At 44.0% G+C, this 288,358-nt stretch overlaps 5 protein-coding genes across 5 annotated transcripts in view; 4 read left to right on the top strand and 1 right to left on the bottom strand.

The window, feature by feature from the left end:
- Nucleotides 1-6,033: 6,033 nt before the first annotated feature.
- Nucleotides 6,034-26,802, top strand: AMD1 (adenosylmethionine decarboxylase 1). The gene is made up of 9 exons (XM_066607014.1): nucleotides 6,034-6,474; nucleotides 10,531-10,617; nucleotides 12,384-12,510; nucleotides 18,274-18,376; nucleotides 22,093-22,135; nucleotides 23,702-23,846; nucleotides 25,597-25,689; nucleotides 25,778-25,933; nucleotides 26,171-26,802. The coding sequence occupies exons 1-9, from the start codon at nucleotides 6,365-6,367 to the stop codon at nucleotides 26,306-26,308; spliced, it is 1,002 nt and encodes a 333-aa protein (XP_066463111.1). The 5' UTR covers nucleotides 6,034-6,364; the 3' UTR covers nucleotides 26,309-26,802.
- A 23,291-nt stretch (nucleotides 26,803-50,093) lies between these two features.
- On the top strand, nucleotides 50,094-65,213 carry RPF2 (ribosome production factor 2 homolog). Its single transcript, XM_066607031.1, has 10 exons — nucleotides 50,094-50,205; nucleotides 50,333-50,465; nucleotides 53,134-53,171; nucleotides 54,865-54,904; nucleotides 56,541-56,622; nucleotides 57,686-57,762; nucleotides 60,623-60,722; nucleotides 61,436-61,538; nucleotides 64,185-64,329; nucleotides 64,532-65,213. The coding sequence occupies exons 1-10, from the start codon at nucleotides 50,183-50,185 to the stop codon at nucleotides 64,733-64,735; spliced, it is 945 nt and encodes a 314-aa protein (XP_066463128.1). The 5' UTR covers nucleotides 50,094-50,182; the 3' UTR covers nucleotides 64,736-65,213.
- Nucleotides 65,214-112,026: 46,813 nt separating this feature from the next.
- SLC16A10 (solute carrier family 16 member 10) lies at nucleotides 112,027-206,247 on the top strand. The gene is made up of 6 exons (XM_066607045.1): nucleotides 112,027-112,631; nucleotides 190,993-191,137; nucleotides 195,390-195,792; nucleotides 197,300-197,443; nucleotides 201,657-201,885; nucleotides 203,547-206,247. The coding sequence occupies exons 1-6, from the start codon at nucleotides 112,250-112,252 to the stop codon at nucleotides 203,780-203,782; spliced, it is 1,539 nt and encodes a 512-aa protein (XP_066463142.1). The 5' UTR covers nucleotides 112,027-112,249; the 3' UTR covers nucleotides 203,783-206,247.
- Nucleotides 206,248-234,015: 27,768 nt separating this feature from the next.
- MFSD4B (major facilitator superfamily domain containing 4B) lies at nucleotides 234,016-264,817 on the top strand. Its single transcript, XM_066607057.1, has 4 exons — nucleotides 234,016-234,370; nucleotides 251,964-252,132; nucleotides 254,784-254,900; nucleotides 258,180-264,817. The coding sequence occupies exons 1-4, from the start codon at nucleotides 234,110-234,112 to the stop codon at nucleotides 259,382-259,384; spliced, it is 1,752 nt and encodes a 583-aa protein (XP_066463154.1). The 5' UTR covers nucleotides 234,016-234,109; the 3' UTR covers nucleotides 259,385-264,817.
- A 19,525-nt stretch (nucleotides 264,818-284,342) lies between these two features.
- Nucleotides 284,343-288,358, bottom strand: part of REV3L (REV3 like, DNA directed polymerase zeta catalytic subunit) — a 242,726-nt gene continuing 238,710 nt past the window's right edge. The window contains exons 31-32 of the mRNA XM_066607067.1: nucleotides 288,296-288,358; nucleotides 284,343-285,485 (exon numbers count right to left, since the gene is read on the bottom strand). The exon at nucleotides 288,296-288,358 is cut by the window's right edge and continues 156 nt beyond it. Coding sequence (XP_066463164.1) covers nucleotides 285,345-285,485; nucleotides 288,296-288,358 — 204 coding nt within the window. The 3' untranslated portion in view covers nucleotides 284,343-285,344. The remainder of the gene's footprint in view (nucleotides 285,486-288,295) is intronic.

The raw sequence follows: 288,358 nt of genomic DNA on the forward strand, positions 1-288,358 counted from the left end.
CTGACAATAAATGGACACAACACACAACCAATAGACATGTTTCGGGGAACCAGACAGGGTTTCCCACTCTCGCCCCATCTTTTCAACTTTTCTTTGGACTCCTTACTATTCCACCTACAGCCATGCCCACCATCAACATCTCCTCACAAATATTGTTCGAACATCTAGGTAAACGCCTTTGCAGATTATGTACTCATTTGGATCAAAGACCCAGCTAACGTACTCCCAGAAATCCTCCGAGATCTGAAGGTATTAGGTCCGCTCTCAGGATACACTCTTAACCTGGAGAAAATCTAATCATTACTACTAAGGGGCTCACATATCCCAACCTGGACCCACCAGTACCCTTTCCAATGGCGCACACGGTTCATTACATACCTTGGGGTCTGCATACTGAGGACATACCATAAAATATATCAGGCCAACATAAAACCATACATAACAGCATTGGAACAAACCCTCCTAAAATGCCAGAAACTCCCTCTCTCATATATAGGCAAATGTCACTTGTTCAGAATGGTTGAATTGCCATGTCTTCTATATAGATTACACACTCTCCTAAAATACCTCACCCCCGCGGATGAGAAAAGAATAAGCTACCTCTGATGCACATTCATTTGGAAGGGTGGAAGAACTAGAATCCTGTTTAATATTTTAAGACAATCAAAACAAAATGGCGGAATAAATCTCCCCAACATAAGAATTTACAATGTCGTGGCGATAACCAGGATAACCATAGATTGGTTACAACAAACATCTGTTTTCACGGATATGCAAATAGAACATGGCTGGGTCAAGACAATCCTGCATACATGGATCGACGCAGCCCCCCCTCAAACTGTTTCTGGAGAGCTCAGATGGAGGCCTTCCTCCAGAGGGAGTCGCAGGTGAAAAGGTTCTCAGAGGTATGGGAGAGCTTTATACACATCCTACCAAATAGAGTGCAGAGGGCCATAGAGGTATCCTTTAAAATGTCCACATGGTATATGGAGAGATCCATATCAGGGGATCCCCCGATCCAGGATCCGCATGTGGGCTAGAAACGCATGATTGAGAGCAATAACTCGGGCTTACCTGAGAATATGCAAGAGAAGCAAGAAATCAAACCAGTAATAAGTAGGGTGTCGACTTGGTTTATTGTTAGGCCTCATGTCCACTGAATAATTCTATTTAGCAAATCCATGCGTGAAAAAAAACGCAAATCCGCATCCCATAGGAAAGCATTGACCACCTGCAGGTTATTAAATAGCTGCGGATGGTATTTTAAGTGATTTGCGGATTTCACGCGCGTGAAAAAAAAACGCTACATGCTCCATTTTAGTGCGGATCACGTATGCGGGAGCTCATATCTCAATTGATCTCCCGCATGAAAAAAGAAAGACAATTTATAGTGCATCCGCAGCAGAAATCCGCGCGGGCCTGATTTTCCCTGTGGACATGAGGCCTAACTTATGCTGCTGAAAAGCGTCAAAAGGTCAGATCCGAAGTTTGTTCCCCCACTCCTCATTTCTCCCTCCTCTTCCACTTTTCTCCGCTCCCTCCCCCCCAATCCTTCCCTTCCATACAAGGTAGACTGAGAAATATGACAGACAAAATTCCGGAGAATTACAGAGAATCGATTAAAGGACACATGACCGTGCCGTAGCCGTGCGGGGCCTCCACAAAGTTTTGCAGATCCTCAACAAACAGGTCAGTAGACCAAAAAAAACAAAAACCTGTGGTCAAAATGGGTCAAAGTTTTGATTTAATATATATAATTTGTTTGATTTAATGTTTTATTTTATGTTTTATAAAAATACAAAAAATGCAGGTCGATACAAGATACAAAGAAAAATCCTGCAAAACTACGATAATACTGAATGTATGTTTCAACCTGTTTAATAAAGACAAATTTAAAAAAAAAAAGGACACATGACACAAATCCCCCTGGAATATAACCCCTACCACAGTGGGTATGATCACAGGGTTACTGTTATGTAATTTGCATGCGAGGGAAAGTTTTGTGTAATTATTACACAAAAAATTTCTTTCAATAAAAACAACTTTAATAAAAAATGTCAGGTGATCTACATTGTTAGACGAATGCATTGGCCAATTATCACACCCAGTTGTGCTGAACACCCTTTCTGGTAGCACACTGGGAGCAGGGAAGGCAAACACCTCTAAAGCATGTTGTGCATGCTCTGGCCTCTCATCCAGCTTAGACACCCAGAAATCAAAAGGGCCAATGCCATGTCTGAGTAGACCCATGAGGGAGCTGACATATTCTTGGACCATCATGGATAAGTGCTGCAGTGGCTGTCAGTCCTACCCTATGCTTTCGCGGCAGGCTGAAAAAAAACTATGCCACACCTCTGTTAGACTTCTCCTGCCACAGGTGGTGATGGTGCTGCGGCGACTTCCTGCTCGTCCACCATGAGCCACATCCCCACGGCCATGGGGCAATACTGTGTTTAAGCTGCTTAACACTCTGATAGTGTCATATTTTGAAGTCACTCTCCACTGCTAGAATGAGATTTGTCATTTTAACCTTGTAGCAAGGATCAAGGAGGGTGGCCACCCAGTAACAGTCTGATATTTTGATGTGGACAATGTGACGGTCCTTCTGCAAGCACTGCAGCATAAAAATACTTATGTGTCTTAAAGTGCTTAAAGGTGATTGCCTACTCTCCTCAGGATCAGGCCTAAGAGTGTCATCTGACTGGTCCCACATCCATGAAGAATAGCTGTGGTTAGTGATGGATGGAAAGTTGCATAGTCCCCTCCCCTGCCTCTGGTCCTATATTACCCCTTCCTCTATACTTCTTCCATGGGTGGAGTAACATGTTGGAGTAGACATCCCCTTTTTTGTCCAAAACCACCCTCCATACTGTGTTAAATAATGGCGGACTGACCAGGCAGTTTGAAAATTGGTATCTTTTCCTCCTTTTCCTGTGACAACAACACATCATTGCTTCCAAGACTCTGTAACATGTGTTCCAGCAGGCAGACAACAGGGATGGTCATACTGATCAGTGTGTCATCATGACTGACCATTTTGGTTGCTTCCTCAAAGCAGACTAAAACGGCACACATGTCTTTGATCTGCAGCTACTCCACAGGTGTCAAGTAACTGCCCTCCATACAGTGGCTGCTAATGGTATACACCATCTGGTACTCTATGACCGCTCTCTAGAATTCTACCATGTAGGCAAGTCATAGATGAGACGGTTGGATGGTAGCCCAAACTGTCGCTACACTTCCACCAGATGAGAGGCGGCTAGGTGTAAAGGTCAAAAATGTGAGCACAGTTTCCTAGCATTTACCAGCACTGGATATAAACCTGGGTAATTGTTTAAGAAGTGTTGCACTACCAGGATCATCACATGATACTTATGTGAGGGCTGTCAGCAGGTTGGCCCCATTGTCACACACAAACTTGCCTAGCTTTAAATTGTGCTGTGTCAGCCACCAGTCAGCCTGGGCCTGCAGAGCTGTCAACAGCTGGTCAGCCATGTTGCTGCACTCTCCTAGACATATGAGTTTTAGGACAGCATTTTGGGCTTTACCATGTGCACAGCAGCATGGTGATCGGATTTTGTCACATGGATATCTGTGTCGATGTTAGGGGTGTAATAAAGTAGTATGAAGAGGTGGAGGAATAGAAGGAGCACAGGGGGAGGAGGGAACAGACAAGGATGAATGTCCCACAACTCTTGAGGGCACCATGAAACGTGGACCGCCACTTTCGACTTCATGCCCCCCCTGCAGGACATTGACAACATTTTGTGGTCAGGTACATCTTGCCACTGACAGCGTTCTTAAACCCTAGAGACACGTTATCATTCACATTGTGGTGCTGGGCAGGGGCAGCTTCTTGTGCAAAAAAATAGCCTCTGGCACCGTGGGTTAGGACAGAGCATCATGTTGTGGGAGGCCTCTGTGTCCACTAGCCTGAAGGACAGTACCTCTATCCATAGCTTTGTTTATGGTGCTGTGTGGACACGACAGGTTCCCTTTAAAGCCTTGTGTAAGGGGAAACGTTTTTTTTTTCTGCAAAAACATTTAGACTCTATGGCCAGCAATGACTGCAGCATTTGTAGGGTTAAACAGTGTAGAGGAGTGATTAGATCAGAAAATCCTCATCATTTCCCTCCTTTTATGGGAAAAAAGACCCCATATTAACGTAAACTAAAATGATTATAACCCCTCACCTGGGACGGAGGGACACATAGAAGACTTACAGATCTTCTCTGCTGCTTTCCCCTCCCTCTCTCCTCTACATACACTGACTGAAAACTAACAGCTGTAAATTCAGTATTCCCGACCCCACTTTAAACGGCTGGAGCTCTGATTTTGTAAGGGTTACCGACATGCTTTTAGTGACACCAAAAGCACATCCGTAGCCCTGATATATAACTGGAGCTACAGCTGTTTACAGTTGAATGAGCTCTGTTTGTCGAAAACTGTAATTTTTAAACTTTAAATATATTGTGGGTTAAAAAAACATTTTTGCAAAAGGCTTTAATTAAAAATGTCACATGCTTCGGCTTCTGCAGCCTCTACATATCACTATGGTCGCCTGCAGACGGCCGGGTCAGATCCCACTGCGAGAATTCTCACAGCGGGATGCAGACCCGCGCCCCTGCAGAGACCTGCGGCTCCCCGCTCCCGGCGTCTTCTGTCTCTGCTATGCGCCGGCTGCCAGCTAGCCGGCGCATGCGCAGAGCGGAGCAGGCCTGGCCCTACTGACATTTCTGTCGGACAAATCGCGGCTGTGTGCGTAGCATTGCGTTTTGCAATGCAATCCTATGTAGGCGGGCACAGGCGGAAATTCTGCGGGAAATCCGGCTGCAGAATTTCCGCCCGTGTGCACGGAGCCTATATATAGCAAGCTGTAGAAAGGATCTCCTTTCAGATATTTGTGCTGAACTGATGGCTAAGAGTGGCTTTGTAGTAGACGACTCTCCAAATAGCCAACAGCGAATCTAAGCGACAGCCATTCTATGTAAACTCGGCTACCAACATGATGATGAGCAATAATTTGTTTATTGCGCCGGCTTCACACTGGTGAGGGCGATATCGGGTTGTGATTCATGGCCCGATATCGCCCTCACAATCTATGTGGAACCCCCCTGGATACAAGGCATTTTCACATGGAAACAGGTTTCCTTCATCCCTGCCACGGCAGGAGATTGTGATGTTCCCCCATTTTTCAATGCGCGATATGGCACCCTGTACGGGACGGTTGTCAGGTTGCCCATGGAACCCAAGGTTAATACCACCGACTCCGTTGCTAGAGTTGTTGCTTGCCCGTTCCCCGCCATTAAAGAACTGTTGTGCATAAAGCCCAGGTATGTTGTTTATTTCGGTGTGTGACCCCCTGGGGTCCGGTGGGAAACCACCTGGCCGGCTCAGTATGATGTGAGGGATTCCTGGCGGTGCCGCCTGAGCCTGTAGCTGCTAGTCTGTCATGCGGTTACATTCTTCAGGATGCCTCTTGGCGGGGCGCTGTGCACTGAGCCTGTGGGGCGACTTCTCCGCCACTCCCTATGTAGCAGTAGGCAGGCCGCCACCTCCATACTGCTCCAACATGTTTTCTTCCCTGGAAGCACTGCCTGCAGGAGACGCTCTACAGCATGTGATAAAACATGACACCATTTTCTTTCTGGGGGACTGGGAGGAAAACAACAGGCTTTCCTCTGCACGTTAGAACACTGGAGCCCTGCACACGTCAAGGGGCTCGTGTGAGCCACCGCCATTGGTAGCCGTCCAGAGGCTCGGTGCGACTATATCCAGCTCCTGCCTCACACCTCATATCTGCAGTGACGGCCGCCAGCATGACTGCCCCGCCCACCCCGTACACGGCCGTTAATCTGGTCTTCCCAGAATGAGTAACAGGACACCAGCTCCAGCGAGGGGGATCCTAGGGGCGGGGCCAGCGTGACTGACGTTCTCCTCGACCAATGCTTGTGCAGCTGATGGGCCGTCCAGCCCTCAGAGGCGGGTGACGTCACCAGCGCAGCCACTCCGGGTATATAAGCGGTCGCAGCCCCCTTCTTGTCGCTCTACACAGTATGGCCGGCGATATTAGCTAGCGCTCGCTCAACCGCGTTCTCTGTAACAGGGGAATCGTTATAACGGGAAATAAAAGACTGTACCGGAGAAACGCACTAGATCCATCACGTACAGAAACATCCAAGCCTCACACGTCCCCCGCCGGCGGCGAGGAGTCACACTAACGTCAAGAGAGCATTTAATCGTAAAACCGTTTTTTTAGGAGCAGCCGGTCGGCCGGCCGTGGAGGACAGTCACACGAGCAGATCCCTATTTTCCGTTTCTCGTTATTTTCTGCGTTGTCGGTGGGTCTCCGGCTGCCGCGGGGATGGAGGAGAGCGGCGCGCACTTCTTTGAGGGTACGGAGAAGCTGCTGGAGGTCTGGTTCAGCCAGCAGGATGAGAGCAAAGGATCCGGAGACCTGCGGGACATCCCAAGGTGAGCGCCGGCGATTATGTCCGCAAGGTGACACGGCGGCTTACTCGTACCTGTGAGCGCCTTACCGCCCGTCCATGTGCTCGGAGGGGGAGGGGATGGCACTGCTGGCGGGGGCACACCGACCTGCTGCCGCTGCCATCTTGGTTCTGCCTCCCTCCCAGGGTGCGGACTGCGTGCAGCCGCCGCTAGGTGTAAGGTGGCCGCGCGGCTGTGGCGCAGTTGGTAGAACGCGGTGACATATGGCGCATCTCGTCGCCCGGGGGCCTGCGAGACAACCTGGCTGGAGGAGGAGGGTGTGGCGGCCGCATGTGGCCGGGCTGCACACGGTGCCGTATGGCCTCCCGCATTGTCCTTATAAGGGGAGGCCGCAGAGGTGACACCTTGTAGCCCCCGGGGAGTCCCAGCCGCTGTCGGGGGGAAGCTACCTGCCCCATCTAGTATCTTACACGGCCGCTGATATGATAGGGCTGCTATGAGTACATGGATGGTCACGTCTGACACAAAGCAGGCGGTGAGGCTCCACGGTGTAGCGGGGACTGGGCATTACCCCTGCCCCAGTACAGTCACTCCTGTCCGGATGGTGCAGCCTGTCATGATGCCCACCGGCTCCGGACTTGTCACTGTCATGGCAGCGGGGCCGGCTGCATAGCTGGGTAGGCGCAGCCCCATTCACTGTATTCCCCCTTCTTGCTCACCCCATTCACCCTCGGATTTGGCACCTGTCTAGCCGGTGGTCTCCACTGCGCACGGTCAATCTGATGTGACCAACATGGGGAACAGCCCACTTGACACATTCAAAGCGCCTGGAGCCTAATTAAAGCATGGCCTATACAGACAGCAAAGCTATACAGCTGATGGGATGTGAGAGGGGTTTAACTGCCTTTAGCCATTACCAAAAGTTGGCTTCTCATCAGTATCTTGCTATGGAGTCCATAAGATAAACTCCCCCTCCCCCATCTCCACATTCTGACTTCATTGTAGAATAGGGATTAGTGTAGTAAAACGGTAACATCAGGCTTACTAAAAGCAGCGCGTGTGCATATATATATATATATATATATATATATATATTTCTACATGTTTACCGGCTGACTCCACAGTTCTTGTACAGACGTAATGCTACCGGTTTAGATTTGAGACTAAAGCCCTTTTCCCCAGGCTGTAGGAATAAAACTAGTCTTCCAATCCATATAAATGGTTACCAGCTGTTCAGCAAACTTGTGCTTGTGGTCGCTATAACTAGCAAAAATACAGTTTGCTTTACCTAAAATGTTTGTGCATAACATTGGGGCGCTCCCTTCATTCTACTCTGCTGTCCACTGCCTGTTGTGATGTGCAGTCCATTCCTAGTGGAGGGGGTAACTCATGCTGCACGTGAGAGGAGGGGGGGGGGGGGCTGACTTGAGGTACCTTTCCACAGATAGTCACTTGGAATAATTGCTCAAATGAGTGATTATGGGTGACTGTTGCCCCATGTACACACTGGGGACAGAGTTGCTAGTAGTTTTGTTTCAACACAACGACTGAGCAACTTCTCACTTAGTGTAAACAAGAGTTGTTCAGTCTCTGTGCGACTGCCTGTTTGCGGTGATTGGTGGCCGAAAGGGATCCGCCTCAATTTCCTCATTCTTGTGTGAAAGCACAGGAGCCATAGTCTCTGAAACAGTTGTTAGGCACTTGTGTCCGACAGTTGTACTGTGTAAAAGTGCCTTAACAGATGTGGCTACAGCTTCCAGTTAGTGCTTTATTTCACCTCATACAGAAATCGCATCTACACTGCTCAGTACTGCTGTATAATGTTCTCCAGACCAAGGTCCTGAGCCTCCTGCAATTACTGCAGTGGTGGTTGTATATACTCACTACTGATCCATTAATCCCCACGAGACACAGGTCAGAAGGGGTAAAGTTTCTCCTTAAGGGGGAGCACCTAGCACATGTGAGGAGACTTATAATGGCCCTTTAACACTGCAAGAGAATCTCACTTGTCATTGACTCGTGTTTAAACTGATAGTTTCTCTTGTTTAAACGAGTTTCTTAACGGACAGTGATTCAGTCTAAGCGCACCTTAAGGCCATGCATGCTCCTCTGGGAAAGTTATGCCAACAGAAAGATGGAACAATGCCACTACAGCGCCACCTATTGGTAGGCAGCATTCCTGCAAGTCAATGTCTGACCTTGTAACAATGACTGGGAACATAAGCCAGAGTGTTCTCCAGTAGGAAGAGATAACATGTAATAGGGCTGCTGGAGATAGCGGGGTACTTCAACGCCCCCATGTCTGGCTGGTGTATTGAGATTAATGTGGTGTACTTGTGCGACCTTCATTGTGTAATGCCTCAGACCCCCCTTCTTGGGAGCAGTGGATAGGGGAGAACTTAATTTTATTTGTATTTTTTCTTTCTATGTGAGACTTGCTGCTTGCTATCCCCTCTGCTGGGTGATACTGCAGGGAACCCCTGAGGCTTCCTGGTCTCTGTTTTAGACGGGGGTGACTATCCCAAAGTCCTGGGCAGCACTCTTTTTGAGGAGAGGAGACAATGCTCCAGAGGTGACCGCTGATCCTGAACCTTGAGGCGATGCTGGAGCAGCAAATACTGCTGGAAGCTGAAAATGGCCTTTAGTGTGAAATTACCACATTTAAGAAAATAATGATGCCAGAGTGCTGCTTTAATTCACTGATCATGAGAGTTCTGTATTCCCTTAATTTAGCTCACTGAACAATTTATGGAAACCGAATTTCTAGTAAATTTTTATTGGTATCCATTAAACTTGACGCTATGATGGCTAAAAAACCCAATTCTTATCTTGGTTGAAAAGGCCGGCGGTGCCTTGGAAGTGGCCTAATGCATATCGGAAAGGGAAGGGTGGCATCTGTGTATGTAGCAGTAATTCATCCTTAACTGGCAGCACTTGTGTCCCAGTGCGCTTCAAAAGTCCTTCTGAGTAGTACTTCCATTAAATGCCAGGAGCATCTCTACAGTAACAGCGTTGATGTGAGCGCAGTGCAGTGGCTGACAAGAGCAGGAGACTGAGATTTGGGGCAATGCCAGGGCTGCTGGCACAAGAGGCCGTGCAGATGACTAAATACTGCTATGAATCGTCAATGCTTGCTTTAGTCATTGATCTGTCTAGAGGTGCATTAGTTTGGAAGGCCTGTATGATCTGCATGATGTGATGACTCACTGAAACAGCAAGTCAGCCGCACGTGAGTCCCGGCTCATCACACTGGCGTTGGCCTCAGTTGTGCTTTTCTGTTTCTCTGTTCCGTTTGAGGAGCAGGGAAACAAAATGAAACGGAATTTAATGGTTCATTGACTTTAATGGGTTCTCTTTAAAAATGGACATAGTTCCCTTTTAGTTTCATCTCACTTTTGCTTTTCAAATGAAACAATGGCGCCGTCAGCTGCATGATTTGTCACATTTGTAAAACAGATGAAACTAAACATCCGTTTTAAATCAATGGGGAACAGAACAGCAACAGAAATACATAACTGAGACTAACATCCGTGTGGACGACCCCCATCTCTGCTGGTTCACCCCTTTACGGAGATGAAGGGCCTTGGCAGGTTCATGGCATGTATCTTTGTATGGTGTTGCATGGCCTTGTGCCACCATACAGGCTCTTACAAGCAATGCTTCTAGTGGACATGACCCTCTGAACATACCACAATTTAGTTTTTTTACTATCGCAGGTTCCCATGCACTTCTGTGGTTGCACTGGAAGTCACCAGTGCACTTCTGGCAATGATCGTGGTGCCATTACATCTTATTTAAATCCAAACCTTACTAATGGTAAATTATTAGGGAGATGATTAGAATTAGTTCCCCCTCAAGAAGGTAACCCCTTATGTCAGTTTGGTTCTGAGGCTCAGGAGTCGCCTCTACACCAGAGCAAACATTCATCGGGGGGGAAATGCTTGGCTGGATGTGATTACTGGGTCCCTTTAAGGTTTAGGTCTATATTTGCTCCATTTTCTGCCTGTGATTGTGCGGTCTGTCGTTTCCATAGCAGATCTTTAAAACACTTGGATAATCTTCATACTTCTCTTGTTTCAGGTTTGAGTGGGACAAACTTTTGGAGAATGTTCATTGTTTGATCATAAGCGTGACAAAAACTGACAAGCAGGAAGCTTATGTACTCAGGTAATGTGCCAAAACTTTCCTTGAATAGATCCTGACATCTTGCATTTCACCTTACACATGCATGATATAGCGGTCTTGATCCAAAAGGCCCCTTACCAATGAGCTCATACATGTTCCTACTTCCCTGAAGTCTGCTACTGCTGCCAGGGAGAGCCCATAGCTAGAAGTGATGTGCTATATGGCACCCCTGAAATCAGTACGCTGTGTGCTAGAACAGAGGACTTTGCATAGTCTTATGCCCTAATGCAGCATACAAACAGGGCTTAACTAGAACTGACCGACCCTTTTCATTTGTGAGTAGAATAGACCCCATCTGCTGAAGGAGAAACCAGAAGAGTTATAACGATGCTATGAGAATCTCTGACCCTCTCAATATGTTAGTGCTTTATCGCTACTGCATTATGCCCACAGGTAGCCTGTGCCACATTCTAATGAGTACGTCCAGATTGGATAATCCACATTTGTGGTATAGCAAATAAGTTTTACAAAAATGGAAAACCTTTCTCTCTTTATTTATTTTTCCATTGAAGTCAAAATACTTTATTGCCAAACTGTAGATCAATGCCTCCAATGGTGTACAGCAGTGTTCCCCAACTCCAGTCCTCAGGGACCGCCAACAGGTCATGTTTTTAGGATTTCCTCAGTGTTGCACAGGTGATGTAATTATTGTCGGTGCCTCAGACATTGCCACAGGTGTTCTTACTATAGGAGATCCTGAAAACATGACCTGTTGGTGGTCCCTGAGGACTGGAGTTGGGGGGGACCCCTGGTGTGCAGTATTTCCCAACCTGTGATTCTACAGCTGTTCCAAGGTACAGTTCCCGGCATGAAGTATCAACTTGGAGCGCTCGTGTAGGAGGCCGCTAACTCAAAGTCAGCAAGTAGCAGCTTTTTGTAAACACTTTGATCCCATTTGCCTGTCGGCACAGCTAAGTTGTGATCGACTTTATGGCTCCACTAGTCTTCAGATGAATTGTAAGATAGCTGCACCAACATTCATGTAAGCACCATCTGCATACAATGGCTCAGAGGCCACAAAAACTGTACAGTTCTACTATGTATGGTCCTCAGCCACCCAGCCTTCTGGTCACTATTTGAATGCAATTGGTAGGGCTGATAGGTTGCCTTATAATCACATCTTCCAGTTATATAGAAAAAGTATTGTAGTCCAAGACGATGCAAGCTGTTTCTGATGTCTGCAAAAAAACTGCCTTGTTCTCTGTAATGTCATTGAAAAATGTTCATTCTACACTAAATTCATCTGCATAACTAGAGGTACAAGTTAACGGGCAAGATCACATGGAATAGTTCATGAACCCCTTCCCTCTTCCATTCTGTAGAGGTACGTCCTAAATGCCAAAGCCAATGTAGCCAGGGTGTATAGCTATGTCCTTACTTGAATGGCACATGGCACTATTCTGCACTTATTAGAGAGATTGGGTTGATGTTGTAACAACCCAACTGCCCCCAATCGAAGCAGGAAAGTGGAATCCTCAATGCAGGTGTGAAGCCACCCTAATTTTAAGACCATTGTAAGCATACATATTTTCCATCTAAGTGAGGCCAGATCCTGCAACATATATAGCAACATGTTTATGTACATGCGTCAAACAACCTGTGCATCTGACTCTTGAGCCCAGGATCCTAATTTACACTATTTACCTTTCTAGATGTACTTTGTAAAAATAAACGGATAGGATAGCATCTGCCATTACCCTTGAGTGCTCTGTTTTCCTAAATGTATTCCTATGTTCTGCTTGTTACAGTGAGAGTAGCATGTTTGTCTCCAAGAGACGTTTCATTTTGAAGACATGTGGTACCACCCTCTTACTGCAAGCACTGGTTCCCCTGTTGGAGCTCGCTAGAGAGTACTGTGGGTTTGATGACATTCAGGTAAGTTTGGGATTTTTTGAACAAAGCCTTCGATGCATTGCATACTGTCTGAACGATAATGCTTCAGGTACCTTTCCTCTATGATTTAGGAGCCTATATTATCTCTGCAGGGTCTCAAGGGTTGGATAGGTGAATCTCTATAGATTCCAGTACACGGTATTTATTGCCAATGAGTTGTATTGTAACGGACTAGCTAGAATTCTTTTGTAGTACTGTTGACTGCAATATCTGAAATAAAGGGCAGATCTCACTCAGGAAAACTGATGCCAAATATGTGTATGCTTCCCACAGGAGCGAGTATCGCTGGCATCACTTACTGGCAAAGACCCTAAATTGCTACATATAAAATAAGAGAAAAAAACCAAAGTTTTTAAGTGGCCATTAAAGAGGGGGTCTTCCGCATCTTACATGGGGTTTCTATGGATAAAATATTGATGACTTAGCCTCAGGATAGGCCACCAAAATCAGACCTGTGTGGTTGTTTAAAGGGCTTGTGATGCTCGGGTCTCTTCTCTGGCCTGTAAGGTCACATTCGTTCATCAGGCACATGGTCTGTGTATAGCTTGGTCCCATTCAAGTGAATGGGATTGAGCTGCAGCACTGCTACAAATAGTGCCTTGCATGCTGTGAAGAGGTTGTAGAGCTCATCTTAGGGCCGCTTTTACATGGCCATGAAAATCGTGCGACATTTGTGTGTGTGATAACGCCCAAATATCATTCCCATTCTTTTGTATGGGGTCATATACACTACCGTTCAAAAGTTTGGGGTCACATTGAAATGTCCTTATTTTTGAAGGAAAAGCACTGTACTTTTCAATGAAGATAACTTTAAACTAGTCCTAACTTTAAACAAATGCACTCTATACATTGCTAATGTGGTAAATGACTATTCTAGCTGCAAATGCCTGTTTTTTTGTGCAAAATCCACAAAGGTGAATAGAGGCCCATTTCCAGCAACTATCACTCCAGTGTTCTAATGGTACAATGTGTTTGCTCATTGGCTCAGAAGGCAAATTGATGATTAGAAAACCCTTGTGCAATCATGTTCACACATCTGAAAACAGTCTAGCTCGTTACAGAAGCTACAAAACTGACCTTCCTGTGAGCAGATTGAGTTTCTGGAGCATCACATTTGTGGGGTCAATTAAACGCTCAAAATGGCCAGAAAAGGAGAACTTTCATCTGAAACTCGACAGTCTATTCTTGTTCTTAGAAGTGAAGGCTATTCCATGCGAGAAATTGCTAAGAAATTGAAGATTTCCTACAACGGTGTGTACTACTCCCTTCAGAGGACAGCACAAACAGGCTCTAACCAGAGTAGAAAAAGAAGTGGGAGGCCGCGTTGCACAACTAAGCAAGAAGATAAGCACATTAGAGTCTCTAGTTTGAGAAACAGACGCCTCACAGGTACCCAACTGGCATCTTCATTAAATAGTACCCGCAAAACACCAGTGTCAACATCTACAGTGAAGAGGCGGCTGCGGGATTTTGGGCTTCAGGGCAGAGTGGCAAAGAAAAAGCCATATCTGAGACTGGCCAATAAAAGAAAAAGATTAGGATGGGCAAAAGAACACAGACATTGGACAGAGGAAGACTGGAAAAAAGTGTTGTGGACGGATGAATCCAAGTTTGAGGTGTTTGGATCACAAAGAAGAACATTTGTGAGACGCAGAACAAATGAAAAGATGCTGGAAGAATGCCTGACGCCATCTGTTAAGCATGGTGGAGGTAATGTGATGGTCTGGGGTTGCTTTGGTGCTGGTAAGGTGGGAGATTTGTACTGGGTAAAAGGGATTCTGAATAAGGAAGGCTACCGTGTTTCCCCGATAGTAAGACACCCCCGATTGTAAGACGTATCGGGGGTTTCAGGGGGGTCGGCTAAGCCGTACCCCGAAAGTAAGACATATGTCTTACTTTCGGGGAAACACGGGGGTATTGCCGCCTCCCTCTCATCTACCGTAGCTGCGCGCCGCCTCCTGCCCACTTCCGCGCCGCCCCCCTCTCCATACGTCACCGCGCCGTCCCCTGCACTTGTCACTTACCCGAATCCCGGCGGTCCGGCGTCTTCATACTCACCTGCTGAAGATGGCCGCCGGGATCGTCTCTCTCGGTCCATTGCCGATTCCAGCCTCCTGATTGGCTGGAATCGGCACGTGACGGGGCGGAGCTACACGGAGTCGGCATCCAGCACGAGCGGCTCCATTGACGAAAGCAGAAGACCCGGGCTGTGCCGGCTCCATGGAAACGAGGACGCTAGCAACGGAGCAGGTAAGTGAAAAACTTCTTATAACTTCTGTATGGCTCATAATTAATGCACAATGTACATTACAAAGTGCATTAATATGGCCATACAGAAGTGTATAGACCCAATTGCTTTCGCGGTATAGGTCCAATATAAGACATACCCCGAAAGTAAGACATAGTGGGGCTTTTGGGGATAAAAAGAAAGTAAGACACTGTCTTACTTTCGGGGAAACACGGTATCACTCCATTTTGCAACGCCATGCCATACCCAGTGGACAGCGCTTGATTGGAACCAATTTCATCCTACAACAGGACAATGACCCTAAACACACCTCCAAATTGTGCAAGAACTATTTACAGCAGAAGCAGGCAGCTGGTATTCTATCGGTAATGGAGTGGCCAGCGCAGTCACCAGATCTGAACCCCATTGAGCTGTTGTGGGAGCAGCTTGACCGTATGGTACGCCAGAAGTGCCCATCCAACCAATCCAACTTGTGGGAGATGCTTCTAGAAGCGTGGGGTGCAATTTCACAAGCTTACCTCAACAAATTAACAGCTAGAATGTCAAAGGTGTGCAATGCTGTAATTGCTGCAAAAGGAGGATTCTTTGACTAAAGCAAAGTTTGATGTAAAAACAATGTTATTTCAAATACAAATCATTATTTCTAACCTTGTCAATGTCTTGACTCTATTTTCTATTCATTTCACAACGCATGGTGGTGAATAAGTGTGACTTTTCATGGAAAACACAAAATTGTTTGGGTGACCCCAAACTTTTGAACGGTAGTGTACATGAGCAAAAAAAGCTGGCATGTCCTAACTTGGGGCATTCCCTCGGAAAGCATCGCCCATTATTTTTAATGGAGCTGGATATCGTCGCACGGCGTGCTCGCGACTACGGTGTGAGGTTTCCAATTGAAAACAATAGGAAACGCTTGCCCATTGTAAATGTACTGAAGTGATGGGAGGCGTGCCTGGCATCTACAGGTACATCACACTCGTGCAATGTTGCACCGATTTTCATGGCCGAATATCACACTCGTCTGTGTAAAACTACTTTAACACCGCAACCTAATTGGTGGGGTTTCTGTAGCTGGTCCCCCTATAATCTGATATTATCATAAGTTATATTACCATCATATTATATTTAGGTCTCATGACCGTGGGCGAATCTGATTTCATATGCAGGAGCTCGCTGCAGAATCTGACACTGCTTACCACCCGTCTTCTGCGTGCCTAACCGGGTCTCCCATTTTCTTCACTGCGGATGTGTGTGGAAGCACCAGCTGCCGCACATGCTTGGTGGAGTGTTTTTTTTAACTCCTGCTTTTCCGCAGAACCCACTGCCTTAATGCAGAAACTACAAACCATTTAAAACCCATCTTATAAGCAGACTAAGGACTCGTACACATCAGTGCTTGGCGGGTTCGGTTTTCCTTCTCCTTCAGACAGCAGAACACTTTTACCGACTGTCTTGCTATGGAACTGAACGGATCTCCATGACTAGAATGGCATCAGGATGATTTTTCAGCCGGACTTCTGACTTTTTACATGACAGGATGAAGTTATGCAGGCTGGGTCACTTTGTTTTTCAATGGAATCCAGTGACCGAGGTTCCAAAGGGAGCCTGCGATGTGGTCAACTGGCCGTTAAATGTACATATTCAAAATCCCATAGGCAGTTTGTATTACTATATTGATACTATGATGCAACATTTTGAATTCCAAAGACCTCTTTAAAAAAAAGAAAAAAATCCTACTTCATGGCAAGACTTGTCACATGCAGTGTGTAACCACCAGCCAAACAAAGTAGCACATTTCAACCAAGTAGGCGCACAAGATTTTTTCTGGTAAAGGTAATGCTAGTCATCCTTACCTTATGTTCTCCATGTGACATGTGTCCTGAAAGAAGGAATTAGTAGTGTGTATATAAAATGTCACAACGCTGGCCCTAAAGATCAATTAACATGGGATGAATTGTCGGGCAAACTGTCTGGCAGCTCATCCCAGTCACAGCATAGGAGCGAGTATCGCTGGCATCACTCAAAGCGATGAATGTGGTTAACTCTTTCAGGCCCACAAATGATTAATTCAAATTTCCAGGCAGTTTAAAACTATGGAACAAATGTCTCTTGTTCCTCAGAGGGGCTGAAGGGAGTCTGTTAGTTCCCCTAAGTGCCCAGAGTGTGGGCAGCAGGTTATAGTGACAGACACACTGATTTTCGCCAGTCTGTCGCTTATACCAGTTGGTTTAGTGGTTTTGCAAATCTTTGTTTTGAAACTTTGCAGGGCTGGAGTTGAATCCATTATGTATACTGGTATGTACATGCTCCCGTCTGCCCTCCGGATGCTGAATGGCAGGTCCTTCTGTGTCCCGTTGCACAGAGACCTGTCAGCCACCAGTCCAGCCATGCAAAGTCACTAAACCGATCAGTATAAGTTACAGATCACTGAAATCAGTATCACTATATCCTTGGGGAACGTGAGAGGTCGTCTGTGTGCTGGTGGTAGCAACAGAAAATGATCCATTTAAAGCAGTGTTATTACAACCCCATGTAGGTATACAGGGGCAGCTGGTCTTGTTGCTTGAAGCTGTCAATGTGGATACGTTACTGTGGGCAACAATACAGTGGGTTGTTTGTTTTGACTATTTTGATTTATGCCCAGAGTATATACAAGCTATGTACACATACATTTAAACAACTATTTTAAAGGGGTTGTCCATACAGACATCTGTCCATTTGTTAGAGGGCATATAGACAGAGGGCCCCCCCCCCCCCAAATCATCCGACAACCTCTAAAGAGATTCCGTCATCAATTTCCCAATTTCCGTTCATAGTGCTGATGTTGCAGCTTATCTTGGCATATGAAAGAAACAGTAGAATGTGTATCACAGCAAAACGTGTTTTTTTTGTTTTGTTTTTTTACTTTTCATTCTCGCACTTGTATTCTAGTGACCTACCTCAAGTCAGAGGTGGGCTGCTGGCGCTCAGAGTTACATCATCCTCTTATGTATGCCCACTGATGTCGGCGCAAAAGACATGCGCACTGCCTGCATCTTGCCTTCAGTGGTGGACTGCACATTCGTGCATGTCCATTTACTTTGGGACAGAGGATGGGTCGGTGGAGGCAGCTGAGGCCCGGATAGGGGTGTGCATAATAGGAGGCTGGTGTGACTTGGGGCTCTAGCAGCCCACCTCTGTGACTTGGGGCAGGTCACCAGTGTATGGAGCGCAAGAGAATGAAGGTAAATTTTTGAGGTTTTTTTTTTTTTTTTCTTTCTATAATGCACTTTCTCCATCTTCTTGCGCACATGTTCAGATGGCGTTTCATATGCTAGGTGTTGCTGTACTGGCAATCTCTTTAACGCTACCTATAGACCTAGAGGAGTTTCTGCTGTGGATATTGCAGTAAAATGTTGCATGCTTATTTTGCAGAGGACCTTGTTGCAGACTTCAGCCTTTACGTTTCTGTGTAGGAGGTGCTTTTTCTTGATCAATTTTTTTTTTCTTTTTTACAGAACTTCTTTTATTCACGTAAAAATTTTATGAAACCAGACCATCAGGAATACCCACACAGAAATTTCCAGGAAGAAGTTGAATTCCTAAATGAAATTTTTCCAAGTAAGTTTAAGTTTTTTTCTATATTTTTCCATGGGTGGTGGTGGGGGAAGCTGTATAGTATTTTTTTTTCTGCTACTATTTTTGGTACACACAGCCTTTTTAATACCTCAAACAATACAATGTAACTGTTCTCCAGCACTCCAAGAAACATAATTTTAGATTTAAAATTTTTTTTTGTGGAATCGAGATTAAAAACAGTGGGGGAATAAAATCTAAAAATAAATGGGGGGGCCTTAGAATGCATTTCAAGCCAATTTATCTTGGCTCTAAACTCATGCGAGTAAAGGACACACAATGATTGTCGCTCAGAATTAGTTCAAACGATATCTTTTGAGCGATAATCGCTGCGTGTAAATGCTACCATCGTTTGTTTTTATGCTGAACTAAAAATCATTTGGCTGAAAAGCTATCATTCAGCCAGCTGATAGCAGGGACCGCACACTACGATGATTCTCCGTGGGAGTGCTGATAACATTTTCAGTCGCCATCCTGCTGGAGAACACTGGAGCTGTATGCAGATAAAAAAAACACCCTCTGTTATCTGCATACAGCAAAGGGAGCTTCATTTGAATGCAAATGAAGCTAATAAGCTACTAATAGGCAATAGTGCCCATTAGTAGCAATGCAAATTGATCACTCAAACTGTCTTTTGAGCAATCATCTTTGCATGTAAATGGGGCTTAAGAGCCAGGTTAAAGGGGTTGTCTCGCGAAAGCAAGTGGGGTTAAGCACTTCTGTATGGCCATATTAATGCACTTTGTAATATACACCGTGCATTAAATATGAGCCATACAGAAGTTATACACTTACCTTCCCTGCGCTGGCGTCCCCATCTCCATGGCTCCGTCTAACTTCAGCGTCTAATCGCCCGATTAGATGCGCTTGCGCAGAAGGGTCTTCTGCCTTCGGCTCGGTCTGGCACGAGCGGCGTTCTGGCCCCGCCCCTTCTACGCGTCATCGTGTAGCTCCGCCCCATCACGTGTGCCGATTCCAGCCAATCAGGAGGCTGGAATCGGCACACGTGACAGGGCGGAGCTACGCGATGACGCGTAGAAGGGGCGGGGCCAGAACGCCGCTGCTGCTGGACAGACCCGAAGGCAGAGGACCCTTCTGCGCAAGCGCGTCTAATCGGGCGATTAGACGCTGAAGTTAGACGGAGCCATGGAGACGGGGACGCCAGCGCTGCGAAGGTAAGTAAATAACTTCTGTATGGCTCATATTTAATGCACGATGTATATTACAAAGTGCATTAATATGGCCATACAGAAGTACTTAACCCCACTTGCTTTCGCGAGACAACCACTTTAATTTGGCCTAAAACATGTTAGCAAGTCCCGCTTTTCATATTTTATTCCTCCACTTAGAATTTTTTTTAATATTTAATTTTGAAACCCTTTATTTGACTTAGGTCGGTTTTTACATCTTCGTTGGAACCTTCGGTTTGAGATTCCGTCTCAGATCTGGCTCAAAGTACTAAAAAAAAGTGCATCTTTTTTTTTTCCCTTCCGTCTGAAAGCTGGGCACTTGAGTGGAAACCGAAGGGACAGAATTCTAGTCAATGGGGTCCTTTTGACACTGTTCGGTTCTGTCCCAAGGCGGAGCCATTCAGCCATGGGAATTTCCTTTTCCTGTTCCCTGAACAGGGCAGGAAAGTGGACTCTTGTACGCAGGTGTGAAACTACCCATAGGGAATCTGAACTTCAATTTGCAATTTGACTTCTATAATATAGTGCAATACTTCAGTCAGTATTGTAGTACATAGTATTTTTAACTTTTGCATATTAAGCCCTGCCACCGGTGGAGTTTAATGTGGTTATACATTGCTGCCCTAGGAGTCTTCACTATCCCCAGGGCCATCATGACAGTCATGGGGGCCGATAGTCAGTTGGTGGGGAGACACCCTCCCCTTCAGCTGAGCGCTTCCATGCCATGGTTGGGAATAACTGTGCAGGCACAGTAAGCCGTCAAACAGTGCTAGTTTCTGGCGGGTGGCTGTTTAAAACTGCTGGTTATGCAGGTGCGTTCTGTTCCTGGGCCTGCTTCATGCCCACCATGCACATACATGTATATCATAGAGGGAGGAGGGGTTAGAGGCTTTGAATAAATAGCTCCCCAGGCTTATAACTGGGAGGACAATGCGAAGCAGGTTCTATATACAGTATGTTGGATACATCTCAGGTATTCACGTAAAGGATCCCCTGTCATACATGCTCTCTAACTGCTTAGTGGGAGTTTTGGAGGTGTGTTAACTGGGGTTCTGTTGCAATAGATGCCTTAATTATAATTGCTGTAATTGACAGGCTCATTTTTAACTCCTCAGGTACATTGTCACTTTATCCAATAAGTATTTAAACCACTGTACTATGCGTATCTCTTAACTTCTAATAGCTAAAGCATTAGTTGGTTGAAAGTGCAATGAAGGCCCTGTTCACTTCACTTTTTGAGCCTTCCATCAGAGGTATATAATGGGAGGACTCGAGATGCATACTTCTTACGGCAAGCTGCAATCTATCCCATTATGTAGGCATACAGTGGGTTATGTCACCTATACAGCTCCTAATTACTTCATGGCCGCAGCTGATACCAGCCACCCCATACAGCACAAGCTTCCCATACAGTACACTGTATCGCTAGTAGTGACGGCAGAGAAAGGGATCCTCCTTATCCTCTGTCCCCTCCATTATCTTCACCTCAGTGTGTCCCAGACCGCCCACTGACACTTTCCTCGCTTCTGCTCAGCACCCAGTCTTAGCAAGAGTGGCAAATATAAACTAGTGATTCGGTAATCAAATTCCTAGAACAATTTAAAATACTCCTTTTATTGGTGATTTAAATTACCCGCATTAAATGTGTTTTGGAGTGAGACCCTTCATGGGTTCAGCTGCAATACATAGTCCGGGAGTCAAAGCACACGAGGTTCTAACAGCTGGGAAACTCTACTGGAGTAACGGGAGGGTGCAGCGACCAGCAATGAAGTTACCCACATGGCCCTTGCCTGTTGCTTGAACATGTTTTTGGAGACCACCCTACTCTCTGCTTTCATAGGGTGCTTCTTTGATAAGGGTCCATGTATGGGCAGTGACATCACTGGAGCTCCCTAAGGTATCCGGTGAAGGGAGACGGCGGGGGATATTACACAGGGACATTTGTTCCCTGTAGGCTGCTATGGCCTCCATAAACAGATACAGTTTGCAGATCCGAGATGGACTAGTGCAGTGTACTATGCTATTTATCTTCGTGTGGTGATGAAAACAGACCTAGGCCAAAATGTTGTTCTTTAGTCCTCCAGTAGCTTTCCTGATTTGTGCACACAGCGTAGAGCAAAAACGTGTTGTGAACACATCCTATGTAATGCCATTTACATTCAACTGTTTCTGTGCTGTTCATATTGGTGAGTTCCTGCCATCAGTCGTTAGAGGCTTCAGCATTGGTAATGGCCGTGCCTTCAGGGCCACTAGCATCACATGCCTCCTCCCATATTGATGCCTAAATATCTGATTCTCCATGTGGACAATAAGAGGTGGATATGGGTGGCCTGGGACAAATATAGCCCTTAAGATAATCAGGAGCATCCACTTACTGTGCCAGATTTTTGCTAGACATTGTTTTATGAGCGTGGTTTCCTTGTCTTTATTTCCTTGTTTAATGCCGTGAATTGTGAGCGTGTTAATAAGGCACAGAGAAAGCACAATGTATGAAACGTTTTGTCTTTTCAGATGGAGCAGCTTATTGCATGGGGCGCATGAATTCTGATTGCTGGTAAGGAACCCTGCAGAATGTTTGTTTTAAACAGTGCATGAATATAGTGCAAATAAGGAACATGATTGCTGGGCAGAGATGAAAGGCTACGGTTGGCTTCCGAAACGCTGCAGTTCTTGAGGCAAAGCCATAGGGGAGGGGGGAGATCAAAAGGAATGGAAAATATAAGGGAAGGATTTACTGTAAACTTTGTCTCCCTGCTTGATCCATTTCTGACTGGGATGCAAAAGACAGACTGCAGTGGCGCTTTTCTGAAAAGTGCTGTGCAAAAACGCTTTTTTTTTCCTGCAAATGTATAAAAACGAGTGCTGATTGACAATATAGCAACTTTTAAAGGGAACCTGTTAGCAGTTTAAACACTACTAAGTTAACTACATAGGTAGAGCACTGAATTAGAGCAATTTCCATAAGTAACTTTCCTTTTGAGAGCATTCCTGCATAAGATGACTTATCTCCCACACTGCATGTAAATATCTATGGTCAGATTCGGCAGGCCCAGACATCTCTTCTGGCCAGAGTTATTAGTATAAACCCCGACCACCTAAACCACAGGGTTCACAGCATCCACTGGAGCACTTGGATGTCTCACAGGTGCTCTGGAAAGTTATTTATGGGAATTGCTCTAATTCAGTGCTCTATCCCTCTATTGGGTTTAGTAGGTCTAAACCGGCAGGTTCCCTTCAAAACGTCCGCCTCATCAGTTTCCCTAAATCAAGATTAACTTTGTAATACATCTTATTACAGAAAAAGGCTTCATCCGTACTTATTAGCTGCTTCTCCTCACCTCTATCTCCTGCACTGATCATTTACTTAGTCACTGCTAAAATCTGTCTTTGAGAGAGCACAAGATGACAGATTTTAAGATCACTGAGGGATCAGGTTACATGTGTTGCCCACAGAAATCTATGAGGAGGGAGCAGCTGCCTAGCGGCATGGGCAGAGGCTTCTGCTAGTTCTAGTGTTTAGTCTCAATCCAGTGCTAGATTCACAGCTGTTCTGCTGTACATTTTCCATGCTGCTTCTAAGTGTGTGCTACAGAGATATGGAAGCAGATTCTCCTGTGTGTTGTGTATGGGGGGGTCGCCTAACAGCCAGTCTCCACCTGCTCTTGTGCAGAGTTCAAGGAAAATCTAAAATAGATACACTACCAGCACCTGAAATAGCAGGTATAACCCTCAAAATATGTAACCATAATCTTATGGGCGTTTTTTTTGTAGTTTGAAAACTTGAGATCTATTGTCTTTCCTTCTGCTTGCATGAGGGGTATAACACTACAATTGATATTTAAGTCATCGTAAGACACTTGACCGAACAGGCAAATTCTTACTGAACTGGCTTACATGAGCCACTGATTGGGGACACTTGCTCCATGTGTTTCTTTAACAAGCTAATTGCGTCATCTAAAAGGCCCTTCCAAATTGGGAAGCTGATCTCTAAGCTGCTGCTCTTCATACTTGTGAACTGCGAAATGTCTTAATACATGAAAAAGGGTGTTCCTTTGTTTTATCTTAATAGTTTAATGAAATTTATCACAATCTTGCAATATTTTTTTTTGTTTGTTTCTAGGTACTTGTATACTCTGGATGTCCCAGATGGATTTGTCATCAACCAGCCAGATCAGACACTGGAAATTTTAATGAGTGAGCTTAACCCAGAGATCATGGACCAGTTCTACATGAAAGATGGTGTTACTGCAAATGATGTCACTCGTGTAAGTTAAATTATTTAATATATTTATTTAACCCAATCCCATTGTAAACTGCTATGAAACCCTCATACTGCTACCAATAAATTGCTGGGTATATTATAGAGGGTTAACCCATCCACATGCAGTGACCGCTTTGCCGTGTAGGGGTAATTAGGATTCACTGTATCACCTAGGAATTCTGTCAAGACTTTCTCAGAAATAATGAAAACAATCAGATAAACCTATATATTGTTTAGGCCCCTATCATATCCTTCTACCAGGTTGGCAAAATGTCACCTGACACGTTCTCTGTAATGTGCAGAATACACTGTATGCACCACTTCATAAAGAAACTTCTGTTTTTTTCTTTTACCATTTCATGACTAGTCACTCGTTAAATGTCAGCTAGTGTTACCTTTATTGCTTAGTTATGGTTCAAAAGTAGTTTATTCATTTTAAACAGAAATAAAGCATGTATCAGGGGCCAGCAATTCTGGTCGCGTTACAGCATCATGGCAAAACAATAAACAGTTATTAACTACCTTTTGTCTGGTTCTTGGTTGCAATCTGTGGTAAAGCATAAGATATTTAATGAACCGTTTAACATTGTAGTCTTCAAGAAGATGATAGAATAGCTGGCAGAGTAAGAAGTAAGAGAAAAGTATGTTTAGAAAGATAGAATAGCGTGTGAGGAAGAGAAAAGAAAAGGAGGGGGGCGGGGGGGGGTTGGGGACTGACCTGATTTTTCAAATCCAGTCTGCTGTTTCTACTGCAGGTTGCTATGTGGCAGATGGGTCCTGGCGGGGGGAGCCGAACCATTCAGAACCTACGTGGAGATCTCTGCTGTCTCTCGTTGCGAGGTCCAGGCACTCCAAGTCACTAGATATTTGTTTAATCGCATTTCATCTCTGGTGCATAATTCCTCCATATATATTCGATCCTATCTAGCTTTTCTATCCACATCAGCCTGGTGGGAGCCAATGAAGTCCTCCATATCATTGGGATCACTTGTCGAGTTGCTAAGATGACAAATCTCAACAGCGACCTCTTGGCCCTTGCCAGTGCCCCTTGGAGCATTAACAATAGCGCCATTTCTGGTATCAGCTGGACAGCTTCCCTGCTAACCCAGGAGTATAGAGCCCCTACTTCTTGACACGACCAACAGTTATGAACATATGTGCCCCTTTCTGCTTGACATCTCCAACAGGTATCCGAGTACTGGGGGAAGATTCTGGCCAGCCTTCCGGTGTTTTATACCATCTTGTCAAGATCTTGTAGTTCAGTTCTTGGAATTTGCTCGATATGTTTAATTTATGCGTGAGGATATAGGCTTTCCTCCAGTCTTCCTCGGTGGGTGAGTGACCCAACTCCCTCGCCCATTCCCTCTCCAAGGCTATCCCACACCTCTGTGTCAACTTCCACCATATAGTGGTTTATTGCTTAGTTATAGGCAATATAGGCAGCTGAGTCTAGGCAGGCAGTGATTTGTTGATGTGGTCGGGTGCAGCCGATGAGAAGTTCTCTCCACAGTACACAAGCCAAGTTATTTTCCACAAATAAATGCAATTTGACTCAGTATTTTAAGAATGCTTGTCAGGATATTCACAAAGCTTGGCTAGCTTTTCAGCAATGTTACAAAAATCGTAACAAAACCACAGTGTGAATATACACTTACACTTGCTGATATTGTCTGTTATTGGGTGCAATTAGGATATCATAATACTATGACACTGTTTCATTTTTATCATATACTTAGTTTTATTTTTTCTTTTAGATGAGTGGAATTCGTGACCTGATACCAGGTTCTGTCATTGATGCTACAATGTTCAGTCCTTGTGGTTATTCAATGAATGGGATGAAATCAGATGTAAGTATCATAATATAGGAGTTTGGAAATTCCACATTGGAAATACAATGATGTCTCCAATATTAAATTTTTTTTTGCTTCTTTTTAGGGAACTTACTGGACCATTCACATCACTCCAGAGCCAGAATTTTCCTATGTTAGCTTCGAAACTAATGTATCGCAAACTACTTATGATGACCTCATTAGTAAAGTTGTGGATGTTTTTAAACCAAGGAAATTTGTTACCACCCTTTTTGTTAATCAGGTAAAGCGGATTTAAAGTTTGTGGTTTTTTTTTTTCTTCAGTAGAACTAAGTTACATATTCTCCACTTCTGCATCGATGAGGGTTACCTGCTTCCCCAGTACACTTTGGTTGGTGTAATTAACAGACCTGTTTAGAGATCAGCTTACTTTGAAAGACAGTAATGACCTGAAGAGATGGGTTTAGCTGTATGTTGCGGTGACCTCCTCTAACAAACTCCATTGCTTTTTGTTTTTTAGAGTTCCAAATGTCGCACAGCATTCACTTGTGGTCAGAAGATTGAAAGCTTCAAGCAACTTGACCGCCAGTTCGCTCAGTTCAACGATTATAATTTTGTTTTCACCAGTTTTGCAAAGATCCAGCTGCAGCAGAGTTGATTAGAAGAGATGAGGAAAAAACGCAAAAAGAAATCAAAGGAAAGAGGTGGTGGGTGCTTGCTAACTAATGTCGCCAGGGCCCGTGTTATCCACTACCATCACCTTCTAGTTACAGGGAGCCCTGAATATAATCCTAGTTTGAATTGTATCCATTATTATATCGAGGAGTTAGATAACTTGCATGAATGCTCTCTCCTGTGTGTAGATATTCAATGCCACTCTTGCTGTGAAATTGAAGTGCATGTAGAAAAGGTAAACACATACAGTACTAGATTCTATAATACTTGTAAAAATGCACCTAGGTCAACCCACAGCATAGTTTTTCTACAGGTATCACCAAAAATTCCACACAGACAAGGTTTTCGTCCACACTAGCTCATGTTGTAGGGCTATTACAATGTTTTGTGAACTATAGGATTACATGTGTTTCATCACTGGACAATATCTGGATATCTGAAATTTGGATTTCACAAATAAAATTCACATTGCGCATAGTTTAGAAAAGCCTCATTTCGAGTTATGTCAATAATTGACTTTTATTCCGTCTTTTTTTTTTTTTCTCCTCAACTTTGGGACAGTTTTTAAATCTGTTTTAAATTTCCCCATTCAGATGCTGATTTGAGTTGTACTGTAATATTAGAGTTGGTTACAGGTGACTTGAAGCCCATGTAAAGTGAGTGTGCTGACATTCTGCGCCAGTGTTGGCGCATTCTCTGGAAGACCCAGTAACTGCCAGTTCTGATTGCGTTAACAGTATGCTGTAGACCTGCCAAATCCTAGCCCGCATTCATTACCTCTCCATCTTGTATCCTTGTGGCATTATGCGTGTGACTACTATTCTGTATTTCGCAGTGCTGTGACCTCTTCTGCTCTTCCTTGTGTAAATGTGTAGTGGTGTTGTATAACCATATGTAAGTTACCACATGGGGAGTTGGTGAGAATCTGGGGCTGTTCCGGTCTTGGTCAATAGCGTACAGTGCAGATTTAGAGAGATTTGGTTTAGTTAGCACTTAGAGCTGTGAAATTACAATTATTGCCCATTATCCTTGTCTTTATGTATCCTTTCTGGATATATTGCTTTATTGTATCTTACATGTTAATACACAACATTTTTATAGTGTTAAATTGTTGGGTTTGAAATCCATGCATTGGGACATTCATGTTCTTTAGAGTCATTCCTGTTTTGCAGAGTTTACAGATTCTGACAGTTGATCCTTTGCTTCTGGTAACCAGTTTTACCTTCAGTTTTTGAAATTAATGCTCCCCTTCCACAAGGCTTGACATATGTGGGTGGTGTTCTGGCGATCCTCTAGTGCCATCTACTAGGTTGCAGGTGAAGCCTGTGCTGGGTATGACAACACTGAAGACATTAGTCCACAGCAGCACACAAATGGTGTTTCACCCTAGGTGTTGTATGCAGCAGGGCACTTACGGGCACCAAACTTGGCGTTCTACATGTTTCTAGCTACGATTCTGTCTGAAGTCTTTCCGAAATGAGGTGAGCTCTGGGTAATTATAGCACGGTTTACTTTTCCCAATATATTTATATATGTTGGAAGGAGGGGGGCATGGTGGTTGGCCTGAACACTATATATTTTAGTGTATGTACAAGAGAAAACTGCCAGAAATACATTGATAAATCTGCCCCAGGGATCATATGTTACAGACTGCATGGTCACCAAGAAACCAGCTGCTGAATGGGGGGGTGGGGGGGGGGGGGGTCTGAATTGAAACGGTACGGCAGCAGGTAGCATGGTATTGTTACATTACAGAAAAGTGGTTTCCAGTTGGAGTAAGGCTTGAGAACACAAGTGCCACTGATGCCAAGGAGCAACTATCAGAAGATTAAATGGCAGGCAACAAATCTCAGCAAAAGTAAATATGTACTTTATACATCTGTAAACATGAAGTTTCATTCAGTTGAATGATGATTGAGCACCTGTTCTACAATTGGTGCTCATTTTTTTGAGGACCAATCCTTGAAATGTTGTGTTAATATAACCTGATCTTCCAAAGCCTCTATCCTGGCTTCTGTTTTTCAAAAAAGGCTTAGCTGGATTGGGTGCTTGGTGTAATTTTACCTAGGGGCCACACTTGCTGTGATTTGGGAGGAACAGGTTATGTTGGTCAATTGTAGACTCCCTCTTTTATCTAAATTATGCCTTTGAAATCCCTTCCAAGAAGTACATAGTAATATATACAGATGACCTGTTTGAAAATTATGGGAGAGTTAATTGCATTTTTAGATTCTCTAGATCATTGAGATGAAGAAAAATGTTTATTTTTCTCTATTGTTAGATTTTGAATAATTGAACTGTACTGAAAATATCTGTACCTCAAACTTTAAATGCTTCAATAAAAATGCTTAAATGGTGTTTTGTTATCTTGTGTTGCTTATATAAAGCAGTATTTCTTTACAGTGGGGGAAATCTCACTAGTATCACTCAGTTTTGTCTTGCGAAATATGGTAAATAACAAACATGGCCACCATTTATGCACCAATAAGGGTGCCTTCATGGGTGCTAAAATCACGTAAGATTTATGCGTTTGGAGACACAAATCTGAACTTTTTTTTTTAATTCCACTTTTTGAGATTTGTCATTCTTTCCAAACCTGAACATACATTTCTAACCCCCCCCCCCCCCTCGCATTCCTATCAAATCAGCACATACCATCTGATGTATCAGACATGTTATGTGACTGTTATTTAAGTCATTACATAGTGTCTTGTAGTGTAATCTCCTCTTCCAGGGAACATGAGGATTCAGCCTGTATGATTCTCTTAAGCACATGGATATAACATTTTACCCATGTAATACATTTACTAAGCTATTGAATTTATATTTCCGCTATAACCCAATGCGTCAGAGCAGATACAGAACACTCCCTCCTAGGTTAGGACATATCCAAAATCTAATTGTCTACCTCCTCTGTATGTTATATTTAAACCAGAGATCAATGGTTCAGTTATATATTTTAAGGCATGGCCTTGACTTCTATGGCAAGAGTTGTACCAAATAGTTCTTTATAATTTTTTTGTCCAGCTTTCCTCATAGTCCTTTCAATACCTTAACAGCATGTATAGGGTTCTCGGCCATTTCTTTGGTAACCGGCTGGAGTTACCATTTATGCAGAGTCTTTGTCGGAGCAAACTGCTGCTCATGAAGTTATTTGTCGTGGATTATTTTACAGCTGAGAGGGTGTCGTAGATTGTTTTCTTTGTAGATGTTCATACATATTTTCCCTGTGGTGGTGGAGGCTTTGCTAATGTCGGCCACAACAAAATGGGAAAACTTTATCTCTGGTCAGCGTGTCTAAGCTGCAATTTATAGAATTATGAATGTTCTAAATTATACTCAATCTATAACAGATCAATTTAATATCTGTCCCTATCGATATCTGGGAGACCCTTTCTATGCTGCTTTTCCACCTGTCAAATTCAGTTAGTTTACTAAGCTCTGGTAGCCAGGCAGTATCCCATATTGGGGTATACTGTGTACATCCCAATATCCCCTCAATGTCCTTAGTCTTCCATGTATGAGTGAGCATGGGAAAGGTGCGAACATTAAGCTTAAAATTATGTCTTTCCAGGGTATTGTGTCTTTTGAGTAAATGCATTCCTTCAAAATAGTTTTTAAGGAGTTGGAAACTAGCTTTTTGCAATTCCTCTGACTCTACCCCCTAAAATATTGCATCTATGCAACTAGAAAATGTCATGGGTTTAGGCAAGGAGGAGTACCCCTCTTCCTTCCTTAGAATTGTAGAGCATTTCTAGTTTTATTCAAGCACTTTTTTACGCTATATAACATTTCTCAATAGGCTATTGTGCAATAAGAGTATTTGTGGCATCCGTATCATTTTGATTAGGTTTGCCCTACCTATCACTGAAAGGGGGGCCTGCACCACACTTCCAACTTCTGTTTAAATTTAGATAGCAATGGATCCAGAATTAGCTTTGTATAATCTGTGGGGATTCTTATGTTTACTAGGTATTTAAATGTTCATGTACAGACCAATGGGCCTGTTCAGTCTGGATAATTACATGTTTGTCTACTGGCATTATTGTGGATTTGCTTCAATTTATTGAGTTCTGAGTGACAGCCATACTCATCAATCGTGGAAATGGCCCTTCTCAGTGACATTCCATTGTCCCTCAAACGGCAGCATGTCATCCACATATAATATGACCTTTTTCTCTATATATTACTGCATCTAAATACCACTATGTCCGGATGTAGTATTATCTTGCAAGGGGCTCTAAATAGCAACGAGAGGGGGGGGGGTTATCCTTGGTGTGTTCCCCAAAATGTGTCTGTACAGCACCCACTGACAGCTCCTGAGGCCCTAGCATTGGTATATAATAGTTGTACCCAGTTTATGAATTTGGAACCTATACCCATTTTATTCAGAACCTCCCATAGAAAGGGCCACCTTATGCTTAGCAGCATCTAGTGAACATAGTATTCTCTCCACTATATTGTCTGCTTGGTAACTATAGATTAAGAAACAGTCTGCAGATATTGGTTGGTGTGGATCTCCTTGGTGTAAACCCACTCTGATTTAGATGGATTAGGGAGGAAATCTCCATCATAAGGCAATTAGCCATCACCTATGCAAGGATTTCGACACCTGCATTTAATAGGGAAATGGGCCTATACAGAGTCCATCAGCGAATGTTTTCCTGTTTGGGGTATAATTGTCTCCTCCATAGAGGGAGACAATTTGCGTCTGCACTCCACCTTGGAATATTGTAAGCAAAGATGGCAGCAATGTCTCCCTGAAATTTTTTGTACATTTTAGCTGGTAACCAATTAACACGTGGGGTTTTATTATTGTAAGGTAACTAAGGTCTACTGTAATTCCTCCAGCTCCAAAGGAGCCTCTAGAAATTCCCGGAGCTCTTGTGTTAAACGTGGTAGTGTTATATTTGCCAAGTTTTGTGTGATTTGCTCTGGCCCTCTGTAAATCGGAGGAGCACAGCAAGGCATTAAAGGAGATTTGTATCACTGATGGAAGTGGTCAGTGTCAACTGTTCCCCCTATCGTTTCTCAGTCCAGTAACATGGGTGGATTCCGTTTGCGCTCTAGCTATAACTGCCGGTATGTGGCCCGGCCCGTATCTTTACCCTCTGCAAAATGTTTGTTTCATAACACTTCACTGAGGTCACAATTATTGCTAATTGAGATTCTGCTTCAATTTCCCCTCTATCTCCTGACCCAATGTCCTACACTTTGACCTGCATAATATTTTGTATAAGCAGACACCTAAAATAGGCCCTCATTGCCTCCCATTCTGTAAATGTAACATCTTTGGTTGTTTAAGGTATTCGTCCATTAATCCTTCTATTCTTGAACAGTCCATTATGTTTAGCCAGAAGGTGTATTGGATTGCTGTTACCAATTGCCAGATCAATACGGGATTGGTAGGAGCTGGAATGACAGGAGTAATACTGAATTTGTGGTTCGCCATAGATCTATAAGGAGTGTCTCCTGTAATAGGTGTCCCAGCCGGGTTCGTTATAACTCTCCATCCTTGTTCTATCCCAGTAAGGAACTGAACAGTTTGGACAGCACTCACTGTAGTTTTTAAATGTTCATCAAGTTTATTTGGACAGTCCAGATGTTCAATGTTTTGGGCTTAACGCACTTGATCAAGCATTTGCAGAAAGTTGAAGTATTAAAGGTTATTGATTCAAAGAATTCAGTCTGGATATGGCTAACATCCAAAAGTGGATCTCCGAGACAAAGTCCTATGGTATGCAGTCCTGTGGTACTTTTTAAGGTGTCCCAACTGTGGGTTTCAGCTTATGACAAAGGCAGTGGTGCAATTAAAAGCCATTTTCCTTTAACCTAAATTACTGGGAGATCATCTATATACCTGTCCTTTTTCCTTATTGTATTTTCCCCTATAGGACCATATATGGAGAACAGATGTTTTAATCAGGTTCATTAAATGATATATGCCAAAAAAAACTTTCCGTGAGACACGTGCGACTCTGGTCATCAGAAAACTGCTTTTTTTCCCCCCACCCCTCTTCCCCTTGCGTGCGTGAATCATGCACAGAACTTGAGAATGACAGTACAGAGCAGATTGAGTGTCTCTTCTCAGAAGGCTGATAATTCACTTGGCTAATTTTAAACATGGAATTAGATCTCTTCTAGTAACGATGTGCAGACTAATCGCTGGATTCAATAGTGTATCAAAGTCAAAAAGTGGAAATTGCTTAAAATGAGTGAGGCAGCAATATAATCTGTCTATATAACACATTTTGTAAAAATCTGCATATGGGTATTTGACTCGACAGCTATGTCCTAATAGAATCTGCAGTTACACAGCTAATACAAGTGAATGAGATATTTCACAGTCCTATTTCAATAGGTGGCTTACACACAGACTGCACTGAAAACGTATATTTAATCATAAGTAGTGAAGTACGATAAATACTGGGGCGCATTTATTACTGGTACAGTGCCAGAAATTTGAAGTAAGTTGTGCTTTTTCTTTGGTGCAAAACTAGACAAATGTACTATTGATTTGTGCCAAAAAGAGCTATTGTATCTCTACTCCACTTTTAAAAAGGGGCAGGGTGTAAGTGAAGTTTTTTTTTAGAGCCTTTTATGACATCAGACTTTTAAAGGTTGCAAAACTGTTTGTAATCTCCCTCCATTAGCTGAGTGATGTACAAAATTACTCCAGATCTCTAGACAGATTTAAGGATTTATCAAATTTTGCAATATGTTGATAAATTTGTCACATTTGTTGCATCTTTAAACTGGAGAAGGGGGGAGGCAGGCGTGCGAGCAAGCCTGGCTAGGGAGGGAAGAGGAAGCACCTAGCTTGAGCTCCCTAACTGATTCCAGAAAACCCCAGGCACCAAGGAGGAAAAGAATCGTAGGCAACCAGAAAGTCCAAGGGTCACTGGAAGACCAGTCAGACCTCAGGTTCTGCCAGTGGGATCTGCAGATTTATGATCGAGGCAGAGGAGAGGGCTCCTGAACGGCCCGCCCCACAGACCCAGCTATGGCACAAGGGGTATCTCCCCCTTCCCTTACAGCAGCTAGCAACCGCTGACAAACCCTGAGGTCGGGAGGGAGCTCCCTCCAGGTGAGAGCACCAGACCCATCTCTGCCATCCCCAGACAGGGGAACACCTCAACTACCATCCCACATGATGCAGCCACAGCACTTACTCTTCTCCTGTGCACAGACCACCGGAAGAATGGCTGATGAGTTCCAGCGGGGTGGCAGTGAACAGAGACTACAGGACACAGCCCCAAAGAAGCTCAACCTCCAGCAGTGGGTGCTGCCATCTTCCCTGCAGGCTCCATGTGGCTGGAGCTACCCGCACAGCCCTTGTCTCAGTGCCAGACACTGCTCCCTGCTCGCTCTCACTCTGGCTCAGTACCAAACACAGCTCCCGCCTGGGTCTAACTCTCTAGCTCAGTGCTAGACACAGCTCCCAGCTCAGCATCTATCTGGGGCTGCACGGTCAGTCCCTGGAGCAATCTACTTACTGAGACTGAGAGACCGCAGGACTGATCAAAAGATGTCCCTGGTCTTGACAGAGACCTCTGGTCCCCCCGTAAGAGAGGGCTGTGCTCCCTCCTGGCGCTAACAGGGAACCCCAAAATAAAAATGCTCCACAGTGCATTAAAAATAAATGCTGTTACAGGCAGCCCCTCTAATGCAGCTGACCTAGGGACCTCTGCAAATCACACTGCATCAGCCCCATTAACAAGCACAACAGATGTAAGCTGTACCATGAAAGAACTCCAAGACCAGTATTCTTTTATTACCGCGATACCAACCAAAGATTACATAGGCCAAGTGGAGGCTTTGTATCGGGCATATAGTTCCTCACTTCGTTCTGAAGTACTAAGAGTAGAACACAAAGTGCTAGACGCAGAAAGCGAGCTACAAAAAAACTTCTGACAGAATCAACTCCGTCCAAACAACATGAGACAGTACAACTTTGTTACTTATGGGATATGATAGATGACATCGAGAACCAAAGTTGGCGCAATAATCTGTGGGTTAGAGGTCTCCCAGAGACAATTGAGCCTAAGGACTTATCACGTATTCTTCATTTCATCTTCGATAGTGTCCTAGCAGTCCCACCGAACACAACCCTAGAGCTGGATAGAGCACATAGGGCCCTGGGCCCCAAACTGACAGAAAATAACCACCCCAGGGACGTGATCTGCAGGGTCCACCACTACCTGCAAAAAGAAGCAATCTCCAGGAGACTGAGAGACGGAGCAGCAATAGCATACAGAGGCAACCCTATTCATATCCTGCCAGATCTATCCCGCCTCACTCTGCAAAAACGCCGCACTCTATGTCCGCTACTTGAATCTCTGAAAGTGCATAACTTAAACTACACCTGGGGCTTTCCTTTCCATCTGCAGGTGCATCACAACAGCTCAACCCACATCCTCCGAATTCCAGCAGACCTCCCCGGATTCCTGGAGGTTCTCGGTCTGCCACACCTCTCAATTCCAGAATGGCTGAGCCTGCTGTCAGGCCTCACTGGGGAATATCTACCCGCACATTCAAGACAACTCCGGCCCCGCAGGGCTAAGGGTCTTCCTGAAGACACAAATACATTGCCTGTCTGAATTCAAAAATGAAATCAGTTTTTGCCTATCGGGCTCAGTTTTCTTGTGACACGCTACTCTTTTTATATAAATCCTCGAAAACGCTGCATTTTGGTATTCTGCTGTGGCTTAACTCAAATCAGCAGTTGTAATTGTTGAAAAACAATTGAAATATACTAGGAATTACAATACAAAACCCTTCGTTTAGAAAGTCACCACCAGGAAATAAGGGAGGTTTGGCAACATTGCGTCAGTTGCCAACAGTGATGAACATGGAGAACAGTTCCACGAGGACATTTCTCAAATGGAAAAGCGTTATCAAGGCAAATGGAATGCCGAAATGTTGTCCCACTACTGCTGGACCTTACGGAGAGACATTCCCGAGGCAAAGAACTGCAGGAAATCAGGAAGGAAATCTTTTTAGGTATGTTTCTTCACTTTCCTTTACTCTTATGTTGCTTTTTCTTGGATTCCTGCTTTGATATGTTTCTTCACTTCTCTTTAGTCTTATGTTGCTTATATCATTGATTTCTTTGTGAACTGACACAGTTTTTTCTGGTACTCTTGTAGCAGAAGCGTGTCGTTTTGCCAGATACATATAATAGCTACATATGCTGACGCAAGCATTTACAAAAACCATTATCACATGAAAACTGAGGCTGATACATAAATTCTGAAATGAGATCTGGATTCAGGGAAGAATTGAGCTACCGTTAGGTTGAGCTACCGTACTCTCTCTTGCCATAAAACACGTGGAGGGGTTGAAACTCCGGACCCTAGGCTATACTATTTGGCAGCTATACTTACCAGACTTCTCGAATGGCATTTCTGTTCCACTACTAAACAGTGGTTGGAGGTAGTGACTGCCATGATCGGAACTAATTTACAGGATTTGCCTTGGTTACTGCTGAAGACCGACCCTCCTCTATGTTGTCTTCCCCGCTTTGAGTGAATTGCCTGGATGTATGGGACGGGTTGGTCGTCAAAGAGAGCCTCCCAATACGTAGGGGAGCCTTGGCTTCCTTATTTCACAACCGAGCATTTCCACCCGGACTCTACGCATACAGGTTCCTGTGTTGGAAGGCATCAGATAACGTAAGACTGGCAGAGGTGGCCCCCAGGGGGTTGATACCCTCATTGCCCACACTCCAGGCCAACCATCCTGACAAGATGCTCTTCTGGTTTGAACACAGACCACTATCAACCTTTCTCACTTCCCAAACAAAACCCTTCCAACTGGGAGATGCTCCCACGGCATTTGAAAAATTGTTCTTACAGGATTCCCTCCCCTCCCATGGCCTTTCTAAGATACATAGTATATTAATATGTATCATCACTCCAGACGCCCCCACGTTTGTCCTCGGGAGAGTGAATTGGCCGTTTCGGTACTGAACCCTGATTGGAATAGGACGTATCTGTTCTCACACTAGCTACCAGTGGCATGCTCCGCCCAGGAAAAGAACTATAAGATCCTTTCCAGGTGGTATAGATGTCCAGTTCTAATCCACCATATATATCTATCAGTCTCAGACCAGTGCTAGCGGTGTAATGGTGCAACGGGGACGATGCTCCACATATAGTGGGAATGACTAGACCTAAAGCCTATCTGGAATGATGTATTCCATCTGTATGAAGGGGTGACACATGCAGTGGTCATTTAGTCAGCACAGCTGGCATTGCTCTCCTTTTTTCCGGGGACTCTGTGAGTGATTGAAAAGAGCCTCTTACGCCACTTTCTCACAGCGGCGAGAGCACACGGCCCCCCCACGACACTTGAATTCTAAAATACATGGAGGAATTAATGTCAGAAGACTACCCAGAGCGCGGGGACTGCATGGGAAAGTGGTCAGCTTGGACCCTTTTATTGGAGACGGCAGAGTTCCAGGAATTCCTAGGGTAGTTAGCTCAAGGCAGTTTTAAATTTTGAGTTCAATGAACACAACTAAACAGGATAGGTTTCATCCCCTAACCTCCTTTTTACTACTCCTTCCCTGGAACCTCTCACCACCATCTTCCCTATCTCCCCTTCTCTTTATTTCACTTTAACCCCCCCTCTTTTTCTCTCTCTCTTCCATTTTTCCTTTATTAAGAAATTGATTACTTTCTAATGTTTGTAAAAGGTTATGTTTCTAATGCTATACTGACAATCATAAGATTGCAGTTGCTATGGATACGATGTTTGTGTTAATATCTATTGTATCAACAACCAGGGGAATCCTTAAGGGCTTTCTCTTAAGTTTTCAGTCCTAAACAGCTTACAATTATTTGACTGATATTTCGTCATATGTAGATACCCGATGTGCTGGGTACAATATATACGGCGTTGTATTAGTGCATAGAGAGATAAATCTTTGCACCATATGTTGTATGACTATGTTACATAAAACCAATAAAACAGTTTAAACATAAGCTGGAGAAGGGAAGAAATGCTTCCAGAAAATTGTTATACAAAATTTCCAATGATAAATACCCCCCATTATTTCTTGCCCTAATGATTTAAAGGGGTTTTCTAGGGAAAGTACTATTGATGACTTATCCTCAGGTTATCAGTAGTTGATTGGCTGCGATCCGCACCTTGGGACCCTGACCGATCAGCTGCTGACAGTGCCACAAATACGCAGGGGTCAAAATGAACCGGCCCCTGTATAGTGACTAGTGCTTGTAACTGCAGGCGCTTTGAAATCAATAGTATATTTCCAGGCAAACCCCTTAAGCACACAGCCCTTTTTTCATTTTCGTTGTTTCTCCCCCACCCCACACACACTTTTAATAAATCATAACTTTTATTTATTCATCAAAATAGCTGTCTGAGGGCTTGTTTTTTGCAGGACAAGTTAGATTTTTTAATGGTACTATTTTTAACGTACCATATAATGTCCCGAAAAACGTTAAAAAAATTCTAAGTGAAGTGAAGCGGTAAAAAAACTAAGTTCCACTGTGAGTGGGGGAAAAGCACAGGGTCTAGCCACTTGGTGGACATCACCAGACCAGGGACCAGAGCTGCAGGGGATAATTCGCATGTTCTCAATGCATTCTCAGTAGAGTGAAGAGTCACTGTGAGTGGGGATATTGCTGGGTTTAACCTAGTCAAATGTCTTAGAGGACATCGCCAGACCAGAGACGGAAGCTCCAGGAGATAATTTGCATGTTCCCAGTGATTATCGGAAGAGTCGCTGTGAGTGGGGATCGCCAGGTCTAGCCGCTTGGAGGACATCGCCAGACCATGAGTATAACATATCATTATGAGAATTTCTGGCTATTTAAAGTTTAGAAGTGGACATCAACTGGCTGCAAGATGGGAACAGAAGAGTAGCCATACTGTAAACCACAATATATGCTATATGCTTACAGAACTACTAGAAGAAAAGCCAAACTTCACCTGCCAGAAATGCAAGCTTGTGTCTCTATTGGAGGAAAAGGTGTAAAGTCTTCAGGAGAGAATAGCTACATTGAAACTCATGAAGGAAGATGAGGATTTCCTAGACAGAGCAAAAGTAACTCTTCAGGATGTTGAAAGAAAATACATTTAATGTACTTGCAGAAGTAGAGGAATGAAAGCATGTAACTAAAAGAAGCAAGAGGGTCATATGTCAGTCAGCACCCATACTCCTCAGAAGTAATAAGTGCAGTAAATTCTTACCCTCTCTTGCTGACAACTTCATCTTCCAAAATGTAGAGGAAAATACAAGGGGATCTGATATTTTGGACCTAATTATTAACTAAAGGGAGTTAATGGTTAAGGAAGTAAGGGTGGCTGGGACCTTAGAAGGCAGTGATAGTGATTACCTTGAATTTTGGATAATAAGGCAAGGAAGACCTGATATTACCTCAAGGAGAACAACGGAATAACTCCTCACCAGCATGGATTCATGAAGGGTCGATCATGTCAGACCAATCTGATCAGCTTATACGATGAAGTAAGCTCTAGGCTGGACCTGGGAGGGTCTATTGATCTTGTATATCTGGACTTCTCTAAAGCATTTCACACCGTGCCGCATAATAGGCTGATATATAAAATTAGATAGCTCGGATTGGGTGAAAACGTGTGTATCTAGGTAAAGAACTGGCTCAAAGATAGAAAGCAGAGGGTGGTAATAAATGGTTCATACTCTGATTGGGCCACCGTCCCTAGTGGGGTGCCACAGGGTTCAGTATTGGGCTCCATTCTGTTCAATATATTTATCAATGACCTGATAAGGGGCTGCACAGTAAAATATCAATATTTGCAGTTGACACAAAATTATACAATATAATCAATGCAACGGAGGGCAATGTACGGCTACAAACGGACCTAGATAAGCTAGGGGCTTGGGCAGAAAAATGGCAAATGAAGTTCAATGTTGATAAATGTAAGGTTCTGCACCAATATACACTAAATGGGGTACTGCTAAGGAAAAGTGATATGGAAAAAGACCTAAGGGTACTAGTGGACTGTTGACTTAACTGGAGTAACCAATGCCAGTCAGCTGCTGCAAAAGCTAATAAAGTCTTGGGGTGCATTAAAAGAGGTATAGGGGCGAGGGACGAGAACATTATTCTATCGCTATATAAGGCACTTGTTAGGCCTCACATGGAATACTGTGTACAGTTCTGGTCACTGGTGCTCAGGAAAGACATGGAATGAAGGGACTGGAATACCCAGAGAGGCTCTCAAAATTGCAATTATTTACCCTGGAAAAAAGATGGCTAAGGGGCGATCAAATAACTATGTATAAATACATTAGGGGACAATACAAGGATCTCTCCTATAATCTGTTTATACCCAGGACTGCGATGGTAACAAGAGAGCATCCGCTACGTCTAGAAGAAAGCAGGTTTCATCACCAACACAGAAAAGGGTTCTTTACTGTAAGAGCAGTGAGATTGTGGAACTCTCTGCCTGAGGACGTGGAGATGGCAAAATCCATACAGGAGTTTAACAGGGGACTAGATGTCTTTCTAGAGCGGAAGGATATTAGAGGATATAAATCTTAGGTTAATTGTTAATCCGGGTATACAGGCAGGTAGGAACTTTTAGGGGTTGATCCAGGGATTAGTCTGATTGCCATTAGGGAGTCGGGAAGGAATTTTTACCCAAATGGGCTAATTGGCTCCTGCCTCTTGGGGTTTTTTGCCTTCCTCTGGATCAACAACATAGGAGGATAAACAGGCTGAACTAGATGGACATTGTCTTCATTTGGCCTTACATACTATGTTACTATGTTAAGGTTGGATTTCAGAAAGGCAGATTTTAATGGACTCAGAAAGAGGATAGGAAGGAGTCAATGACTGGATCTTTCTACGGTCTGAAATGTCCAAGAATGATAGAAAATTTTGCAAAACGAGATTTTTTTTAAACACAATCATTAACAATCCCAAAAATAAGGAAGAATGGGAAGCATTTCAAGAGACCGGTATGGATGAACATGGAACTTATATACATGCTAAAAAAGAAGAAAAATATGTTCATCAAAATTGAAAAGAGGGGGGGAATATCTATAAAAAAAGAATATAATGCGGTCTGCAGAAACTGTAGGACAAGTGTCTGAAAAGTTAAAGCTAATAATGAATTGAGGCTTGCAAGAGAGACCAAAAGCAATAAAAAAGGATTTGGGGGGTATGTCAAAAGCAAAAGCGAAGTCAAAGATGCTATTGTATGCTTACAAGATGAAAATGGTGAATTGATTAAGAATGATGTTGAGAAGGCTGATATTGTAAATTCCTATTTTGTAACTGTTTTCACTCAAAGAGTAAATGCAACATCAACTGATCTTCCCTGTACTATTGAAGGAATAAAAGAATGCAGACTATCTATAAACAGAGAGATGGTGAGGGAACACTTAGATAACTTATATGTATTACATCCTAGGATACTGAAAGAGATAGGAGAGGGAATTGCTAAACCACTCGCTGTAATCTTTGAAAATTCCTGGAGAACAGGAGAAGTCCCAGAAGATTGAAGAGGGGCAAATTTTGTCCTTATCTTTGTTTCAAAAGTATTTATTGAAAGTAATTTTAATCTTTGGCAACATACCTGCTGCATAGACCCCACACAAGGGGAAAAAGATTTGGTATAAGGCATGAATTGTAGCTATCTTTAGAGAAGGAAACTACAGGTTTGTGAGCCTGACTTCTAGACCGGGAAAAAAGATGTATCCAAGTATTTGCATGAGAATGGAGTTATTAACCAGAGCTAGCATGGGTTTGTAACAAACACGTCATGCCAGACGAATCTTATTTCCTTCTATGACAGAATCACGTACTGGGTTGAACAGGGAAATATAGTACACTTGATTTTAGCAAAGCTTTTGACAAAGTATCTCATACTAATTGGAAAGAAAAACTATTATGAAATTGACAAGGCATCTGTTAGGTGCATTCATAACTGGCGGAGTATTCAAAACTCAAAGAGTGGTCCTAAATAGCTGCACATTCAATTGGAAGAATGTCTCAAGCGGGGTACCACAAGGCTCTGTCCCAGGCCCAGTGTTGTTCAACATTTTTATAAATGATCTAGATGAGAGAATTGAGCGGAAACTAATCAAATTTGCACAAAATTGACGCTAAGCTTTGAGGGATAACTAACACTAGAGAAGACAGAGAGAGGATTCAAAAGGATCTAGACAAGCTTGAAAAGTGGGTGGCAACTAACAGAATTTAACAGGGAGAAATGCAAAGTCCTACATCCTACAAGAAGAGTGGAAAAAAAACACATATGAATGGGAGGAATTGGGCTAAGCAGCACATGTGAACAAGACTTGGGTATACTAAGAGATCACAGGCTAAACATGAGTCTACAGCAGCAAAAAAGGCAAACTTAATTCTACAACAGTGGTGGCAAACCTATGACACACATGCCAGAGGGAGAACTCAGAGCCCTCTCTGTGGGAACGCGCACTGTTGCCCCAGCACAGACAACAGTCGGGTAAACGACTACACGATTGCTGATGTCACTGCTAAGCTTGTTAGCACTCAAGCAGAGTGTTTGCACAGGCAGAGTTCTGCTCCACCTAGACAAGATGAGTTGTCGGGCAAACGATGCCCAACAGTGCATTCCAGTGATGCCCGCTCTTGTGCTGTTACACAGGAGCGAGTATAGCTAGCATCGCTGAAAGCACTGCTGGCCGGGTGGCCTGGGAGCATTCTCCCCCTCCTGCTTCCATTCACTTTAAACAGAGTGCCGTTCAGAAGTGAACAACTGCTGTTTGCAGTGAATGGCGAGTTGTTCAGTTTTCTGCAAGCAGAAACTGAATGACTGAACAATTCTTGTTAGTTCGCTGCATGCGTTTATACAAGATGACTATCGTTCAACAATTTTGAAAAATAATCATCCAATGTAAATGGCCTCTCGCTCAGCGGGTAGCATTTACACGAAATGAGAAACTAGTGATAGTTTGTATGCTGACTGAAAGCAAAAACACACAGGAGTATGCGCAACTACGCTCGCTGCTACGGAGCGTAGTTGCACATGAACCAAGGTTTTTTTTTTACTTTTATCGCGACTTTCAAGCTCCGCGCCTTAGCGAGCGAGTTTGAGGAAAAACACAGGGCATGACCTATCTTCCCATCTTTACCACATGTAGTTAATACTACATGCGGGAAAGATACAGCAAGTCCTATCATTTCTCACCTGTACTATTAACAGGCAAGAATACTACTAATGAAAATTAAACCATTAAAATCAATGGTTTAATTTCACCCCGTTATGCGGCGTTAATTATCACGGCCACATAACGGGACTCAAGCCCCTTTTACACGCAAGATGATCCCTCAAAATTCGTTCAAAAGATAGGATGATTGACAGTTTGAGCGATCATTTTGCCAAAGATGCTAATGGGCACAGATTTCCATTAGCAGCTTGTTAGCTTCATTTCTATGTAAATGAGCCTCCCTTTGATGTATGCAGATAACAGCAGGTGGTCTGTTATCTGCATACAGACCCTTTGTTCTGCTGTGGAACTACAGCTGAATACAATGTTATCAGCGCTCCCGTGGAGAATCACAGCGTGTGGTCCCCACTAGCAGCTGCCCCGCTGAATGATGGATTTAAAACTCAACTAAAAATCACCGTTCGGATGAAAAGCAAATGATGGTAGCATTTACACACAACAATTATGCTCAAAAGATATTGTTTGAGCAATTTTTGAGTGATAATCGTTGCATGTAAATGGGGCTTAAAGCACACCCATGTGAAAAAGCCCTGACAGCGTAAACAGATGGGTGTGATTTTTGCAGATGTGTTAATGATGGGTTCATAACGGGACAAAACTAAACCATTGATTTCAATGGTTTAGTTTTCACTACCGGTAGCCCATTAATAATATTGGCGAGAAAAGATAGGACTTGCCACATCTTTCCCACACGTAGTAATAGCACGTGCGAGAAAGATAGGGCACTAGCGTGGAATTTGAAAAGTCTGAGGAAATAAAAAAAAGTTCACGCGCAACAGTGCTCCATAGCAGCGAGCTTCATTGTGCTCATACCCATCTGTTTAAGCCCTGAATGTCAGCAATAACAAACTGTGGACAAATAGTGAGTGATGTTTTTTTTGCATTTACACTGCATGATTATTGCTCAAATTAGTTCGTTTGAACATATTCTGAGCTATAATTGTCCAGGGTTGGCACTTTGCAGTAAATAAGTGGGTTTTGGGTTGCAGTTTGAGCTCTCGGTCTCTAAAAGGTTCACCATGCCTGTTCTAGGATGTATTAAGAGAAGCATAGAGTCTAGATCACGTGAAGTAATCATCCCCCTCTACTCTTCCATGGTCAGACATCAGTTCTGGGCAATTTATAAGAGACATAGATAAACTGGAGCAAGTTCAGAGAAGAGCCACCAAGATGGTGAGCGGTCTGCAAATCTATGAGGGATGGTAAAAAGGCTCTGGTAATGTTTAGCTTGCAAAAAAGGCCAAGAGGAGACTTAATAGCTGTCTACAAATATCTGAAGGGTTGTCACAGTGCAGAGGGATCAGCCCTATTCTCATTTGCACAAGGAAAGACTAGAAGCAATGGGATGAAACTGAAAGGGAGGAGACACAGATTAGATATTAGGAAAAACTTTCTGACACTGAGGGTGATCTTTCACTGCATCTAAAGGTCCGTGTTGCGCATAAAGAGAGGACCTGACCTATCTTTGGTGCATGCTTTCCATAGACTCCTATGGGAACTGGAAAACACGCACCTCCAATCGTGTGAACGGGCTACTTCACATAGCTGGAATTCATCCGGTCACGCAATTTTTTTCCACACGTGAGGGGCGATCTTTTTGCGTGTCTATTTGTGTGCGGAAAAAACGCTCATCTGACCGAGACCTTACTGTTCTAGGCGTAGTGGATTTCTCAGGAACATTTTTAGAAACCTGTATATAGTCTGGTTGTATCTTGCGTGCCATCCTGCGGAGAGGCCATCAATTTTTAAAAGCCAAACAGCCCCTTTAAGTCCTACATTGTATTGTACAAGTGATTGGATGATTACAAGTTCAAGTCCTGCAATGGAACTAAAACTAAAAAAAATAGGAAAAACAAGTAAATTAGAAAATAACAGATTTTTTAATTATTACAAAAAATATATATTAAAAGTTAAAAGAGAACCCTATTCCTTGTTGCTGCATTATAAAAAAAAAAACAAAAGCTAAATATAATTGGTATCACCTCAAGCGTAAAAAGTCAGATTTTTAAAATATTGCATTATCTCTCCAACATGCTGAACGCTATCAGAAAAAAAAGTACACAATGCCAGAATTGTGCTTTATGGTCAGAAATAGAGTAAAAAGTGATCAAAAAGTCATATGCCCCCCAAATCAGTACCAATCAAAAAACGAGGCCTCACCCCGCCCCATCGATAAAATGTTGTTTTTTTCTAATGTATCCCCACTTAGAAATGTTTTAAAAGTTTTCTTATATGATACATTAAATAGTCTTGTTGAAAAATACAACTCATTCCGCCAATAAATAATCCCTTGTGAGGTTATGTTGACAAAAAAATAAAAACCTAGATTTTTTGGAAAGTGGGAATGAAAAAAAATTTAAATGACTTCAGTCGCAAGGTTTAGTAGTTCCTTGTGAGTTCCAGCAAATTTTAAGCATTCTTTATAAAATGACAGGCACAGTGTTTTAGCGTAAATTTATGGGAGAATTAGCGACTTATTATGGTTAAAGGGGTTGTCCCGCGCCGAAACGGGTTTTTTTTTTTTTCAACCCCCCCTCCGGTCGGCGCGAGACAACCCCGATGCAGGGAGGTAAAGAAAGCTTACCGGAGCGCTTACCTTAATCCCCGCGCTCCGGTGACTTCAATACTTACCGCTGAAGATGGCCGCCGGGATCCTCTGTCTCCGTGGACCGCAGCTCTTCTGTGCGGTCCATTGCCGATTCCAGCCTCCTGATTGGCTGGAATCGGCACGTGACGGGGCGGAGCTACACGGAGCCTGCATTCTGCACGAGCGGCTCCATAGAAGACTGCAGAAGACCCGGACTGCGCAAGCGCGGCTAATTTGGCCATCGGAGGGCGAAAATTAGTCGGCTCCATGGGAACGAGGACGCCAGCAACGGAGCAGGTAAGTGAAAAACTTTTTATAACTTCTGTATGGCTCATAATTAATGCACAATGTATATTACAAAGTGCATTATTATGGCCATACAGAAGTGTATAGACCCACTTGCTGCCGCGGGACAACCCCTTTAACTGCAAGAGAAAGCGGTCTTTATAAATAATGTGGATTTATGCTGCCACCTAGTGTACTACAAACACAATTACATATCATCAACACAAAAGATTTCACCCTTTTTTGTGGGCACGCTAGTACACAATATGAAGATAATCTCCTCCTCTCCGCTATAAACCTGAACGGAAAGCCTCATTGTAAGCCAATGTTCACATCTGCACCACAGGCACTCTTAGAAGCCTCCATGACAGATTCCATTGTATTTCAGGGAAACAATAGTGCAGCATGAAATGCTATTCCGCCCGTCAAAACGATGGACACCAATACGATAGATCAGATCCTGCACTGCATTATAGTTTCTGCCACAGCTATTCAATGATTGGTTCATCAAGCACTGGCTCTGATTGGCTTAGGCAGTGTTCCTGAACCAATCACAGCAATCTCTTGCTAGAGGTGGGATATTCAAGCCCCGTTACCGGGCAGAGAATGCTCTCTTAGCGCTGAGGACTACACGGCAGACTGCCGGAGCGCTGCAGTTAAGTGAGAGGGACCCGAACGGTGCCTGCTAGGTGAGTATTGTTTTTTTTTTGTAGTGTAAGCTATGGCTTATTTCCCCCCCTTTCAGTGAATGACATATGACGCAGATCACTTCTCTCTAAGGCTAATTTCATGCAGACGAGCGTGCAATATTGGGCAAAAAAAATTTGCGCTCGTGCACTTGTGATGTCCCCACGGGTGCGAGGTGTTTTTGTGTCACGCCTCCCATCACTTTTGGGAAGTTGCGATCCTCCTGCACAGCTTTCAGATGCAGCGAAGTGCTGGCAAGTGTTTCCCATTGTTTTTAATGGGAAACCTTGCATGGCACTCGTGTGCACGTCGCATGCTGTGCGATGTGTTTTCCGGCCAAATTAAATGGGTGAGGCGTTCCGAGGTAATGCCCAAACATAGGACATGTATATGACACTGTACAAAAGAATGGGGTCCATATTTGTGTGAGATTTGTGCATCTCGCAGTGCAAAAAACTCCTGCAATTATCTCGGCCACTAGTGACCTCCAACCTGTGACAGCAATTGCAAATTAAAACACTCATCAGCTTGTGGCTGTCAAGGCATGCTGCTAGTTAGTTACCTCCTGTCCATGGGCGTAGCGATATCCCGCGGCAGATCTCCGCCGCGGGAGCCGCAGCCGGGGAGCAGGAGGAGCTGACAGCTCTCCGCGCTGAGCCTGTCTGACAGATAGGCTCACCGTGGAGAATCGCAGCATGCTGCGATCTTAATCCCGCGAGCGGAGAATCGCTATGATTCTCCGCTCGTGGACGCCGCAGCTGCGCTTTCCATAGTAGTCTATGGAAACCGTTCACTGCATTTCCTGCAGCTGGATTATCGCCGCAGGAAACGCAGTGAAAAATTGCCCACGGACAGGCACCCTTATAGTTTTGCCACAGCTAGGGAGCGATGCTTTTAAGGCCACTGCTCTACAGTATTGAAAGCTAAGTTGAATTAGGTTTCAAGTTCCAACAGTCCAGGAACAGCCATCGTAGGTTGAAAACATTCTAACATGAGGGACCCCTGCCTTATAAAATCATTCATTTTAGCAGAAGAAGAAAAGTTCTAAAACTATACGCAGTTGCATTTTCAGTCTTTTAGCAGATTGAAGGCTGCCATTCTAGAAAACTGTAATCTTTTAATCAACCTTAAATGGGTATTCTGGAGATGGGGCATTTTTTTCCAGTTTTCACCCATCCACTGGATAGGTAAAACTTGATAGGTTAGTGGGGGTCTGAACACTGGGGCCCCTACCAATCCTGAGAACGAAGCAATGGGGGGTGGTCCCATTTGCACCACTTCTGGTTACTGCTGGACTACTTCTCTGAGCAGAGTGATATCACATTGAATGGAGCGCTGACTGCACATACCTGGTGCTGCTCCATTCATTTCAATGGTACTAACGGAAATAACTGAAGTACAAGTGCTCGGCTATATCCAACACTCCCACTGAAAATGAATGGAGCGGCACTGCACATGCTCGACTGCAGCTCCATTCAATCTCCTCCTCTCAGCGGGGGTTGCAGTGATGAAAAGCGGGAGACATGGGATCCCGTTCTGGGGATCAGTAGGGATCTCAGTAGTAAGACTCTCACGAATCAGGCTTTTAGCACCTATCCTATGGACAGACAATAATGATTGATCTCGGTATAACCCAATTAACATTTCAATGATGGAAGAAGAAAGCTGCAACTTTTATTTGGATAAGAGTGCTGGATCTTTTTGCTTTCATCCAGGCCCAGCGTCAGCACTTAGCAAACACAGACAGATGCCAGGGGCTCACTGAACCAGGGAAGGCCCACTCCACTTGTTGACCAGAGATGGTTAGAAGTGGGAGGGCTCAGGCTGCTGGGTCAGGAACAGTAGTCGCCCCCCCCCCCCCCCATTTTAATTAGCAGCGTGTTAAAGTTAAAAAGAGGCAGCACATACCTACCTCCTCCGTCACTCCACAGCAGCTGTAATGGTCACAATGCCTCCTGCCCACTTCTGCATTACTTCTAAAAGGCAGGAAAAGGAGACATTATTTCTGAAAGTGGGAACAGGGACATTAATTCTAATCAGAGGCATTATTTCTAAAAGGGGGCATTACTAGTGAATGGGGCCGAAAGGGGCAGTATTACTGAGTAGAGGCAAAAGGGGGTATTTTTAATGATTGGACATATAAAGAAGGCATTATTGCAAAGTGAGGACACAAAAATGGGGACAGTACTACTGTGTAGGGTACCACAAGTGGCATTATTACTATCATGTGTACTATAGAAGGGGGATTGTGTAAAGGTGTAGATAACGTAGGGAGAATGATGGAAAAGCAAAGAGCCAAAGATATCTGTGTGCTAAATTCCACAGCGGCAAGTTGTGGCTGGGAGAAGTCGTCATGGCGTTCTGGGCCAGATACAGAAGCAAAAGGGAACTGAACAACTCCAGTCAGAGAGGACATCACCCATGATCACTGGATAGAACGGTACTGTAATCACATACATGGTCTGCAAAACACCTGTGTAGAACTGGTAACTACCATTGTATGTGCTGCTGCAGATTTGTGCTCCTAAAGTTGGCCTTGCCTTCATCTATTCTTCAGTATTTTGCCTACTTCAGTCAGGGGGGTCCACTGTTCACATATGTGAGCTTTCGGTGTGAAGTTTGTGACAAAGTTGTACAGCTGAGCTATAAGCTCAAAAGGTTAAATGAGTTTAGGCCACTGATCTAACAATGTGAGCATACACAGGGTGATTCTCTGCATTAATTATAGTTCAGCCTGGCCTAAAGTGATTCTTAACAAGAAAGCTGGCATCAAAATGGGCAGACAGCATCTTTTTAAATATTTAGATAAGTTACTGGTGTTTTCAAGGGGTTAAATTATTTTAGGGCAACTGATCCAACACTGCCAACCGACAGAGGATGATGCCCCATATCAATTACAATTGAGTTCAGCCTGACCCAAAGTAGCTCTGGGCATGAAAGCTGGCATCAAAGAGGGCAGACTCCACTTTTTACTGATCTGAATAAGTAACTGGTGATTTTTAGGGGTTAAAGAGCTTCTCCAGTTGTAAACTACTTATGAGCGATCTGCCGCTGCACAAAGAGTTATGTACCGCATCAAATATAATTGAGTTTAACCTGGCCCAAAACACCACTTATTGAAATCAACAAAAAGTGTCACTCTGCTCATTTTGATAATAGCTTTCATGCCGAGAACCACTTTTGGCCAGGCTGAACACAACTGTATTGGATGCGAGGCATCACCCTCTGTATACTGGAAGTGTTAGATCAGTGGCCCAACCCCATTTAACCCTTTGAAAACCTGTTATTTTTTCAAATCAGTGATATGCGGTTGTCCACCCACTTTGATGCCAGGGTTCATGCCAAAAAACACTTTTGGCCAGGCTGAACTCAACTGTATTTGATGTGGGGCATCACCCTCTGTATGCTGACAGTGATAGATCAGCGGCCCAAATGCATTTAACCGTTTGATTGACACATTTGGGTGCCATTTTCAGCCGTGGTCCCATCAGGGCCACTCCCTGCATTATAAATTATGTGGTTTCACATGTCTGTCAGGGGTTTTGCTTTCCTACTCCGTTCAGGAGCAGGAAAGGGGAATCCCTGTGCCAGAACAGCTCCCTCTTAGAACAGAAATTGACAGCACCGAATGGACCCGATTCGCTTTCTGCGCTGCTTGCTTCCGGTATTTTCTGCCTGATCTGCGACGGAACCTCCAACCAGAGGTTCCAATGCAGATGTGAGACCGCTCTTAGGTCTCTTAATGCACAAGGAAAAAAACAAAAAGCTATTTATTGCAAATATGAAACTTCTGAATGAGAAGAAACCAACTTCAGCGTCGTTTTAAAAGAAACAACCTGCCCTCTGCCAAGAGAGAGCAGTGACGTCATTACTTGTGCAGTAGAGCGGAGATAGCGCCGCCCTGCCGCTAGGTGTCACTCTGCATTTCCTTACACGGACTTCCTTCACACTTGTCTCGATGGTTCCGGGTTGATGACGCGCCAGAATGCGCCGCTACAACGTGACGTCATAATCCTGCGCGGAAGGAAGGCTCTGAGCTGTACGCACGTGTGTGGAGGAGAGAGTTCACCATGTCTGAGTTGGATCGTGTAATGTGAGTGCCGTTTGCACGGACGCTGCTGGCTGTGGTGTCCTTGGGCTCTGCCGACCTGTGTCGTGCTGCCATACTGGAGTAGTCCCTCTAGTGATCTGTGCTGCTAACGCTCACTCTTCTGTTCTAGAAAGCCGAAGACAAGGAGGGCAAAGAGATTCGTTCAGCACAGAGAGCCCAAGCTTACTGAGAACGACAAAAATGCCATGCTTATTAAAGGGGGGAATGCCAACCTGACAGTGACCCAAGCGCTCAAAGACCTGGTATGTGTGGCAGGATGCCCATTCCTCTGATGGTAAAGGGGGGCTGTCATTTGAAAGCACTTGTGCCTGGGGGGTTGGTCCTGAAGCTCCTGTCTGTTTTTGAAACCAGGAGGCTGAATTGCTTGTTTTGCATTCTGATTGGTTTTGCTCAGCTCTTAGACTTGCTAAGGGCAGGTGCACAGAAGCGTAATTTAGTCACATATTACGTAGTGAATGGGTCCAATGAAAGTACATAGATTTTTTTTTTATTTTTTTTTTCCCTCCACAAGTGTGTGTAGAAAAAAACCGCCAGCATGTTTTATTTTACTGCATATTCCATGCGATAGAGCTCTGCTCTCTAAGGGTGCGTGATAAACTCTGTACCTGCATAATTACATAGCGTAAGTGCGCATAAACGCCGCACAACCACTAAGCCGCAGAGTGGGAAATAAAAACCAGGAAGGGTGTGCGATACGCTGTCATGCGCGGTCCAAAATCACTGCAATGCCCCAGCTCACACAGCGGTAAAGTGCTGTTATATACATATGCTCATGTGAGTCTGCCCTATGGATATCCCTAATCTGCAGAAAATCAGCAATGGTAAAAAAAAGATATATATATTTTTTGTAGGAATACTCCTGATTTGCTATAAATTTCATCCTTTGGGTTTAATGGTGAAATCTGTGGTAAAAATCAGCATAAACTGGCATACTATGGATGTAAAATCCTCACTGCAGGTAGTTCTCTTGCATGATTACTGTGATTTTTATTTATTTCCTCTGCAGTGTATAGATGGGGTTCGTTTAAATTTCATCCACCTCACTGCTAGTGTACATGCCAGCCACAGCGGGCACATAAAGTGGGATCATAACCTTCAGGACAGTTTGGGCTAATCTAGAATATAACTTTCCATGTGTCTGTATACCGGTCAGTAGAATAAGGCTGCCTGTTCACGGAACTCCGCCACCGGGGAGCAGGAGCCAGCAGACAGATCTCCGCGGTGAGCCTATCTGACAGATGGGCTCACCGCCGAGAATCGCGGCAATTCACAGCATGCTGCCATTTGCCGCCCATGAGCGGAGAATCGCTATTATTCTCCACTCCTGGACAAGGGGGGCTGCACTTTCCATAGCATGCGTTTCCCGCAGGCGGATTACCACTGCAGGGAACACAATGGGACTAAAGGGACTACAGGGGTGGTTAAAGTGCGGTGGCTGCTGGGTTTTCTCTACCGTGTCCCTGTGTTGTGGAAGGAAATAGCCAAAGGGACATCCCAGCAGTTGGACCCTCAAAAATCAGTGTAGTGATGGCATGGCGCAGCTGCAGCATGGCACCATTCAAGTGAAAACCTATGAAGAGGCCGCAGATCTAAACCAGCATTGTGGCCCTTTCATTCTTAGGGTTAGTGGATGTCCTGACAGTTGGTCTCCCGCTGATCAGAAAGTTTTGTTGTATCCCATTGATGTGTCATTCTGACAACATGGATTCATATGTTACGGGGGCCATGACAGACATTACTGATCCTTGGTGTAACGCATCCTATTGGATAATGTTGGCTTTTAATGCATCTGTCAGGTTTCCGACTTTTTACTTCTGACTACATTAATCTAACTTTGAGATAAGCGTAACAGACCTTATTGGTTCTTTTATTCATTGTAATGCTCAACTGAATCCTGTTGCTGAAATGTTCCCATATGGACCATGGAGTATAATTAAACTTTCTGACACAGTTGAAGGATTACTTGTGGGATTATTCAGCCTCTAAAAATTGTTGCGTAGCCTGAGGATAGGCCATCATTAGCTGGTCCACGGTGTTTCACTGCTCAGGACACTCACCCTTCAGCTGATTGAAGGGGCCCTAGCACTCATAATGGAAGCTGCTCCTGCAATTACCAGTGCTGACCGCTACATGAGTCGGAGCAATCTGCTTCCGCTCTGTACCCTGTGTTGTGGCTCTGACAGCAGGTGTCTGATCAGCTGAAGTCCCAAGCTGACCTTATCCATGAGATAGCTGTCCTGCAATGGCCATATCTCCTGACCGTAACTTAAACTTTGCTGCGTTTATTAGGCTGCAATGATATTTACTTTTGGTGCAGTTTAAGTCAAAGCCTGGAATAGATACAAAAGAGAGTTATAATTTCTTCCTATATATCTTTTCCCTTATTTTTGTTTATAGTGGCAACACCTATTAGGCCGCCTGCAGACGAGCGGGTCGGATCCGGCGGCGAGAATTCTCGCCGCGGGACCCGACCTGAGCGCCTGCAGAGACGAGCGCGTACTCACCCGCGCCCGGCGGCCCCGGCTCTTTCATGAGCCGACGCATGCGCAGACCGTAGCCGGCGGCCGGGTGAGTGACGTATCTGTGCGAAGCTCTGCAAGCCCCGCACAAAAATAGGACATGCCGCGGTTTGTTTGCCGCACCGATATTTCGCGCGGCCAAACCGCGGCCGTCTGCATAGGAGTGCTTATTGTAATGCACTCCTATGCAGGCTTTGAGCGGCGGAAATCCCGCCGCGGGATTTCCGCCCCGTGTGCAGGCGGCCTTAAAGTCTGTATGTGTAATTCCAGCCTTAGATTATAACGTCTGAACATTGAAGTACAAAACCCCAGTGCCCAGACTGCAAAAATGATAATACATTGTGAAGCACAAAATGTTTGCATTATATTAACTGACTTTTTTTTTTTTTAGCATTCTTTGAAAAAACCATCTTGTGTGATCTATAAAAGGTATGTTATACATTTCTATATGTACATATTATTGGGTAACCTAGTGGTCTGTTTGTGTACCATATTTTTTGGACTGCAAGATGCACCTACTGGTTTAGAAAATGGGGGGAGGGGATATTTTATACTAATTTAAATGTCTCTGGGGTCTAACAAAGTGGAGGAGCTACCGTCCTCAACTTTGGTGTTCTAGTATAGAAAAGGGGGTTAACGGTGAACAGTCAGCTTCTTTTAAACTTAGTGTGTGCATTCGAACAATGGTGCAATCATATAAATTAACATTATACACACAACACTACTGCACATACATTGTACATGTGCACAGCTCCACAGCATACACAGACAGCTCTGCTGCATGCACAGACACACACGCATCTGCAGCTGGCATGTAAAATACTGATTTTATTACCACTAAATCCATACATACAAGTCTCATGACCACCTCTAGCTGCTTCCTGGTCACATTGTTATGACATCTACTGCAAAACCTTTGATCTTTGCTATTGTCTGTCCCTTTATGTATACAAGAGGAGCTGCTGAATGGGACTGCTCCTGCCCTGCACTGATGGGGAGGGAGGACTGCAGCCGGTATTTATGGCAGTAGAATTCTCCTGATGACCGGGCAGTGTGCTTTATCAGCACTCTGCCAGATCCTTAAGGCAGCGATCAGGGCTCTCTGGATCTATCAGACCCCCCTGCCAGGCTCAGATGCTTTTCAGCAAAATTTTATATATTTTTTAAATCCAATTTAATCTCAGAAGATTGAAGAAATATTGGTATACCATAACATAAAAGTTTGGAAACTTTTGTGTTTCTTCATTAAACATAAATGTTCACATGCTCATTATAGATCTTTTATTATAGTAGCTATAGACTACTATGAGGTGATACTGGATCCAGTATACAGCCACACTCGGATATTTCCTTATGAATTGGTAAGAAAACGTCTAGAGGTAGTTTGCTCTAGAAACATTACATTTGGATAAAAAGATCCATGAAATCTTGGACTGATAAGTTACTTGGACAGCCTGAACCACCAGCGTTACTCCCTGGGTGCAAAATCATGTTGCAAGTGATTGTTAGATTGTAATCTGCAGTGTTTCCATAGCAGTTCTCTCTGTTAGGCCGCCTGCAGACGAGTGGGTCGGATCCGGTGGCGAGAATTCTCGCCGCGGGACCCGACCCGAGCGCCTGCAGAGACGAGCGCGTACTCACCCGCGCCCGGCGGCCCCGACTCCTTCATGTGCCGGCAGCCGGCGCATGCGCAGACCGTAGCCGGCGGCTGGGTGAGTGACGTTTCTGTGCGAGGCTCTGCGAGCCCCACACAAGAATAGGACATGCTGCTGTTTGTTTGCCGCGCGAGATTTCGCGCGGCCAAACCGTGGCCGTCTGCATAGGAGTGCGTATTGTAATGCACTCCTATGTAGGCTTTCAGTGGCGGAAATCCCGCGGGATTTCCGCCCGTGTGCAGGCGGCCTTAGGGACCCTGTGTTCACCTGGCTGCACTATGCAAATGCTGTATCGGTCTGGCCTTAAGTACTGCGTATTATCAGGTATAAAGTATAGGTTTGTGAATGGGCTACTTTTAATTTGTGCTGTGGTCTGATTGCTTGTGTCGTTAATGTCCTTATCTGCATGCCTGATTTAATGCTCTATGTAATTATAACATAACTATTCATGAAATTTATCTATGTAGGAAAAATATGACCAGACCTTTTGAAGATCCCACATCCCTGGTAAGTCCAGACAAATGTGTGCAAGTTTACATAGCAGATTTTCATGGGGTTCTTAAAGGGATTGTCTGAGTGTTAACATCAGTGCAACCCCTTCCCCATGCAGTAACACAGAAAATGGAGATATACCGTACTCTCCTCTTACCCACTTCCGCTGTGCTTGGTCCTTTGCGCTGGTCTGCGTCTACAGCTGCAGTCCCACCCAGTTTACAGGATGTCACAGACATCAGCGATTGTTGCACTAAGGTCTACCTTCAGGAATACTGTACTCGCCTGCCTTATACTTTTTCTTATTGAATCTACACCTATGTTTTATAGTCCTCTTTAGACAAGCCAATGCTCGTTTGAACAAATGTGTGAGGTCCTCACTAGCTCGTTCAGTTTGTTTAGACAGACTGATACATTGTTGCTCGCTCACATTGTTGGTTCATTCTTTCACGTTTGCTGTACAAGTGAATGAGAGGGACTGAACAATTGCTGTTTTAACTGAACAACAAAAGAACGAGTCAACGATGGTTTATTTGCCTACAGAAAATGAATGACAAACGAAAGGTGAACGATTATCGTTCGCCCTTCGGTTGTTGGCTCACGTTTAGACCGACCGATTATCATTCATTTCTGCTTTTGCTCCTTTTTTTTTTTTTTTTTTTATTTCCCTAAAGTGTATGGCTATCTTTAGGGTGCTTTTGCTTGAGTAATTTTTGGTGGAGTCTTAATAAAAACTAACATGGTTTTGCCACAACTACAAAAATTGCAAAAATAAACCCAAAACCCTGAACCGTTAGAACATTTGTACAGCAACAAGCTGAAAAACGTGTATGTGTCTCCGAAGGGGGCTTGAACTAAATCTCCAATAAGGTAAAGGGTGCTGCCTTATCCTTCAGGTAAAGACCTCTTATTCCACCATTAGCAAGATTGCAGTTCCTGTGAACCGGGATTGGGTTGAGAGTTTCACTGGAACTGAAACCTTGCTAATGGTGGAATAAGAGGTCCTTAACTGTTAGATGTGCCTTCTGCTCCTATTGGATTTAAATAAACCCTTAAAGGGGTTGTCCCACGCCGAAACGGTTTATTTAATTTTTTTCAAACCCCCCCCCCGTTCGGCGCGAGACAACCCCGATGCAGGGGTTAAAAAAGAACACCGGAGAGTGCTTACCTGAATCCCCGTGCTCCGGTGACTTCTTACTTACCTGATGAAGATGGCCGCCGGGATCTTCTCCCTCGGTGGACCGCAGGGCTTCTGTGCGGTCCATTGCCGATTCTAGCCTCCTGATTGGCTGGAATCGGCACGTGACGGGGCGGAGCTACACGGAGCCGGCATCCTGCACGAGCGGCCCCTTTGAGAAAAGAAGAAGACCCGGACTGCGCAAGTGCGGCTAATTTGGCCATTAGACGGCAAAAATTAGTCGGCTCCATGGAAACGAGGACGCTAGCAACGGAGCAGGTAAATGAAAAACTTCTTATAACTTCTGTATGGCTCATAATTAATGCACAATGTACATTACAAAGTGCATTAATATGGCCATACAGAAGTGTATAGACCCACTTGCTGCCGCGGGACAACCCCTTTAACGTTAATGAAATCTCAGCTTTACAGATAGTTTTCTTCAGTAACCATGTATTTCTAACACTTTTCTAGGAATTCTTCTCTAAGAAATCTGACTGCTCATTATTTGTATTTGGGTCTCATAATAAGAAGCGTCCAAACAACTTGATTTTTGGTAAGTTTGATAGACTGCAAATATGCACTTTTTTTTAAAAATATTGTAGCTTAAAGTGAGAGTGCCTAAGCTTGCTCTATACAGTGTTGTTGCACTTATGTATAGATAGCATGTAGTAAGCTCCCTTGGATGCACACATGGAGCTTGATGCAGTATTTGATGCACCATTTGTTTTGGCTAAAAAAGATGCATAAAGGGTGAAACAAACTGACTTGTTTAAACCTAACCTAAAGGGGATTGCTGAAATCTACAGTTGTTGAAAACAGTTGTCATTTCTTTTAGAAGGCTTGGATCGGGATGGGTATTGTTTGTCCTTAGGGAGAGCACCTAGAAGGTGTGATGAGACTTATAAGGCCATCCATAGACATATTAAAAGGTCTGACATTGACTTGCTGGAATGCTGCCTTTCAATAGTTAGCGCTGTATCGGCATTGTTCCATCTTCCTATATAGAAAGCTTGTACCAGTATCAGATTACATCCATTGGGTTTTAGTGTCTGGAAACTAAACTGCTTTATTCAGTAAATCCAAATAGATTAGGGTTACTAGTCCCATCATCAGTATCCTTGCACACTGCGACACTGTTCAGTCAATAGTGACAGTTGTCAGACTGGGTAAGGTCATTGTGGAGGTGAATGGTAACACCCGCTGTCTAATCATACCTTTCGAGGAGGGGTTTTACAGGAACCATACAATGCAGAATTCCAGGGTTTTATTCAGTCTGTGCTGGAGGCTCAGTCCAGAGCTTCGGCGTAGATCTGGCATCAGGACCGTTTAGCTTCCGTCATAAAACAGATCCATACAACCAGTGAATTCCATAACAGAGCAGGGAAACTGAATCCCATGATGCAGATGTGGGCATAACCTACAAAAAAGATTTTCCAGCACTGCAGTGAATATGAAACCGAAATTTCAAGAGAGCATTAAGGCCTTAAAAGAATTACCGTTCTTGTCCCGTCAGTAAAGTTGCCAACACACTACTCCATTCACATTCTACAAAAAGCATTGTGCTGCTCTTTTTTTTAAATTTTATTTATTTTTTCAACATCACGTTTATGTACTAGGCCGGATGTTTGATTTTCATGTGCTGGACATGATTGAACTTGGCTTGGAGAAGTTTGTGTCCTTACAAGATGTGAAGGTATGTTTCAGAACTCTGGTTAGTGTTTCCTTTGGTTTTGCACCTTCTTTGTTTTGTCACTTCTGTAGTATGTTTGTTTGTTTCTTTCCTAGAGATTCAATAGATTAAGGCCTCCTGCACACAGGCGGAAATTCTGCGGTGGGATTTCTCGCACAATTTCCGCCCGTGCCCGGCTGCATAGGATTGCATTGCAAAACACAATCCTATGCAGACGGCTGCGTTTTGTCTGCGTAAAAATACACGCGGAAAAGAAATCACGGCAAGCTCTATTTCTATGCGGGTCTCACAGGCCCGCACAGAAATGGCGCTCCGGCTCCACTCTGCACATGTGCCGGCTGGGCGGCAGCCGGCACAGAGCCAGAGCCAAACTGGTCCCTGCAGGGCCGCAGGATGGGTCCCGCTGCGAGAATTCTTGCAGGGGATCCAACCGGCCGTCTGCAGGCGGCCTAAACAAGTTAGTACAAAAGTAAAACAATTACCATAGCACAGTGTTTCCCAGGGCACCTCTGGGGAATTTTTTTTTTTTTTTTATCTTGGGGTATTTTCATTTTCCCTGGCATTGTGGTTGGCAATAGCAGAAGGAATGGATTGTCTTTTTATTAAGCTTTCTGAAGAATACAGTGCATCTCTGATCTGGCTGTATAGATGCTGCTGTCAGCAACATTTAAATGGTCTGTTAGAGGGGGCTTCCTCTGTCTTCCCACCCTTTCCCCTACACAGACTCTCATTCTGCCATGGCAGCCTGTGGCCCAGTGAAGCCTTCAAGACCTGCAGACCTTTCTTCCTAATAAGCCTTACCTGGTACATGTACCTACTGGCAGGTCTTAAACGGGTTAACCAGTGATTTAAATTACTTCCTGCAACAGATAGTCGGATCAACCACTTTACCTATCGGCAGTAATAGAAAGAGGGACTTGCCTATGACGTCATCAATGGAGGTCAGCATGCAACCAAAAGCGGTGGGTCCGACTCTGCGTTCCAGTAAGAAATTTTAAATCACCGGATAATTGCCTTTAATAAGAGAAGGTTGAATGTACCATATGCTGCAACACTGAAGTGTTGCAGTATATTGCACATATGATCAAATGATTGCCGATGCATAGGATAATTTAAAAAAAAAAACACTCTCCGCTGCGTGCAGCTTCCCCGCCACCACTTCAGTCTGCTGTTAACATTGGCAGCAGCTGTTACGTCGGTTGTTTACTAGTGTGACCACTACAGCCAATAGAAGGGAACAGGGACATTTTCAGTGATGTCCCATAAACCTGCCCTGTGGCTTCTAATGTAAAAAGCCCACATGACAGGTTTACAGGAGGTCTCCAATCTTTGTAGCTGGGTGATGTCACCTGTCAGATACCATGGTACTGGGTGACCATAGTGGTAGACTGATGCCGCAGTGAGTATATTGACTTTATATATTTTTGGGCATGGGGGAGCTCACAACTATTTAAAAGCAATAAATCAGAAAACTCCTTTAATGAACTTTATTTAAGCAAGTGTCCAATTAAAAGCTATATGGACATACAACTATGAGTATCCCAATAACACCATAGAGAATTATGAAATAACTTTACGCCAAAATTCTGGCTTTCCTGCATTTTATTCTGCCATTGCCACTATAACGGGGAAATAGATTCAACAAGTGGCGTACGGCTGTCCCAAGATGTTCCAAATATGAGGCTTGCATTGCTTATTTTATTTGGCATATCTAAAGTAACTTTTACATGAGCCGACAGTCGCGAGCACGTGTGCTGATGTCACCATTAAGGTCGTCAGTGCTCGTGCAGTGTCTTCACACTGTATGTCCTGCCAGCCGCCCGCTGGCTTCTTGTCCGCTTCCTATGGGAAGCGCTGTGCAGGGAGCTGTCACACAGCGCAAGAAGTCAACAAGTGCTAATGAGGTCATTTAAGCTGACAAAAGTGGGAAGGAAAAACCATAAATAAAAAAGGGCCTTGTCCTTAAGACCGGCTACACATGGGTTCATACACATGAGCAATGTATTCCCGCATGGCACTGCGGGTAACAGATCGCAGCATTTTCTATCTTCCTGTGTGGTCTCGCATCACACCGCCCATTGTTTTTCATGGGACCGGCAGCATCATGGTGGATGCAGCGATGTGAGGTCTCCCATTGAAAACAACTTTGTATAAGCATATATAGTCTGTCCTTCATAATTAATACCCATGTCCGCAACCACAAATATGCTTGTAGGTAATGTTGAAATTACCAAAAAAAAATCATTGAAAAAGAAAACTACTCTTTTCATCGCCGAAGTAATGAGATGGTGAGTGCGATATGGGGGCGAGATTCATGGCCCAATATCGCTCGCCCGTGTGAAGTTAGCTAAGAGGTTAAATATTTAAAAATGTAATAAACTCTAGAATTGGAATTTAATGTCTCAATAACAGTGACCTTTTCAGGAGTTTTTTCCCAATTTTAACGTGACTGATGATGCGTTAAGAATACATGCAATACTAAAACATTCAGTGATTCACAGTTGAGTGTGGAAAAAAAATAGTTGATGGATTGTGGCCTATCATTCCCCCAGTAATCCCCTGTACTACTGGGTTATGTAATTTTACATATTTTGCACATTATATTTATTTAACATCACCCCTACACTTTATTTTTTTCTTTCTATGGAACATAAAATGAGTTTGTTCCTGTTGCAGAGGTTTATCAGACATTATACGTCTGTGTCCTAATATAGTTTAAATGGAATCGTGCTTTTGTTCCTTCTGCTGTAGAGGAAGCGGTTCCTTTCTATGGTCGAGTTATATATGTTATCCAGTATTTGCTTAGAACTCAGTTGCTTCGTGTGATGTACTCTGTTCTCTGCTCTTGTGTCCCTTCTTATAGTCCGCCAAGTGTCCTGAAGGAACAAAGCCTCTACTAATATTTGCTGGTGATGTTTTTGAAATTAATGAAGATTATAGACGACTGAAAAGCCTGCTGATAGGTAATAGAAATGCTAGAAACACTGACAGTATTGCCAATAGTTATTAAAGCCAAGAAAGTCCTCCATGCAAGACATATTAGGCAATTGGAATAATACCATCTTGCTGTCAAATGTAATTAGTAAACCATGAGATTTTATTTATTTTTCTTTCTTTTCTTTCCTTTCATGATATTTTAGGGTTTCCAAAATTTACTGTGTTTATGAACTGCATTTAAACTCTTGAGATTGTTTTATACTCTATAAATCTGCAAAGCACATTTCCGATTCGCCCTCATGCCCACGGCTGGGTCGGATTCCAACTGCGAAATCTTGCAGCGAAATCAGACCTTGTGCTCTGGCATTGACCACCGCATACCTGTCAATTGTCTTCTCTCTCTGTTCTGCGGATGTGCCAGCTGGTGCGCCGCCGCACGTGTGTAGTACAGAGTCGGGCCAGAGATGACTTGGAGCCTCTGCGACTCCCAGCAGGACGGACTGCTTCCATTGACTGCAATGGAAGATGTCCGTACGAGCCTCGAACTAGAATAGGACATGCTGCAACTTTAAAAAAAAAAAATTTTCTTCTCCCCCCCCCCCCCCCCCCCCCCATCCTCCGGGATCCAGAGGTGAACGCTTGCTCTGGATCCCGCAGTGCAAATATGCTTGTGGGCATTGGGCGTTCCAAAGGTTGTGTTTTGCTAAACATTTTTTTTTCTTACTTTTGCTATTGATAGATTTCTTTAGAGGGCCGGTAGTGTCTGCCATACGACTCGCAGGATTAGAGCATGTCTTGCATTTCACAGCAGTGGATGGAAAGATTTTTATGCGCAGCTATAAGTGAGTATCAGTTTGGTCTGAATATTACATTGCTTTGTTTTTGTCATTGTATTAATGATGCAGAAAGGACAGACCATCCACAGGCAGGCTCGCCTTTCACCATATAGATAAGGAGAGGCCCTGTTGGAAGATTTATCCTTTAAGGTGTCTTCTCTGCATCACATAAAGGCCTTCATATGCCCATGCTGGTCATTTTTAACTCACATTCTCATTAACTTGAATGGAGAATTTGGGATAGGTTTGTACCCCTGATGGTGCACATCTATTACTTATTTCTATCACTTGTTTTATAAAGAATGGTGCATATTTACTTAGACCAGCATATGAAATGCCGATCTAAGGAAAGTTTGTGCTGATGTAAAGGTGCATTTACACGAATGAGTCCAATATTCTTTGAAACTAAGACAGATATCGCACTTGCAACCCTGCTATTTTTATTAAGTGGTTTGAAAGAGAATTGCGCTCGCATCACTGTACTTATGACTTTGCACGCACATGAAAATTGCCCATTATTTCCTAATGAGAGCAAAAACACATTGCACGTACATGTGGGTGTGATGCAGTTTTTTATTTATTTATTTTTTCTTCTCCCATAGGGAAGAATGTGCGATTCTTTAACAGAATCGCCCAAAAGTAGGTTATGCTGCAATTTTTCTCTCACATTGCTTCTCATAGCGCTACGAGAGAAGAAATCGCACCATTAAAAATGAGTTATTTGCCCATTCATCTCACAACGCATAGAAATTGGGTGGAAAAATTTACTGTGTTAACTGCGCCCCAAGTGTGATGAATGTAAAAAAAAGATGCACACCTATTCTTAGATTTGTCATATCTGTCAGCACATCCATGTGCCAGGTTCAAATCTACTCCAGCTACAAGCTGGCGCATATTTCATCTATATTCTATTACAGTTTGTGGTGTAAATTATAGTAAGGCCTCATGTCCATGGGCGGGTTGGATTCCACATGTGGGAGCCCACAGCGGAATACATCCATGCCCGCGGCCGAGGACTGTGCTTACCTGTCCTGCTGCACATACGCGGTAGACTTTTTTTTTTTCTTTTTATATAAATCTCTTGCTTTCCCGCAGAATATGGGCCTGTCCACAATTCAATTGCAGACTGTATTGTGGATTGGTTAGCTTCCATTGTTTTCAATGGAATCCATCCATGAAGAAACCGCAGCAAAATGGAGCATGCTGTGATTTTGTTTTCCGGACCAGAAGGTTCACAAAACAAATCTGCATGCTTTAATTAAGCTGCAGATGCCCCTGTCTCCCTATGGGCGGCTTGAATTGCGGATCTTTCGCAATTCAAATTTGCCTGTGAACATTGGGTCTAAATCTGACAGACTGCACCCACTTCTTAAAGACTGCTGTGGTGGTGGGAGTGAACCCTAAAAAGTTTTCCATGCCACAATCCTGGTGCAGTTGCTATTAATATAGCCCAATGTACTGGGATCATATCGCTTCTATTGTACAAAATGGTTTAGGCACAATGTAAAAATTGCCATTAACTTGAACGATGTCTGTGATATTAAAATGAAGTCACATTGAAGATATAAATAAAGTAAAATAACTTCAATAAACCCCACATATAAGATTGCATTGCAATATCTTAACTCCAAGTGTCTGGCAGTAAACTATTTGCACAACCATACTTCAAGTATTGTTTGTAAGTATGCTAGATTATTGATGCATAGACGTTTTAAAGGAACCTGTCCCACTGTAAATGCAGTCCTATCTGCAGGTAGTATATTCTAGAACAGGAGGAGCTAAGCAAATTGATATACTGAATCTCTTCCTATAAAGTGATATCAATCTGCTCGGTGTCTTTGCCCCCTCCCCCCTCCCCCCCCCCCCCCCCTACTCTTTTATATGGTACCTGCCAATTCTACACTATATTCAATGTGACAGTTTTCCCTTAAATTTGAAGACTCATGAAAATATTGAATTTATTGCAAACAAATAACATTCAAGTGCTCATTAACAAACTACAGTGCTATTAGCTGGCATTATACTCCTTTTATACTGACGTGCACACTGGTATAGAATAGGGCAAAAAGGAGAAGCGGCAATGTATGAAAAAGTTATGCATTAGCTTCACGGATATTCCTAACAGTTGATCGTTATTATTGGGAAATTGGAACCTCTGATAAGCAAAAGGTAAAAGAAAGAAAGAGAAAATGTTATTTTTATAGCGCCAACTTATTTCGCAGCGCTTTCAAGTAATTTATTTATCACCCACTACCAAGCTGGGTACTTATTTTACCAACCTTGGAAGGATGGAAGGTTGAGTCAACCATGAGCCGACTACCTGATCCATGCAGGGATTGAACCCGCAACCTTCAGGTCATGAGCGAGAGCTTAGGACTTCATTTCTGCTGCCTTATTACTCTGCGCCACACAAGGTTTGCAGTAGTGTCTTTTACAAACTCATAGGAATGGGTCTACCTTTTTATGATGCCAAAGTTCTGTGATCTGCTGTGTGGTGTGTACTTGTTTGTTTTTATTTATTTTCAAAAATACCATATGCCCTAAAACATATTTAAAGGGTTTTTTCATCATTAACCTATTCAAATTACTGTATGGTAATGCTAGAAAGTGCCATTTTCCCTCTTACATTCTGCTTCTTGTTGACTTGACCAGGGTGTTATTGAAGAAGTCTGGGTGCCGGACACCCAGAATAGAGCTGGAAGAAATGGGACCTTCTTTTGACTTTGTGATGAGAAGGACTCATCTGGCTTCTGATGACCTATACAAACTATCTCTGAGACGTCCTAAAGCCCTTCAGGTACTACATGCACAGCATTTCTTCTTAAACTGATTTATGATGTGATTACAGTAATGATTTCCAGGAAGGCTAGAGATACTTATGTGTTATTTTCTATAACCTTCAGTCTCCAAGTTTGTTTTATTATTTGTTTTAGGTTTGGTCAAAAAGTCTCCTTAGTCTTCTGCTGAGGGTTGCTGATGTCTTGCTTTGTTTTAAATAGGCAAAGAAGAAGAAGAACATATCTCATGATACATTTGGCACACAGTATGGCAGAATTCATATGCAGAAGCAGGATCTGGGTAAGCTACAAACTCGTAAAGTCAAAGCGCTGAAGAAGAGACCAGCCAAGAAAATGGCAGCAGCAAATGTAGACAACAGCCCGAAGAGACACAAGAACGAGCAACACGATGAACAGAAGTCATGAACCAATTCACTGCGTTTTCAGGACTTGCTAATCGAGGCTCATGCTTCAGTGCAATGCTCAGCTTAAACTATGAGATTGTTTAGGCCAACTATAAGACTCGGGTTTCCTTTTCAGGGGTCACTAAAGGCCTGCAGTAGTTTATTGAATCTATTCATGTTTTGGGGCTTTCATTTTTTTTTTTTCTTGCCACCATAAGAATTTATGGTAGGCATAAGTTCTATTTGTTGTGACAGCACCGTATCTCTCAATAGATGTATGGGGAAGAACACATGCAGTTTTGTACATAATGTTCTCTTTTGCATAATGCAAACAAATTGGCATTACTTGTGCAGAGCCTTTCTTAAAGTTTTTTTCTGGATTAGAAACATACTTTGTTTCATATGTGGCTCAACGCTGTCACTTTATAAACAACAGAAAAAGTAGTGAAATCTATTTAAGATCCATAGAAAAATACCAAAATTAAACTGCCTTCACACAATAGTCAATATTTTCCTTCTGTATTTGTAAGCCAAACCAGGAATGTGTTTGCATCAGTATTTGTAAGCCAAAAATAAGAGTGTGTCCAAAACACTGACCAAAGTGCTGCTGTAACACCAGCTGTACTAATACATGGGTTCAACGGCAGGTAGGTACAATAACCAGTTCACTGCAGAAATGGCAATATGCTATATTGGGAAGGTAGCACAGGTGCACACCTATAATATGCATGATGGGGGATGGCTGCTTAGTCTCATGCTAGCACATAAGTGTAAAGTGTTGTGCATCATGCTGGCTTACAGCCTATTAGTTACACCAATACTATCAGCAGGAACGCCTGGCCTGATCTAAGTGTGCTACACAAAGTCCTGACACCCTGCACTCTCCCAATATCTCAAGGCCATGCCAACACTGCCAGCACGTTACATTTTCTGCATGCTGCAGAGAACTTGTACTTGTACCTATCATTGTATTAGTAATAGCCTGTCTGCATCTCATTGATTCCATTGATCTTTAAATTTAACCCCTTGAAGACCGGGGATTTTTCAGCTGTTCACTTTTTTGTTTCATCTCTTCCAACAGCCGTAATTTTTTTTTTATTTTTACGCAAGGACTCCATTATAGAAAAAGCTTTATTTACACCAGAAGTAAAAGCATTTTATAAAGTATGTGCTTTTGGCTTTTTGTTTTTCCTTTTTTCTGTCACCTTAGCTTTAAAGGGGTTGTCCCTCGAAACAAAGTGGGGGTATACACTTCTGTATGGCCATAATAATGCACTTTGTAATGTACATCGTGCATTAATTATGAGCCATACAGAAGTTATTCACTTACCTGTTCCGTTGCTGGCGTCCCCGTCTCCATGGTGCCGTCTAATCTTCAGCGTCTAATCGCCCGATTAGACGCGCTTGCGCAGTCCGGTCTTCTCCCTTCTGAATGGGGCCGCTCGTGCCGGAGAGCAGCTCCTCGTAGCTCCGCCCCGTCACGTGTGCCGATTCCAGCCAATCAGGAGGCTGGAATCGGCAATGGACCGCACAGAAGACCTGCGGTCCACCGAGGGTGAAGATCCCGGCGGCCATCTTCACAAGGTAAGTCAGAAGTCGCCGGAGCGCGGGCATTCGGGTAAGTACTGGACGGTTTGTTTTTTTTATGCCTGCATCGGGTTTGTCTCGCGCCGAACGGGGGGGCTATTGAAAAAAAAAAAAAAAAAAAACGTTTCGGCGCGGGACAACCCCTTTAAGTTCTTGTCTTATTGCATGACAAGTTGTGCCATCAGAAAAAATACACTATTGGGTGTACCACAGGTGATGCTTAATGGGTATCTATGCTTTGCAGCCTGCCTAGACTCTGGGCTGCCATACCCAATCAATCATCATCCCACAGTTGTGTTATGGGGGGCAGATGCTATGACATAGGGGCTTCTCTCTCCTACTACTTAGATGCAGTGGTCAGCATTAACTGAGGTATCTAACTTTGATTGTGGCTGTCTGCTGTTTTAACAGCTGACATCCCCCAAGTCTGGAGCGCATATATCTATATTCATCAGTACTTCAGCCCTATTCAGCAATTCCAGCAACCTGATTGGCTCTGATTCCCAATTCCAGCAACCTGATTGGTTGTTAGGGTTGTCTGTTTCACAATTCCAGCAACCTGATTGGTGAATAGTGCTGATGAATATAGATATATGCATCTGGAGCAGGTCCCTACACATTTTGCAATCACATGATATAGATTTACATTATGCAATGTGGTTATAATCCCAAAAATGGGGCGTGGCATGGAGCGGCAAATTCCTCAGGAAATTGGATAAGTGAATTGAACCTCAGCAGAGGTGGTGGGATTTTTCCTCTGGTGGCTAGTGCTTTCCCCTGAGCCCGAGTGAGTTTTTATTTCATTTTTTCGGGGGTACCACATGATGTGAAGTGAGTCTGCAATCCTGGTCCAGCAGCCGTAGTCTGGCAACTATACCCACAGAGGGTCTGGCTTCTGAGCCCTGGTCCCTGCGCCTGAGCGAGCAGGTGAATTCAGCGCCACTGTTATCTCAGGACATCCCATTCTCCTACATCCTCTGACCTCCTGCTGCAGGGTCCTGTGCTGAGGAAAGAGTGCTCCTGACTCCCTACTTGGCAGGAGCCTGTGGAGAGGAGCTGGTGGATGCTGTCTTGAAAGGAGCTGCGACTGATTGGCGCTCTTAAGACTCTTCCTCCTGCAACAGAATAGAGTCTTCCACTGGATCCCTGACTGGGCTACATCAATCAGGAGGACTGAGCAGGGCCGACATTAGGCACAACCTGACACAGTCCTAGCACTTCTAGGAAAGAGTATATGTGAAGATATACTGTAGTGCCCCCAGGCTGTTTCTCTCTAGCTCCAGTGACATAACTGCCACTAGAAGTTTTTCCACAGAGCTTTGCTTTGTTTTCTGGAGAGGGACTACACCTACTTATATTCACCTAAGAGGAACACAACATAGCATACTTCTGGGACTTGGAGCCCAAATTTTTATTGGAAAGGAATTTTCTGCACTATTTATCTTAACACTTAATAATTACAGGACTGTCACAGGACTCTTCCGCCATCTAGTGGCTCGTTGGATAATAGTTAAAGAAGGAAGAAGTCTTTTTTTCAGCTATTTGGTTACCACTGTCTATGTAGTTATGCTTTGAACTAAGGTCTCTTGGCTCATAGAGGACACATGCACGGTGGTGTCATGCTGTCACCTTATTCCCCGACCCAGTGAGGGCATGTGATATGAAACAATTCTCTTCCTAACAGACAAGCAGAGTTTCTCATCTCCATGCCCCTGAACCAGTCATGCCCAAATACGGGAAACAACAAAAAACTTTACCTTTTAGACCATTCCAGAAATATTTCGCTCTCATGGCGGATCAAGACCCAAACCACTCATCTCCACCCCCAACAATAGGCGCTGCCCATCAACCCTGCTACTTTTCTCCTCTTCCTTTTTAGTCCCTAGTCTTAAGGACTTATATCAGATTGTGAATTTCTTTTTTTAAAACACAACATAATTGGAGCAACGGATGCTGACAGATCCTGCAGCATGAATAACAAAAATAAAATTGAACAGTTTAAATTGTGGCTTGTCAGTACCAGTTTTCAATGTCCTCAAGCTTATGTACCCAGCTGTGGACTATCCGAGCACTTCACTACACAAGGATGCTGCAAAGAATATTTTCAAAATGGATCGCGTTGTCAACACCACACAAAAGAAATTGGAAGAACGTTTCCAATGTAATGGCCCAGATTCCACATCGACAGACGTCTGTTGGTTAGCACATGAACATGTGATCAGGGGAACTTTTATCTAAAGAAGGAAAGAACCCGTGCCCAAGCAAATCTGAAATGCAGAATCCATAAACTGGAACTAGCCTACACTCGACAGCCCTCTCTACATTTGTGCAGGGCTATTCAGTTCTCCAGCTTGGAACTCAACACTCTGTAGCAAGTATTGGCTTGGACACAAGCCTCTTATTTTCAGTACACAAGTAAACCTGACAGGTTTTTGGCCTGTAAACGTAGAGCGAGGCAGTCTATTAAAATGATTCATAAAATCCAGCTCAAACCGGGCTATTTGTCTTCAAATCCTGACAGTACTAATTAAATGTAGCATAGATTCTATCAAAAATTAAATAAGGCACCACAGGCCTGTCTAGAATCCACAGACACGTAAGTTTCTGTCTAAACTCAAACTGCCCTGACAGGTCTTAACTCTGACAGAACTGCTTAGTATGTGGATTTGGTGATCAAACCCCTTAAAAATGACAACGCCCCAGGCCTTGAGGACTTTACATAGCCTTCTACAACGAGAATTTTACCTAGACCCTCAAAGCTCATTTGATCGACCTTTTTAACCACATTCTACAGCACGGTCATGTTGACCCTGACTTACAGGCCCTCATAACAGTCATTCCCAAGCATGGCAAAGACCATACGTTGCCTCTAACTATAACTGTTCTCTACAGCCCTTTATCTATAGGCTGTTCTCATCTATCTGTAAACTATTCAAATCTATCATTGCTTATAGGGTTAATAAATTACCTTTCCTGATACACCAGGCTCAAGTGGGTTTTATACTAGGTAGGCAAGCCCCTGATAATGTGTGTAAGATCTCAACTCTCATTCATTCATTCTGCAAATGTTTCTAAAATGCCTCTCCGTTATTGTACTGGATATAGGCTGGCAAAAGCCTTTTTTTTTGTCCTACATTCACTCGGTTTTTCACAGAAGGGGATTTGGGGGCCCTTTTCTAAATATATCAACCCTCTACTCTAATCTCTACGCATATCTTAAAATCCTGTCAACATGTCTATCCACAGTTCAAATAGCAAGAGGCACTAGCCAAGCTTGTCAACTTTCACCAGCCTTCTTTGCTCTGGCTATTCATGAAAGTCCTAATATTTCTGGCATCTCAATCGATAATACTAATTTTAAAATTCGCTTATTTGTGGGCGACCTCCTCCTAACCATTACTAAACCTTTAACTTCTCTCCCCAATCTTTTATCAGTTGTTGAAAAATAGGTGTAGGAGAGGAACACGTGGAATCTCTATGGGTAGAAATACAGGGAGGAATGACTAATATAGAAGCTTTCTATAGGCCACCAAAAACAACAGAAGAAACTGAAAACTTATTAACGGGACAAATAGAATGTGTCAAACCGCAATGAAGTAATAATTTGGGGAGATTTTAATGATCTAGATATAATATGGGAAGATGAAACCTGCGACTCTCACAAGGGCGATTTAAGTTCTTGAGAACAATTATAGATGAGTACCTTCCCCAACTTGTGCAGGAGCCTAGTAGAGGGAGGGCCATTCTGAAATTATTATTAACCAACAGACCGGACAGAATCATGAGGGTGCAGGTTGAGGGACACTTGGGAAATAGTGAATTCAATATAATTAATTTTCAGTTGTTATTCAATAGGAAGCCTTATCAGGGAGTAACAAAAAAAAACTGAACTTGAGTAAAGTAAAATTTTGTTCAGCTCAGAATTACTCTTGGCAACATTAAAGGAAACAATGTCCTCAAAAATAACAGTACAGGCAACAAATGGAAGAAGTTTAAAAACATCCTTTATACATTATGTGAACAGCATTTGTTCACGAGGGGTCGATCATGTCAAACCAACTTGATCAGCTTCTACACCAATGTAAGCTATAGGCTGGACCTGGGAGAGTCTATTGAACTTGTATTATAGATTTTTCTAAAGCATTTGACACCGTGCCACATAACAGGTTAATATATCAAATGAGACAGCTCAGTCTGGGCGAAAACAGAGGGTGGTAATAAATGGTTCATACTCTGATTGGCCCACCGTTACTAGTGGGGTGCCACATGGTTTAGTACTAGGCCCCATTCTGTTCAAAATATTTATCAATGACCTGATAGAAGCACTACACAGTAAAATATTGATATTTGAAGAGGATACGAAATTATACCAGATAATATAACGGAGGACAATGTACGGCTACAAACAGACCTAGATAAGCTGAGCGCTTGGGTAGAAAAATGGCAAATGAAGTTCAACATTGATCAATGTAAGGTTATTCACATGGGCAGGAGAAATGGATGTCACTTATATACACTAAATGGGGTACTGCTAGGGAAAACTGAGAAAAAGACCTGCGGGTACTAGTTGACTGTAGACCTAACTAGAGCAATCAATGCCAGTCCGTTTTGGGGGCCATTAAAATAGGCGTAGGGGTGAGAGTGGAAGAATAACGTTCTCGTCTATGTAAGGCACTGGTCAGGCCTCACATGAAATACTGTGCACCGTTCTGGACACCGGTGGTCAGGAAAGACATTGCAGTGCTTGCAGAGGTTCAAAGACGGGCAACTAAATTAATAAACGCAAAGGGGAAGACTGGAATACCCAGAAAGGCTATCAAATTTGGGATTATTCACCTTGGAAATAAGGTGGTTAAGGAGCGACCAAATAACTGTATAAATACATGAGGAGACAATACAAGGATCTCCCATGATCTGTTTTATACCCAGGACTGTGACGATAACAAGAGGGAATACTCTGTGTCTAGAGTAAGGGCTCCTGTCCACGGACATAGCGATATCCCGCGGCCGATCGCCGCTGCAGGGGAGAGCTGACGGCTCTCCGCGCTGAGGCTATCTGACAGATAGGCTCACAGCGGAGAATCTCGGCAAATCGCAGCATGCTGGGATTTAACCCCTTAGTGACCAGGCTTTTTTGCTTTTTTCCATTTTTGTTTTTTCCTACTCCCTTTTAAAAAATCGTAGCTCCTTTATTTATCCATCGAAGTCGCTGTATGAGGGCTTGTTTTTTGCGGGACGATTTGTATTTTTCAATGGCACTATTTATTGTACCATATAATGTACTGAAAAACTTTTTAAAAATTCTTAGCGGAGAGAAATGGGAAAAAAACGACATTCCACCATCTTTCGGTGCGTCCTGTTTCTACGGCGCACAAACTGCAGCAAGAACGACCTGATATTTTTATTCTATGGGTCAGTATGATTACTACGATACCAAACTTATATCGTTTTTTTTTTGCTGTAGTACTTGTAATTTTTAAGATATTTAATTGTTTTCTGCGGTCATTTTGTGCACGCAATAACTTTTTTATTTTTCTGTCGACGTAGTTGTGCAAGGGCTCAATTTTTGCGGGATGTCCTGTAGTTTCCGATAGTATCAATTTGGAATACATACAACTTTTTGATCGCTTTTTATTGCATTTTTTCTGGAAGACAGGGTAACTAAAAAAGTGTATTTCTGGCATTCTTTATTTTTTTTTTTTCGGACGACGTTCACCGTGCAGGAAAAATAATGCACTACTTTGATAGATCGGACTTTTACGGACGCGGCGATACCAAATACATATTTTTATTTTATGCTTTCGATTTTTTAGTAATTGATATGGCAAAAGGGGGGTGATTTAAACTTTTATAACTTTTTTTTTTTACAATTTAAAAAACTTTATTGATCTTTTTTTTAACTTTAATTTGAAGTCCCCCTGGGGGACTTTAACATGCGATGCTTTGATCGCTCCTGCAGTATGACGTAATGCTATACCATTACGTCATACTGCTTTTTTACAGGCAGTCTATCAAGCCACCCTGTGTGGATAGCTTGATAAGCAATCTGCTAAGGCAGCCCTGGGGCCATTCATTAGGCCCCCGGCTGCCATGACACCTGCACGGATCCCCCGATCTCACCGCGGGGGGGCCGTGCGGGACCCCCAAACAGCGTTTCGGGGGATTTAAATGCCGCTGTCAGAATTGACAGCGGCATTTAAAGGGTTAATAGCCGCGAACGGCCGAGCGCGGCTATTGCCCGCGGGTGTCAGCTGTAATAAACAGCTGACGCCCGCGCTGTATGGAGGGAGATAGCGGCACTACCTCCCTTCATACACGTCCTGCAGCTGCAGGACGTAAAAACACTATAGGGTGGTCACTAAGAGGTTATGTCCTGCAAGCGGAGAATCGCTATGAGTAGTCTATGAAAAGCATTCCCTGCGTTTCCCGCGGACTGATTATCGCTGTGGGAAACTAAGTGAACAATCGCCCATGGACAGGCAGCCTAAAGAAGGTTTCATCACAAATGCAGAAGGGTGGAAGGTCATGAGCAGTGAGACGGTGGAGCTCTCTGCCTGAGGATGTGGAGATGGCACAATCAATGAAGAACTTAAAGAGGGAACTAGACGTCTTTTTTGAGTGCTACAAAGTTGCAGGGTATAGACATTAAATAACCAGTGGGCTTGTTGATTCTGCCATTATGGAGTCGGGAAGGAATTTTTTTTTTCCTCAAATGGACTAAATTGGCTTCTGCTTCATTGTTTTTTTTTCTTGCTCTGGATAAACAAGGGGGGTTGGAAATGTGCTGAACTAGATGGATGTTTGTATTTTTTCAGCCTTGCATACTATGCTACTATGTAAAGTAAGTGACTCCCTATGTAATGTAACTAATAACACACATCTATATTGCACAAACGTAAAATTTGCCCATCACCGTTCTTTATGTCCTAAATAGGAAAAACAAATGGGTTGCAACATCAATATTCAATTCTATGCATAAAAGCTGTGCAAAAAAATGTGATACATGAGAGTTCTTTTCAGGAGAATCTACCTCACCTCTTTGTGTATATACTAAGGAGAACCTACCTCACCTCTATGTGTATATACTAAGGAGAATCTACCTCACCTCTATGTGTATATACTTAGGAGAATCTTAAGTGCCTCTATGTGTATATACTCAGGAGAATATACTGAAAGGCTGTAAAGTACACAAGGAAGCGTCCACGGACTGCAGGGATGGTGCATGCCTTTAACCCCTTATTGACAGCCCAATAGTGTTTTTACGTCCTGCCAGGACGTGTATGGAGGGAGACAGCGCCGCTATCTCCATCCATACAGTGCGGGCTTCAGCTGTTTATTACAGCTGACCTTCCCCCCGGGCAATAGCTGCAATCGGCCAATCATGGCTATTAACCCTTAAATTCTGACAGCAGCATTTAAATCCCCTGACCAATGTTTGGGTGTCTCGTACGGCCCTCCCACGGTGAGCTGGGGCAGCCATGTGAGTATCATGGCAGCCGGGGGCAGAGTTGGCAGACTGCCCATCAAGTCGTCCCCGTGGGGTGGATTGGTAGGCTGCCTGTCAAAATGCAGTATGATGTAATGCTATATAAAAATAAAAATAATAACGTTTTTACTAATTATTAAAAGAAAAAAGTTATAAAAGTTTTATAAAAAACCTTTTGCCATATTTGCAATAAAAGAATCTAAATAAAAAAGCAAAAATACATAAAAGTCTGATCTCTGAAAGTAATGCATTATTTTCCCAGCACGATGAACGTCTTCCAAAAAAACTAAATAAAGAACACTAGAAATGCGCTATTTTGGTCACCCTATCTCCCAAAAAAATTTTTTATAAAAAGCCATCAAAAAGTCATTTGTATTACGGGGGCGTGGTCTGGATGGAGATCGGAGCAGTCACAGGTCTCTGAGCTCCGCGAGAAACGGCCCTCTAAAGCTGTGTTACCCAACTCCAGTCCTCAGGGACTGCCAACAGGTCATGTTTTCAGGATTTCCTCAGAATTGCACAGGTGATGTAATTATTGTTGGTGCCGCAGACATTGCCACAGGTGTACTCATCATAGGATATCCTGAAAACATGAACTGTTGGTGGTCCCTGAGGACTGGAGTTGGGGACCCCTGCTCTAAAGCAACTAAAAGCTGACTGAAGACGGGATCCAGACAGAAGAAGAGCATAAAAGGCCTCCCAGCACGATGGCCGCAAGAAGAAAAGTAAAAACTGGTCCGTAGCGGCTCACAACCTTCTTCACACCCTGTACAAGCAGCGGAGAGAAGGAAGAGGAGGCTGCCGGCGCATGCACGCAGCGGAGAGCTGCTGGAGCAGTGGGTCAGGAGGACATTCTAAAGCAAGGAAGGGGTAAGAGTTCTCCTCCCGACTCCCCGCTCCTGACTTCCCATGAATCTCAGTGCCTGACAGTAACCAGGAGCCCAAATGCAGAGGGAGGCGGGGTGTCACAGGCAGAAACACCTAAGATGGCGCCTGCTTCTTCTCCCAATAACGGGCTTTGTGCCCTTCAGTCACAACACACAGCACCGCATTCAGAGTGCCAGGGGCTCCCGCAGAACACACAGCCCTTAGACACAGAAGTCGGGGATTTTAATACAGACTCCCTCAACAAGGATACTGAAGACCCCATGATGAGTATTAACTGCTCAGTGCAGGCTGCTTCTGAACTTTTTATTAAAGAAATGATCCTGGCTTTAAGGGGGTCTCTTCAGAGAGATTTGTTAACTCTTTCAGCCTCGATGAGCACTTCTATGGTGGATCTGGAAAATAGAGTGGACCACTTAGAAAGCAAAATGGAGGAGATCACGACATCACATAATGATCTCATAGATGCGCACTATAATGTAGCAGATGAGCTGGAGGCTTTAAAGTGTAAAATAATAGATTTGGAGGACAGAAACAGGTGTAACAACTTAAAGATAAAAGGGAAAGCAAAGTTGGTCCCCCAGTCTGCGCTGAAAGAACACATACAACAGTTAATAAAACACTTGCTGCCAAAATCCACACCACAAGAGAGAACAAATGATAGAGCGCACAGATTGCCACGTCCTCAAACAATACCAGCCCATCTACCCAGAGACGTAATGGTGAGAATCCATTTCTTCCACATCAAAGAAGCCATGATGCATGCTGCTAGCAAAAATGCAACCCTTCCAGTGCCATACGAGCAAATCAAGCTTTACACAGATCTCTCTCAGGTGACCATTCAGTCTTGGAAAAATTCCGGATATCACTTCAACACTGCGAGACAATAAGATCTCGTACAAATGGGGATTCCTGCCTAAACTGATTGTGGCCAAAGATGACAAAGTCCACCTTATACAAAATCCTGAAGAGGGTCAAAAGTTGTTAAAAAATTAGAATATTCAGTTGGACAGCCCAAGTGCGTTAACACGTCTATCACCAGAATGGGCAAAATCTCCTTAGGGAAGACCTAAGAAGACTCAGGCCTCGAGGTTAGATTTCAGAAATGTCCCAGAAGGTTGGGAAATATTACGAAATGAGATTCTCAAAGCACAATCGTTAACAATCCCTAAAAAAGGAAGAATAGGAAGCATTTGAAGAGACCAGGATGGATGAACACAGATCTTGCACACATGTTAAAAAGAAAGAAAAATATGTTTATCAAATGGAAAGAGGGGGGAATATCTAAAGAAGAATATAATGCGGTCTGCAGAGGTAATTTTTGAACCACTGAGCCATAATCTTTAAAGATTCCTGGAGAACAGTAGAAGTCCCAGATGATTGGAAAAGGGCAAATGTTGTCCCTGTCTTCAAAAAGGGAAGAAGGTGGATCCAGGAAACCACAGACCTGTGAGCCTAACTTCTATACCGGGAAAGACCAACTATGGGAATGGGAAGGCAACTGTTAGGTGGATTTACAACTAGCTGAGTGACCATACTCAAAGAGTGGTTATAAATGGCTGCAAATCCAATTGGAAGAATGTGTCAAGTGGGATACAACAAGGCTCTGTCCTGGGCCCAGTGTTGTTCAACATTTTTGTAAATTATCTGGAGGAGGTAATTGATGGGAACCTGATCAAATTTGCTGACAACACAAAGCTAGGAGGGATGGCTAACAGTAGAGAAGAGAGAGAAAGGATTCAAAAAGATCTAGAAAAGCTTGAACAGTGGGCGGCATCTAACAGAATGGTATTTAACAATGAGAAATACAAAGTCCTACATCAGGGCAAGAAAAATGAAAAAAAAAACACATACAGAATGGGAGGAATTAGGCTAAGCAGCAGGACATGTGAAAAAGACGTGGATATACTAATAGATTATAGAGTGAACATGAGTCAGCAATGTGATGCAGCAGCCAAAAATGCGAAAACAATTCTGTGATTTACTAAGAGAAGCATAAAGTCTAGATCACGTGAGGTAATTATCCCTCTCTACTCTTTCTTAGTCAGACCTCATCTGGAATACTGTGTCCAGTTCTGGGCACCCCAATTTAAAAAAGACATAGGCAAAGTGGAGTAAGTTCAGAGAAGTGATACCAGGATGGTGATTGGTCTGCAAATGATGTCTTATGTGGAACAGTTAAAGGATATGGAAATGTTTAACTTACAAAAAAGAAGGCTGAGAGGAGACTTAGGGCTCCTTCCCATGGACGGATTTCCGCCGCGTAATTGCGGCGGAAATCCGCTTCGTTGCCCGCAGCTATTAGGTTTTATTGAACCTAATAGCACAATGCTTATGGTGCAGAATTCCACTGCGGAATTCCGCACCGTAAAATCACCCGTCCTCAACCGTGGCATGCTCTATTTGCCGCAGGTGCAGCCAATGGAGGCCGTCCGTCACGCTATCTCCGCTGTAGTCAAGCGGAAGATAGCGTGAAACCGCTTCCCCGCCTACCGCCAGCTGCGTCATATGATGCGGCCAGCGCGTCATGTGATGCTGTGGGCGCGTCACATGATGCTGCAGCGCGTCACGCGCTCTATTGTGCATGCGCGCCGAAGCGTCATGTGGGACATAGGATGCCGGATCCGGAGGTACGTATTGGGGTCTATGGGGGGGCGCCGTGACGGGCTCCGCTGCGGAATTCCGCGGCGGAGCCCGTCACGGCCGTGTAAAGCCGGCCTTAATAGCTGTCTACAAATACCTGAAGGGCTGTCACAGTGCAAAAGGATCAGCCTTATTCTTATTAGCACAAGGAAAGACTTGAAGCATTAGGATAAAATTGAAAGGGAGGAGAGACAAATTAGATATTAGAAAGAAAACTTTCTGACAGTGAGGGTGATAAAGGAGTGGAACAGCTTGCCATGGGAGGTGGTGAGATCTTCTTCATTGGAAGTTTTCAAACAGAGGCTGGACAGACATCTGTCTGGGATGATTTAGTGAATCCTGTATTGAGCAGGAGGTTGGACCCAATGACCCTGGAGGTCCCTTCCAACTTCTAACTCCAATAGCCAGGTTTAAACAAAATGCACACGTAGAGTACAAACTCTTTCTCTGCTGGACTAAATCCCTGGTTGCCTTAGGCCAGTTTCACATGTGTAAATCTTTTGAATAGAGTCATATACATGAGCAATGTTTTCCCGCATTGCATCACGATGCGAGAAAAAAATCACAGCATGTCCTGCCCTTTCACATTCCGCGGAACACATTGCCCATTGTTTTCAATGCAACAGTAAAATATAGTGTATGGTGTGTGATGCGCATGTAAGTGGAATGAGAGGTTTCTCTTCGAAAATAATGGAAAACACTTGCCAATCCTCCAAATCAGCTGAAAACCATGCTGGAGGATTGCTACTGTAACCCAAGTCATGGAAGGCATTTTGATATAAAAATGCCTCGCATCACAGTGTCAGGGAAATTCCAAGTACAGATGGTCCCCGACTTGCGAACAGGTTCCGTTCCAGGAACCTGTTCGGAAGTCGATTTGTTCGCAAGTCGAACAAATGCTTCTATGGAGCTGGATCGCGGGTGGATCCCACTCCATACAACGTCAGGTGCCGGCTGTTCTTACAGCGGGCACCCGGCGGCAGCAGCGGCTCGTCGGAACTGTTAACACTTTAAATACCGCTCTGACAGCGGTATTTAAAGTGTTAACAGTTCTGACGAGTGGCGCGGCTCGTCGGAACTGCTGCCGCCGGGTGCCCGCTGTAAGAAACAGCCTGCACCCGACGTTCAGGGGGCCCGTACAGCGTCCCACGATGAGATCACGGGACGCTGTGTGGTTGCTAGGCAGCCGGGGACCTCCTGAAAGGCCCCAGGGCTGCCTATGCTGAGTGCCCATCAAGCGCACGGCTTGATAGGCGCTCTGCATAGACAGCCCTAGGGCCTTTCAGAAGGCCCCCGGCTGCCTAGCAGCCGCGATCTGACCGGACAGGCTTGATAGAAGCCTGTCCGGTCCCTGCACAGTATGATGTAATGCCATAGCATTACATCATACTGTGCAAAACAGATAGTTCGTATCTAGCGAAATTCGTAACTCGAATGTTCGCAAGTCGGGGACTATCTGTACAGCACCAATTAGGCCCACCCCAATGTCCCACTGTCGGCGGTAAAGAAGAAACACCACACACGGAGGTCTGGTATAGCTCCTCACACGGGAAAATAAGTGCGCACTTTATTACAGATTACATGGGGTCTTATACCCTTTGGTCACGTCACTAGGAATGGGTAATGGTCTCATTGGCTCAAATTCACCGCATAACCATATATGTGAAGTCCACATTTCCGCCTGAGGCAGTGATAGTTATATACGTAGTTAAACAGTCGTTATCTAGATACGGCGCTTCTGGGAAAACAGCCAAGCACACGGCCTTCGTATCCGGTTCTGTATCATCTCTGAATTTCTGGACACATCTCTCTCAGCCTTGCAAAGCTTTTGGCATATGTGATATAAGGCGACATATTAAGTTTTTCTCATTTTAGCATTGAATAGAACTTGCATACAGGTACAAAAGCATAAAACATATGGCAATATATACATATACCCTCACAACAGTGAAAACACACGTTGGTGAACCTGTGTGTAGGTAGCCTTAGATACATGAAGCTATAAATTCTGGAAAAATATACACTCCATCTACCACTTTTCTTCCTGCACTGTCAAAATATATCATTCTAAACTTTGTTTTCTTATTTTTTTATGAATGTAAAAGCGATCACCAGAGGGCAGTAGAAGTCTGATAGACAGAATGGTTCTGAACTGTGGAAGATTCTCACAATGAATTGTGTTGACACATTCATAAAATATAGGAGTGTGTTTGCAAAATAATGATCCGCCTACATTTTTTTAGAGCATTTTGTAGGCAACTGCTTTGCTTCTCTTTTGCAGGGGTTTCTTTTAAGTAGCATTTTGCTAGGGTCAATTTTGCTGATGTAATATTAAATCCTTGGTTGGGACCATTCATCCAGCAGTACTCTGCGTTAAAATATGTATTCCGGTAATATCAAATTACCAGCTGTTTGCAGGATAATTGATAGATGGGTGGTGTCCTGTAGTACTTCTGAATAAATGGACCTGTAGTTGAGCATGAACACTACCCACCATTCATTTTAAAGGAACTGGAGATAGTGATGTTCAAGTGCTCAACTATCACTGGCAGTTCCATTGAGAGAATGGAACAACACTGCACATGCTCAGCTGCTGCTCCATTCGGAAGTACACAAGACCTCCATTCTGGCGTTCAGTGAAGGTCTTGGCGAGCCAACCCTCACTCATTTATCAGTTGTCACCTGTCTGTGGACAAATATACTACTGGTACACCCCATTAAACCTTTTAAGGACCAAGCGCGGTAAAAATATACAGCGCTTGGTCCTGGGCTTTAATCCCAGTCGATAGCAGAAGTGATGATGATTATCCGTTCAGTCGCATCCGACCTTCTGTCCCTCTATAGATCAACGTTCTCCACGCATTATTGTCTTTCACTGCTTCTTTCAGTTCCATGATTGACATGTTCGTGGTGGGCTTGAATGTATCCAGCCATCTTGTTGTTTGTCGTCCTGATCTTCTCTTCCCGCTGACCTTGCCGAGCATCAGTACTGTTTCCAGTGAGGTAGAATGCATCACCTGTCCAAAAAAAGAGAGCCGCTGTTTGATGATTTTGCCCTCAAGTGATATTTTCGGATTGATGTGATCTAACACTACCTTGTTCGTTGTCATGGCGGTCCAAGGTATCCGTAGCATTCTCCTCCAGCGCCATAGTTCAAAAGCATCAATTTTCCTTCTATCAGTTTTCCTGAGCATCCAGCTTTCGCAACTATAAGTCGTTATGGGAAAGACAATTGCATTGGCCAGTCTGGTTTTTGTTGCAATGCTAATGTGCTTGCTTTTCCAGATCTTTTCCATTCCTTCCATTCCTACCAAGTGTAATCCGGCTCTTGATCTCAGGTCCAGATTGCCTGTTGCAATCGATTTTGGATCCCAGGAAGATGAAATCTTGGACCGACTCAACTTTTTCATTGTTAATTAGAGATGAGCGAACGTACTCGGATAAGCACTACTCGTCCGAGTAATGTGCCTTATCCGAGTACCGCTGTGCTCGTCCTGAAAGATTCGGGGTGCTCCGCTGCTGACAGGTGAGTCGCAGCGGGGAGCGGGGCAGAGCGGGCGGGAGAGAAGGAGAGAAAGATCTCCCCTCCGTTCCTCCTGGCTCTCCCCTGCAGCTCCCCGCTCCGCAGCGCGTCCCGAATCTTTCAAGACGAGTACAGCGGTACTCGGATAAGGCACATTACTCGGACGAGTAGTGCTTATCCGAGTACGTTCGCTCATCTCTATTGTTAATTTTTTATGTTCACTCTACTGTTACCTACCTGTTACGCCTGTCTGCAAATAGTTAACTTTGCCAGACCACCTTGTTCTGTCCAGACGAGCTGGGGTAACATCTCCTATGCCTTCCAGTCAGGTTAATTACCCTGCTAAGTGTCTGAGATGTGTGCTGGTGATTGACAGGTCTATCCACCTATCAGCTCCTCCCGCCTCCCTGTAATATCCACCTCATGCTGCTTGGAAGTGGCCGATTATTGTTCTGCTTCTCTTGTCCGTTGGACCTTGCTATTGTCTGCTTTACTTTCTATTATCTGCCAGGCCTGTCCGCTAGACCTTGTTTTTAATTTCAGTTTTCAGTGTCTGCTGAGTAGTCCAGCTACTCTGACCTGCTGGTAATCTGGCCCTGGAACTTTATGCCATTCCCTCAGTCTTCTAGCCAGTCTGCCTTGTTTGGTATCCTGCTTCTGTCAGCTTGTCCGCTAGACCTCGCTCTTATCAGCCAGACCTCGCTCTTATTTCCAGTCCGCCTCTGTTTGTATCTTGCTTTTGTCAGTTTGTCTGCCAAACCTTGCTGTTATCAGCCAGGCCTTACCATCTGCCTCTGTTCTGTTTGCATTGTTTAGTGTTGGTTCTTGTCATCTGCCTTTCCTGTCGGTGCTAGTGGGTAGTTGTCTTTTGCATAGATACTGCGGTCCCTGCCTGCCCCCCCTAGTAAACGTAGGGTCAGAGTTGGTGGCCTGTATGTGTCCACCATCAGGGCTATCTCCAGGAAGGGACAGTGGCGTGGGTGTAGATCAGTGAGCCCCGCGCCGTGCGTACCTAAGCACCCCACTAGTACCGTAACACTACCATGGTCATGACTTTTATTTCATTCTGTTGAGGTACAGTCCCATGCGTTTGCCTTCCTTTTGCACTTGGATAAGGTATTCCAGGTCCCTTTCACTTTCCGCAAGCAGGGTGGTGTCATCTGCATATCGGAGGTTGTTGACATTTCTGCCACCGATTTTGACTCCGATTTCTAATTCGTCCTAATTGCATCGCTTCATGATTGTTTCTGCAGACAGATTGAAAAGGACATAGGTCGGTTAGGATCTTGACTGACACTGGTTTGAGCAGTTCGCCTGGTATGTGATCAACGACCAGAGCTTTCCTGTTTGGTAGTTTTCTCAAGGCCCGTGTAACTTCTTCCTCTAGAATACCCGGTTCTTGTTCTACTTGATGTACGTAATCCAATGGGTTGTCTGTTTGATGGCCTGCATTAAAGCTGGACTAAAGCTTCTGCAATCCAGCAGGAACTGGTCAAATCCTCATCTGTCAGACCTAGCTTCTGCCTCCTCTTTTCCAGCTACATATGTGGTAATGGCTGGGATGATGTCGCAGGCTAGCTGGCTGTTGAAGTTCTATGTCATGTGGCAAGGTAGTGTTGCTAACCTGAGGTCCCTAGGTCCCACTCTACCCTTTTGTCAATGTAGCTGTTTCAGTGATACAGTAATTAGACTTCTGGTACTAGGATTCGACGAAACAACTTTAAAAACTTTAGCGACACTTCTGGTACAATTCCAGGGTAACACAGATGAATGACTTACTTACCGTCCTTTTAAATGTTGCTGCCTTATCAGATTTACTGGAAATAAAGTCTACGATGCTACTGGAAATATCTCTTGCTTGGTTGTAATGGGAATGTGGTTGCTAGTCCATTTTAGGTTAATCCCTGCTATGGAGGATGTACACAGATTCACATACTGTATGGAGATAGTCACACCCGTTACTCACGGTTCAGATCTGTCATGCCGTACCTGGAAGGATGCATGCAGGAAAGGTACATTGATATGAATGTCGACTAGCACTATCTCCACCGTAGGCCTGAGGTCAGTGTATGCAAAGAGGTCTTTGCTCAGCTTTACCCTCTCTGACTAGCACATACTCTTTGGTTTTTCTAGAGCTCATAATGCAAGAAATTATCCTCCCAACATGGACTGGAACAAGGCAGGGTTACACAACTAGCAGAGGTAATGAAGATTCAGGGGCCTGTTCTTAGGGCTTGATCTTCGATCACCTGAGAATTCAGAGACTGGGTGTACAATCTTCTCCCTTAGTAGCTTGATTCTCTCACAGGACTTAAGTATAAGCTTAGTAAATCATTACGATAAGTAGCTTGATGCTCTGACTAGATAACGTGCATCTCTCTCTGCTCACAACAACCGGGCACTTTCCTTCTGCTTTGGCTCCTACCTTCTCACCTGAGCAAAGGAGGTTGAGCTAGGGACTGTTGTCCAGCAATGCTAAAGACATACCAGGTGACGAAGGCCTCATTTATCTTGCACAGTTAACCCTTATGCCCTTGGATTTCTTCCGCTTTTGCAAAATTTGCAAGTCTGATGGAGTGCAGTGCAATATGCCACAACATACAATACCATGCACTTGAGAAATAGGTTTTCTGCAACCACATGACAACTTTACACTGGATTATGGCAGGAACTCTGGTTCTGGGACATAGTGCTCAATGAGTACTATGTACTAAAGAGAAAAAGTAGAAGTGTTACTTCCACTATGCGACCCATCGATCACGTGACTGCCAGGTGCCCCCAGTTAGAGAAGAGCTGTAGGGTCCTAGCAGACCCTGATCATCTCTGTTAGTGACTACTGTAACTACAGGGGGATGTTTTTACCTGTAACTGGGGCTCCTATGGATGCCCTAGTTACAGTGGAAAAGTGTGAAATAAAATGAAAAAAAAAAAAGAACAATGTGAATGACCCCCAGAGGTCTTATATTACATCATGGGGAATATAGATGTTAGAAAAAATATTTCAAAATTACAGAATAAAAATATATGCATTAAAAATAAAACGACCCAGAGCCAACACCAACCAAAACTGTTGCCGTATGCACTCTGTAATGAGTATATACATTATATATTAAAACATTCTAACCAAAATGAGGAACCCATTCCCATACTTAAATTTATATACTCATTAAAAAAAACAACTATAAATTTAAAAAAGAATAGTTTTTCACCCCCAATACAACTGAAAAAAAGTCAATAAAAAAAAGATAGAAAAAATAGTCCTATATGGGAAAAAAACAATGCAAAAATAATTTTGGTGGCTGAAGAAAAAAAAAGTAGGGCAGTAAAACCACCACATGGGTAAAATCCCTAAAAATGTCTGATCCTTTAGGACCAAAACATCCTGGTCTTTAAGAGGTTAAAGGAGTATTCTGGGCACAGACTAACATATTAAAATCTAATGTACATCATCACAATAGGTTGTTTTGCAATAGGTTAACTGTACCTGATCCAGTTACTTTCCTTCTTCATTTTCTATCTGTGTCACGTGACCCTCCACTTCAAAAATACCTCCACTTCCTCTGACATCTTGTCCACATTTCCTACTTTCTCACGTGTCCATAGCCTTCGACATCCTGTGAGCAATGCATGATGGGAGGACAGGGGTAGATACTCAGTGCTGTATTGCTTATGTTCAGTTCAGAGTGCCGGAAGCTCCTGTCTGTCTGCTTCATCAGCTTTCTCTGGCGCTCTGAATGGCGCCAGTAAGTATCAAGATCTTTACGCTGTGGGTCCTGCAACTTACTAGCACCACTCGGAGTTCCAGAGAAAGCTGCTGAAGCAGGTAGACACAATGACAACAATGACAATTGAATAGACACAATTGTAAAAGAATGGGAGAAACTTCATGATCTTCTGCCGCGGCTGTCAGGTGGGGTGGAGGATGGCTTCTTCAACGAAGAGATCAGAGGCTGTTTTGACATAAAAATGCCTTGCATCCTCAGGGAATTCACATGTGGCGAGCGCAATATGGGGGCAGGATTCACGGCCTCATATCACGCTCACCAGTGTGAAGTTAGCCTCATTGTTAGACTGGAATGTGTAATCTACCTTTTAAACATTGCAAATGTGATTAGTTATGAAAAATATCTGATTAGTAAATAACATATGACATGTGGAGCCTCTTCTCTATTAAAGGTGTTTTCCGGGACTAAAAAAAAAAAGGCTTAAATCAGTAAAAATACCTATCCTGGCCAATTCCCCATTCAGTGTTGCAGCTGCAGTGCCTGCCACACGAAACCTGGTAGGTCACATGCCGTTGATTGTGCGTTTGACTGCTTAGCCACTCACAGGCTTCAGCGGCCATAGAAGAAACACCAATGAAACCTGTGAGTGGCTTTAAAGGGGTTTTCAAGGCAAAATCTAGGATAGCTCATCAATACATGATCGCTGGGGATGCGCTGTTCGCTAGACCTGCTGCCAGTGCAGCAGGCCAGATGTGGTCATTAGGGTTGGCGCAGTAAGTCTAATAGGCAGCTGCACTCCCATTGAAATCACTGGAAGCAGCGCTGCCTATTAGGCCTCCCTCACACAGACGTTTTTGTACAGCGTTTAGCATTTCCTTTTCATCTCTGCGGTAAAAACTGTACAATGCTCCCATTTATTTCAATGTTGTTGCTCACACAGGCATCAAAATACAGCGTCTTCAACGCTGTGCTTTGACAGCAATGCGTGTTCTATCTTTGGCGATTTTCAGGCCTACATCGCTCATTGAAGTGAATGGCAGCTCTGCTGAAAACGTGGCACAACTTGGTACCATGTTTTTGGCAGCACTAAACACAAGCGCTAGCTGCACGACCTTAAAAAAAAAGAAATACTCACCTAGCTGCCGCCGTCAGGGTCCCTGCCGCTGTTCTCTGGAGCTCTGGGCAGGCTGCCAGGCACTTGTCTAGCCCACAAAGCTACTATTGCTAGTGACAGGGATTGCTCTGATTAGTTCAGGAGCGCCAGCTGTGATGAATAGCTGTAAATGGTGCATCCAGCGCTGGCTGTGATTGGCTGAGCCTGCTGACACTCAGCGTGCTGAGCCAATCAGAGCAATCTCTTGCTGAAGGCGGGGTCTTCAAATCCCATCACTAGCAAAAGATCCTCTGTCGGCGATTACAAGTGCCGGAAGCTCCGTAGAGCAGCAGCAGGGACCCGGACTGCGCCTGCTAGGTGAGTATTGTTTTTTTTTTCATTGTCCTTGGCTGTGTTTTCAGCTGTGCCAAAACGTTGTAAAAAATGTATGACAAGATTGCTGAAACTGCAGTTTCTGCAAACGCCTCTGTAAGGGAGGCCTTATACTTCCAGCTCCAACCACAAAGTAGAGCTGAAAGTTCAGTAGGTGGCTTTGCTTCCAATGATTTCCGAACACAATAACGACATCCTGCCCCACTGTACTGACAGTGGGCCAAGCGATGAGATGATCACTGGGGATCCCAAGCAGAGGATCCCTAGCAATAAACTATTGATGGCCTATCCTGAGTATAGGTCATCAATAGTATTTCGCCTGTAAAACCGCTTTAACATTCCTTTGGTCATCTTGATACAATGTACATAGCTTTTCATATATCTGTAATAGTGCAGTCAGATTTCACAACACCACTTTCATCTGCACAGGGGAGCTTACTAAATGGAGAACACACATTTAATGTAGCCTAGTTAGTGGTAGTGGGCTCTGCAGGGGAAGAAATTAGCGCATAATGGAAGGTCCCTGTTATTAATTTCTAGCATATGATTGCCACATGGCTCAGAACAAATTAACCTCCCCAGCAGTTTTTGATGAGCTCTGTTCATTCTGCAGGAAAACGACATTACAGTTTAGGACAAACAATAGTGCTGTAGCTCCAATTCTATCAGGACTATCAACATGCTTTTGGTGTCATTTTTAAAACATGTCCATAGCCCTTACAGAATGGGAGTTACAGCCATTTTAGGTAGAGTTGGGAATACTAAATTTACAGCTGTAGTTTTTTAATGTGTACATGGAGAGGAGAGATTGAAGGGGAGGGGAGACAAGTGGCAACAAAAAAAATCTGAGAGGCTGGTCTCCCACGAGTATATTGTCTTGCGTGTCGCATGCGCAACCAGCAATGCCTATAACCCATTGATTTGTATTGGGCCACTCACACCTGCGTTTTTTCCATGCGTATTACTCGCACATACATGCCAGGATACTGTATGGGGATTAGCGGCACACTATCAGTACACATGTCATTGCGTAATTGTTGCATTCTCGCGTGACACGTGAGCACACACGTTCCTGTGTGCCTAGCCTCATCCCACTGTATATCTTCCTGTGTCAGGGAAGGGATGACATGGATTTTTGTTCATGTTATCATCCCCATCATTCAGAAAGTGAATTTTGATGCAGATTTTCTCCGAAATGTGTGCACATAGTCTTGTAATCTTTTTTAAAACTCTTTAAAAATTTAATTTAGGTATAAATGTTCTTTAATCTCCAATTATGTAAAAAGATTCTAATGCACAATACCAGTTATTTAGCACTCCATTAACATCTTACCTTCTTCATAGCTGCAGTCTGACCCGAATATATACACCATAGTCACATCTAACTTGAAATAACTTTGGTTTTACAAGGCCGATGTCTGCAGAAGAGTTCATATATCTTATCTATTTGTACAGTGATTGTGAAAATGGTGACTTGCCTGTTTATGATAACATGGCTATGAAGAATGTATTACTGTCCAATAATGTGCGTCCAAGGGCTAAAATAACAGACTAGCCTAGTGAAGACATACCATAACAGCCAAGGCTGATTTGAAATATTAATCCTTTTACTGTGTTTTTAAGCAAAGTAAATAATTGATATTAGTTTTGTCTACAAGGCAGCTATATGGGAGGTCATTTTAAGAATTTCAGCAAATGTGTCCTTGGAGGTCTGTTAACATTATTTATGAAGTGGAAAGAAATTGCCTACACAATTTGCAAGTAGGATTGATTGCACAATTGAACATGTGTTTGCTTCACAAATGAATGCTGGTGACACCATTGGATCGAGAAAAGACTGTATAGAACCAGTGTTACACCTAGGTGGCCACATTACTTGTTACTTAGTAGTGGCAAGGACATATTTTGTTTCTTGGAGTTACCTGTCAATAAAACCAAAGGCATTGTATGTATTTATTGTGTGTGTATATATAGAGACATCCAGTAGTAGGACCTCCTTTGGCTTTCAGAACCACAGCAATTCATCATGGTATAGATTCCTGTCATGTTTTGCCCCCTGAGCATAAGACACACCATGCCCAGGGCGAACGTAAGGTTGCGTTCACATAGGGAGCAGACTGCGAAATAGAGTCAAATATATAATATAGACTACAGGAGGAAGGGACAACCTCACCCTCACAATTGAGACAAGAACCAACCTGCCTAAAATCGAGGTTATTGGCTTGATAAAGACTGGCAAAGTCGAAACGTCGCTGCTGATTTTAACATGGAGGAATAAAATGGACTTCTAAATTGTTTACACCATATCTGTTGCCGCTCTTCTTTCTTTCTTGATTATTGGGACTTTCTACACAGAAGTATGGGTTCTGACTTCTGAGTGGTGTTTGGCAGAAGGAGACAAGGGGCTCAGCAAGTGTTTTGCTTGAAATTGGTGTGCCGCTAGCTATACAAATTGGGGATTGGCTTGATAAAGGCTGCCCCACATCTTGTTCCTCGGCTACTAGCAACTAAAAGAAGCAAAACACAAATCAACAAACAAAAGCACCACTTAGCTTTGCAGCCTTCCACCATGAACACATACTCTCTCCACAAGAACTGAGAAAATAATCAGCAACAACCAGACCCAGAAGCAGACTTAAATAATGACTGAGACAATGCAATTGGACAGAGTTCCACAAACACCAGAATAAAATCCACATATGAAGCAAGGGAACAATATCAGTGACAAGGAAAATACGACCCCTTTGCAGCCAACAGACGATTCCACTATGTGTTGAAATTGAAGGTTTAGGGGAAAGAACAATCAAAATCCACGTTTTTGCATTTGTAAATAGAACCTTCCATTTTGCTGATTAAGCCTGGCGGAACATTTTTGTACCCATACTATGAAAGTAAGTCCCGGTCAGACCATGGGTCTTCTGACCTGAAATCCAAGCATCATAGATTCCAATGACGCTCGGAGTTCGGGTCAAGAGACCTGCATTCAGGCCGGGTCATGCCTTGGTATTACAGACCAAAAGATGCAGCCAAAATGTGGTGCTGCATCACTGTCCAAATGTTGTAGAATGCGTCGCTGAAGGTAGATAAATGAAACAATGATCATAGTCCATTCCAGAGCCATGCAAAGAAAATATGGAAGAACAGTAATTTGCAGACTAAAAATGTTTATGTCAATGGAATACCATAATTGCTATGACAATTTACCAGAATCGAGTAAGGTTCCAGATGATGAATAAGGTAAAGAGCAAAATGTTGTTATATACAGTAATGTGCAAAGGTTTTAGGCAGGTGTCAAAAATGCTATAAAGAATGCTTTCAAAAATAGTTTATTTGTTAGTTTATTTTTGTCAATCGACGAAATACAAAGTGAATGAACAAAATCAATATTTAGTGTGACCTTCCGTTACCGTCAAAACAGAAAACATTTTTTTAGGTACTCTTGCACAAAGTCCGGTATTTTGTAGAATCATAATCAGGTGTATGATTAACCAATTATACTGGACAGGTGATAATTACTGTTGCTCATCTTGATTGGCTAGGCAATAAAATCGTGCCAATTTTTGCAAAATCAAATTGGGTTGGTCTAAACCATTTTTTGGCAAAAAGTTGCATGAAAATAGAATTTCGCATTATGCCTGCTGAGGTCAGTTTGCAGCCAATCAGCAGCTAGGGGGCCTTGCTGATGTCACCAAATGTGTCCATCTTGCATATGGGCAGAAGTTTCATTGGATGTCTGCATCGCACGGCCTAGCCATCTATAATAGGCCCAGCGTGACCAGCGGCCATTTTACAGTTGAGCACAGGATAGAGAAGATACATTGCGTTTATATGCCTATACCACACGTGATCTGTTAGAGACTGATATTCTACAGAGAATATATTGTTACTGGGTATGAAGGCCAGCAGAGAACCTAAATGGCTATACGAAACATGGTCTGTGCATTGGGAGTGGGTATATTTCTGCTGCTGTCAACCTATATAACAACAAAGCAGACTTGCAAAAGACACTTTGGCATGGGGAACATTGCAATTCTCCATTTGTGGCCTTAGACGTCATTTAAAGTCACCAGTCCAACCGCTACAAAATATTTGCAGACCTTAAGCAGCTAGCAGTAAGATTTGGGGTATTCAATTACGCTGCGCCAAACAGGGACAGCTCACAAAGATACAAACTATACTGTTTGGCCTTCTGTTCTCACATATCATGCCTCCAAGGGCTTGTGCCTCATTTAGTTAACTGTGCTTTTTTTTTTGCTAAAATAAAACAAGAAGAAAACCAAACAGGAAAATAGCAAACACACACAGTGCATGTCAGTGGCCTCGGATGTTATTCAAACTCACCAGTCCAGCCACTACAAATTATTTTCAAGCCTTATATAGCTTGCAGTGGTTTTCTTGAAGCTACAAAGTTAGATGATAACTTACATAAAATTACAATAAAAAGTGAGCCTGTTTCCCTTCCCCCCATTCACCATTACTAAAAACCACAGGGAATGTGGCTATGGGCAAGAAAGGGGGGCATCTTCTGCAACACATTTCTCCACCCATAAGAGAAGTATATAGGAGGAAGAGGAGAAAGCTATGCAATGTTCTTTCCATCTATCACTAACCCCAGCTTTTCTATGTGGATGGTGGGACCAGCTAGAGGACACTCTTAGGCACTTTGAGACATGTGAGTGCTTTTATGCTGCAGTTCTTGCAGAAGCACCATCGCATAGCCCACATTAAAACATCATACCATTACTCGGAAGCCAACCTACTTGATCCTCACTACAAGGCCAAAATGAAAAATCTCATTCCGGTAATGGACAGTGACTTCAAAATGCAGCACTATTGAGGAAGAGTGTTAAGTAGCTTGAGCATAGCAGTTTGCATGGATTTCAGCTCTGCAGCTCATAATGGACAAGCAAGAAGCCGCTGCAGCAGCACCATCACCGATCTAACAGGAGCATGGCATAGTTTTCACCCCTTTTGACTTCTGGGTGTCTAAACTGGAGTGGCTAGGGCTTGCACAAATATGCTTTAGAGGTGCTAGCCTGCTCTGCTGCCAGTGTGCTATCAGAGAGGATGTTCAGCACAGCTGGGGCTGTGATAACTGACAGACGTATCTGCCTGTCCACAAATAATGTGGATCACCTAGCATTTATAAAAATAAACAAGGCATGGATTTCACCTGACTTCTACACCCCTCATGGCAGATCCCACTGATTAGTTAGCACACTGGCAATTTTTACAATTTTGACCTAGTCCCCCCGCCCCTCCCAATGGCTCCCCATACCTTCCACCCTGTTATTGCATATGACCTCTACCCCTGCACCCTCTTACTGCCGCACCGTTTGCTTCTTAATAATTGATTTCCACATGTAATTCCCATACTGCGTGTGTTCCCCCATGTCTTATCCCCCCCCACTTGTACCTCCTGTATCACCCCCACCTTGTTTGTTTCAAACTGATTGTATACCACATGCAATTGTTGTATTGTCTGTGTTCTCCCAAGCTTGAAAGTGCTGCAGAATAAGTTGGCGATATACAAATAAAGATTATTATTACTCAAATATACTGAGCATTGATTTATATGTTACTGCTCTCCTTCTCCTACTTCCGCCCAAATGAAAAATATGTCAATACAGAGCTACAGCTCTCATGTTCCCACGAGGAGCACACTCTGCCCTCTACCTCTGTTCCACTGTTGGTGAAATGACTGACAGGTAGGGTTTAGAGATGAGCGAGCGTACTCGGATAAGCACTACTCGCTCGAGTAATTGGCTTTATCCGAGTATCGCTGTGCTCGGGTCTAAAGATTCGGGTGCCGGCACGGAGCGGGGAGCTGCAGGGTAGAGCGGGGAGGAACGGAGGTAAGATCTTTCTCTCCCTCTCTCCCGCCCGCTCTCCCCTGCTCCCCGCTGCGACTCACCTGTCAGCCGCAGCGGCACCCAAATCTTTAGACCCGAGCACAGCGATACTCGGATAAAGCCAATTACTCGAGCGAGTAGTGCTTATCCGAGTACGCTCGCTCATCTCTAGTAGGGTTCAACAATCCATGCTGCTTGCACCAAATTCTGACCCTCTGATCATCATGGTGTAACAGAAATCTGGATTCATCTGACCAGGTAATTTTTTTCCACTGCTCAGTGATCCAATTTTTGCACTCTTTTGCCCACTTGAGTCTCACCTTTCTGTTTCTTTTAGACAGCATTGACACTTAAACTGGTCATCTGCTATTATAGTCCATTTGTGATAAGGAACAATGTAGAAAGCAGCACACTCACATACCATGTTCATTTGTAGTGGGAAGCCTTGAATTCACCAACAGATCCCGAACACGAATCAATATCATCAAATCGTGCAAAAAAAGGTTCAGGAGCAGCAGATAGGTGCAAAATCAAACATCCTCCAAGATCCAGGATGTTGCTTTATTGTGTTCCACATACATAAGGAAACAACATTTCGGCTGGTTGCACCATACATAAGGAAACAACGTTTCGGCTGGTTGCACCAGCCAAAACGTTGTTTCCTTATGTATGTGGAATACAAAAAAGCAACATCCTGGATCTTGGAGGATGTTTGATTTTGCACCTATCTGCTGCTCCTGAACCTTTTTTTGCATGATTATCACTCAAAAGATTTCTTTTGAGTGATAATCGTTGTGTCATTTACAGTGCAAGATGATCACTCAAGATGAGCAATCACCTTGCGCTGCCAGCAGAGGATGCAGAAGACATGCAGGGTGTCCCCGCTTGTCTTCTGCATCCATCTGTTCCCCGCTCCAAGCGCCCGGCTGTTATACAGCCAAGCACTCCGTGCGGGATATAGAGAACAGAACCGCTCTGTTCTTCATACCCAGCCTGTGATCAGGGAGCGGGATACAGCTGAAACGATAGTAACAGCTGTATCCCGCTGTGAATTCCTGCTAACTGATAATCGTTGTGTCTAAATGGGCCTTCAGTCAGAGCACCAACTTTGTATTCAGCTGCAATCTGCCTGACTGTGCACTCCCTTTGTGTCAGAATGATTTTTGATATTCTCTTCTGACTCTTCTTGTCAATGAGTTGTTTATGTCTATAAGATTTTCTTTTTGCTGACTGCTTATACTCTATCTCACCATTCTTGGTATGCAGTACGCCGGACCAGAACAAGGTGGGGGAGCAGCGGAAAGGCAATTTTTTGTCACAATGGCGCCACTGCTCTCCTCCCTGGAAACTACGCGTTTCTGGTGCAGTTTCCACTGAAGAAAAAGGGCAATTGTCAAGTTTGTGACACAGGTTCAAATACAGACCAAGGTCTATGCTGGACAAAATAAAAATATAAAAAGGAGAAAAATAAAATAAAACATTTCGGTCTCTTCAAATGTAGTGCCGTACCTCAGTGCTGATGGTGAATGGTGGGAAGAGACTCCAGGAGGCAAAATTAATGGTGAAAACAATAACCATTTTATTATTTCAAGACAGCAAGAATCTTCCACTTCATCTAATGCAATTTGAAAAGTACTTTGCATTTTCAGCACAATTCCAAATTGTGCAAATCACAGTTTATTTAGAGGTAGTAGCAGAGCTGTTGGAGACGATACAGGCATGCAGCGCAGACTTGCTATCTGGACAACAAATTGGCTCTTCCTAGAGTGAATAAGCATGGGAATGTTTCCTATCCCTTATGCTCTGCCTATTTCGTTCTCTCCTATTTCTTTGGGCTTTCAGTTTCCTTTCTTCTAGAACACTACAGTTACTTTATTCTTTGGCTGATTCTCTGATATTCTTTTAGGACTGAAGGTCTCTTTAGTACTGTATGGTTTCTCTAGATTCTTGCTGAAGACTGACTGTTACTTCTCTTTTCCTCGGTCAATGGGAATTGTAGAACTTTTAGATACTCACATATTTTGTTCTTCCCACCACATTGGTCAGTATATTGGTCTTTCTCTGGAGCTCTCTCTAGCAACCTCCTTCTTCCATGCTCCTCAGCTTCCTTCTTTAGACTCACCCTCAGACTGACTAAACTAACTCCTCCTATTCTTTCACTCTAACTTCTATTTACCAACCCACGAGTAGCTTCCTTCTACCTATCACAGACTGTCTTTTTCCTAACTAGCTGAATCATGGCTGTACGCTAGGATTTACCTTGTGAGGGATAAAGTGTGGTTGACCAATATCAAATTAGCATATTACAGTGACATCTACAACATTACATCACTTAGGAGTCCAAAGCCTTTTATGGAGTGTACAATCCTGTACACCAGTGTTTCTCAACTCCGGACCCTCAACAGGTCATGTTTTCAGGATATCCTATAGTAAGAACACCTGTGGTAATGTCTAAGGCATTGACAGTAATTACATCATCTTTGCAATACTGACAAAATCCTGAAAACATGACCTGTTGGGGGTCCCTGAGGGCTGGAGTTGAGCAAAGCGCTGCGGAATAAGTTGGCGCTATACAAATAAAGATTATTATTATTTATTATTAAACACTGCTATACACTACAGGTATACTCTCAACACTATTGCACGAGAGAGACCCACAAGTTTGGCAGTTTAGGCAGTTTGGCTGGATAGTCTAGCACTGATCACCAAGCCTTGTTTGAAGAGCTCACCCAATTTTCCATTCTAAATACCTGTGACACATTAGCTTTTTCATGTGTGTTGGATGTGAAAAAAAAGGATGACACACAGACAGCATACAGACCCATATTATTGTGTGAGGCAGCACACACTACAGAGTTTTCACATCTACTATTCTGATCCATTTTATGAACGAGAGAAACTCTCCCATTTAAGTCAATTGGAAGAGAGAGAAAAAACGGACAGCAAATAATGTCAGCTTTGTGCAATCCATGTGCTATCCTTTTTATTGCCTTTTAAAGATGCAGAAAAAAGAATTGGCTTTGTGTCAGTTTTTATTTTTACAGACGTGAAAACCGCATTGCATACAGAGAAAAACATCTGACATATAGATCGAATATGGAGGCCACATGGTGCGCCCATTTTTTGCAAACATAACGCCAACATTTTTTTAATCACGTAAGTCTGCTCCTCACCTACTGTGGATTCGCACTGCAACTCAACCATGGAAATCTTGCTTACTTCATTATGTGCTGCACTCCAGGGCCACATGTCTAATTTCCAAACAGGTAAGCGCCAAGGGCACGTGTCTCTATTAAAGTGGCTATTCAGTGTATGAGCAATGGGGATCTCAATATGAAGCAATACAGTACAACAACAACAAAAATAAAGTTGCAAGAACAAGTAACTGAACCCTCTGAATAACCTGGATGCAACAATGTTGGTTTTCGGTTAGCAGTCCAGCAGGCGAGGCAGACAACAAAACTTCAACTATAGTCCGATTTATTACAAAAATAGATAACAGCAAACCATATAACTGAAAATATAAAAAGCTCAGGTAAAGTTTCTTTAGCACAAGGCGTAATGGAATAGGTACTGTGGCACATCACTAGGAACAACATGGCCAAACGTGCAGTGTGGAATAGCAGATATGAAGCTGCAGCATGGTACACATCCAGGACACTAGGTGTAGTTTTCCAGATTTAGAGACAAGGCTCAAGGTGAACGCTCAACTTCAGGTCTCAGGAACAAGACCCAAAATGCAGGATACAGGGATACAAAACTCAAACTTCAACTTGGGCTAATGGAAACACACCCAGTTCCATAACTCAGGGTGCATATGCAGCTCAACTACCAGGCCTCACGGTCAGGAGTTCAAGCAAAAACCAGCTCAGGCTCTATGAATGAAGTCCCAAGTACATAAATGCTGGAAGTAATAAAATAACCAGGATGTAAATTAACAAAATAACCAGACATAACAGGAAACCGGGGTTTAAAATAGTCCAATGCTCACTGATGATTGGCCACAGAGCAGGTGATGTATTTACCTAATCCCGGGATAGAAGAAGCACATAGTTAAACAAGGATAAGACAGACAAGACTTCAGATTGAATAATGGTTTAGGCTACAAACTACAACAAAGAAGATCAAGGTTCAAGTCCCAGCGAACACAGTTCCTGACCCTGGATTTCTGCAGTGATTACTAATAGGAATTGTACCTTTCATGTCTTTTAGGAGCACACAGAGTAATAATCCACAGTGCGGAGAGAAAAAGTAAGTGAACCTCTTTGTTAATGACTTCTCCAAGAGTGAATTAGCAAAAGTTGTTTCAGAAATGTAGGTTTCACATGTGCTTTGCCCATTAAATAAAAGCGCATACAGCTGGTTACTGATAAATCTGTTGTTCTCAAGAAAGGTTGGTAAATGTTAACCATGCCTCAATGCAAACATTTTTCAGAAAATGTATTATTGAAACGTACTGGTGCTATGCAACCAACGGAGCTCTTCTCGACAGGTGTTAGGTTGATTTAGTTAGCTGTGGGGTTGATCAGCCCAGCTAGCCAATTGCCATTTGTCTTTGCACAATTTTTCCACTCCTTCCTCTCTGATGGCATTTGTTATTATCTCCAGTCTGGTTAGAGCATGCTGGTCAGATCTTTGTCTGTGTCCTGTCTGCACCCAGTCATATGTCTTGTCTGATTCCTGAGTCCACTCTGAGCCCAGTAAGAGGTCATGCCTGACTCCTGAGTCCTATCTGAAACTAGTCAGACATCATGCCTGACTCCTGAGTCCTGCCTGAACCCAGCCAGGCATTATGCCTGACTTCTGAGTCCTGTCTGAACCTAGTTAGATGCCATGTCTGACTCCTGTCTGAATCTAGTCAGACATGATTTTGTTCTTGGGATAATCTTAACAGGACGTCAACTCCAAGGGAGAGTAGCAACAGTCCTGAATTTCTCCATTTGTAGATAATTTACTTAAAGGGGTTGTCCCGCGGCAGCAAGTGGGTCTATACACTTCTGTATGGCCATAATAATGCACTTTGTAATGTACATTGTGCATTAATTATGAGCCATACAGAAGTTATCAAAAGTTTTATACTTACCTGCTCCGTTGCTGGCGTCCTCGTTCCCATGGTGCCGACTAATTTTCGGCCTCCGATGGCCAAATTAGCCGCGCTTGCGCAGTCCGGGTCTTCTGCTGTCTTCTATGGGGCCGCTCGTGCAGAATGCCGGCTCCGTGTAGCTCCGCCCCGTCACGTGCCGATTCCAGCCAATCAGGAGGCTGGAATCGGCAATGGACCGCACAGAAGAGCTGCGGTCCACGGAGGAAGCAGACCCCGGCGGCCATCTTCAGCAGGTGAGTATGAAGACGCCGGACCGCCGGGATTCAGGTAAGCGCTGTGCGGTTTGTTTTTTTAACCCCTGCATCGGGGTTGTCTCGCGCCGAACGGGGGGGGGGGGTTAAAAAAAAAAAACCCGTTTCGGCGCAGGACAACCCCTTTAACTGTTGATTGATGTACACCAAGATCATTAGCAATGCCTTTGTAAGCTTTTCTAGTTTCATATGTGTTACATTAATGCAGGGCTTATCCTAAGAAAAATCTTTGCCTCTCGTTATTTTCTCTGTTCCAGTAAAATCTCCCCCCTCTTTAGTATAATCTCTTCTCCAGTATAAATCTCTTACCCCACAATGTATAGCTTCCCCAGAATACAGCTCTCTCCCCATATATATAGTTCTGCACCCACAGTAGATACTTTTCACCCCCAGTATATAGTTTCCCCCACTAAATAGGTCTTCTGCCCTCCATTATATAACTCTCCCCTACTTCAGTATCTAGTTTCCTCCCAGTATATATGCTCCCCCTCCCAGAAGACAGTTGTCATGCAACAGACCTCTCTCCTCTGAAGCCACAGCAGCGGAAATCATCATCCTCATCAGCTCCTCTACATGGATCAACCTCTCAGAGCTCCTCAAAACCTGCGCATGTAATACACTGTATCAACCTGCCATAGGCCCTCATGTTGTCACTCACACATATTGCGCAAAATACGGACAATAATGATTGCTGCATGTTCTATCTTGGCATGTATTACGCACGCATAGACACCAAGATAGTGTATGTTGATTGGCAACACGCAACAAGTACGCAATCTCATTGCGCAAATTACACTGGTGTGAAGCCACCCTCACACACAGCTCATGTGTAACATGTGAGGGGATCTTCTCTCTGTTTACTGCACAGGAGCCATGTGTGAAAGGCTGAACTGTGGAGAACAGCTGATGAGGATGATGATGGCACCACCTCTACCGATTCCAGAGGAGTGTTGTGACCTTTGAAGTTGTATATCCCTAAGGCTGGGTTCACACAGGGCGGATTTGCTGCGGTTTTGCCGTGGTTTTTACGTTGCGGTTTTGCCGCAGAAGAACTGCTTCTGCGGCAAAACCGCTTCAAAGGTTAATTTTGGCTTGCAGATTTTCTTGCAGAAAAATCCGCTAGCGTTTTTTTCCGCAGCGTTTTTTTACTTTTTGACGCGGATTTTGCTGCGTCCATAGAGGTCTATGGACAAAAAAGCGCTGCGGAAAAGACAGAAGAATGGACATGCTGCATCTTTGAAAACAGCACGCAGTTGCATTTCCGCACTGCGGCTGTGCGGAAAAAATACGCCCTGTGAGAACAGCTTTTTCGCAAAACTCATTTGTGCTGCATTGCACTGCAAATGCAGCGGTTTGCCGCAGTGCGGATATGCAACGGCAAACCGTGGCAAAACCGCAGCAAATCCGCCCTGTGTGAACCCAGGCTTAGGCCTCCCTTACACAGGCATTTGCAAAAACGGTGCACTTTTTGAATGCTGGGTTTACTGCATTTTCAGCAGTGTTGGCATGTGTTTTGACAGCGTTTTGGCTGAATTTTCAGCACTGCTGAAAAGGTAGCCAAACAAGCTGGAAACTTTTTTTCAGACTTGCTGGCATAGCAACCTGTGTTTAACGCTACAAAAACGCAGTACAAAATTGTGCCACATTCTCAGCAGTGCTGAAAACGCAGCCCATTCATTTCAATGGAAGACACACAGCTGAAAACAGCCAAGAATAGAACATGCATCGCTGTCAAAACACAGCATTGGAAAACTGTGTTTACAGCCTTGTGTGAGCAGCCCCATTGAAATGAATGGGAGCCTAGTACAGCGTTTAGCGCAGCGCTAAACGCTGTTCAAAAACGCTTGTGAGGGAGGCCTAGGACTGGTTCTGGGCAGACCAAACCTTCCTGCAATCATGCTGGCTAGTGCTGGGTCCACGCCCTTGCAGAAGGATGTCGTAAGTACTGGACTTCCAGTTGTAGAAACAAAACACATTTTTCTCATCCACACACCAGAATGTAGGATGGAGTAAATAACATCAACTGGATGAACCTGGAAATAGAGCAAGTGCAAAAGATCCACTTGTCAGCTGTCAAGAAACAAACTTGAAGGAAGGGATCGCACTAATCCACTTTATTTTATTTGAAGAATTGTCACAACGGAGTCATAAAATTATCCAGTCCAAGCTAACATGTTTCAAGAGGCTACCAGCTCTTAGGGCTCTTTTAAGCATACAAATGCCCCAAGCGATACCCACTCGTGTTATCACATAGGAGTGATCATCGCTCAGTGAGTGGAGGCAGAGTGGCCCGAGGATGTGAATTTTAGCCCTCAGCGATTTACAGTATTCATATAGTAGGTGTGCAAACATGAGAAAAACTGTGAAATGTATGCTTACCAGGTTAAAAAAAATCATAACTTTGCTTCCAATTATGCTAGAACCTTCGATGAGATTGCAGGGTGCCGTTCAGTTGCCATGGCGGCCGGAAGCCTTCTGAAAGTCCCCAGGGCTGCCATTGCAGATTGCCTGTGGTGTGGCTTAATACTGTAGATTGCCTGTCAGATGGCATAGTAACATGGTAAATAAAGCCAAAAAAACATATGTCTATCCAGTTCAGCCTATCACACTCCAATGTTGATCCAGAGGAAGGCAAAAAAAATCCAACGAGGTAGAAGACAATTTTCCTCATTTAGGGGAAAAAGAATTCCTTGCTGACTCCAATCTGCCAATCGGATTAATCCTTCTGAAGTTATTAATGATTATAACTAGAGATGAGCGAACACGTTCGGCTCCGCCCCTTTTTCGCCCGAACACCGAACTTTGCGAACACTTCAGTGTTCGGGCGAAAAAGTTCGGGGGCCGCCGTGGCAGCGCGGGGGGGTGCGGCGGGGAGTGGGGGGGAGAGGGAGAGAGAGAGGGCTCCCCCCTGTTCCCCGCTACTGCCGCCCGCGCCGCCGCGCATCTCCCCGCCCCCCGGCGGCACCCGGACACTTACGCGCGAACACTGCAGTGTTCGGCAAAGCCGGTGTCCGGGTGCGGATGTGTCCGTAACGGACACGTTCGCTCATCCCTAATTATAACATGTATAATATTGTATCTCAAGAAAGACGTCCTCCTTGTTACTGTCACAGTCTTAGGTATATAGATGATTGGATAGATCTCTGTATTGACCCCTGATTATATTTATACATAGTTATTAGGTCGCCCTTCAGCCGTCTTTTTTTGTAAAAACTAAATAATCCTAATTTTGATAACCACTCTGGGTATTGTAGTCTGCCCAGTCCATTGATTACTTTAGTTGCCCGCCTTTATATCCCGCTCAAGCTTTGATATGTCTTTCTTAAGTACTGATGCCCAAAACTGTACACAATATTCCATGTGTGGTCTGACTAGTGACTTGTAAAGAGGAAGAATAATGTTCTCATCATGTGCCCCTAGACCTCTTTGGATGCACCCCATGATCCTATTTGTTTTGGTAGCAGCTGCCTGTCACTGGTTGCTCCAGTTAAGCTTACGGTTAACTAAAATCCTTTTCCATGTCAGTGTTACCCAGTGGTTTCCCATTTAGTGTGTAATGGTGACATGTATTTCCTCTGCCCATGTACATAACCTTATATTTACCAGTATTAAAAACCTCATTTGCCACTTTTTTGCCCAAGCCCCAATTTATTCGGATCCTCTTGCAACTTCCTTGTGTCTTCTCTTGTGTTCATTTCTTTACATAGTTTTGTATCATTTGCAAATATTGCTATTTTACTGTACAATTCTTTCTACCAGATCATTCATAAATATATTAAAAAGAATAGGGCCCAATACTGACCCCTGTGCAACCCACTGGTAACGGTGACCCATTCAGAATATGTGCCATTTATAACCACTCTCTGCTTTCTATCACTGAGCCAGTTACCTAACCACTTATACACGTTCTCACCAAGGCCGAGCATTCTCATTTTATATAGTCCTTAAATATAAGAAACAAGGGTCTGTGTATCACATTACTTAATTCCCTTACAATCCAGGAGTGTATGCCATCGGGATCCGTTGATTTGTCTATTTTATTATTTTTAAGAAGGCTCTGCACTTCCTGGATTAGACATTTAGTGTCAAGTTTACATTATCACTCTACAACTCATCTAGCATTTCATTTTGCATTGTGAATAAACTGGAGAAAAAGCTAATAGATTTTCCATCTTTTCATCATCCTCTAAAATTTCTCCTACTTTATTTATTAAAGGGCCAATATTTTCACTATTAATCTGTCACATCTGATGAGGATATACTGAAACCGGTCCCCTGAACAGTTCCTGGGCTATGTTTACACGATGGAACAAAGAACATAAACCACCACAGAAAATGTGTGGATAAATACATGGAGAGAGGAACTTTCCCTATATGACTCAAAATAAGAAACCATACCTGCGGCAACTGTTCCTCTCCTTCTAGAATAGGCCACAGGACCTTTGGGTCCAGGTCTATTTGGAATATGTCTATGAAAATTCTTAACTAGACATTCCACATTGACATCTGCAGCCGAAACCCATGCCCTTCCTTCTGGCCCGTAACACCTCCAATGCACTTAGTACTGTAACGAATTTCTCACTCCATGAGAGTCCACAATGCGGTTGACCTTAAATTGAAGATCCCCATCAATCATCACTGGGGCAGGAGGAGATAAGCCATTCCCTGGATCGAGATACTTATTTAACAGAAATTTATGAAACACATCTGTAAGCTTCAAAGCGATGGGAATCTCCAATCATAAGGATACAGCATTTATTCTTTGCGTGATTTTGAAAGGACCAATAAACCACAGACACAGTTTGAAGGACTGTTGGTTGAGTTTGATGTTTTTAGCTGATAACCAGACCAAATCTCCCACCAAGAAATCAACCCTTACAGACCACCTGCTTGAAATTTCGTACAGACCTTCTAAGGTTTTTCTGGATCTCGTCTCAAACTGCCTCGGTGTTAGAGGAGAATTCATTCTCCTCCGGAACTTCTGAAATAGTTTTGGAAAAAGAACCTAAATATTAATGAAATCCATAATTGCAAAAGAATGGTGATGTGCCTGTAGATTATAATGATCTATTATTAAGAGCAAACTCTGCTAAAGGTAAAAACTCTGACAAATCCTCCTGATTATACGAAACATAACATCGCAAGAACTGTTCTAAACTTTGGTTATACCTCTCCATCTGGCCACTAGTCTCCGGATGATAAACAGAGGAAAAAGAGAGTTGTATACCTAAACGAGTGCATACAAACCGCCAGAATCTGGAAACAAACTGTAGCCCTTGGTTGGAGACGATATTACCGGGTAATCTATGTGATCTCACGGTATGAGAAACAATCAATTTTGCCAAAGTTTTAGGCTTAGGGATACTGTGCAGAGCCACAGAATGGCATATCTTGCTGGAATGATCAGCCACAACCCAGGTGACTGTGTTATCTCAGAAGATGGCAAATCCGAAATGAAAGCCTTGAACAAATGAGTCCAAGATCTCACAAGGATCAGTTGTTAATTTTCCAAGCTGGGAGATTCTGAGGCAATTTAGTTCTAGCACAAACCTCAGATGCGAAAACAAAATTAAATACATCTCTGCATAAAGCCGGCCACCAAAAAGTTCTCACAAGTAGTTTCCGAGTGTTATTAATCTCAGAATGACCCACCATGACCGAACTATGCACCTCAGAAAGAACTTGTGATCTTAAATGTTGTGTTGTTCACTTGCGTTTGGATCACCAACCTTTCGGTCCGTACATGGGCACCACACGTGTAAAAATGGCTCAGGAGACTTGACTTTCTTTAAATCTGGCACCTGACAGTTTTTTTCCACAGCAAACACAGCATAGCAAACGTATTCAGTATATCATACAGCTCATGTCCGACGTCTAGGGTTTACCACCCACAGGGTCCCAAATTGGTCCACACCGGACCTCAGGCTCCAAGTCCCTGACACAGCTTCACACCGCCTCCACTAGTCTAAACTGGACCTCAGGCTAGTAGCCCTTCCAGCTTTGCTAAGCTGTAGAGATGAGCGAGTATACTCGCTAAAGGCAATTGCTCGAGCGAGCATTGCCTTTAGCGAGTATCTTCCCCGTTCGGGTGCCGGCGCGGGGGAGCGGTGAGTAGCGTCTGTCAGCAGGAGGGAGCGGGGGGGAGAGAGAGAGAGATCTCCCCTCCATTCCGCCCCGCTCTCCCTCGCAGCTCCGTGCCCGCCGTCGGCACCCGAACCTGCAGTCTCGAGCGGAGGAGATACTCACTAAAGGCAATGCTCGCTCGAGCAATTGCCTTTAGCGAGTATACTCGCTCATCTATACTAAGCTGTAACTTCCTCACTGAATATGACAGGAACTGAGCTTTTATTTAGTTCCTGCCACATCCCTTAGGCAATTTCTCCAATCTGAAGTGCCAGAATGACTGTCTATCGCCTTCTGCAGGCCATTCTATATATTTTACTCCTACAATGTACAGGAACGAAAAGCTTTCCCTCAGGTAGTCTCGCTGCAGTTAAATCTTGTGCCTTAAGAACTTGTTCTTGCAAATCTAACGACACCACCGAAACCACTACTCAGAATGGGCACTGGATGTTTATCCGAGACTACTAGAACAAAATTCCTGGAGAGCGCATCCGCTTTGACATTTTCGACTTGCAGGACAGTATGTGATCACAAAGTCAAAACGGGAGAAAAACAATGACCACCGCACCTGCTTGGATTAAGTCTCTTAGCTGATTCAAGGTAAATCAGATTTTTGTGGTTAGTGAAGACCATCACCTTGTATTGAACTCCTTCAAGAAGATGGCGACACTCCTCAAAGCCCCACTTAAACGCTAAAAGTTCTCTGTTATCTATATCATAATTTTGTTAGGTCACAGTAAATTTTAGCAAGAAAAAAGTACACGGATGAAGACTGCAGTGCGCCAGATCCCTGAGAAAGTATTGCACCAACACCAACCTCGATCCTCGATCCCCAGCCACTCACTATTCCTATCAAAGACAGAAGTAAACAACTACTTAAGAATATAACTCCCTCCAATAACCACAGTACTTCGCTTGAGATGAGCAGGGAAAGACGGGAGACCAAGATCCAGCTCTGAATCCAACGAGCATCAGACATGTGGGATGATTGAGATGGCTGGGTGTGTATTGCTACTGTCAGCCAATCACCACTGGTCTGCTGCACATAAATACCAGCCCCTCTTGCTAGAGGGTGCTGGTCATTTATCTTTTTCCTTATTTCTTCTCAGAACCCTGGTGTTTGGAGTCATGCATGTTTTGCTTGGTGTAGCTGCATGCATGATGTTCTGGGCAGGATTCCCATGTTTGTTATTCCCTCGTCTGTTGATGTGGAGTGCCCTGTTCATCTTGTATGCCATTAATCATCTAGGGCGAGCCAGGCTCCTAGGTTTTAGTGTGGGGCCATCCCTATTGGGACGATCTCTCTGCTTGCAGGCAGGACTCCCTAGGGGTTTAGGTTGTCCTATTAGAGTAGGGACTCATGAGACAAGGACCTTGTCATGGACTCGTGAACTTTCGTACTTTTGCAAAACCACGCATTTATTAGTTGTTCCATCTGCCAATGTGTGGTAAGTGTTTGGTGTTCGTCAGTCATTGTTGGATGTCTGCTCACAAGTCCCATTTACTATTCAGTATGTTTTGGTGTTTTGCATGTATGCACATTTTGGTTTATGTTGTTTCAGTGTCCTTTTGTGTGCATATTCCGTCTAGTGTACATTTCCCTCCAGAACCTATTTGGACTGCATCTGTGTGGGTTGTTTTATCTGCGGCTTTCACGGACATAACAGAATGACCAGTATCCTACTTGCATTTGTCCTGGGCAGGGTGTGCATTGCACTCAGGTCAAACGCGACACCCATTTTATATCCAGTTAAAGTCCCCCATAAGAATTACCTAATTGTGATTTGCTGCTTTTATTTGCTTTAATAATAGATTTTTAGTTGCTTCTGTTATATTTGGTGGTCTATGAGGATTTTATTGTTGTTTTTCCCTCCATATGCTTCTACCTATAGAGACTCCAAATGTTCATTTCCCTCACTTACATCTTCCCGCAATGTGGGCTTTAAACAGGATTTTACATTAAGACAAACCCCTCCCCCTTTCCGGTTTTTACAATCTCTTCTGAACAGACTGTAATCTTGTAAGCTCACCATCCAGTTACAGCTTTCATCCAACCAGGTCTCTGTTATTCCCACTATGTCGTAGTTTTCCACAGACATTATTACTTCTAGTTCGTCTACTTTATTGGTTAGACTTCTAGCATTAGTCACTATATACCGTAGTTTAGAAGGTTTTGGTTATTTTTTTGTATTATGTGTATCCCTAACTGTACAAACTTGTCACACCACTCCACCCCCATTTCCATTACTTAGTCCCAGTGCACTGTCCACACTATCCTCCCCTATATCTCTGATTGTCCTCCCCCAGTCCCTCGTTTAAACACTCCTCCAAACTTTTAGCCCTTTTTTTTCCCCAGGACAGCTGCACCCTCCCCAATGAGATGTAGCCCATCCCCACGGTAGAACCTGTACCCAACAGCAAAGTTGGCCCACTTCTCCAGGAACCCAAACCCCTCCTTCCTACACCAACTCTGGAACCACTTGTTCACCTACCTAATCTCCCTCTACCTTTCTGGTGTGGCACATGGTACAGGTCGTATTTCAGAAAATACTACTTTGGAAGTCCTTGCCCTAAGCTTGCATCCTAGTTCCCTGAAATCCTTTTTAAGGACCTTCCAACTTTGTCTAACTTTGTCATTGGTGCCAATGTGTACCATGATCACTGGATCCTCATCAGCCCCTCCCAGTAATCTGTCAACCTGATCTACCGTGTGCCGAACTTGAGCAACAGGAAGACTGTTCGACAATCCTGGTCTTTCTGGCAGATTGCCCTGTCTGTACTTTTAATAGTTGAGTCTCGCACTACCTGGACCTGTCTAGCCTGCCCAGTGCTCCTATTCCGCTTCTTACTAGAACAGACATCCCCCTGGTGGTCAGAGGGCATGTTGTGCTGCAGCAGTGCTAATCCTGTAATGGCATCCCCCTCATCTGCCAACTTTGCAAACTTGTTGAGGTGTTACAATTTAGGATTAGCATCCCTGGATCTCTTCCCTCTGCCCCTCCTTCTAACTGTCACCCAGCTAGCTGCCTGCTCATTCTGCTCTCCCAAACTACCACCCACCTCCATATCAACCCTAGCGAATGTCTGCTCAGTGCGCAGTGAACTCCTCACCATATTGCCAATGGATCTTAGTGTTGCAAAGCTGCTCATTTAGATGCAGGATTTGGTCTTGCGAATGTGCAACACACTCACATCTCGTACAGCAGTATGCACCCTCGAACGGCTATTCAAGGACTGCATACATGGCACAAGATGTACCCTGGGTGGCATTGTCAATCATGGAGCACATTCTTAATGGGGATTGTACAGATAGATTAGATAAAAATATATATGCAAAAATAAACAGTAATTAAAATAAATTAGTCTTCCAATGTCCCTGACTCCCAAGTCACACACTTATGACACAGTACAGTTATAAGACAGCCACACACACTCACTCAGCTTATAGGCTCACTTAGGTTTTGATTGACGTAGCTTTTAGCTGCAGCGCTTATGTTCCTGGTCTGTTTGGATGGTGGTATAATGTAATACTATGATATTACACCATACTGCAGGAGCGATCAAACAATTGCAAGTTCTTGTCCCCTAATGGGACTAAAAAAAAGTGTAAAAATCTGTTTAAAAAGTTTTTTTTTTAATTAATAAACAAATAAAAGGTAATTAAAGTAAAACGTAACCTTTTTCCCATATTCATGAAAAAATAATCTAAATAAAAAAAACTCAAAACATATTTTATATTGCTGCGTCAATAAAAGTCAAATCTATCAAAGTAATGCAGTATTTATCCCACATGGTGAGCACTGTCAGAAAAACCCCCCGCCAGAATTGCACTTTTATGGTCACCCCATCTCCAAGAAAAAATATACTAAAAAGTGATCAAAAAGTCATATGCACTGCAAAATTGTACCAATAGAAACTACATGATGTTCTGCAAAAAATGAGCCTTCACACAACTATGTGATTGAAAAAAATTAAAAAGTTGTGGCTAGCAGAAGATGGCGGCAGACAATAATTTTATTTTTTTCCAAAGATATTTTATTTTTTAAAAGTAGCACAGCAAAAAAAAAAAATTTATATATATATATATATATATATATATATAATTTTGGTATCGTACTGAGCCATAGAATAAATTTATCAAGTCATCTTTGCTGCAGTGTGTACACTGTAGAAGCAAGAACCCCCAAAGATTGTGGAATTGACCTTCTTTCCTATTTCACTCCACTTAGCATTTTTTTACTAGCCTTTCCGTACATTATATGGTACATTAAATAGTCATTGAAAAATAAAACTTGATCTGCAAAACATGACATGTACTATATTTACAAAAGTACTTATTTTGAGAGATCTACTGAATTTTCAAAAAAACAAACAACCCTTTTAACCCCTTAATGACGCAGCACTTTATTTTTCCATTTTCGTTTTTTCCTCCCCCCTTTAAAAAAATCATAACTCCTTTATTCATCCATCGACGTCGCTGTATGAGGGCTTGTTTTTTGCGGGACGAGTTGTAGTTTTTAATGGTGCTATTTAAAGTACCATATAATGTACTGAAAAACTTTAAAAAAAATTGGAATAAAATTTTAAAAAACCACATTCCGCCATCTTTCAGTGTGTCTTGTTTCTATGGCGTACAACCTGCAAAAAAACCTACATGATAAGTTTATTCTATGGGTCAGTACGATTGCGACGATACCAAACTTGTATAGTTTTCTTTTTACTGTACTACTCTTTTTTTTTTTTTCAAAGACATTTAATTTTTTTCAATTATTTTCTGCGGTCATTTTCTGCGCGCAATAACTTTTTTATTTTTCCGTCGACGTACTTCAGCAAGGGCTCATTTTTTGCAGGATGTCCTGTATTTTCTGTTAGTACTAATTCTTAATGCATACGGCTTTTTGATCACTTTTTATTGCGTTTTTTCTGGGAGACAGGGTGACTGAAAAAGTGCCTCTCTGGCATTCTTTTTTTTTTATCGGACGATGTTCATCGTGCAGGAAAAATAATGTGCTACTTTGATAGATCGGACTTTTACGGATGCAGCGATACCAAATATGTATTTTTAATTTATGCTTTGATTTTTTAATTATAGATATGGCAAAAGGGGGGTGATTTAAGCTTTTATTACTTTTTTTTTTACAATTAAAAAAACTTTATTGATCTTTTTTTGACTTTACTTTTAAGTCCCCCTGGGGGACTACAATATGCAATGCTTTGATCACTCCTGCAGTATGAAGTAATGCTATAGCATTTTGTCATACTGCAATCTGACAGGCAGCCTATCAAGCCACCACACGGGGATGGATTGATAGCAATCTCACCGGGGGGGGGGGGGGGGGCGTACGGGACCCCCGAACATCGTTCGGAGGATTTAAATGCCGCTGTCAAAATTGACAACGACATTTAAAGGGTTAATAGCCATGATCGGCCGAATGGCTGATCGCAGCTATTGCCCACGGATGTCAGTTGTAGTAAACAGCTGACGCCCGCGCTGTATGCAGAGAGGTCGCCCCACGACCTCTCTGCATACATACTCCGACACTCCATTTACGTCCTGGAGTGGGAAGGGGTTAAAGGGGTTTCCTCACACTGTCCCTAAGGACAGTGCAGGAGTCACAAAGTACTGGCCATTTTACCAGTTCACATTATATCCACACCAAGCCTTATTCTGTAAATAACTGTGGGGGAAATTTACTAAGCCCAGCATTTCCTGCACCGAACTTAATATAATTTTCCCCGGCGCACTGAATGCAAAAAGAGGCGATGGCACATCTCCGTCAGCTCTGTACACCTGAGAAATGTATGCCAGGTCCAACCTGGCATACATTTCTGGTATAATTTATGCCAGAAGCTGGCGGAATTTATACATAAATTTGTCAGTCAGCAACACCGAGCCCAGACAATTTTTAGGGAAAAAATCCAATAATTTGCGACTTTTTTTACACCAGAAGCCGGCGTAAAACTCCAATATTTTACGCCAAAATAATAATCCACTTCATTGTACATTTCACAAGTGAACACTAAGCCCCTTCTCAACAAAACTATCTAGCAAGGTGCAAGAAGTGTCTAAAACACATGGACTTTACACTAGACATGTTCGCCACCTCTTTGCCACAAGATGGAACAATACCTCTTGCGGCGCCAACCTATTGGAAGGCAGCATTCGTGCAAGTCAATGTCAGACTTTTAAAAAAAGTCTTATAACAATGACTGGGAGTTGTAAATGAAAGTCAGAATAACCATACACAGGCAGCTGTTTCGGGGTGTTTGCCCCTCATCAGTCTGCAGTAGGTTTCTGGCTTGGCTAGTGAGAAGCTTATAGATGTGGGTCAGGAGGGGTATCACCTCTCCTTAAATGGGTCTGTCATTAGAAAACTATACTCACCTATTCCACCGCTGTCAGTCTTCTTCCTGTATCTTCTCGCTGATCTTTTCCTGGCTCCTGCAGATCCCGCAGTCACCTTACCTCCAGCTGGCTGATTCTTTGTCTTCCAGTGACGAAGCGTCCATTGCCGGCATTATCCTTCCTGCAGGGCACTGTATGATACGTCACTAGCGACATAGTGTTTACAGCCTAGCAGGGAGTGCTGAGCTACTACAGAGACTGCACATGCGCGCTGTCTCTCTGCAATAGTATTTGAACTCCGGCGGTGAGACAGCGCTCATGCGCAGTCCCGGCAATGGATCGGCAATCTTTCCTAGGCAGTGAACGTTAGAGTGACATGATCTACACTGACCTACCGGAAGAAGACTGCAGAGAAAGGACGCACCATAACAAGAAGAACAGGATCCGGCCGGCTGGAGGTGAGGTGACAAGGGGGACTGGAGGAGCCAGGAGAAGATCAGTGAGGAGAAGATGAGTGAAGAAGACTGTCTGGGGAGGAATAGGTATTGATTTTTTTATGACAAAACCCCTTTAAGGAGAGCACCTAAAAGGTGTGTGGGGAGACTTATAAGGCCATCCATGCTCCCCGTCATTTTTATAAGGCTTGTTTAAAACGCTTGACATTGACTTGCAGGAATGCTGCCTTCTAATAGGTGGCGCCGCAGAGGTATTGTTCCAACTTCCTTTCTTTTTTAAATTATTATATCTATAGGTATAATTTGAAATACAAGAACATTTGTTAACCCCTTCCCTCCATATGGCGTAAGGGTATGTCACGGCAGCGGGGTAGTTCCCGCAACTAGACGTACCCTTACGTCATAAGCGATCTCGCGCTATCCGGCAGCGGGAGCCCGCTGTCACTGATGGCCAGCTTCCCGCTGCAACAGTGGGGGTGCATCGGAGATGCATCCCCCTGCTGTTAACCCCTTCCCTGCCACGATCTATGTAGATTGCGGCATTGGAAGGGTTCACAGAGGGAGTGCGCTCCCTTTGTGATGTTATCGGGCTCTCGCGATATAATCGCAGAGAGCCGGCTGGTTGCCATGGTAACAGGACGCCAGATACCGGCGTCCTGTATTGCCATTGTCTATGATCGTTGTAATAAGTGATAAGGCATTGCAGGAGAGAAGTCCTGCAATGCCTCATCATAGCGATAAGAGCTGGTATGGTGTAAAGGGACACAAATGGTGTAAAAAGAAAAAGATCAAAATAATGTACAAAAAATAAAAATGTAAGCAAAAACCTTTTAGGGGGCTTTTTCTCATATTAGCATTAAAAAATCCCACATATTTGTTATCATCGTGTCCGTAACTACGCGTAGAATAAGCTGCACATGCTTTTTATCCTGCACGGCAAAAAGCGTAAAAAAAATAGCTAAAAAATTGAGGCAAAATGCTTATTTTTAGCATTTTGCCTCCCAAAAAATGCAAAAAAAAGTGATCAAAAAAGCTGTATGTACCCCAAAATGGTACCAATAAAAACTAAAGCTCGTCTTGCAAAAAATAATCCCTCACAGGGCTCCATCCATGGAAAAGTAAAAAAGTTATAGGACTTTGAATGCAGCGATTTAGAAAGAAGAGATTTCCCAAAAAAGGGTTTTTATTGTGGAAAAGTGGAAAAACCTATAAAAAAATATAGGAATTTTGGTATCGTTGTAACCATACCGACCCGCAGAAAAAATGGTATGTGTCATTTATGCTGCATAATTAACGCTGTAAAAAATAATCTATGGCAGAATTGATGCATTTTCACTCCCTATGATCATAAAATAATAAAAGTTTTACATTATAGTCAATGTACCTAAAAAGTGGCACCGATAAAAACTACAGTTCGCCACGCAAAAAACAAGCCCGTATACGGTCACATCGACGGAAAAGTAAAAAAGTTATGGCTTTTGAAAAATGGAGATTAAAATCCATGTCCTTAAGGGGTTAAAGGGATATTCATCATTACACATTGTATCTTTCTGTGGCTTTGTGGGCATATAAACCGGCTAAAAGAACGATGCGCTATAAAAACATTACTTTCTGGCTACTTTCACACACATGAGGGACAAAGAACACATCATGTTTTCCCTTCCAGCGGCCATGAGGTGATATCTGAGGAATACACACCCCTCGTCCCCTCACACATTACTGTACAGCTGCTCATATTGCCACATTTAAGCTCCCCTCCCGCGCAGTGATTGTGGGCGGGGACTCTCGGACACGCCCCGCTGGTAGCCACGCCCTTTCCAGTGGTTTTTCCTTAAAAACATGGGACCTCGCCGTAGTGAAGAGGCAGTAATTAGTGTGCCCGAGGTGACAGCAGTTAGTGGGGCCGTTAGTACACGCGCCGCTTCTGCCGGGACTGTACGTGGCGTCATATAACACACAGGTCTCCTTCTCCCACAAGTGTGAGCTGTCCGCCCTGCAGCCCTTCCCGGGTCCCGTTAATGCCAGCAGATAGTAGAGGAAGTGTCTTCCTGTTTGTACAGTGAGCGCAGGATGACAGACGCAGACGGAGCCCTCTGCGAGGAAGCGCTGGGGACCGATGGCTTACCAACTTATGCCCAAGCCATGGACGAAAGCTCACCTCTCGCCGTGGAGAAGACAGAGAACGGGGAGTGGAGCTCCGAGCCGGGAGATGGAGACAAGCATCTGGAAGCCACTGAGGCCACCACCACCACCGCCGCCGCCACCACCACGGACTCGGCAGCCGCCGCGGAGTTTGTCCCCCCCGAGGGCGGCTGGGGATGGATTGTCATGCTGTCTGCCATGTGGTGTAATGGCTCAGTGTTTGGCATCCAGAACGCATGCGGGGTGCTGTTCGTGGCCCTGCTGCAGGAGTTCGGCTCCGCCAATGACCCCCAGCTCATGTTTAAGACAGGTGAGTGCAGCCGCCGGGAGACACGTGCGGACGGGGCAGAGGACTGCGCTCTTTGTTCTACTCCACATCTGCTCTCCTCCCTGCTACACTCCCAACTTTTATCGGATAGGGGCAAGTTTATACAAAAACTGTTCAGACTGATCCTCCACACTGGTGGAGTGCAGCGCTTTATAAGTAGTATATAGGAGGAGAAAACAATACAAACACATATTACACTATAGTATCAACTTTAGAACACGAGGAAACATTACAAAGTATCTATTTCTATCTCCCTATCTATCTCATATCCATCTCCCCCTCTCTGCATATGTCTGTCTGTCTCTCTCTCACACTCACTCTATCTCATCTATATATCAATTTATGTATGGATCTATCTAATATCTATCTATCTATCTATCTCATAACCATCTATCTCTCTATCTGTCTCTCACACTCACTCTCTTATCTATCTATCTATCTATCTCTATCTATCTATCTCATAACCATCTATCTCTTTATCTGTCTCTCACACTCACTCTATCTATCTATCTATCTATCTATCTATCTATCTATCTATCTATCTATCTGTCTCTCTCTCACACTCATTCTATCTCATCTATCTATCTGTATATCTATTCATCTATCAGCTATCCCTCTGATTACATTGCACACTTTTAAGCCTCCTTAGCGTTTTCTTGAGCAGCAGGCAGTCTCATTTATTTTTAGGTCTTGTTTACATAGTAGCTGCTTGGATTTATGTAGCTATTACCATATCCTCAGCTCAGTCAGCAGTAATACTGAGTACACAGCAGGCAGATGCAGTGACCCCTCCTGAGATAAGAGCTGATAAAGAACTCTTGTTTTGTGGCATGCCAGCAGTGTCTTCCTGTTCCTCCTCTCTATCGATCTGCTTACTTCTCTGTGGGCCTAGATGTGTTCAGCTCTACAGTTATAAATACCTCCAGCACAAATGGCCTGTGTAAAGTAAAGGCGGTGGGGATGGGTGAAGTTGTAAACTGTGTTACTCATGAATAGAAGGACTTTCACATTCTAGAAGGTTTGCCGGCTGTATGTACTGCAAGTGATATTAATTGACAACAAATAGAAGAGATGTCCAGCAAACTCATGAATGGCATGGCTTATGTTTCTGGAAGTTATGAAAAGCTCCTGTCTGACATTCTTTATGTGATGCACTTTATTTAAAGCTGTGACATTCTCTTCGATCCATAGAAGTTTTGAGATTGTATCACTGAAAACCTATTGCAGCATGTCACAGATTTGTACCTACTGTAAAATATGATGCAGTATTTTGTGCAGTTGTAAGCATTTTGTTGCAGATTCCATGAAAAAGGTGGAAAAACAGCGAAATATGCTGCACTGTTTTGTTTTTTTAAATGAAAGAAACCCCATTATAGTTAGTAGGGTCCATCAGACACCTTTGCTGTTCTTCCTGTGACGGATCTGGCGCTGCCGTTGCTTTCATTATTCAATTACTATAAGTTTAATTAATAGTGTATGTGAACTCAGCCTATTACTGTGTGTGAAAGAAATTTAGCAATGACGAATCTTAGCATCTTAATTACATGGAGACAGAGGGACAGCTAACCAGTTCTTCAGTGCAAGGAGTTGGCATACAGCAATCAACATCTCTGCTACTTAGATCTCTGTGAATGAGTTGGGGGAGAGGGGGAGATTCAGCTTAGTTTATGTTAAGAATTACATTTTATATTTTTCATGAAGGTTTTCTTTACCCAGGACTGTGACTCTAACAAGGGTGCGGTCTACATCTAAGGAAAGAAAGTTTTTACACCAGCATAGAAGGGGGTTTTTAACTGTAAGAGCAGTGAGACTATGGAGCTCTCTGTCTGAGGCTGCATTCGCACGAACGTATATCGGCTCGGTTTTCACGCCGAGCTGATATACGTCGTCCTCATCTGCAATGGGGAGAGGCGGAACGGGGGTGGGGCTAATTCTAGAAACTTAGCCCTGCCCCTGTCCCGCCTCCTTTATTGCAAATAGTGCAGAGGGGCTTAGAGGAGGCAGAGAGGGGGCGGGAGCTCAGTTCGTGCTCCTGGCTCTTTCATCCTCCACCCCCTGCAGATGAGGACGACGTATATCGGCTCGGCGTGAAAACCGAGCCGATATACGTTCGTGGGAATGCACCCTCTGGACGTGGTGATGGTGAATTCAATAAAAGAGTTCAAGAGGGGCCTGGACACCTTTCTTGAGTGTAATATTATATGTTATAGTCACAGATTACTTGAAAAAAGTTGTTGATCCAGGGAGTTATTCTGATTGCCAGACTTGGAGTCGAGAAGGAATTTCCCTGAAATTAGGAAAAGTGGCTTTTTGCCTTCCTCTTGATCAACATTGCAGGAAAATAGATTATACTGGATGGACACGAGTCTTTTTTCAGCTTAAAATACTATATCATTATAACTGGCATTGTATTAAATTTTGAGAATACATTTCTTTTATTCTTTTTTTATTAACCTACTTCTTATTTCAGTTGGTGATGTTCTTAAAGAGTAACTAAACATTTTTTCCAAAAATAAATAGTAGAAGAAAAAATAGGAAATTTTGTGATATATATTTTACAGAAAAATGCCTCTGTATTCACTCATCAGGCTTCTCTCCTGCCTCCTGCACTGATCACTCACTCTGAATGTACTAATAAAATCTGTATACATGAGTTTATACACTAAGAGATCAACTTACAGTTGCTCTCCATAGATGTCTATGGAGAGGTGAGAGGGATGAGGAGAAGGGACATACTGGAGAGAGAAAGACACAGAGCTGCAGCTGCTGCATCTCCCCAAACGTTAGCCCTACCCCGGTTTTCGGGGGAGGCTTGAAATACAAGCCCTTCACCAAAAATATGCCCTAGCCCTAAAGCAACTTGAAAAAAACCCATCAATACTCACCTGGCCCGCAGCGTCTGAGTCCCTCGCGATGGTGCGCTGCGGCAAGCTGCCGTGTCCTCTGCGCTGAGAAATCCTCTTCTTTCTAGTGACCAGGCTTTGAATTCCCACACCTCCAGCAAAGCGAGCGCTGTGATTGGATAGAGCGCCAGCCAATCAGAGCCAGTGCTGGATCATTTACAGCCATTCAGTGAATGACATCACTGAATGGCTGTGATTGGCTCAATGGATCCAATCACAGCGCTCACTTTGCTGGAGGCAGGGTATTCAAAGCCCTGTCAGTAGAAAGAAGAGGATATCTCAGCACGAAGGACACCGCAGACTTACACATCGCAGCTGAAGACCAGCAGTGCAAGGCAACGGGACGCTGCGGTCCAGGTGAGTATAACGCCTCCCCCTTCCCTGAAAATAGCACACTGTGCCTCTTTTGGGGCAAAAATTAATATAAGACAGTGTCTTATTTTCGTGGAAACACGGTAGTAAGTGTTTTCTGTCATCCCAGTTTTGGATTTATAGTTACACTCCTGTATATTCTCCTTGTTGCTGCTTCTGAGGGTGTGCTACAGAGAGATAGAAGAACAGGAACTCCTATTCTGCATGTGTGCTGCATATAAGAGATATCATAGAATCTAGTAAACACCCCACTTGGAGCTGTGAGCTTGAGAATAACTGACACGGCTAAAGGTCTGACCATTTTTTATGTGTATAACATCCCTCATTCCCCACCTCGCCATACCGTGCACACTGCCAGCCCTTTAACTTCTATATCACCCCATTACTTGTAGTATGTAAGCTCGTTGGAGCAGGACCCTCACCCCTATTGTTTCTATCAACTGATTATGTAACCGTAGTTCTGTAATGTTTGTATTTTTTGTCTTTCTGTATTCCCCCTATGTAAGTGCTGCGGAATATGTTGGCGCTATACAAATAAAGATTATTATTATTAATTAGTAATTGAGCTCACAGAAGGGGAAACAGCTGAAAAAAGCAGGTTATAAGTCATACAATAGCCATTATTTGGTTATGTTGATGAAAAAAGTATAAAGTTATGGCCATAGGAAGGTGATGATGAAAAAAACTGAAATATTAGTCGGTCATTAAGGCCCAAATAGGCTTCATCACTAAGGCCCCCTGCACGCCGGTGGAAATTCCACGGCTGGATTTCCTGCAAAATTTCTGCCCGTGCTCGCTACCATAGGATTGCATGCATGCACGCAATCCTATGCACACAACTGCGATTTGTACGCGTTAAAACACGCACGGAAAACAAATCGCATCATGTTCTATTTCTGTCTCGCAGAGTCAGTAGTGATGGGCTGGCTCCGCTCTGCGCATGTGCCGGCTGGGCGGCAGCTGGCACATCACAGAGCAGAGGAGACGCCGGGAGCGGGTGAGCCGCAGGTCTCTGCAGGGGCACTGGTCTGCATCCCGCTACGAGAATTTTCGCTGCAGGATCCGTCCCGGCCATCTGCAGGCAGTTTAAGGGGTTAACCATTAAACAACTGAGTCTGTGTAGTTCCTTTGAAAATCAAAACAAACAAGGTAAATGTAAACACATTAAAAAAAACATAATAGAGAGCAAAAATAAAAGTTAGTAACCTTGTATCCTCTATGATGGTGCAAATAATATTGGAAATAGTAGCAATACACCACACAATAGCTCAGGGACCATATATATAATATTACATGAACATGAGGCCAGTGTTGCATATATTAGGCATACAGCGCTGGGGATGCCTTGGGGGAAGTGAGTTTGCAGAGGATTATTTAACCCGATTGAGCAGTTCATGGACTGTGAATCCAGGAGATCCACGGAGTATAATATTTATCGGGACCCCTTGTTGGAGGTAGATAAGCTTTATATGCAGCAGGGAATTATTCATCCTTCCACTGTGCTAAAGAGGGAATGGTATCATTCATCCAATCATGTGCTATCACTCTCCTGGCCTGGAAAAGTGTCTCTTGAAGTAATTGCTGTTGAGGAGTTTAGGGGTGAGCGAAATAGGTCAGATCCCCATCAGGTCATTCAAAAACCTAATGACCTGTGCCCAAAAGCCCTGAATATAGGAACACTGCCAAATCAAATGATCAAAGCTCCCTGACTCCTCTTCACATTTAGGGCAAATGTCTCTTCTAACAGGACAAAAACCTAGCTTCTCCAGCAGTGGTCTTATAGGCCTGGTGAAGAATATGTTCAGGAAATCTCTAAAATACCTTTCCACTCACCACCAGGGATGTCTCCCATGACTGACTTACCATGCTCAATGCCAAAACTGCTTACTGTCATTATGCTATATATACACATAAGAGATGCTGCAACTGGGACTGCCTTTCATTGATGTTGTGAACAGTTAGAAGTTGGGGTATTCCAAAGGCTGGCATGATATGCATATCACAGTTGTAAGTGCCGAGATAACATATTGGGTAGATTAAAGTCCTCTTTAAGGACTTGAAAAGACTGAAATCCCCAAGGGTTAACTGTTTGGCCTAGGTATTGTATGCCCTATTGAAGCCACACTTTGAGATCTGGCATATTAAGAAACTTGTGCAATGTGGTATGATAACACAAGCAGGTATACACGTGACAGCGTGTATACCTTTCTTACTTTGATACTCATTCTTTATGTATTTTGAAGTTCAAACCGCATTCTATTGAATAAGTAAAGTGCATTGCTCAGCCATTCCATAATATATACTTATCAGACTTGTAAGAGACAATTCTGACAACCAGTATATAGTAAGGTATTGCTGTGCAATTTCCTTAAAGGGGTTGTCTCGTGAAAGCAAGTGGGTCTATACACTTCTGTATGGCCATATTAATGCACTTTGTAATATACATTGTGCATTAAATATGAGCCATACAGAAGTTATTCACTTACCTGCTCCGTTGCTAGCGTCCCCGTTGCCATGGTTCCGTCTAACTTCGGTGTCTTCTTGCTTTTTTAGACGCGCTTGCGCAGATGCATCTTCTCCCTTCGGCTGGTCTTGGAAGCATCGGCGTTTTGGCTCCGCCCCCTTGTACGCATCATCGCGTAGCTCCGCCCCGTCACGTGCCGATTCCAGCCAATCAGGAGGCTGGAACCGGCACACGTCATGGGGCGGAGCTACGCGATGATGCGTACAAGGGGGCGGAGCCAAAACGCCGATGCTTGGGATCTGCGCTGTGTGAAGGGAGTTCATCCAGATGCAGACAATCAAAACATAAAGGAGCTTTAACTTGTGGTTCAATGTTTAGTACTTTTCAAGAATATTCCTGCTTAGAAACACTTAACATTGCTGGAACAGCATATGTTTATTACTGAAACAAGTCACATTTTTGTCATGGTGATATTAAAGCAAGGCAGTTCTGATATGGCATCCTGCGATCGCAGGATTTTGGACTTTGACGTCGTTCCCATCTGCCGTCATTATTTGATATAAAAGGCACAAATCGTATTGCACGCAGAAGGATTTCTACACATCTGTCTTTATATTCTTACCATAGCAAAAAAGATGCTGTTGTTAGAAATCGTATCTGTGCAGTTTATTGCGTTGGAGTTCAGAGCGCATCGTGACTGTTTGTTTTATTTTTTATGCTTTATCATTGGATCAAAAGAGTGAATAGCCTAAATCACTTTACCACGATAGCCCTAATATTGACTGCAGGCAAAGTCCTACTGAAGATTATACAAAATGCATGATGGTGGAACGGAAACTCCCCGATGCACTAGGGGGTTTTGGTAAAGGAAGAGGAACAAGAGACCAAATTGTAAGTTGGAAATAGTCTGGGAATTCTAAAGGGAGGTGTATGAACCTCCTTACAGCAAAGCCTGCGATAGCATTGTAAATGACAAGCTGTGGCCATGCCAAGACAAGTGGGAGTCCTGGGACATCTGGGGCAACTTATACAGTCGTTATATGTGAACCAAGCGGCTGCGGTCAGCACCTCCAGAGGTAACATGGAACGGTTCAGAATCAGAAAGGCATACGCCAAAGCCGCATCTTATCCCCTGCATTGTTCAACCTTTATGCAGCAGCGATGCAGAGGCAATGCAATATAGATGAATCCAACATTGGAGTGAAGACTGGTGGATGAAACACCCAACAATCTCACATATGCAGATGATACAACCTTGCTGGCAGGAAGTTAGGAAGATCTTCAACAACTGATACTAAAAGTTAAAGAAGGTAGTGGAAAAGCAGGCTTATACTTAAGTATCAAGAAAACTAAGATCATGCCAACAGCAGGTAATGGTACAGGAAAAATCAAGAATGAAGAAATTGAAGCAGATCATCTTTAGCGTATCAACAAAAAAAAATACTAGGGTACTAAAGTAGTTAAATAATGCCTCTTGTGAGTAGAAATTAAAGGGGTTGTCCCGCGCCGAAACGGTTTTTTTTTTTCAATAGCCCCCCCGTTCGGCGCGAGACAAACCCAATGCATGGGTTAAAAAAAAAAAAAAGGTTTATTACTTACCCGAATCCCCGCGCTGCGGCGACTTCTTCCTTACCTTACGAAGATGGCCGCCGGGATCTTCACCCACAATGCACCGTGGGCTCTGTGCGGTCCATTGCCGATTCCAGCCTCCTGATTGGCTGGAATCGGCACACGTGATGGGGCGGAGCTACGAGGACCAGCTCTCCGGCACGAGCGGCCCCATTCAGCAGGGAGAAGACCGGACTGCGCAAGCGCGTCTAATCGGGCGATTAGACGCTGAAATTAGACGGCACCATGGAGACGAGGACGCTAGCAACGGAACAGGTAAGTGAATAACTTCTGTATGGCTCATAATTAATGCACAATGTACATTACAAAGTGCATTAATATGGCCATACAGAAGTGTATAACCCCACTTGCTTTCGCGGGACAACCCCTTTAAGTAAGGTATGTGAGGGAACAACATAAGTCAATTTTAAAGTCTCAGTGTAGGGCATGGTTTCCATACTGTGGTCAGTCCATATAAAGCCTCATTAGGTTGAAGTATGCATTGATCCAAGTACCCGAAAGGGAGGCATGAGGAACAACGTTCAGAGTGACATGTTGCAGTAGGTTTTTAAATGTCCAGTTTTGGATGCAAATGTCCGTGTTAGAGCATGATTAGAAAAATGCCACCTAAGCTAGACAGGAGAGGAACAGGGTTTTTCTAGTAGTATTCTTAAAGGTTAACCCCTTAACGACTGCCCCATCGGGAAACTACGTCCTCAGAAAGTGGGCTTTAATCCTAGAGGACGTAGTTTTATGCATCCTCTTTGGATTGATGCCCACCTGCCTGAGGACGTGACCGCTCCATGCTGTCGGTGCCCACAGGTAGCCGACAGCATGGAGCTGTCATCCCAGGATGCGGGCAGTCCCCCCCGGCATTGCGATCGGCACTATCCAATGGATAGCGCCGATCGCAAAAAAGTAAACAAAAATGTGTAAAAAGGTAAAGATTCAGCTGCCCTGATGGATCGGATCCATCAGGGAAGCTGAAAATACTCACGCGGCTTGTCCCCGGTGTCCCCCGGAGATCAAGTCCTCCCGGACCCGCCGGCGGTCTTCCCGTGCATGCGCGCAAGACGATGACATCAGGCACATGCGTAGAAGCCCGGGAGCCCCCGGCAAATTTGAAATCTCCTGGCTCCCGGCTCCTGAAGGTAGCCGGGAACCAGGTGGTGTTACCGGGGACCGCTGTGAGCAGTCCCTGGGCACGCGATCGCCGCTATCCATTGGATAGCGGCGATCGCGAAAATGTTTAAAAAAAAGTTTAAAAAGTCAGTTTCACCTCCCCTCATGGATCGGATCCATGAGGGGAGGTGAAAATACTCACCTAAGTCCTCCCCGGGACCCGAATCCCCGTCTGTGCATGCGCGCCCGATGATTGACATCGGCTCGTGCACAGACAGGCTCGAGCCCCGGGAAATTTAAAATCCCTCTGCTCCTGGCTGCCATGTGTAGCCCGGAGCAGAGAGATTATACCGGGGACATGATCACTGTTATCCAATGGATAGCAGTGATCATGTAAAGTAAAAAAAAAAAAAGTGTAAAAAGTGAAAAAAAAAAGTTTAAAAAAAGTTAAATTGCGTTTCATCTCCCCCCACGGATCATATCCGTGAGGTAGGATGAAATGACGTACCTAAGGCCCGTGGATTTATCCACGGTCCTTACCCCAGCTTCTGCGCACGCGCCCGTCGCCAAAATGGCAGACGCATGCACAAAAGCTGTGGATTGCCAGGATAATTTGAAATCTCCCTGCTCCTGGCTACAAAACGTAGCCGAGAGCCTGGAGACTTCACGGGGGGCTGCGGTGAGCGGTTCCTCGTCAAGTGTTCGCCGTTATCCAATGGATAATGGCGATCACGTAAAAGTAAAAAAAAGGTGAAGCTTCATCTCCCCTCACCGATGCGATCAGTGAGAGGAGATAAAACTTTTTACCGGAGGCCTCCGTATTTGCACCCCGATGCGATCTTCTCCAGTGAACTTTCCCGGCTCCTGCGCATGCGACCGCCGGCAAAACACTGGACACATGTGCAGGAGCCGGGGAGCCCAGGAAATTTAAAATCTCCTTGCTCCCAGCGACCAACGGTCGCCGAGAGCCTGCAGCAGTGACGGGTGGCCTCGTTGAGCGGTCCCCGGTCACGTGATAAAAAGGTAGCGATCTACCTTAGGCCGGTCTCACATGACCGGATAGGAATTACGGATTCCGCATGTGTCTGATCGCTGTAATACGCAGATGAAGCGCATTGGATGACACAATTCCGCTCACATTAGCGGGTCGGAATTGTGTAATCCACTCGCAGAAAAGAGAACCAGCAGGTTCTATTTTACCGCGGATATCTGCAACATAGAACCCATTGTGCTCCATTGTCGCGGATATACCCGCTGCCCATACGCAACTATATTGTAAACGGGCTGCGGGTACCCACGTTATCGCTAAGCGACGGTGCAGGAAATACAAACAAACAAAAAAAAGTACTGCGAATGACCGCCTGTGTGAGTAGGCAGTTATGCGCAGTACATTACGCGGCCGTACGCAGGGTCACAGCCAGGCTCACAGCTAGGATCCGCCTACGACTGTGTGAGCCCGGTTTATTCAGACCGCTACCTGTAATACGCAATTTACAAGAAGCCCCGGGAACGCTCACCTCCTTGCAGTTCCAGGAGCAGCTTGTTGAGCGTCTTCTGTGCGAGACCGCCGCACCTCATTAAGCTTACGGAGAGTCATAGAGTGCCACTTTTTACACCACATACTCGCTACTGAGGTCACGAAATACACCCAAAAAAAGCATGAGAGGAGGGGGGATACCCGGTTTTATTGCCCCATGTACCCATCCCAACCAGCCTCCGTAATTACCCGTCTTCGGAAATACCACACAGTTCACATTATTACTTTTATCTAAGATTTGGGGAACGCCGAAAATGGCAGAGTGTGTGGGGGAGGGGAGGGGATATTTTTAGGGAGTCAATTTTTATTCCGTACAAATGAACAATGGGGCCTGGGATTTATTCAGTTGTGCCCTGCAATCCAACGGGTTTTCCCTCCATTATGGGCCTAACCATGTGTCCTATAAGTAGATTAGGGCCACAATGGGTATGTTTTTGAACACGGGACAAACGGGGGGGATCCATTTTGGGGTGAATGTCTTCATTTCTATGTACGCTGTACAAAAAACTGTTTTTCATTTTTTTGGCAATTTTGTCAATTTAAAATCGTAATTTTTTTTTCTGCTTTGCTTAGATTCATTCAAATACTGTGGGGTCAAAATACGCAATACACCCCTAGATGAATTTGTTATGGGGTCTAGTTTTTAAAATGGGGTCATTTGAGGGGGTTCTTTATCGTTTTGGATGCTCAATGGCTCTACAAGTGGGCAATGGGGGCCTGGAATTTATTCCGTTCTACCCTGAAATCAAATGGGTGCTCCTTCCATTATAGGCCTAGCCATGTGTCCTTTAAGTAGATTAGGGCCACAGGACAAACAGGGATATCCATTTTGGGGTGAAAGTCTTCATTTCTATGTACATTGTACAGAAAAACCCTGTTTTTAAATTGACACAACTGCTAAAAAAATGAAAATTGTAATTTTTTTCCTACTGCTTTGCTTAGATTTATTCAAAAATTGTAGGGTAAAAATACACAATACACCCCTAGATGAATTCGTTAAGGGGTCTAGTTTTCAAAATATGGTCATTTTGGGGGGGGGGGGGGTTCTCTGTCGTTTTGGCCGCTCAAGGGCTCTACAAGTGGGCAATGGGGCCTAAATCACTTTCATGCTAAATTTCTGTTCTGAAAGCCACCGGTTGCTCCTTACATTTTGGGCCCCATTGTGCATCCAGACATAAGATTAGGGTCACAATGGGTATGTCTCTGAACACGGGACAAACTGGTATCCATTTTGGGGTGCAAGTCTTCATTCATATGTGTGCTGTACCAAAAAAGCAGTTTTTAAAACGACAGAATTGCCAAAAAAACGAAAATCACATTTTTCCTTTTGCTTTGCTTGAATTCATTCAAATCTGTGGGGTCAAAATGGGCAGTACACCCCTAGATAAATTCGTTAAGGGGTCTAGTTTTCAAAATGGGGTCACTTGTGGGGGTTCTCTTTGGTTTTGGCCGCTCAAGAGCTCTACAAAAGTGCTATGGGCCTAAAACGCCTTCAAGCAAAATTTATGTTCTGAAAGACACCGACTACTCCTTTCATTTTGGGTCCCGTTGTGCATCCAGACATAAGATTAGGGCCACAATGGGTATGTCTCTGAACACGGGACAAACAGGGGTATCCTATTGGGGTGTCAACCCTCATTTTCATGTGCACTATAGGAAAAAAATGTCTTTAAAATGACATTTGCTAAATTATAAAATTTTACTTTTTCTCCTCTAAATTGAATTAATTCCTGAAAAAGTACTGGTAGGGTCAAAATACTCATGACACCCCTCAGTGAATACATTAAGGGGTGTAGTTTTTAAAATGGGGTCATTCTGACACATGAGCCTTTGCAAACTTGGCTTGGTGCAGGAAAACAAAGTTTTCCCTTAAAATGCTGAAAAGTAATGTTAAATTTGTACGCCCTATAAATGGTTAAAAAAGAAAAAAAAAACACGTTTTTCAAGTGTGCATTCAGAATAAAGTAAACAGATGGAAATATATATCTTATCAAAAATTTGTACAGTATGTTTGGACATATTTGAGATATTACAGTTGAAAATGTGAAAAAAATGACAATTTTTTTCAAAAAATGTTTCCAATATTGGTACTTTTAATAAATATACACAAATTATATCGGTCTCTTTTTACAACCAAAATGAAGTACAACATGTGGCGAAAAAACAATGTCAGAATCACTTGGATATGTAAAGCCTTTACGGAGTTATGCTACGTTGAACGACGCATGTCAGATTTCCAAAATTTGGCTCCGTCACTAAGGCGCAAACAGGCTTTGTCACTAAGGGGTTAAATGGAGAACAATTGTAAGTGACTTAAGAATGGCCCATTATAACTGAGTGATGTTTAACTCACCTTTAATGAAGATACATAAAACCTTGTTGCTTTGGGTTGGAGTTAGCACTTGATTTTTAATGAATAGTATGTCACTGGTTGATTAGTTATTTGAAGTCTTTCTATGTGATAGATATAATGCCATTTATTTAGTATATGAAGGTCGTTGTCACCAGACAACACAAGACACTTTTACATGGGCCATTCACAAGTTGTAATTGTTTGCATGAACGTTCTCTTGCCTGATAGTCGGCCCTTGTGAATATGTCCATGATCAACTGGCTAACGAGCAATGAGCCTGCTTTTCTTCCAGAAAGAGCACCACACTTACCCATGGGTTCTGTCTGATAGCGCTCCAGCCCCATTCAGTTCAATGGGGTGGAGTTGAAATGGCAGACACAATAATGGACAGGCATGGTGCTGTTCCTAGAAGTAGCTTAATCCTGGCTAACCCTTTAAGGTGCTCACATGTACAATATTTATTAAAATGTTTCTATTCCCCTCAAGGTTACATTGACTTTATGAAAAGTCTTGTCACTCCATGTCACGTGTATATATATTGTTTCTTCATTGGAAAGTTTCCGACAGCTGTTGTTGCCCGGTCTGTAACGTGAACAGCTGCAAAAGTATAAATCTTTATATAGAAAACCCTTTTACATCAGTTAAGTGTGTTGAAGTAAATTTATTTCCTAATCATACGTCTTACATTTCCTGTTTCTCAGGTTACGTGGTTCAGCTCTGGGTATAGGAGAGGCAGTTGGCAATATATGGAAGATAGGAGAGATATTTAGTGGTTCCCCTTGTTTAGGTTTCACCATCTAGAAACCAGAAAAAAAAAATCTTTCTACAGGGAAACGACTCATTATTATTTGGTTTCAGATACAGTTTGATTGTGCATCTAAATGTGCTCCATTAAATTGACCAAATATTACAAATACCTTGGCAAGCTGTTCGAAATTGTTCAGTGTGGGTTAATATATTGACTATAGTCACTAACAATATAAGAATGTCTATGTAGGATCCGTGTCATCGCCTAGTGACAGTGCAGAAAAATCTGTACTCCACATGTCCGCGGTGAGCCGTCCAGATCATCCGCAGTACAGATAAAGAAGAAGATGACAGGTATGCAGGGTCAGATTTCGCTGCGGGATCCCACATCCAGAATCCGATCCGTTCGTGTGCAGCCGGCCTTAAGCAAAAATAAATAAAAACTGAAGCAAAATGGAACCGTAACAAACTGAGATCATTGGTCAGTTTATTTTAGTTTTATTTCAGTTTCTCTCCTCCAAAATGGAGCAGAGAGACAAAACCCTGTACTGAGCCCTAATGCAGGTGGGGAATTCACTCACACATATACCCAGTGCCAGCTGTAAATTGCCCATACGGTGTATAACACACATTTGCCAACCAGATGCTTTTCCCAGTGAATACCAATGCTGTGGAATAATGTAAACTGTGCATACAAGCCATCCAGAAACCCACCGTTATACATTTAGGCCATGAATAAAACATGGGCTCCATCTATGTATAGATAACACTCTACCGCCCAACACATGGCAGTCATCAGAGCAGTAACAGCTAGAGGGAGAAGGCTGGGGCGCTGGGTGTGTTAGTGAGCATGCAGTACCCTCTTCTGAGGTTAGATGCTTGCCTGCTCATAACTGTGGATGTTCCCCTGCTCCTGTCTGCCCACCCAGCTCATGAATATTCATGACAGGATGGTCAGGACAGGAAGCTGGGAGCCTCTGACCCTGTCAGGAAGTCTAAATATCAGGACAGCAGGAGTCATGTGACTCACCCCAATTGTGGTGCAAGCACTCATTTAAGGTGAGAAAAAGAGATTACTTAACTGCTACTACTGTCTACAAGTTAAGGCCCATTTACACAGGACAAGTGTTGGGCACAGGAGCTAGCAGAGCTGGCACGCACGCACGCACACGGAGCTGCCAGCAGGGGGGCGGGGCAGTGCAGGAGATTTCTCTCCTCTCGCTCCCCCGCCCCTCTCCATTAAGATACACAGCGGCAGTTCGCTATGGAACAGCGGCCGTTTAAACTGAACGATGATCTTCATCACTCATCGTTTATGCTGCATACAAGATCAGCGATGAAGCTGATCGCTCATCGTTCAGTTTAAACAGCCGCCGTTCCATAGCGAACTGCTGCTGTGTATCTCAATGGAGAGGGGCGGGGGAGCGAGAGAAGAGAAATCCACTGCCCCACCCCCCTGCTGGCTGCTCTGTGACCCAGACAGCTCTGCTAGCTCCTATGCACAGAAGCGTTGAGACACAGCGACGAGTGTCGGGCATCGTTTGCCCAACACTCGTTCAGTGTAAATGGGCCTTTAGACAGTGCAAACCCAGACTAGGCATTCTTTAAATGTGCCAGCTTTATCACTGAATGATATATGTCTACTCGAAATTTAGACCACCTATAAATTGGCTTAGTTTATGCTAAAATTGCGCCATAACTTTGGTGCAATGTAGACCACGCCCCTTTTTGACAATTCAGAGAAACAAGTGTCTAAAAACACATGATAAATTTGGCGCAAGCATGTAAGACTGTTTCTGGCATAATTTACACCACAAAACTCATCTTTTCAGTGTTAAATTGTTGAATGCTTCAATGAGGCTGGCTGTGGTAGAAGGGTCAGAAGTTTGTAATGTCTTGGAATACCCCTTTAACTAGATGAAACATTCACATTTCCATCAGTCATCCTCCCTCCACTCATGATTTCTCAGCCCACTTTTCACTGCTTTCAGCTTTGGGTGTTTTCCCCCTTCTTTTGATTGCTGTCTTATCTAAGAGTTATGCCAGATTTACACGGGACGACTGTTGGCAAACTATGCCCAATACTAGTCCCCACACATACTAGCTCTTGTGCTCCTGCACAGGAGCTACTATTGTTAGCTCTCAGCGGGGAGGCTGCAGGAGATTTCTCTCCTCTCTCCCCTGCCCCTCTCCATTGACATAACACAGCGGCCGTTCACTACTGTACGGCTGCTATTTACATTGAACGAGGAGCAATGAGCTGATTGCTCATAGTTTATGCAGCATAAACGATGGATGATGAGCTGATCGCCCCTCGTTCAGTGTAAATAGCAGCCGTTCAGTAGTGAACGGCCGCTGTGTTATGTCAATGGAGAGGGGCGGGATAGAGTGAGGAGGGAAATTTCTTGCAGCCGCCCCGCCCCCCTGCTGGCCGCTCTGTGAGTGAGCCAGCAATAGTAGCTTCCGTGCAGGAGCACAGGAGCAAGTGTATGCAGGGACGAGTGTTTACATGGGACAAATGTCGGGCAACGATGTCAAACAGCATTAGTCTAGGACTACACAGCACCTTAGGCTATGGCATGGCTAGAGATTGCAGTGTTGTAAGTGAATACAGTCACCTTGTGATTTGCAGTTTACCTCAAACTAACAGTCACAAGAAATGTAGGAGGTTTACATGCCTTGTGACTGTAGGGCTGCAGTAACTTGCAGGTCACAATGCAACCGTATTCACTTACATTACATGCAAAACAGGCAGGGCGACACTGAGATCTAAGGCAGTTCAATGCATGTCACTGCTAAATCTTTACATTCTTCAACTTCAACTAAAATAAATATATATAATGTGGACACCATCTCCAGGTACACAGATATGTCAGAGATGTATGACATCTTAGAGCTACATATTCCTCATTGACCACCCAGAAGGAATCTTTCACAGGAGCAGAAGATTTCTGCTATATGCAGCTAAAGACCCAGAAAATTCCACACCAAAATCTGCATGTATACATGTGGGTTATGGAGTGGAAATCCACAGATTCAGATTAAGCTGTGTCTTTAGGACGTATTGCGGAAATATTCAGTTTGTGTAAAAGGAAAACTGAGCAAAGTGATGCATATCTTAGCTTATATTAGTTTTATGCCTTCATGTTGAGGATTTCATTCCGACCAGTAGACCAGGTCAGGACATATTGTAGTAGGATTCAAAGACCTCGAGACCGATTCTTCAGGGAATCTAGTTTCTTTAATATGTATCAATACACGTGTGTTCAGTGGAATCATTTCCCAAGAGTGAACCCACAACAAAAGGAACCGTACTCTCTTAGGCCTCATGTCTATGGCACACGTGGATTCAGTGCAGGGAATCCTGCACTGAATCCAGCCCTGCCCACGACCAGTGAGCCCTGCTTTCCCCGGCAGCAACGTCCGCACCAATACCTCCACTTTCGGGTTCACTGTATCCGCGTGGTCTTCACAGCTCACCGTCGGACATGCGCAGTACAGTTTTTTTTTAGGAATCTCCTGCTTTTTCGCGGATCCGTGGCACATCCGCAGTGTCAGCTGCAGGTGTGCCATGGATCTGACGACATCCTTTGAGTTTAGTGGAAACAGTCAGTGCTGGATCTGCACAAAAATAGAACATGCTCTGTTTGTTTTCCAGACCAAGAGGTGCGTAAATGAAATCCGCATGTTTTAACCAGTTTGTGGACTCCCATTCATTTCTATGGGCGGCTTGATTTGTGGATCCCGCAAATCAAATTTGCCCGTAGACTTTGGGCCTTATACAATCCACACCAAGACATTCTTTCATTATCTAAAAACAAATTGGTTACACCACAGTATTACACGGGCACAGTATACTTTTGAACTCTACAATTGCTGCCTCATCTCATGCTCTAAAATAGGCATATGTCTGTCCTCCTTTTTACAACACCCACATCTTATTTGCTTTAACTCTTTCTTATCCATATCCCAGCTAACACTATCTAGATAGTTTCTCCAAATTATATTAGTGCCCATTAGCTTTGCGCAACCATTTTAGGTGATACCAGTGTGCTAGTTTTCCAGATACCATCCCTAGAGAAATCCTGATCCCTGTAGTTTGACTTTATGTTGTCATTTTTAGTGATAAATGTTCTATATAGTTGTGGATATGCCTTGATAAGAAGCAAGCTGTTGTTTTGTAAAGGTGATGGAAGTTTTCAACCTTACATCAAACGATCAATAAAGTTGAGTCAATATTTGTGCCTCATATCTCAGAGGAAGAAAAGAGCAATGTGCATTAATGTTTAAGTAGGTTATATATTTCCTTTAATTATCCTGCCATGCACATATAATGACTGAGGTTTTGCACAGCTCTTGATATGTTGTTAGGCTACACAACTGATTGAAATATAGAAAGGAGAGTTATATCCATTGAGTGTTCTACTATAAAAAAAAAATAAAGTAGATCACCATAGAACCGTCCTATGTTCACATAGATGCAAGATGTTCTGAACATCTGAAATAGCATCATGCAGCCATCCTTGGTGTAGGGAATAGATACTAAAGCGCAGCGTAGTCTAACCTGCATGTTTACATTAGGGAATATGATTTTTTTTTTCTTTGTCGAAAAGTACATTTAAAGTTAAATTACACACTGGTTAGGGTACGATAAAAAAAACTAGTGCATTTGCCGTTGTTTTCAATGTTGCTGTATATAAAAAAACATGGCATATCACAGTAAAACACATGGTTTTTAGATGCTATTTTTACTACACATCAGCTGCAGCCAATAAACAACCTTGTATTATTTCGACATAAAACTTATATGAAACAAAGACTTTCAGGGGTTTGGGGGCCTTTACTTTAAGGGAGGAATGATGGGGAACAGATTCTTTTTTTTGAAGGGGGGGCAATTCTAACATTTGCTATGGGGCCCCATATTTTGTATGTACACCATGTGACATTGGGCAGGGTAGCTGCAGGTTTTTGTTGCCAGTAACTTTGACCCCTTCTACATCTAACATGGTTGAGTCATTCTGCTCATTAAAATCTATGAGAGCGGAGGGGTGGAAGAGAAGAAGGGGGAAACATTCACACACAGACTTCCATTTTACTGGAGATAATGGTCAGTTATCTTCTGTCATTTATTCACATCTCCACTACTCAGTACTATTGTACACTGTCCTAGATGTTATGTCTGTGTGTTACAGGAAGAAATATCTTCAGTTTTCTGTGCACAGTCTCTAGAACACAACACAGGAGCCAGGCTCCTCACAGCAGGCCAGAGAGAATTGAGAATCAGATGTACACTGTGCACAGAGGGGAAATGGGAAAAAAATTAGGATAGACGTCCTATAGTTGCCAGATAAAGTGTTATTCCTCATGTACACACAAGTTTGCTCTGAAAAGTCATCTAGAAAAGTTAGGTAAGCTTTAAGCTTCAACAGTGTTTTACCAATGCATTGATACTTTGTTATTGTATATATTGTACTGTATTGTAGTTGAATTCCTGGGTTCTTGTCTGGTATTTGCTGTTCTTGGAAATCACGGAGTTGTGAGAGTAATGCCTCAGGCAACAGAAAATATTCTCATCCATACATTTCTTTTTACATCTTAGTGTTGCACAATGTGTCTCAGTTCATATCCGCTCATAGCACTGTGAGCTGATTGCTGTTCTTGTCTGTTGACATTTAGCAATGTAAAGAATTTTATTTCCCAATAGCCCTATGTATTTTGAGAACATGGCTCAGCAGTAAACGAAGCATGTGTCTGTTATTAGTGTTAATGATAGCTCAGAAATATTCTGTATCCTGTGCAGTGTGAAAGTTTATGAACTGTTGACTATTTAAGAAAGAAATGCTCATTGTTTCAAACAACTTGTGCTTCCTTATAGCCAATGACATTTACTTTATTTACCTTAAAATAAAAATCACACTAAAGTGATGCCACTATGGGTTTCCCTTCCTCCTAAATTGATGTCTACTTCTTGCTGTCAAGTGACTTTATCTCTGTTAGGCCGCCTGCAGACGAGCGGAAATCCCGCCGCGGGATTTCCCGCGGGATTTCCGCCGCTAAAAGTCTGCATAGGAGTGCATTACAATACGCACTCCTATGCAGACGGCCGCGGTTTGGCCGCGCGAAATCTCGCGCGGCAAACAAACCGCGGCATGTTCTAATTTCCTGCGGGGCACGCACTCACCTGGCCGCCGGCTCCGGTCTGCACATCAAAGAGCCGGGGCCGCCAGGCGCGGGTGAGTACGCGCTCGTCCCTGCAGGCGCTCGGGTCGGATCGCGCGGCGAGATTTCTCGCTGCCGGATCCGACCCGCTCGTCTGCAGGCGGCCTTACTGGAGATACTATGATAGCTGAACAGGAAGTGTAGAAAAAGGGTGGGTCATCCTATTCCATTGAAGTCTGCAAGAGCAAATGGGATGGGGGGCAGTAGCAGAAACTCACACAAATGTGCTTAAAGCTAATGGTGAGTTATTTACTTCTGTTTAATCACATCTGCACTGCTTGATAATGCTGTACACAGTCTTACATGATGATGTTGTATCTCTGTATATTACAGTTAGATAGTAGAGTCTGCCGTTCTCTGTGCACAGTGTATAGAAAATATCATAACAGCCAAGAGTCCTCCCACCACTTCAGAGAGAAATTAGAATCAACTATACATCCTTTTAGATGCCAAGACATGGTATGACCCACTGTAGGTAGTGCATATGTTTACTGCTAATTGCTGGCCTGTACCTGTACTTGACATTGTTTTCAGTTGCAACTACATTGTGTAACCCATGCTGGGACACACCATGTATGGACAGCCTTGTGTTTCCTCAAAACCCCCTAATGCAAGATGAGCGAGCACCAAAATGCTCGGGTGCTTGTTATTCGAGCCAAGGTTTTTGTAATAGTCGAGAGCTCTGTTCAAATAACGAACCCCTTTGAAGTCAATGGGAGGCTTGAGGATTTTTGCAATGGACCCACCGTGTGCCGAGTATTTTTTTTCCCTCTCTCCCTCTTGTAGATGTGTGCACGCTGGCATGTCACAGCAGGAGGCGGTAAAGCGGTGAGGGGGGTGGGGGGGTAACGAGCACCATCGAGTATGCTACTACTCGAACGACCTGTCACATCCTTATGTCAGCAGGGCTAGTTCACTGTCAATTGGTGATTTCAGACTTGATTGTGAATGTGTCAAGTGGCAAGTCTCTATTGCTCCGTGCCAGGAGCCAAATCTGGGGAACAAGAGGTGAATATAAACAAAAGGAAGACATCCTTAGCACCGACAGGCTGCAGGCTGCTAAAGCTATGGACATGAGACAAGGCCCTCCTTAACCCTTCAATAACTAGTAATTTTTAAAAAAATGTTTTTTTTTTCTTCCTTACTTTTCAAGAGCTATAACTTTATTTTTGTGTTGATATAGCTGTGTGATGGCTTGCTTTTTGTGGCAAGAGTTGTATTTTTAATAGTACTATTTAATGCATCACATGTGTGGTACTTTTAAAAATTTAAGAACTTATAAGTGGGGTGAAATAACAAAAAACAAAGGGCGAAACTGTTTTTTTTTTCTTTTACGGCATTCACAGTACAGCAAAAAGTATATACCGTATTTCCCTGAAAATAAGACTGTCTTTTAATAAAATTTTGCCCCAAAGGAGGCAGTGTGTCTTATTTTTGGGGGTGGGGCATATACTTACCTCACAGCCGGCATCTGTGTCCCCCGGCGCTAGCAGGAGGCTGCTGTGTAATCCTCCCCACTGTCAGAGGATTCCCTCTCTGGTTAACAGGGCTTTGTATTCCCCCAGCTTCAGCAAGTGAGCACTGTGATTGGATCGAGCTCCAGCCAATCAGAGCCAGCGCTCGATGAAACAATCAGCCATTCAGTGATGTCATGATAAAGTCATGCGAGTCGTGGCGGATCTACGTCATTGCTGGTGCGACTCTCTGCGCTCCGCATGTGCGACAACGCTCCAGCCAGCACATCCGCAGAGAGAGAATACGAGACAGGTATGCAGGGAGCAATGGCAGGGCACAGGGCCTGATCCCGCTGTGACATTTTGCAGTCGGAATTCTACCCAACCGTGGGCATGAGGCCTTATTGTTGTACAAGGAGGTTTCCCTATTGACTTGCAGTTAACATTTGGCCACTGAATTTTTTTGCCTAAAAATAGTGTTAAATTCTGCACTAAAATAATGGCGTACGATCACCACTGTGGGTTTACACAGGGCGGATTTGCTGCGGTTTTGCCGCAGAAGAAATGCTTCTGCGGCAAAACCGCTTCAAAGGTTAATTTTGGCTTGCGGATTTTCCTGCTGATTTTCTTGCAGAAAAATCCGCAAGCGGTTTTTACTTTTTGCCACGGATTTTGGTACGGATTTTGCTGCGTCCATAGAGGTCTATGGACAAAAAACGCTGTGGAAAAACAGAAGAATGGACATGCTGCATCTTTGAAAACCGCGCCGCAGTTGCATTTCCGCACTGTGGCTGTGCGGCAAAAATACGCCCTGTAAGAACAGCTTTTTTGCAAAACTCATTTGTGCTGCATTGCACTGCAAACGCAACGGTTTTGCCGCAGTGCGGATATGCAATGGCAATTTATGGCAAAACCGCAGCAAATCTGCCCTGTGTGAACCCAGTCTTAGGGACTTTTCACATGGGTGGAATGTTTCTGTATTCCGAACTGCAACTCTGCGCCTTTAATCCACCACTGCAAATTCCACACCAAAATCTGCAAGCCTGATTACGGATTTGGATGCAGAATTGCTTGCCATTTTCACTACGCATCAAAATCTGCATGGAGCAGAATATTGAAACATTCCACCTGTATGAATAGGTTCCTTAGGCTGCCTGCACTCAGGTAGTAAATACTGTGGAATTTACATTAGCGGAATCGCTACGGAAATTCTGCAGTCTTTACAGAACGAACCATGCAGAGGAGATTTCACATTGTGAAGAAATTTTCTGCAACAAATCTGCAGCATGTCTGTTTATGCTGCGGAATAATTCTGTGAAATTGATGGGAATTGCTGTGGGTATTCCTTTGCAGATTGGCTGCAGCGATTCTGCCTTGGGAGGAGGTACCCTTTGGCCACCTTCACATGCAGGACCTGCTGCAGAATATCTGCTTTTGTAATCACATCGGAAATTCTGCGGCATTTCTAGTACAAGCCATATGGAAGAGATTTTAAAAATCTCCACATGGTATGGATATTTTGCTCAACGAATGTGACGTTTTTGAAAGACGTAATTCTGAATCTGCAGCACGTCTGTTTATGCTGCGGAAGCACAGTGCGTAATTCAACCCTTGCAATACAAAAGTTGAATTCTGCAACTGTCCTGCAAATGAAAATGCAGTTATTTAGGTGTGAATTAGGCCACCATGGAATTCCCTGCGGTAGAGAAACGACTACATTATGGCCGAGGGTCCACGGGCGATTTGTCATAGTCTGATCCACAGCGATAAATCGCATGCAGAGCACGCAATACACACTTTCCATAAGATAACTATGGAAAGCGCAGCCCAATGTACACAAGCGGAAAATCACTCGCGCTTCTCCGCTGATGTCCAAAAATCATGGCATGCGATTCTCTGCGATGTACCTATCATTACAATAGGTTCATTGCGGAAAATCGTGCGGGAGGTCTCCATTAATATAGCATTAATGGAGGCTGTGGAAATCTATGCGAAAATCCGCTATCACTCACAGGCACTTTGTTTTTAATCGCAATACTCCCACAGCGTGAACCTGTGGGCATATCGCATATCGCACGTCGCTCGTGAGCATGAGCCCAGAGAAGGTGAAAATGTATTTCTTGGTAATGATGAACAATGACAGTTTTCCCCACCTAATGCGGGCACTCTGTTTGCCAAGTTCAGTTCGCCTTTAGTGCTCAATAATAGACACCCTGCAGAACCAGATTTTGTATTTGCAGTATACAGAGAACTAGATAACATGTAGAGCAACTACAAGAACACTAGTAGATTTGTTGGTAGTTTTTTCGCAGTTCTGAAAACTTTTCAAAAAGACTGAACAGAATTTGGGCAATGATCTTTTCTGCTATTATACGATTGTGCGATATAAAGTATATTTCTTTCTATAATCTACATTTTGTAGAATTTTGAATAATGATGAATGAGGACATTGAACGTGCCATGTAGTCCTGCTTTGCGATTACTACAGGAATGGTGTGTGAGGGGTGTCAGACGTGAAGTGTGAACACAGAAATAAAATGGCTGTAGCTAATCTCTATTATGTCAGCTCGGTGATGAGGAGAAAGGAATCATTGTGGACTAATCTATAGGTAATTGCTTGAATTTGCCACGGCAGATTAGTTTGCACAGCAGACAGTCCACTGAGACGTGTCAGGCTGTCAGAAGCCGTGCTCATTGGAAAGAAGTTAATTGTGGGTGAGATAATACAATAAGCCCCCAACTTTGCTTCATGTCATTGCACCCAAAAGCTCACAAAGCTCAAAAGTAAACTGTAGATGCCTGGAAAGTTTGTGAGTTCATACTGGTGCTGCTCCTTTCCAGCCGTGATCTGTGCCTTGCAGGCGTTTTTAGGCTAGGTTCACACCACATTTGGGCATGCAGCCGAAATAACAAAAAAGGTATTCAGACATGAATACTGTACAATATGCATAGGGTGATATGGGGGAGATATATGGCAAAACAGTGTTCTTTAGGCCGGGCTCTCACGGGCGGATTTATATTGTGGATTCCGTGATCAGGTATGTACATTTACTTTTTCCTTCACACTCACTGACATGAATTGCGTATTCTGCAAGCGGAGGAAAAAATCACAGCATGAACCATTTTTTGCTGTGGACTTTCTCCAGTGAAGTCAATGCAGGCTGTCTTACCCTCAACCCATACGCAATTAACATTGCGTATTGGCTGCGGGTAGCCACATTATCATCTAGCATACAAATATTGCAGAAAAAAAATCTGTACTGTACATGATAATGCAGGTACACGGGGTCACAGAGATTCTGCTGCGGGATCCCGCTTGTGTGCAGCTGGCCGAAAGATGCAACGTTTTTTTCCTTTTTCGGTTTCTCCTCCCCACCAGTGTTCCCTCTAAGCTGGGCAGTCTGGAAAGGAAAGAGTTAAAACATATTAAAGAGGTTTTCCAGGCAAAAATTCTATTGATGAGGTAAGCTTAATAGTTGATTGGCCAGAGTCCACTGCTCTGGATCCCGGCCGATCAGCTGATCAAGTGCCCTCTGTGAGCACCACTGCACACAGGGGTCAGACTGGAAGCTGCTGCTCCGGCCTGTGTAGTGGCTGGTGCTTGTAATTGCAGGCACAGCTCCCACTGATTTCAACGAGACCCCAGCCTGCAGTTACAAGCGTGGGTCACTACACATGTTCCACCATCTCCGAACTCCTCCCTATTGAATAATATAAAAGATTGTCATACTCACCTCTCACCCTCTTGCTGTGTCCCATGATAATGCCCGCTCCTGTCTGTTTACAGTTGCAATCTCCCACCCCATTGATCTGTTATTGGCTGAAGCCCCTATGATGTCCCATAAACCGGGTGGGACTGCAGCTGTTTTATTTATGCACGCCACATGTTCGAAACAATAAGCGACATTTCTAAGACATTTTACTCCAGTTTCTAGTGTGAAAAAGTCACAGAATTTTGTGCAAGGCTTGCTTGTGTAAATATTTTGCGACTTTTGGTAATTTGTGTCGCTATCCACCACTTCCCAAAAGGGTGACGTGGCTTGTCAGGAGGGGGCTTGTGTATTTGTATTTCAAATATTAAACTATGTAAAAAAAAAAAAAAAAAAAATGGAAAAAGTGTTCTTGACTGGTAGTGTATTATGGTAGTGCATGATGTGCCACAGGAAATAATATTAAGACCAGCGCTTGTAATGCCAGGCTTAATTAATTTACCCAAATTTGTTATTTTGTCAGTTGTGTATTAAATCTATAAAAATGCTACAAATTTTGTGAATTTGGTGCTGATGCTGAAAACAAGTGCAAATCAATCCAAACTTACTCCTTTCCCTGGTTTCAAGTTTGTTTTTAAAGTTTCATATTTTATGTGGGACATTTTACCTTGTACTATACGTATATTACCTGAGTAGTTGTTCTACTGATTCAATCATGAAACTGCAAATCACAATTAGGAAATATGGGGGGGAATTAAACTTTGCAGTATAAACTGGGAAATTAAATTCTTCATAAAAGAAATGGGTTTCTGTCAATAACTAAAGATAATTAGCTTGTGGAGTACCCAGCTAGAGCGACATCCCTTTTAAACTTAAGGGGTTGTCTGGTTGATGGACAGCATATCCCGTTTTGCGCCTACTGTGCGAAATTGAGAAAACCAAGTATACTTACCCATTCTCTGCTACCACAATTCAGTGCTGTGGTTCCAGTGTTTGTTGTGACAGATGATGTCACTGGACGTCAGGTGACCGCTGTAGCCAGTCAAAAGCTACAGCGCGACCATTCTGCACTCCTGGCATCATGGTGCCCAGGATATGAGTGTTGATGCCAGGAAAATGGGTGGTGATGATGCAGCCTCTGATTGTCTGCAGTGGTCACCTGACTTTCAGTGACATCATCAGTCACAACAAACGCTGAGACCACAATGGGTTGCAGCGCTAGATTGCAGCTGCAGAAGACTGGTAAGTATACTTCCTTTTCTTATTTTAGCACAGTTGGCAATAAAGGAGGCATGTGGTCCTGTAACCAGACAACCCCTTTAATATTAACCAGTGAACTTGATAGAATAGCAAAGATGGCGGACGGGGACATCTAGGAAATGGTGACTGTGATAATAAACTTCCACTTGTCTTGGCCTTTGGGTGAGTGCTATGACCACTTTGTTAGATACCAGGCACTGTGCCATATTGTAGTTGTTCAGGCATGAGGGTGAAGCCCCAGGTGTAGCAGCCGCAGGTTTAAAGAGTATTCAGATGGAAAACCAGAAGTCAGCAACGGGAAGTCTTGGTATGCAGTACACTGGATGAGGCAGGTACTGTAGTCAAGAGGGAAGCCAGAAGTCAGTAACAGGTAATCACGGTTCGCAGGAGAGGAGCAGGTTTAGGAATGGGATTGAGTTGTAGAAAAGCCACATGACCAACAGATGTAACCTCACAGGCAAAATTATACTTACTTATGGTCAGTGCTGAGCATTTCTGGGAGCTCCAAATCCCCTGTATAGCTATAGAGTTAAGTTATACATTTCAGTCTGCAGCCACCACTAGGGGAAGTTGAGGAGTTTACTGCATACTACTTGCACTTTGAGCTTAAGAATAACCCAGTAAACTTCAGCTTCCCGTAGTTGTGGCTGCAGGAAACCAGAATGATGTAATTTCATGCCATACCAATGCAAGGGATTGAAGCACCACCTTAGAAAAACAGCTCGGACTCCGGTGAACATAGAAAATGAACTCAATCAGCAAAATATGTAATTTAGATTAGAAATAAAAGAAAGGTGTATTCAGTAATGGTGGACATTCACTTCAAGGAGTTAAAATATTACAGACAACTATTGTACATTCACACATCTACCAAAACATGTACCAATTTATGGATTAAAAAACATGAAGAATCCCCGAAATAAATGACTTCTTTATATAAGTGTAAGTCTAGTAGATTAAAAAGAATGAACATTTTATATATTCCAAAATGATTTAATCACTGTGCGTAGAAATGTAAATCCAGCAACACTACATGCATTTCTTACAGCAACGCAGACGTCTGTCTATTCCGTGTATTTATACTTTATGAGGGACGTGATTCTATTCTACCGCTGGAGGTGTTATGTAAGCTAGAGACCGGTTACAGGCAAGAAAAATGCTGAATTCCACCCTTGGGCCACTCGCACAAGCGTTTTACTGCGTTTTTGTGAGCGTTTGCCTGTGTTTTTACTGTATATTTTGTGCAGTAACCACGCAGACAAGGTAAGCTGATGACGTCATCACTCCCCCCTCCCAGAAGCATAGTAAGCAGTGTTAAAAACGGTGTAAAACGTTGTAAACCACTGTACAGGGCATTTTTAACATACCCCATTCAGAGCGATGCAGGGTGTAAAAACGCGCTGCCACACCCATAAATAGAACATACAGCATTCATTTTAGCGTGCATTATAAATGCTGCTCTAAAAACGCTGGTCTGAGATGCTCCATTGAAATGAATGGAGGCTTAGCAGACACCATGTACCTACAACAGTGATCTTTCATTGGTTTGCATTTTAAACTGCCGATAAGCTTTGTGCTATAGTAATGTCATAGACATATGACACGCACCCTCTAGTGCGCTTTACTGTACCCTATATGGTTTGTAGTGTATGCTATATCCTGCAGACAAAGTGTCACCTTTTTAAAGCAATCTTGCAATTTAGGCTGGGTTCACACACGGCGGGTTTGTCGCGGCAAATCCGCCCAAAATTTTGCCGCGGCAAATCCGCCTGCGGCCGCTAATCCCGGGGTTAGCCAGCCATGTGGATGAGATTTCTCAGAAATCTCGTCCACACGGAACTGTGAATCCATCGCGGCAAAGCTGGCAGAAGCCAGCGTTGCAGTGCGGATTTCCCGGCCGCACATGTCCATTCTTTTCTTTTTTCTTCCTATTGCGGCTGCGCTCTCCTCTATGGGAGCGCCGGACGCAATGGAAAAGCTAAGTGCAGTGGGTTTTGAAGCAGCGCTTTCCTGGCAGAAATCTCACGTTTTTTTTCGCTGCTGCCAAACCGCAAGATTTCCGCCGGGAATACGCCGCGTGAGAACTCAGCCTAAAGGACGTTTTCAGAACTAAACACAAATGTAATAAACCATAAATTTTTTTTCAAAGTTACAAAAAATCCTGCGCTCATAGGAAAAACATACAAGAAGGTAAGTCCAGTGTGACACTTCTAATCATAGACTTACCTTGGAGGAGGGCGATATAAATAAAACAGAAGCCCCCTCCTAGTGATGGTAATCGGGGTGCCATGTCACTGCATTGTTGCCACAAACCAGACAAGCAGTGACATGGCACCTTATCCTGATAGCTGGGACCCCCCCTCATTAGAATAGGGGTTCTATATCATTCTGAAGGAGATATCAGTCTGTAAATCACAACACTATATCGTCCTCGCAATCCATGTGAAACCCCTGTATGCCGAGGCTGCAAGGGATTTCCCCTGCCGAGGCTGCAAGGGATTTCCCCTGCCGAGGCTGCAGCAGAGAATCGCGATGTTCTCCCATTATTTTTAAATGCCACATCCAAATAGAGAATGAATGGAGAGGTGGGCACGGATGTAATCAAGTTTCATCAGTCACTTCTATGTTAGGTAAACAGTTGAGAAAGCTTGCTGGAGAAGTGGGGCGTGCATTTATTAGACATTTATGGCACAGGATATGTTATAACAGTCAATCTGGGAATACTTTAAAATAATGAATCTCGAGATTGTAAACTACAGGCGAATACATAGCTTATGAAAAAAGCCTATATAAATATCAAGCATTAAATTAAAATGAAAAAAGTCCAAAAATATATTACTACCTTCCCTTTCCATAAAATAGTTCAAAGCAAACTATTAAATAATCCTATACGTAGTAGGATGCAGTACTGAAATCTATAAGGTACATCTGGAAAGCATTTAGCCACATACAAGAATTTACATTCCCCAGACCAGCAACCAATAAGATTTAAAAGGTACGGCTAAAAGTACATATGGAAATAATCTTGTTCCTAGGCTTTATGATTTGGATTGTAACTTGAAGCCCCTAGACCCAGCGCAGAAACGGAAACGGGGGGCCACACACTACCACATGCCAGTTATAGGTTAGTATACCTTCGTCTCCAGCATGTGTAAAGCCAGTACACCGCCAGTATCTGATATGTTTGCATTACTGTCTTCACCTGACTAAATGTACTCATTCCTCATACCCTTATTCCCCATAGATTGTGAGTATATATGGATGGAACTCTCCAATTTGCAATTGCAATTAATCAGCATTGTTGAATCATCTTCCAAACATCTTCCTTTAGGACATTAAAAAAAGAAAAGAAAATCACTATGCAATAGAAAATAAACTGTTTTTACACACTTTGTTCTCTGTTACACATTTCAAAACCTAGACCATTTGTCCTTGAAATATTTGAAATTCAAAATGATATATTCTTAATTATATTGATGTCCTGACCACAAAAGCAAACTTTTTTCGAAAGGAACGTTATTTTCTATTAGATTTTATGATAAGCTAACAAGGACAAATAGACTTTTCGTAGACACAAAAATCGCATTGCCTCCCTGCATGTTACTGGACTCTGCTTTTCGACAAAAGAACACGAGTGAACTAATCATAGAGAGGACAAGAGTAATGCTAATAGCTCTCTTTTGGCCCAAAAGAGCTTGGTTTACTTGGCTGAGAGTCTGGTAGAATCCAGGGGGCTGAAATCAACAAAAGATACCAGACCTGCTGGATCAGGGTCCGAATTTGCACGCTCATGTGAAAAAGCTACATTTAACAGTATAGAACTTGAAAGGAGAATATTAACCCATAAAGGGGTTTTCTCGGCCACTTATTTCTACCTTACTTCATGGGGTTTAATCCTGGTTTTTAATAGTCTTATAAGCCAATTTACTCTATATCTATATGCAATTTGACTCTAAAGACTGTTCTGCTGGCTGCCTTAACTTCAGCTAGAGGAATTAGTGAATTACAGGCTCTCGATTAACCCTCCTTGCACATCTATTTTTACAAGCAGAATAGTGATTAGATCTGATCCGGCTTTCCTTCCAAAAGGTTTCTCCTACATTTCATAGGTCCCAAGAAATTTCCTTGTTTTCCTTTTGTAGCAACCACAGGAATGAGAAGGAATTAGACATCCTCTCCTTCCATGTAAGTAGGTAATTCAGTATATTCAAGCTACATCAATATGGAGGAAGTCTAGTCTACTGTTTGTACCATTTCAGGGCCCATATAAAGGGAAGGCAATTAGGAATACCCTGGCTCGCTGGATCACAGCCATTACGCTTGCATATTCTTCTGCAGGACGGTCGCCTCTTGCAAACATAAAAGCCCATTCTACTTGATATTTAGCTACTTCTTGGGCCAAAAGTACAGGGGCATCTACTGAACAAATCTATATGGCTGCTACTTGGTCTTCACCTTGTACTCTATTCCAGCACTATTGTCTGGATTTATCTTCTATTTCTGACCTGTCCTTTGGCAGGAAGGTTCTTAAAGGGGTTACCCGCGAAACAAGTGGGGTTATACACTTCTGCATGTCTCATATTTAATGCACGATGTATATTAATATGGCCATACAGAAGTTATTCACTTACCCACTGCGTTGCTGGCGTCCGTCTCCATGGATCCGTCTAATTTCGGTGTCTTCTTGCTTCTTTAGACGCGCTTGCGCAGTCCGGTCTTCTGCTGTGTGCTCGCGCCGGAGAGCTGGTCTGCGCGTCGTCATCGTAGCTCCGCCCCCGTCACGTGGTGCCGATCAGCCCCCGTCACGTGGTGCCGATTAGGTGGCTGTATCGGCAGTGGAACGCAAGGAAGGAGAAGACAATCCATGGTGCACAATGGGAGAAGACCCACGGTGCACCATGGGAGAAAACAGCGGTGCATCATTGGGAAGGGACCGGCGGCCATCTTGAAAAGAAGATGCTGCGCAAACGGGGATGCAGGTAAGTGATTTTTTTTAAAATAACTAACGGAATTGATTTTAACAGGGCAGAATGCGGTGGTAAGTTTAAAAAAAAATTTGGATTTCGCCGCGGGACAACCCCTTTAAGGCTGTAATCCCATCCTAAATTTCCTATTGTATTCTCTCTTATGGTGTTGTGATGGGTGAAGGGTAAAATGATAGTTGCACTCAAAAGGTAATTTATTTACCAGAACCCATGATGGCAACCCTAATTATTCCCTCCCTGTTCGTGTTTTCATGTGGTGGTGCAAAAAAAAAAAAAAGTGTGTGTGTGTGTTTTTTGCATACACACAACCTCTGCATTAACTAAACCACCAATGCAATGGAGAGGCTCCACCTTTTTACCTGCTGGTTTCCTGTCCTTGAGGGTGGATCATCTCCCTCTCTCTCATGGTGCCGTCATGAGTTCTGGAAAATCGAATTACCAGTGAGTGTATTTATCATTTTTTGGAAGTTTACAAAAAGTGACTAAGGGCACGGAAGTGCAATACACTGGCAAAATTGTCAGCTCACCCAGCCTTGATATTCCACCACACTCATTTTATGTGGCCCGTCAGCCATGCAACAACCTAGGGGCGCTTTCACGCGGGTGCAGCGATTTTTGGTCAGCTGTGTCACAACCACAGCATGACCGAAAATCATGTGAGCGATCGGCAGCCGTGACTGAGTCATGGCTGCATCTCCCGTTTATGCAGCCATTCAGACGTCCTGGTCCGGCGAGTATATGCCGAGCCTGGGATACCATCAGGTGGGGGGGGGGGCAGGACGAGGGAGGGGCTAGGGTCCTAAGCCCCGCCCCTTGTTGTCCAATAGGAGGGGGCGGGACGGGGTGGGAGATTAGCACACTAGCTCCCACCTGTCCTGCCCACTCCCATTGCAAACAGCCAGCAATGAGCGGAGATGGGGGGGGGGGGGGGGGGAGGGGGCAGGACGAGGGAGGGGCTAGGGTCCTAAGCCCCGCCCCTTGTTGTCCAATAGGAGGGGGCGGGACGGGGTGGGAGATTAGCACACTAGCTCCCACCTGTCCTGCCCACTCCCATTGCAAACAGCCAGCAATGAGCGGAGAGGAGGAGGGAGGAGGTGGGAGTTTAGAAGACATGCTGCTAAGCTCCCTCCCTTCTCTAGCAGCTCCCATAGGAATATATGGGAGCTGCTGCCATATTCTGGCGGCGGTTCACTGTTACCACTAGGGCCACTTTGTGGGTCACTTACTACTGGGCCCACTAACAGGGCCATTGTTATTACTAGGGCCACTATGGGGGGGGGGGGGTCACTCTTATTACTGGAGTTACTGTGGGGTCCACGGTTACTGGCGTCACTTACTACTGGGGCTACTATGGGGGACTCTTACTACTGGGGCCACTATGGGGGGCCCCATTACTACTGGGGCCACTATGTGGGACCACTCTTCCTATTGGAGACACTCTGATGACTTTGGTCACTTACTACTGGGGTCACTATGGGGGGGGGGGTCACTATTACTGGGATTACTGGGGGTCACTGAGTCACTGGGGCCACTATAGGGGTCACTCACTACTGGGTCCAATTTGGGGGTTATTGTTACTGGGCCCACTATGGGGGGGGGGGGGGGTCACTCATTACTGGAGTCACTACTGGGGCCACTATTATGACTGGGGTCACTATGGGGATCATTGTTACTACTGTGGCCACTATGGGGTATCACTACTGGGGCCACCATGGGGCTCTATCACTACTGGGGTCACTTACTACTGGGGCCACTATGGGGACCCTATTACTACTGCCAATATGGAGTTCACTAATACTGTCTTACAATTTTAATCGGCCCTTTGAAGGCACCCATAAGGCTGATTTGGCCCTTGGTGAAAATGAGTTTGACGTCCCTGGTCTACATGTTTCAAGCAGAAGCTCATTATCTAAAGATTATTTTATGCCATGAGTAAAGACTAGGGATGAGCGAGTATACTCGCTAAAAGCACTACTCGCTCGAGTAATGTGCCTTAGCAGAGTATCTCCCTGCTCGTCCCGGAAGATTCGGGGGCCGGTGCGGGGCAGGGAGCTGCCGGGGAGAGCGGGGTTGAACAGAGGGGAGATCTCTCTCCCTCTCTCCCGCCCGCTCTCCCCTGCGACTCACCTGTCAGCTGCGGCGGCTCCCGAATCGTCAGGGACGGGCAGGGAGACACTCGGCTAAGGCACATTACTCGAGCGAGTATACTCACTCATCCCTAGTAAAGACCCATTTACACCAGCCGATGATCCCTTTTTTTAAGAAAAAAAAAAAAAACGCATGTCATTCCAATAGCTAAAAAGAGGATTAAAACTAATCGCCCTCATGCGAATTGGTATGCAAGTGCAATGCAATTTTTCATGCACCCATAGGAATGAATTGGCAATTCCCAAAGTAGAATCGCCCAAAAATGGAACACGCTGCGAAAAATCACTCATGTAACTTAACCAATTGAAAATAATGGATTTTTTGCATATGCAAGTTCCATGTGTTTTGCAATTGCATAGAACTCGTGCATGAATGTCCCCTGTGTAAATGCAGCCTTAAGAGGTCTGTGGGTTTCTGGTCAGCTGATGTTTGCTTTCCTGTTATAGACTTCACTGACGTTGCAGTCTGGCTTTTTTTTTTGCAAGTGGTGTCATTTTTGTTAAAAGAGGTTGTGCACTGTGACTGCTCAGGCTTCATTTTGTACTTTAGTAGCATGTTTCTCTTGTACTTTGTTTCCTTTTTTGTCATCAGGTAACAGGTGTTGACAGATCTGCCTCTATGTGCTCATAAAACAGGTTCTCAGGAGTCTGGGGATTTGTTCTTTACACTTACCCGACACCCCTTTCAAGCTGCCACCTGTGGACAGTGCAGTGGACTCATCTCTGCAGGCTGTGTGCGCACACTCCCATAGAGAACAATGTATGTGCGCATTAGTCTGCCGCACTGCCCTTGTGCTGACTTCCACAGGTGACAGCTCGGGAGCAGGGAGCTGGGTAAGTCTGCACATCACATCCATGGGCTCCTAGGGACCATATCTTATGGTGCTCATAGGTGATGGCTTCTGTATGTTCTTTGGTCAGGACTAGAGATGAGCGAACGTGCTCGGCCACACCCCTTTTTCGCCCGAATACCGCGAATTCCGAGTACTTCCGTACTCTGGCGAAAAAATTCGGGGGCCGCCGTGGCGGCACGGGGGTAGCAGTGGGGAGGAGAGGGAGAGAGAGAGGACTCCCCCCTAGTCTCAGCTTCACACGACTGGAAAATATACTTATATTCTTGAATTATTCCGCAGTTTTGAAGATATTGTATTGTCATTGGCTGGATATTGGCTACCAAATTGGGAGCAGAAAATTGCAATGACTTTTATTTGCTTATGATGGACAGAAGTATTATTATGAGGCTGTTCCTGGGTAATAGCACTGCAGGACTAATGGAGCATTAGGTTATAATAAACTTTATTTGTATAGCGCCAACATATTCCGCAGCGCTTACATAGACAGGGGATACGGAAAGACAAAAGTACAAACATTACAGAACCACAGTTACATAGTAATCAATTGATGGAAACAATAGGGGTGCGGGTCCTGCTCCAACGAGCTTACATACTACAAGTAATGGGGTGATACAGAAGGTAAAGGGCTGGAGATGTGCACAGTATGGCGAGGTGGAGAGTGAGGGGTGATATACACATAGACAATGGTCAGACATTTAGCCGTGTGACAGCAGAAACAGTATGACTGCAGGAGCGGTTTATGATGGCTAGCAGAGATTGCAGTCAGTAGGTCAGGGAGCATGTTATCAGGTGGAGTACAGAGGGTTTTTTTTTAGGGAATTCGGTATGCCTCCCTGAAGAGGTGCGTTTTTAGAGCACGCTTGAAGTTCTGCGAGTCCTGGATTGCTCGGGTAGCCTTTGGTAGTGCGTTCCAGAGGACCGGTGCTGCTCTGGAGAAGAAGTCTTGGAGGCGGGAATGAGAAGTTCGAATTAAAGGGGCGCTCAATCTGGTTTCGTTAGAGCGGAGAGCCTGGGCTGGGTGATGGATTGAGATGAGGGAAGCAATATAGGGGGGCGCTGCACTGTGGAGGGCTCTGTGGATGAAGGTGGCGAGTTTAAATTGAATTCTGTATTTAACGGTTATGGTACTATGAAGTGTTCGCCTCAGATATGGCCGTTTAGTGGCAGGAAACTTCGTCTAGATGTGTTTGCTAATAATTTACTGACTGTATGGGTAAAAGCCATGTGGTTTAAGCAAACTGCACAGCCATTAACCATACACATTTAGTAAGCCGTTAAGTCATTAGCGAGCTGCAGCTAGCTGCCACACCGCACCTGCTCAGCCTTGTGGCCGGTGCCTCCTCACACAGTTCTCCTTAAAGTCAGTGTACTGGCTGTGTGATGCAGACAATGATGGGTGCTGTAGAGCAAGACATGCTTTTTGTAGCTATTTTTCACTGTAGCCAATAGGTGAGGGTCCTGAACAGGGATCTTCCCTCCCCCTCTATAAACCCAGAATTCATTCACAGGGTATTTAAAATGGTTTTCTCAAGCCAGGCAACATGCTTAACCACTTCGTGTCCACCATCTGTATATGTCCTAACTAGTATTTATTAAGACCTTATAGTACCAGTGTTTCTGGTGATGCACATGTAGCACAGCTGTGTGGTGCGTTGCATCACATACAGCACTGCTACATACATTGTTCATCCCAAACAGGGATCAGAAGTAGCACAACAGTGGAGGTGAAGGATCTGTGAGGAGGTCACCATCATGCTCCATCCCTGATCACATGACTGATGCTCATCCCAAGTAAATGACTTAGATGCTCTGCCCCTGATCACATGACTGGTACATCCTTAAAGGTACTGCATTCTTGTGCAAATTACGGGTGGACTACAAACCCCCTACGGCCTCAGTTGCTATGGACAGCGTGTGTGTGTGTGCGTACACGGGACCTGTGATTATGTCATAGTTGTGATCAGGGGCAGAGCATGTAACTCCCTCAGTGGGGATGAACAACATTTGATGACGTCACCATCATGTCATCAGGGGCAGAGCATGTAAGTCACTCACGGACAGACAGGTCGTCGTTAGTTCTTTGATTGTTGATGCATCGTACAGCCAAAAAGAAAAAAAAAAGATTGGGCCGGCACTTTGTCAGTTTAACCCTAAGGGCTCCTTCATGCTGGCGATCGTGATATAGCCGTGAGAAAATTACAGCAAAATTGCAATTTCGCCCATGAAATGTCTGAGTGTCAGCTATGCTTTTTCTTGCAATTTTCTTGTACGTTTTTCTCGCCATAAACAATAGGAGTTACGAATGTTAAAAATGCATTGCATGAAAATCACAAGTTCATGTGTTGCAATGCGTTAAAAAGGAGGGTCCATAGGGAAACATTGCATAAGTGAAAACATCGCAAATGGGAACGAAACCATGAAAAATCGTTGGTTTCATAATTCTGCGTTTTCACTCATTCTCGCACCGCTCAAAAATGCATGATTTTCTTGTAAGTGTGAAGGCACAATGAAGCTACAGAGAGATGTAACAAACGGCTCTCAGCAATGCAAGATGAACATAGTGGTCAAGGTGAGATTAATTACCAGCTAATAACAGGAAATGACAAAATAGAAATTATGGGGACCTTTATTCTTATATAAAGGAGTGTGACTAAAACAATTTTGTACAAAAATAATCTAGCAAATGTATTACCTTGCTTTAGAAAGAGAAACATTTTAATTTTACTATTTCTGCCCAATCTTCTGTACACAAAAAGCAAAATTTAAAAGATTTCCGGCCCTGTCCTGGTACCATAAGAAAGCACAATCTATGCCTCAAATAATTAAAACAAATAGGCACCAAGTAAAAGAAGTGAGCCCTTAGGCCACTCTGACACAGGCGGTTTTTACTGCGCTGCACCGAGCCTCCATTGATTTTATAGGGCTTATCAGACAAGTGTTTTATTTCAAAATATATTTTATTGAAATTTTCCAGTACAAACGTTATGCAATACTTTTTTATGTTTAACAAAGTCGCAGTTACCTCCTTACTTAGGCCTGAAGGAACCGCCAGGCCTATCCCTTATGGCTGTTTGCTGTATCATGACATAACCCTTGCTAATAAGCTTGCTTAAAATAAAACATTTAACCCGTAAAACCCTCCCGCCCATCCATCCCCATCAATTACTATAGATAACCGCTTAATATAAACTATGAATGGTGCTATAATTTGTAGCTCTTATAACATTGTAAGATTTAAGTAGTGAAAAGAAAGAAGAAAGAAAAAAGGGGGGGGGAGGGGGAGTAGGAGAACTTAGCTGGATAGAGGTGAGGTAAGGAGAAAGTGGAGGGCAGGGGAGAGAGAGGGGGGGGGGGGTTTGGTCCCTGTTCCATGGCTCCGCACTTAAAGCATGGGGTTAGTTAGGCACAACTCCACTCACCAGCCATTGTCCAAACCCCGGGGTGCTGCGGAATGTTAACCAGGGCTCCCATGTGACGTGGTATGCAGCATATTTCTCGGTATCTTGCGCTCTCAACTCTTCCATACGGCCTATTTCGTCCAAGGCGGTCACCCAGTTCACCCTTGTGGGGGGTTCTTGGGATCTCCATAACCTCGGTATCACTATTCTCATAGCCAAGAGGTAAAATCTTAGGGAGCTATTCCTGCTTACTCTTATTGATCCCGGAAGGATCGACAGGAGAGCCATCTCAGGTGACAGCACCAGCGAGTCCCTGTTCAGGACGTTATGTAGGGTTTCAATTTCCTTCCAGAGTGCCCTGACCGGCGGGCAGGACCACCATATATGTGAGAGAGTGCCAACCTCCCTCTGGCACCTCCAACACAGGTCAGACACCCCGGGATAGTATCTGGCTAGACGCACAGGGATACGATACCATCTCGTTAGTAGCTTGTAATTGAGTTCCTGGTGGCTGCTCGAGATTGTCATCTTGTGGGTCAGACAAATAGCCTTGGCCCAATCCTCCTCGGCCACTTCCCTTCCCAGCTCCTTTTCCCATGCCCTTTTAAAGCTACCTCCAGGGTCCAGTCCCTCCCCGGCCACCAACAAGCCATAGGCCGCGGAGATCTCACCCCCTGTCCTCCGGGTCCCCCCGCACATCTTTTCAAAGGGCGTGTCGGGAGCTGTCAGTTCTGTGATCGGGCCCAGTGCTCGTATATAATGGCCAATCTGGTAGTGTTGGAACCACGCGCCTGTCACCTGTCCTGCACCCCCCAGGAGAGCGTCCAATGGCAGGAGACCCTCTCCGCTCATCACGTCTTTAACCCTGGGTAACTCGGTACCCAGCCCGTTTAGTAGAGGCAGTCCTGCGTCCCCCTGGGGAAAACCCGGGTTCCCCTTCAGCGGTGTCCAGGGTCCAGGGACCCTCACCAGGCCATGCCGCAGCGCAAAGCCATCCCACGTTTTCAGTAGGGAGCTTATAAAAGGAGAGACTCTGATGCCCCTCCTTCCTAGCCCGTCCCGTAGCCAGAAGAGTCCTCGGGTCCTACCCCCCGCTACCTCTTGTTCCAGTTCAACCCATCTTTTAGTTGTCCCCTCCCGCACCAAGTCCAGAACAGTCTTGCAGATAGCGGCTCTATAATAGAGGAGTAAGTCCGGTAGTCCTGCTCCTCCTCTCTTCTTTGGTTGGGTCAGTAGTCTGCGGCTTAGGCGTGGTTTAGTTCCCCCCCATACGAAGTGCGTCACAGCCTTTTGTAGTTTTACAAAGAAGTTCCGTGGAACTTGAATGGGTAGCGTTTGGTATAAGTACAAGAGTTTAGGGAGGGAGTTCATTTTAATGGCACTAATCCTGCCAAACCATGAGAGCGTCTTCGGTCTCCATCTCTCGAAGTCTTTTATCATAGCAGAGTATATGGGTTCATAATTTTGGTCGTAGATTTTTCCGGGGTCCGTAGTGAGTGTCACTCCCAGGTATTTAATACTGTCTTCTCGCCAACTCAGGGGGAACAAACATTTAAGACGCGTGGTTTCCGACGTCGGGATTGTAATGTTTAGTATGTCTGATTTTTTTAGATTGATCTTAAAATTGCTGACCTGGCTGTATCTATCAAACTCCTGGAGGATGGCGGGTAATGCCCGGTTAGGGTTGGTGATGTATACTAATAGATCATCAGCAAACAAGGCTACTTTATGCTCTTGCTTGGCTGTTTTGTAGCCTTGTATTTCCTTATTCTCCCTCAGGGCGTTCGCCAGCGATTCCATAACCAGGGCGTATAATGTCGGGGACAGCGGACAGCCCTGTCGCGTTCCGTTCTTTATATTAATTGGGTTGGAGAGCTTCCCGTTGACGCGTATTTGTGCTGTGGGGTTATTGTAGAGGGCCATTACCCATCTAATCATCCTATTGCCAAGCCCGACCTTCCTTAACGTGGCTTCCAGGAACCTCCAATTTACGCGGTCGAAAGCTTTTTCGGCGTCTACCGAGAGGAGGCAGAGTGGGATATTTTCCTCTCGTGCTCTCCCCAACAGTGATAGGGTCCGTATCGTGTTATCCCTAGCTTCTCGTCCTGCCACGAATCCCACCTGATCTCTATGAACTAGCCTAGGGACAATAGGACGCAGACGCGCGGCTATCGTTTTGGCGAATATTTTGGTGTCAACATTTAATAAAGAGATTGGGCGGTAGTTCCCGCAGGACATGGGATCTTTACCCGGTTTTGGGATAACTGTTATGATCGCTTGCAAGGCTTGGTACGGGAAGGGGCATCTTTCAGAAACTGCGTTAAAGGCCCTGCCCAGGAGTGGGACTACCAAATCCCCACATGCCTTGTAAAACCTGGGTGTGAAGCCATCCGGCCCCGGGCTCTTCCCTATTTTCAGATTTTGGATTTCTGCGAGTATTTCTTGATCCAGCATGTCTTCCTCTAGTAGTTCTTGGCTTTCTACTGGGATTATTGGCGGCGCGTGTTTTTGTAAATAGCGGTCTATCGTGGTTGTTTCAGCTGTCTCCTCTATGTTATATAACTCGCCGTAGTATTCCCTAAAGCATTCCAGGATGTCGCTTGTTGCGTGGACCCTTCCCTTGTTTGCCGTGTTCATTGCGAAAATGTGTGCCTGACTCTCCCGTGGGTTTAGCGCTTTAGCCAGCCAAGAACTGCATTTGTTGCTAAACTCGTAGTATCCCCCTTTCACTCTATCTCTCAGATGTAAATGGGTCTGATCCATAATTCCCAGAATTTGTTGGCGTAGCCTTGATATCTCCGCTTTCAAAGATGGTGAGGCGTTAGACTTGTTGGCCTGTTCTACTTTTTCCAGCTGGGATATCAAGTTCGCCAGTTTGGCTACCCTATCTCTCTTAAGCCTTGTCCCGTGGGAGATAAAAACTCCCCTCAGGACACATTTCAAAGCTTCCCACTGGATGGTTGGGGAAGTTGTATCCATTTTATGGGTTTCTATAAAAGATTCAATTGTTTGTCTAACCTCCTGTAGGCAGCAAGTGTCCGCCAGGAGATTATCATTTAATCTCCAAGTGTTTAGTCCCCTTATAGTCTCCCCCCCCAGTAGGGCCCCATAGACAGGCGCGTGGTCCGACCAGATGAAATTGCCTATAGAGCACCTGGGGTTCCAGTCCAGAAGACCGTGGGAAACAAATAGATAATCCAAGCGTCCATAACTATTATGGGCGATGGAGTGATGGCTAAAGTCCCTGATCTCCGGGTGGAGCGTTCTCCAAAGATCAACGAGCTTAAGCTCAGATAATCGTCTCCGCAACCTACGCAGGGCTACCAGGGAGAGACTGGACTTACCCGCAGATGTATCCAGGGCCGGGTCCCAGACGAGATTGAAGTCGCCGCCCAGTACTATGTATGAACCCGCTGCGAATTGATCCAGTTCCCCCAGCACCCGACATCCGTAGGCGATCTGACCTGTGTTGGGAAAATAGACATTAGCCACCGTTATTAAACGGCTTCCTAGGTCAAGTCTCAGAAAGATGTATCTGCCTTCAGCATCCACTCTGGAAGAAAGGACTCTGTGGGGTAGGTTCTTATGAATTGCGATGGATGTTCCGCAGATTTTCTTATCTGGATGTGTGCTGTGGTACCAGCTCGTGTAGTATTTGTTACTCTTAGGGGTGTGATCTTTTCTATAATGGGTCTCCTGTAGCATGGCTATCATGATCTTTTTTTTATTCATGTGGGCCAGAATTTGGCCTCTCTTGGCCGGGGCGTTCATACCTCTGACGTTATATGTGCAAAAGGATAGGTTCGTCATGATGGTGTATTGACTGTTAGGAGTGGCGCCAGTGTTGTCCATGGAAAGCTAGACCAAGGTGAAGGGTAGGGAAAAAACAGAGAAGAGAGTATCAGAGGGGGAGGGTTGGGAAAATACAAAATGAGGTGACAGAAAAAAAACATTCTGTCGACTGGGACATACGTTCCCAATCTGACTAGCGGGAAGCCAACCTTCGGTCAGCTATAGACGTCACTGTTGTGACGTCAACCCAGTGGGGAGGGGAAGTTACCGATACCCAAATGGGCCAGGCCTCCCGCCACCCCCGCCGACCAACCTTTCATTCAGACGTAAAGTTCGTATTCTCAGACAACTTTGATAACAGTAGAATATAATAACAGTAGTAACATCGCAATGTATATAACCGGCCATCAGGCATTCAATAAATGCTACAATCTACTGGTCGATGACCGTGCATATTCTGCGCTGTAGGCGTGTCCAGACGGCGCTGCAAAGCAGGACCCGACCGCTCGCAACGGGTCGCAAGAGTTCAGCTTCCTTGGATACAATACACTCAGCGTTGTGGTCTGCTGGTGCGGTTTCTGGCTCCAGGGCCTCGGGAACCCACCTCATGCCAGGTGTCCCTGGGTCCAGAAATGGGCAGCGATGGTAGGTGGGGCCAATCCGGCAATGCCACCATTGGGAGTTCCAGGGTACCTAGAAATTTGGGGAGGTCAGCTGGGGATCTAAAAGTTCCTGTTTTGCCATTCCTGGAGGCCGTGAGCTGAAATGGGTATCCCCACCGGTACAGGATTTTGTTAGCTTTTAGGGCATCTAGCAAGGGGCGCACGGCTCTGCGAAGTTGCAGGGTGCGTCTCGCTAGGTCTGAGTAGATTGCAATAGGGGCACCGTTGTGGGTTAGGGCTTCCCTTCTATCGCGGGCGCATTGCATGATGGCTTCTTTTTCTTTGAAATAGTGAATGCGGCATACGACATCTCGCGGCCTATTGGGGTCGTCCGGTTTGGGGCCTAGAGTCCTGTGTATGCGGTCAATTACAACTGGCTGATCAGGGCTACGATTTAATAATGAGCTGAAGAAATTGCGGGCCCAGTCCTCCAATTGGGAGGGTGTCACCTCCTCGGATAAGCCCCTCAACCGTAGGTTGTTACGCCTATGGCGGTTCTCGAGATCATCGATATGTGCCAATATATCTGCCATTTGCAGAGCTTGCGCATTAATTACTTGGCTATGAGTTTCTAGTGTAGAAAGGACTTTTTCCTGGGTCTCCTCCACCGCGTTTACGCGGTTCCCCACATGCTTAAGCTCTTGGTGTAAAAGGGAAAGCGCCTCTTTGTGTGAGGCCTCCAGCCTCTGGAAGTCCCTTTTTGTCGGGAGAGATCTCAAATGCTCCTTCCAATTCCAATCATCATCATCAGTAGAGGAATCGTATGGGGAAGTCGGGCGAGCTGGTGTATTTTTACTTGTCGTGGCGCTGCTCCTGTGTGTTTGTTGTGGGCGACTACCACTCCCACCTGGCAAAGCGTGAGTGTCCGCTGGAGTGCTTAGGTGCTGTAGTGGCTGCTTTACACCTGTGCCCCCCCTGCGGCTTTGTGGCTGGCTATAACACTCTGTTTGAGACTGTGGCTGAGCAGGGCCCCTGGTGTAATCTGGACTTTCATTAAGTGTGTGGGCTGCATGCATTCCCTTATCTTGGGAGCATGTGTGTCCCTCTAGAGGCTCATTGTCTGCCTCCTGCGGTGCCTTGTTATGCTGGGATGGGTGCTCAGGGTCCCCCTCGGTTGTAGGAGCAGTCCCCTGGGGAGATCTATCGTCCCCCCTGTCAGTCCCAGAGCCCGCTTCCGTGATTTCCCGGTACTTAGCTGTCCCTGGTGGTGCTAGTGGTGCCAGCGCTCCTGTCTCCTCCGCTCCGCTTGCCTCTCCGCTGCCTCCGCTGGGCTGCAGGTGCTTGGAGCGCACGTGGTCCGGCGCCATTTTGGAGTTAGGAGCCGGCGGCCCGCGGCCGCTGAAGAAGCGCTCTATTCTCTGCGGCTCGTCCTCCGCCGCCTCCTGCGCCTTCCCCGTGGTTCTCCTCTTCCCCATAGTGCCGTCTGGAGTCTCCGCGCGCCGTCTGGGTCACGGTAGCTGAGGTTGTCGGCAGGTGCTGCGGGAGCCCGGCAGGAACACGACTCACTCCGGCATCGGCAAGCTCCGCCCCTCCAGACAAGTGTTTTAGAAACGCTGCGCTAAACTAACACTGTCTGTTCTATTTTATTTGCAGCACTTTTTAAAGCCCCTCATCACCCATTGCATGCAATCATGGGGTGTGTAAAAAACGCAGTTGTATGTGTTTACCATCGCTGTTCTAACATGCTGCACAACGCCTGTGAGAAAGTGGTCTTAAAATGCGTTAATTTGAATCTATGAAATCTCGATGTGGACAGTTGGGCATTGAAGGTTTTCGTCACGAAGGGCTTAAATAAGTTAGATCAAGAAGACTATGCAAAAGTGCTTGCTTCATCTCACACAACACCTAAGGGCTCATTCCACGACTGACACGCGTGTGGACACTGCGTATCGCTACGCACGAGAAACAGATGGCAGCATGCTCTGTCGCTCTGCGTACCACGCAGTGTGAGCCCTATACATTTATATAGGTTGCTTTTGAGATGCTGTCAATGCACAATACATTACATATGGGTGGTGCTTTCATACGTAACCCCACTATGAAACAGAGTGGGGAATTAAAAAAAGAAAACAAGTCACGCTGTCCGTGAGATACACAGGAATGCGCAGTGCAAAACGCAGCCCTATGCGGTTTTAACTGGCTCTTTGCCAGCACAGTTGGTTTTTATAAACTAGAACGCTGCAGGGAGACCTGCAGCATTTTACACATACGCCAGTGGGCATGAGCATGTGGCTTGATGAAGCTGAAGGGGTTCTCCAGGGACTTTGTAATTGACATTCTATCCTAATGTGGTCCATCATGGGGGCAGTGGGGCATAATTACTTGGAATAGAGTTTACTTAGACTGGCATATGAAACACTGGTCTGAGTTATGAGCGACAAATATATCAAGAGGCACAAGCCTCTTAAAAGGGTCATCAAGTAGTAAACGTTAGGATAAGTGATCCATAGTAGATTGGCGAGGTTCCCTTGCCTGGGACTCCCTGACGATCAGCAGTGTGCCAGACCAGCGTACATGTGCTAACGCTTATCTAAAGCAGTCCTCCGAGAAAGCCTACACTTACATTTTTTGTTTTTCAATCTCTAGTTGTGACATTGCAGTGAAAGCCCACAGTCGACCCAAAGCTGCACGTTTTAGAGGGCATGCTTATTTTTTGTTTTAATCGCCTTCCTGTATCCTTTGCATCTCATTTCTGTTACTGCTCTTCCACTGATTTTAAAGGAGTAAGCGCTTGTTCAAACAAGCACATTTGCGTGCAATATGCGCAGTGAATGAAATCCATTGATTTCAATACCAAGCATATTTTGGCATTAAAGGGGTCACAGTCATCTTATAGCCCCATAAACTTTGTTATGAGGCTTAAAGCTACTGTCCTATTTAGACAGAACGAGAGTCATCTAAACAACTACACAAGCGCTGGTGTCTTCGCTAAGGTCTTTGGCGCTAGTGCAGAGCATTTAGAAAGGTAGAGAACACTGCTGGAACACGGGCTTCTCGCACATGTGAAGCGCTGAGCAGGGAGCATTTACACTGAGTGAGAATTCCGCGATCCAGTGATGTTCTTTATGCTGACTGAAAGTGAGCGATAACGAGAAGCGAATTAATAGTACACGTTTTTTGGCATTTACACGAAACAATCAGCGCTCAATTTTGTTTGTTTGAACGAATTTTGAGTGATAATCATGTAAATGGCACTTGAGAGAACAGGGAGTCAAGGGAGGTATCTTCATCTCTAGAATCCCATTTTTTTCAATATTTCCCAACCTTCTGGGATATTTTTGTCCTTTAGTACATCCAGGCATTGGATTCTTCCTACTCTCTTTCTAAGTCCATTAAAATCGGCCTTTCTGAAATCTAACCTTGAGGTCTGAGTTTTCTCAGGTCTTCCTCCCCTTTTTATCACTTGATCACTGCCTCCTAATGTCCCAGCCACTATTACTCCCTCAACCATTCCCTCCCTGTTGGTAAGAATTAGGTCCAAGATAACCGACTTTCTGCGCTCGCACTTCCCATTCTCCCATTGAGATCTGCTAAGTATGAAAGATACCTCCCCAGACTCTGTATTCTCTTACCTTTGAGCTCCATGACTTATTTTATGGGGCTCAAAGGTGAGGACTCACAGGGTTTTTTCATTACCACACTAAGTCATAACTTTATGACTTAATCCTAATTTTATGTTCAGGTACATTTTTTTGCCGAATGAGTTGTATTTTTGAGTAGCACCATTTTTAAAAGTGCATATAACTTATTGAATAACATTTTTCTCTCCAAAGTGCTGCAGAATAAAGTTGTTGCTCTGTAAAGATTGTTCTTACTTTATTAAAGGGGTTGTCCCGAGGCAGCAAGTGGGTCTATACACTTCTGTATGGCCATAATAATGCACTTTGTAATATACATTGTGCATTAATTATGAGCCATACAGAAGTTATAAAAAGTTTTTTACTTACCTGCTCCGTTGTTAGCGTCCTCGTCTCCATGGAGCCGACTAATTTTTGGCCTCCGATGGCCAAATTAGCCGCGCTTGCGCAGTCCGGGTCTTCTGTGTTCTTCTATGGAGCCGCTCGTGACAGAGAGCGGCTCCGTGTAGCTCCGCCCCGTCACGTGCCGATTCCAGCCAATCAGGAGGCTGGAATCGGCAGTGGACCGCACAGAAGAGCTGCGGTCCACGAAGCAAGAGGTTCCCGGCGGCCATCTTCACAGGTAAGTATAGAAGTCACCGGAGCGCGGGGATCAAGGTAAGCGCTCCGGTAAGCTGTCTGTACGTCCCTGCATCGGGGTTGTCTCGCGCCGAACGGGGGGGGGGTTGAAAAAAAAAAAAACCCGTTTCGGCGCGGGACAACCCCTTTAAGGCTACATTCACACAGGCGAGTGTGATAGCAGGCCAAGACACCGGGCCCGATATCGCGCTTGTCAATGTGCATTTTATCCATGGATGCGAGCCATCTTTCATGCAAAAACGCTTTGCATCACTTATGTGAAATTGTGGCCCTCTGGTGCTTGTCTGACGCACGTCAGAGAATCTGCAAGTGTTTCCCATTGATTCCCATGGGTAACATCACATGGCATGCAATGTGTTTGACTGTCCCACTGAAAACAATGGGCGATGCATTCTAAAGGGAACACGAAAAAGCAGGATATGCAGCGATTTTTATTCATTTTTTAATCTTTAACCTCACAACATTGCTTTTAGGGAAAACCTCGCTGATGTGTATGACTCCATTCAAAAGAATACGCGCAAAAGATTCGCTCGTGTGCATGTCGCCTTTTTAGGGGGTATTCACATGTGACCATATCCTGTCAAATTGCAGCACAAAAAAAACTGAGTTTTGCTCTTGATTTTGAGAAAGTCAGTAAAAAAACCATGATACACGGACATAGTGCGTAAATAAACTCTTGAAGGAGCCTCCAGTTTCATGACAAAATTGTCTCCCAGGATTGGAGGGGAAAAGGCGCATTGCCTGCAGTACTTCTCTGCCATCTGTCCAATCCCATCCAGCAGTTCCAGGTCTAGTTTCCAGCCGTCCAAGATGGCGGATACGGTCTTCAGACTACCTAATCCCCCCACAGTGCATTGGCAGCGTTGGACTACAACTACACTATATCTATTTCCCTACTGAGCTGCTCATGTGATCAGCACTGGCCAATCAGAAAGCAGTGCACAAGTGCTTAGAAGATTGCTGCAACCATCATGGACAGCTGAAAATGGGGCCCAGAACAGGCATATTGGAGGGGCGACAGAAAAGAACTACAGGCGATATACCTTCCTCCCCCTCCTGGCCCGTAACAGAATTTTGTCCCTAACCGGAGGGTCAGTTCAATCCATAATTGTCATACACCTGTGATTGTTTTAACACCTGAAACACTTTTGCCTTTCAAACATGTTATGTCTGTAGAGGTCTTTTCATGCTCTACACCGGTGTTTCCCAACTCCAGTCCTCAGGACCCCCAACAGGTCAGGTTTTCAGGATATCCTATGGTAGGACCGCCTGTGGCAATGTGAGACACTACCGATAGTTACACCACCTATGCAATACTGAGGAAATCCAGAAAACATGACCTGTTGGGGGGGGGGGGGGGGGTTGCTGAGGACTGGAGTTGGGAAACACTGGTGTACACTGCTTAGAAGAAGGGTAATAAACTGCTTAGAGTATCAGGACTTGCTAAAGTTCACTGCTGATTGTACAGAAAAAAGATAACCGCTTGCTTGTGCTGGAAACAATGTCTTGCCAGCAGCAGTATGGTAAACAAACTAAACTAACCCTGCATACTTTTACAATAAGCGGAGTGTGTATAGCATGGAAAGGCTACTTAACCATAAAGAGAAAATTGGTCACCTATAGGTTAAATAATATTTAGGCTTAACTTGATGTTTTACATGACTTTACATACTTTGATATGTGGCTCAGTTCGTCATTATGAAAAACTTATTAATATCTTCACTCTTTTGACACCAAGTTACTGGCTGGTTGTCTGACACCTTTCCTCCTTGTCAGGTTCTAGAAGAAAGCACCTTTACCTTATACTGTTAGAGACTTGGGTCTCCCTCATACTGGCGTCCATGGCCCACTTTGCGCACATAATGCGTGATAAGAGTCCATTAATTTCTATTAGGCCCACCATGTCCTACTTTGGTGCGTAATATGCACCAATATAGGCTATGTGGATGTAACATACGCAGCAGATACACATGTTGCAGGCGCATTTGCTGTGTACTGCTCGTTACGCACATGAAAAATATGTGGGCTGCATGCCCCCGTGTGAGTGAGCCCTTAAAATGACTGGTTTTGGAACAAAATTCTTTTCTGGGACCAGAAGGAGGAGGGGGTATTTTACCTTTTCTTAATGTTCTTGTCCACCTCCTTTCCACTGATTACAGTTTCCATTTTTAGGCAGCTAGGAGAGCTCTGTTGCTGGAAAAATAAAAATACTGTGGCTCTTGGAATGCAGCAACACAAAAGCAAGTCTTTAGTTATTTTTGTACACTTTTTTTGTTTTTTTAAATATAAAATAATTTATAAACTAGGAATTGCTGGAATCGTGCTGACCCAGACAATAGTGTTATATTATTTATTACGTTGCGGCGGGATTTGCCGGCCGCAGCATCTTTTTTTTTTTTTTCTTTTTCCGCTGCAGCCGCGCTCTTCTCTATGGGAGCGCCGTCCGCAGCGGAAGAGCCAGCGGCCAGGCTGCTTCAAAACCCGTGACTAAGTGCCGCGGGATTTGAAGCAGCGCTTCTCCCGGCATGTGAGAACACAGGCTTACTGCTATCAATAAAAACAGCATAAGCAGAGATGTGTGTGCGCATGTGATGAGGCACCTGTAAGTTACCCTGATCAACTTTTGAAACATGCATTGTTGGTAATATTACAAAAGCCTTTCAAACACACAGGCTCTTCGTCTGTTTTTAGTTCCGTCTCACATGTGGTTACCAGCATCCCCCAGCGTGACAGTTGATTGGCTCAGAGGTGGGTGGAACAGAGCTGCAGTTCCTCCTCATGCACACAATCTTGGTTCTGTTTCAAAGCAAACAGTACTGAACACCTGTATTACTAGTAATATGCGAGTTGGCTTGTACCTCCTCTCATTCATCCAGTGCCGCCTTTATAAGAGTCGTTGGCAGGCCTGCAAATAAACATTTAACAGCCTGTGTCACTCAAGGATTTTCCAGATATTTTTCCCTTTCTTACAAATCATATTAGTAATCTGTCACAAGTTTCATTCAATTCAGAGCTAAGAAATGTTCAAGTAATGGCACACACTCACATTCTGTTCTTTATGGATTTAACGTGTTTAAACAAATATCTTTAGCCACCGGCTGTGTTCACACCGGCCTCATGGTTAACCTTATTAGGCTGGATTCACACAGCATTTCGGAGCGCTTTTTATGGCATTTTTTTCCCTTCATAAACTCTGTGGCTAGATGTTCCTTTAAAGTCTATAGCTAATTTTATAAAAGTCTATATACACAGTGTTTCGGTTTCTGTGATGATTTTATCAAACTGCAGCTCTTAGGCCTCCTTCCCACGAGCGTGACGGGCTCCGCCGCGTAATATTCCGCTGCGAAGCCCGTCATGGCGCCCCCCAGAGCCCCTATACTTACCTGCGGGAGATAGCGTGAAATCGCTTCCCCGCCCACCGCCGCCGCGTCACCGCCCGTCACCGCCCACCGCCGCCGCGTCACCGGCCGTGTCACGTGCACGGCCGGCCGCGTCACGTGACGCGGCCGGCCGCGTCATATGGCGTCATATGACGCGCGGCGGTGGGCGGGAAAGCGTTTTTTCACGCTATCTCCCGCTGGTTACAGCGGGAGATAGCGTGAACGGACGGCTTCCATTGACTGCAATGGAAGCCGTCAGTGCGTACAGCCCATCCTCACCCGCAGAAAATAGAGCATGCTGCGGGTGAGGACGGGAGAAATCGCGGTGCGTAATTCCGCGGTGGAATTACGCATCGTGAGCATTGTGCTATTAGGTTCAATAGAACCTAATAGCTGCGGGCAACGCAGCGGATTTTCGCCGCGAATTACGCGGCGGAAATCCGTTCGTGGGAAGGAGGCCTTAGTCAGGAAACTAGTAATAAGGAAATTATAGTACCAGTGTTTCTGTTGCCGTAATGCACCACACAGCTGTGTTACATGTGCATCACATTCAGCACTGCTACATACATTGTTCATCTCATACAACAGGAATCAGAAGCAGCACAGCAGTGGAGATGAAGGCTCTGATGTCATGTCGTGCTCCGCCCCTGATCACATGATGGACACTAATCCTGAGTGAATGACTTACATGCTTCGCCCCTGATCACATGACTGGGACATCAGAGGTCCTACATCCTTGTGCATATTATGGACGGACTACAAACCCCCTGCAGCCTCAGTTGCTATGGAATACTAACAAACACCTAACCAGACAGCAGTCATCTGCATGCAGGACCTGTGGCGATGTCCCAGTCATGAGATCAGGGGCGGAGCATGTAACTCCCGCACTGGGGATGAATGACCTTTGATGACATCATGTGATCGAGGGCGGCGCATGTAAGTCATTCACAAACCCACTCACACACGCATAGATGGACAGGTCTTCATTAGTAGTTTGACTAGTAATTAGGAAATTACAGTACGTGTTTCTGGTGGTGCAGTGCACCGCACAGTTGTGCTACATGGTACATCCATTATGATTTCACACATCAGATACACAGCGCTACCACATCCATGCTGATTCCCACACAGCACATTAAAAACACAGCTCTATTACATGCATCCTGATTCACACACATCACACACGCAGCTGTGGTACATCCATACGGATTTCCAGACATCACTGCATCCACAGGTCTGCTGAGCTGATCAGCCCCTGGTCATGTGGTCCATGACTCCACCCACACAGGTAATCACGACGGTGACGTCATCACAGGTCTTGGCGGCTGCTGTCGGCATATCCAGTACTTTTTTTTTTTACTAAACTGCACAATGGCTCGTGCCACAGCAGTGACATCACCGCAGGTCCTTTAGCCCACCGGATCTCTGTGGTGGCGGTAGGTTGGTGTCTTCTGTCAGGACCGCTGATAACTGCTTAATTGTATTCTCATTTTGTTATTTTGTCCTTCCCTTCCAAGAGCCCTAACTGTGTTGTTCTTCTATGTTCTTTATTTATATTGTGGGACCTGCGGCAGAGCATGAGAAGCACGCACAAACATACATAGATCCGGACAAGTAGTTGTTAGTGATTTGACAGTCTAAGGCCTTAGTCAGACGGGCGTTTTTTCGCACGATTTGCAGATCGCCCGCAAATCGCCCGAAAATCTGCTCCTAGCCGCGTTTCATTAGAAACGGGCCGGAGCTGTCCAGCGCATTGCATTCAATGGAGATGGCAATAGAGCCGCCTCCATTTAAAGCAATGCGCTGCGGGCGAGCCCGGGATGAATTGTCGGTAAGGGCTTAAATATATAATACCTTCCCTGCAATTCATCCTAAAATGTGTTAAAATTAAAAAAAAAAAAATTGTATACTCACCTTCTCCCGGAGCTCTGCACGGCCGTCCTGCAGTGGGTGTGAAGGGGGTGTGAGTCAGACCTGCCCCCTGATTGGCTCAGCGCTGAGAGGCAGCAGTCACTCACCCATTCATGAATTCATGAATGGGTGTGAGTGAAACCGGCCTCTGATTGGTCAGGGCTATGACCAATCAGAGGCAGATCATTCAGCAGGCGGGGATTTTAAAGCCCCGCCGGCTGAATAGTGCCAAGAAGCAGTTCAGGAGAACTGACAGCGGCCGCGGCTGGACTCCGGCTGCAGCGGAAAGGAGAGTATACAATTTTTTTTTATTTTTTACACATTTTAGGATGAATTGCAGGGAAGGGCTTATATATTTAACCCCTTCCCGACAATTCACCCCGCACACACCGGCAGCCCATTGCTTTCAATGGAGCGGCTGTATTGCCGCTCCATTGAATTCAATGGGCAAACATCGTTCTTCTCTGCCACAGCTGTTACAGAGCTGTTACAGCTGTGGCAGAGAAGAAGGATTTGTCTTCTATATGTTCTCAATGGGGTCGGCGCTGCTGCCGCCGGCCCCATTGAGCGCATATACAGAAGAGAACAGGAATTGCAGATAGGTGCGATCTGCGATTTTTTGTTCTATAATTTATCGGACGAGCGCATAAAAAGCGTTCATGTGTCCGATGCCATTGCAAAGCAATGGTTTTATAAAATCGCCGGACGCATGCGCAAATCGCGGCTAAAAACGCCCGTCTGACTAAGGCCTAAAAGAGAAACTGTCTTGGTGGCCCCAAGCAATCAATTACAGCTCAGCTTTTTATTTTACTGGGCCAAAATAACAGCTGCACTGTGATTGGTTGCTATGGGTAACTAAAAGTTTTTCTGTTAGACAGTTTCATTAATATGCCCCAATGGTGTTTCTTTTCATTTTTGTGACATTTAAAACCGCTAAAAATTTTTTTTTCAAAACTACACAAAAAAGCTTAGTCATGCCTTACCTTAAAAAAGATGCTCAAAAAAAAAACAAACAAAAAAAACAAAAAAAAATGGAGGAACTCTTACAATTGTTTAATGAATGTGGCGATACATTTTCTTCTGTTACCGATCCTAACCATATCCCCGTCTGCATGGGACACTGAATAAGGCCTCATGTCTACGGGCGGGTCGGATTCCGCATGCAGGAGCCCACAGCGGAATCCCACCCTGCAAGCGGCCAAGGACAGCTCCTACCTGTCAGGGTTTTCACTGCGGATGTGTGCAGAAGCGCCGCCCGGTGCGCTGCCGCACATGCGCGGATTGGATAGCTTGCAATGACTTCAATGAAAGCGTCCGTGCGGGAACCACAGTGAAATGGAGCATAGCTCAATTTGTTTGAGGAGCAAAAGGTCCGCAAGACAAATACGCATGCTTTAACTCAGCCGCGCACACCCATATCTTCCCATGGGCGGCTTGAACTGCAGATCGTCTGCGCGGGTGCCCTGTGCAAATTCCACAATTCAAATTTCCCAGTGGACATTGGGCTTAAGTTATAACAACGTCTCAGAGCTAGAAAGGATAAGACGATCTCACAACAGTCATCTTATGACTGCCTCAGTGACTTGCTTAAATGCTCCTTCACACTGGCAAGGAGGATATCAAGCCTTGAATCACAGCCCGATATCGCGCTCACTATCCGTGTGATACTCGTGGATGTGAGGCGTTTTCACATGAACAGTCTAGCATCGTTGCAGGATGAAGGGATCCCTCACCGCAGCTGTCACAGCTGACGCAGAGGATCACGGAGTTCTCCAATTGCTCCCAATGGGGCTGGCAGCAGCAGCAATACAATGGGTGATATCGCAGAAAGTTAGGACATGCTGAAATTTTTTTCCTGCGTAGAATCGCAACACGGTCCCATGCAGGAAAACATCGGTAATGGCAATGAACTCATTCCAAAGAATAGATTTCATATTTTTGTGAGATCTGTACATCTTGGAACGCACAAATCATGCAGGTTTTTCTTGCCAGTGTGAAGGCAGCCTAAAAGTAATATCACCTATAATTTTGTAATAATCAAAGCCAAATAGTGAAATGAAACCTACTCAATTTTTCTAATTTGTTTTTCATTTCTGCTTTGTATATTTTTATTTTTATCTGTACATGATTATGGGGGCTGCCCTCTTGTCTGATCTTTTAGAGATATGCTTTACAGCAGCCTCCTGGACCAAAGGCACAATGGACAGGAGGACCCATTGACTTCAATGGAAAAGCGTTGTGGGCATGCTCTGTGACCTGTGCAGAGGTCGTTGTACAAACAGGGGGGTAAGCTGTGAATGGGGGAACTTGTGTCATCTAGAATTAGGTGTTACATTCCATTGCCATTCTGCCTGAGATGATAATGAGACGACTGCTGAAAAGTTTTCTACACAGGACTGGCAGTGTTAGTTTATTATTGCCTTAGTGGCCAGAGTGAAAACTCCAAGATATTAGGATTTTTTAAAATATAGATTGTAATATCAAAGATTAAAAAAAATTAGAAAATGTTTATCATAAATCTTTGTTAATACAATAGGCCATTGTACATAGGTTCCCTTTAAATGGAATTTGTCCTATCACCACCATCTCACCCCCAGAACTGACTTCATTAGCTGGCATGGGATGACATATCAATCTTCTAATGGCCTCTCAGCCCCTGAAGTTAGTTTTGGGGGTGAGATGGTAGTGACAGGCTCCCTTTTAAAGGTGTACCTTTCCTTTTTCATAAAGCCTCTTCACTTGTTCCCTGGAGTTCTATGTTGACAATAGCAATGACTGTACTGAAAAGGCTTCATCTGAGATTCCCTTATTTTCAGAAATCAGTATGAACTTTCATAACTGGGCATATTTTGGCAAAAGCCTAATTTAGAAAATCCACTGCAGATTGTGAAAGTATTGGGGAAGACAGGTTTAGAACCTAAAAATGTTACTAAAAGCCCTACACTTGTATGTATTGCATGTTGGTGTCATAACAACATTACCATAAAGTGGGGCGCATTTACAAAGGGGTTTTTCAGAGGGGGTAAGGCAGATTTATGTATAATTTGCGCCAGAAACTTAAGTAAGTTATACCAGGAATGTATGTCAGGTTGGATATTTCTGAGAGTTGCATGGAGCTTGCCCCTCTTCATGCATTAACCCCTTCCCTCCCCATGACGTAAGGGTACATCATGGGAGCGAGGTACTTCCCGCAAAATGACGTACCCTTAAGTCATAGGGATAGCGCAAGATCATAGCAGATCTCGCGCTATCCTGCAGCGGGAGCCGGCTGTCACTAGTAGTCAGCCTCCCGCTGCGACAGCAGGGGGCATCGGAGATGTGCCCACCCGCTGTTAACCCCTTCCCTGCGGTGATCTAAGTAGATCGCGGCAGGGAAAGGGTTCACAGAGGGAGCGCGCTCCCTCTGTGACAGCAACCAGCTGGGCTCTCGTGATATCACGAGAGTTAACTGCAATGGCAACAGGCCGCCAGATACCGGCGTCCTGTTGCCATTGCCTAAGATCGCTATAATAAGCGATAAGGCATGGCAGGAGAGAAGTCCTGCCATGCCTTATCGTAGCGATCATCAGTGCTGCAGTGTAAGTCCCTGAGAGGGACACAGATGGTGTGAAAAGAGAAAAATAAAGTACAAAAAATAAAAAATGTAAAAAAAAAGTTAAACCTTTTATGCTTTCTCATATTAGCATGAAAAAAAATCCCATGTATTTGGTATCAACGCATTGGTAACTACGCGTACAATAAATTGACCACGCTTTTTATCCTGCACTGCAAAAAGCGTTAAAAATGCTAGAAAACTGGAGGCAAAAATGCTAATTTTTAGCATTTTGCCTCCCAAAAAACGCAATAAAAAGTGAAAAAAATAAAACAAAAAACTTATGTACCACAAAATGGTACTAATAAAAACTACAGCTCATCTCGCAAAAAATAAGCCCACAGAGCTCCGTACATAGAAAAATAAAAAAATTATAGGACTTTAAATGATTTAGAAAAAAATTATTTCCAAAAAAGGGCTTTTATTGTGGAAAAACCTAAAAAAGATAAGAATTTTAGTATCGTAACCGTACCGACCCGCAGAAAAATGGATTGTGTCATTTATGCTGCATAATTAACGCTTAATAAAAAAAAACCTCTATGGCAGAATTGATGCGTTCTCTCCCTACGATCATAAAAAAAATAAAAAAAGTTTTACAATATAGTCTATGTAACCAAAAATGATACCAATAAAAACTACAGTTCGCCACGCAAAAAACAAGTTCTTATACGGCCGCGTTGACGGAAAAATAAAAAAAGTTATGGGTTTTGAAAAATGGAGATGAAAAAAATACCGAAAATCGTTCGGTCCTCAACGCCATGTCCTTAAGGGGGTTAAGCACACTGTGCTCTGGGGAAAATCATACTAAGCCTGGCAACAAAAATGGGTTTCCTTGAGCACAGTAGAGAAAATTATTCTTTTCAAGTTAGATACTGCATGCTTTGTTCTCCCCCTCCAGGGCGTACATAGAACTTATATATACCATAGGACAAATTTTATAACCTGGATGGCTTAGATACAGCAGTTCAGCTCTAGTATACCCATTAAAGATACGGTCACCGAATAACAGTCAGGTACCAGTTTTGCACAGTGATAGTGATTACAGTGCAGTTACCCTCAGTGATCATAGATGACATCTTCTCTGATTGGTGATGTCCGTCTGTTTTTCTTCTTTATCCAGGCCCAGAATGCCATGGAGACTTCTAACAGCCACGACTCATCTCCTTGCACTCTCCCTATCCTGCACCTACCCCCAATGAACCTCTCAGTACCCTCCATAGTATTAGTGTACCTTCTGTGCCCCCAAAAAGTAGTAGTGTCCCCCTTATGACACTACTTAAAAATAATCTCCCCTTTGTGGCCCATCTTGACATTAGCGGCACCACTTAGAAATAGTGACCCTGTGTGGCCCTCTTGGTAAACGTACCCCCACCCCCACCCCCCTTCATCCCAGAACTTTGGCCATCAGCATTAAAAGCATCTTTTTTCTCACTCAGCACTTCTTGCTGATGCGACAGGGCTCTCTGCATAACCCGTCCTGATGGAGATGGGGAGGAGTCAGGATGGGTTATGCAGAGAGCTGCACAGTACGTCCCCTCTTGATAGCCTAAATGAAGAATTATTTTTATTTTTAATTTGTGGTTACCATAATTTTAATATCTGGACTTTAATTGCAGTTTTATTATTGTTTAGGCTCCATACACACGACTGTATTACTGATCTGTAATGCTGTGACCATAGCCTACTATGGGTCCATTCATTATTGTAGTTTAGGATTTTTTTGTGGCAAATGTCTATCACATGGTATTGTTCCCTGCTTCTAGGTAAGTATAAGCTAGCATATGGACGCACCATACAGCAATGTGCGCAGTGCCTATGGCCCTGTTGAGACTACACCATACTGTATACCTTTAGGATAATGCTACACTTTTCTTAATCGTGATACATTTATCAATAATGGAGAACACAGCTTTACCAGCACAACTGTCATTCGACAAAGGTTATTTAAGGAGTTCAGTTCAGTGAGGACAATGGACGGCAGTAGAGTTTACATTGTGTAATTGTATTAGTTGATCCTAATTTACTGCTGTAATTTATGTCTTCAAACACTCACGGGTGAGTTACCAGAGCACCAGAGATGCCTAACTCAGCAGGTGGACGCGGCTTTCATGTTCACTTAATAAGCGGTTAATATTTGATATAGGCAGCAGGTAGCCACTAATGCCTGACTTGTAAATATTCTTGACTGGTATAATTGGTTACTGGAGTCCAGCTGTTCTTTCAGATATCGGAAATTTTACAGAGTCCCATCTGGCTCACCTTTTCTTCGAACCTTTCTTAGTTCCCAGAAAATGTAACTCAGTTTGTTGAGCAGATTTACTAATCCTGTCGAATATTCAGACCGTGTAAACCAAGACCAGGCAGTCTAAAAATGCCCATGCTGGATGATTTGGTGCACGTTTAGACACCTGTGTTTAACTCTAAAACACCTATTGGTTGGTTTACGTTGCGCCAAAATTGTGGTGCAAATTTAGCCAGAGTTCTTGTGCACTTAGCTTAGTGTGTATATCTTTGTGGGCCTGCTTCGATAGGAACAATTATCAAGAAAGGTAATACCAAAGTAGTAATGACTACTGTCAAAGACATTGCAAATTAATGTCTAAAAATTGGCTATAACAAACTTTAAAGAAATCTTATGGATATCTTAGAGCTGGTATTTACTGTCCATACTGAATTGGGGATCATTTACACGGACATATGCAGTTTTGGTACGTGAAAAACACACCATTTTCAATGTGCTTGTATGTGTATTTCTAGTGCACTTTTGGTGCATTTGTGCGTTTTTTACATTGTGATGCATCCGTGTTCACTGTTTTTCATGCTCTCAAAAAAAGCAAGAGGGCCCAAGTGATGCAAGTTTTGTCACAAACCACAGGAAACGGGATGCAGAAAAAAAAAGCCTGCAGTGAATACTGATACTAATGCAAATTTACATTCATAAAAAATATGTACTGAATAGACCCTTGGGCTGGGTTAACACGGGGCAGAATTGCACGTCGGCACGGAAATTCCACCTGCAATTTTAAATTTAATTAAGCATCAAAGTGGACGAGTTTTGCAAAATTCTCGTCCACACGCTGCAGCCAACCCATTGTGGCCAAGCCGCGCTGAAACTGACAAGTGGTGCGGAATTAAAATCTGCGGCATGTAAGTTGTATCGCTGTTTCCGCTGCCGACTCTCCTCTTTGGAGACTGTCGCGTGTTTTGAAGCTACATGTCCGCTGCAAAAAAAATCTTGCAGAATTTTCATGCAGTCCCGCTACCTTCATTCCTTGAGATTTCCACGGGAATTCCGCCTGGTGTGAACCCAGATTTAGACTGTGTTATTGTTCTATTAGAAACAGTAGAGTTCATTAATTTTGCAGCCAATTTTAGTTTCTCCCAGTATGTCAAATGAGCAAGTTTGCCTTAAATAAAATATGTAATTATATAGCTTATGTCAACAAGACCTAAAGCAGGCCTATGTGACCATATGTATCAGCCTACAAACAAATGTTTGTAGTCTGATCATGCAGTCATTTGTTGGGTTGTAGAATGTAAACAAAGGTTTGGTACGGTGTTAGCCAGTAGAGCAAAATGTGATTGTTCTCAGTAAGGCCGCCTGCACACGGCCGGATCGGATCCCCTGCGAGAATTTTCACAGTGGGATCCGACCCGCGCCCCTGCAGGGACCAGTGCGGGTCTCACCTTCTCCCGCGGTTCTGGCTCTGATGTGCTGGCTGCCGGCCAGCCGACGCATGCGCAGAGCCAGGGCGCCGGGAGTGACATTTCTGTGCGGGCCACTGCGAGATGCGCACAGAAATAGAACATGCCGCGATTTGTTTTCTGCGTGTATTTTCACGTGGACAAATTGCATCCGTCTGCATAGGATTGCGTTTTGCAATGCAATCCTATGCAGGCGTCCAGGGGCGGAAATTCTGCGGGAAATTACTTAGGTGCCGTGTGCAGGGCTCCTAAGATTAACCAAGCAATCTTGTAGACATGATAGCTTTTAATGGCTAACAAGAATACGTGATGTTACAGCAAGCTTTCAAACCTCTCGAGGTTCTTCATTAAGCCTTAAGAACCCCCGAGAGATTGGAAAGCTTGCTGTAACATCACGTATTCTTGTTAGCCATTAAAAGCTATCATGTCTACAAGATTACTTGGTTTCTCTTGCTGGGAACAATCACATTTTGTGTTGTAGAGTGACGTGTGGTTAATTATATTGCATTTTTGCTGCAAATTTTTTTGCACACGTACTTTTTCATCAGCTCTTTAATGGTCTGTAAATTAGTAATAGAGGACAGATAGAAAGCAACAACACAAAGCTGCGGACCAGGCTCTACATATGCCGAGTGTTCAGTCTGTGTCCATGATGACACCTGCAGAAATAGTTGCTCTATACGCATGACATAAGAAGAATTTTAACCAAGACTATTTTGCTAGTTTACTTTTTATTTTAGATACATTAGTGCAAAGAGAATATTGTCTGCAGTAATATATATGGCCTTTACATTTCTCATGATCCATTTATGCAAGCTGAATTTTGAGCTTGATGTAGCAAACACCAATCAACATTCAAGTCGATCAGTGATTGTTTCATTCCCTTTTACACAAATTGAGAATCTACTTATGTGGAAGAATGATGACTAATACGATCATTTGGCCCCAAACGCCTGCTGTACATTTTACTGTTAAAACGGGGAGATGTACCATCCGCTGATCTGTGACCATTTTTATGCTCACATAAGCGACTTGATCAGCTGACGAACTAGCATTTGCTTACTTATCAGCTGATTGTTGGGTTTCTGTACACAGCCTGATTGTCACGAGAATGAGCTTTTAGGGGAATACTTGAGCTTAATATTGATCAGGGTTAGAGGACCATTACTCAAAGTATGCAAATAAGGAAGATGGAACAATAACTCTGCGGCGCCACCTATTGGATGGCAGCATTCCTTCAAATCAATGCTTAATCCATTATACAGGTATGTTGAGCAATGACTGGGAATTGAAAACCAAGAGAGGCCTGTGACATGGGTCGAGAGGGGTACCTCTCACTAGCCAAGCCAGGATCCTACTGTACACTGATGAGGGGCAAAAACACTGAAACAGCTGTCTGGGAATTGAAAACCAAGCCAAAATCCACAGTCATTGCTCTACAGACCTGTATAAAGGGTGAAGCATTGATGTGAAGGAATGCTACTATCCAATAGGTGGCACTGCAGAGGTATTCTTCCATCTTCCTTGCATATTACCCAGAGGAGCATGAGTGGCCTTATAAGACTCCTCACTCACCTTCTTGGTGCTCTCATAAAGTATGGCATGGGTGACTTTATTAGGTCACTGTGTTTTAGTTCAACGTTAGAAAAGAACAAAGATTTCTGATTGTTCCGTTAATACAACTGCTCTTGCATCAGTGGAAACTTGTCAACAAAGAATACCGATGCCAGACTGGAAAACTGACTTGGAAAGATAAATAAAATCTTCAAATAATCAGTACAGAAATATGACTGTTCAGCTTTTGAACAAAGACGTTACACAACTATGGAAACAAGAACTGTCGTTCCACTTTCCGTGTCGCACAAGAAGGAATTTATCATTGGTCTAGGATGGGAATAACAGAAGTGATTGAGCCTGTCAGAAGGCAGATCAAATGGTCGGCTTTTGTATGTACAGTATATCTGCCTTCTGTTTCCCATAAAGCTAAATGTTATTTATGTGGGGGGTTGAAAAATGTATGAGCACATTGCGATATCAGGTTACTGAGAAGAGTATAATTGGGCATACAAGCAGAGCTTTTCGCATAGTATGGCTATTTCTTAGAAACAGAGCTAAGATTTACTCTGGAAATACTATACGTTCTCATGGGCATGCACTTCATCTGCTTAATTAATTCAGTTCACATACTCCACTATACTTCCACAGCGATCAACATTTTGTAAGCATACATTTCTTCGTGGTGGTTGGAGCTCAGTTTTTAAAAGAAGTCAGTCACCTAAATTTTGGCCCAGTAACCCAGTATACTGTTAAGTGTGTACTGTCATACGGAATCCAGCATTACCTTTATCGTTTGGGAAACTGTCTCCCATGCAAAGCTATCCATTTGCTGGGTATAAGGCTGACTATATTTTCATGATGTAGGTATGGGATGTACTGCAAATTGCTAACAGATCACAACCTTTTAGAAGCGCACACATGAATGTCCGCCTTTGAATGCCACTTTGTTTAGGAGCTTAAAGAGACTGTCATCTACTTTTAGCCCCATAAACTAAGCCGAGTTTGGGGATGTTCTCCAGTGGCAGTGCTGGAAGCCGCCACTCAGTGCATTGAATGGCGCGTTAAGTAGAATGTGCGAACTACTTAGCAGCGCTTCTCAATGCATTAAGCAGTGGCTTTCAATGCTTACACCAGGAAAAGGACGGGAGAGGTAGGTATAACACTTACATACTCAGACTCAGCGGGTCAACTACTTCCATCCCATAAATTTAGCTTATATGGGTAAAAGTAGGAGACAGATTCCCTTTAATGCATACTGTTTATACTTTGAACTCAAAACAGAGATTTATAAAAAAAGATATTCAAGATCACATTGGTGTTTCAGTGTTTTCTATTTATTGAATCTTCCTAATTATAATCAATTTTATCAAATGTACTCTTTTCCAGTACATATACAATGGCCAGTCATTATCTTTCCTTGGCTCTTTGGCACTGGCCAAAGTAATGGGCAGAAAATATAACTCAAAAGAACTGGTAACATGGCGCAAGCTTTCAAAAACAAAAATCGGAAGAAAGCGGTTAAATCCAACTCTTATTTACTTAAAAACAAATTAAAATGGCTTTTTCAGGTGAGCCCCTTCATCCATCATGCTAGGGTGGGTGGAATAGTTGGTAGGGGGATGTCTATACCTAATTGTTAGCAGCCAGAACACCATAGACAGGGAAGCCTAATTGTAGACTGGTTGAGTATACAAGCCCTTCTCTACTCGGCTGGTCCAGAATTAGACTTCCCTGCCTATGGTGCTCTTGTTTCTAACAATTGGATAGACATCCCCCTACCAACCATGTCTCGGTACCCACCCCAGCATGGTTGATGAAGGGCCTCACCCCAAAACATGTTTTAGTGACAGTTTTTAAGTAAATAGAAGTTAGATTTCACCTCTTGGACATGGTCTTCATTCAGCCTAACATAGTATGTTACCCAGGTTGTTGTGTGAAGAGAGATGCACAAACAGCAGAAGAGGAACGTTAATACAAAGAAAGCAAGCTCATAAGTTTATTTGAGCATGAGCCAGTTTCTTTTCAGAAGTTAGGAATCTATTGGGCATTTTAGGGCAAACAGTTAATTATGGGGTGACCTCTTTAAAGAGGACCTATCATGTCCTCATGTCAGCTTTGCAGGCATGGCCCCGTTCACACTATCGCTGGTCTTCTTTTCTACCTACTCACTCAACCTCCTATGGGATATCCTAAGATTCGACTTCCGGCACTTAGAATGTATTAAGTGGGTGGACCCCACCGCTCACTGTCAATTAGTGACATCAGATTAGGGGTGGCACCAGCCACTTGACACATTCAAAGCAGCGGGAGCAGAATCTCAGCTTAGGCCCAAACGGGGATGAGTAGGGAGAAAAAAGAAGCCATGCATCTGGCCCCGCTGACGTGAGGACACAACAGGCTCTCTTTAAGATTGGCGTTTCATGCAAAACTCTTTAAAAATTGCACATCTTGAGCTGACTGTGCACCACAAGATGAAATCTGGCATAACGCATTTAATAAAATTCCCCCAATATACTTTAGGGTTTTGCTTGCCCTGTGAGTTACTTTCATACCAAATTAGCTATCCCATACTCTGAAGCTGGCTATACAGAGGAGAAAGATGTTGGCTGAGCGCTCATTCAGCCGGCAGCTATTTTCCCTACTCTGCCATAAACATAAAATAAATATACACTCAGCTGACTGTATATTTATTTTATCTGAGGAGTGCTGAATACATTGTTGCCAGAGACCACTGGCAACATATTAAGCCTGGCAGAGATCCATCAGGCCTGATCCCCATTGGAAGACAGTTGAGACCCCATACACATGGGATCCGAATTGTTGCCACTTCCACTGAATCCCACAGTTTTCTCCTTTTTTTTCCCCCCCCATGTGCATGGCCAGATCAATGTTCGGATATTAACTAAAACACCCAAGTGCCGCAAGACTTTGCTTATCAGTATTTTTGTAATAACCTCTGTTCTAGACAAAGTACAAGCTGAATAAGCTTGTGGGCTTATGTTGTGCTGATCTCAGTGCAATGTGAATGTCATTCATTCACACATAAAAAGACTAAACAGTCTTCAAGCATGATGAATGGATGGTGATGTACCATTGGTTATCAAGGAGTCTGTGTTTGCAAGTTTTATGAACTACCAAAGGTCGATCCGGATTTGTCTACTCGGTACATATTTCTAAGTTAATAATTAAGATTTGGGATAGCCTAATAAGTGAAAAACACTATAGGTGCAGATTCTGTATTGGGTTTCTATTTAATTAATACATCTCTAAAACCGGATGACGTGCATGCTCTACGGGAGCCATGATGGATGCTAGAGATGAGCGAACGTACTCGGTAAGGCCGATTTCGCAATCGAGCACCACGATTGTCGAGTACTTCACTACTTGGGTGAAAAGATTCGGGGGGGCGCCGTGGGTGAGCGGGGGGAGGGAATCTTTTCACCCGAGTAGTGAAGTACTCAAAAATCGCAGTGCTCGATTGCGAAATTGGCCTTACCGAGTACGTTCGCTCATCTCTAATGGATGCCTAAGGCCTCATGTCCACGGGGACAGATCCGCAGCGGGTCACCCGCACACGTGATCCGCGCCCCATAGGGATGCATTGGACACCCGCAGGTAATTAAATACCTGCAGATGTCATTTTCCCTTGAGGCGCGGATTGCGTGCATGGCGCATGCGCACTGCATGCTGCTTGCGTGCCGAGCCGAAGACAAGATCCAGGCGCAGCGGAGGACAGATCCGCAGCATCCGGACAGGTAAGTAAATTCTTCTTTTTAGCCTCATGTCCCCGGGAAAGGAGGGACCCGCAGTGGGGTTCTGCATGAAGAATCTGCGGCAGGCCTGATTTTCCCCGTGGACATGAGACCTAACAGAGGCATCCATCACCTATAAGCTGTGAAGGCATCATGAGCTGTTTGTGGGTTTATAATGTCATATCTATTAGGCTATAATGGTATTAGTTTGAGTGATAGATGCCACTGTTAGAGCTCATTCACACGGGCGTATTTGCACGTGCAAAACTTGCGTGCGCAATACCCAGATAATAGAACCCATTGATTTCCATGAGTTCAGTCACATTTCCGTATTTTGTGTGCACATTTCAGCTGTGCAAAAAAAAAAAAGGAAGTATGCTCTTTTTCTGCACATTTACGCACCAAAGGTCTCTAATACCCAAGGAGATTAATAATATCCTATGTAAATCCACTGGAAAAAGAACACATCTAGAACTAATTAACCACTTCAAGTGGTGCATCTTGTTTGCCGTGCGCAAATGTTCATGCCTGCAGGCACAAAAAGTACTGTAAGATACACTGATCTGTGCGCAAAAAAAAAAAAAAAAAAAAAAAAGTGTCTGTTCCGCAAATGCTCATACATTCGTGTGAAGGGGCCCCCTTAGGCCGGCTGTCCACGGGCGATGCGGTATCCTGCGGCGAAGCTCCGCTGCGGGTGCCGACGCCCAGGAGCAGGAGTCGCCACCAAATCTCCGCCGGTCAGCCTTATCTAATAGATGGGCTGACCACGAAGAATCAGTGCAATTCACAGCATGCTGCGAATTACCCGCTGCGAGCGTAGAATCACAATGATTCTCCGCTCGTGAATAGGTGCCGGCGCTTTCCATAGCAATGCTCTGGAAAGCATCGGCCAGCGTGATTAAACCCCCGGCGAATACACTGCCATGGACAGGGGGCCTTAGGCATCTGTCACAGGCATTTTTTACCCAGAAGTTATTACGGCATTTAATGGATATGTGATGGAAACTTCATGTTTACATTTAGCGGACAACTTTGACAGATCTCATATAGTGCCATCTGTCATTCATAGGCTAACTTGTTAAAAAAATATATATATCTATAATATGAATGGTATACTTTTTTTTTTACTGGACTCTGATGGTTGTAAAGTCTAGTTTACCACGCCATTTCATTTTTTTAACGTACGTATACAAGCCACGAGATGGAGGCCAAAAGCGACATTGTCTCACGATGTACATGCTAAAATGTGAACAAGAAACACAAAGTGAACTCAACCTTCCATTCACAGCCATTACTATACCCATTATCTGAGCGCAGTTAGCTTGGCAGGTGCTTTACAGATAGCACAAAGTATGATGGATGACAGACTAGTCATTATCAACACTACCTGCCTCCACTTACTAGTGAAAGTAGCCATCTGTTGCTGCTGCGTCTTGTTGGCTCACAGCTTGTTTTTAGGACCACGTGAAGTGCTTTTAGCAGCTCTGATGTGTCCTAAGGTTCCTGTGCGCACCTCCGCGCCATTCACTTCAGCCGGGACCACCAGAGATAGCGGACTCTGCATTTGTAATTGACATGTAGAAAAATAGAATAGCCATAGTTTGTGGGCTATGCTGAAACAGCCATAGCCTCCTTCCACCTCCTGATGGTAAAGTAACTATATAGTTAAAAAAAGTAATTAGAACGGTAAGCAACATGCCGTACTTTTGTGTATTGCAGTTACAGTATTGTCAGGGGTGAACCTAGCCTCTCTGCTGAGGTGAACTTTTTAGAATCAAATAGTAACCATTTTGGAGGAGAATCTGTGTAGCATTAACCCTTTCCAATCCACTGTCTGACGTCTGAAGACATATTTAAGGCTGTACAGCTCCGATGTTGAAAGACGTCTGTCGGGGTTCTCTTACTGTATATTGCCAGCCTTTCAATGGTTTCATTTTCACTCTCAGTATTCAAGCGTTTATACTACTTGCCAGAAAAGAGGGAAGGACTTATCTTATGCTCTTTTTTTTTTTCTTCCGCGCACTACAGGGGGGAAAAAAATGGTTCCTGCACTAATACGCTCCATAGCGGCGAGCGTATTAGCGCATATGCCCATATGTTTTTCCCCTGAATTAGTATTTTGGCTCTTCTTGCGTTTTTTTTTTGTGTGTGTGCATATTATCTTGCAAATACGCAGTGAATATTCATGCATCATGAGTATTTACTATGTATTTGCACAGTCTCATTGCCTGCAATGAGTTTATTGGTCCGAAATCTGGACCAAAATGGGACATGCTGTTTTTTTCACGCATGTAAACTCACAGCTCTGAATGCTCCAACCCGAAGCAATGGTAATTCAGGGCTCTGTTTTATGCACATAAAATACTTACACATATTATGGTGCGTAAATACTCCTGTGTGTATGAGCCCCAACTCCAGGCACATATGGTCTGTTAGAAACAAATGTTAATTGGGCTGTTCCACAAAATGATCCTCTATTGCAGGTCCTGCACACATCAGCATCAGAGGTTCCATTTGGAGTCTGCCTCTAAATTCTGTTAAAAAAACAGGATGAAGTAGTGCTGCATGCAGTACTATTTGGTCCTGTTAAATGCCGGACAGACAAAGGGAAAGCAGATAGAACATATTATAGTCAATGGGCTTCATTCAGCATTGTTCAATTACATCATGATGTTTCTGGGAGCCACTGGGTGCAGTTTTCCCCAATCCCATAATGGAGCAGGAGACCAAACTCTGAAGAACTGATATTAATTTTATACTTTATGAGGGTGCAGGCGCTGGGAACACCAATGATCACAAGAATGAGGTTCCAGAGCATCCCCAAAGGAATGAATCGGTTGTTACACATGCACATTGTCGCTGCATTAATTTCATGGGAGATATCATTGAAATGAATGGAGCAGTAATGCCATGTATGACGTGATTAGTGTGTGTGTGTGTGTGTGTGTGTGTGTGTGTGTGTGTGTGTGTGTGTGTGTGTGTGTGTGTGTGTGTGTGTGTGTGTGTGTGTGTGTGTGTGTGTGTGTGTGTGTGTGTGTGTGTGTGTGTGTGTGTGTGTGTGTGTGTGTGTGTGTGTGTGTGTGTGTGTGTGTGTGTGTGTGTGTGTGTGTGTGTGTGTGTGTGTGTGTGTGTGTGTGTGTGTGTGGGGTGGGGGGGGGGGGGGTCACAGAAGTCAGACCCCCACTGATCAGATAGTTATTCCCTATCCTGTGGATAGAGGATAAGTTACTTGTGTGGAACAACCTTTTAATAAATGTCCCCCACAATACAAACCAATGTGAGGGTGTTTCACATCTGTGTCTGTTTTCGTTTTTTTGCTCCATTCAGGGAGCAAGAAAGAGGAATCTCCTGGCTGAGCGGGTCCATCTTATGACGGAACTGACAGCGCCAAACTGATCCCATTGACTATAATTGGGTCCATTAGTGTTTTGCTCAGCTACCTATCATTTTTCTGGGGAGAAAACGCCGGGTCTGCGATGGAACCTTTGAGCAGAGGTTGCATGGCAGATATGAACCTGGCATAACATACACACTGTACATATGCATATACTGTATATTCACAACTGCTTATACTCAATGTTGTAAAGCTAAATATTCCCACTGAATATACTCTAATCCCCCTTTATATTTATACATCATGTCTGTCTACATTTCACATCACTTCTGAATAATGGGCATTTTGTTTATCGTTGCCTGGTGTGAGACATCAGTGGAGGACCATGGTCCTTGCAGCCACAGACGGAGCTTGACTAAGGTCCTGAACTCTGAGACTGACTTACGGACAGCAGCTAGTCCATCACAGGCAGATAGCATGTCACACACGTACTCTGAAGTAGAGGAGTAACTAAAAACTCTTGGGCCCCATGCAAAATCTGTAACTGGGCCCCTTACCTACCATTTCCTATTTATTTTACTGGTGTCTTCTTATGTGATGAACGGGCGACTTCTACTCCTGCATCCCAAATAGGTACGTCTCTGCTCGGATGTGCTGAAGACGAGGAGACTGCATCGCTAGTATGCTGTCGTACACAAGGCTGACGTGTGCCACGTGCTAATAGCTGAAGATGCTGCCTTGCCAACAACTACTGTGCCTCTTCTGTAAGCACATTTAACTCGCCCATGACATGCCACACTGAACACTTCTGAAAAGTGCATGCCCCGGGCTGCTCTTCACTTCAGTATATGCTAACATACAGTAATTTCCATGATGGTGGTGCCCTTGCCCTCCCCCTTTCCTACTAGGTGGCACCGCCAGAGACAAGAAGCTCAACTTGCCTCATTGAAAAGGCGCCCCTGAGTATTGTGCTACAATTCATCCACCACTGTTGGCTCCATCAAAGTATAACATCCCATATGCGTAATTGCTGCTGAACTGAACTTGAGATATTGCATCTGGCAGGAATGACTTTTCACCCTGTGAAATGCTATGAGCACAGCAGGCGAAAAGGAACACAAACAAGCCCCTTAAATACATCTGGGCGTCAAATGCTCAGCATGATGTAAATAGGCTGTTGTTGGAATACTCGATTGTTGTTCTTGTACATTTCTCTTCTAAATGCTGCATCATCTGCTGACCAGCGTACACTATGTCAGAAATGTTAGTGCTTAGTGGAGGAGAGAATGCTATTATTTATACAGTCTAATGCATTTAAAGAGACTATCTGCAACTTTTAGCACAATGAGTTAAAGGGGGTTTTCCAGTGAAGCACTATTGATGACCTATCCTGATAGGTCATCAATAGTTGATCAGCCGGGGTCTGTTGCTCGGGACCCTGACTCATCAGCTGAGTGGGCGCATGCTGTCAGTGCCACAAATACACAGAAGTCTCTGCGCCGACCTCCCATGTAGCGGCCAGCACTTGTAGCTGCAGGCATGGCTTTCATTGAAATGAATGGGAGCTGTGCCTGCGGCCATAAGCATCGGCCATTACACAGAGGTTGGTGCAGAGACTTCTGCTGCTTCCACTCCGACCTCTTATTTGCGGTGCTGACAGCATGCGCCCGCTCAGCTGATCAGGCGGGGTCCCGGGCGACGGACCCCAGCCGATAAACTATTAATGACCTATCCTGATAGGTTATCCATACTGGTTCACTGGAAAACCCCCTTAACCTTATGGGCTAAGTGTAGGTGACTCTGGGGATGTAAGTTTTATACCTACCTCCTACATCATTCTTCCATTGGCATCGCTGAAAGCCACCGTGGAGCTGCACAGTAGTCCATCCATTATAAAATCAGAACGGGCGGACTACTTACCAGTGACGTGGCTTCTACACAGGGCAAATGTACATCCCTCAACTCAGTGGGTCACCTACTTTCAGCCCTTAGGATTAACTTAAGACTGTTGTCACCTACTTTATCTCCTGATTATTTTTGTAGCATAACACATTTGTGCCTTTAGTCGGTTATGGCTGCCTGTCCCCTGGTGTTGCGGATCTGCTGTGGGAGCCGCCGACGGGCAGCAAGAGCCAGAGGACAGATCTCCGCTGTGAGCCTATCTGGCAGATAGGCTCACCGTGGAGAATCACAGCAATTCGTAGCATGCTGCGATTTGCTGGCTGCGAGGGGAGGAAGGAAAAAAAAAAAAAATTAAAATCGCTAGGATTCTCCACTTGTGGACAGGGGGGGCTGCACTTTCCATAGCAACGCTATGGAAAGTGTTCACTGTATTCCCCGCGGCTGGATTAACGCTGCGGGGAACGCAGTGCAAAAACACCCGTGGACAGGCAGCCCAAGTCAGAGTTTAGTCAGGAAATCCCACAGCTTTTGATAGTATCTACCAATAAGCTAATGTCTGGAGGACCAGAAAGGCACTCCTCTGTCAGGAAAGGGACAAAGTAAGGGCCCTTTTACATGGAACAATTATCGCTCATAATTGTTGAGCTGTGTGAAAATGAACGATAATTTGTTTGCTTATCGCTCAGCGCTCATTTTATGCAGGTATTAAAGGGAACCTGTTGAGTCCCCACAGCACCATGAACTAAATTGTTGTGCTGTTAGGGGACGGGACAGGGAGCCAGGGGATGTAATTTTTATGCTTACCCGCAATCCAGTGTTCCCCTCTGTAAATTGTGCAACACGAAAATCCTTGCGCACACTCGTATACAGATCTACGGGAGAGGATGCTCACAGGACTCTGAAGTCAGCACATGCCATGAAAATCTGAGGGGTCACAGTGCTGAAATGCGGAAGAGGGGAGTATAAATACATTTATCGCCTCCCCATCACGTCCCTTAACACCATGACTTAGCTGATGGTGCTGTGGGGAAGCAACAAGTCCATTTAAAGTAATTGTTTGTCATTTGTCAGGAACGCATCGTGCAACTTCTAAGGCTTCCCATGGAAGACAATGGGAAGCACTTGCCGATTCTCTAACACGCCTGAAACCCACTGCGGGAGATCATAACCTCACCGAACTGATTGCAGGCGTATTTACAGAAAAACACCTCACATCCACCGTTGCATCACCTGTGCGCGATATCAGGCAGAGTTTCACAGCCCAAAAATCGCTCACCCCTTGTGTAGAGAGTTTTAGGGTGAGTTAAAAGTACAGTACAATGCAATTGAATAAGGTTTTAACAACGGAAACGGAACCGAAAATAGTCCTGCTAACGATTTCAAATCCACAGCATGCTCTATTTGGTGAAAATTATTAGCATTTCTGCAACACAGAACTGCTTCATTGCAATGTGTGACTTCTGTGGTGAAAATCTACATCAGGCGGATTTATTCTGCGATCTGTGATCAGACCTTCGGCCATTTTCATGCTGCAGTACTCGTCATTATTTTTAAACAAATTGGTTCAAAATACAGAAGAAGAAGTAAAAATCTTTCCAATAGGGACCTTTCACATGGGACGGAATTACGGGAAGTTAATCCACAGTTGCTGAACTCCACACCTAAATCAGCAGGTCTAACAGAGTTTTGGTGCAGAATTTACCGCGGCTTGCGGTGCGTCGTGTGGCCTGTTCCGTCCTGTGTGAAAGGCTCCTTATACTCTTCTGTGTAGGCTCTACATGTAGTATTTGGAAGCACCTACAGAAGGATGGGGATTATGATGTGAATGTGTATATACCACCTTCAACCTGTGTTTTTTAGATTTCACAGCATGAGCATTTAACCTGCCAGAATGCATTTTGGATTTTAGGTGCTCAGTACACTATATATGATTTTTCCATGAATTTCAATGATGACCTTTTATAAGTATATTATAAATCCATTTATGTTAACAGAGTTCTAAATGGGCAAATCCCATTAAGCAGCAGGTTATCGAGGCACACCTACTTTCTCCACACCCTCAGAAATCTCATAGGCTGTTTTCATTGAGATTTTTACTGTGCGAGATGTTTGAGGGTCAGGATCTTACAATATGCCCCACAGCTTAGGAGAATTCCATCTTCAAGTAACTAGCCTTAGGGAAAAAGACATGAAAAATACTGTAATCTTCCCATTCATACAAGCACGTGACATGGTGCCTTACAATATAGTGCATTTATGCTTTACGTTCATTCAAATCTAATGCGCAGGCAACAATTGACCCATGGAATGTGCAGCACTGTGCTTTTCTAATAAATTGGTCATTTAATCATGCGATGGAGAGGATGTCAGCAGATGCTACCAGATTGTCACGAATAAGCCTCGCACCCTGTGGTCTTGCAGGAATCTTCTGACTACAAGGCAAATACTGATTACACAAAATCTTATGCGGCTCGATCCACACAGGGGGTTATTCATCATCGGGGACATTTTTACACCCGTTTTCAGACAGCTTCATCCCTTTTACAGTTGAAAGATATGACAAATATTATCAAATATCACATCGTTAAATCTGTCTAGAGACATGGAGTTACATTGTACACCTCCCAGCTACTGGAGTGAGACTGCAACCAATTGTGCAACTTTTTAAAAAGTTGGTCATAAATATCTCTAAAAACCTCACTCCACACAAGCTCAACAAGTGCAGTAGGTGTTGTAGCATATGTTCTTTCTGGTGCAAACTACTGTTAAGTTTGTCTAAATTGATCTGCACCAAAAAAAAAAAGGGAAGTTACGCCGGAATTCCAGTAATAAATGTGCCATAGTGTTTTGCAATGATTTTCTCTGGTATCTTTAATGGCTTTTTTTGGGCCAAAAGCATTACAGCTAGATGTTCCTTCAATGTCTGTAGCGAATTCTTGAAAAGTCTACATACGCAACATGTTTGCTTTTGCTGTTTTTGGGGGTCGTGAAGTTTTTTTTCAAAACGCACCATGATCTGAGTGTGGCATTTTTTGCTGGAGTTTTTCCACAGCACTTAAGCAGCAGAAAAGATGTGTTCTTTAGGGCTACATGGTGACTTTGGCCATGACTGGGGTTTCATGATCAAAGATCACTGTGTTGCATCACACTGCCAATGAACTCAATAGAATCGCAGTTTGAGTCACAGCTACAATGGATTTTTTTGTGACCGTGATCTGGGGCAGTATGTGACTGATTGAGTTCAGTGGCAGTGTGATGTTGCAGTACTGCATAGCCTTCTTTAGTCACAATACCCCCATTGTGGCCAAAGTTGACATGTAACCCTAGCCTAAATGTTCCAAAATATAAAGGCCACCAAAAACGCAGAAAAAAATGTGTGTGAAGGAGCCCTTAGGGTGGTTCCACATGTATAAAAAAAATAGGACAAAAATTGAACACAATGTGCAAGTCGTTTTTGCGCATTGGGTGGTGGAGAAAATAGCACATACATGATTGTTTTTGGTCACCGGTTTTATACGCTGTGGGAAAAAAAAACAAAAAAAAACGCAACTAGCTCCTGCACCATCCCATTGCAAACAGCCAGCAAGGGGCAGAGGGAAGGGGGTGGAAGTTTAGCAATTACGCTGCTAATCTCCCTCCTACCTCCCTTCTCCGGCAGCTGTCATTGGCTCCCATAGGAGTTTATGGGAGCCGCCACCGTATTCCGGCCAGGAAGATAGTTCAGGAACTATCTTTCCTGGCTGGTGTAAAAGCTTTTACGCCACAGTAATACTCCCATGTAAACTGATGCATTGTAAACCAATGCATCAGATGGGCAGCGTATATCGGCTGGGCGTGAAAGCACGGCCAATATACGCTTGTGTGAATAAGCCCTAAGTATGAGCTTTTTTATTTAGGGGTTTCCTGTAGACTTCTCTATAGAAAAAGTTAAATAATATGCAGAAATAGCAAATTGATGAGAGAAAGACCATACAGATAGTCCCCTACTTGCGAACATTCGACTTATGAATTTCGCAAGATACGAACTATCTGTTTTGCACAGTATGATGTAATGCATTACATCATACTGTGCAGGGACCGGGCAGGCTTCTATCAAGCCTGATAGAAGCCTGTCTGGTCAGATCACGGCTGCTAGGCAGCCGGGGGCCTTCTGAAAGGCCCTAGGGCTGTCTATGCAGAGCGCCTATCAAGCCGTGCGCTTGATAGGCATTCTGCATAGGCAGCCCTGGGGCCTTTCAGGAGGTCCCCGGCTGCCTAGCAACCGCACAGCGTCCCGCGATCTCATCGTAGGACACTGTACGGGCCCCCTGAACGTCGGGTGCCGGCTGTTTCTTACAGCGGGCACCCGGCGGCAGCAGTTCCGACGAGCCGCGCCGCTCGTCAGAACTGTTAACACTTTAAATACTGCTGTCAGAGCGGTATTTAAAGTGTTAACAGTTCCGACAAGCGGCGCTGCTCGTCCGAACTGCTGCTGCCGGGTGCCCGCTGTAAGAAACAGCCGGCACCCAACGTTGTATGGAGCGGGATCCACCCGCGATCCCTCTCCATACAAACATTTGTTCGGACTTGCGAACAGGCTCCTAGAACGGAACCTGTTCGCAAGTAGGGGGGACTAACTGTATAGTTTAATCTAGTCTGCCCTTATATGTGTGGCGAAAGAAACGCCACAGAATAGAAAAAAACACATGATTTATATTGCTTTCTTCACAATCCCAAGAAAACTGTTACAGATAGCATGTGCCTGATGCCAGAGGCAGTAAAAAAGCAGATTATGAAAGGATTTTCAATGGTTTCCTTCCCATCTGCGATGTTTTTTTTTACTGATGCGATGATGACAGAACAAAAAAATTGCGGCGTATGCCATCTTTCTGAGATGTGTGATTTTCTATTTTTTTATCTCCCATGTTTCCCTATAAATCTTCCTATTTATCGTAAAGCAACAAACTTGCGTTGCGATTTTAACATTAGAAAGTCCCATTGACCCTCACATTAAAAAAAGTGTAAATTTTCTTGCTCAATTTTAACGTGGGAGGCAGCGATGCAAGATCCTTCTAAAACAAAAAAAAGCAACAAAATCACGATCGCCCATCTGAAACTAGCCTTAGAGCTCTTTCACATGAGTCATTTTGATGCTGAGTAGGTGTCAAAAAAAAAAAACCAAAAAAAAAAAACCCACACATTTAAAAGAACCTATGGGTTCCTATGGGTGCTTTCAGGTGCCATTTTTTTGTGAACATTGTCTTAGGGCTCCCACACACTTGCATTTGCGGTTTTTGTTAACGCGATTGTCAATGGGACTTTCTAATGTTAAAAACGCAACGCACCAAAAACGTAAGTTGCGTTGCGTTTTTAACCTTAGAAAATCCCATTGACAATAGTGTTCACAAAAAACACAAACGCGAGTGTGTGGGAGCCCTTTAGGTTTTTGTATGGCCTAATCTGAGCATTTGTTTTAAGGCCACAACACCTGGGAGCTCTGCATTTGGACTGACCTGAAATTAGATCAACAGTAGAGGATGAGAATGCTGGGAATGTAATATGGTTACTTAAATGACTTGGCCTTACGCCACTATCCCTGTTAATAACATTATCTTGTTAAATGCGCTGATATTAGATTTCAACGGATGTGAAGTAACATTCGACGCACTTACCCCTGGGGTCCACAGAAACATTCTGCATGGGGATTGTTGCACTTCGTGGTAGATGTGATATTGCACGGTATTGGGGCTAGTGTGAACATGTGCTGCAATAAATGGTGTTTACAGGCGCGCACAATGTCAGGATTGTCACATTCACAGAATCAGGAGTCCATGAACCATACAATTGTATCTGTCCCCATTAACAGTAGCGACAATAATGCGCTGACCTTACAGGGTGTGATAATCTCTGAGCTGGGTCTAATGGAAGTTCTAGTGACTTGTCTCCTTTATACAGCAAGATATATCCTTATGGTAAGAGCAGCTGATGCAAGAACTTTTCACAAGTCTGGTGTTAGTGTGCCATCTTCTGGTCACTATTAGAGCACATGCTTTGTGGGCACTGAGAACTAGCAAGACTTCAAATTCTCCATTCTTTACCATCCAGGCTTTGTTTATACGTATATGTTTTGTTTTCTGGAGGAAATCTTTTTCTTGCTGTTCAGCTAATATAAACTGGTGCCAGAAGTGAGGGATATTCATTCAGTGGAGCATAGAATCCATCAACCAAACTCTTATAATCCTTCCTTCCTTTTTGGGCTGTTGACACATGTTGAAGTTGTATAATGCAGATCTAACATGTATTTACTACAGGATCTGTGGCAGAAGTGCAAGCATGTGGATGTGCGGTTTAATGTGTCCTTTTTTGTAAATCCCCTCCACATGGCTTGTACTGTAGATGTTGTGGAATTTCTGGAGCGCTTCAGTCAGCAGGAATTCTGCAGCATTTCCACCGCATGTGAAGGTGGCCCTAAAGTGTTGCTGTCAAATCATCTCATGTGGGGTGCAGATTTTTAGGTTGGGGTCACACGGAGCTAAATTTCCATGCGGACCATCCACATGCAAATTCCGCTGCATTTACAGTAGCAGGAAGGTGGACGACATTTAGAAAATCTCATCCACAAGCTGCAGAAATAACCCGCACAAAACCGGTGTGGAAATCCAAAACGGTGCGGTATCCAAATCTGCGATATGACCATTAGGTCACTGTATCTGTTGCGGTATTTGCAATGAAAGCCGCTTCAAAACGGGTTTGTAGGCAGGCATTCCGCAGCTAGTCTGTTGTGGACATTCCACTGGAAATGAGCCCCGCGTGAGTGCAGCCTGAGTATATGGTGATTTGTGTATATAAATTTATAGCTACAAAAAAGGAGTAATAAAAAGTCTTACTTCTTTCAAAATTCTTTGTACGTGTTATGACCGCAAGCTAAATGTTCTTGTCTGATCTTTGAGCGCCCTTTTTAGTCACTAAAGCTGGAACTCTACGGGCCCTTTCACACTGAATTTTTCCACAATCCACACCTTAATGAAGCGCTGTGAATTCTGCACCTTAATCCCCAAGTCTCATTGTGGATTTTGGTGCAGAATTTACCAAGGCGTGGAATGCAGAAAATCCTGTATAAAAGGGCCCTTAGGGGATTAAAGGGGTTGCCTTATGGCCAGACGATTTATTTTTTTTTTTTTTCTCGGCACACTTGTGCTGAAACAAAAGTAGTACTTTTTCACCCTCTGCATTGGCGATCCAGTGCTGCAGCCCCAGGTCCTTCCGGGCTTTGTTATGGAATGGCTACCACCTGTCCGCTGTAGCCATCAACTGGTGTTCTCATGGCATCTGTGCTCAGATGCCGGGAGCCATGGTGGCAGGAGAACGGTACTTCTGCAGTCTCTTATTGACTACGGCGGTCAGGTGGTAGCCATTCCACAACAAAGACTGGACGGACCGCTGGGCTGCAACGCTGAAACAAGCAAGTATGGCTGCTTATGGTATTTTAACACGTGTATCTATGATCCGGTGGCGGGACAGACCCATGTACTCAGCCAATCCGATAGAATGGCTAGACTAGGAGAAAAGTTACATGTGACATACAAAACATGTCAGTTTTATTATTATTTTTTCTAATTAAACTTTTGCTTGGTCACCAGACAGCAGACAGACTGTATCTAAGTATAACACACTGGTCAATAGTGAAATATGGAGGCTGCAGAAGCCCATAGAACAGTTATTGCCGTCCTGGAAGTCTTGCTGGTACTTCACTCAGAAACCAGTTTAGGATTCTATTTTATAAAGATATCTTTGCTGATACTTGGAATACATTTCCTAACTTGTTGTATATTACTGTTACTTTATAGCAGTATTTGCACATTTTATGTTTTATAACGTTGGTTCTTTTTCTCTCCACAGCATGGGTGAACTCATTATCAATGGGAATGATATTCTTCTGTTCCCCTGTAGAAAAACAGTGAGGACAGCGCTCCTCTTGCAAATATCCAGAAGACACAATTTCGTGTAATAAAAATTAGAGGTGACTTACCCGGTGTGAGTAGAGGGTACTACCCCTGAACGGCAGACCCTTCCACTCCACACCTCCAAGTCCTGGTTAGCACGTACACTCAAACGGCGAATGTCGGTAGAAGTCAATAAACTGGTGAATGTATTCCTTCAATGACCCCCCGTAAAACGAGGAGGAGCGTGCTCAAGCTTGTTGTATCCCCAAAAAAACAAGGGGATGCAACTCCTCAACGAGGAATGCAAATGGAGGAATAAACAAAAAGTATCTCAAGCGCTCTGAAAGAACATTCGGGTCTAAATATAAATGCAGGAGATTCCTGCTAAATTTATTAATAAATAAATAAAACCATGGCACAGGAAAAATGCCTATGGCCAATCTTACAGAATATACAGATATGCAACGCGTTTCGTCGCCCCTATGGCGACTTTCTCAAGCATAAAGATAAACACTCACAAATAGCCATATATATACATAAAATCAAACACTTACATTTAAAAATTAACCAATCCTGGTGCCTCTATCCATAACCTTCAGAGCGTCCTTGTAGCAAAGGGCGCGCTGAAAATTGCCGCCCTGCACGGTCCATAGGACTTCCGGGTTGCGGCTGCTTCGTGGCAAACGTCATGACGCCTGAAGCGTCATGACCGACGTCCAATACATATACATGGGCTAGTCAACCCACGGGACTCCATACGGAGGTGTGATGCACTGACGTACTTACGTCCTCGGTCATGTGACCGCACCTAGAATGTATCAGTTGCTATAGTTACCTACCCCGTGACCAGTCACAAGCGACGTACAAGGAATGTACGTAGACTAGTGAACCCACGGAACTCCCTGTGGTGATGTAATGCAATGACGTCCTGGCGTCCTCGGTCATGTGACCGCACCTGAAGTGTATCTGTTACTATAGCTACATAGCCCGTGCCTGGTTAAAAAGCATATTTACACATAGAAGGCAAAAAACCCTCCGTAACTCATTTTTGCCAATGGAAGGGCACATATACTAATATATTCCACCCAATTTTGAAAAGTTCCTATATCTCCACAGACCTACTATAGATTACACCTAACCCAAGGGAGAAGCAGAGGAAGAAAAGGAAAAAAAAAAAAGGGGGGAAAAAAAGGGGGAGGAAATGGGAATGGGTGTGAAGGGGAGGGGGAAAGGGGGGGGGGTGGAAAGGGGGGGGGGGGGGGGAAGGAAGGAAAGAAAAAACCGGGGGGAGGGGAAGGGGAAAATAACACTTCTCTCTAGTCTTGCTGGTACTTCACTCAGAAACCAGTTTAGGATTCTATTTTATAAAGATATCTTTGCTGATACTTGGAATACATTTCCTAACTTGTTGTATATTACTGTTACTTTATAGCAGTATTTGCACATTTTATGTTTTATAACGTTGGTTCTTTTTCTCTCCACAGCATGGGTGAACTCATTATCAATGGGAATGATATTCTTCTGTTCCCCTGTGGTCAGCATATTTACGGACATATTCGGATGTCAAAGGACCGCTGTCGTTGGAGCAGCAGTTGGCATCATTGGCCTTCTATCAAGTTCTTTTGTCTCGTAAGAGCTTTATCCCTTGGCCAATTAAATCACAGCAGTCATGTTTTAGTGCATGTTATATAATAAAATTGGTAACTTGATTGATTGGCAGAACATCAATATTTTGTCTCAGTGGTTTTAGAAGAAACAATGAATTCTTGCACCTGCAGTAAAGTGAGGAAATCCCCTCATATTTAGGCCTCTTTCACCCAGCAGTATTTTGGTTAATATTCCGTACCGGTATTTGTAAGCTGCTACAGTTTGTGGCCTGTAACTTACACAGCCTGGTGGCCACAACGCTCACTCAATATCTCCTCTTTGCAGACGTCCTTCCCTGGCATCTGCACTGGCACTGTCAGAGGCCTGGAGGTTGACAGTGCATGCTTTTAAAGGGCCAGTGTGCCTCAGCCAAAGTATTCTCCTTCCAATCTGTTCTCTGTGATCCAAGCCCTGGATAGGTTTCTCATGCTGAAGTGTGCCGACTGCCCTGACTTGGACTGTCTGACTACGCTCCTGTTTACACCTTCAGGTCCCGTGCCTAGGTCTTAAAGGGGACCTGTCACTAACTATAAACACCAAACGTTAAGTTATGGTATTTATAGTTTAGGTAATGTGGAGTTCAGGGAGCCACTTTTCATACTCACCCAGTCCCCCGTTCTTGCAGTATCCCTCAGCAAAGTCTGTATGCACATAACTAGCGTGACTCTAATGCACAGCCTTCTGAAAAGCTTCACGTTTGCTTTGCGTTAGCTGGGGCACACTGCACAAAGGGGAACTGGGTGAGTTCTTACAGTTGGTGACATACCTTTGAAGGGAACCTCTCAGCTTGAACATGGTGTCCAAACTGCAGGCATCGTGTTATATAGCTTTATGGGGAAAGATTCAGTATAACTTGTATTTTATTAATTTACATCTCTGCACATTCTGATCTGAACAGTCCAATAGGCGGAGCCATCAATTAATGGATATCTGTGTATGACTGTACATACAGGGAAGCCTCACTGATGGGACCGCCCATTGGACTGTTCAGCTCAGAATCAGCAAAATATATAAATAAATAATATACAGTTCATACTGAATCTTTCCCCTTCAAACTATATATCAGTCTGCTCAGCTCCTCCTGCTCTATAACATCGTGCCTGCAGTTTGGACAGCAGGTTTGAGCTGACTGATTGCCTTTAGGTGGCATCAGTTCCACAAGTACTAGGGCCACTTCCTGAGTAATAGCCTGCAGATCCCACAGATTCTTCACCTTGAAAGGTGAAGACCTTCGGTGTCGCCTCAGGATTTATCCCAAAGCCAAACCCGCCTGTGGCTCAGTGTATCACTGTCCGTTGATCCTGACATAATTCAAACCAGGAGCGGGTCTATTAAACAGAAGATATGTAATTCTTTCTATTATAATTGTGCAATATTTTAACCCCTAACACCACAAGGCATAACTGTATATCCTGGCTGAGGGGGTACTGTCACTGCTAGCCAGCCTCCCGCAGCAATAGCGGGGGTGCATCTCAGCATGTAAAGGGTTCACAGAGGGAGCATGCTCCCTCTGTGACATCGGACTCTCGCGATATAATCACGGAGAACCCAACGGGTTGCCATAGCAACTTGGACGCCAGATAAAGGAGTCCTTCATTGCCAGTGCCTACAATCGCTTATACAAGCGATTAAGCATTGCAGGACAGAAGTACTGCAATGCTTTACCATAGCTATGGTGCAAGTTCCCTACAGGGACAGTGTTTTAAAAAAAAGACTAAAAAGAACAACTTGTGCTTTTTTCCCCCTATTCTAAAAAAAAAAAAAAAAAAAAAAAAAAAAAAACTTTCTAAAAATTAAAATCCCACATATTTGGTATCGTCATATCTGCAATGACTCGCACAATGAATTGAACACACTTTTTAACATGCATGGCAAAAAGCGTAAAAAAAGAGGCAAAATGCTTATTTATTTTTATTTTGCCACCCACAAAAGCAACAAGTGATCAAAAAAAGACAATGTACTCAAAAATGGTACACAAAAACTACAGCTTGTTATGCAAAACACAAGCCCTCGCAGAGCTTCATCCATGGAAAAAAAAAAAGTTATAGGACTTTAAGGCCGCCTGCAGACGAGCGGGTCGGATCCGGCAGCGAGAATTCTCGCCGCCCGATCCGACCCGACCGCCTGCAGGGACGAGCGCGTACTCACTCGCGCCTGGCGGCCCCGGCTCTTTCATGTGCCGGCTGCCGCGCAGCCGGCGCATGCGCAGACCGGAGCCGGCGGCCGGGTGAGTGCGTGCCCCGCAGAAAATTAGGACATGCCGCGGCTTGTTTGCCGCGCGAGATTTCGTGCGGCCAAACCGCGGCCGTCTGCATAGGAGTGCGTATTTTAATGCACTCCTATGCAAACTTTCAGCGGCAGAAATCCCGCGGGAAATCCCGCAGCGGGATTTCCGCTCGTGTGCAGGCGGCCTAAATGCAACGATTTTAGAAAAACATCCTTTCCAAAAAAAGGGGTGATTTTTGTAAAGCAGTGGAAAAAAACTTTAAAAAAAGTGTTTGGTATTGTAATCATACCGTCCTGCAGGGAAAAAAAAATTGTGTCATTTATGCTGCATAATTAACACACACAAAAAAAAACACAATCTATGGCAGAATTGAGTTTTGTCTCTATCATAAAAAAAGTATAAAAGTTTTACATTATAGTCTATGCACATAGAAACGACATGCAAAACAAGCCCTTATACGGCCGTGTCAATGGGAGAATAAAAAAGTTATGGCTTTTGAAAAGTGGAGATGAAAATCCCCCAAAATGTTGTGTCCTCAACACCAAAATAGGCCATGTCCTTAAGGGGTTAATAGGTCAGAATTTTACAGACGCAGTGTTACTATTTTTATTTTATATCCTAAAAATGGGAAAACAAGGGTTTGAACTTTTAACACTATATTGATGAAGGAATTGGGACAACCACCAATCCTATGCAGTCAGGCAAAGGGAATATATAGATCGGATGGGAAGGACTAGGATCTTTGGTTACAGTGAAGTCCACCCTCATGCCAATGGATGCAGAGACATTCTAGGCAATGCGGCATTACCTACCATGTGGCAATACTTTGTTACAGCTCCACGTCTCTACCAACATGACCGAGCAGTGTCATACAGCACGCAGTGTTGAGGCTTGGTTTGAGAAGCAGAACGTCCCAAAGTCCAAATCTTAATCCCATCAAGCATCTTTGGGATGAACCAGAACATTGTATCTATGCATGCCCAACACACAAATCATCCACTGCTTCAGTATTCTAAGCGGTCTCTGACACATCTAGCTGAATTTGGTGCATAGCATGCCTAGGAGGGTTACTGCAGTCATTGAGGCCACAGGTGGCCCAACACCATATTGAAAAAAGTCAACATAGCATATATGCTGCAGTACTTCTATATTACAGTATGCAATACTTTACAGTGTTTGCTGAACGCATTACTCAGCTATTTCTATAGATAGTGAATGGAGCAGTAGGCATACATGCGCACCGCCACTCCAGTCACATTTATAACATTCCTGTGGATGGATAATAAATGTTTTTGGTGTGATAGCCCAAATGGCTCTAATCACAAAAGCTTGCTTAATTTAAAACAGTGTGCTTCACCTCTAAACAAAGTCTTTAAGGCATATGATGCAATGTGTCAGATTTTTGCAAATTCTCTGCCCCTGCTTACTACAATCCTGTATGGAATATTTCATATGAATTAGTACTGTGATGGCATTTGATAACATATTGCAAACCTCTACAAACATATCCTCCTGGTCTAGCGTGAGCTAGTTAAGTAAAGGCCCATTTACACGGAGCGATGATAGTTTAAAGAACAGTTTGAGTGACAGCTTTGAGCCATCATTTTGCATAAACTATTAAGTAGCTGAGTAGCTTATTAGCATGCAATTGAAGCCTTTAGCTGAATGCAGTTAATGGCCAGAGGGTCCTTTGTTCTGACGGTAACAATGCTATCAGCACTACCCGTGAAGAACTCGGCGTGCGGTCCTGATAAGATCCCATGCCGATTTTTAGGCTGGCTTGAATTTACAGATCAGCTAGCAGTGCACGAAAAGTGCACAATGGTCGCGCATTTAGACTCGCTCCATATAAATGGGCCTTTACTCTGTTTGTTTAATAATTGCTCTTGTTGGTAGTGCCTTGGCATTCTAAAATGGCCTAATGGTGTCTAACTGTATAAAATTCTATTTTAAATGTTTAGTATTTTTGGTGGAGTTTAATTTCTTCTGTGTTATCTTTTTCTATAGGAGCTTGGGGCCTCTTTATTTTACTTATGGAATTTTATTTGCCTGTGGCTGCTCATTTGCTTACCAACCATCACTGGTAATCTTGGGACACTACTTCAAGAAGCGCTTGGGTCTAGTAAATGGTATTGTCACAGCAGGCAGCAGCCTATTTACAGTGTCTCTGCCTTTTCTTCTCAATTTTTTGCTTGATAAGATCGGATTTTATTATACCCTGCGTGTATTATGTATCCTCATGCTTATACTATTTTTGGCTGGATTCACCTACAAGCCACTATTGCCCAAAAACAACAACAGGCGTAAAGAGATCTTCAATTTCTCCATCTTCAAATCCATGAGTTATTGCATATGGGCATTTGGAATTCCAGCAGCACTCTTTGGATATTTTGTGCCTTATGTTCATTTGGTAAGTGATGCCTTACAACTTTATTTTCAGCCACCCTTTTTAGACTCTCAAAAGTAAAGATGTTTGAAGACAATTGACAATTTCATCTGGGATTTAGTTTTACTTTCTCTGGGCCAATTAGCCATAATGATAGGTTTAACTTGTTGAATGTTTGTCTTTGTGCCAACCGTACTACTGTGTTTCCCAGAAAATAAATCCTGCCCCAATAAGCCATACCCTGATTTTCGTCGGAGGCTTGAAATATAAGCTCCCCCCAAAAATAAGCCCTAGCTAAACTACATGAAAAAAAATACAAAGCAATACTCACCTAGTAGGCGACGTCAGGGTCCCTCGCGTAGGCGTCCAGGTTTCCAACTAATAATCAACCTTTGTGATCGGCTTGTAATCTGCTGCAGAACCTGACAGCAAGTATAACTATTTTCTGGTAGCATGGCCACTGGGAAAATGGTTTAAATGAGAACTTGGTAATGATTCAAACGGCTGTCTGTATAAGGCATCATTTAGACTGCTTTTGGAAACTTATCTATGATCTCTGTCTCAGGGTTCCATCTGAAACGCAGACTATGACCTTCAGATGGAACCGTAGTGCACCATTACTGAACTTCTACGCAATGCTGTCCAGCTAAAATGCCGGAAACTGACGTAAACATGCTGAAGCGTGCTTTGGTCTCTGTTTTAGCAATGACCGTTTGTGATTCCGTCCAGGGTTCTGTCTTAAGGCGGTTTTCAGAGACCATAGAGGGATTGGAACCCAAGCGCAGTCTGAATAAAGCCTAGTGTCCACGGGGCGGAATTGAATTGCGGAATCTGCGGGGCACCAAAACCTACAATCCGGAGTTCAAGCTGCCCATAGAGAATCATGCGCACTCGCAGCTGAATTTAGGCATGCGGATTTGATTTGCGGGCCTTTTGGTCCAGAAAACAAAATCACAGCATGCTCCATTTTGGTGGGGTTCCCACACGGATTGCTTCCATTGAATCTGACCCGCCCTAGGATATCAGGCCTTTAGTCTGCTCTGACTGAACTCCCCTGTAGTAACTCAGAATTCCCAAGTAGGAAATTTGAAATTGGGTTTTCTAAACCTAACATCCTTTTTAAATGGCTTGTCTCACTTCTTAATTTAGATGACCTTTTCTGAGTCATCAATAGCAGATTGTTAGGGTCCGGCGCTTGTGTACACTGGCAACCAGCTCACCCAGGCCAGTCACTGTGTGCAAAGCTGTTTTTCTGACGGAAGCCGACAGTTTTGTACATTGCGCAGTGGCCCCAGCTGGTACTGCATGCTGAGCCCCATTTACCCTAATACCAACCAGGCCATTCCACAATGTCCACTGTTTACAAAAGGGATGAAGTCAGTGAGAAAAAAAAATAAAAATTTTTGCGCAAATCCCCACTTTTACAAAAATTTGGGACTTTTAAGTCAAGAACTGGCGCAATAGCTTTTATAAATTTTCCCCAATGTATGATACCGCCACCCTTACTCTTATTTCCATTTTTATTTCACAGATGAAACATGTTAAGGAACGTCTGGGACCTGATATCCCGGAAGTGGTTTTGTTGCTGTGTATTGGTGTGACATCTGGCGTTGGAAGACTTGTTTTTGGCAGACTTGCAGATTACATTCCAGGCGTTAAGAAAGTCTATTTACAGGTACTGCAGGGCTTATCTGCTATGTCTGTCTTTCATTGTTAAAAATTAGTAAAGTAAAGGTCCATTTACACGGGACGGATGTCCTCAAACAATGCCCGACACTCGTCCCTGTGTTTCCTCGCTCCCGTGCTCCTGCATGGGAACTAGTAGAGTTGGCTCGCCCACGGAGCGACCAGCAGGGGGCGGGGCGGCTGCAGGAGATTTCTCTCCTCTCGTTCCCCCGCCCTTCTGCATTGACATAACACAGCAACTATTCACTTCTGAATGGCCACTGTTTAAACTGAACGATGAAGCTCATTGTGCACGATGCGCTTATTAAACTAATCAAAATTATTACACATATAACAAATATGCCATTTCCTTCTCTGGAAAAAGTAATATAAGTCATGAAACATCACATACATGGTATTGCCTTCTATGGCAGAAGCCACCACTAGACAGTGCTTACACACTACAAATATGATTCTTATGTCTTAGGGTGACTACCCACTAGAGTTTTTTTTCCTACTACAAATTTGCTCCTATTTTTTTCTTCCAATTGTCAATGGGACTTTCTAATGTTAAAAATGCAAAGTTCCGTTGCATCGTGTTGCGGTTTTAACATTAGGAAGTCCCATTGACAATTGGAAGAAAAAATAAAAGCAAATTTGCAGCAGAAAAACAAACAAAAAAAAAAAACCCACTAGTGGGTAGTCACCCTTATGGGCTTATTCAGACAGGCGTATATTGGTCGGGTTTTCACGCCCAGTTGATATACGCTGTCTCTCTCTACAAGGGGAGGAGGTGGGCCTGGCCAGGAGCTAGCGCACTGAGCTCCCACCCCTCACCACAGTTTGCAATGCCTAACTTAGCCCCTCCCCATCCTGCCCTCCCATTGCAAGCAGTGGCGAGGGGCGGGGAGAGGGAGCAGGAGCTCAGTGCACTAGCTCCCAGGCAGGCCTGCCTCCTCCCCTTGTAGAGAGGGACAGCATATATTGTCCAGACGTGAAATTCCGGCCGATACATGCCTGTCTGAATAAGTCCTACATCTGTATCCTTGTGCTTATTTTGATACACATTTGCTATGAAATTGCTGCAGCTTTTGTACTTTGCAATGCAATGAATATTATCCACAGCTGTTCCACTGAAAATCTGCATCAAAATGCGCATGTAAAATGTGGATTTGTGTGACAGATTTGTTTGTAGCATAAAATTATACCCTGTATGAAGAAATCATAAGGTTGTGTTTCCACTTTGCTTTTGTATCGTTGGTTTACTATTTTATTTTATGGTGCTTTGTAAGTATTGGTGCTGGTTAATTGCACATCAAAAACACTGTATGAAAACAAATGTGTTACTGTGAAACACCAGTTTTGGCATGCAGTCTTCAGCCGAGCTGCTTCTACAAGTGAAGCACGTTGAAAAAAGGAGCTTCACCTGTAGAAGTCGATGAATGGAAAAACGCTGCGTTTCATGATAAGGCATTTGGTTTTCAGACAGTATTTTTATGTTAACTTGAACATCAAAAACTAACCAAACGCCATAAAAATGTGATAAAAACATGATACAGAGAAAAAGTCGAACCCTAGCCCAGTGATGGCGAACCTTTTAGAGACAGAGTGCCCAAACTGCAACTCAGACCTACTTCTTTACTGCAAAGTGCCAACACGTCAGGGGGCGGGGCTTATCACGACATATGATTTTACCCCCGTCGTTCTAAAAAACATAAAAAAATAAAAAAGACAGGGCCGCTTTAAAATAGACAGCATGCAGATTTTGACTGCGGAAATGCTGCAGAATGTCCTCAGTGAAAATTTCTATGGAAAATTCTGCAGTATTTCCGCAGTCAAAAGCTGCACTCTGTATTTTGAAACAGCCCTGCCCATTTCGGCCACATGTAAACATACCACAGCAGTAATAGTGACCCCCCCCTTAGCGGCGCCAGAGATGATAGTGACCCCCCCAGCAGCCCCAGCGATAATAGTGACACCCACCCCACCCCCCTTTCCTTTCAGTGACCACAGCAATAATAGTGACCCCACCCCCACAGCGGCCCCAGTGGTAATAGTGACCCCCCGATGTAACAGCGACATCCCACAGCAGCCTACATGCAAGAGGGACACCTGCTGCAGGCCCCTATTGCCTTTTACGTGGCCTTGAGGGTCCCCCTTGCATCACCGCCATCTCTGCCGCCCATGCAGCTGCCAATAGGATGGCATATGAAGAGGTCCCACCACCGGCGCTTACGCTCCCAGGACGGATCTGCAATAGGGGCCGCGCTCTCTACCGCCCATGCCAGTGCCATTGCTGCTGATGCCGCCAAGATTCGGCCACTCCTCCAGGAGCAGGACAGCCTTGAAATTGGCCCTTCCGCTGCTCCCGCTGTGCTCCCTGACCAGGATGGGAGTTGTGGGAACAAACACGCCCCCAGCCAATCAGAAGCTGGGGGCGTTAACAAGTCTCAATGCTGGTGCATTATGTCACCACCCCCAAGTTCCGGTGGCGACATAATACACCAGTACCCAGCGCTGCTAGCAACGCAGCTGTGTAAATGCCGGCAGGTAAGCCGCGGCTCCTGCCGGTATTTACAAGTGATGAGCAGCTGATGGCGGCGTGTGCCAGCAGGGAGGGCTGTGCGTGCCGCCTTTGGCATGTGTGCCATAGGTTCGCCACCACTGCCCTAGCCTTTCTATTAAAGGGCTTGTCAAAATACTAACTGCCACCTGTCAGTGAGTGACTGTGTGAATTACTTGCTCCGCTCATGATCACATAACGGTAAGGTTATCAAAGGTCCTAAAACATAAAACGTGCAAAGCATGATAGCCGTGTGCTTACAGGACCTGTGATGATGTCACTGTCATGTGACCAGTGACCTGGGCTCTGTGTTCGTGAGTTACATGCTCCGCCCCTGAACACATGGTGACGTCATCACAGATCCTTCATCCCTGTGCATTATGGGTGGACTACATCCCTTATAAACCCCTGCAGCCTCAGTTGCTCTGAAATACTAACAACCACCTATCTGTAAGTGAGTGACTGAGTTACATGTGAGGTTGCTACCGTCATGGGATCAGTCACTGGGGCTCTGAGCCCGACTGTCCAAAAAGATCTTATTTGCATAGCTCTTGAAATCCTCCCACACCCCATGAGAACTGGATCCAGGATTTAAATTAGCAAGTGAAGAAGCCTTGATGTCTTTATTTTTAGACATTCCTGGTCTGAGGATGTACGTGTATGTGTCTATCATGCCAATTATATTACAGTAGGCATGCACTGGGTTATAGTTGTGATTTTTGATAGTGGTTATTGATATAGCTCAATATATTGCTTGGAGTGAATTGCGCATGTTCTAGATACAAACACCATGGTTACCTATGTGCATACCAGTACCCACATTACATAAGAGCCATCGTCCAGTCGTGGCACCTGCCACTACCTGAACACTTCATGTGTTTATGACTGCATATGCTGATAGTACTACAAATTTCAGATCTTGTCATATTTAATATAGTATGACAGAGTACTTCTTTACAAAGGGATAAGTAAAAAATGATAAAATCGCTGTATATTACATTTATGTATTTGGTAGACATGGCATATTTATGGTGTATGCGTGACTTTTATATGCATCATAATGTTGTGATTCTTATGTTTTGTTAAAGGGAATGGGTCTCATCCCCACAGCACCATAACCCAAGTTATGTTCAGTGATGAGGGGACCTTCATGGAGCAGCTGTGCTTCTACAAGCACAGCTGCTCCAGTAGCACAGAGCTTTGGTCCTGCGTATTTTGCACATCCGTGCAGCACATTTTGTTTGCATACATAGGTACGCGGAAGAAGAAAAAAAAAAAGTTCGTCTGACCGAGGCTTAAAGATTAGAGATGAGTATACTCGCTAAGGCACATTACTCGAGCGAGTAGCGCCTTAGCCGAGTATCTCCCCACTCGTCTCTAAAGATTCGGGGGTCGGGGAATCTCTCACCCCCGCAACTCACCTGTCACCGGCCCCCGAATCTTTAGAGACGAGCGGGGAGATACTCGGCTAAGGCACTACTCGCTCGAGTAATGTGCCTTAGCGAGTATACTCGCTCATCTCTATTAAAGATCTATTGAAGTACAAGGGCCCTTAACCTGGTTTCATAATATTCTGAACCATAAGTCATGTAAAAAACAGTATATTGTCTTTATGATGCTTGTGATTTACAGATCCATTTTTCCCATTAATACTTTGCAGGTGATATCTTTTTTTTTCATTGGGCTGATGTCTATGATGATTCCAGTGTGCCACACTTTTGGTGGTTTGATTGCTGTCTGTCTTTTCATGGGCCTGTTTGATGGCTGCTTCATATGTATTATGGCTCCCATTGCCTTTGAGCTTGTCGGGCCAGAGAATGTATCTCAAGCCATTGGATTTTTGCTTGGATTTATGTCCATTCCTATGACTGTTGGCCCTCCTGTTGCAGGTAAATCTGAATGTTAAAACATTACTCTGCCAGTCAAATAAATTGGCTTTGTATTAGCTTTGTACCGTAATATATTTATAGGGAATTTGTCAGCACCTTTGAACCCATTAAATTACGTTATGGGGCTCAAAGGTTAGAGAACGGGGAGTCCGAGAAGCTGCTTCTTATACTCATTGGGTCTCCCATTCTAGCACTGTGTCCCTGGGAAACTGGGAAGAGCACACAGCTTGACTGTTTTTAAATGGCTGTGAGTTCTTGGTCTATGGGAGAGCGAGTGCACACAGCCTTCTGCAAAGAGTCACGCTGTGTGTTTTTTGCCGATTCCTCAGAGGTACAGTAAGGGAACAGGGGACCTGACCTGATGAGTATAAAAAGGACTCCCTGGACCCTTCGTCCCAATCCCTTTGAGGGGACGTAACCTAGTAGATGTGGCTCAAAAGGTGCCAACAGTTTCCCTTTAAAAGGTGCTTATACATTTTTTTGGACGGAATGGGGGGGGGGGGGGGGGGCAGGAGAATTTTAGCAAATTATGTGACTTTGTAACATAGTAGCATTATTAAATGCATAAAAGTTTCATAGACTGCAGAGTCTGTGTACAGGACAGTCAGCTTATCATGTTCCAGAGACAGAAGCTACCTCAGCAAAATCTTTTTCTGGAGCGCAGACCAGTTCCTCCTCACAGAAACTTCCTAGTTTCTTCCTGGGAAGTGGTGTACAAATTTCACATAGAAATATTGATAAACAGCAGCTGGCAGTAGTTTGTAGCACATAACCCGCTCAAATTCCCCCTCCAAAAAGAATTGAGGTACTCTTTAATAATATAAATGCACACTATAAATTTCTCAAGTTTATAGTTAAACTTGATTTTAGAGTAATGACTCTACATGGGGTTACACGTATTCGGTTTACAATGTCATACTGTGGCATCAAGTCACTGGGGCTTATTTACTAATACTGTCTAAAATTTAGACAGTACAAACTTGCCTTAGGCCGAATGCAGACTGCCAGGTTGGATTCCGACTGTCTGATTCTCGCAGTGGGATGCGACCCATGCCCCTGCAGTGACCCCCAGTTTACCTGTCCGGTGTCTTCACTCTGCGCTGTAGATGTGCCAACTGGTGCACAGCTGCACATGTGCAGTGCAGAGTCGGCGTGTCAGATGACGAGGCAGTGTTGAATAGGACAGGCTGTTACTTCCACCCCGCGAGCGGTATATCAGTTAATTTCAATGCATGTCCTATGGGCTGTATTTGCTGCGGGATCCGGAGCTCCGGTATTCCACAGTGCAAATACGCCCGTGTGCATTAGACCTTAGATAGCCTTAAATTATGCTAGGTTTATCACAGTAGCACTGTTGAATGATAAAAGGTGTTAATCTGTGAATTTTAACACTGTCTAGTCTTAAGTTTAGACAACCTATTAGTTGATTTAGCGTAGACCAAAAATTGCTCCAAACTTTTGGTGCAACTTTCCAAAATGAAGTGCAATTTATGGGGCAGTTTAGGCCATGCCCCTTTTTTGAACAAGTCAGGAAAAGTGTCTGAGTGTCTAAAAGTACAATGTAGCGCAAACATGCAAGACAGTTTACTGGCTTATTTTGAATAGTGAATCTGCCCCATTTTTGATGACTGACACATCATGTAATTTACTGTCCCCTTTAGGTCTTTTGCGTGACAAACTTGGTTCTTACGATGTAGCATTTTATTTGGCTGGTATCCCCCCTATCCTTGGCGGAATTATCCTTTGTCTTATCCCTTGGATCCACGAAAGAACTTTAAATGAAAAGCAAAGAACACTGGATAAAGAGGCTGGAGAGAAAACTATGGATCATACTACCAGTGCATTGATACCTGGCACAGCTGATCATCATAAAAAGGAAGACGTGTCTGTCATATAATTTTCATTATTTTACAAAATTACATTTTGTATGACATTGACTGAATTTTGTATCTGGTGCTACAAAACCAAAGCGGTGTGACCACATTTGGGTGTTTGCTTGCATATACGACTAAGCCTGAAATGACTAGAACTAGCTGTACAGCAATGCCGGATCTTGTTTTTATAACGTCCATTCTATCACTATTCAGTCTATTACAGTCTTAGTGACTGAACAATTTTTTTACTTTGTTTACTATATTTCTGTGCACAAATTTTGTCTAATTTACAATCATGTTAGATTGCTGGAATGATGGCGCTTGAAGCCTTTACAATAGGCATTGAGATTTCAATGTATTTTAGTTTGCAATAAGCTGGAGCTGATTTTTTTCAGTCAATGCTGAGTATTCATAAATCTCTGCTGCAGGGTGTTAATTCTTCAATATTTTAAGATTATGTAAAACTATTGACTTATGATTAACATACAACGTTGTCCACAATCAGTATGATTGAGCTGGATTGTATTCAATTACGCCTTTTTTAGGGCTTATTCAGACTGCCATGTGCTGTTCTTGTAGTCCACAGACAGCACACGGATCCATAATGGCCAATGAGGCTGTTCACATGGGTGATTTTTGCATATGGACCTATGATCTATATGAAAAGAATCACAGCATGTCCTATTCTCATCCAAGTTCATGGACGACATAGGACATTCTACAGTGGGACTCCGTTAACATCGGAGAGTCTATGTGGGCCTGCCGATGTTTTTTGCATTCAGTTTGTACAGGTCCAGTATGGCCACAGCAGTGTGAATATGCCATTACCATGACAATTTTCACCTAGATGAAGGGGCATATGTTTAGTTTGAAATGACTGTTTCTATTTGTGCAATGTACTATTATTTCTTCTCTTTGCAAGGAAAGTGCATCTTCAGACAGGCAGAGCAATTCAATCTCAAATCAAATGTTTAGTTGATGGATACTTACTGTATGTTTAACATAAGTATCTGTCGATATAAACTGCTGTTTTAGGACTATCAGAAATAATCACAAATAGGTCTGTTAATTCTAGGCACTCAAGAAGAATGCAATTTGCTAATTTCCTCCAGAGAGACCAAGACATAGGTTGTTAAGTACATTTTACCTACAGTATATATTCCTCTAAGCTGCGGTCTGAACATATCTTTGTTTGTGCTTGACAAATCTCTTCCATTTTGGAATGATGTATAACCTTTGAGTAGCCTTGGAGGAATACCATTCCATAGGTAGCATTTCTTTACATTTTTAGCAATATATTCTTCATTACTAATGTTGTATATGCACTTTATGACTTGATTTTTTGCTGGCAACCACCCATGAGTTACTTCTTGAATGATCCAAAGATTTTGTCGGTGTCCTTTCTATCTGCTGGCAGTGAACATGTGCCTTATTACCATGACTATAGTTATTTTGATAACTATACCTGAACCATTGCTTAACAAGGGCTATTTACTTCAGAAATGCAGAGTGAGGTGCAGTGTCTCATAATGAGAATAGCTTTATTTGTAATGCACTCACATAATCTATGCAAAATCTATCCTCTGTTATACCCAATGCTGGGTGTAACAAGCCAGAACATTGGCTTTGGTGTTCCTTGAATGCCTGTGGGGGTAGTTTCTCCTCATGGAGACCACCAAATAGGCATGAGGAGACTTTTAGGCCATGCTAATATTCTCAGTCATGTTACAATGCATATAAAAGGACCTTTCACACAGGATGGAATTACGCTGGAAACCGCACTGCAAACCATGGTTAATTCTACACCATATTTTGTAGGCTACCTACAAATGGCTTGAGATCTGCCTGCAATTCTGTATCAAAATCCAGTTAGACCTGTAGATCTTGCTATGGAATTCCGCAGCTGCAACCCGAGTGAACGGCTTTGAGGAAAGATTCTCCCCAATAGGTGATGCTGCAGAGACATTGTACCATCTGCCCCGTTAGGCCCTGCACTAGTCATAATACAGTATATACGTTTTGCCTGGATTGTTCCTCTAATTGTAAGCAGAAAGGAATAAATATGCCAAAGATTTATTTTAAACAATAATCTGACAGATTAATCTCCTATATGGTATTATCTTTATTCATGTTTAGTTTTTAATTTTTTTGTAGTCTTAACCTTTTTTCATTTACATTCACTAAACAGTGTAATTGTTTAATTAGTTACAAGTGCAAGAAGATTGATGTACCACAGGGAAATATAGCGGAATATATCCAAGTTCAATTTATCTACATTTGAAGCCTTTTTAGATACAAATGTATCGTACCTTAAAGGCAACTTGTCATGCTGAAAATGCAATGCAATCTGAGGGCTGCATGTTATAGAGTAGGAGGAGCTGAGAAGATTTGTATGCCGTTCTATAGGAAAAGATTTAGTACAGCTAAAGCTTTATTCATTTAAACCTCTACTTATTCTGGGCTTGTATAACTTTATATAATTCAAAAAGTAAAAGGGGGACATAATCTGTACCTTGCATCTGCGAATAAGGCTTTGATTTTGATGTGCATTTGTGAAAAGATCATCATGCAGAAGCAACCTGTCATATGGGTATGATGAATACCAAGAGTGATGTATTTGATTGTAATAAAGTTGTCAGGATCAGCAACTCGGATCCACTGAGCTACACACTAAAGTACCCCGGTTTTCACCCTTTAATCCCACCCGCTGGGATGTGGGCTTTGTTACTCAGGAAGTGGTCCCAGTACAGTGGCGGCTGATGCTAGTAAAGGCCTCAGCATGGTATCTGAGGGTGTGAAGAGGAGTGTAGTCAGACAGTCCAGTTGGAGGCAGACAGCACACTTCACCACGAGAAACAAGGCTATAGTTTGGGTCACAGAAGTTCAGCATGGAATTAAGGCCAGGGGTAAGGGCAGACAGAGGCATAGTCAGATTAAAGAGCCAGGGTCAGGAGCAAAGTCGAGAAATAGCCAGATATCAGGAAACCAGGGAGTCAGACCATATTTGAAAGCACACGTTGAGCTGAGTACACAAACCAACAAGGACTCCGATACTCAAGCACCCTCTACAGGGGAAGAATGCCTAATATAGGCAGGAGTGTTCAGTGATTGGCAGGGTAAATATGAATTTGGTGGGCACTGGCCCTTTAATAAGACATCCGGGAGTGTGTGTGCACGCATCAAGTGTAGACACCAGTCATCAGCATTTGCCAGCAAGGGGACCAGAGTACCCGCCATTGCACCAGGATAAGGTAACTTAGCATCTGCAGCCGCACATTTAAACAAAAGTATTTACCAACCTATCAACACTATATATTAAACAAGAACAAACACATAAGATTCAATGAAGACTAATGTATATACCCCTCCACAATGATAGGTACAATTTGTAACCAAGTCCTACAATTTTAAGTAGTGTGTATAAATATAGAACTAAAATGTCATCCAGCATCACCAGTACTTTGAATGCCTGGCTTAGAAGACTTCAAGCTTGCTGTCCCTTGTCACTAAATTGGCTCAGGTTCGAGAATACAAAATATCTTCAAAGTTTAAAGGGATATTCTAGCTGCTGTAAATAAAGTTTAGCCATTGTATAGAGGAAAATTATGCAGTTTTCTAAGACCAATATCACTAACTCAGGCAAACTTCAAATCCTAATGCTTATTAAGACATGATTATAAAAAGCTTGACATGATCACTGACTGATAAAAGCACATACCAAGAGTTGCTATTGCCAACAGTAAGCAAGGGGGCTTATGTACTATATGAAGCAGCAATACAAAAGACAAAATAAAGCTAGCAAAGTGCAATTAGATCCTCTCACTGCAACTGTAATCGCGGTCACCAATAGAGACAAACTGCTCAATAAAAGTAATTATTCATCCTGGAGTTTTCACACAGTAAGGTGTATGCCCAGAAGCTTTCCATATCACTGCATGTATCATAGGTAAAACAGTCACCCTAAAAGAATAAGTGTATTGATGAGAGGGTTAACAGTCAACTAGGTCTACCTCAGTAAAACTAATTGGCAGCATTAGAGGTAATCCAATGCCTTGATGTAGACAGCAGAGGCATTGAAGCAATGGGATCATAGTGAGCCTGTGCTATGTACCATCATGCCTTCACTGCAGGCAGCTTGACTGCCCTATTGAATGTGACCTTAAAGGGATTGTACCAGAATTACAAGTAATGCCCTATCCACAGGATAGGTAATAACTTGCTGATCGGTGGAGGACCCACTCTACTTCCCCAGTAATGAGGTCACTGATTGGAGCACTGGCTAAACATAAGTGGTCAGAACTCCATTCATTTCAATTGGGCAGACAAATACCTGAGCAGTCAGGCCCAGCGTATGTGAATGGAACGGTTGTACACTTGCGTGATCAGTACTTCATTCAGTCTCCTCACAGTTGGGTGCAGTAAGCCTGCAGTGATGACGGAAACACAAAACACCCATTCTTGAGATCCACGGGGGTCTCAGCAGAGACCCCCACTGATCAGCAAGTTATCAGTCCACAATCCTATAGATAGGATAGGGAATAACTTGAAATTCTGGTGCAACCCATTTAAATAGACATTTTAGACATACATTTTTCATTTGCATTTGTAAATCCGGGAGATGGATGGATGGATAGATATCTATCTATCTCAGAAGCTGATTCTCTCTGCAGCTGTTTCAGTCAAACGTGGCCAGTGCTGTAAACAGAGCAACCTATGAGGAAATGGTCTCTAGCAGATGGCAGTTTCACGCACGTTCATTTTCATAATTGTAGGGAAATGTGTTTTCTCGTTACTGGGACTTGTGCCAAACATTGTGGCAAAATTAAAAATGGCAAATTGAAATACATTTAACATTACTAGTGGCTGCATTCTAAATTCAGTAAGGGCTCATGCTTATTGGCTGTATTATAGCTCCATTCCCATTCTGTTGTATAGAGGTGTAATACCGTGCCCATAGTAGTTTTGGGTTTTTGTCATGTGGTCATTTTATGCAGATACTCACATGGGATCCAAGAGGAAAAAAAATCATGCTATGTTCCCTCAGATGCCATATTACCTGCGGTAGGTTTGCAGTTGGGCTGAGCATATTTTTTGTTTCTGCAAGCTATAAATCAACAAAAGGGATGCTTGTATATTAACAATAGAAATATGAATATTAGATGCGCGAACCTACTCGGCCATGCCCCTTTTCCACCCAAACGCTGCGATTTTCAAGTACTTTCGTACTCGGGCGAAAAGATTCGGGGGGCACCGTGGGTGAGTGTGTGTGGTTGGGGGGAAAGGGGGGGGGGGGGGGGGGGGAAAGAGAGGGCTCCCCCTTGTTCCCCGCTGCTACACCCCCGCTCCGCCACCCCCCCCCCCCGCCCCGAATCTTTTCATCCGAGTACGGAAGTACTCGAAAATCGCGGTGCTCGATCGAGTAATTACTCGAAACGAGTACGTTCGCTCATCTCTAATGAATATGCAAATTACTTGTACTGTTAACTTTAGAACGCAGTCCAGATGAAACTATCCAAGTAACACTGTGGGTGTAAATTTTTGACATGTGTAATGCCGTCCACGCTTTGTACATTTGCAAAATTGGCCTAGTTTTTCACATGTATACTTTTTAGGAGCACTTCAAAAGTGTGAACAGATGAATTCATGCAAGAGAGTTGAGTCTAGCTATATTATGCACTTGCTAGAGGGAATAGCATTGTACTAGTGACTATTAATAGTTCAGTACAGTGCAATAAATATGACAAGTCTAGGTGCCAGCTGCAAAAAGTGCGTCTCCACCTGCGTTTTGCATTTGAGAGACGCTGTGTGTAATAGCAGCCAAAAGAAAGTAAGGGTGTTTCAAAGATCAACCATCAATTTGATTTCATTTTTCAAAGGGCTGGACTTGGCATGGACAAGTCCTCTACTTTTCCATTCTACTAGCTTTAATAAATTTCCATGATATTGTGCCAATTGAAGTCTACAAAGTGGAACTTTGCTATAAATCTATTGGGATAAAATGGAAGCACTTTCAGTTTTAGGGGCCTAGAACTTGTTTTGTCATATTCTTTGAGGGAACAACATGGGTTAACTGCTTTTTCAATATTATGTCATGTTTGAGCGTTGAGAGTAGCTTTAACTCCTTTGCACCCTCCAGTATATAGCATACTGTTCGTCCTTATTGTTGATGCACCATATAGCTAGGATGTATATACACTCATTGCATTAAAAAAAATGAAGCCCCTAGAAGTTGTCGTTTTGCTGCAAAACTTGTCCTGCAGTTACATCTCAGGCAGATATTAAAATGGTTAGAGTTGGTGTGATTAGATGAACGGTCTTGTCACCTGAGGCCCTAAAAGTGGCTCCAACCTTGGCCTATAAAAAAGCTCCCAGAGGCTTGTTGACAACTAGACATGCCTTTGTGACATAATGGAAGAGATTTCCCCCCAGTTTACAGAGTTTGAGAGGGGGAGCATTATGTGATAAGCTGGATGGTCGTATCGACGAATTGCCCGCCACTTGGCTCATTATGGCCAGACTGTTAGAAGGTGTTGGTACCAGTGAATGCACGAAGGTGACAGAGCTCAGAATGGCCTCGACAGACCACCAGTAAAGAGGATCTTCTGATTGATGACCACGAGCAGCTCCAACTGTTTCGTTGTCCATCATCCAGAGTCAGGTGGCACCATTGTTACACCCCTGTGTCTGTCTAAACCATTTTCAGGCACTTGGCTGAAGGACAATTGGTCTCACAGTGCCCATTACATGTACTGTGCAGTTGTGTCATGAACAACAAAACTGGACTGCTATGAAGTGTAATTTGGTTGTCTTCAGCAATGAATCCAGGTTTAGTTTGGACACTAGAGACCTAGGGGTGAGCGCCTCAATCCTGCCTTTGCTGTGGAGCAGCACCATGTCCCCTTTCACTGGTATGATGGTCTGGGGTGCATTCATATATAACAATCAGTGACCTCTAGCAGTGGTATGAAGGACAATGACAGCTCAGCGATATGTTCAGGACATCCTGCAGCCACATGTGTTCCTCTCATGGCGGCTTCCAAGAGGCATTTTCCAGCAGGATAATGCTCAGCCGCACAGACAAGGGGGACACCAACTTCGACAACCTGCACGTTTACACGATCTAGAGGCTCAGTTACAGCAAATACTGCAGCATAACATATGGAAACCTGTGTCCCTCCATGCCCACCCATCTTACATCCAAACTAGAGGTAGTACAACAGAGTACTAGAGCCTCCATGCCCGCCTACATTACACCTTGCATCCAAGCTAGAGGGGGTACAACAGAGTACTAGAGCCTCCATGCCCGCCTACATTACATCTTGCATCCAAGCTAGATGTGGTACAACAGAGTACTAGAGCCTCCATGCCCGTCTGTATCACATCTTGCACCCAAGCTAGAGGCAGTACAACAGGGTACTAGAACTTCCCTTCAAGTGTTCAGTTTTCCACAATAAAATATCCTTTTGCTCTAACATTGTAATAACTAACTTGTATCAATATTACAGTCACATATAGAAAGTTTCATTCCATTCCAACTCCCTCTAGATGCCGACTGTTTTTTTTTTTTACCATGAGTGTATACGTCCTCTACTCAGCTCTCGGCAACAAAAAGTGATAAACATTAATGTTAACGTGAGCTAAATTACCAGCTAATGGAAGATCTCAAAAAATAAAATTTAACAAGAACGATTGTTTTAGCCAGCCACCAACATTCATTTCCTGGAAAGTTGTCCATGTTTTGACTTTTTATTTCGGTAGTCAGAGAATAGACCTTTCAATCTTATGGAAGATATTTAATTCATAAACTATCTTGTGTGTAAAAACATTCCCTTAACGATCATATGTGCATGTATGGTCAATATGGACTAAAATGTGTAGAGTTGCCCTTGCAAAACAATTATGTCATCAACCTGTTTCTGCCTAATGTGTAGGAACACCTTTAAAGTACCCCTTCCATTATGTTTCTTATACTAAATGAACAGTAGAATCTACTGATATAAAGAGGTCTCTTAAAATGCTTAATAGGCTGAGCTCTGTCACGGACTGCGGCCTGTAGACAATACTTCACTAGGAAGCCACAGACCCGCCAGCGAGGCACTTGTGAGAAGGGGGCAGAGGTGAGGATCAGCTGTTATGTTTTGGCCACTGGGAAGCCATTTTTAAAGAGAAGTTTCATCTCGGACAACTTCTTTAAAGAATACATCTGCATTTTAAATTATTTATGGATTTATTGTGCCAAGTATGTACACTCTATCGTTACTTTGGTATATTTGCCTAGAGTTCAGTTAACTTTTATTGGCTTTAGGCCAGTGTCACACGAGCCTTTGCTTCTGCGTATTACGATTGCAGTTTTTGCGCTTAATACCTAGTACCAATATCCCATAGACGTTTAATTGTGCCAGTCACACAATGCTTATGACATATGTGCGTAAAAAAACGCAGCATGTTCTATCTTGGCATGTACTATGTGTGCATAGACGCAGAGATAGTGTATGGGCATTGGTGGCACTGAGCAAGTGTGAATGTCATTACATACCTACTGCGTGCTCACGCGAGAGAGATGTGTGCAGTCCTCCGGCAAACACGGTCATGTGAGCCGAGCCTTAAAGTGTAAAACTAACTTGCTTTTCAATTATATGTGAAATCTGTAGCTGGAAAAATGGGATTATACTTTATGTACCTTTATGTACCTTTTTGTGCCTTTTAATAAGTAAAATCTGCACACGCACTGCCTCTAAAATCATATAAAAGAAAATCTTAAAGTTGAATTTTGCTTCCTAAAGAGTAAGATCCCTCTTTATTGTCTTGATAATTTCTCATTAAGGCCGCCAGTACACGAGCGGGTTGGATCCGGCAGCGAGAATTCTCGCTGCGGGACCCGACCTGAGAGCCTGCAGGGACGAGCACGTACTCACCCGCGCCTGGCGGCCCCGGCTCTTTCATGTGCCGGCTGCCATGCAGCCGGCGCATGCGCAGACTGGAGCCGGCGGCTGGGTGAGTGAGTGCCCCGCACAAAAATAAGACATGCCGCGGTTTGTTTGCGCGAGATTTCGCACGGCCAAACCGCGGCCGTCTGCATAGGAGTGCATATTGTAATGCACTCCTATGCAAACTTTCAGTGGCGGAAATCCCGCGGGAAATCCCGCGGCGGGATTTCCGCCCGTGTGCAGGCGGCCTAAAAGGTTAGTAATAGAGCTGAGCGAGCATGCTCGGTAAGGGCATTTACTTGAAAGAGCATCGCTTTTTTCGAGTGACTGCATGCTCGTCGTCCCCCTCCACAACCCCCCCCCCCCCCCCCCCCGAATTTTCTCTGACAAGCATGCAATTACTCGAAAAAAAGCGATGCTCTCTCAAGTTACTGCCCTTACTGAGCATGCTCGCTCATCTCTAGTTAGTAACTTTGCAAATACATCATATTCCATATTTTTTTATTAGGCTAGAGTTATTAGACTTGTTCTATAATCCATTCTCATCTAGAACTGCATTTACAATTGTGTAGGTTGCTGACCTCGAATACCAAAGACTTCATTTCATGTTCAGTGTCTTGCCTTCTATGAGAAGTTGTGTTAACATGAATGTCTCCAAAAGTTTGATCGGTTCTACTAGAAACTATCATGTTAAATCCTGCTCTGGTCTATTAAATGTGATGTATTTGCAGAATTACTGAGTTTTATATGCCTTAGGCTGCTCTCACACCCACATTAGCGCTCCGTTTAGGGTTTCCGTCTCTGCTCTATTTTTTGGAGGAGAGAAACTGAAATAAATGGATCCAAAGAAAAAAAAAAAAAAAAGAAAAAAAGGCTTCAGTTTGCTTCCTTTCCGTTATTTTCCCAGCCAAGAAAAAAGGAAACCTAACAGTCTGCGATGTTATTTTTCGTCCACAAATGCAGGAATCTGACGGAATGTAAGCAAACAGAAGCCTCTGTTTGACTTTCAATTTTTTTGAAATTTTATTAGGTTTGTTTCTCCCCCCCCCCATTGACTCCATATCATTTCAGTTTCTTACCACCAAAAACAGGGCAGAGACAAAACCCCTGAACCAAGTGCTAACGTGTGTGAAAGCAGCTTTACATACTTTTCTTGATGCTGAACTAGTGGCTTCTTAGCTACTTCATAGGATTGCAGATTTTTGGCGTGCAATTAATGAACTGTAATATTGTAGCTAGATTTACACGGTGTATGAATGTGTTTAAAATATGACAAATGCTGTGCTAATATTCTATTTTTATGCCTTAGAAAAATAGACCTTTGCTAAGGTCCTTCCGGGTATTGATTATTATTACATTGATTATTGAAATATATAATGTGTATTTTGTAATGGTCATCAAAGTTAGGAAATCTTACATAGCAAGTTTTTTTATACATTTGCTTGAATAGTCTAACTTTTTAATAATGAAATGAAAAACAAAAACAGTATTTTCTGTTGCTATTATTAACACGACTAACACTATGCAATGAATGTGAAAGGATGGCAGGAGTGCTATAACAACTGCCAGTATATGAGTTCATAATAAATATGGAAGACTTTACCAGTATACATGTCTTTTTTGACTTTGGGAAACCTATATAGACTTAGGCAGAATAATGGCTCTGAGCAGGAATTGGTGAAAAGAAAAAGAGAAAGTATTTATTTTACTCATATAGTGCATACCTTTTCTGCAGTCCCATTGTAGGAGTACCCAGAGAAAACCCACACACAAATGGGGAGAACATACAAATTCCATGCAGATGTTCTCCCTGATCAGACTTGAACCTAGAGCTCCAGCACTGCAAGGCAATAGTGCTAAACACTACGCCTCTGTGCTGCCAATGTAAATGAGAAAACAACTGAAAGAACCAATGGTCATTGAGGCTACAAGATGGCTAACAATTGTTATGCTCGTTGGATGCACAAAAGCGCCATGCCTCAGCATGTACGCAAGATGGTGTCCTATTTAAAACTGCAAACACAGCATTTGCAATCACAACTTGCACCTCTCCAGCCTATAATGCAAAGACCCGTCCCTTACTAATCAAGGAAAATGGGGCACCCCTGCCTAAAAGCAGGGCAATCGTCCTGATAAGGTCGGTCTCACTGTCTTCATCTGGGACCTGGCTATCCCTGATTAGGAGCCTGGAGATAATTACAAAACACAGGATAGGACACTGTTCACACACACACACACACACACACAACAGTACTGCACATGGAGCACATGCCTGGCGACTTGCATAGACATACAAAATATGTCATTCTTCACACCAACATACCAGGTTGTGCATACAACAAGAACCCCACCCAGAGCTCACATGCATACAGATGGTAAACAAATAGCTAGTCCAAGTGTAATCACACCAGGAGAATAGAGAGTCAGCCACCATGCTGATATAGGGAACAGTGTCAGGCATCACCCATCTGACACACAGGACATCAGACGTCTGGAGGCTGCACCTGTCAAAGGGAAGAGGGGGTCTGTATATGATACAGACAAGGACTACAGGTGTCCAGACTGTCTTCAGGAAAGGAGAGGGACACTACAGACAAGCATGTACCACACAAGCTCTGAGTGGTATTAACACAGAGTAAAGCAATAAAATGACCAGCCATCTCCCACAAGAGCTTGCTGGTATTTATCTGCCATGGGGAATTGGCTGATGGAGAATACCACACCCAGCCAGCTCAATTAACTCCTACCTGTGAAGGTGTGCACAAGGAAACCTGTAGAACCACAGGTCCCAGATGCACAACCTTAACAATAATAATGAGGGTAAAGTTAGTCTCCAGTCATTTGATGGAATCTCATGGTATGCACAACTGAGACAGGGATGAAAAGAAAACATAAAATTGCCACGTACTGAAGGCAAAAATAGGTTGTGTCCTTAAGGGATCTAGAAGGTAATACAGCCAATGACATTTATGGTCGTAGGACGTGCCACATCTGGACTCTAAGCCATAGTTATTGTTGAAGCCAACCACTAAGACGAGGAAAGGTCAGGTAGATTGGCCTGTGTCAATGCATGGCTCTCTCCATTACACTTTTTGGAAGTTACAACAACGGCATTATTAGATTATAATAGATAGGAAGACACACACAGCTCTCCCCCATCATTGCTTTCAGTACATATCAGTGGGAAGGTCCGAAAGAAAATATTTGGAGTTTCTGAAAAAAAAAAAAATTGGGGAGCTCCTAGGATAGGCTATACAAAGACCATTAGGTGAAATGTCAGAAAGACATTTATACAGATGTTGTAGTTACAGATGTAGTATTGCTTACATATAAATACATTTTATCCAAATATATTTATCTTATAAATATAAAAAGGGAATTTAAGCTTTGCAACATCATTCTGTTTCATGAATAGAAAGGTAGAATTTCAGAATTGACTATACTTATTGGTAAATTAATGGCAGCAAATGGTTGTTAGCCAACATCAGTTACATTTGCTCAATACCAAGATAACTTGCCTGAATACAGTATATTAAAAAGATATCACCTCAGGTTCATATATATTTTTTTATTTTATGGCGAGATGTTTTTCAAAAATGTCACTTCCAATTCTGAATATTTCTCAAGAATCCTACTTCAAGTGTTTGTTGTTTTCTGGTCTGTTTCCCTGGCAACAAGCAAGCCAACACATGTGCACTCCTTTCATCTAGATCTGATAGCCAGAATCTCAGCAGTGCATGCACACAAGTTTTCTGCCCAGCCACCAGCTTCCTTTTCATAGAAGAGGTGGTCTGTTCCTGTGGCAATGGGCAGTAAAGAAGCAGAGGGCATGTTGCGGCGGTTCTGGGATTGCTGCCTTGCTGATAGTCTGGTGCTGGCTTTGGAGATGTTTTTTACGTTTTCTGGCTCAGTGGGTGTGGTATTTGGTGTGACGTTCTTAGTCGCACCAGTAGATAATTACTAGGGCTATTTAGCTTGGATTGAGACTGAGCTTAACTGCGGTTGATTTTTCAATCTCTCCCTGACTGGCCTAGCAGTTAAATGTTTTTTACTGGATCGTTCAGTTACTTGCTGCTTCTCAAGCTAACTACTGCATTTGTTTGTATAGTGATTTTTTTCTCTTTTCTTTCGAAGGACGCGGTTGGGGCCGTCCTTATAGGGCGATCACCCTGCTTTCAGGCAGGGCCCTTCCCAGTGTTTAGTTGTATAGGGACAATGTTTCCCATATTTTGGTTCCATTCTTGTTTTGTCTTTATTTTCATTTTTGGTAGATCCGCGAGTAACAGGTCCAGTGCGTCCAGGTTGGATGTGACAGGGCAGAGGAATCATTAATGACCATATCTGGAGATATTACTGGAGGATCACTAAATCCTGTTTTTTCACATGGACAATTCCCATGGTGGGGCACTCGCCCATGTGAAATTAGCCTTAGGAGCACACAGCAAGGCAGAACATGCCGTGATTTGTTTCCTGCATAGCATTGCAATGCCATGCTAGAAAACACTTGTGTATGACCCCATTCAAAAGAATAGGGTTTACATTTGTATGAGATTTGTCCATCTTGCAATGCACAAATCTCCAGCAATTTTGATGCTCGCATGAAGGCGGCTTTAGCGCTTATTCACACAAGCATATATCGGCCAGTGTTTATATGCTACCATGTGATGCACAGGCCCGGTATATATGCCGTTGGGTGGAGGGAGACATAAGAGCTTATTATAATAAATTATTTTACAGGGAGTGGCCCTGAGGGGCGCACAGCTACAATTTGCCATTAATGTGGACACGCAAAACTGATTCAAAGGGTTAAATTAATTTGGGCTGCAGATCTAACACTGTCAGCATAAAGAGGGTGATACCCCGCATCGAATACATTCGAGACCCACCTGGCCCAAAGTTCTTCTGAGCTTGAAAGATTGCATCAAAGTATGTCAATACGTTTTGCTGATTTGAATAAGTAAAGTGTGTTTTCATGGCGAGTCACCATCCCCAACCATTCATTTGTGGAACCCTTGTGCGACATTCCTCTAGCTTTGGAGGAACTGCTCCACTTTAATGGGCTTTAAAAGAGAGGCACATGACTTGTCCATACATGTTGTTGAGAGAGATTATTCTAAGAAATATATAAAGTGTAGTTATGATAGAGCATTGAGGACTGACAGCCTTAGGGAAGTCTAACTTGAGAGTTTGGTAATTGCGTATTACATGTCCAGGTTTGGCGCACGTAATACGCTGTGCCTATATGCCATAGTAACTCGTTGTTGCTCACATGAATTGCGTATATTCTGAGCGTATGAAAAATTGTAGCATGTTCTATCTTGATGCGTATTATGCACACACGCCAAGATAGTAAATGGCGATGGGCGGCCCATTGCTCATATGCAATGCCACTGTGTACTGGCTACGTGTACACGTGTATATCTCGCAGCCTGCACATTGTGAGATACACTCACGTGAGTCCGGCCTTACTGTTACGTACGTACTGAGCGTTAAAGCACAGCGCCCAGCATGGACACAAGTCAGTATTCACACGGCACAAATAAACTCCAGAAAACCCCATGTAAAACACAAAAATCTAGCCCTAGCAGCCGAAGAAGGAAAATACCCCTGCCTAAATTGAGGCGATCATCTCAACAATGACTACCTCATGTCCCGATCCTAGGCCACCTGTACTGACGATGAGTAGACACAGGAATTGACAATACTAATGTGGTAACAACTAATGGCAGTAGAACCAAATACAATACATCAACTACTTAGCTTGATCCCAATGGTAGCACCAAGGAAAAAGGACTAGACCAACTTCACTCATAAGAGATGAATAATCAGCAGCTTTTGAGAGCAGAGGTAGAAATATATAAACCCCCTCTTAACTAGATTGGCCAGCCAAGGGAAAGACAAACTATGTAGAAAATGACAGCATACGACTCCAATGACCCTTTATCAACGATAGGGGAACCCAAAGGGAAAACAAACGTACAAAAAAAAAAAAAAAAGTGTTATAGCTTGTTTCGGACTGATCTTGTACCTGCAGTCTGTTTCCGGATTGCAGCCGGTATACTATGGACCTGCAACGACCGGCGAGACATGACACTTACATTACGTTCCAAAGATTATGAGTCGATGGGAGAAGAGAAACTGGGATAATAAGGGTTTGCGTCTCGATTTGGTTCCCACTGGGATAGACTGAAAAAGATGTTGGAGGATAATTGGTATCTTCTAATTCTGAGTGAGGGTATTTAACCCATTAAGGACCAAGCACTGTAAATATACGGCACTCGGTCCCGGGCTTAAAGCCCAGCGATATGTTAAATTACAGCGGAGATTAAAGCCTCCTACTTCTGCAATCAATCAGAAGCAGGATGGGTTGTCAGCTGTTAGTCACAGCTGATAATACGGAGGAGGGAGAAATGGGTTTTAACACTTTCTACCTCCTCCTTTTAGTACACAACGCTCAATGAGAACTCGATGTACTAAAGAGTGTGCTGAGCTCCCGCCCTGTCTCATCTCGCCTCCTCCCCTTGCAGAGAGGAGCAGTGTATATCAGCCAGGCATGAAAACCTTACCGATATACATCCATGTGACTAAGCCCTCAGTATGTAAGACATTCCAACATTTCCCAGGATAACGAGTATAAAACTATTTCAGATTGTTAGCCATGTGGACCATCAATCCACCATGTTGGTGTATTTACTCCCTTGCCCTTGTTGTAAAATATATGGCAAACACGTGAAGGATGTAAAAGAGGGTAATGAAACTAGTCCAGTGGTTTACAAAATAGTAAACGGTGAGGACAGTGCCTTGGAAATGGTATGGGTATGACACTGTTCTTAGGAACGATTTTCCCAGATCCTCATATGATCCACCTCAGTGGAGAGCCGCACGCAGGAGAGGAAATGGACCCCCCCCCCCCCCCCCATCAGAATGGTGGTGGTAGAACAATTAGAAGACAACCAAAAAGATGCACTCAGACTCAAGTCAAGAGCATCAGGGCTTACTCATTCAGAAGAGGGGAGGAATATCAGCTAAGCTGAATATGCACTCCCCTTGGACATCCAGGATGGCCTTGAATAGAAGCAATAACTCCAATCCACGTCTACTTTAGAACAAAGTAGATCCAAGTTTCTTCACAAAGACTGCAGGTAAAACGGACCTCCGGGTAAAGGCCTCAATAAACAATGCAACACGTTTCGGCTCATTAAGGTGGAGCCTTTTTCAAGCATAAATAATAGAATACACAAGCCGCTTAAACAGAAAATGAACTTACATGTCCTAAATAGAGAAGGTTATTTACAATAACCCTTTATTCCTGTTCCTTTGTTACCCTCCAGTTTTCTATATGAGTAGAAAATTAATAATGAGAAAAGAGAATATAGGAATAAAGCAAGAAAACAAACATCTAGGAAAAGCAGGAAAAAGGGGTGAAAATAAACCCAAGAGAAAAATGTGTAGACAATTTTATCCCTACCGAGGTACGGTAAGGCATCTTATGTGTACTGACAAGACCATCTACACGGTCAGATTTGAATAGTCGGTCACTGATTGAAATTTTTATTCATGCAGTACATGGGTCTTGTAAGCTAAGTGTTAGGGAACTGGGGTACGGGCACTGGAAGTCCCTAAAAGCTACCCGCAACCCCTGTCCCTACCTACTTGCCCCCCTGGGCGACAACCCCTATACTCTCTAGGGAAGTGGGGGCAGGGGGTCTGACTTACAAACAGCTACTGAGACAAACAGACACAGAGGCAAGCCAAGAAGTCCGGGTCAGCAACAGGAGAATACACGGTACCAGGGATCGGGCAAAGTCAAAGTCAGGTTCAAAAGCAGAGGGTCACAACGGGAAATCAGATGAGAGTGCAGCAGGTGTAGCCTGGAGACAAACATACACTGGCAATGCTGGAGAGACACAGGCACGTTTAAATGCTGTCAGAACTCCCGCCCCAGCAGCTGATTGGGGCGGGGAGCCTGCCAGCAGCCAGACCCAGGCAAAAGGCAGCGAGTGCAGATCCCAGACATCCAGCAGCAAGTGCAGATGCTCCTAGTCAGGATGTCATGGCAACGTGGACTGCATCGCCGCATCTTGAGAAACTGACCACCCAGGCGCCGCTCCATGAGCCCAGGAGCACGCGCCCGGAGCCAGTGTCCGGGACCCTGACGGCCCGGGGAGGTCACCAAGACCGGCGCTCCCCTGCACCGCACCCGATCAGCTTGGGTGATAGGACCGGTGGTGCGGATGCGGTGGTGCGGACGCGGAGACCCCGAGAGCTGCTGGTCCTAACAGTACCCCCCCCCCCCCCCCTTCTATGGTGTGGGGGGGGGGGGGGGTACACTGGACCCCCAAGACCCAGAGCAGGCTTAAGAGGAAAGGCCCTGTGACATAATCGGACCAGACATGGGACATGAACATCTCTGGCAGGAACCCACGTCCGGCCATCAGGGCCAAACCCTCTCCAGTGGGCCAGACACTGCATTGAGCCCCAAGCCTGCCTGGAGTCAACAATACTCTCCACCTCAAATTCTAATTCTCCTTGCACCAGCGTAGGAGAGGGCGGGTCACGGGTGGGCAAAACTGGAGTCACATATCTTTTTTACAATCTTCCAAGAGCCAGGAAGAGACAATCTATACGCCAGCGGGTTAATAACCTGCGAAATAGAAAAAGGACCAATAAACCGCAGTGCAAGTTTTAAAGACGGAACCTATAGTCTCAAATTCTTAGACAATAAGACTTGCTCCCCAACCAAAAAAGGTGCAGTGATAGGCAGTCTAATAAGAAACGCACTAAGTACCTTCTCCGGGGAACCCTGAAGGTTCTTACGAACCTGGGCCCGAACTGTGCACAGTTCATCAATAGCGGTATCAGCGGATGGAGTGTTCGAAACAGGAGAAGTAGAGAGTACACATCGAGGATGGAAACCATAATTACAGAGAAATGGCGAAACTTTGGAAGACGAATTGACATGATTATTGAATGCAAATTCGGCACATTCTGCAGGTTTCGGGGTACCAAAACTCCTAGACAAGGCATCTGCTTTAACATTCTTTGAGCCGGTTCTGTAAGTCACTACAAAATTGAATAGTGAAAAGAACAGGGCCCAGCGGGCTTGTCGAGCATTCAACCTCTTGGCGGAGTCTAGATACATGAGGCTTTTGTGGTCTGCAAGTACAGTGATTTGATGGAGGGCACCTTGCAGGAAGTGCCTGCATTCCTCAAATGCGCATTTAATAGCCAGTAACTCCCGATTACCTATGTCGTAATTTCGTTTGGTGGAGAAGAATTTTCTGGAAAAGTAGGCACAAGGCCTAAGGTTTGTGAGTGTGGAGGTACCTTGGGACAATACCGCTCCGACTCCAAACTCAGAGGCGTCTACCTCCACCACGAACGGACTGGATAGATCAGGTTGGATGAGGACGGGCTCTGAAGAGAGAGCAGCCTTCAGGGTAGTGAAGGCTGCAAGCACATCTGGCGACCAATTACTCACATCCGCCCCCTTTCTGGTGAGATCCGTTAAAGGCTTAGCCACCACAGAGAAGTTCTTAATGAACTTACGATAATACTCAGCAAACCCCAGGAAGCGCTGGAGGGCTTTTAGGGTAGTTGGCTGAGCCCATTCCGTGATTGCCTTACAATCTGAATATCACATGGTGTAGTGATATATCCCTTGGTCAAACTATCCTGAATATAGTCCTTCATGGACTCCCTCAGGAACAGTTACGTTGTAGATCCGACCCTTCGGGAGTTTAAACCCTGGGATCAGATCAATTTTACAATCAAATTCTCTATGAGGAGGCAATCCTTCAGAGAGTTGTTTGGAGAAAACATCAGAAAACTCATCCATATAGTCTGGTAACTTGACCCCCTCCAAAACAGAAGTATCCAGATCCACTGGATTCGTGTGATTGGTACAGTGGGACCCCCACTTGACCAGCTCCAGCGTGTTCCAATTAATATTGGGATTGTGTTCCCTTAACCAAGGGAGCCCTAAGACTATGTCCACCGACAAGTCTTTCATTACAAGGAAGGTGCAAGTCTCAGTATGCTGGGCTCCTATGGTTAGTGTCAACTCTGGGGTAACAAGATTGATGAGGCCGGCATGCAAGGGAGTGGTCTACACCTGCAACCTGAATAGGAGGATCTAAATGTAGCAAGGAACCAAAAATCTGAGCCACAAAATCCACAAAGTTTGCTTCTGCCCCAGAATCAACAAAGGCTTGTCCTGCACGAGAGAAGGAACGGAACTCTAAAACGCAGGGCAAGAACATCTTAGACACAACAGGGGGTACCTGAGCCCCTAGACAGTCCTCCTGAAAACTGCCTAGGAGCGGAAGTTTCTCCTGCCGAGGTTTTTTCCCGCAGGTAGCGATGCGATGACCAGATTCTCCGCAATATGAACAAAGGTTCTTCTTTAACCGATATTCCCTTCGCTGTTTAGGTGACATCGTTCCCAATTCCATGGGTTCAGCGAGGAGAGGTGAGGTTGTCGGTCTTGCTGCGGAAGTGGCCAGGGAGGCCGGATGGACCAGACTGGGCCGAGCAGATAGTCTGGCCCTCAGGCGCCGGTCAGCTCGGATGGCTAGCGACATAGCTTGTTCCAGGGTACCAGGCTCCGGCTGGGCCACCAGCAGCTCCTTTAGGTCTTCAGATAGACCAGTCAAGAACAAGTCCTTGAGGGATAAGTCGTTTCATGCTGACTCAGTGCAGTGCTGTCTGAATTGGGAACAATAATCTTCTGCCACCTTCTGACCCTGGCGCAAGGACAACAGTTTGGCGACAGCGTTGGCAGCACGGTTGGGTTCGTCATAGATCTGCCCCAGCGCAGAGAAAAACGTGTCTAAAGACTGTCGTGAGGGAAAGTCAGGGGGGTAAGGAGAATGCCCAGTTTTGAGGTTCTCCTCTCAGTCGGAAAATCAATGCCCACCCTCTGGTACCCAGTGCCAGACGATTGGGGGGAGGGGGGGGGGGGGGGTCGCAAATCTAAAAAACAGTTTACAGCCTTCCTGGAATAAGAAGAACTGCTTCCTTTCCCCAGAAAAAAAAAAGTCAGGCAGCGTGGCCTGAGGCTCAGAGATAGTCGCCAGCACCAGGGAAGGCTGAGCCTGAGCCTTAGCCAACACCTGTTCCTGGTGCTCCAAGCAGGCAGTCAGGTCCTGTGTCAGGTTAGTCAGGGCCTGGACCTGGTTGCCAAGGCCGATATAGCCTCCATAGGAGCGGTGAACGTAGCCAGTTGGAGGGAAAAAGTCTGACCCTGTCTGGCCAGTGTAACTGTCAGGGAACTGGGGTACGGGCACTGGAAGTCCCTAAAAGCTACCCACAACCCCTGTCCCTACCTACTTGCCCCCCTGGGCTAGGCCCCAGGGCGACAACTGGGCGACGGTCCCTATACTCTCTAGGGAAGCGGGGGCAGACTTACAAACAGACACAGAGGCAAGTCAAGAAGTCCAGGTCAGCAACAGGAGAATACACGGTACCAGGGATCAGGGATCAGGTGAAGTCAAAGTCAGGTTCAAAAGCAGAGGGTCACAACGGGAACCAGATGAGTGCAGCAGGTGTAGCCTGGAGACAAACATACACTGGCAATGCTGGAGAGAAACAGGCACGTTTAAATGCTGTCAGAACTCCCGCCCCAGCAGCTGATTGGGGCGGGGAGCCTGCCAGCAGCCAGACCCAGGCAAAAGGCAGCGAGTGCAGATCCCAGACATCCAGCAGCAAGTGCAGATGCTCCTAGTCAGGATGTCAGAGCAACGTGGACTGCATCGCCGCATCTCCAGCAACTGACCACCCAGGCGCCGCTCCCTGAGCCCAGAAGCACGCGCCCGGAGCCAGTGTCCGGGACCCCGACGGCCCGGGGAGGTCACCAAGACCGGAGCTCTCCTGCGCCGCACCCGATCAGCTTGGGTGATAGGACCGGTGGTGCGGATGCGGAGACCCCGAGAGCTGCTGGTCCTAACACAGGCACGCTTTTCCATAGCCAGCAACGGGAGAGGGTGAAATGGGGGGGGAGATAGCTCAAATGGTAGCGTATATCGGCCGGCTGTGAACACAGCGGCTGATATACGCTCCTGCGAATAATCCCTAAGGGCTCATGTCCACGGGCAAAATGTGATTTAAAATCCGCAGCGGATCTCCCGCGCGCGGATCCGCACCCCATAGGGATGCATTGACCACCCGCGGGTAGATAAATACCCGCGGATCGTCAATAAAAGGCATTTAAAAAAAAATGGAGCATGAAAAAATCTGGACCATGCTCCATTTTCGTGCGGGTCTCCCGCGGGGTCGGCTCCCGCGGGCTTCTATTGAAGCCTATGGAAGCCGTCCGGATCCGCGGGAGACCTAAAATAGGAATTTAAAGCATTTACTCACCGCAGCGGACCGCGAAGCTCTTCTCTTCCTCACGGCCGCATCTCCCTTGCTTCGGCTCGGCGGATGTGCCCGGCGCATGCGCGCGGCACGTCGACGACGTGCCGGCGATGTGCCGCCGGCGTAAGGAATTCATCCGCCGGCCGAAAATGAAGATCCGGCCGTGAGGAAGAGCAAAGCTTCGCCGACCGCTACGGATAGGTAAATGCTTTTAAATTCTTATTTTCAGCGCTCATGTCCGCGGGGCAGGAGGGACCCGCTGCAGATTCTACATGTAGAATCTGCAGCGGATCTGATTTTCCCCGTGGACATGAGGCCTTAGGGCTCATGTCCACGGGCAAAATGTGATTTAAAATCCGCAGCGGATCTCCCGCGCGCGGATCCGCACCCCATAGGGATGCATTGACCACCCGCGGGTAGATAAATACCCGCGGATCGTCAATAAAAGGCATTTAAAAAAAAATGGAGCATGAAAAAATCTGGACCATGCTCCATTTTCGCGCGGGTCTCCCGCGGGGACGGCTCCCGCGGGCTTCTATTGAAGCCTATGGAAGCCGTCCGGGAGACCAAAAATAGGAATTTAAAAGAATTACTCACCCGGAGCGGGCCGGGAAGGTCTTCTCTTCCTCACGGCCGCATCTCCCTTGCTTCGGCTCGGCGGATGTGCCCGGCGCATGCGCGCGGCACGTTGACGACGTGCCGCCGGCGTAAGGAATTCATCCGCCGGCCGAAAGAGAAGATCCGGCCGCGAGGAAGAGCAGAGCTTCGCCGCCCGCTACGGATAGGTAAATTCTTTTAAATTCCTATTTTAAGCGCTCATGTCCGCGGGGCAGGAGGGACCCGCTGCAGATTCTCCATGTAGAATCCGTAGCGGGCCCGATTTTCCCCGTGGACATGAGGCCTAAGACTCATAATATTTTTAGTTTTCTGGCAGCAGAATTCTGTGAGGGCTTGTTTTTTGTGGGAAGATTTGTAGTTTTTATTGGTACCAATTTGAGGTACATATGACTTGAATGGCTTTTTATTGCATTTTTTTGGAAGGCAAATAAAAGATAAATAACATTTCTGGCATTACTGTTTTAGATTATTTTTACGAGGTTTACCATGCAAGATAAATAAGAAAATATTTTCATTGTGTCGCTCTGAACCTATTATGTGCTGCTTTTAAACATTTTTATGGTTATTTTATCCATTTAAAAGCTCGGACGAGCGAATTTTAAATGCATGTAGAAGCACGTTTTTGATTTGCATCCATTAGAATCAATGCTTTCCAATGAAAGCGGTCACATGTAAGTTTTTGATATGCGAATACAATTCGCACCTGCAAAAGATAGGACATGGGAGTGCAAATGCACCTGGTCGTGTGATTTTTAAAAAAATTTTTTTTTTTCTTCTACAAGCGATGTGCGATTTATTTATTTTTACATGTTTTTTTTTCCTGTGCCTATAATGTGTGAAAAATTTGCTCGTCTCACTGAGCTCTAAAACTTTTTTTGTGGGGAAAAATGCATATTTTTTGCACTGGATTTTTTTTCTTTAAATTCTACTTTATTGAATTTTTGAAACACTATTTTTTAGTTTCCGCAAGGGACTTGAGGATGCAATTGTTTGATCGCTAGAATAGTGGGGGCTGGAATCAGGAGGCTGGAACCGGCACACGTCATGGGGCGGAGCTACGCGATGACGCGTACAAGGGGGCGGAGCCAAAACACAGATGCTTCCGAGACCAGCCGAAGGGAGAAGATCCATCTGCGCAAGCGTGTCTAAAAAAGCAAGAAGACACCGAAGTTAGACGGCACCATGGCAACGGGGACGCCAGCAACGGAGCAGGTAAGTGAATAACTTCTGTATGGCTCATATTTAATGCACGATGTATATTACAAAGTGCATTAATATGGCCATACAGAAGTACTTGACCCCACTTGCTTTCGCGAGACAACCCCTTTAACTCTTCGGGATAGGGCAGTGACATAGCAAGGCCAGGTGGCACCCATTGCGGAAATTGTTTTGGTTCACCTCCTGAAATCATTAAAAGAATGAAAAACAAGATACTTACAGTTGCTGTATGCGCAAACAGGCAGGGCAGTAGCGCTGCTTGTTTGTATATAAATTAGCTCAAACACGCAGGCACCTCTGCAAATTGCCCGCCACATGGACCGTTCTGACCAGACTGTTAGGAGGTGTTGGGACCAGTGATGGCATGCAAACAAGTCAACAGGGCTCAGGATGCCCTTAGGCCTCATGTCCATGGGGAAAATCAGCCCGCCGCGGATTCTTCATGGAGAATCCGTAGCGGGTCCCTCCTGCCCTGCAGACATGAGGCTAAAAAATAAGAATAAACTCACCTCTCCGGACACTGCGGATCTTCCTTCCTTCGCGGCCGGATCTTCTTTCTTCGGCCTGGCGGATGTGCTGGGCACACTGGCAGAGTGCCGCGCGCATGTGCCCGGCACATCCGTCGGGGTGAAGAAAGAAGATCCAGCCGCGAAGAAGGGAAGAACCGCATCGCCCGGAGCAGGTGAGTTTAATTCTGGTACAGGTGTTCTGCGGATCTGGACGGCTTCCATAGGCTTCAATAGAAGCCTGCGGGAGACCTGCACTAAAATGGAATATGTTGCGGGTTTTTTTTCCGCACGCGGTTCTGCGGCTGAAGTGAGAAATGTAGTATTTAACTACCTGCGGTGTTGAATGCATACCTATGAGGCGCGGATCCGCGTGCGTGAAAAACGCTGCGGATTTTAAATTAGAATTATGCCATGGACATGAGGCCTAACAGACCATCAGTAGAGAGGATTGTCTGATCGTCCTACAAGAAGCATTTCCAATTGTTTCATTAGAGCTCGACTGAAAGACACGTGGGCTGCATTCCCACAAACGTATATTGGCTCGGTTTTCACGCCGAGCCGATATATGTCGTCCTCATGTGCAGGGGGGGAGGATGGAAGAGCCAGGAGCAGAAACTGAGCTCCCGACCCCTCTCTGCCTCCTTTCCGCCCCTCTGCACTATTTGCAATGGGGAGAGGCGGAACGGGGGTGAGGCTAATGCTCATAACTTAGCCCCACCCTCGTCCCGCCTCCTTTCATTGCAAATAGTGCAGAGGGGCGGAGAGGAGGCAGAGAGGGGGTGGGAGCTCAGTTCCTGCTCCTGGCTCTTCCATCCCCCCCCCCCCCCGGAATGAAAACCGAGCCGATATACGTGCGTGGGAATTCAGCCTTAGTCTCACGGCACCTATAACATGTACTGCCTTTGACACCCACCATCACATCCATTTGCAGTAATGTCATGAACGATGAAACTGGACTGCTACGGAGTGGCCTGGGTTGTCTTCAGCAAATAATCCAGGCTCAGTTTTGGCAATGAGGACATCCATGTTCATATCTGGAGACCTCGGGGTGAGCACCTCAATCCTGCCCTTGCTATGGAGTGGTACCCCCTTCCCCCACAAACACACCCCACCCCCACTGCTAGTGTGATGATTGGGGTAGCATCACTTACAACAGATGGTCACCCCTAGCAGGGGTACGTGGACAATGACAGCTCAGTGATATGTTCAGGACATCCTGGTGTCACATGGGTTGTCTTCCATGGCAGGGCTGTTAAGAGGCATTTTCCAGCAGGGTAATGCTGAGCTGCACACACAAAGATGTCACAGGAATCACACAACATTGTTACACTTCTGTGGCTGCTCCATCGCCAGATTTATCACCAATAGAGCATGTATGGGACCTTGTGGTGGTGGCCGGGGGAGAGGGTAAACTTCTACAGCCTACGACTTTGCATGATCTAAAGGCTGTTACAGCAAATGTGGACCGATATGCCGTAGGAGACAATACAAAACCTGTATGTCTCTTGTACCCTATTGTAGCAAGCTAGAGGTGGTACAACAGGATACTAGAGCCTCTATGCCACATGTGTCAAACACAAGGACTGTCGCCTCATTTTATGTGGCTCGTCAGCCATGCAACAACCTAGGGGCGCTTTCAGGCGGGTGCAGCAATTTTTGGTCAGCTGTGTCACAGCCACAACCCCTTGTTGTCTGTCAGCAATGGGAGGGGGCGGGATGGGTGAGAGATTAGCACACTAGCTCCCACCCGTCCCGCCCACTCCCATTGCAAACAGCCAGCAACGGCCGGAGAGGAGGAGGGAGGGGTTGGGAGTTTAGAAGACATGCTGCTAAGCTCCCTCCCACCTCCCTTCTCCAGCAGCTCCCATAGGAGTCTATGGGAGCTACTGCCACATTCTGGCAGTGGTTCACTGTTACCACTAGGGCCACTTTGTGGGTCACTATTACTACTGGGTCCACTAAGAGGGCCATTGTTATTACTAGGGCCACTATGGGGGTCACTCTTATTACTGGAGTCACTGTGGGGTCCACTGTTATTACTGGGGTCACTGTGTGGGTCACTTACTACTGGGGCTACTATGGGGGACTCTATTACTACTGGGGCTACTATGGGGGACCCTATTACGTGGGTCACTATGGGGGGGGGTCACTATTATTACTGGGGTCACTATGAGAGTCACTGTTACCACTGGGGCCACTATAGGGGTCACTATCACTACTGGGTCCAATTTGGGGGTTATTGTTACTGGGCCCACTATGGGGGGTCACTCTTATTACTGGAGTCACTACTGGGGCCACTATTATGACTGGGGTCACTATGGGGATCACTGTTACTACTGTGGCCACTATGGAGTTATCACTACTGGGGCCACTATGGGGCTCTTTATCACTACTGGCGTCACTTACTACTGGGGTCACTATGGGGATCACTGTTACTACTGTGGCCACTATGGGGTTATCACTACTGGGGCCACTATGGGGCTCTTTATCACTACTGGCGTCACTTACTACTGGGGCCACTATGGGGACCCTTTTACTACTGCTGCCAATATGGAGTTCACTAATACTATACTGTTTTACAATTTCAATCGGCCCTTTGAAGGCACCCATAAGGCTGATGTGGCCCTCGGTGAAAATGAGTTTGACGTCCCTGCTCTATGCCCACCTGTATCACATCTATCCTAGCTAGAGGCGTTACAACAGGGTACTAAAGCCACCATGCCTGCCCGTATCACATCTTGTATCCAAGCTAGAGGCAGTACAACAAGGTACTAGAGCCTCCCTGCCCGCCCGCATGGCATCTTGTATCCAAGCTAGAGGTGGTACAACAGGGTACTAGAGCTTCCCTGCCCATCCGTATCACATCTTGTATCCAAGCTAGAGGCAGTACAACAGGGTACTAGAGGCTCCATGCCCGCCCATATCACATCTTGCATCTAAGCTAGAGGCGGTACAATAGGGTACTAGAGCCTCCATGCCCGCCCATATCACATCTTGTATCCAAGCTAAAGGCAGTACAATAGGGTACTAGAGCCTCCATGCCCGCCCGTATCACATCTTGTATCAAAGCTAGAGGTGGTACAACAGGGTACTAGAGCCTCCATGTCCGTCCGTATCACATCTTGTATCCAAGCTAGAGGCAGTACAACAGGGTACTAGAGCCTCCATGCCTGCCCATATCACATCTTGTATCCAAGCTAAAGGCAGTACAATAGGGTACTAGAGCCTCCGTGCCCACCCGTATCACATCTTGTATCCAAGCTAGAGGTGGTACAACAGGTTACTAGAGCCTCCATGTCCGCTCGTATCACATCTTGTATCCAAGCTAGAGGTGGTACAACAGGGTACTAGAGCCTCCATGTCGGCTCGTATCACATCTTGTATCCAAGCTAGAGGTGGTACAACACAGTACTAGAGCCTCCCTCCAAGGGATCAGTTTTCTGCAACAAATCCTCCTTTTGCTCGGATATTGTAATTGCTTATAATGTTACAATCAGACAGAGAAAGTTTTTCATTAAATTTTGACAACTTCTTCTTGCTTTTATGACAACTAGTAGTATAGGCACCCCAGCCAGCCACAGTGGGAAATATAGGCACCCAGAGTAAGCCTGTACTTCTTTATAACATGCTAGTGAATACATGCTGCACCATAATAGATATACACACACATACTAGTCTTACAGTTGATGGCTGTATCTGTTATGGCACATCATGTATTCTTTAGCATGTTATAAAGTACAGGCCTACACCTGAGAATACATGCTCCTCTATACACAGCTATTCCACACACACAAGCAGCCTACCACTGCCAGGGAAACCAACAGGCTGAAGACAAGTTGTGCCATCCTGATAGGCACCAATAGCTGCTGCACAAGGGACAGGAAGTTGAGGGTGATGCTGGCTCTCCACGGCCAGTCCATCCCAGCACCGCAGCCAGCCTGTGAGTGCAGGGAGCGGGGAATGTGAGAGGACTGGATGACAGGCAGGACCACAGCTGTCACACCCCTCAGTGATAGCAGCTGGGACAGCCCGCACCTGCCACACCCCCCTTCCTATTCCCCTGGGATAGGGGTGTCTTTATAGATAGATAGTAGGATATATAGTCTTTGCATCATGCACTTTGGGATCATGCATGTTTTGTATTTATGCATTTGATAATTATGAATTGAAAAAACTTTATATATATGACATTGTTGGTGATTAGGAAGAAGAGGATCCGGATGGCTGGAAGTGACGTGACCCGCGGGGCCTGGAGGAGACAGGAGAAGATCGGTGAGGTGAAGATCAGATAAGAAGGCTGCCTGGGGAGGAATAGGTAAGTATAGAATTTTTTTTTTTAATGACAGAACCCCTTTAAGGTTTACATAGTTAAATACATGTATAGAAGATCAAATAAAGTAAAAACAGATCATATGGAGTTCCATTTGCTGAGCAGAGTACATTACTAAAACAAAGTCCATCTTTAGTCAGCTGTCTTCCCCTAGGTAGACAGTTGTGTGAGCGACGGTCAATTATATCTTTTCTTCTTCAGGCTGTATAATCTGCTTGTCCTATTCAATAAAAATATCTGAATACGTGGGGAACAGGATGGCGCTCAAACACTATGGCTTCTCTCCCAAATCTGGTCACTCTTTGCTGATTTGAATAGGTAAATAGTGTTTTCAGAGGGTTAAATTGGTTTGGGCCACTGATCTAACACAACCAACACACAACGTACGATGTCCCACACCAAATGCAGTTGAGTTCAGCCTGGCCCAAGGTGGTTCTGGGCATGAAAGCATCAAAGTGGGCAGAATGCAACATTTTGCTGAGTTGAATAAATAACTGGTGTCTTCAAAGGTTAAATGAGTTTGGGCCACTGATGCGACACTGCCAATACATAGTGGGTGATGCCCCACATTAGGTACAGTTGTGTCTGACCCAAAATGCTTGTTAATGTGGGCACACAGAACTATGATTCAAGGGGTTAAATGAGTTTAGGCCACTAATCTAACACTGCCAACATACAGAGGGTGAGGTCTGTCCCGCCCAAATTGGTTGTGGGCATGAAAGTTGGCATCAAAGTGGGCAGACCTCTAACAGAATTAGTCATTCAAATCAGTAAAAGGTGTCCATTTGTCCACTCCATCCAGGCTGAAGCAAACTATAGTTGATGTTTTGAAGGCTTCACCCTCTCTTGGATCAGTGGAACAAACTCATTTAAACCTTTGCATCAGTTTTGTGCCCATAATAATGCCCATTTGTGTGCTCATTTTTTCTTTTACGCCATCTTCCGCTGTGTTCCCCTCCCCCCCCCCTGCAATATAAGGGCTCATTCACACAACCGTATCAGTGTTTGTAAATACCGACTCTGCTGGCAGATACCACGTATGGATAGCGAATGCACAGCGCATGACTGCATGAACATGTACAGTGTGACTTGAGCTCTGTCTCATAGTGGTGTTGTGGGTATTAGTGTATCTTGACACCACCAGGTATTGCTGGTGGAGCCAAGATTGACAGGGGGTGACGCCCCCTGTCTCTGATTGGATGCACAGGCTGCTGGCCGGCAGGTCCTGGAAGCCCACTAAAGAATCGTGAAAAGAAGCAAACACCGGCCGCCTACGCTGCAGCCACGATCCCCCCAGACCAAATGATAGGTGGCGGTGGGAGAGGGGCAAAAGGCCAGTGCTCCCCCTCACAGTTGAAGCGGTGCACACCATGCCGAAAAGGGAAGGCAAGGGCAACAGACAATTTTTTAATGGCAGCGGCCGTCAGAGAGGTGTGATGCGGCCGGTGGAACGCAGATCAGTGCCACCAGCCAGGAGGGACATGCCGCTTATACGTAATACATGAGCGGCCGCGTGCATAGCCCTCATGGGTGCACCGCTGTGCTGTCACACACCTGTCATGGGGCCGGCCGAACGGACATAACAGCCGCTGCCCGGGAGGGAGCCTCCACATGAAAGGGACAGGTGATTGGACACAAGTGTTGGGCGGCCCGAAGCACACAGGCTGCAGTATGTGCATTGACTTGGCCCTGTGCTGCTGCCTTAGGCTGATGGTTACAATAGTTATTTGCCTTACATTATGATATGAAAATGGTGGCAGGTTACAGCGGTAATCTCCAAGCATTTACAGATAATACTGTAAGGCTAACAAGTATAGTAAACGTCAGCCTAAGGCAGCCTTGAGCCAATCGGGAGCTGGGGGTGTGGCAGGGGCGTTCTCCCTGTCAATCCCCTAGCTTCCGGTGGCGTCAAGGAACAATGATACCAGTGTTGTGTATGGACAGTGTTTCATACGCTGCCTATATAAATGTATAGGGCTCACACTGCGTGGTACGCAGAGCTATAGAGCGTGCTGCCATCTGTTTCTCAGTGTCCACAGGCTGGTGTGCATGGTGTCCACGTACTTCCATTGCCTCCACTCACCGCCTGGCAGTAATATGGGCAGACATCACCATGGTGTTACAAGTTGGCATTAATGTACATAGAAACAACCAAAGCATTGAGAATATAAATAAAGAAGAAGCCTCCGTCCGCAGGGAATGGACGGCCGGGGCGCTGAGCTCCGGGGACGGGCACTAAGCCGTGCTAGGAGAGGGGGCCGGCTCTTCCCGCTCCTCCCCCCCAGGTACACCCGGCCTGTCACCGCCACATCCGGGTTGTTCCCGGGGACTGCGGCCGGATCCTGGGAGACATGAGGCCGCCTATCTGAGCGCTAGACTACCGGCGGGTGCATGGCGGGGAGCGGCAAGAAGAAGCAGGTGCGCTTCGCCCGGGCGGAGGACGGGGAGGCCGAGGAGGAGGACGAGGACACTTTGTTTGAGAAGCGACCGGCAAGTGTGAGAGGTGGCCGGCAGGACGAGGGAGGCGGCAGTCACCGGAGGAGAGCGGAGGATGACGTGCGGCTGCTGCCGGGAGGCCTGAGGGGCGGGCAGCAGTGCGGCGGACTGAGGTGCTGTGTGACCACCGTCATGTGCGCCGCCTTCCTGGGGCTGGTAAGTCCTGTGCGCCCCATCATCTCCCTGTGGCCCCGGCTAGGGGACGTGTACTCGGGTCCCCGTGGCCCTGCCTCTCCCCCACCTCGGCTGAGTGATAAAATATGTGATGACATCAAAGCAGAGATCCCTGTTATCAGCCTGCCTTGGCCGGCAGTGTACATACAGCGTATCCTTCATGTGATATGTATCCTGCAGGCCAGTGAGCAGTAGAAAGTAAAGGGAAGCACCTGTTGAGTCTTCACTGTTTCTGCTGCTGCAGCGACCCGTAGCTGACTACTGCTAACTGCGGGGGCCAGTAATTGGCTGCGCCGCCGTAAGGCAGGGTTCACACAGGGCGGATTCCTGTCGGAAATCTCGCGGTTTGGCCGCAGCAAAAAACGCGAGATTTCCGCCGGGAGAACCGCCGCGGTTTAAGCCGCGGCGGCTTTGAAGCGGCTCGGCCGCATGCTTTTCCGTTGCAGCCGGCGCTCCATAGAGGAGAGCGCGGCCGCGACGAAAATAAACAAACAAAAAAAAGTAAATAGACATGCTGCTTCTTTCAGCCGGATTTACCGCAGCGGATTGGCCGTCCCGTGTGGACAAGGTTTCTGAGAAATCTCGTCCACATGGCTGGCTAATCCCGAGATTAGCGGCCGCGGGCGGATCTGCCGCGGCAAAGCCGACCTGTGTGAACCCAGCCTTAGGGTAGACCGGCGCTGCTGGAATGGTGGAGCGTAACTCACGTGTTCGCATCCTATAATTTTTCCTTCACATGCACAGATATGAATTGCGTATTCTGCGAGCGCTAAAAAATCGCAGCATGCTTCTTTTTTTTTTTTTTCTAACCGAGGACGGCCTCCATTGAAGTCAATGGAGAGGGTTGACCCGCAGCCCATACACAATTAACATTGCCTACAAGCTGCGGGTAGTCGCGTCATTGCTTGGCGACGGTGCAGGACAAACAATGAAGAAACAAATTATACTGCACATGAGACCGCCGGCGAGCCTCTGCGATCTTGGCTATACAGATTAATCAGGTACACAGGGTGAGCGGCCGGGCTCACTGACGGAATGCGCTGCAGGGGTCCTGCATGCCGAACCCAATCTGGACGTGTGAACCCGGTCTTGGGCCCAATGTCCACGGGCGGATTGCGGGGCACCCGTGTGGAAGATCTGCAATTCAATCCGCCCGCAGGGCGTCCACACTGGAGTTAAAGCATGCAGATTTGTTTTGCAGACCTTTTGGTCCGGAAAGCAAATCACAGCATGCCGCATTTCAGTGCGGTTCCCATTGAAGCCCGCAGATCCACGGCCCGTTTGCAGCTGCCACTGTGGGTGGGCCCCAGATCCTGCCGGAAAGCAGGAGTTAAAAAAAACAAACAAAAAAAACCTCCACTGCGCATGTGTGGCGGCGCACATCCACAGTGAAGAAAATAAACCTGGACAGGCTCACGAAAGACCCAGACGGTGTCCTCGGGCCACGGGCAGGACCAGATTCCGCTGCAGGCTCCCGCTTGTGGAATCTGATCCACCCCTGGACATGGGGATTTATTGAGAGTAGCAAAATATCACTTTGTAAAGATGAAAAAAGATGAGGAAAACAAAAATTCTATCTTCTATCCAAGGCAGACCAATCCAGATAGTGAAATTGGTCCGACACCTGTGTGCTGGGCGCAGTATGGAGGCCTGTAGCATCCCCTGCTGCTCCGTGTTCTGCTGAAGGCTGCTCTGCGCACTACCCTATCGCTGCATTACTGTATTTACACAAGCGAGTGGCACGCATGGTTTCTCTGTGTTGCGGGATGCACAGAAATTACACTTGAGAAAAACCCATGGTCAGTGAGTTAACTTGTAGAAGCGTTTTTTTTCCCCCTCCCTCTTCATTCCTGTATTATTTTTCTTATGGGAGCCCAAAAATTGGCATTGCGCTCGCAGCTGGCTGATTCTTCTGCTTCCTGTGAGGTTACGTACATTGCCAGCAGTCTCCTTCCTGCCAGCCAATGTACATTACGTCACCGTTCCCAGCCTAGCAGGGAGTGCCGAGCTATTGCAGAGACTTCTCATGCCCGCTGTCTCTGCAATAGATCAGCATTCCTTCCTATGTCATAGGGACACAACCTTCACTGACCTGCAGGAAGAAGAATGTGAGCAATGCCAGCTTCATAACAAGCTGGCCAGCTGGAGGTGAGGTGACCCCGGGGACTGGAGAAGATCAGGGAGGAGAAGATGGTGTAAGGAGTCTGCCTGAGGAGGAATAGGTGAGTATAGAAGTATTATTTTTTTTTTATGACAGACCCCCTTTAAGGCCAGGCTCACACGAGAGTATGCGTAAAATACTGCATGTATAATGCAGCCTTAAACCGCTGTGGAGCTGGCGTTTCGCTGCGTATGGCAGCAATTTTTATACTGCGCCAGACTGTATCTCAGCACGCTTTCATACGCAGTCTGACTTGTTTCTCCCTTTTTTTTTTTGTTAAATTTCCTACTCTGCTGCTTAGCGATGTGGCATATAAACGCCGCACATGCACAATGTAATTGCATATGTACAGCGTTTATTACGCACCCATAGAGACTGATGGGACTCTATCGCGCATAATATGCAGTAAAATAGAACACGCATTCTTTTTTACCCGTGTATTATACGCAATGTATATACACATCTGAATGGATCAATGAAAATATGCTTTCACAGGATCCATTCACTGCGTATTATGCGTGCGTAATGTGCAATTAAATTCTGCCTGTTTGAGCCTGCTCTTAGTCAGACGCCAGGGAAGCCGCAGAAATGCTGCTGCCGGGCTGTGTTACTAAAATTGTAGGCAAACGGCGCAGTCATTAACACCTTCCAGCTAATGAACACTTACAAGCACGGGAAGCTGCATTACTAGCGGGGTTGTCGGCCGCGTGGTGATCACTATGTGTACCTTTAACGTCAATTTAATATCTCGACAAACTGGCAAAACGCGTATCTCAGGGTGGCAGCAGTAGCCACTTGTAGGAGGGGCGTGGAAAAAAGTTGCAGAATCATGGTTTGAAAAACTGGTTATTCTGTAGCACCTGTATCTTGACATGTCCAGCCAACAAAGGGTGCAGAAGCAAAACACAAGAGACTTTCACGCGCGAGTCTGTCCAATTGCAATATGGACAGAACTCGTATGTGAAAAAGAACACATTAATGACATGCTTTCTATTCACACAAGCAATTTTTCTCTTGGCCCGATGGCACAACATAGAAAAATCACAGGATGTCCCCCATTTTTAAGCGTTTTTTTGTTCAACATGCAAATAAGGGAGATGGAACAATACCTCTGAAGCGCCACCTATTGGAAGGCAGCATTCCTGCAGGTCAATGTTAGACTCTTTATACAAGCCTTGTAACAATGACTTGGAATTGAAAGCCAAGCCAGAATCCATACACAGATAGCTTTTTTTGGGATGTTTGCGCCCCATCAGTGTGCAGTAGGTTTCTAAGGAGAAAAGATAGCATTCCTGACACTTGTTCAATAGTCGCCCTATATTTTATATAAGAGCCTGAAAAATTTGTATCGCACTTGCATTCACATATGATGTGCTGTTTTTTTTTTTTGTTTTACCATCTTAACTAATAAAAGTACATAAGTTTTTAGTTTTCTTTTTTTTTTTTTTTAACGCTGAAATGCATCACGATTGCAGAAGAATCGCAGCAAAATATGCACACTCAGCCCGTGTGAGTACAGCCTGCGGCGGAGCGTGCAGTACTGCTTTTTCCATTGACACGTTGTACAACATGATCTAAACTGCTGAGCTCCATTAGGACCATCGCGCTGTTGGTGCTTGTTATGTGAAGGACCGCGTACTCCGTCGTTTGCTGCTCTTATGACTGGAAATGACAACGTAACGTGAACTTGGTCCAGAATTCCCAATGGAAAAATTGCATTTCTGCAGTTCCTAATATATTAGTGTACATACCCCAGGGCTATGCTCAGAACAAAGTATATCCAAACAAATAAAGTTGACAGATCCTATTTAACCCCTTAAACATTGCTAAGGGCTCCTGCACACGAGTGTATGTGTATATACGCACACAAGAGCGTGACGTGATTGCCCTCTGACTAGAGCAGTATCGCGTGCTTTTGTGTGCTTCCCGCGCATTTTTGCTGTACTATTTTGCGCTGCTGGGCCCATTCACATCGGCGCAGGACACACCCACTCAGATTAACAGTCTCAGCAGCCTAATTAGTCCTCTGTTTTATCAAATAACAGCCCAAATCGCGCCGTAGACTTCTATGGGGGCTTGGGCGCAAAAATGGAGTATGCCACACGTTTTTTAGCCCAATGGAAATGCAGGTGCAAAAATTCTCAATGTGAGGGAACCCATTGAAATAATAGGTTCTATTGCCTGCAATTTTTGATAGCGTGCCTTATTGGACCAGTTGTGGGCGGATGCCAGCTGTAAGAAACGGCCTGCACCCTCGTTGTATGCAGTGAGATTGCCCTGCCATCTCCCTTCCTATATACCCCAATGTAACTATACAGAAAGTGGACTTTAATCCTAGAGGACGTAGTTTTATGCATCCTCTTTGGATTAATGCCCACTTGCCTGAGGACGTGACAGCTCCATGCTGTCGGTGCCCGCAGGTAGCCGACAGCATGGAGCTGTCATCCCAGGATGCGGGCAGTCCCCCCAACCCCCCCCGGCATTGCGATCGGCGCTATCCAATGGAAAAGTAAATAAAACAGTGAAAAAAAGTGAAGATTTAGCTGCCCTGATGGATCGGATCCATCAGGGCAGCTGAAAATGCTCACCTGCCTTCTCCGCGCTGCCCCCGATGAATGTGGTCCTCCCGGACCCGCCGGCTGTCTTCTGCGCATGCGCGCCAGACGATGACATTACGCGCATGCGCAGAAGCCCGGGAGCACCCGGCAAATTTAAAATCTGGCTCCCGGCTCCTGAAGGTAGCAGGGAGCCAGGTGGTGTTACCGGGGACCGCGGTGAGCGGCGGTCGCGAAAAAGTTAAAAAAAAGTTTTTTAAAAAGTGTCCGTTTCACCTCCCCTCATGGATCGGATCCATGAGGGGAGGTGAAAATACTCACCTACGGTCCTCAGCGGTGTCCCGATGTTCCGGGACCCGAAGTCCCCCTCTGCGCATGCGCGCCTGATGATTGACATCGGGCGCGTGCACAGAGGGGCTCGAGCCCCGGGAAATTTAAAATTCCTCTGCTCCTGGCTGCCATGTGTAGCCAGGAGCAGAGGGATGTCACCAGAGACATGATCACTGTCATCCAATGGATGACAGTGATCATGTAAAGTAAAAAAAAAGTGTAAAAAAAGTTAAAAAAAAAAAAAGGGGGGGGGGGGGGTAGAAAGTAAAAAAAAAGTTTAAAAATCTTACGTCTCATCACCCGTGAGGGAGGATGAAATGACGTACCTAAGGCCCGCGGATTTATCCGCGGACCTTACCCCAGCTTCTGTGCACGTGCCCGTCGCCAAAGTGGCGGACGCATGCGCAAAAGCTGTGGATTGCCAGCGTAATTTAAAATCTCCCTGCTCCTGGCTACAAAGTTTAGCCGAGAGCCTGGAGATTTCACAGGGGGGCCGCGGTGAGCGGTTTCTGGTCACGTGTTCGCTGTTATCCAATGGATAATGGCGATCACGTAAAAGTAAAAAAAAGGTGAAGCTTCATCTTCCCTCACCGATGCGATTAATGGTGGCTGAGAGCCTAGAGCAGTGACAGGTGGCCTCGTTGAGCGGTCCTCGGTCACGTGATAAAAAGGTAGCGTTCCACCTTTGGCTGGTCTCACATGACCGGATAGGAATTACGGATTCTGCATGCGTCTGATTCGTGGTAATACGCAGATCAATCGCATTGGATTACACAATTTTGCTCACATTAGCGGGTTGGAATTGTGTAATCCACTCGCAGAAAAGAGAACGCAGCAGGTTCTATTTTACCGCGGATATCCGCAACATAGAGCCCATTGTGCTCCGTGGTCGCGGATATACCCGCAGCCCATACGCTACTACATTGTATACGGGCTGCGGGTACCTGCGTCATCGCTAAGTGACGGTGCATGAAATACAAACCAAAAAAAAGTACTGCGAATGACCGCCCGTGTGAGTAGGCAGTTATGCGCAGTACATTACGCGGCCGTATGCAGCGCCATGGCTGGGCTCACAGATGGGATGCGCTGCGGGCCTCCGCAAGCGGATTCCACCCACGGCTGTGTGAGCCCGGCGTTATTCAGACCGCTACCTGTAATACGTATTTTACAAGAAGCCCCGGGAACGTTCGCCTTCCTGCAGTTCCAGGAGCAGCTTGTTGAGCGCCTTCTGTGTGAGACCGCCGCACCTCATCAAGCTTACGGAGACTCACAGAGCGCCACTTTTTACACCCCATACCCGCCACTGAGGTCACGAAATACCCCCAAAAAGCATGAGAGGAGGGGGGGATACCCGGTTTTATTGCCCCATGGGCCCATCCCAACGAGCCTCCGTAGTTACCCCTGTCTTCGGAAATACTACACAGTTCACATTATTACTTTTATCTAAGATTTGGGGAATGCCGAAAAGGGCGCGGAGTGGGGGGGGGGGATATTTTTAGGGAGTCAACTTTCATTCCGTACAAGTGGGCAATGGGGCCTGGAATTTATTCAGTTGTACCCAGAAATCCAACGGGTGCTCCTTCTATTACAGGCCTAGCCATGTGTCCTATAAGTAGATTAGGGCCACAATGGGTATGTTTTTGAACACGGGACAAACGGGGGGGGGGGGGGTCCATTTTGGGGTGAGGTCTTCATTCATATGTGTGCTGTACAAAAAAAAACAGTTTTTAAATTGATACAACTGCCAAAAAAATGAAAATCGTATTTTTTTTCCTGCTGCTTTGCTTACATTTATTCAAAAATTGTAGGGTAAAAATACACAGTACACCCCCAGATAAATTCGTTAGGGGGTCTAGTTTTCAAAATGGGATCATTTGTTGGGGTTCTCTGTCGTTTTGGCCGCTCAAGAGGTCCACAAATGTGCTATGGGGCCTAAAACGCCTTCAAGGAAAATTTTAGTTCTAAAAGCCACCGACTACTCCTTTTTGGGTCCCGTTGTGCATCCAGACAAAAGATTAGGGCCACAATGGGTATGTCTTTGAACAAGGGAGAAACAGGGGTATCCATTTTGGGGTGCAAGTCTTCATTCATGTGTGTGCTGTACAAAAAAAGCAGTTTTTAAAATGATTGAATTTGCAAAAAAACGAAAATCACATTTTCCCCCCTTTGCTTTGCTTGAATTCATTCAAAAACTGTGGGGTCAAAATGGGTAGTACACCCCTAGATAAATTCGTTAAGGGGTCTATTTTTTAAAATAGGGTCACTTGTGGGGGTTCTCTTTGATTTTGGCTGCTCAAGAGCTCTACAAATGTGCTATGGGGCCTAAAACGCCTTCAAGGTAAATCTATGTTCTGAAAGCCACCGACTACTCCGTTCGTTTTGGGCCCCGTTGTGCATCCAGACATAAGATTAGGGCCACAATGGGTATGTCTCTGAACACGGGAGAAACGGGTATCCATTTTGGGGTGAAAGGCTTCATTCATGTGTGTGCTGTACAAAAAAAGCTGTTTTTAAAATGACAGAATTGACAAAAAAACGAAAATCACAATTTTTTCCTTTTGCTTTGCTAGAATTCATTCAAAAACGGTGGGGTCAAAATAGGCAGTACACCCCTAGATAAATTCGTTAAGGGGTCTAGTTTTCAAAATGGGGTCATTTGTGGGGGTTCTCTATGGTTTTGGCCGCTCAAGAGCTCTACAAAAGTGCTATGGGGCCTAAACTGCCTTCAAGCAAAATTTATGTTCTGAAAGACACCGACTACTCCTTTCATTTTAGGCCCCGTTGTGCATCCAGACATAAGATTAGGGCCACAATGGGTATGTTTCTGACCACGGGAGAAACGGGGGTATCCATTTTGGGGTGTAAATCCTCATTTTCATGTGTACTATAGGAAAAAAATATATCTTTAAAATGACATATTTGCAAAAATATGAAATTTTATTTTTTCTCCTCTAAATTTAATTAATTCCTGAAAAAAACGGTGGGGTCAAAATACTCATGACACCCCTCAGTGGATACATTAAGGGGTGTAGTTTTTAAAATGGGGTCATTTGGGGGGGTATCTATTATTCTGACACTCATGAACCTTTGCAAACTTGGCTTGGTGCAGGAAAACAGTGTTCCTCAAAATGTTGAAAAGTAATGTTAAATTTGTACGTCATCTAAATGGTTAAAAAAACACAAGTTTTTCAAATTTGCATTCAGAATAAAGTAAACAGATGGAAATATATATCTTATCAAAAATTTGTACAGTATGTTTGGACATATTTAAGATATTACAGTTAAAAATGTGAAAAAATGACAATTTTTTTCAAAATGTTCCCAATTTTGGCGCTTTTAATAAATATACACAAATTATATCGGTCTCTTTTTACAACCAAAATGAAGTACAACATGTGGCGAAAAAACAATGTCAGAATTACTTGGATATGTAAAGCCTTTACGAAGTTATGCTACGTTGAACGACGCATGTCAGATTTCCAAAATTTGGCCTGGTCACTAAGGCGCAAACAGGCTTCGTCACTAAGGGGTTAAGAAACAAGGCTTTTTTCACATGGCCGAGAATCTTGCACGAGATCGGTGCATTGCGAGACTCACAAAACTCGCTCAAATATGAACCGGATTCTTTCGAATAGTTACATACATGATCAAAAAAAATCGCTCCATGTCCTATCATTACGCGTTCCTCGGAATGCATTGCCCGTTGTTTTGAATGGGACTGTAAAACAAATTTCATGTGAGCGCGATGTAAAGTTTCCCCTTGAAAACATTGGGAAACCCTTGACGATCTAACGCGAGTAAAAGCTGAGCTGGAGGATTGCTTATTCACAGAAGTGATGCGAGGCGTTCTTGCGAAAAAAAACTTCGTGCATCGGCATGAAAACGCATGATGGCGAGCGTGATATCGCACTTGCTCATGTGTAGGTAGCCCAAGAAAAGGACTTTCTTACTCCTCTGGCATTGCATACCATTGTGAGAATAGATATTGCTGAGGATTTAAGCCTCATTCACACGGCTTGGTTGAAGCACAGTATAGGCGTGAGAAAAAAATCACCCCTTTACAGCACTAGAAATCGTGTGAAAATCGCCCATTCACTGGAGCAGCGTGTTGCTTTAAAATAAAAAAGCAGCTGCTCCAGGAGGGGAGAGAGAAGAAGCCCCGCAGGGCTTCGGAATTTCCCCTTAGCAGGAAGAGAAAGAGCAGAGCTATGGAGAATTAACCCATAGCCCCACTCTCTCTCTCCCTGCTATGGGTTAATCCCCCATAGCCCTGCGCGCGCTCTCCCTGCTATGGGGATCCCCAAAGCATATTCCCATAGTGCAGAGAGAGGGGCAGGGCTGCAGGGGTATCCCTGAGGGATATCCCATAGCATAGAGGGAGGAGCAGGCTAAATGTGTCCTCCCTGGGATATCCCCATTGCATGTTGAGCGGTCGCAGTGCTAGAGGGTGGATCCCTGTAGCCTTGCCCCTGCTCTCAGGGATGCTTTCTAACCCCACCCACCCTTTCCCTCCCCGTTATGGGGAACTTGATGCTAGGGAGAGAGGTAGAGGAAGTCCCCTAATGCCCCCGGCTGCTGCGGAATTGCCCAGCAGTGGGGCTGGTGGAATTCCCTGCTTCTTACAGCGGGACATTTAAAACTTGCTGCCCAGAATCGCATATTAAATGTCCTGTTGAAAACTCCTGTTAGTCCTCGCGGTACAATTTACACCAGCTTCTGGTTAAGGGCTCATTCACACAGGCATATATGTATTTTGGTAGTGCAATATGCAACGTAGTTACGCAGCCGATATATGCATACTCCCTACGTATTTTGGCCGTTCTGTGTTTATTTATTTATTTTTTTGTGCACATCGACTAACTTCTATGGTCTTTTTTGATGCATAATATGCACCAAAATAGGCCATGTGTATTTCTTGCACACGACCGAAAATCGCATGAAAAATACACATGAACGTCAAAATCAATGGGTGTATTCGCTGTATATTACGCACGTATAAAACATTAACTCTTTCCAATCCAATTTGTATCATGGTTTCCTAGGGGGCTCACTCTTTTTCTGCCATTATACAACGGCGCTATATGCTGGCTAAAGCCAGTACTGCATGAGGTGACACGTTGGATAGGCTCCGACAGCAGAGAGGCTGGCAATATACAGTAAGAGAACCCCGACGGATGTCTACCAACATCGGAGCTGTACAGCCTTAAATCATAATGTCTTCACAGGCCAGACAGTGGATTGGAAAGGGTTAACATAAATTATAGGAAATCTGCAGGGTTACGGAAGGCCATGCTGTCTCTCTAAGTACCGTCTGTTTTTATTTTTTTAAATGGCAGCAGTGGTACACAACTTCAGATTGTCAGTTTTTGTGCAACAATAGCACTTGCCCAAAAATTGCAACTTTTTGATGCTGTAATTCTTGTCCAAGTCAGCTAATTTCCTCTTGTGTCTACATGACTGCGTTATCGCTCTGTATCAGAGCTAATTACTTAGGCCTGGGCTGTGCATGGCTTTTTATATTGCAGGCAATCCAATCTATTCCTTTGGACTGCAGCTGTAGATCAATAGTTAAGGGAATCTGATTAAGGGCTCATGCCCACGGACGGAGCGGGATACGCCCGCGGACTTACACCTCTGGAGTACCACGATGGTAAACAAAAAGTCCCCGCTGGTGATCGCTCTTTTATTGCGGTCTCCATTAACACTATATTAATGGAGATCTCCGCTACGGAAAAACGCGGTGAAATAGAACATGCCGCAAGTTTTTTTTTTTTCCAGTGGCAGAATCACACATGTGAGCACTGACTAGCAGAAAAGCTATGAGGTTCAATAGAACCTAATGGCTGCATTATTCCACCGCGGGGAATGTGGCAGACATCCGTCCGTGGGCATTAGCCCTCACTTTTTTTATTAGGTTTTATAAATAGTACAGAATACAAATTACAATAACCAAAAACATTTCACAGCATATTGAAGACATGTGACAATCAGTATCACTTTCTTCTATAGTCATACAATACTCCATCATTGGATCAAGCCAACTAAGAATAGTACATTGCATTAGACTATAGAGACTTGTAGCCGGACGTTGGTTGTATCATGTTACTCCTGTTATCTCGTGTTGCTATGAAATATTCATTAACTTAAACCAACTAACTTTCCCCTTCGTCATCATGACAGCATACTTATGGAGGTTGCCCTCTTGACCTCTGCAGGGACAAGAATCAGGAAAGTATAAAGGCACCTCCCCTCCACCAGGTCACCAGTGTCTTCCTGTCCCTACAGGACTCAGTAGGAGCAACTTCCATGTGGATGCAGGCCGTGCCTCCCTGGGGGGGTAAGACCCATCCCGATGCGATGCCGGCACTCCACAGGCGAAAACCTCTGGGTCCCTCATACCTGCGGTGGCCGCTATCCTGACCAGGAGGAGTATAGCGGCCTCCAAAGAAGAGGACTTGCTCGCCACAGGCTGAGATGAGGCTTCGCCGGGTACACAAACTCTACACATTCCGTGAGGGGGGCGTGGCCGAGGCGCCGATGTCAGAAGCGTTCTTAGCGCCCGTAGGGGGGTGGTCTGACTCCGGATGACGCTAAAGGGCATGGTCTAATGGTGAAAACCCTGTGAGATTCGGAATCCAGGGAGAGTCCAGGAAATCTCTCTACGCACAGGACCTTTTTCACAAAGGAACCTCTGCGATCCCTCCACGCCATGTCTAACTGTGAGAAGGAGTCGTGACATCCAGGATTCTCTCCAACTGGAAACTTCTGAAATTCTGGACTTTTTGCAAGCAGTGCTAGAAAAGGGGCTAAGTCCTAGCACCCTTAAAGGGGTTGTCTCGCGGCAGCAAGTGGGGTTATACACTTCTGTATGGCCATATTAACCCCTTAACGACGGCCCCATCGGGAAACTACGTCCTCAGTAAGTGGGCCTTAATCCTAGAGGACGTAGTTTTATGCATCCTCTTTGGATTGATGCCCACTGTCCTGAGGACGTGACAGCTCCATGCTGTCGGTGCCCGCAGGTAGCCGACAGCATGGAGCTGTCATCCCAGGATGCGGGCAGTTCCCCCCGGCATTGCGATCGGCGCTATGCAATCGATAGCGCCGATTGCAAAAAAGTAAACAAAACTGTGTAAAAAAGTAGTAATTCAGCTGCTCTGATGGATCGGATCCATCATGGCAGCTGAAAATACTCACACGGCTTGTCGGCGGTGCCAGGCAATGACGTCACGCGCACGCGCAGAAGCCCGGGTGTCCCCGGCAAATTTAAAATCTTCTGGCTCCCGGCTCCTGAAGGTAGCCGGGAACCAGGGGGTGTTACCGGGGACCGGTGTGAGCGGTCCCCGGGCCCGCGATCGCCGCTATCCATTGGATACCGGCGATCGCGAAAAAGTTGAAAAAGTAAAAGAAAAGTGAAGTTTCACCTCCCCTCATGGATCGGATCCATGAGGGGAGGTGAAAATACTCACCCCCGGTCCTCTGCGATGTCCCGATGTCCCGGGACCCGAAATCCCCGTCTGCGCATGCGCGCCCGATGATTGCCATCGGGCGCGTGCACAGAGGGGCTCGAGCCCCGGGAAATTCAAAATTCCTCTGCTCCTGGCTGCCATGTGTAGCCAAGAGCAGAGGGATGTCAAAGTAAAAGTAGAGGGATGTCAAAGTAAAAGCAGAGGGATGTCAAAGTAAAAAAAAAAGTGCAAAAAGTAAAAAAAAAAAAAGTTAAAAAAAGCTTGCGTTTCATCTCCCCCCACGGATCATATACGTGAGGGAGGATGAAAGTACGTACCTAAGGCCCGCGGATTTATCCGCGGACCTTACCCCAGCTTCTGCGCACTTGCCCGTCGCCAATATGGCAGGCGCATGCGCAAAAGCCGTGGTAATTTAAAATCTCCCTGCTCTTGGCTACAAAACTTAGCTGAGAGCCTGGAGATTTCACGGGGGGCCGCGGTGAGCGGTTCCTGATCACGTGTTCGCCGTTATCCAACGGATAATGGTGATCACGTAAAAGTAAAAAAAGGTAAAGGTTCATCTCCCCCCACCGATGCGATCGGTGAGAGGAGATGAAACTTTTTACCGGAGGCCTCCGTATTTGCCCCTCGACGCAATCTTCTTCCGTGAACTTTCCCGTATTCTGCGCATGCGACCGCCGGCAAAACACCGGACACATGCGCAGGAGTCGGGGAGTCCAGGAAACTTAAAATCTCCTTGCTCCCAACGATCAACGGTTGCCGAGAGCCCGGAGCAGTGACGGGTGGCCTCGTTGAGCGGTCCCCAGTCACGTGAAAAAAAGGTAGCGATCTACCTTAGGCCGGTCTCACATGACCGGATAGGAATTACGGACTCCGCATGCGTCTGATCCACGGTATTGCGCAAATCAATCGCATTGGATTACACAATTCCGCTCACATTAGTGGGTTCGAATTGTGTAATCCACTCGCAGAAAACAGAACGCAGCAGGTTCTATTTTACCGCGGATATCAGCAACATAGAGCCCATTGTGCTCCAAGGTCGCAGATATACCCGCAGCCCATACGCTACTACCTTGTATACGGGCTGCGGGTACCCGTGTCATCGCTAAGCGACGGTGCGGGAAATACAAACAACAACAAAAAAAAAAGTGTACTGCGAATGACCGCCTGTGTGAATAGGCAGTTATGCGCAGTACAATAGGCGGCCGTACGCAGGGTCACAGCCGGGCTCACAGATGAGATCCGCTGCGGGCCTCCACAAGCGGATTCCGCCTACGGCTGCGTGAGCCCGGCGTTATTCAGACCGCTACCTGTAATACGTAATTTACAAGAAGCCCCGGGAACGCTCGCCTTCCTGCAGTTCCAGGAGCAGCTTGTTGAGCGCCTTCTATGTGAGACCGCTGCACCTCATCAAGCTTACGGAGACTCACAGAGCGCCACTTTTTACACCCCATACCCGCCACTGAGGTCAAGAAATGACCCCCAAAAAGCATGAGAGGAGGGGGGATACCCGGTTTTATTGCCCCATGTACCCATCCCAACCAGCCTCCGTAATTACCCCTGTCTTTGGAAATACTACACAGTTCACATTATTACTTTTATCTAAGATTTTGGGAACGCCGAAAAGGGCGCGGAGGAGGGGGGGTGATATTTTTAGGGAGTCAATTTTTATTCCGTACAAATGAGCAATGGGGCCTGGGATTTATTCAGTTGAGCCCTGAAATCCAACGGTGTTCCCTCCATTATGGGCCTTGCCATGTTTCCTGTAAGTAGATTAGGGCCACAATGGGTATGTTTCTGAAAACGGGACAAACGGGGGTATCCATTTTGGGGTGGCAGTCTTCATTCCTATGTACCCTGTACAAAAAAAACAGTTTTTAAATTGACAAAATTGCCAAAAAAAATGAAAATCGTAATTTTTCCTTCTGCTTTGCTTAAATTTATTCAAATACTGTGGGGTCAAAATATGCAATACACCCCTAGATAAATTCGTTAAGGGGTCTAGTTTTTAAAATGGGGTCATTTGAGGGGGTTCTTTATTGTTTTGGATGCTCAATGGCTCTACAAGTGGGCAATGGGGACTGGAATTTATTCCGTTGTACCCTAAAATCCAACGGGTGTTCCTTCCATTATAGGCCTAGCCATGTGTCCTTTAAGTAGATTAGGGCCACAAGGGGTATATTTCTGAACACGGGACAAACAGGGGGATCCATTTTGGGGTGAAAGTCTTTATTCCTATGTGTGCTGTACAAAAAAACCAGTTTTTAAATTGATACAATTGCCAAAAAAATGAAAATTGTAATTTTTTCCTACTGCTTTGCTTAGATTTATTCAAAAATTGTAGTGTAAAAATACACAGTACACCCCTAGATAAATTCCTTAGGGGGTCTACTTTTCAAAATGGGGTCATTTGTGGGGGTTCTCTGTCGTTTTGGCCGCTCAAGGGCTCTACAAGTGGGCAATGGGGCCTAAATCACCTTCATGCTAAATTTCTGTTCTGAAAGCCACCGACTACTCCTTTCATTTTGGGCCCCGTTGTGCACCCAGACAAAAGATTAGGGCCACAATGGGTATGTCTCTGAACACGGGAGAAACAGGGGTATCCATTTTGGGGTGAAAGGCTTCATTCATGTGTGTGCTGTACAAAAAAAGCTGTTTTTAAAATGACAGAATTGACAAAAAAACGAAAATCACAATTTTTTTCCTTTTGCTTGGCTTGAATTCATTCAAAAACTGTGGGGTCAAAATGGGCAGTACACCCCTAGATAAATTCGTTAAGGGGTCTAGTTTTCAAAATGGAGTCACTTGTGGGGATTCTCTTTGGTTTTGGCCACTCAAGAGCTCTACAAAAGTGCGATGGGGCCTAAAACGCCTTCAAGCAAAATTTATGTTCTGAAAGACACCGACTGCTCCTTTCATTTTGGGTCCCGTTGTGCATCCAGACATAAGATTAGGGCCACAATGGGTATGTTTCTGAACACGGGAGAAACGGGGGTATCCATTTTGGGGTGTAAATCCTCATTTTCATGGGTTCTATAGGAAAAAAATATATCTTTAAAATGACATATTTGCAAAAATATGAAATTTTATTTTTTCTCCCCTAAATTGAACTAATTCCTGAAAAAAACTGGTGGGGTCAAAATACTCATGACACCCCTCAGTGAATACACTAAGGGGTGTAGTTTTTAAAATGGGGTAATTTGTGGGTGTATCTATTATTCTGACACTTATGAGCCTTTGCAAACTTGGCTTGGTGCAGGAAAACAAAGTGTTCCTCAAAATGCTGAAAAGTAATGTTAAATTTGTACGTCCTCTAAATGGTTAAAAAAAACACAAGTTTTTCAAGTGTGCATTCAGAATAAAGTAAACAGATGGAAATAAATATCTTATCAAAAATGTATACAGTATGTTTGGACATATTTGAGATATTACGGTTGAAAATGTGAAAAAATGACAATTTTTTCAAAATTTTTCCAATATTGGTACTTTTAATAAATATACACAAATGATATCGGTCTCTTTTTACAACCTAAATGAAGTACAACATGTGGCGAAAAAAGAGTGTCAGAATCACTTGGATATGTAAAGCCTTTACGGAGTTATGCTAGGTTGAATGACGCATGTCAGATTTCCAAAATTTGGCTCCGTCACTAAGGCGCAAACAGGCTTCGTCACTAAGGGGTTAATGCACTTTGTAATATACATCGTGCATTAAATATGAGCCATACAGAAGTTATTCACTTACCTGCTCCGTTGCTGGCGTCCTCGTCGCCATGGTGCCGTCTAACTTCGGTGTCTTCTTGCTTTTTTAGACGCGCTTGCGCAGATGGATCTTCTCCCTTCGGCTGGTCTCGGAAGCATCGGCGGTTTGGCTCCGCCCCTTGTACGCGTCATCGCGTAGCTCCGCCCCGTCACGTGCCGATTCCAGCCAAACCCTTTTCTGCAAAACGCCCTACATGATACTACACAATGACAAACTGGTCTTTAAACTAGACTCCTTTCAACCCAATGTATAAACTAGTTTTCATAGGGAATAGGTGATAACCCTCCCCTCCTTCTATCAGAACCTTCGGAACGAGAAAGGGTAAAGGTTTCATCACTTAGATGTTAGGAGAGCTATTCTAATATACTTGGAAACCTCTAAAAAGTGTAGAAAGACTGATAGTTTGTTCCAGGGACCGGCCGGGGAAGAGGCCGCGTCTAGGGATTCGATCGCCCGGTGGGTCAAAAGGGCGATAGAGGTCTACAAAGCTCAAGACATTCATCTCTCTGAAGGACTCAAAGCTCATTTTACAAGAGCCATATATTGTTCTTGGGCTAGGAGGGCAGAAGCCACCTCAGACCAAATCTGTAGGGCTGCTACATGATCCGATGTATATACATTTGTTAAGAATTATTGCGTAGATTTAGAGGCTAGTCGTGACTTGGCCTTCGGGAGAAACGTTCCACAAGCCGTAGTCCCTCCCTAAGCCAATTAATATGAGGTAACATGAGGTAAACGCGTTGTAAGATCCTTTTATTTTTGCTATCTGATGGTTGAGTCACAATTTAAAATAAATGCAGTCACTGTAGCCATTTGGTACACACTGGTGATCCAGTGGAGGGGTGCCTTTATACTCTTCTGCTTCCTGTTCCTGCAGAGGTCAAGAGGGCAACCTCCATGTGTATGCTGTCATAATAATGACTTCAGAAAGGGTATTATCGGTAAAATAATCTCCACCTTCTGGGAAGGAAGGTCACTCGACCCTTCTGCACTCGAAATTACACATGAATATTGGTGTTCTAAATTGAAAATTTGCCTGTTATTGGTATGAAGTTAGTATACTGGAGGTTGTAATACTGTCTATCGCGGTTTGTTGATTCTTGGAAAAGCTTTCTTGATCATGCAAGACATTATAAGATTCCCTTCATTGGCTTTAATGCATGGCCCCCGCACAGAGCTGTAGCCATGGGCACAGGTCTAATAAAATGTGTTTGCTCAAATTCTTTATCCACAAAAGAGATCATATAATTTCTTCATCTATACATCTACTTAAACAAATATTACTGTGTATTTTTAGGGAATGGCCATCTCGGTGTTGGGGCCAACGTTTCCTGATCTCGCTGCTAATCTGGAAAGCACTGTCGGAAATATTTCCTACATTTTTGTCGGGAGGTCCTTAGGATATCTTGGTGGCTCAGTCGTGGCAGGCATCCTTTTTGACCGCATAAATCAGAACCTCCTTCTCGGTATGTGACAAATAAAATGAAATGTGCCTCTTATGTTTGGTAAGTTTCAGTACGTAATTTCAATGAATCCATGTTCACCAAAGACAGGTCTGTTATCGAGTGAAGCGCCTACATCTCTATTCAGATTACCTTCTTTTCCTTGAAGTATTAATGTTAGATGACAGACAAGTATTCAGTTCACTAAAATCTTACATGGAAAAGACGTCTCTTGTTATGAAGGTTATTGAATTGCACAGTTTTGTAACCATCTCTAACTGTGTATTAACCCCTTAGTGACTGCCCCATTGCCGTCTTATGTCCTGCTTTGCTGGACTTTAGTCCTCAGTGCCGTTAAAACACACTTGCTCCGTGGATTAAAGCCCTGTGGGCGGTGGATGTGACAGCTCCATGCTGTTGACAACCTGGAGGTGTCATAAGGGGCCAGGATATCCGACCCCTGGTCATGCGATCGTCTCTATCCAAAAATAACAGCGATCGCATTAAAGTAAATTAGAAAGTTAAAAAAAAATTAGTTTCAGCTCCCTTCACGGATCCGATCCATGAGAGGAGCTGAGAGTACTCACTCCACAATGTCCCATCGCATTCTGGTCTACCAGGACCTGACGCTGGCGTCTGTATATGCGTGCCAGACGTTATTATGTCTTGGACAGGAGGCCCGGGAAATTTTAAATCGCCTTGCTACCGGCTAGTATGAGTAGTCAAGAGACAGAGAGAGATTACCGGGGACTGCTGTATGCGGTCCCTGGTCACATGATCGCCGTGATCCAATGCATAATGGCGATCATGTAAATTTTAAAAAAGTGTTAAAAGTGTCAAAATTACATCCGTGAGGGGAGATGAAATTATGTACCTAAGGTCCCCAGATTTTTCTGTGGACCTTACCCTGGCTTCTGTGCATTCGCCCGTCGGAACATAGTGGCGGGCGCATATGCAGAAGCCGCAGATTGCCGAGGTAATTTAAAATCTCCCTGCTCCTGGCTACCAAACATAGCTGAGAGCCTGGAGATTTTATGTGGGCTGTGTTGCGCGGTCCTTGGTCACGTGACCACCGTTGTCCAATAGATAATGGCGATCATGTAAAAGTAAAAAAGCGAAAGTTTCTCCTCCCGTCACGGTTTCGTGAGGGGAGTTTAAATTACTTAAGCCCTCTGGTGATATCCCCCCGAATGGATCTTTATCCGTGGCTCTTTCCCTAGTTTCTGCACATGCGCCCGTCGCCTATTTGGCGGACGCATGCACAGAAGCTGGGGGCGCCTGCTACGTGACGATCAATTAAAAGTAAAAAAATAAAAAAGAACAGTTGAAAGTTTAATGCTCCTTTTGGTTTGGGCCCTGTTTGTGCTTATGGACATAAGATAAGGGACGCAATGGGTATGTTTCTGAACACAGGACAAACAGAGGTATCCATTTTGGGTTGAAAGTCTTCATTCATATGTGTGTTGTATAAAAAAGGAGTTTTTAAAATGACACAATTGCCAAAGAAATGAAAATCGTAATTTTTTTTCCCTTCATTCAAAAAATATAGGATCAAAATAGTACACCCCTAAATAATTCGTTAAGGGGTCTAGTTTTCAAAGTGGGGTCATTTGTGGAAGGTTTTGGCCACTCAAGGGCTCTACCAGTGTGCTATGGGGCTTAAAACGCCTTCAAGCAAAATGTCTGTTCTGATAGTCACCGGCTGATCCTTTCGGTTTGGGCCCCATTGTGCATACAGACAGAAGATTAGGGCCACAATGGGCATGTTGCTGAGCACAGGACAAACGGGTATCAATTTTGGGTTGTAAATCCTCATTTTCATGTGCATTATAGAAAAAATGGTGTCTTTTAAAATGACATATTTGCAAAACTATGATTTTTTTTTCCTCCTCTAAATTGCATTAACTCCTGGAAAAAAAACGGTGGGGTCTAAAAAAACTAATGACTCCCCTCAGGGAATATATTAAGGGGTGCCGTTTTTACATTGAGTATCTTTTTATACCCATTTGTGGGGGTAGCTATCATTCTGACACCTAAGAGCCTTTTCAATCTTGGCTTGTTCCTCAAAATGTTGATAATTAATAAGTTTATACGGCTCCTAAATAGTTTTTAAAAAAGCCCTAACGTTTTTCAGTTGTGCTTCCAGAATAAAGTAAGCAGATGGAAATGTATATCTTATCAAATATTTGTACAGTATGTTTGTACATATTTGAGATATTTCAGTTGAAAATAGGAAAAAATAACAATTTTTTTGTACACTAAGAAATGTACACTAATTCTATTGGTCTAGTTTTACCACCTAAATGAAGTACAATGTTTCACAAAAACAATGTCAGAATCACTTTGATATGCAAATCCTTACTCAGTTATTCTGTGTTAAAGTGACACGTCAGATTTCCAAAATTTGGCTTCGTCACTCGGGTTAAATGGAATATGTATATGTTTTTGCATTGTAATGAAAGGAGTTGTCCACAATTAAGAGACATGGCTGCTTTCTCTCAAGAGCAGTTGTCCACCGTTTGGTCGGGTATTGCATCTCTGCCACATTCACTTTAATTAAACAAAACCCATAGATAGGTGTGGTACCATCTCTGGAAGAAAGCAGCCATGTTTTAGGCCACTAATCCTGTGCCTCTTAAGTTATCTTATCTTCTTGTCTGTTCTTATTTCATAAGGATTGTCAATGCTGGCAACTTGTGCAGGACTCTCTATCTTGCCATGGTGTAAGAAGGCCATACTTCTTACTGGAGTTATGTGTCTTGTGGGAACTTCCATGGGATTCCTGGACACTGGTAAGTCTAGTGGTTCATACTAGTTTTGTAAAATAAATTAAAATGTGCTACAGATTAAAAAAAAAAAATTACAAAGTTAGTTTATGGAGCTGTAATAAAACACCCATAGTAATCTCTGGGGTCCTATTGTAATATGGTGTTGCTTTTATTTCTCATTCAAACTAAATCTAAATGGAAAAAGCCAAAAATGGTGGCCTATCCTGTAGGGAGTAATGAGGACTATATGTACTACTGTGCATGCTCTGTGCACATGGCTCTGCTGTGTGCATAAGGCCCAAATGCATTTCCTAATTATACTGGAGGGTAGTTATTCTCAGATGAGTCTTGGACGCCATTTTTCTTGGCAGCCTTTATTTTTTATTTTTTTTATTTTTTACCTTCTCTAATTTAAATATGCAATAACTTTCTCAAAAGTCACATGATGCTAAAATGACCCTTCATTTTCAGCGCAAAACTCTCTCCCAGGTCCAGAGGTGAAGGGGGTTATAGTACCTACAGTTGTTCTTCTTTGCCGTCCCTCTGATCTTCCAGTTTCAAGCTTTTTTTGTGGCCATGCAATGGCTGCAACAATTTTCTACCTAATGCACACTGTACACTGCTCTCTGACTGGCCAGTGCTGATCACTTGAGCAGTTCTAGCTAATCAGACTACCAACGCGCTATACCTACCAATACACTGGGGATTGTGGAGTCTGGAGATTGCTTTGTCCATCTTTGAGGGGTCAAAACCCAAATCTAGAACCAGCAGATTGCAGAGGTAGCAGAGAACAACTGCAGATAAAATACCCAATTCTGCTTCTGGTCCCAAAACGGATGTTTCACTTTTATAAATGTGTTGCATCTTTATATATGTTACATACGGTTGCCCCAGCTACTTGAGTGAGATTGCTTCAAATTTTGCAACTCTTCAAAAAAAATTCATATGTCATAAAGGTTTCTGAACCTTACTACAATCCAACCTGCCCCCTTATTAGGCACTTTGTAAAAGCGGAGCAAAAGATGGACCATCTGTTCCTTTTGACGTGAATCAATAATAAACTTGTCTAAACTGATTTGCACAAAAAGGCCAACATGCTTCAGAATTGTGGCGCAACACCATTTAGTATTTTTTCCATTCAGTCTCCCCGTTATATCATGTAGTTAGTTAGTTATTTTTCAGTGAGAGACTGCATAAAGAGTACATGGTAAAGCTGATGTACTGCAAAGGGATTCTCAATCGAACCAATTCTAGGAACATAAGTCACAGTGGCAGAAACGTCCTTTGCTCAAAAGTAGAATTTGGGTAAATTCTAGGAACATTTTCTATAATCGTTTCTTTAAAAGATGCCAGTGATCGCCCCCAAAATCTGCATAATATATAAATATATTTTTTAATGGATTCAGTAGTAGAAGGATTAGTTTGAACAAGCCCATGATCTAATAAAAGCGAACAGCTGAGTATGATAGAACAAATGCCTAAAAGAGTTTATGTATAGGATAGACAACCGGTTGGTGTTTCAGAATAAAAGTACTATGAGCATTTAGCTGTTTTTTTACATAAAACTTTCTCCTCCCCACTTTCAAGTATTTTTTTTTTATTGTTTCCATTAATTAAACTGCCAGATGACTTGTTTTTTAACTTAACAAGTCGGATTTTCAATGGTACTCTTATATACTGTATAATATAGTTAATGTTTTTTACATTTCTAAGTGGAATCAAATACAAAAATACACAATTGCAGCCTTTTTTCTTTGGGTAGGTATTAATTTAAAAAAAAAAATATTTTTTCTGTTGCCATCCTTGTTCCAACATAACATTTTTTTAATTTTTCCGTTCTTGCAGCTGTGTGAAGGCTTTCTTTTTGTGGGACAACCAGTCGTTTTTCTTGGTAGAGTTTTGGGGTACATATGAGTTTTTGATCATGTTTTTTATTACATTTTTTGCTTGGAGATGAAGTAACCAAAAAAAAGCACAATTCTGGCATTCATTATTTTTTTCTTAACAAATAATGAGGAGAAGGAGGGTTTTGTATTTACAGCATCTACTGAGCAGTAAAATGTGTTAAAATAAAATATTCTTCATAGTCAATCTGATTATGGTGATAGCAAATTTATAAAGTTTTTGTTATGTTTTACTACTTTTACAAAACCCCTTTTTTATTGAAATAGAAAAACGTTTTTATTTTGATTGGGAGAAGGTAGGGTGACTACAAACACCATTACAGCTTTTTATTTATTTCTTTCTTATTGTGTTCACTGTGTATAAAAAACAAACAAACAACATATCATGCTAGTTTTTTTTTAACAGTTCAGACTTTCCAGGAACACAGCTTACCGCTTACACTCTTTTAAATTTTATATTTTTATGGAAAAACGGGGCTTTAAACGTTTAATATCTTTATATACATTTTTAAGCTTTAGTCCTTACGTGGGATTTAGTCCCCACTTGGGGACTAAAGGAAAAATGTTTGTACACTTCACTGCAATTTCTATGTATTGCAGTGAATTGTGTCTCGGCTGTCATCCTGCCCTGCCATAGGCAAGGCCTCCAAATGTCATGACAGCCGTTCAGCATTACAGGACAAAGGGAGCCCTCTCCATCTAACCATGTGGATTCTGAGGTCAGTAATGAGTGCAACAACTAAAGGGGTTAAACAGCCAGGATCAGAGGGATCTCCGATCCTGGCCATGCAGGCAAGTGCCTTGACATTCTTGTTTCCTAGTGAAATATGCTGGCATCTCAAGAACGTTATTGCTGAGTTTATATTTTTTTATTTAAAATTAATAAAAGGCTAACGTATTTCATGGTGGCTTCTGCTGTACTTTAAATGAATATTCAGGTTCCCCATGCCATCCTTGTTGCATTTGTAAGGCTGCTTTCATACTTGCATTACGGTTCAGGGTTTCTGTCTCTCTGCTCCATCTTTGGAGCAGAAAACTGAAATAAAACTAGAATAAAAGGATTTATTTTTCTCTCCCATTGATTTGATTTTTAAAAAAAACAAAAAAAAAAACAAAACAGCAAACAAAAAGGCTTCCATGTTTTTTTTTTTTCCTAAACCCCCTTTAGTTTCATTCATGTCAGTTTCTCTAGCCTAAAACAGTGCAGAGGGACAAACACTGAACTGAGCCCTAACGCAAGTGTAAAAGAAAATGAAGTGCATTATTGCATGTAAAATAAGATTTGCTGTTTGAAATGTTGGCCATGAGTCACTGGTGTTTGCAGAATAAGTAAAACTTGCTTCATATCACAGTTGTCATTCATGTCTTATAATATTAATTGTATCCTTCTGTACAACAGGTGGTAATGTTGTCATTCTGAACACCTGGGGAGATGAAGCTGGACCACATGTGCAAGCACTCCACTTCAGTTTTGCTTTGGGGGCTCTCTTGGCTCCGATTTTGGCGAAAATAATCCCAGAAATTCTGCCACTTGATAAGCTTTACTTGAAAGGAAACCAAGAACTGCCAGGTCCCAACAAAACCTCCCCAGAACTGCTACCTCTGGGAATAAGAAAATCCTTGTTATCCTATATTGTTATTGCAACATATATTTTGCTGGTTTCTTTATTCTTATTTATCTTGTACAGCAAGACTCGGTCAAACCAATCGGCCGCAAAAAGTACAGAAGAGAAAGTACGGATAGCCAAATACCACAATGCCCTTATATTTATTCTATTCTTGTTTTTTTTCTGCTATGTTGGTGCAGAAGTTGCCTACGGTTCCTATATTTTTACCTATGCCATCACAGCAGGAATGGACCATGATAAAGCAGCAGGATTAAATTCAATATTTTGGGGAGTATTTGCTGCAGTTCGAGGTTTGGCCATATGCTTTGCAACATGTTTATACCCTGGCACCATGTTGCTGCTTAGTGTGATTGGCTGTGCTGTATCATCTTTGTGTTTACTTCTGTTTCATACGCACACTATTGTGCTTTGGGTTGGTAGTGCACTATATGGTGCCTCTATGGCTACCACGTTTCCTAGCGGCTTTTCTTGGGCTCAGCAATATACAACCATAGGAGGAAAGTCTGCCTCCTTATTTGTTGTTGGGGCAGCTTTAGGTGAAATGGCTATCCCTGCTTCCGTAGGTTACCTTCAGGGATTGTTTCCCACCTATCAAGTACTTATGTATACAATCTTGGCCTCTTCTCTGTTGACTGCATTTCTGTTTCCGGTTATGTACAAACTGGCCACTTGTCCAAGAGATAAGACACGGTGGGATGGAATTGAAAGTGAGGACCGACGGGCTTTACTTTCAGGTTCTGGAATAGAGGAGGAAGAGGAAGACGCCCAACACTGGAATGAAGCAGACTTCGAATCTATTGAAATGAATGATCGAATTAAGAACTACCAAACCGTGATACAAGAGAGCCCGTCAGATGTTACTGCAACTTCTGATGGCAATAGCCAGTTGGTATCAAAAAATGGGAGTGCAGATGATTTAATTGCTAGTAGATCTCCCTCCAGACAACTGAATGCGGACAGAGAAAAGAATGACTAGAGATTTAGCTTGATATATAGTATGCTAGTGTGTCTAGCTGAAAAATATCTTGCTGAAATTGTCTATTATTGGCTGGCAGAATTTTTCTTTTATATGATGCTTTGATGTACTTGGAAAAAAAAAAATAGGCGTCCAGAAATGGTCTTAAATAGTCCTCTCCTAAAACAGAAGTGTTAAAAGCAAGTTTAACCTGTTTTGATATGGGTGGTAATGTTTTGGGACTAAATTGTAATGCATCTCATAAACCCTTGAATCATTCTGTTCTCAATATTAAAGTTACAATTACAGAAGGATAACACTTCTCTATCCATCTAGGTAAATATGTTGGGAAGTACACAAGTGAAAATTCTTAATTTAAGGTACCACTGGTATCTATGTTTATGGAGCAGAGAGCTACCCATATTCTCAACTGCATTGCTACTTGTGTGCTTTATGGATTGCAGTAAATAGAAAGAAATTAAGGCAAGGGTTCTCTAAGAAAAGACTGATTATCTATTATACTGGTGATTTATCTAAGGATCCCCTAACCTGTGGTTTAGAATACAGTTTTTGGCTTGTCCAATGGGAAAAATCTGACACATCTTAGGTATAACGCCCAAACCCCCAATAAAAGAAAATGAGTTAGTTTCTGGCTTGTGGTAGCCTCAAAACTGACTTCCTTGCACATACATTTTTATACACTTTGATATGGGCGCTGCATTAGATGGCTTCATATGGGCATTTTTTTCCTTTCTTTTTACATTGTCTTTTTCTAGAGAATCTGTAACTGGATATTTTTGTTTTTGCTGGATTACTAGTAATAAGGTGAGATTATTTTTTTCAATATTTGAAGCATATTTCCACATATATTATTTGAACTGCACATCTTCGGATGAGTGAATATTAAAAAATGGTTTAGCAGAAAAAATAACTATGTACCTGCACTTACAGAAGACTTTTTCAAAACAAAACTTGTATCCTGCGTTTATCACCAGTTTTCTCCTCTGCAGGCCATATATTTAATTTTCAGCTATCTCTGAGTTGGCGGGAGGACACTGCTGCTAAACTGCTTTCTACAAACTGTGAGCAGAGCGGAATATATTCTTTTGTAGCATCATCATGTAGGAACTTGCACAGCAGGACTGAGCAGTGTAGATGTGATTTCAATAGCTGTGACTGGGTAAATAACTTATCATTCGCTCTGGCAGCCATGTCTATGTATCTCACTTCCTCCCCTTCTACTCTCCATGGACTTCTATGAGCAACATAAGTCATAACCATTCTCTAGCTTTTTATCTATGTTGCTAGAGATGTATTTCATTTGATTGCAGCTCTGGACAACAAATTAGAAGGGCGACTTATGTTGGGCAGGACTTCAGAGAAATTTTTCAGCACAAAAATGTCATTTTAGCTAACTAGCAAAAGTGCAAATCACTATAGCTCTCTAGCTGTCATATTAATACAAGTTGTCTCAAAATGCAGTGACCATTTAAATCAAGTTTTTAATGTTCATCAGAATTTTTGAAAAATGTTTACTCTTTTGCATGTCACTGTTTATTTCAAAATATTGTAATCCTATTGTATTGTCAACCATAGGGCACAGAAAACAACATACCGTGCCATGAACCTAGACATAGTTTGTCTTTTCTTCATCTGAATAGTACAATAGCACTCAAGCTCCCATTCCCCCTTTTTATTTTATTTAGATTTTCTTGTTCTGTTCATGTTATTTTTATCAGTGTACATGGTCAAAGGATATCATAATCTGCGACATGCTAATTTAATGTACTGCATTGAGTTGGATTTCATAGTAATAGGTTTGTACAGAAACTTTCTTAATCTCTATTGATGCAAAAATGTAATAAAAATCTTTAATGAGAAAAAACATTCTAATATGTTGCGGTTTTTACTCTGGCAACTGTTCCTAAAAATTGGCTGTTGAAAAGGTATCATATCTACCAGATTACTTAGTTTCTCTTACTAATGACAAGTAACACACACATAACACAGGATCCACCATTCACAATAGCTGATGATCATAGCTTACCTGCTTCCCTCTTTCTACAGTGACCTCTGCACAGATCACGCCTAGCATGCTCTCCCATAGAAGTCAATGAAAAACTTCCAGTGTATTGTTTTTATGGTGCATTAGCTGTTGTACAGAAGTCTCAGCCTGTTTGGTTTAGTGGACAGAGTAAAAACTGCAAGATATTAGGACTCATTTAAATATACATGCTAACATTGAAAACAAAAAAAAAATCTTAACATGTTTAATATGAAAACTTAAAAAATGGGTTTCAGGACATTACGTCCAGTCTTTTTTTTTCCGTCCAATCCATAGATTTTTGTCCATTGCTTTCCTCGTCCACTAGGACATTTTGTCCAATTTCCTTAGGTTAATCCACATTTGGTCCAATTGCTTTCCTCCTCTAGTAAGACATCTGACATTTTGCCATTGACACTTTATGCCATACTTAAGAAAAGAGACGTGTGTTCTCCTCGAACGTATAGTCTATATGAAGTCACTATCCAAAGGACGACTTCGGACGTTGTCACCTATTGACCTAATACTGTAGAAAAATAGTTGTCATTTCAAAAATGTTTACCTGATCACATGACTGTGACCTCACAGGTCCTTTAGTACAAGCGCTGAAGGCCCTGTGATGACTTCAATTATACACAGATCACAGGCATTTAAAATGAAGAAATAAGCAATAATAATGATATTGTGCATGACGTAAAAAAAAGTTTCAAGAGTGAAAAGTTTCATCTCATACCGATCAGAACGGTGAGGGGAGATGAAAGGCATATGGGAGCCCCACCCTTACACCCACAAAATGGCAGGCGCAGCAAGGCTACAGCCACATGGGACAGGTTTTTCATCAGAATGTCCAAAGTGGACATTCCGCTGAAAATCTGCAGTGGCTTCCCTGCCTCTGAGCCTGCGTCACATGGTGCGGAAGTAGTGGTAGGAAAGATCATGGTGGAATCCCCTCCCTCTCAATGCCAGAGCAGTGAGAGGGGGTGGGGGATTCTGCAGCGAAATCATCATACAAGTTATACCACCTAAATGAAGTACAATATGTGGCGAAAAAACTGTCAGAATTTGCAGAGTTATTCTATGCATCAGATTTCTAAAATTTGACCTGGTCATTAAGGCACAGACAGGTCTGGTCACTAGTGGGTTACAACAAGTGGCTCAGAATCACTTTTGCGTTTCCAATGCTAAGTGGATAAAATCTAGGTTGGACATAGTGATATATAGGACAAGTTTGAGATTGGATGAATTGTCCGCCCGGACGAGTTTTTCCTTGGGCAAAGTTATAAAAGGACAAGAAATCTTGGACCAACTGCCCTCATACCAAAACATGGGTTATTTTCTTTAAGCTACTTGTGTCTGGGAAGTATGAAATATTTTTATATTAACCTGTTAAGCTTTCTTACTAAATCGCTTTGTTTCTTTTCCCTTATAATATGTTGTAGCTAGTTGAAGTGAAAGGCTTCCGATCATTGTTGTTTAATTTAAAGGAAACCGGTCGCCATCTTTATCTTGTCCTCCATGTTAGTGACACGCAGGCCGTTTCATGTATCTGTCAAGTTAATTTGTCTGAAACTCACATTTTAGCAATAAAAACAGAGGACTGCAGGAAGTAGTACCAATATTCTGCAGGCTCGCCCATACCACTCTCCAGCCACTGTTTAACAGCTCCCTCTATGCGCAGTTACAGGCATACACAGTTGTCAGTCAGTGGCTGGAGAGTAGGATGGGCAGGCTAGGCTGCAGCTTCTGAATATCAAGGACTACCTCCTGTAGTGCCTTTTTTGTGGTCGGCTACTGATAAAATGTAAGTTTATGATGACATACTTCATAGATACATAAGGCAGATATAACGCTGCAATCAGTGAGCCCGGCCTTACCTTATGCTGCCTGGAGCTCTGCCATAGCTGGCAATTATTGTAATTTTACTATATAATACAAAGATGTATTTAGTTTTTGATCCATTCATATTTACATGTCAGGAAATTAAAGAATAAAGTCTGACCTAATATATTTTATGGCTGTTATCCCCACAGTCAATCAATTTTCTAGAGTATGCAAATGCTGCTATTTGTTGTTGCTAATTAAAAAGACATCAAAAACTGCATCATACTACCTTGTGTGCACACTATCCTCAGAGGGCATCAATCTCCATAGATTTGTAAAAATATTATATGAGCATAGGAAAGAAAAACTTGTTTAAAGTGTCACACCCGTTAAAAAAAGATAAATAACAGGTAGGACATACTTGAAATTCAGGTTATTTTCTATTCACAATACTTTATCACCCAATACTGTAGCACCGTTCTACCATAGAGATGCTGTATACGGAGCAGAAATGTAGTAGTAGAGCTGTAGTTGTGGTGGCTTCAGACATGCTGGAATTGGCGCATATTTTTAGTGAGGATTCTATAACCTTCAACAATTTTTTAGTAGAAAAATTGCATGGGATTTTCAAAACTGCATCCACCGAGAGCCAAAAATCTGCAGTTTGCCCATTATATGGAAGATGTCACCCTTTGCAACATGAAGGAGCTTTCATTTTGGGCTAATCATTTGGCTTATTGCAGTTGTTTCTACAGTGGAGAAAATTCTCATTTATGTCATCTGTAAGCTGCTGCCGTGGTCTTCTAGTCCTATTGGTCATCTGAGTCAACTATCTTGAGAATGTACCCTTTGTAATTCCTTAAGAAATTATAGTGGATCTGGGCAAAACCTGACTTATCTTTATCCCGTATAGGCTCATTGTTAAAGACAATATGTCATCAGGAAATTACCTATTGTATAAATCAAGTCTTTCTTTCTGTTTTAGAATTTTTTTGTACGTATATATTTTTTTTACATGTTCAAAATTGCAATCTATATTAATAAATAAAAATCTTGAAGTCCTGCCATTTTCACCTAACCACTAATCCTAATAACGATCTGACATCTACTGTGCTATATAGAGAACTTTTAAGCAAGCCTCAATTATCACAGGCGTGGTTACAAGGAAAGATGACACCTAGAGATTTATATATAAAAATTTTATACACACATACAACAAACCCCTCCTCCCCAAATTAACCGTTTGTGGTGAACAAAACTCATCCTCACTCCCTGCACAATGACAAAGCATGGCTAGAATACTCTTCTATACAAGTCAATGGGTCGGGTCATGAAGACTTCTATAAACTATCAGGATGCTGTAAAGCATCTCTCTAAATGCTGTTAAGTGAAGGTGGCAGCTTATACAGTCGTCCAAAACCAGAAAATAAAAGCAGATCACAAAAAAGGAATGTGTTTCACTATCTGGTTTTACTTAGTGGAAAAAAGTGCTACGTTCCCTTTAATTGTGGTTTTATTTTTGTTTGTCTTTGTTTATAAAATGTATTGAATATAAGAAATTTCAATAAATTGTAATGATTTTTCTATTAGCTGTGTTATGTATATTATAAATACTTTGAAATTAGCCTAATTGTTATAATGCAAAAAAATTTTTTCTACTGTTGACCCAAATTGTTTTAGGCCGGTCTCACACAAGCAGATTCCACGAGCGTATGATCCGTAGTAATACGCGGATCAATCATTTGCATTGAATTTCACAATTCTGCTCACATTAGCGTGTCGAAATTGCATAAGCCGCTCACGGAAAATAAAACCCAATCGTGTTCTATTTTACAACAGATATCCGTGACATAAAGCCCGTTATTCTCTATGGTCACGGATAAACTTGCAGCCAATACATAATTACATTGCTTATGGGCTGCAGGTATATAAACGGAAAATATATATAGTATATATTGCACGTAGCAGCCTGCATGAGTACGCAGTCATGCATAGTAAAATTCCACAACCGTACGCAGGGTCACAGGCGGGCTCACAGTTGTAATCCTCTGCGGGGCCACTTGTCTTCCGTATACTCCTGCTGTGTTCTCTGAGCGGGATACCAGCTGAAACAATAGTATCAGTGGTATCCCGCTGAGAATTCAGCGTGCGGCACTGACAAGGCTCAGCGTTCTATTTCAGCATGCTGAAAGACAACGATGAACGACTTGTTAACGAAAACTGCACAATGCCTGTGCAGTTAGACAACGATTCTCGCTCGAACGACGGCTTTGAGTGATTTTTTTTTTTTAAGCAAGAATCGTTGGGTCTAAATCAGCCTTAAATTGTAAACAATTTAAGATTTGGTTGTTAAAAGGTGTTTAACTATGTTCCCTAACTTTGAGAAAAAGGGGAAAAAAAGACTTCATCTTGGGTAAATTCTACATTGAAATATCTTGTAGGCCGGCTTCACACGGGCATATGTGTAACTATGTGTGAAATTGGTAAGCATGCGCCTATAGATTTCAGTGGGCAATTAAGTTAAATAAGTTTAATATGTGCAATATGCATTAAAATAAAACATACATTTCTTTTTTACAAATGAAATGCATGCACAAAATACTCATGTGAATGACCCCATTAAAATCAATGGGTTATATTCTTTTTGTCACTGAAAGTGCCTGAAACTAAAATATAACCTTTATTAATATTAATGATAAAAAAACCCATACTGCTAAGGCAGGATGGTTCCGACCCAAACGGACACAAAATGACAGACAACCATACAAAACAACCACAAAATTAATTGCCTATGGGGTTAGCGCAATTTGCTTAAGTAATTAGAATGACTCAAATACAGAATTTTAATATATTATTTAAATTGATAATGATAAGAGGGGCTACCAGATAAGGTGGTGACCGTAGCGGGCCGTTATCAGGTATACAAGGGACCAGAAAGTGGTAGCGCCTACTGAGGTAACTCCATGTTGTTATGCATTAATAAGGTCTGTCAGTTTGAAACAATGCCTCACAGGGGCTGGTAGTGTAGTTTAGATAGCGGTCACCATCTAGGACCGTATTGTACTTTAGCCAGGTTTGAAAATTTATCATCACAATTTCTAATTGACCTCCCTGGCTCTTTTGTCAGTCTGGGACAACAAACGCCAAGTATCAGGCGTTCAGACTGTTTAATCACCAGCACCTATGTTTGTTCAATAGTGTTCAATTAATGGACCTATCTAACATAAGGATTGCTATGTCAGCTGTCTGTTCATTATAAAACAGCATGGTCAATTGCACTATTTGCAAACCAATCGGGTTGCCTTTACAGTCGACTGTCTAGTGTAAGGCAACAAGATTGATTGCATTATAATCGCAAATCAATCTGTTTGTGTAAATCAGCCTCCACAGTCGTCTGTTTAGTGTAAAGCAGTGTTATTAATTACACTACACTAAAAACCATTCTATTTGCTTTTACATAATGTGCAATTAATCTACCAGCCTTCTTACATCGGCGCATTATTAAAAAACCAGTTCTTACGCGCAATTTTTGTGCAACTGCTGTTTGCTATTCGAACCCATTGCAACAAGAATTGTGTGCAGTTGATTGGCATCGCACAATTTTTGTGCATCATTCAGTCTTATTTTCGTCCTGATGAAGCAGCGCGCCAAATAATCTGTCTTGCGCTGCGGAAACGCGTTGACGATTAGACGATTACGGACGATCTTGTTCGCCCTGGTCCACATTGGATTTCAGCTATTTATATGTTCATCAAATTCGCAATTTTGCGAAGTGACATATATTATAAGTAGCTTGGACTTCTCCTGACCTAATTGTCATTACAAGTCCAGCCTTCTAGCCTGTTTCCGATGATACAGACTTTGACCTAATTTAAGAACTGGGTCTTGTCAGATCGATGACCCTATGGGGAAGTGAATAAGTCTAGTAACAAATAAGGTTACGGACTCAGTACAGTGCTCCTATAAGCGAGTGTACTAGTATAATATTTGTCTAGTGTGGATGATCTAATTGTCATTATCCACCACTTAGGGTTTTATGAGTGACGCTCTCTAGTTGTTTTGGAACAGTGTCTTTCCATCAATAGGCATGTTCTTATTAATGCATAACAACATGGAGTTATCTCAGTAGGCGCTACCACTTTCTGGTCCCTTGTATACCTGATAACGGCCCGCTACGGTCACCACCTTATCTGGTAGCCCCTCTTATCATTATCAATTTAAATAATATATTAAAATTCTGTATTTGAGTCATTCTTATTACTTAAAGGGGTTGTCCCGCGCCGAAACGGGTTTTTTTTTTTTTCAACCCCCCCCCCGTTCGGCGCGAGACAACCCCGATGCAGGGAGGTAAAGAAAGCTCACCGGAGCGCTTACCTGAATCCCCGCGCTCCGGTGACTTCTCTACTCACCGCTGAAGATGGCCTCTTCCTCCGTGGACCGCAGCTCTTCTGTGCGGTCCACTGCCGATTCCAGCCTCCTGATTGGCTGGAATCGGCACGTGACGGGGCGGAGCTACACGGAGCTACACGGAGCCCCATAGAAGACTGCAGAAGACCCGGACTGCGCAAGCGCGGCTAATTTGGCCATCGGAGGGCGAAAATTAGTCGGCACCATGGAGACGAGGACGCCAGCAACGGAACAGGTAAGTATAAAACTTTTTATAACTTCTGCATGGCTCATAATTAATGCACAATGTACATTACAAAGTGCATTATTATGGCCATGCAGAAGTGTACAGACCCACTTGCTGCCTCGGGACAACCCCTTTAAGCAAATTGCGCTAACCCCATAGGCAATTAATTTTGTGGTTGTTTTGTATGGTTGTCTGTCATTTTTGTGTCCGTTTGGGTCGGAACCATCCTGCCTTAGCAGTATTGGTTTTTTATCATTAATATTAATAAAGGTTATATTTTAGTTTCAGGCACTTTCAGTGACAAATAGTTTAAATTGCTCGAAGAGCCTTGGTTGTCACAGTGATTACAATGGGTTATATTCACTGCATATTGCATGTGGAATACGCTGCGCAAATGCGTTTGTGTGGATAAACCCTTAACCCCTTAGAGACAGAGCTTTTTTGTTTTATTTCTATTTTCGTTTTTTCCTCGCCCTTTTAAAATATCGTAACTCCTTTATCCATCAACGTAGCTGTATGAGGGCTTGTTTTTTGCAGGGCGAGTTGTACTTTTTAATGGTACGATATAATGTACTGAAAAACTTTTTAAAAATTTTGAGAGACATGGGAAAAAAATAAAATTCCACTATCTTTCTTGTCCGTCTTGTTTCTACAGCACACAAACTGCAACAAAAATATTTTTTTTAATGGGTCAGCACGATTACTACGATATCAAACATGTAGTGGTTTTTTTTGTTTTTTTTTTGCTGCACCACTTGTATTCTTTTTCAAAGATATTTAATTTAAAAAAAAAATTTTCTGCTGCCATCTTCTGCACGCAATAGCTTTTTTATTTTTCTGTCTACATAGTTGTGCAAGGGCTCATTTTTTGTTGGACGTCCTGTAGTTTGTATTGGTACCATTTTGGAATACATATGACTTTTTTTGATTACTTTTTATTGCATTATTTCTTGAAAACAGGGTGATCAAAAAAGCGCATTTATGTTTTTTGTTTTTTTTCCCCCCTATGTTCATCGTGCGGGGTAAATAATGCGTGTATTTAAAAGATCGTTTTATTTAACAGATGCAGCATTACCAAATATGTATTTTTGATTTTAGATTCTTTTTATTATAAATATGGCAAGAGGTTTTTCTTTTTTTTATATTAAAACATTTCTACCTGCGATATCGCGGGGGTCCGTATGGGACCCCAGAACACTGTTCAGGGGATTTAAATGCCGATGTCAGAATTGAAATCTGGATTTAAAGGGTCAACAGGCCTGATGAGCCACGTGGCTCATCATAGCTGTTGCCGCCAGGTGTCAGAGCTATAAGAAACAGCCGGCGCCTGCAATGTCCCACTTCCGTAGGACGTAAAAACACTATAGGGCCATCACTAAGGGGTTAATCCCTAAGTGACTGTCAAAATGCATTTTTAATTAGTCACAAAGGAGCAACAGGCTTGGCCGCCAGCTTTTTCCATTGGCCTAGTCTAAGGTTTTCGTGTGTGCTTTGCCAAAATTCAGGCTCTTGCCATAATGACTGTAATTGGATAAACATTGATCCCTGCCATTTAATCCCTAAAGTGCTTTCAGAGGGAGGAGCCTCCCTCTGTACTTCATTGCTTCTACCCCCATGTGCTTATAGGTCTCTGGCTGCCTTAGCAAACCAACATTGCCTGCCTAACTGCCATGTACTGATGTTTATTATACCCGCCCTATAATATTATCATGATATTAACACTGCATGGTGAACTCCATAAAGAAAGATGAAAAAAAATGTCAATGGATTTTTTGGGTTGTTCTACCTCCCAAGTAAAGCACATTAAAAAGTGATGATAAAGTTGTATTCCCCCAAAACTAGTACCTTTTTAAAAACCTACAGCATTCTTAGCAAAAAAAACAAAAACACTCATATAGCTAAATCAACTGAAAAGTAAACTGGTTTTCAAAAGCATCAATGAAAAAACTATTTTTAAATTTTTTTTTTATTTGCAAAAGCAATAAAATTAAAGTACAGAAATTTGGTTTTAATACTGCACAGTGATCACGATGAAGAAAATAAATACACACCCACACACATCATTGCTTTAGCCCTGGCAATATCATATAATGCAAGAAATTCCAGTCAGTCCATTTCCTAGGGTCCACAGATCTGACAAGTTATTCTGTACTCCAGCAGGAGAACTGAATAGATGTTTAATTGTACTTAATAACACTTGCCTACGCTATAAGTGACCTGAGGCAAAAAAAAAAAAAACACACTTAGGGTGCGTTCACACGAGCGTGTTTTTGTGCGTACTTAGGTGCGTACATACGTCCGCACCTAGGTACGAGCAAAAACACACGTGAACACAGCTGTGTGCTTGTTGTCAACGGAGCCGCGGATGCTGTCTGCGGCTCCATTGAAAATAATGCTCTGCCGCCCCCTGCATTCTTTTTCAGGGAAGGGCTTTACATATAAGCCCTTCCCTGAAAAAGAAACATTTTAGTGCAAAAAAAAAAACAACTTACCCCTCCACCGCAGCTGTGAGCCCCGCAGGCATGAAGAACACATCTGCCACATGCAGCAGATGTTTCCTTCACCCCCGCTAGTTAAAAGAATTCCCTGCTGCTACATGAGGCAGCTCTCCCCGTCATTCATTCGGGGAGAGCTGCCTGTGATTGGCTGAGCACCTCAGCCAATCACATTCAGCTCTTTCAGCAGGCGGGGATTTTAAATCCCCGCCTGCTGATACATCAGCACCCCGGTGCAGAGGACAGCAGGAGAAGACATGGCTTAGCCCCGGCAGCTGAAGGGAGGTCAGTATCTTTTTTTTTTTTTAAACCATTTTTACTTAATTTTCAGGGAAGAGCTTATATTTAAAGCCCTTCCCTGAAACCAATTGCCGGCAGCAGAATCCTCTACCGCAGCTGACGTGTGACAGCTGCGGTAGAGAATTGAAGAATTCCTCTGCACATGCGGCAGAAGTGTTCTTCATCCCCGTGGGGACATGGCTGTGGCGGAGAGGTAAGTAATTTTTTTTTTTTTTCCACACTAAAATTTTTCTTTTTCAGGGAAGAGCTTATATGTAAAGCTCTTCCCTGAAAAACAATTCAGGTGTGCCAGCAGACCATTGTCTCTAATGGAGCCGCCGCCGGCGGCAGCAGCGGCTCCATTGAAGAAAATGCCTGCATTTTCTTTCTTGTTTTTTTACACTAAAATGTTTCTTGTTCAGGGAAGGGCTTATATGTATAGCCCATCCCTGAAAAAGAATGCAGGGGTGCCGGCAGCAACCGCGGCTCCATTGAAAACATTGCGTGCATTCCCTATGGTGCACGCATGTCCTATCTTTACAGGCATGCACCTGCAAAGTATGAACATTGCATTCCCTATGCCGTGTGCACTTGTTGCAAATAGAGGCGTGTTTTTATGCGTGCGTCGGTACGCACAAAACACGCTTGTGTAAACGCACCCTTAGGCCTCCTGTCCATGGGCAAAATTGAATTGTGTAATCCGCACGGATGATTAACAGTTCAATAAGCTCATAGACGTGCATTCGGCATCCGTAGGTAATTAAATACCTGCAGATGTCACTTTATTCCAGCGTGCGGATCGTAGCATATTCCATTTTCTGCCTTTTTCCCATACTGATGGCTTCCACTAAAGTCAATGAAAGCTGTCTGTGCAGTGGATCCGTGGGAAAGGGCATTTTTAAAAAAAAAAGCACGTCTCGCCACCGGTGTCCCGAGTGTATCCGCCGTGCAGAAAAAAGATCTGGCTGCAACAAAGGAGACTCGCCACGTCTGGACAGGTGCATAAATGTCTTTTTTGGCCTCATGTTTGTGGGCACAGCTGGAATCGGCTGCAGGATTCTGCACTAGGAAACCCTGCGTGCCCCTGGACATGAGGCTTTCCTACTGAATGCAGCAGCTAAACCTTAATGTATAACGGCTATAATTTATTGCACACTTTTTACACATTTGCTCATCTAACATCCTGTGCATCATCAATTTTCTAATGTACTTTCATTAAGAATATTTTTCTTTACCACTAAAAACAAGTTTGAAGCACTGCCCAATAACTTTTGCAATTCACTGCCTGTTGCTAGGCAATTGGCTTCTCTATTAATAGGGACATGGGGACACAGCTAGATACTATATGCAACAGAGGCTCAGACAGTCAGATGCTACCTTGCAGCTGATTGAGGCTGGTTTCACATGGCCAAGAAGCACGTGCTAGATTTGTGCTTTGCAAGACTCACAAATCTCACACAATTTTGAACCCCATTCTTTGACTTTTGAATGAACTCACAGTGGGGGAGGGAGTCTACTAAATCACAAAATGCCCTTCGCAGAAGTAGACAACACTAAAATGTAACCTTTATTGAAATAACGTAAAATACCAGGGTTAAAGACAGACAAAACATTATCCAAATTACGCAGACGGATGAGGGGGATATATTGCTTTTAAACATACCCAGTAGAGATAAGCGAGCACGCTCGGATACAGCAGTTACTCGAGCGAGCGTCGCTCTTCTCGGACCAGTACGAAGTTACTCGAGAAGAGTGATGCTCGCTCGAGTAACTGCTGTATCCGAGCGTGCTCGCTCATCTCTAATACCCAACTAATTAGATGTACAAAAGAAGTATGTTGGACTGGTCAATTAGTTCAATTTGAGTCTTTAAAGTATAGTAATATATGGATGCGAGATGCTGAGTCGGAGGTAGTGAGCCACAGACCAATTCAAGCTGTTGCAAGCCCAATCCAAGTGCACATCACCCTCCTTCTGACCCATGTTTTTATGGAAAGACTGCTCCAAAGAAATGGAAAATTGCAGTCAGAAAGTGGTAGGTGGGCTAGATGTATGAAGGATCCATTAGCGATTATCTGGATCACCATACATAGCCCTACTAACCACAATCTCAGTCCAACTGTACCTATTACTACTCGTGACTAAAATGCCAAAGTAGAAGAATATGTGTTATGAGAGAATAATCTCAGATACTCTTGAGAGTTTTAGTATTACTGCCATGATGATAAATATGATGATAGTCTGAACCTAGTGCCAGTTCCCAATAAGACAGATTCAGCACTTGGTTAAATTCCTGAGACTCTTAGTACTAGTTCCAAATATTATTTCGGTTTTGATAGTACTAATCTACATCAGTTGCATTGTCCAACACGTTTCCCTGTACACTACAGTTCATCAGGAACAAATTCCTAAAATACTACTACTGTATTCTAGAACTTTAACTGAGCGCCAAATGTTCATAGATGGATTTTTAACAGAATGTATCCTGTTGACTAATCACAGCGGCATATTAGTATTAGCCCAATCTGATGGAGCACCAGGAAAAATAAAAACTATTAGCAACAATAGATCCCTTCTAATAGTATTAGGGGCTATCTAAGGCACAAGGCCACAATGAAAGAAAAAGAGCAGCATTAAAGGGGTTGTCTCGCGAAAGCAAGTGGGGTTATACACTTCTGTATGGCCATATTAATGCACTTTGTAATATACATCGTGCATTAAATATGAGCCATACAGAAGTTATTCACTTACCTTCCCTGCGCTGGCGTCCCCGTCTCTACTAAATCACAAAATGCCCTTCAGGAGGCTGGAATCGGCACACATGATGGGGCGGAGCTAGGCGATGACGTGTAGAAGGGGGCGGGGCCAAAACGCTGCTGCTGCCGAACAGACCCGAAGGCAGAAGACCCTTCTGCGCAAGCGCGTCTAATCGGGCGATTAGACGCTGAAGTTAGACAGAGCCATGGAGACGGGGACGCCAGCGCAGGGAAGGTAAGTGAATAACTTCTGTATGGCTCATATTTAATGCATGATGTATATTACAAAGTGCATTAATATGGCCATACAGAAGTGTATAACCCCACTTGCTTTCGCGAGACAACCCCTTTAAGCCCCCTGTCCATGGGCGTGATTTTGCTGGTGGTAAATCGACGGCGAATCACGCCATCTGAAGCTTTCCATAGCAATGCTATGGAAAGCGCCGGCCCCCTGCCCACGAGTGGAGAATCATTGCGATTCTCCGCTCGCGACCGGCAATTCGCAGCTGCATGCTGCGAATTGCCGTGATTCTCCGCAGTCAGCCTATCTGTCAGATAGGCTGATGACGGAGATCCGTCTGCAGGCGGCGGCTCCCGGGGCAGAGATCTGCTGCGGGGTTCCACAACACCTGTGGACAGGGGGCCTAACAGCCCTGATGGTGGACCGACGGCCACTAACTGAGTCTGGGTCATTTCCTTTTATACTCTGGCAATGACTACTCCTCAAAAGGGGCCTGATTCAAGAATGCAATGAAATCACATACCCACTGTCCGAGCTTCAACCCTCCCGCTCGATGTTAGAGAGCAGGAGTCTTCAAAGCAGCAATGGCGCTGAAAGACCAAAACACGCATCAGGGCAATCCACTGGGTGGCCTGAATAGTGTGGCTGCCCGTTCCACAATCAGCTTGGTAACGCCATGACAGCTGACATTAAGTGGGTGTAATCATTGTTTCAACGCGTCATCCATCAGTGGGCGTGTTGTTAAACCTCCAGGACATCCCCATCTGCGGAAATCCCTTGCCGTCTGATGCGCGCTCCACTGCGCCTAGACCGAGTATGACAAAGTATCTACGGGAGAGGAGCCCAGCTGAGTTACCACTGCGCATGTGTACCAAGAGGCGCTTAATATGGATTATGGATTGGCCAGAAGGGATAGTAGAACCGTACAAATGATATTTAGATGAGTAATAGAACTGGTAAATTCCAACAGACAATGCATTAGAAAAAGGAAAGAACGTTCATCTGTGTTTCTAAATGTAGTTGAAGCTTAACTGTAATTTGTATGTCTTCAGCCCTGGTTTTCTAAGTTATTTTAATAAAGGTTACCGTTAAGTAAATTGCATACAGTAGGTTAGCAGAAAAATATTTAAAATCCACATGAAAATCTGAACTCGTAAAGAGGTCCAACTAGGCATAAAGAGCAGCAGCCAGTGAAGCCCTGGGCTGCTTTTGACATTTTTTTGAAAACTCTGGTACGTTTTAAGTCCCTAGCAATAAAGGTTAAATATACAGAGGCATGACCCATCCACTCTGAGATTTTTTTCCAAATTTTTGAATAAATGTTTTTAGTCGAGGGCTTAAAGCTCTCGCAAATAGTGGAAACCACATTATTAGATAGGCCCTTTCCAACGAATTTTACCCGTTCAAGATCCAGGCCGTCAGCCTGAATTTGTGAACCTCCGGGTAAAGGAGAGGACCCTGCAGCCGTAAATCCGGTCTTGACGGGAGGTGGAAAGGCTCTCCCACTGACAGTGATATCAGGAGAGGAAATCAAGGTCTTTTGGGCCAACAAGGAGCTACTAGAATTACTGACAGACTTGACCACAGTAATTTCCTTAGAAGGAACAGAATCAGAGGTAAAGGGGGAAAAGCTTATGCTAAGTCCGGAACCCAGGGGTGAGAGGGGGCACCCGTGCCTAAGGCCTGTTTCTCTGAGCCTCGGGGAAAAAAAAATAGACGGCACTTGGTATTTGTGCTTGATGCAAACAGGTCTATCTTGGGTAACCCCCATTTTGTCACGAGTAGGTTGAACACCTCAGGATGAAGCTCCCACTCTCCTGAATCCACTTTCTTTCTGCTTAGAAAGTCTGCGGCTGTATTCCCAGCTCCTTTTATGTGGAAGGCCGACAGTGACCTGGTTGTAAGTTCCCCCAATTAAGGATCTTTCCTACCAGATGCTGAAATAGAGGATTCCTGGTGGTACCCTGGTGGTGAATGAGTGACACTGCCGTCATGTTATCTGAAAAAATCCTAACGTGTTTCATCCGTAACACTGTTTGCAGGCTACGTAGGGATTTCCAAACCGCATTGAGTTCTCTAAAATTAGATGAACTGGATCTCTTATGAGGGTCCCACATACCCTGTATATGGCCACCTTCGACATGGGCCCCCCCACCCCTTGGCGCTGGCAGTCATTATCGCGGGGTCCAGATTCCATTCAGATCTGAGGACAACCACCAGCAAAGGGAGGATCTAGCCCTAGTGGAAATAATGATCGTTCTATCAAGTAAGGCCTGTGACTTATTCCAGTTCTGAAGGATAAGTGCCTGAAGATCACGGCTGTGGAACTGGGCCCAGGGAACCACCCTAATGCGTGAAGTCATTAACCCCAGGATCACCTCTCTGATTGACACTCTAGATTTCTTATATAAAGCTGAACATTCATCTAGAATGAGCTGTTTCCTTAGGGAAGGAAGGGATGAACATTGGAGACGAGAATCCAAAATGACTCCTAAGAATTTTTTCCAGGATTCTGGTTCCATGTTGAATTTCAGATCAGTTATTTCGGGACCTGGGCTGGATCATTACTGAAGTGTGGAACTTAAGTGTGACTTCAGAATTGTCGGGGAATCCGCCACCAGAAGGAAATCATCCAAATATGGTATGATAACAATTCCCAGATTACACAGAAAAGCTATCACTTTAATCACAACTTTGGAAAACACCCGTGGAGTGGAGGAAATTCCAAAGGATAGGCAAATAAACTGGTAGTGACGGAGTACCCCTTCAATTTTTCAGCGCAAATCTTAGGAATTTTTGCGAGTTAAAGGATGCGTATTATCACATCCCCATCTACGTTAAGTCAATAGTAGCCATTACACTATCCATACGAATCAGGGGGGTTAAAGTTCTAATAGTCTCTATCTTGAATTTCCTGTACTCTATAAATTTGTTTAGCTCTTGAAGATTGATTGTGGTGCGATGCGAGCCATCTGGTTTAGGAACCAGAAAAAGTGGGTAGTAAAACCCTTTCCCCCATTCCCTTTTGGAGACAGGGATAACAGCACCAAGGTCCAACAGGTTCTGCACTCCCTTAAGGAGAGCCTGCTCTAGAATTGGAGACTGCACCGAGGTTAACACAAACCTATCCGGAGGACGAGATTCGAGCTCAATCTTGTAACCCTCAACCACCAGATGTAAAACCCATTCGTTTGTTGTTATATTTCGCCAACTGGTATAAAAATGAGCTAATCTTCCACCTACAAGACACGGAGATGTAGACTGAGGGACAACTGTAAAAGCCTTACCCCTTCCTCCCTTCCGTTCTTTCCTTTCCCTACGTAAGCCGTAACTGAGGGACGTGGAGTGAAGGGTCTTTTGGGAGGTCTTATATCTGGCAGCCCCTGCTTTTTTTCTGTTGCGTTTTCAAGCAGGCGATCCAGGTCCGGTCCGAAAATGCGTACACCCCGAAAGGGTAAAGTACACAGTTTGTTCTTGGAGGTAATGTCTCCTGACCATTCTTTTACCCAGACTGCCCTTCTGGCCGTGTTGGATAAGGCTGCCATGAGGGCTCCAAAGCGGACCGACTCCATGGAAGCAGCTGCCAGGAATCCTGTGGCCATCTGAAGCAAAGGAATGCCTCTCGCCATTTCCTCTCTGGAGGCTTTTTGATCAATTAAGGAAGTAAGCTGATCTAGCCAAACCACCATGAAGCGAGCCACAGAAGTGGCCGTAATGTTGGATTTCATGAGCAAACTCGACGTGGGCCAGGCCTTCCGCATTGAATCTTTCAGATGGGATCCTTAAAGTGTAGCCCTATTCTTTTTGCTACCATAGAGATAGCTGTATCAACCTTTGGCATTTCATCAAAGATAGCCATGCCTTCAGCAGAAAAAAAAAAAAGGCGCTCCTTAAATTCTTTAGAAATTAATGGAGTTTGATCCACACAATTCCATTCATTAAGAATCAACTGAGTGTGGCATTTACTGGAAACGTGGATCTATGTTGAGGTAACAGACCCGCAAACATGTCATCCTGCGCTGTGCGAGGCTGTTGAATTTCTTCCTCAACTTGCATGGTCCTGCAAACCGCTTTTAATAATTGATCCATGTTAGCAGTGGAGAATAGATATTTTTTTTTCCCCCTGCGTCACTTCGCCTAGTTCTTCCAAATCAAATTCCTCAGCTATGTCAGAGTCAGACTCTTACATTGCCATAGCTGACCTTCTTGCGGCTCCGACAGCTCTGGTTGGAGATCAGAGAGGGAGGATTGGACTTCTTCCCGGACGACCGACCGGATTTCGGACATAAGGGAAGATTTTTCTTCCTGCAAAATTTTTGCTGAACAGGTAACGCATAGCGTTTTAGCATAGGAGTCGTCAAGTTTTGCTAAGCATACTGGACACTTTTTACTTCTCCTCCTAACCTCCCTAGGTTTTTGAGTATCCCTGTCCTGAAATGACAAGGGAGAACTCTGTTAGTAAGGGGAGTGTAGTGCAGGTGTTTATAGGTTGGCCCACATGACCACTTATAGTTTGGAGATTGTCTGGGTCCTCCCTGGCCGACATCCTGCACTGGTGGGTTCAGATTCCTGTCCTTGGAAGCAATCCCCAGCTTGTAGAAGCCGCCTGCAGTGTACTGCTGGTGCGGGAGCTTTTTATTTCAAATCTGGCAACAAGCCACGCTAGGCCCCGCCCCTCCGTGCGCTCTGTCCAACGCCCCGCACCCTTGCAAAGTGTCTGACGTCATCGATAGTGCCAGGGAGGCTCGATGCGGCGGCCGCGGCCTGTATGATGACTGCAGCGGTTCCAGAAAGCCAGTCCTTGGAACCAGGCCCATGCAGTGTCCGGTTAGCATCCAGGTGAGGTACTTCCCACTGGGGTAACTGGGGCTGCCAGGAACGATGTCGCCCGCCGCTATGGTAAGTCTTGATCCGGCGGCAAGCGCCAGCATACGCTGGAGCTCTACCGCTGCTGTCCTGAAGTGACAGGAAAAATAGTGGTGTTGGTGGAGAGGACGTTTCTTTTATGCTCTGCCTCTTTCTGTCCCTTTAGGTCAACAGGGGAGCAACATCCAGCGTATGCGGTCATGATGTTGTAGGGAAATCGGTACTTCCCCAAACACTTTATCTCAGATCGTGAACAATGTAACAAAAAAAAATAAAAATCCCAAACTGCTGTTTTTTGTTAATCACGCCTCTCGAAAAATAGAATAGTGTAAAGAAAAAGTCACAAGTAAAATGGTACTAACAAAAACAAACAAGCAAACAAACAAGCAAAAAGACAAAAAAAGAAACTAAAAAACAAACCACTACAGCTCCCCCCACAAAAAAACAACAAGCCCTCACACAGGCCTACAGATCAAAAAACAAAAAAGTTATGGGTCTCTGTATGCGGCAACAGAAAGAGACCCCTCCCTACTTTTTTTTTTTTTTTTTAAAGTAGTAAAATGTTTTTAAAAATCCATATTATTTTGGTATAGATATAATCATGAACAACATGTCATTTTTACCGCAGCGTGAATCTTGTAACACCCAACTTAATTTTTAATGTTTGTGAATACATTACACATTGAATGTTTGCAAAAAATTAGCCCTATGATTATGTTGGCGCAAAAATAAAAACGTTATGGCTCTTGAAAAGTGTTAACATTTTTTAAATGGCTGTTATTTAGAGGGTTTAGCTTCAGAAACCTGTAGCACAGGGTAAGTTGCCTTCCACGGCTCATTTTCTCTGCAGGAGCTACTACTTAGCCCTATGGGAAGACTGTACAGTATTTGGAACACATGCAATATGTTTGCTTTAGGTCCAGACCTTATCTAATATTATTAATATTCACCTTTATAGAGTGCCTGCATACTATGCAGCACTTTACATCAGTTGATATTAGGTTCTGTCTAGAGATGAGCGAGTATACTCGCTAAAGGCAATTGCTCGAGCGAGCATTGCCTTTAGCGAGTACCTGCCCGCTCGAGACTGAAGGTTCGGGTGCCGGCAGCGGGCAGGGAGCTGCGGGGGAGAGCGGGGAGATCTCTCTCTCCCCCCTGCTCCCTCCTGCTGACTGCCGCTACTCACCGCTCCCCCGCGCCGACATCTGAACCTTCAGTCTCGAGCGGGCAGGTACTCTCTAAAGGCAATGCTCGCTTGAGCAATTGTCTTTAGCGAGTATACTCGCTCATCTCTAGTTCTGTCCCATTGGGGCTCACAATTTTTAAATTCACCTATTAGCATGTTCTTGTGTGGGAGAAAACTGGAGAACCCAGAGGAAACCCATGCAAACTCCAAACTTACAAACTCCATGCAGATGTTGTCGAATTTGACCTCATTGCCCTATGCTGCAAGTCAAGAGTGCTAAGCACTGAACTGAGCCACTGTGCTGCCCTACGATTATATATTCAATACCCAAAATGAGTTTGAATCCCATCGTGGAAAAGCATTTGCCATGATGGGCTCCAATCTTGTATTTGCTACTAAAGCTATGAAAGCTAGACAACACGCCCGCTGCCTTGGGGTCATATTCGACTCAAATCTATCATTTACCCCCTAATTCCAATCTCTCGCCCGAACAGATCAGCTGTACCTCAAGAACATCGCAAGAATCCGCTCTTTTCTCACTGTGAACACACTAAAAACACTCACTGTTACCCTCATCCACTCTCGGCTTGATTATTGCAACTCGTTGCTGATCGGCCTCCCCTGCACCAGACTCTACCCTCTACAATCCATCCTGAATGTGGCAGCCAGGCTCATCTTCCTATCCAGCCGCTACTCGGACGCCTCTGCCCTGTGCCGGTCACTGCACTGGATGCCTGTTAAATACAGAATTCAATTTAAACTCGCCACCTTCATCCACAAAGCCCTCCACAGCGCAGCGCCCCCCCTATATTGCCTCCCTCATCTCAATCCATTACCAAGCCCAGGCTCTCCGCTCTGCTAACGAAACCAGACTGAGCGCCCCTTTAATTCGAACTTCTCATTCCCGCCTCCAAGACTTCTCCGAAGCAGCACCGGTCCTCTGGAACGAACTACCAAAGGATACCCGAGCAATCCAGGACTCGCAGAACTTCAGGCGTGCTCTAAAAACGCACCTCTTCAGGGAGGCATACCGCATTCCCTAAACAAACCCCTCTGTACTCCGCCTGATAACATGCTCTCTGTCCTAGTGACTGCAATCCCTGCTAGCCATCATAAACCGCTCCTGCAGTCATACCGATTCAGCCGTCACACGGCCAAATGTCTGACCATTGTCTATGTGTGTAGAATCCCTCACACTCCACCCCGCCATACTGTGCACATCTACAGCCCCTTTACCTTCTGTATCACCCCATTACTTGTAGTATGTAAGCTCGTTGGAGCAGGACCCTCCCCCCTATTGTTTCCATCAACTGATTACTATATGTAACTATGGTTCTGTAATTTTTGTATTTTGTCTTACTGTATTCCTCTGTCTATGTAAGCGCTGCGGAATATGTTGGCGCTATACAAATAAAGATTATTATTTTTACTATGTCCCCTGCACAGCTGTATTATAGATGTGGGAATAGGCCAATGCAGCCCAAGTCATATTAGAGTTAAAGGGGTTGTCCCGCGCCGAAACAGCTTTTTTTTTTTTTCAATAGGCCCCCCCCGTTCGGCGCGAGACAAACACAAGGGATGGGTTTAAAAAAAACAAAACAAAACAGTTTAGTACTTACCCGAATCCCCGCTCTGCGGCGACTTCTTTCTTACCTTAGCAAGATGGCCGCCGGGATCTTCACCCACGATGCACCGCGGGTCTTCTCCCATGGTGCACCGTGGGCTCTGTGCGGTCCATTGCCGATTCCAGCCTCCTGATTGGCTGGAATCGGCACACGTGACAGGGCGGAGCTATGAGGACCAGCTCTCCGGCACGAGCGGCCCCATTCACCAGGGAGAAGACCGGACTGCGCAAGCGCGTCTAATCGGGTGATTAGACGCTGAAATTAGACGGCACCATGGCGACGGGGACGCTAGCAACGGAGCAGGTAAGTGAATAACTTCTGTATGGCTCATAATTAATGCACGATGTACATTACAAAGTGCATTAATATGGCCATACAGAAGTGTATAACCCCACTTGCTTTCGCAGGACAACCCCTTTAAGCTCATCCCTATAGATTCTAGGCATAAAAAGTTACATTTGTAAAACATATTAAGCTTTAAAGATAATGAGCACAAAGCTACATTGTGGCACATAATAGGAGGCAGCACAGAGCTCATCTACATGTGTGTACTGGTGAGGGGGGTTGGGAGAGATTTTATATGGGACTGTAGAGTATGTAGGATGGGGCAGAAGAGCAGATATGATGTGTTTTACATGGGACTGTATATTACATCTTCTGAAAAAATGGGGTGAGATGTTTTACAAGGGACTGTATGTTGGAGGGGTATTTTGCAATGCAAAATCATCCGTGTGCAGGCGGCCTAAATGTAACTGAATTTACTATGCTACTGCTACTTCAGTTTGTAAACTAACACCCCGCCTCCGTATTCTGCAGCAAATCCAACCAATAGCATTCTATGACCAAATGCGATCTCCTCTCCACGAGCGGAAATGAATTGCGATTTTCCGCTCACGGGAAAGAAATCACGGCATGCCGCGATTTTGTGTGCGGGCTACGCACGGCCAGCTTCCAATGAAGTCAATGGAAGAAGACAGTCCCACGGCCATTCTGCAATCATCATTGCAGATTGGTCGCGGGAGCTGCATCGTCATAGCGACGGCACAGCGTCATCTCTACTGCGCATGTGCGGCTGTGAGATCCCGCATGTGGGGTCCGACCAATCTGTGTGCAGGTGGGCTTACTTTGTCAAAACAAGTCCAACTTTTTTCATGAAATAATACAGTAATGGGAAGGACTAGATTTTCCGTGACCACCGAAAATCCATCTCATATGGTCCCAGAATAATACTTAATATTGTTTTTCTAATACGCTCTTACAATATTATATTTTCATTTGTTTAGATTTTCTGAATTCCTTTTGACTTGACTCGCTTTTACATGAGAAGTATTTTTCCAAAGTTTTTTTTTAATTACCTGTTGGCCCAGTATCTGCACAATGTCCACTGTGAGCGTCATTTCCATAATTCGGGAAACTTCCATGCAACAGATCACACCCATCATCATCGGACGCCATAAACTTAAAATGAAGTCAGTCAGGGTTTCCATAAGGCCTCTTTCGCATGAGCAACAGTGATATCGGCGCTACAAAGTCGCTGCAATATCGCAGCTTTGTACATGCGATTTTGAAGTGTCAGTGATTTTCTTATGAGAAACCTAATAGGACTTTCTAATGTTAAAAATGCATTGCACGAAAATCGCAAGTTCATGCTATGCAACAAGGAGGCTCCATGGAGAAACGTGGGCTACAAAACATCGCAAATCGCGTCAGTATAGAGCATTTCGTCATTTTTTTTTCTAGCAACATTAAATCAATGAAAACATTGCTAATGTGAAGGAAACCGTTGGAAACCATGGGCTTCCCATACATGCATTTTGTAGCACTGTCGCATCGCTAAAAAATAGCGCAATTTTGTAGCCCGTGTGAAAGCGGCCTCATGTTGACAGAAAGAATAGCTGCGTATGCTGTGCGATTCTTGCTCTCAAAAGTGATAAAAATCCCAATGGAAACCCGGATAGAGACTCTGAATGTAAATGTGAACAAACTTTACAAACCTGTATAATGTGCTATAAGTAATTAGTGTAACACTGATTAAAAGGTATTCTATATTTTCCTTAACAATTTTGACCCACGAATATTGTTGTTTACAGTTAGTTCAACTTTTTTTGTATTTTCACTTATTAAAAAATGTTTCTATCAAAAAATGTTTCTATCCCCAGATATTTCAACACTAATGTTTAAACAGCGCCACCTGCTGCTTCTATTCTGTGTTCACCTCTGTTAATTGGTCCAAGATGGTCACACATGCTCAGATCTACTTCTTTATCATTTCTCAGTATCTCTCCGGACATTAGCGAAGACGCTGAAGCTTCAGATCCCCTAACATACCCAGTGGGGCAGAGAGAGAAGCAATGCTAATCATGTGTGACCACCTTGGAACACTTACTGAGGTGGGCACAATGGAGACAACAGCTGTCGCGATTGTAACATTAGTTCTGGAATACCAGTCAATAGAAACATTTTTTTTAAATAAGTGTAAATACAAAAACTTCATATAATATATAATAATTGACTTTGTTGTCACCTTCTTGCATGCCTCTCTGAGGGTAGCAAAACATAGTGATAAGAATATTGGCATGTTTACTCTATGTATTTGTGCAGTAATTTGGGAGAAACTTGCCTTTTATCAGTAGCAGCACATACATAGAGGACTACTTTAACAAAGCAGCCTGCTTCACAAGGATGCCATCCCCTCTGACACTACATTAGTCATTTGGGGCATGTTCTATTCATATAGTCTAAGCAGGCATTCTTAGGGGTGTACAGACTATTAGGCATATTTTAGACTGGAGAACCTATTTAAGGGATAAACAACAATAAAGCAGTTAAACAAATTGATTGTAAGCTACTAAAGTCATACAAGCCCATTGCCCATTCGGTTTGTCATTTTGTATGCTTACTGGTTCTCCTGATTATCAAGTGCTGTACAATATAAATGAGTTCATCCTCTCTGGCGCCAACTGTAAATGCAACAGGTTTTACAAAATGTTCATTTTTTTCATAGAAAACCAAATCATTCACATTATATATTTTATTAGTTTTTAATATTGTTTTCATTTTAACTTTTCAAACAATTTCCAGTTTAGAAAACGATACACTGACCACATAATTTCTTTTTGTTTTGTTTTTTTTAACTTTTATACAGTTATACAAATAATCTAAATACACTGTTGTGTTCAGGATGATGGCAAATAAGATTTAACTGTACATAAGGAAAGAAAATATTATAAGCATATTTAGAAACCATAGAAATGTCTATACAAAACAAGCAAAATGGAATAAATCTTATATTTAAAGTATTGCAACAGTCCCACAGTTTTATAACAAAAAAGGTCTTTGCACAGTTCCTCACAATGCCCCATTACAGCTAAAGCAAGACAGCAATATCGTTTTTTTTTTCTTTTTCTTCTTTTGTAGGAAAATGACAAATCTGAAATGTAACACGGAAATACAATTTGCACATTCTGATCAAAAACAAAAGATGTCATATGAGTGGAGCAAAACATGGAGGACACACACCGACCAACTGTATAAAATCCCATTGCACATTATTTTACTCAGTTGTTTCAAAAGTAAAAAAAGGTCTATTTACAAAATATTTTGCACTTAAACTTAGAAATCATATGGGTGTCCTAGAACTGAACCGAGGTTTGATACCATGTATCAAGAGTGGTGTATTCTGCTAGTGAAGATTTCAGTGCTCCTTCCTAGGCAGTGAATCATGGAAGTAACCAAAGCCTATTGTAAGAAATGCTTTTACACAATGATTCCTCTAGCTTGTTCAAACACCTGCATTATAAAACTGTATGTTACAAAGTTGAAATAAAAGGAGAATATACTTTGTACATTGTAAAAAGATAGCAATACATAGGTTAACCCCCAGCACTGATGGAGATGAGTGTTATTCTGAATAATAGTCATATTAAACAGATCATAAAAATCATGAAAGCAATGCAATCCAAAACAGCACCATGCACAATAGTTTGTAGTCTGATAAACATGTAAAGATATAGCACCGGTCAACTCTTAACACAATTCAAAACTGGTCAAGCAGCTGACGTAGATAGGGACCCTTAGAAAGTTCCCGGCTCACTCGGGAGAGCTTGAAAAGTACTGGACAGTTGAGAGACACACATTGGATCTGTTGGTCACAGCAGCCTGTGCAATTCTTGCATAACTAGAATGAAAATATTGATATTGTGAACTCCAGCATTAACACAGCGCACAGTTTTTACATGAGACAGTTTATTGTAACAGAGACAACCAAGAGTTGGATAACTAATGAAAAGCATAAGGCTGCCTGTCCATGGGCGTTTTTGCATTGCGGTTCCCGCAGCAATAGCCTGGCCGCAGGGAACGCAGTGCATGCTTTCCATAGCGTTGCTATGGAATGCTCAGCCCCCCTGTCCACAAGCGGCGAATCCTAGCGATTCTCCGCTCGCGGCCGGCATGCGAATATCTGTCATATAGGCTCACCGCGGAGATCCTTCAGCTGGTTCCTGCTTCCTGGCGGCGGCTTCCGTGGCGGAGATCCGCTGCAGGATATTGCAACACCTATGGACAGGCAGCCTAAATCAGTCAAACAATCCTTTCCAACCAAAATATACAGTAAAGGCCCATTGAGACATAACAATTATTTCTCAAAAACAATCTTTTGAACAATAATCATTGTGTGTATTTACACAGCAAGATGATCACTCAAAATTTGCTCAAACAGTAATTTGAGTGAGTTTTGAGCCTTCACTTTGCATAAGGTCTTAAGTAGCTAATTTGCTACTTAAGAGCTTATTAGTGTGTAAATGAAGGCTCCTGCTATATAACTGGAGGACTGCCTTCTGTATACAGCTCCTTTGTTCTAAGAGCTTTCAGCTGGTATCCTGCTGGGAAGTCCCAGTGAGATATTGGCTGGAAGAATGCCACCAATGCAGCTCGCTGAGAAAATCAGCGTGCGGCACTGATCAGGCTCATTGCTCATTTCTAGATTGCTAGAAATGAGCAATGAACGAATAGTACACAGTGCACAACGGCAGCGCGTTTAGACAGAACAATTACACTGGGGAACAATTTTTTTTTTCCATTTTCTGTTGCATGAGGTTTTAGAACTATTCCAATATATTTCTGCATCGCAAAGGCATGCCTTTTGGTATTCCCATGGTGTGGCATGAACCCAAGGACCACAGCAGTGACTGTTATTTCTGTCTGACCAATACAAAGGGCATCGGCAAGAAAAAAAAAGCGTATGATCATATATCCTAATATTCCTTCAGCAATACGACCTATCCCACACTCTGAGACACTCCCGGTTCCAGTTTTCAATAGTTTTGTCTCTTCTATGGACGAAGAAAGTGAACATGGTGATCAAGAGGATTTTGATAAGATGCATGGGGAAATGGTTGTAGAATCTGAAGGATATTCTTCTGATGCCAGGCAGTCATTAACCCCTCAGCAGTTTAGCCAACCGGAATCAAATGACTTTGTAAGGGATTTGGGCCTATCAAAGAGTTATTAGCCTCCAGGCTTCAAGAAATTAATGTACTTCATCGGTCAGCTAAAGTATCCCATTTCAGGAAGCGTGAACAAATTTTTGTGGACTTTTCCGAAGACACACACTTTGTTTACTGTCATATCATCGGTAGTCTTCTCAGCTAGTTAGGTGTTACCACTTACAGTCCAACAGAATGGTGGCTATTTCTTCATAGCTCTAAACGGAGTCTGAAATGTGTTCTCTTACACAACGGGAATGTTTATGCAGCGGTTCCAATTGGTCATTCAGCTCATCTGCGAGAAGATTATAATAATATAGAAGTTGTCCTCGACTTACTGAAGTCTCAGGAGCATAACTGAATCATTTGTGTGGATCTTAAAATGGTAAATTTCCTCCTTGAACAGAGAGGTTTCACAAAGCATCTTTGCTTTCTGTGTTTGTAGGACAGCCGAGCGCGGGAGAAACACTGGACACATAAGCAGTGGCTAAAACCTGAAGCTCTGGAAGTAGGGATGCCAAATATGGTGAATGAACATAAGGCTTTGAATAGAGAAAGTGAGTGCTTTCAACATATTGTTTCTGCTTTTCCTGCCTTATCTTTCGAGAAGATAAAAGCAGATGTGTTCGATGCACCTCAAATTCGAACCCTCATACGTGATGAAAAATTTGCCAGGAAGATGAATAAGGAGGAGAAAGCAGCATGGCTGTTACATGGAAGTTACAAAGAACTTCCTTGGCAACAAAAAAGCAGAAAACTATGAACTTCTGGTTCAAAGGATGTTGTTGGCTTTCTGCGACATTGGATGTAACATGAGCGGTAAAATTCACTCCCTGAACAGTCACCTTGAAAAGTTTCCCAAAAACCTTGGAGCTGTTAGTGATGATTAGGGATTCTGATGCAATCATATGCTTTAGTGTATTAGTGTATTTACTGTATTATAGAAATTATTATATTCTCACCAGAATAATTCCCAAGAAGACATCCTACTTCATTATGTTAAACTAAATGTTGAACATAAGATGAAAACCTAAAATCTTGAATTGCAAGAAAAACTGTAGCTTACAGAGAAAAACTAAATTTCAGATTTGAGATCAGCATACTCAAATTAAGAAAGAACAAGTGTTTTTATGGATGCAGCAAAAATTTTGTTTCCCAGTTGCTCAAAAGATGGCTTTTGAGTGATAATCGTTGTGTCTAAATGGGCCTTAAGGCACCAAAAGCCTGCATTTATGTATGCACATAATATTATAGAGATAAGAATAGTTCAAGGAGTTCCTCAAGAATGCAACATTAGATCATGACATTGAAAAAACTGTGTGGGTGATTATTTGTTTATTACATGGCAGCAAGGATCATGATGTAACAAGAAACCTGTTCAGTAATGCTAGTGATTGGACTGTCCCCTTTCAACAAGGTTTGGACTACAGGAGTTAATATAGAGCTTAGCATATAAAAAGATAATACATACTTTAAGTTTCATATTTTACAACTATGTATTTACCTTGACTAACTGGTCTTGCTTGTACTCCAATTCTCGAATTTCTTGATTGAGAATCACTACTAC

Source organism: Eleutherodactylus coqui, chromosome 1, assembly GCF_035609145.1.
Source record: "Eleutherodactylus coqui strain aEleCoq1 chromosome 1, aEleCoq1.hap1, whole genome shotgun sequence".
Taxonomy (NCBI): Eukaryota; Metazoa; Chordata; class Amphibia; order Anura; family Eleutherodactylidae; genus Eleutherodactylus; species Eleutherodactylus coqui.

Bases quoted from the DNA above. Each gene is read 5' to 3' on its own strand.
- AMD1 (XM_066607014.1), top strand. From the start codon at position 6,365: ATGGAGGAGAGCGGCGCGCACTTCTTTGAGGGTACGGAGAAGCTGCTG. The intron at 12,511-18,273 runs GTAAGTTTGGGA...TCTTTTTTACAG, and splicing joins GTGGGTTTGATGACATTCAG to AACTTCTTTTATTCACGTAA. The intron at 23,847-25,596 runs GTAAGTTAAATT...TTTTTCTTTTAG, and splicing joins CTGCAAATGATGTCACTCGT to ATGAGTGGAATTCGTGACCT.
- RPF2 (XM_066607031.1), top strand. From the start codon at position 50,183: ATGTCTGAGTTGGATCGTGTAAT. The intron at 54,905-56,540 runs GTAAGTCCAGAC...ACACTTTTCTAG, and splicing joins TTGAAGATCCCACATCCCTG to GAATTCTTCTCTAAGAAATC. The intron at 57,763-60,622 runs GTATGTTTCAGA...CCCTTCTTATAG, and splicing joins TGTCCTTACAAGATGTGAAG to TCCGCCAAGTGTCCTGAAGG.
- SLC16A10 (XM_066607045.1), top strand. From the start codon at position 112,250: ATGACAGACGCAGACGGAGCCCTCTGCGAGGAAGCGCTGGGGACCGAT. The intron at 112,632-190,992 runs GTGAGTGCAGCC...TTCTCTCCACAG, and splicing joins CCAGCTCATGTTTAAGACAG to CATGGGTGAACTCATTATCA. The intron at 197,444-201,656 runs GTACTGCAGGGC...AATACTTTGCAG, and splicing joins TTAAGAAAGTCTATTTACAG to GTGATATCTTTTTTTTTCAT.
- MFSD4B (XM_066607057.1), top strand. From the start codon at position 234,110: ATGGCGGGGAGCGGCAAGAAGAAGCAGGTGCGCTTCGCCCGGGCGGAG. The intron at 252,133-254,783 runs GTATGTGACAAA...TTATTTCATAAG, and splicing joins AAATCAGAACCTCCTTCTCG to GATTGTCAATGCTGGCAACT. The intron at 254,901-258,179 runs GTAAGTCTAGTG...TCTGTACAACAG, and splicing joins CATGGGATTCCTGGACACTG to GTGGTAATGTTGTCATTCTG.